This window comes from Brienomyrus brachyistius, chromosome 7, assembly GCF_023856365.1.
Source record: "Brienomyrus brachyistius isolate T26 chromosome 7, BBRACH_0.4, whole genome shotgun sequence".
Taxonomy (NCBI): Eukaryota; Metazoa; Chordata; class Actinopteri; order Osteoglossiformes; family Mormyridae; genus Brienomyrus; species Brienomyrus brachyistius.
In genome coordinates, this window is record NC_064539.1 from 31704721 (window position 1) to 31989272 (window position 284552).

The following is a 284552-nucleotide window of genomic DNA, read 5'->3' on the forward strand; positions in this document are numbered from 1 at the left end:
TACAAGCTGCAAAAATGCAACTTAGACAAGATGCAAAGATGCAATGAAGGTATGCAAGGAACCCGAGTTACAAGGCAAATCCAACAGACGTAACTACAGTAGTTTGCTTGAATGTTTCTCAATGTTACCCAAGTCACACATGCGTTGGGATTTCCGCTCTGAGGTTGTGCGGAATTTTGTGATTTTGTTAACGAATAAACATACACACACCCATTTAATTTAAATATATATTTTATTTATATATTTATTTACATATTATTGTTGGTCACGGGAGTTCAATACAGTCTTCGTCAAATCACTCGAGCTGTCCGTCGTTCACGGCCCACTGTATCGGTAGCACATTCAAAACAACAAAATAAAGAAAGTCGAAATAAAAAACACTATAAACATTAAAAGTGATCAGATTATTCAACATTTAAAAATTAAAACTGGCATTACTTCTCGTACTGTAACTACCGTTTTTTAAAATAATAATAATAATAATGTTTCTTGGCGAATGTGCGTTTGCCAGGCGGCAGGTACCTTTACCAACTCCGCCATGTTAGTACTGTGGCCGCCGGAGAGTCAATGCGTAGAGATGTTTGTCGTCAAACTTTGGTTTCTGTCCAGTTGTGCGCGGATTAAACTTTGATAAATCCGGAGCTGCATCACAGAGACGACAAAAACAAGTAGTATTACTTTAAATTTCGGTGTTTAAGATGTACCGGCGTGGCGGAGGGAAGAAGGAGCAGAGCAGGCCGGCCCAGGAGGAGGACGGCGCCGGCGGCCGGTACGCCGAGCTGCTGGTCTTCGGCTATGCCTCCAAGTTGTTCCGGGACGACGAGAGGGCCATCTACCACGAACAGGGCAAACATCTAATCCCGTGGATGGGGGACAAGAACATCATGATTGATAGGTCGGTCTAACAAGCCCAGACGGGCGAGCCACTGCCTAACTAGCTTTCGTGTCTTCCAGAGACAGGGGGACCCGCGAATGTTTCTGTGCTGGAAGAAACGGTGTCAGATGCGAACAGCGACGTGACGGAGGAGAAATACGAAATGTTTTTCTTATTAATGTAATTTTCTGAACTCATTGTATTGACATGTCATTTTAAGGGGGGAGAAATGTCGTGTATCATGAGCCTTACGAGCTACCGTAATCACAGTCAGCAGTGCATTATGGGAAATTCAGTATGACGGAATGGTATGAGCGCGTGTAAGATGGCAGCAAACGCCGCCGTCAAGTTATGTATATGGTTCTAATAAAGTGCGGTAGACGAACCCCAGACTCAGTTTTCATCATTATTAGTGCAATAGATGTATCATAAAAGCCAAACTAAAGGTTGCCGCTTAGTTAACCGTGTACGGCTTTGGCCCCTGAAACCGAAGATGCGCTGCCATCAGTTTGAAGCATAGAGCCGGATGGTTTCCGGCACGTCCAGATGCACCGGCCGCCAGCCCGCTTCTGGGCCCTGGTCCCTTTATTAGACCCTGAGCCGTTAGAAAAGGTTCCAACCAAGCCCAGATAATGGGGCCCGTGCATCTTGACCTGATACGAATTTGCTCTGGCAGTTGGGGAAGTACTTGCTTTGCCCCACACCCCTGCAAACAGTCAGGCCGATGTATGATTGGGGGGAGACGTTAACCTCCTCCCCTTTACTCCCCTGGAGAAGCAGGGCCTCACTGGCCTGCGACACACTGTTACTCTGGCTGAGATATAAACTAGAGCAAATTCAATCACGGCTGTGATAAAACTGTACATTAAGGTGGTTCATGTGTAGTTCAGTGCCCACTGGAATTTAACCAGCGTAGTAGGGGGTCTCTTCCCTTCACCTGTCCCTAGTGCTTAAGAAAAATGAAAATGTAGGGAATCCAGTGTCCTACATTAGTAAAGAATGTATATAAAAAGTCATCGTGACTTTATGGGACAGAGCTTTTTCAGGGCCCTGTGTGAGCCACCTTAATCTGCATGGTCCTGTTTCCCTGTTTCCAATGTGTATGTGTGTGTCTCTCTATCACATAATCCAGACCTTATTTCCTCAGCAAGTAAGGCTAGGGGCCCATGCGGCCCTGCTGGCCGGCCCCGGTCAAGAAGAACTCTGGATCTGAGAGGGCGGGATAGCGGATCGTCCGTTTGGTTCTTGCGGATAGGTATTTATGTGCTCGGGCTCTGTGTGGATGTACTGTTCATTCATGGCAGGATGTAAACAGGGCACAGTTGGGATGCTTGGTTGAACCAAGTAAGGTAAGAGGCGAGTTGAATATACATATTTTTCGATGCAGGGCTGTTGATTTTAAGGAAATGATTCCTGCTAATTAAGCCTTAGAAAGTCTTACATTCCTGACTTTAAAGTTCATGAGTTCTCCTAGTTACTTATCTGCCTTATTTCCCTTTAGCTACAGTTTTTAAGTCTTGGTTTGAAACCAGCTTACAATTGCAGTAGTGCATTTGCTAGGGTCCCATGTGTCCTTAGGGGTGTGTTCTGTGGAGCGCGTAGCTCCCTGCCTCTGCTCCCTAACGCCGGCTCTCTGTCCCGTAGGTACGACGGGCGCGGTCACTTGCATGACCTGTCGGAGTACGACGCCGGCTCGTGGAACCACGCATACCGGCTGTCGGAGGAGGAGGCGCGCATCGAGGCCCTGTGTGACGAGGAGCGTTACCTGGCCCTGCACACCGATCTGCTGGAGGAGGAGGCGCGCCAAGGTAGGTGTCCCTTAAGTATCCCCCCCCCCCTACTGGCCTGCCTGGCCCATCATACGGCTCCCGTAGTAGCTTTGAACCAATAAGTGTCGCTGTTGTAGACTACAGGAAGTGCCCCTAGCTTCTCGTCCTCAATCGCAGTGTGGGGTTGTGGGTCGTGCTGTAGTCATGACTAGAGTAACATGACCACCAGCATGATTCCAGGCAGACAAGGGGGATGCAAGGATGATAACCCAACAGCAGTCTGGACAGAGGACTGATTGAGGCCGGTCGCCATGGTGACAATGATGCGGGTACATCTCTTTCAGAGGAGGAGTACAAGCGGCTAAGCGAGGCCCTGGCCGACGAGGGCAGCTACAACGCCGTGTCCTTCTGCTACAGTGCCGACTACTACGACCCCTCTCAGCCCACGGAGGAGGAAGAGGCTGCCAGGGAGTCAGGTGAGTGGGCCACTAGGGGTTGTCTGCCCTGCTTTGCCCGGGCTGGCCCAGGGTCCATGATGCTGGAGGACAGACGCGGCTCACAGATCTGTCTATATGTGTCACAGGCTAGCAGACCTAAGGGGGGCAGTTACATTACTGCCTCTGTGGGTAACAGTTTCAGACTCTTCTACCCCCTTTCCTATATTACAGTGGAGCCTGAGCCCCAGGACAGTGAAGAGCCCTTTGTGGCCCCCCCAGGCCTGGTGATACCTCCTGATGTTGAGCTGGTCAGTCTACGTCCGCAGTGTGGGAACAGGGTCACTCTAGGGGGGTGGGGTGTCTGTCTTTCTGTACACCGTGTCTTCCCCGGCTTGCCTGGTGTGTGACGGCATATCAGCCTGTAAACATAGCCTCATATTGGGATGGTCAGTCTACGTCTGCAGTGTGGGAACAGGGTCACTCTGAGGGGGTGGGGTGTCTGTCTTTCTGTACACCGTGTCTTCCCCGGCTTCCCTGGTGTGTGACGGCATATCAGCCTGTAAACATAGCCTCATGTTGGGATGGTCGCAGTTAAGTTGGGGCTGTTGCTGATGCTGGTTCTGAGAACCATCTGTGCTGAGTTGGGACTCTGAGCTGCAGTCTGCTTGAGGATTGTACAACCTAGGGGGTGAGATTTTTGGCAAGAATGTAGGTCATGTGACCTAGGTTTGGGCTATATGGCCAAAATGTATCACGATAGTTTTGGTTGGAATCTCAATCACATAAATCACAGTTGTTTTTGTTGTTGTTTACAAACTGGCCAAATTGGAATGTATGTTCCGATGATGACCATTCATCTTCTTAACCTGCAGTTCTACCCTTACAAGAAACACTGCTTGTAGTGTTATCATGACAAACATGATAAGCAGTGTCACTGGTAATGTTTCTCCATGGTACCCGGCCACATCAGAATTGCAAAAACCATAAATCATCTAATCCAACGCTTCGGTGACTTGCCCAGGACTCCCGATTCCCAGCCCCATCCCCCATGTACGCATAACGGAATTCAGCTGTTTAATGGCACTGACGGGTTATTTAGTAGACGCTCTTATAAAGCTTACGTAGGTGTTTTCCAAGGAAAGAAACCGATGAGGTAGCTAAACGGAGCCCTGCAATGCTTAGCTCTTTTGACGAACTCTGTTAGTAGATAAATACTGTTTGGCTTTATAGTTAATTTTCAGTTCCTAATTATAGCAAACACTTGAAATATCATTGTACAATACATACGTATATATACAATACGTTCACAAAAAAATAAAATAAAACTGATAGCAAAGGCAGGCCAGGCTACTCTGAGAGCATAAATGACATGTATCTATGTCCACCCTCATATTATTGGATGTGTCTGTCAAACCTAAATGTTGTCTTTTAAAATGTATTTGCATTGCAGTCGTGCTGTGGTGATATTTAAGTTCTGCTTTGCAATGCTGACAGGCAACTGCTCTTTCATTCACTTTTAATGTGAAGATTCTTTTGCTCCCATTTCCTTTGGACCCTCATTCGCTTTGCTCTGTTTTCCTTCCACCGTATTGCCAAGTAATCGAAAGGAGAATCTTAATTGATGCTTTTTAATAATCAAACAATTGTGTTTAATCGAATAATCGTGGCGACTCTCGTCCGACAATATGTAAAGTTTATTTGCGTGTTTATCAGGTTTTGCTAACTAGTTAGAAAAGAACAATTAAGTTTATAGTTCACAATGTAGTCACTAATTTGACATCCACTAAGACTGATATTTGACAAAGAAGTGATATAACACGCTTGGAGGCTGCACCCGAAAGTCAAAGCAGACAGCGGTGAGATGTTATGCAGGCTGAACCTGCTTGTTTTTCATCTGCCTGTTTTTATTGTGGTACTGTTGCGCAATGCCTCTGCATGTTTGGGGGCTGCGATTGGCGCTCGGTGGTTTGTGCTGTCGTTAAGTAGTGCTGTGTTATGATGGCTCTTAAACGTGTATCATGAATACACTGCAGACAGCCTCCTGCAGTGCGGGGGGCGCCCTTATAATCCTGTGTGCCCCCCCCCCCCCCCCCCCCCACAGCCTGCCACCACCAAGATGCACGCCATCATTGAGAGGACTGCCAGCTTTGTTTGCAAGCAGGGCGCACAATTTGAGATCATGCTGAAGGCTAAGCAGTCGCTCAACTCGCAGTTTGACTTCCTGCGCTTCGATCACTACCTGAACCCATACTACAGGCACATCCTGCGCAGCATGAAGGAGGGTGGCTATGCAGTGGCCACTGGGACCGAGCCCAAGCAGACCAACGGTGAGCACCTCCTCTTTCCACGTCTGTCTCTTTAGCCCACCTGGGCTGTGCACCAAAGAACTGCATTTCCCATGATGCCCCACTCTTTTAGCTTTTCCAGCTCTCCACAAATGCATTATCAGTTTTACTGAAGGCTGAAAACAGGCTGTCGCCCCTGCAGGATGGCCAGACTGAATGTTCCAGATGGGACACAGATGCTGCTTTTTAGCCCTCACTCTTAATCGTCCCTGATGGTTGTTTTTATTGGTATGAATTAATTTTGCTTCATCCTGTTGTAGATGCTGAGTCCGACACGTCGGGGTCGGATGATGACGGAGATGGGAGCTACCTGCATCCCAGCCTCTTTGCTTCTAAGAAGAGCTCACGTTTGGAGGAGCTCATGAAGGTGGGCAGCTCACACAGAAGTGTACCTGTCTCTGCATGTGCGTCTGTGTCTGTGACCATCTGGGTTTCACAGTCCTGCAGTCTTCTCGCCTGGTTTTCCCCAGATTTGTTGTCACACCACCTGTGCCCCTACAGGTCTTCCACTCCTCACCTTGGTTTTTAAGTTGGGTCAGACTCTCTGGGGCATCTAGGAGTTAAGGCCCTTGCTGGTTGACATCAGTCTGCTGATCCTGGGATTGGAAACACTGACCATGTGATCACAGGCTCACCTTCTTAACCTGCTGAGCCACACTCTGCTCTCTGGGGGGTTTCCAAACATGGGAAATCTTGATAAATTCTCTGGGTGTCAGAGTAATCTAGCAGGGGGGGCTTTATGGCTTCTCGAATGATAGGTCAGGTCTAAGAGGGAGCCCCTGACACCTGTACTGACCCACACCTGGACCTCACAGCCTCTGCAGGTCATGGATCCAGACCATCCTCTGGCAGCGCTGGTCCGGAAAGCCCAGCAGGACCAGAACGGGGCCGGAGAAGGGTCCAGGCTTGGCACCGAGAGGGTGGAACCAACTGCTGTGCCCACGGAGTACACCACAGATCGTGAGTGCTGGCTGCCTGCCCTAAGCCTTGTGTGTTAAAGGCTTGTCGCTCCTTACAGCTCCTGTAAAAGACACACAAAGTTGCGGAATAAACGCTTTGTGTTTCTTATCCGATGTACTATCTTTTAAATACTGATACGTTAGGTTGGGGTTTGCTGAGTGGGCTTTACTGCTGAACAGCTGTAAACTAGTATAGCAGGAAACTGGCATGTGGGTGGAGGTGCAGATGTGAAGGGGGTATTGTGGGTGAAGGGGGAATCCAGGACATAGCAGGCAGCAGTGGTGGTAGCCAGAGTCGCAGCAATGGTGGGTGGTAGGGACAGTAGTGTGAGTGAGGCATACTACCGGGTATGGCTGGCAGTAGTGTGAGTAGAGGATGAGCCCGGGCACTGCGGTCAGTAGTGTGGGTGGAGGAGGAGCCCGAGCACTGCGGTCAGTAGTGTGGGTGGAGGAGGAGCCCGAGCACTGCGGTCAGTAGTGTGGGTGGAGGAGGAGCCCGAGCACTGCGGTCAGTAGTGTGGGTGGAGGAGGAGCCCGGGCATGGGGATCGGTAGTGTGGGTGGAGGAGGAGCCCGGGCATGGGGATCGGTAGTGTGGGTGGAGGAGGAGCCCGGGCATGGGGATCGGTAGTGTGGGTGGAGGAGGAGCCCGGGCATGGGGATCGGTAGTGTGGGTGGAGGAGGAGCCCGGGCATGGGGATCGGTAGTGTGGGTGGAGGAGGAGCCCGGGCATGGGGATCGGTAGTGTGGGTGGAGGAGGAGCCCGGGCATGGGGATCGGTAGTGTGGGTGGAGGAGGAGCCCGGGCATGGGGATCGGTAGTGTGGGTGGAGGAGGAGCCCGGGCATGGGGATCGGTAGTGTGGGTGGAGGAGGAGCCCGGGCATGGGGATCGGTAGTGTGGGTGGAGGAGGAGCCCGGGCATGGGGATCGGTAGTGTGGGTGGAGGAGGAGCCCGGGCACAGCGGTCGATAGTTTGAGTGGAGGATGAGCCCGGGCACAGCGGTCAGTAGTGTGGGTGGAGGAGGAGCCCGGGCACAGCGGTCAGTAGTGTGGGTGGAGGAGGAGCCCGGGCACAGGGGTCAGTAGTGTGGGTGGAGGAGGAGCCCGGGCACAGGGGTCGGTAGTGTGGGTGGAGGATGAGCCCGGGCACTGCGGTCGGTAGTGTGGGTGGAGGAGGAGCCCGGGCATGGGGGTCGGTAGTGTGAGTGGTGGAGGAGAAGTTCAGGCATGGGGGTCGGTAGTTTGAGTGGAGGAGGAGCCCGGGCATGGGGGTCGGTAGTTTGAGTGGAGGATGAGCCCGGGCACTGCGGTCAGTAGTGTGGGTGGAGGAGGAGCCCGGGCACGGGGGTCGGTAGTGTGGGTGGAGGATGAGCCCGGGCACTGCGGTCGGTAGTGTGGGTGGAGGATGAGCCCGGGCACTGCGGTCGGTAGTGTGGGTGGACGATGACCCCGGGCACTGCGGTCGGTAGTGTGGGTGGAGGATGAGCCCGGGCACTGCGGTCGGTAGTGTGGGTGGAGGAGGAGCCCGAGCACTACGGTCAGTAGTGTGGGTGGAGGAGGAGCCCGGGCACTGCGGTCGGTAGTGTGGGTGGAGGATGAGCCCGGGCACTGCGGTCGGTAGTGTGGGTGGAGGATGAGCCCGGGCACTGCGGTCGGTAGTGTGGGTGGAGGAGGAGCCCGAGCATGGGGGTCGGTAGTGTGGGTGGAGTTGATCTGTGTGACTTTGATATTGTTTCCTCCCCAGCCAACATTGCAATGTATTATGGGTACTGTCTGCTGCCCGATGGCTCGTACTGCTTGGCTCCACCCCCGCCTGGGATAGAAGCCACCTCCTACTACAGCTCGCCCCCTGTTGGAAGGCTCCCACCAGTTACCTCCTCCGCCTCCACCACCACAATGCCTCCACCCCCTGGCACCACACCTCCGCCGACCGCTGACCCCGTGGCCACACCAGCCCCCGCCTCACGCCTGACATCGCTTCCTGCTGCAGTAGTTGCTCCGGCAGCCAGGTGTGTTGAGAGTTGCCTCTGTTCCCGTGCCATGTGATTGGTAGGACTTTGTAGGATGTTCTGCTTCAGGGCATCTGATGAGGAGCGATAGGAGCCGTGGGACTTGCCTTGGAGCAAGGAAGAAGATTTTTATAATGAAACAAGGATGTTAATCAGGCTGGCAGGAAATTCGTTATCATCGTTATTCAGTAGGGTAATTAGTGCTTCAGTATCACCAGAAAAGGCAGAAATGATCTGCATGCAGTTAGAGCAGCTGTAGAAGGTTTATAGTAACTGAGAGCTATGGTGACGTCCCCCGTCTCTCTGGGTGTGTGTGTGTGACAGCACTCGAGCCCCTACCCCCGTGCCTGCCATCATCCCACCCCCCCCAGATGTCCAGCCCGTCATCGACAAACTGGCAGAGTACGTAGCGAGGAATGGCGTGAAGTTTGAGGCCAGTGTCCGGGCCAAGAACGATCCCCGGTGAGTGACTCATTCTGTAAACAAGCTCATCAGTGTCTTCCTGCACTGGGGTCCTGTGCTGCCTGCTTGGTCCAGCTCTATAATAACGTGGTATTTCTGACATCTGACCTCAAATGTGCCTCATCCTTCCAGCACTGGTCTCCTGTTCGCAAACATCGCTCCTAAGCTCTGTCTGGTGTCTCGCCCAGGTTTGATTTCCTGCAGTCCTGGCACCAGTACAACACCTACTACGAGTTTAAGAAGCATTACTACATGCAGAAGGAGGGCGTCTGTCTGCTAGAGGTAGGCACCGATAGGGGAGTGCCGCGCTGATCCCATCAGCTTTGAGGGTGGAGCTGTATCACACTGACCCCCCCCTATTCTGAAGATGAGGCTAGACCACAGTGATCCCCCCCCATGTCGGCGGGTCCGCATCCCACTGATCCCACCCTATGGCAGTGGTGCTGTATAGCAGAGTGCAGTTTATTGGGTCTTACAGTGCTGGCTTGAGCAGAGCTGCGTGTTCTAGCTCTGCTTCCACGTTGGACTTGCTTCGGCTTGCAGCTGGCACCGTGCGCTGCCCCAGTTCTCGCCGTGCTGCCCACAGACCCGTTCCTCTCTATAGCTCCCACTTTGCCTGCTATAACTACTTGTTTTGTTGCACAGGGACTATAAATGTCCGGTTGCCAGGGTGACGCCAGCCTGTGGACAGCCCCTCGCTGAGGCTGTTTTTATGGTTTCGCTCAACAGAAGCAGTTCTAGGGCTTCCAGCTGGACGTCCTGCCCGTTCATTACTAGCGAATGTGTGTGGCGTCCCTGCTGGGTCACCGCAGCCCTCAATGTGGGGAGGGGGTTTCCCTCGTTTCTGGAACGTTCCGGCCTTAAGAGCTGTCTATGGCAGAATGTTTAATGGGTCCAAAGGATCCCTGCTGCCTGCGATTAGGGAGAAGCTGGTCTCTCTATTCTTTCCTCCTTCCCTCAGGGATCTGGAAGTGCGCTGGGCAGCACAAGCAGGGTCCCCACCTCAGATGGTCTGGTGCCGGAAGGTGGAGCCAGTGGCTCCTCCAAGGAGGGCAAACTAAGCAAAGGTAGGAGGTGGGGTCCGGCCTGGATGTTTGGGAGGGAGGTGTTTTCGAGTGTTCAGTACACTGTCAGACTGATTGTAGAGCTGACCTACAGAGATCATTCACAGTCACTGGCTCACACCACCTGCCCCCCACCCCCTCCCTGTTCTCCCAGCATCCTTTGCTCCAATATGTTTCGCCATTAAAGCCAAGGAGAATGACCTGCTGCCCCTTGAGAAGAACAGGGTGAGGCTGGACGATGACTCCGATGAGGAGCAGGGCCGGGAGGCGGCCCCAGAGCCTCTGCCTGTGGGAGGGCCCAGCCCACTCCCCAGGGAGCCTCCCCCAGCCCCCTCCCTGGAGGAGAAGAAGCCCACACTTTCACTTGAGGAGTTGGAGGCCAAGCAAGGTAAGGTCTCCTGGCCTCTTGCCTCACACCGATTGAGGTCCGATCACAGCGAGACCCTAATGCAGATTTACAGACTCTGTCTTAAGGATTTAGTGGGGGGTGGGCAACCTGCGGTTGCTGGCTAACTGACCTAGGTTCTGTGGGTATCTGTCCCTCTTATGTGCGTAGGGGTCCCTGTGCCATCAGCACTCTGAATCAGGGAATGTGCTGCCCCCCTGTGGTTAGGGGAGAAAGTGTCTGCACTCCCTCAGACCTCATGGCAGAGCATTTTCCCTTGCTGGGTGGTGCTGTCTACCATACCTCTCTGATGTCTGCTCCCCTCCCCCCCCCACCACCAGCCAAGCAGAAACTGGAGGCCCGTCTGGCAGCGGCAGCGAGGGAGAAGCTAGCCCAGGCCTCCAAGGAATCCAAGGAGAAGCAGCTGCAGGCCGAGCGCAAGAGGAAGGCTGCCCTCTTTCTGCAGACACTGAGGGTGCCACAGGCTACCGACGACCCCCCTGCTCAGCCCGAGGTCCGTACCCCGACCGGCGTCACTCAGCCTTCCTGTGTGGTCGGGGTCAGAGGTTACGACCTCTGGGGTGAGCGGCAGCATGTGACAGGCACCTGTGCCGATGTTGGGGGCACAGTCCTGATCTGATATTGTGACTGGAGATGCAAGCATCAGTGTGATGTGTCCATCTGGGTCGATATTGCAGGACGCTATTTAGATTTTAGTCAATATTCAGAATTAGCAGAATGGTGTATTGGTTATTGGTATCAGCCAAAATTTCCACATTATTTGACCGTTCCTTGTTCTCTTGCTGGTGTTTGTAACACTTGACTCTGACCCCTGCAAGTGCCTGGGACACCTGGAGGAGTGATCAGTGTTCCTGTTTCCTGCCATCAGCAGGAAGTGATGTCATATTGTTCCGAAACAGGGCCGCAGGACCTTGGCCACTCACGCTGCATTTCTTTTGGCCCGAACCTCTCACTTCCGAGGCTGTTTCTGTGCTGTGACGAGGCCATTTTGTTTGGTGGGGGTGGGGGTGGGGGTGGGGGTGGGGGAGTCTGAATGGCCCCTTCGGTGCCTCCGTCCTACTTCCTGCCCAGGGAAGATGCCTATTTGTCTAAAAATACCCCTGGAGCTGCCTCACTTTCTAGAGACATTTCAGACCCAGAAATGTCAGCGAAGGCCCAGCGGCTGATTGGCTAGGAGCCGTCGTTGCTTGACTACCTTTTTTTGGGCTGAAATTTACGTTTGTGCCAGTCGGGTAACTGCAATGACTTCTGTGACTTCTTAGGTGTCCTTGCCAGGTTTAAAATGTTCAGTTTCAGTGTTGCTCCTCCTCAGCACCCACACAGCCTGGGATACTGTACTGTACTACCTACCTGCTCCATTGAGGATTGAGTCTCCTATGTCACTGTGAGTGTGGAGGGTGTTAGGAAACCCAACGTGGGTGTGTGAGACCTCTTTCTGGAAAGTTCTTCACTTTAGCATTATGGTTAAGCCCACTGAATCATCCCTTTACTTTGCAGGGCTCAAGAAGGTACACAACTGAAATGCAGACCAGGCACTGCTCTCCTGTTCAGGGCGTGATGATGCCTGTGGAATGTGGCCAGCTCCGATGCTGGCCCCCAGGCCGCAGTGCAGGCCATGCTTCATATGTTTGGCCGGTCCCTGAGGAGAGTAAATTAGAAGCAGATTAGCCATCAGTGCAGTGCACTTCTTTACGATGGTTGAGGGAAATCCCAGATGTTGGCTGAAACACGGAGATCACATTGCATACCGCATGACACTCAGTGAAGTATCAGCTCCCCTTAATACCCCAGAGGGTCTGTGAGAGGCTCCCCTTAATGCCCCAGCGTCACTGCAGAGGGTCTGTCATATCGCTTAATGCCCCGGCGTCACCGCGGCGGGTCTGTGGCTCCCCTTAATGCCCCAGCGTCACTGCAGAGGGTCTGTCATATCGCTTAATGCCCCAGCGTCACTGCAGAGGGTCTGTCATATTGCTTAATGCCCCCGCGTCACCGCGGAGGGTCTGTGGCTCCCCTTAATGCCCCGGCGTCACTGCGAAGGGTCTGTGGCTCCCCTTAATGCTCCGGCGTCACCGTGGTGGGTCTGTGGCTCCCCTTAATGCCCCAGTGTCACTGCAGAGGGTCTGTCATATCGCTTAATGCCCCGGCATAACCGCGGCGGGTCTGTGGCTCCCCTTAATACCCCGGCATCACCGCGAAGGGTCTGTGGCTCTCCTTAATGCCCCGGCGTCACCGTGGAGGGTCTGTGGCTCCCCTTAATGCCCCGGCGTCACCGTGGAGGGTCTGTGGCTCCCCTTAATGCCCCAGCGTCACTGCAGAGGGTCTGTCATATCGCTTAATGCCCCAGCGTCACTGCAGAGGGTCTGTCATATTGCTTAATGCCCCGGCGTCACCGCGGAGGGTCTGTGGCTCCCCTTAATGCCCCAGTGTCACTGCAGAGGGTCTGTCATATCGCTTAATGCCCCGGCATAACCGCGGCGGGTCTGTGGCTCCCCTCAATGCCCCGGCGTCACCGCGAAGGGTCTGTGGCTCCCCTCAATGCCCCGGCGTCACCGCGGAGGGTCTGTGGCTCCCCTTAATGCCCCGGCGTCACCGCGGCGGGTCTGTGGCTCCCCTTAATGCCCCGCTGTCACCGCGGAGGGTCTGTGGCTCCCCTTAATGCCCCGGCGTCACCGCGGCGGGTCTGTGGCTCCCCTTAATGCCCCGGCATCACCGCGGCGGGTCTGTGGCTCCCTTTAATGCCCCGGCGTCACAGCGGAGGGTCTGTGGCTCCCCTCAATGCCCTGCAATTATTGCAGAGGGTCTGTAGGCCTTTGATTTGCTGCTTTGTACAGGTCCTGTGATTCTGAGCCCTTTGCTTGTGCATTAGTCCTCGTTGTGACATTTACACACATGTGGTTCATATGCTGACAGGCTGGCTCGAGGTCACAGTTCCATGCAGAGTGCTTCTCGGGGTAGTCATCTTATCTGGTACATTCTACCTCTTGTGAATTCCTTCAGGTCCTTTTGCAAGCGAAGCTCATTATGGCTCTGCCTGGCACTAGTCAGCAAACTGCCCGATTCACTATTCACTGTTACCACGGTGCTTGTAGCATCATTGGAGGGCCAGCGTTTTACCAGTGGGGCCTGCCGTAGTGTGTAGCCCCATCTCAGTAGCAGAGGATGCTAGGAACTCACATTGAGTCAAGGATGTGGTGAATCTAGGGCTCCACAATGAAGCACCCAGCAACCACACAGCACAGGGAGGGCCAGTGACTCTGCAGGAGGAAGCGGGTCGTGTATAAATACCCAACGAGGACAGCGTGTTCTGCTTTCTGGCAGCCCCATTCGTCAGCACCGTGTCCCTTTAGAACAGCGGCTAGAGCAAGAGGAACGTGCGACTCGCCCACGGTGGCGACCCGCCGGGCGGCGCTTGTCCTGCCGTGGCGACCCGCCGGGCCGCGCTTGTCCTGCCGTGGCGACCCGCCGGGCCGCGCTTGTCCTGCCGTGGCGACCCGCCGGGCGGCGCTTGGAACTTAAGCTGTGTTTGGTTCCATTAATCACACTCCTCTCCGCCCTTTTTATCTCCTCCTCGACAGCCTGAGGTGCTCTCCTGCCTGCCCCCGCCCAGCCCGCCGCCCATGTCTCGATTCCTCCCCTACCCTATCGACCCCAGGCCTGTGGAGATACCCTCTCTGCCCCCACCGCCGCCGCCTCCTTACCCCTCCGCATCACCTTCACCCTTGTCCACGTCCTCGTCTCACCGTGACCATGACCGGGAGAGGCGGAAGAAGAAGCACAAGAGGAGATCACGCTCCCGGTCGCGCTCACGCTCGCCCCCTAGGGCCAAGAACAAGCATAGTCTGCCCAGTGCATACCGCTCTGTCAGGAAGTCCAGGTAGGTCCTGTGTTTCAGTACATATATATATGTATGGGTGGGGAAGAGGGGTTAGCAGAGGATGCAAGAGCATGCTGGCCAAGCAAAAAGTCGTTTGTTCCAGTGATAAGAAAAAATCCCTTGGTTCAGAGTCTGGTGTTCTAACTGTCACTCCCCCTGCTGTTACGCTAGTTGCATTACAGTTCTCGGGTCCAGAGTCTGCGTAAGGCCAGCCATACTGCTTTTCAGTACAGATGTGTCAGATGGTGACCGCAGCTGAAATAGATTCAGGAATAGATTACAGGCATGTTAACAGACGGCTGGAACCTTCTGGATTAGTGCTGTTACCTGGCTCTCCCAGCGCTGCCCCTTAGTGGTTTGTGCTCAGGCCTCCGACTCGCACGGCGTCGGGCTGTAAGGGAGGCAGCCTGTTTCTCTGGAAATTACAGGCATTCCACAGAAATGACATGTGGCCTGGTTTCCCTTCCGGAGCTCCGGAGGCCTGATTGTGAACGACCCCAACATCGCCCTTCCGGAAGGGTCCGGGTGGATTTCACAGCCTCACCTCTTTGGGGTCGGCCAGCTAATGGTCTCCTGCTCGGCGTGTTCACTGTCTCAGCAGATCACGGTCGCGGACACCCAGCCGGAGGGACAGGAGGCGTGAGGAATGGGAGCGGGAGAAGGAGCCGTATGTTCCCAGCGCCTATCGCCATGGCAACAGCCCTGGTGTCAGCAAGAAGCACTCCAGGTCAAGGTAGGGGGCTCCACTGGGTTTCGATAGGTGATCTGCCCCAGTGGCTGCGCGTCTAAGCTGGGCTGCCCTGCTTTAGAATGCTGTAGAACTGCCCCCGGCTTCCGGTCGCATATTTTCTGCCTTTCAGCCCCTCCCCCACTTTTTATGCAGGTCACCGCATGAGAAGAGAAAGAGAAAGAGTGCCAAGTCACACGTGAAACTCCGGGCCTCCTCCTGCTCGCCTGCCTCCTCCCCGGGCCGAAGCAGGAAGCGACCCTCTGCTCGCTCCTCCAGCCCCACCTCTGTACAGGGGAGCCCCGCCTCTAGCCTGCAAAGGTCTGCCTCCTGATTGGCTCTCTCATCCATGCCCCGCTCTTCTTTCCATGGGTGCCATGGGTCACATGGACTTGTTTCTCTACAGGGGAACATCGCAGGACCGGCAGAAGCAGGTGGCATCTGCAATCGTCTCCTCTGTACAGACGAAAATCACTCAGGTGAGGATGAGGGCCTGTGCTTTGCCGGCAGATTGTCTGTCTTCCCCGGCATCTGTGGGAAACGGCTTCAGGGCCCAAAGTCTCCGGTGCCTTCAGTGGCACACGGATGCCCAGGAGCGGGTCCATTTGCAGTCAGGGTCCCGATGAATAGCAGAGTGAGCTTCCCCCACTCACACATCCGTCCGTCCGCTCAGCTGACCTCGCTGTGTCTCCCCGCTGCAGGATCTCATGGCCAAGGTCCGTGCCATGCTGGCCTCTCCCAAGGATATGCAGACCAGCATGTCCTGAAGATGGTGCCGTGCCTCACAACACCCAGCAGTGGAGCCCCCTGACCAGTCGGCGTCATTAATATTTGACTTTTAACGTTTTCATTTCTATTTTCTTTGGGGACTGGGCTTATTTTGGGAGTCTGGGTGGTTTGGGTGTGCTCTGCTGTTGTAAGGAAAGGTGGTGGAATTGGGCATGTAGTCTCCCCCACTCAGCGGTGTGGTGCTGTTGCTCAGCAGGCGCTCGCATCAGCCTGTGTGACAGTGTCTGGAAGCCAGTCGATGTTATGGCGGCCCTTCCCTGGGCTCTGCTTTCCGGGTTGTACGCTTCAGAGACACGCTCCCTTATCTGGCGGACTCCTATCCTTCCGTGAAGGGCTTCCCTGGGGCCGGCTTCTGGCTGGCTTCTGGCTGGCTTCTGGCCGGCTTCGGGCCGGCTTCGGGCTGGCTTCGGGCCGGCTTCTGGCTGGCTTCTGGCTGGCTTCTGGCTGGCTTCTGGCCGGCTTCGGGCCGGCTTCTGGCCGGCTTCGGGCCGGCTTCTAGCACCGCCTTAAACCTGTGTGGGTCTTTTTTTTTGTACATGCTGCTTTATGGACAGATGAACTGCAAATAAAATATGAGTTACTGCCTCCCAGTCTGCTTTGAGTGTTTGTGTTGAACACGTCATCCAGAAGGACAGTGGTGACCATAAAGGAGCTGGTTAGGGTCATTCTGAGATCACGTCTGATGCTGACGTGAGTAAATGCCTTCTGTTATAAGGAACTGCTCTTTGATCAGCCTGACCTGTGACCAAGCTAATGTACATTCCCATAGTAGGAGCAGCATGATCGGACCATGTCTTAAGGTTTGTAAACTGTCATGAACCGAAACCTCGTCTCTGGGGCAGGAGTTCAGCAGCTGATTTTAATTTTAATTTGACGTTATTTCTCCAGAAGCCCCCAGTGGTTGTGTGATGTACCCCCCCAACTCATGGGAGTTCTTGGTAGACGACTTGGGTGTCTACAAATGGAAGCATGATCCTGAAGATGTCTGGTTAATGTGCCCCCACCCCCCCGATCCAGCGTAATTATAGGGCATAGTATTCTCATGCGAAATGGCCCAGTTCTGAAATGGATACTCAGATGGAAATATTATTTTCGTTTCCAAGTGGCTTTGCGTTGGGTGTGGGGATTTAGTGAATGAGGAATGTTTTGCTCCAGCATTTCGGGCTCCCACTGGAAATGAAGCAGAATCTGTTTCCTGGGCCTTTCTCATGACGTTCTCAGGTGCTAGAACCCATGCAGAACTGCCATCTTTTTGGGGTTCCCTGACTGCTTAGGAGAACCCGGGCTCTGAGGACCGTAGCCTCTTGAAATTGAAGGGTGAAAAAAAAAATCATGTTGATTTAAAATTGATTTTGATTTGACGGGAAGAGGAGGTTGGCAAGGTCACATCTGCAAACATGTAATGTTATCGTAAAGCTCTAAGTGCCCTCTTTAGGAAGCAATTTGCAGAGCGGCATGTGCAGTATGAGAGATGAGCAAAACCATAATGTCCTCTACAAGGGATAAAGATGAATTGCTGGACCTCAAGCGGATATGGAATTTCATGCCAGACAGCCAGCCAGCTATATAACTGTACCGGGCCTGTTCTGTTGGACTTGTAGTAGGTCTGTGACGTCCATAGGAGCTCTCCAAAAAGTCATTGGTTCGTTACTGTGGTGGGCTCATTCTGGCAGCTTTGTCCTAAACTGTAGTGTCTGGAGGGGTGAATAACCTCCTTGAAGTGCTGGTCTCTACTATCCTCCTCCCTGCCTGAATAGTAATGGAGAAGATTAGATGCCCACCTTCCTACAGACTATTCCCAGAATTGGCTTATTCTTCTCATGTGCTGCCTGTTAGTTTGTGGTCATTATTGACGGTAATGACATCTTACATATAGTGTTATTTTCATTTCACACATTATCATAAGCCACCTGGTTCTCTAAGGCGAAGTGCCAAACCCTTACCTGAAAGGCTACATCCTGGACATCTCCCAGCTCCCTCATTACCCCGATGACTCACTAGCTAAAGTTTATAAAGCTCATGAGGGAAGGAAAGTGTGTGAGGCAGCGTGGACAAAAAGTGGTATTGGGACACACTTGCATCTTTGATGACTTACCACACTCCACCTGTATTTATGAAGACTTCCACACGTCTCCAGCAAAGGGATGATCTGAGTGAAAATCTGCCAGCTGTGACCCTTTCAACACAGCACTTCAACATCTGGAATTCGGAAAAAAATTCCAGGGCAAAGGAGAGGTAGTGAGGGAAGGTGGCACAAATAAGGTTTTGGGATGTAGCCAAAGACTGCAGCTGAAGACCAGAGATCCATGACGGCTCAGGTAATGAGTCTCGTTGTTAAAACCTCCTATGCCAGAACGTTGAAGTCAATCTTAGGTTCTCAATTTCATGCAGGAGTTGTTAGATGATGACGTCCCCTGAAGGCCAGTCAGCCAGTGAGCTTTATGGATGTGTGTGAGTGTGTGAACTCGCCTGTCAATAACCGAGTGTTAATGTTTTCACGGATTACAGGCTGCTGGTCCTGATTAAACTGGAATGATACGTTTGGGTGGTGTTTCGTGATATCCATCACACAGGACTTCCTCTCCATTCCTCCTCCATTGTGTGGCCGAACTCTGGAAGTCATGTAGAAAGGTGTCCCTACGAGGATCCAACCTGCCTCTGCTTCTTCCAGTGGGGGGGTCTGACTTTGGCTTGGACGGGGTACTTCCCTGGTTCTAGGGAAGTTCTGTGAAGCGAATAGCACTGGGGCCCCTCCAGCATAGTGACCGGCTTGGGGGGGTGCATCTGCCATGTGCTCCTCCCTTCCTCATGATCGTGGTCTGTGTTAAGATGTCTTAAGCAGGATCTCACAGCATCTTCTTCCTCTAGGACCATGCCCATCTATATTCACTGCGGCTCTTCTGCACTGAATGGCCATGTGACCTGCATCTCTGACGCCTGCACCACCTCTGGGATCCGCGATGCAGATGTGTTGCGGTAAATGTGCCCTAATTTCAGATTTTTGGGCCAAGCTGAACGAAAACTGCCTCCTGCATGGGAGATGAACACCTTTCTGCTGAGAGTGAAGGAGACTCCCAGCCTGATAACAGGACTGGAGTTTCAGTGACTGGGGTGGGGTTCATTCTGCATAATAATATGAGTGGCCCAGTAATGAACTCCAGGTTCGTGCTCCTGTGTGTTTCGCTGTGTGCAGCCAATCTTTGCCCGCAGTGTTTGAGCCTCCTGGGTGAAACGCCAAGGCTCAGCATTAAGACCAAGGCTTAGCTAAGTGTAACGTTTCCTGAGAAGGTTCTGGAAGGTGCAAGGCTCAGACGCCGGCCCAGCTTTCTGATCATGGAATCGTCACCCTGTCTGCTTAGACTTGGACTGAAAAGCAGCTTCTAATTTAGGGTCTGGATTTATAAGGGTGTTAATTGCAGTGGGGTAGATTTGATCCAGCTTTGTAGTGGGGGGGTGGTCTGTTCAGTCAGAACCCAGGTCCCGAGGCTTGTGGGGAAGGGATCTCATTCAGTCAGAACCCAGGTCCTGGGGCCCGGGGAGGGGGGGGCGGGCATTGAGTCATGAGTGAATTGAGTAAAAGAAACGTTTTGTATTGTATTGCACTTCAGCTGGTTCTATTGTGTATTTATTTTATAAGGCTGCATAAAATGCAGGTTTCAGAAATAAAGGCTTCCCTCGTCTACCAACATTGAGGGGATCTGAACAGCTACACATTGTTATCTGTAAGAATTATCACGACTTCCAGGTGCTTTTGCCGGGATTAAACGTGATCCAATCATCGTTAGCATTTCTCAAAGCTACATACAGCCACAAGGCGACAGGGATTATATTGTTTGGATTCCCGCTAAGATGGAAATCGGATCCTGGGGGAAATGAAAACGCTGCATCTGAATCAATCTGTTCCTTCTTTGTAGTTCTGAACCCAGGACTATTTTAAACAATTTCCACCATATGAAAATGCTATATATACTCATTTGTAGCTGGGCACTAATTTATGATGGAAAAGGAAAGCATGATTGTAGGCGCATATGGCCATGTGTTTTCGGGCCTTAAATTGTTAACTTCAAAATGCTCCAGTTGGCATTGCTTCACTGAGGGGGGAGGACACCCGGAGCCTGGCTCTCATCAGCCGGACCCTGACTCAGGCTGCCTTTTTGTGGTTCTCTTTGGGCTGGGAGAGGTGGCATTAGTGGAGTTGGCCTCAGGTTTGTTCTTCACTTGTGTGGAAGTGCCTTTGTGTCCCATCTTTCCCAAAGACAAGCTCTTTATCACACAGAACATTTACTGTGTTTGTGACAGTTTTGCCCACCTGTACATTGGGATTTTTTATTCGCATGATTCGTGTACAGCTCTTTATGCGTGACGGAAAAGCAGACCATGAGCGATGAACTTGCTGCAAATGATTCATGCATCCATCGGTCACTACGCCACCTGTTGGTATCTATAGGTGTTCAAGCATCAAAGGAATATATGTCAAAATCATACATTAAGTTTACAGAGGCCTTGGTGATGCCTTTGGACAAACTTTTATCTATAATCAGTAAATACAGAAGCGGAGTATGAACTGAAATGAGCAGATGATTGTTGAGAGCTAGCTGGGTGTCTATACAGGCTGAACACCAGGCAACTGCTCACAGTTAACATTTGGGGATATGGAGACTCCATTCCTGTACCTATTTTTCCTTCCCTTCTCTTTTCTGTTTGTTTATATAGGACGTGACCCTTGACCATACTGAACACCGGGCATTTCTTCCACCTCAGCAGTTTTGAGTTTTGGGGTTGGCTGATTTCTGTAGAAGCACTACAAATGTTGGCTGTGCTTAGTCTTGGGCCGCTTTTGCTCTGTGTCCCATGTTAAATTTAAGCGAAACCCCTTTGCGTCAGAATTGTAGGTCACATGACGATACAGGGCTGCTCCACCCATGTCCGAATGTTGACCGGTCTCCGTAAATGGTCTTTATTAGAGATGCACTTCAGCTGAACCCGGGTGACCCCACCCAGATACTGTTGTGTAAGCTCATGGGAATCGGCTAATTCAGCTAACTAGGTTAATTAAAACGGAGTGCGGGTTTGAATCAGTTGGAGTGCTGCGATCACCACATATGGCTTTGATTTTGTGCATTCCTCAGTGGGGGGCAGAGTGTCCCTCAGGAGCAGGGGGTTGCATAAGTGACGTGCTGCTGCAAGTTGCCATGTAAACGTCCTTCAGTCTACACACCCGAATGCCCCCCAGTAGCCCCCCTTCTCAAGTCATGTGACATGGTAACATCCTTGCAGAGAGTGTGTATGGTGTGTGTGTGTTTCCCTTATTCCTTTATACTGTGTCTGCAGTGCCCCCCCCCCCCCCCCCCCCAAAAAAAAAATCTTGCTTAATGACTTAAAATGATGTATCCACAGAAACATGAGTAAGGACATTGTCACCTTAAGGACACAGCTAGTGTCCTCTCTGTCCCCGTCCATGGGGAGAGTGCAGTTGTTTTGTCTCTGAACAGGATCACATCTCTGCTGATTCTCTCAGTCACATTCACCTACTGGTTCATTGGCTCTTTTGTGTCATTATTCAATTGAATTCAGTTTATTTTGTATAGCGCCTTTCACAACACAGTTCACACACGCCACTTGATAAGAATGTATGGCATTCTTATAAATAATTACATCATTTAATTATATGCATGAAACAGGGAAAAGGGAAGATGGAAAGAAAGAATGAAAGAAAAGAAACCCAGAGGACAACAGAGGAGAGGAACCAAAAACACCCAAGTAGGGAGAAAAAATCCCCTGGGATGCAGCAGGCTGCCCAGCCCCCCTGGCCGCCTAATATTATAGAATGCATTTATTAGACTACAGCCTATCTGCCTATGGAAGGTCAAGGTTTCCAGACGTGGAGTCGACCAATCCGTGCACTGTGAGTCTTTGTCACACCCCAGACATGCCTCTCACAGGGCACAGACTGTCAAATCAAAATCAATCACAGACATGAGACATGCTGGAACTCATGGGCTGTCTGGGTTACTGAAACATTGTTCGTGCCTTTGCTAAGCCACAGCGGAGGAAGACAGATGTGCCCGTTACTTCCTGCCTTCCTGGGCAGGTTCCCTTTTTTTACTGAATCTGCTTTAATTGGCTGACCTGCGGAGAGTTACACCAGTGACTCTGCTGGGAGGTAAGCAGGCCACGCTAGGTGCCGGCCCACAGTGCTTACTGGGGGGACTGGGCCCCCCAGGACTTTCTGATGTGCGAAGGTAATCAGGGAAGAGCTTTGGCAGCACTGAGCAACAGCCCAGTGGGACATGCAAATCCCAGTTGATGGCTAGTGTGCCTAGATGCACAGCTGTACACTGGACTATTAGTAAAATTCATTTTGACATAGAGCACCGGGGGGGGGGAGGAGGAGGGGGGGGGGGTCCAATCAGTCTGTCAGGGGTTTATTGCCCCACAAAGTTCTATAAGGAAGTAGAAGACAACAAAGGAGACCCATCTGTTGGTGGGACTCGGCTGCCTTCAGTGAGTTATGATGGAGAGCCGTGCTGTCAGGATAAGGCATTAATTGTTGTCGTTTACGCCACAGGTTCCTTGCTTTGTCATGGTGGCCACCCCATGGTGGCCAAGATGCCTCTGCTACCCTGCTCTCAGAGATGTCTGCATGTTTGGAGGAACTTTCTGGTCTTTATCCAAAGTCTGAGTGGCCTGGACTACGTGCACGTGCATGTTGGCCTAACCACTGCTGATCGCTGTTTGCACACTTATTTGAAATGTGAACATAAGATCTCAGACCTGGGTCAGATTTGCCACAGAACTTACCAGAGTTTCCAGAAATGCTAAATGCCCTGATTTTGACACACTGGTCTGTCAGCTGAGTGAATTCAGGACAGAAGCCAAAAAGAAAACCACAGAAGCACTACAGCCATTTCCTCTTAAACCAGTGCTCAGGGACCCACAGATGGTTCATGTTTTTGCTCTCTCCTAATTCCCTGAAATTTTATGTTCACGGGGCTTCCTCCCGTGTGCTCTGCTTGCCTTGTGTGATGCATCCTGCCCTGTGTTCTGCTTCCCACCCTGTGTTCTGCATCCTGCCCTGTGTTCTACTTCCCACCCTGTGTTCTGCTTCCTGTGCTGTGTTCTGCTTCCCACCCTGTGTGATGCATTCTGCCCTGTGTTCTGCATCCTGCCCTGTGTTCTGCATCCTGTGCTGTGTTCTGCATCCTGCTCTGTGTTCTGTTTCCCACCCTGTGTGATGCATCCTGCCCTGTGTTCTACTTCCCACCCTGTGTGATGCATCCTGCCCTGTGTTCTGCTTCCCACCCTGTGTGATGCATCCTGCCGTGTGTGATGCATCCTGCTCTGTGTTCTGCTTCCCACCCTGTGTGATGCATCCTGCCCTGTGTTCTGCTTCCCACCCTGTGTGATGCATCCTGCCCTGTGTTCTGCTTCCCACCCTGTGTGATGCATCCTGCCATGTGTTCTACTTCCCACCCTGTGTGATGCATCCTGCCCTGTGTGATGCATCCTGCCCTGTGTTCTACTTCCCACCCTGTGTTCTGCATCCTGCTCTGTGTTCTACTTCCCACACTGTGTTCTGCATCCTGTGCTGTGTTCTGCTTCCCACCCTGTGTGATGCATTCTGCCCTGTGTTCTACTTCCCACCCTGTGTTCTGCTTCCTGTGCTGTGTCCTGCTTCCCACCCTGTGTGATGCATTCTGCCCTGTGTTCTGCATCCTGCCCTGTGTTCTGCATCCTGTGCTGTTTTCTGCATTCTGCTCTGTGTTCTGCTTCCCACCCTGTGTGATTCATCCTGCCCTGTGTTCTGCTTCCCACCCTGTGTGATGCATCCTGCCCTGTGTTCTGTATCCTGCCCTGTGTTCTGCTTCCCACCCTGTGTGAGGCATCCTGCCCTGTGTTCCGCATTCTGCCCTGTGTTCTACTTCCCACCCTGTGTTCTGCATCCTGTGCTATGTTCTGCATCCTGCTCTGTGTTCTACTTCCCACCCTGTGTTCTGATTCCTGTGCTGTGTTCTGCTTCCCACCCTGTGTTCTGCTTCCTGTGCTGTGTTCTGCTTCCCACCCTGTGTGATGCATTCTGCCCTGTGTTCTGCTTACCATCCTGTGTGATGCATTCTGCCCTGTGTTCTGCATCCTGCCCTGTGTGATGCATCCTGCCCTGTGTTCTACTTCCCACCCTGTGTGATGCATCCTGCCCTGTGTTCTACTTCCCACCCTGTGTGATGCATCCTGCCCTGTGTTCTACTTCCCACCCTGTGTGATGCATCCTGCCCTGTGTGATGCATCCTGCCCTGTGTTCTACTTCCCACCCTGTGTTCTGCATCCTGTGCTGTGTTCTGCATCCTGCTCTGTGTTCTACTTCCCACCCTGTGTTCTGCTTCCTGTGCTGTGTTCTGCATCCTGTGCTGTGTTCTGCTTCCCACCCTGTGTGATGCATTCTGCCCTGTGTTCTGCATTCTGCCCTGTGTTCTACTTCCCACCCTGTGTTCTGCATCCTGTGCTGTGTTCTGCTTCCCACCCTGTGTGATGCATTCTGCCCTGTGTTCTACCTCCCACCCTGTGTTCTGCTTCCTCTGCTGTGTTCTGCTTCCCACCCTGTGTGATGCATTCTGCCCTGTGTTCTGCTTTCCACTCTGTGTGATGCATCCTGCCCTGTGTGATACATCCTGCCCTGTGTTCTGCTTCCTGTGCTGTGTTCTGCTTCCCACCCTGTGTTCTGCTTCCTGTGCTGTGTTCTGCTTCCCACCCTGTGTGATGCATTCTGCCCTGTGTTCTACTTCCCACCCTGTGTTCTGCATCCTGTGCTGTGTTCTGCTTCCCACCCTGTGTGATGCATTCTGCCCTGTGTTCTACTTCCCACCCTGTGTTCTGCTTCCTGTGCTGTGTTCTGCTTCCCACCCTGTGTGATACATCCTGCCCTGTGTTCTGCTTCCTGTGCTGTGTTCTGCTTCCCACCCTGTGTTCTGCTTCCTGCTCTGTGTTCTGCTTCCCACCCTGTGTTCTGCTTCCTGTGCTGTGTTCTGCTTCCCACCCTGTGTGATGCATTCTGCCCTGTGTTCTACTTCCCACCCTGTGTTCTGCTTCCTGTGCTGTGTTCTGCTTCCCACCCTGTGTTCTGCATCCTGCCCTGTGCGATGCATCCTGCCCTGTGTTCTGCTTTCCACCCTGTGTGATGCATCCTGCCCTGTGTGATACATCCTGCCCTGTGTTCTGCTTCCTGTGCTGTGTTCTGCTTCCCACCCTGTGTGATGCTTTCTGCCCTTTGTTCTGCTTCCCACCCTGTGTTCTGCATCCTGCCCTGTGCGATGCATCCTGCCCTGTGTTCTGCTTTCCACCCTGTGTGATGCATCCTGCCCTGTGTGATACATCCTGCCCTGTGTTCTGCTTCCTGTGCTGTGTTCTGCTTCCTGCTCTGTGTTCTGCTTCCCACCCTGTGTTCTGCTTCCCGTGCTGTGTTCTGCTTCCCACCCTGTGTTCTGCTTCCTGTGCTGTGTTCTGCTTCCCACCCTGTGTTCTGCTTCCTGCCCTGTGTGATGCATCCTCCCCTGTGTGATGCATCCTGCCCTGTGTTCTGCTTCCCGCCCTGTGTTCTGCATCCTGCCCCGTGTGATGCATCCTGCCCTGTGTTCTGCATCCTGCCCTGTGTGATGCATCCTGCCCTGTGTTCTGCTTCCCACCCTGTGTGATGCATCCTGCCCTGTGTTCTGCTTCCCACCCTGTGTTCTGCTTCCCACCCTGTGTGATGCATCCTGCCCTGTGTGATGCATCCTGCCCTGTTTTCTGCTTCCTGCCCTGTGTTCTGCTTCCCACCCTGTGTGATGCATCCCACCCTGTGTTCTGCTTCCTGCCCAGTGTTCTGCTTCCCACTCTGTGTGATGTATCCCACCCTGTGTTCTGCATCCTGCCCTGTGTGATACATCCTGCCCTGTGTTCTGCATCCTGCCCTGTGTTCTGCATCCTGCCCTGTGTTCTGCTTCCTGCTCTGTGTTCTGCTTCCCACCCTGTGTTCTGCTTCCTGTGCTGTGTTCTGCTTCCCACCCTGTGTGATGCATTCTGCCCTGTGTTCTACTTCCCACCCTGTGTTCTGCTTCCTGTGCTGTGTTCTGCTTCCCACCCTGTGTGATGCTTTCTGCCCTTTGTTCTGCTTCCCACCCTGTGTTTTGCATCCTGCCCTGTGCGATGCATCCTGCCCTGTGTTCTGCTTTCCACCCTGTGTGATGCATCCTGCCCTGTGTGATACATCCTGCCCTGTGTTCTGCTTCCTGTGCGGTGTTCTGCTTCCCACCCTGTGTGATGCTTCCTGCCCTTTGTTCTGCTTCCCACCCTGTGTTCTGCATCCTGCCCTGTGCGATGCATCCTGCCCTGTGTTCTGCTTTCCACCCTGTGTGATGCATCCTGCACTGTGTGATACATCCTGCCCTGTGTTCTGCTTCCTGTGCTGTGTTCTGCTTCCTGCTCTGTGTTCTGCTTCCCACCCTGTGTTCTGCTTCCCGTGCTGTGTTCTGCTTCCCACCCTGTGTTCTGCTTCCTGTGCTGTGTTCTGCTTCCCACCCTGTGTTCTGCTTCCTGCCCTGTGTGATGCATCCTCCCCTGTGTGATGCATCCTGCCCTGTGTTCTGCTTCCCCCTCTGTGTTCTGCTTCCCACCCTGTGTGATGCATCCTGCCCTGTGTTCTGCATCCTGCCCCGTGTGATGCATCCTGCCCTGTGTGATGCATCCTGCCCTGTGTTCTGCTTCCCACCCTGTGTGATGCATCCTGCCCTGTGTTCTGCTTCCCACCCTGTGTGATGCATCCTGCCCTGTGTGATGCATCCTGCCCTGTTTTCTGCTTCCTGCCCTGTGTTCTGCTTCCCACCCTGTGTGATGCATCCCGCCCTGTGTTCTGCTTCCTGCCCAGTGTTCTGCTTCCCACTCTGTGTGATGTATCCCACCCTGTGTTCTGCTTCCCACTCTGTGTGATGCATCCTGCCCTGTGTTCTGCATCCTGCCCTGTGTTCTGCATCCTGCCCTGTGTTCTGCTTCCTGCCCTGTATTCTGCTTCCTGTGCTGTGTTCTGTATCCTTTCCTCCTTTCTGCTTCCTTGCAGCTTCTCATGTAACACTCCCCAGTCACAAACCTGCCCTTGGTACCTCTCTCTCTGTCATCTGCCCTGACCTCTAAACTGAAGACGCAGAGTAGTTTCACTGCAGCATTGTGAAGGTCATTTTAATGGGTCCTTTTTCCTGTTTGTTCTGTATGGGCCAAATTCATTCTGGCCTGGTTTTTCACATGTAGAGGTTTCATGCTAGAGCAGTTGGGTGTCCAGTCGTACCAGCCTCCAAAGCGACCCGCCCATGGACCCACGCCCCGCCTCTTACCTCATCAAAAAATTTAAACGTTATCAGTCAATTCAGCTAACCTAGTTTACTAATGATAATTTATGTCCCTCATGAATTACAGGGGCATATTACAGGGGTGCGGAAAATTAAAAGCTCATTTAAAATTCATGAGTACCAGAGGTGGAAAGTTCAGGTCCAGAAAGGAAAAATCCAGACCAAGATTTTGTTTCAACCAACCAGCTGAGTATAAAAAGTCACAAAGTTCTGGTTGGATGAAAGTGGTTACAGTGAACTGATTGGATGAAAGAAAATCTTGGTCTGGAATCAGTCGATGATTTTAGACCATACATGCATATAATCCTGAGCCCTTTTGTCATGTATTTAAATAGACTGTCCAGATCCGAGTGTTTTCACAGGGACACCTTCAGGATGGTCAGTGAACTGCACCTCTGCGGAAAACTGTCATATATATATACCTGTACATACATACATATGTAAAGCCTCTCAGATTGATATTCTCTGTATCCTGAGCTTTATTAAATCAGAGTTTGTTAAGGGTGCTTGATGGGCACAGTGACTCATCCTTAGTCTGGGGGGGGGGGGGGGGGGGGGGGATGCTGTGCCATCCCATACCATCTTGGACAATTCTGTGCCATTTGGAGGTGGAAGCATGATGGCATAATTAGGCCTGATTTCTCTGCACCCTGGCCTGGGCTCTCTGGGAGAAGCTGTTAAACAGCAATTAGCCTGCTAACCAAAAAGTTGTTAAGCTCACAAGGCTCTTGGAGCTTAGAAATATTTTTAGCTCTTTACTGGGCCACAGAGAAGTGGGCGTGGCCTCATTTTTCGCTGTGTCAGGTACTGTGCACCAGACCAATCAGCAGTCGCCAGTAGGCCGTTACTGGGGGGCAGGAACTTTGTGGTCACATAACATTGTTCATTGTAAGTGTTAAGGAAAATAAACAGAAATCCACTAAAATGTCTGAACACACCTGAGACGCAAGTGTCTGAAAGTGATCTAGACACTTTAATAACATGTTTATTACAGAAAATGTAAGCACAGACACCCCTCACCCCTCTGCAGGTCATGGTACAAATGTTATTAACATCGGTTTGCCCCAGGTCAATGGCCATTACCCAGAATGCTCTAGGGTGGATCCACAAGTAAGGACTGTTAGTATTTCCTGGAGGTGGAGCTGTAGATGAAGGTGTAGACACCCTTGAAACATAGACTGACTTCATCCCAGTCCTTGTCCACATTTTCATTTCCTGTTTGGAACAGAGAGAATTGAAAGTAGTGTGACTAAATCGTATTTACTGCTTCATTCACAAGGTTTCTGTCGTTAAATGCTGACATTAAGGCAGTGAATGTGACACGTGATGTCATGGCAGCTCCAGCAGACTGAAACTGGTGCAGGATTTGCGGTCCACACTCACTCGCACTCTCAGTCACTCACATGCACAGTCACCATTACATGACCGCCTGTTACAGTTTGATTCACAGGACAGCAAATTAGCAATTAGTAATTTGTAATTAGTAATTTGTAATTCCTCATTTCTCCCTGAGTTGCCTTCAAAGCATTACCCGTCACTGAGCAGTTCAGTGAGAGCCATGCATCAGACTGTGCAGTCGCATCCTACCTGACATATAATCTGATCTCTGATAAACTGTCCAGTTCAGCTCTGCCATACGCCTGGTCATGGGCATGACGCGACCAGTGATTTGACACAAATCTTCATGACACTGCAATTTGTAAAACTGACACTAATGTGACAGGGAGGCGTTTAGGATGGTCTGTTTCCCTTAAATCCAAAACCATCATTTCACACCTGCAGTGTTTCGTACATTAATGTGATTAAACACAAACACCCCCTCACTATTTCAGAGTATCCTTACATATCTCTGAAGGAGAGAGGGTCTCCATATGTCTAAAACACAATTCCCATCAATACCACACTGTCCACACGATCCGAAAGCGAGGGGCTTAATTCAGTCTGGTCTCATCCATACTGGAGCGACCTGTTTAGAAGTTTAAGAGGCTTAAGCATAATTATGCAAAAAACACGGCATTTCAATCTTGATTTGTTACTTTATTATTCCACACACAACGTTATTAGTTTTTTTTTTTTACAGTCTGAGTATGACAGACTAAGGACATGTTCATTTCTCAGTATAACAAACACAAGCCTAGTAAATTAGTGTAAGAGACAAGAGGGAAAGGTGCCTCTTGAAAAATCCTTATATTCCTACTATACTGGTATCTGTGTTTTATCTGTACACTATGCTGCTCTGTGCTCCTAATAAACTGTGTTTCTCAGTCTGCCTTTCAAACGGCTGTAAAGAAGTAAAATTAAAGCCTGTGAAATATCTCATAAGCGGTGATTCCCATTGAAGGAGATTGCCCCTGGCAACGCCTGTGTATTTAATATTTAATTGAGTATCAGTGTGCCTTCTCACAAGCCTGTTTGAGCCCTTTGAGTTAAAAGCAAAAAGCACGACTGGGCCGTTGTTCTGAAACATTCTCTCTTTGAAAAGCCAGCATTTGAATTTTATGACTGATCGGTTCAGAGTTTGTGTGTCACACTCCTGTCGTCCTCCAGGATGCTTCTGTGAGTGAACATCACTGCAGCCTTATTTGTGTGTCTGTCTTCTGATTAAATGCACAAGGTTAATATTTTATTTCATTCAGCAGCACTTAACAGCCAGAATCGCTTAATGTCAGTGAGGCAGTTATTGTGTCAGGAAAGAGGCTTCAAAGCCTCCGGTTCCTGTCTCTGTCTTTGAGAAGGTTTGTGTTACTGACTCCGACATCCTACTTTATACACAGTCAAAGCTTTGCATAGTTAAAGGGCATTTCACATATGTAAAGCAAGCAATAATATAAGGAAGAATTGAAAAGAATAGTCAGTAAAGTGTGTGTGTGTGTGTGTGTGGGGGGGGGGGGGGTTATATTTATACTACATTGTGGGAACCAAATGTCCCCCACAATGTGAGAAAAACCTATTATTTTGAAGTTGTGGGGACTATTTTTCAGGTCCCCATAAAGATCTGTGTCTGCAATCAAAAGACATTGATTTGGTTACTTATTTCGTTAAGGTTAGGGCTGGGTAGGGGTTCAGGTTGTCATGTTGGGATTAGAGTTTCCCCATAGAAATTAATGGAGATAATTACAAACCTGTGTGTGTGTGTGTGTGTGTGTGTGTGTGTGTGTGTTGGGGGCGTTTAATTAGGGGACTTCAGTCTGAGGGTCCCTGCATCAGTTTCAGAGGATCCACAAATTGATGAAATCTGATCATCCAAAAGCAAAAAATACTACAGTGGGACACACAGGAGCTCCGACAAAATGGCACCTTGAGCCCTGCTGCCAATTTATGCATAATAACTTTACATATTTAAAAGACCTCTGTACAGTGGACCCCTGAATGTGCCAGGGTATTCACCCCCCTGACCCCCCCCCCCCCCCCCAAAAAAAAAAAAATATATATATATAGAGGGACACCCACCCTTCTGACACTCCCCAAAATATAATGGGGCACCAAACCCCCCCCCCCCCCCCAAGAAAAAAAATATATAGAGGGACACCCACCCTTCTGACCCCCAAAAATATTATAATGGGACACCCACTGCTACAACCCCCCAAAAACATTATAGTGGGACACCCACCCCTCCAACCCCCCCAAAAACATTATAATGGGACACCCACCGACAACACCCCAAAAATATTGGTAACACTGTACTTAAGGTAATGTTTTTAGTAACTTACATTAATAATAATTATTAATACATTCATAAAGCATTACTAACATGTCTATAAATAATTATCAAAAGGCATAACACATTATACCCATGTGTATTATGAATGCATTATGAAGCTCTCATCTATAATGCACTATAGACACCTTTATAATGTATCATACTGGTCGGTATAAGCTTTGTGGATGCTTTGTGCTGCATTATAGTGAGACACCCACGCCTCCAAATCCCCAAAACCATCTCCTTTCAGTTAAAGTGGTTCTTTAACCAACCATAATCTCGGATTTTACGGCGACCCGGTCAGTTATTTGGCACCCCCTTTATGTCTGCACAGTATTTATGCATGAACGATTTAACGCCTTTTTACATCTGCGTTTTGTTAATAACTAGGCTACATGGAGTTTAAATCCCGGGGAAAGTAGGCCTACGTGTTTTCCAGACACTGGACGTTTTTGACATGTTAATTGTTAATCACTGCAGCTCTGTTATTTATTTTAATATACCTACACGAAGTCAAAACAATCATATCAAAATGCCCTTTTCCTTAGCAAATAAGTCCAAGTTTCCAAATAAAAAGCGTAAAAACAGAGCTTTGTGGATGGGGATAGGTTTAGGTCCCATTTACTGCTCGCGCAGGCTGTAACTTCTTATACTTACCTGGATTTGCGCTCAATGTTACCGTTGCTATGGCAGAACAGCAGCAAAAAGGCGTTTTATCGCGCTGCTCCCCGTTTACGATCTTATATGACCTTATATGAGCTACATACACAACACAACCAAGCCTTCGGTGGCGCACCATCTGCACCAGTAGGGGGCTGGCAAAATCGTATAAATAAATATGCAGTAGCAGCTGAAGGTGGTGCCAGTCATTTCATACGGGGCTGGGCTCAGTATTCAGTTTAACGGGACACTTTGAGCGGACCGGGCGATGCTTCTTTCTCTCCCTGCGCTGTCGGCGGGTCGAAACTCGGCGTCTATGAGCGGCAGGAGCGCCGCTGACGGATGCACCTGTACCGGTGCATCTTATTCCACACGGGCGTCTTTCTTCCGTAAAGGGCTTTGTGAAATCTTCTTCGTTTATTAAACTACTGCAAACTACTACTTCTACTACTATTGCAAAGGATTTTACATTATGCATATTCATCATTTAAAAGCAGCGTGGATCTGAGACTGAAGCGTTTATTTCTCCTCCATCGACATAGAATTAGGCTGCGTAGCCAGATATCTCGTAGCATGTACTCAAGGTCTCCCCTAAATGTTCTCGGGTAGTCATTTAGAAGTTAGGCTGTAATAACGGTGTACTTCTGATCGCGCCGGATGAAGGCTCCTGGGAAGCGACTGCTTTTGGAGAAGCCGAAGGGATGGTTTCACTAAATGATCGGAGGCTGGGGAGTTTCAGTCTAGCCATGATCCTGTTTCCAGTCCTTTGGCTTTTAACGGAGACCCGGGCAGCGCCGTCTCTCACGACCACCCAGATGGACACGGGGGTGGTGAGTACCTCCAAGCCGATGTCCTGCGCTCCCTAACCCAGCTTTTCCGTCTCCACCGGTAACTGTTGCCACAAGTTATCACTGCACACAGATCAGATTTGTACTTGCATGAAATTAGTGCATCCACAATCAAGTTACATTCAGTTAACATGCCTTCATACCGGTCTTTATATGTAAGACTAACTAGGCTACTTGCTTTTAGAGCCATTTAGGCAATTAGTATTAGTATTACAACTGTGAATTATCGCACGTAGCAAACGGTGACTTTTCTATATTGTGATTTGGGCAGTTTCATCAGTGTCATTATGACACTTTATTTGGCCACTTGTGCAGTAGCCTGCTTGTACATATGAGAAGCAAAGCCAATGTTTTTCTTTTTGTTTGCTTTTTGGTGCTTCCCACCTTTCTCTCTCGTGTGCCGCAGACACAGGATATATTTGTGATATTTATAGCCTACTCATGTTGCTAAGTGTCATTCGATGAAGTTGTGGGTGGGCGGATTTGTAACCGTGCAATTTGTCTTAAATTCACACTGACATGGAGATTTAGTCTGTTTGCCTTTTTATATAAAATATCCGATAATTTTACTGTTGGTTCATAAGAATTTGCGTAAGTCTGGATTCTTTTTAGAAAGAAATGAGTTACTACAGTATATATAGTACTCTGAGCACCCGTGAAAAGTGGAGCTCTATGGAGTGGTGCAGTTTGAGCTCGGCGTTGGCCGTACTCGCTTTGGCTTGATGCAGCCTGAGGCTGGAGGCGCTCCAGACCGCGCGCGTTCCATCTGACTCTCTGAGGTCTCTGAAAATGAACGAGGTGAAAAAAAAATCACATCAGTATGAATGGCTGGAATCGCTTATGCGCTGTGTTCGGGTTTGGGTGCGCATCTCCTGTTGGAAGGTTCTTTCTTTTCATAAAGCTGGTTTTGGTGATCTCACATGAGCTGAGCAGGACAGGAGGTGCTCAAGTGTCTATCGTTGGCTGGTTTGGGTGAATGAATTCAGGGAGTTTACTACTTACTATAGATCTACTACCTGGATGCTCTGTCCATAGTTTCATAGCGATATATGATTCTTGAAGTTTGTGAAGTTCAGAGTTACGCACAACTAAAGACCTTATGATACTTCAAATTTAATTTCAAATTTAAGAAGGCATCAGAAACATCTGCAGCACCGTCTCTTTGTTTGACTGAGTTTGCCTTTGGTAACATATGTGCCCTCTTGCATTTGGTCATTTTGATAGAAAAATAAATAAAACGTCGGCCTGCCGAAGATTGTTACAGCGCTGCCTGTCAGTAATGTCCTCTGGAACGAGACCATTGCGCAGCTACGCTCCTCATTTTAAAATATAACTAGGCTAGATATTTGCAGTTTATTGTCCCAGTTTTACGAGTCTTGTGAGCGGCCGGAAAAGCTGACCCGTTTTTTTTTTTTTTTTTTTTTTTTTTGCTGAGAGACTGCAACTCATACTATATTTCGTGAAAGAAACCGCTATTTTAGGTGAGAGTGTCTTTGTTCAGACAGAGACAGCGCTTCCTAATTTTCGTCATGCTGTGGTACAAATGCACGCATTATAAACGCGATTCATGATTTTTCGAGTGACCAGATCGTATTAAATGTTTCTGGTTGCTTCACAATATTACAGACTTCGCTGTACTTTCTTAAAGGACAGATGAGCAAGAATAAATCGTATTATAAAAAATACACTGGGTTAAAACACAATCGCATTTATGTATTAAAAATTAAGTGTTATAGGCTAAACGAGTGACACCTATTTTTTTGTCCTTTTCGGAACTTGCCGTGGTCTTGATGACAATTAGAGTGTCGCTCGCTTGTTTCTCTCCTAAGGCTTGAATGTAATTTCCTACTGATTTCATTAGCGGGAGCTCCATCTGGCTATAGCTTCATTGTGCACCCCCCTTCCCCTCGTCGTGTCTCTTTCATTTACGAATAATCACACATCTCTCTAGCCTTTCCGTTTCGACTGATAGCTTAAAGCATGGTTTTCGCTGACTTTTCATTTATTGTACGTAGGCTCCTCAAAATTCATTCACAAAAAGACGGAGACATTTAGTCTGTTCAGCATCGTTGTCACTGGAAAAAACAGATATTGAGCCAACAGAAGGCGGTTTTTAATTAGAGGGATCGTGAAAGAAGAGATCAAACTGAGAAGGAAGACGGGAAAGCCAAGAAAGACGGCGCTACTGCCTCAGAAGTGGCTGACATGAACGGCAATACTCTTTTCTGACACAAATAGATAGACCTGTCAAATTTGAGTTATGTGGTGAAGAGAGCGTTGCGTGCGAGAGTGGAAAATTTGCGTTGTGTAATTTAATGGTGTATGCCAGCAAACAATGAAGGCCTGGAGCTTTTTATTTGGTGATCCAGTCTCTTATAGCGCAGTTAAATGGTGTCCTAGATTCAGGAGGAAGCGAGTAGATGAATGTCATCTCAGATGGCACTGCCCACTTCCATGGAGTTCAGAATTAGGACACTGAAATAAAATTGGGAGTGGAAAGAAAACGACAGTAACATAACAGATTATGGTAGAGACGTCTCTATTACTCTGTAAGGCAGGGATGTGATAGAGTGCAGTACTGAGCCATCTCTGTGAGGAAGAGATGTGATTGAGTATGATTCTGAGTCATCTCTAATACTCTGTCAGGAAGGGATGAGGTGGAGTACAGTACTGAGCCATCTCTGATACTCTGTCAGGAAGGGATGAGGTGGAGTACAGTACTGAGCCATCTCTGATACTCTGTCAGTAAGGGATGAGGTGGAGTACAGTACTGAGCCATCTCTTACTCTGTCAGGAAGGGATGAGGTGGAGTACAGTACTGAGCTATCTCTAATACTCTGTCAGGAAGGGATGAGGTGGAGTACAGTACTGAGCCATCTCTGATACTCTGTCAGTAAGGGATGAGGTGGAGTTTAGTACTGAGCCATCTCTGATACTCTGTCAGTAAGGGATGAGGTGGAGTACAGAACTGAGCCATCTCTGTTACTCTGTCAGTAAGGGATGAGGTGGAGTACAGTACTGAGCCATCTCTGATACTCTGTCAGTAAGGGATGAGGTGAAGTGCAGTACTGAGCCATCTCTGATACTCTGTCAGGAAGGGATGAGGTGGAGTACAGTACTGAGCCATCTCTGCTACTCTGTTAGACAAACACATTATGTTGGCATATTAGCGACTGGCAGATTATTACCAGGATCAAAGTTTATATCTCTACTCTTCTATTGGCCTGCAAGACATGTAATCCAAGATACTTTATTAAAATGTTTGTAATTGGATAAAATATGAAATAATTACTGTAATAATTTTGTATACTCCTAAGAAATGAAATTATATTTCTATATATTGCATTGACTTTTTGAATGATAGGCAGACCAGATAACCTTATTATGTAATCTATAAACCGGCTAATTTAAAGACACACAGAAGCACAACTCACTGAAATTTTATGCAAGACCATTTGCGTGAAAATGACTCTAACACACCTGCGGAGTGGAGTGGTTGTTGGTAGCGTACTCTGGGGTTTAATGACCTGGTTAGATTGGTCAGTACTTGTGACAGGTTGACCTGCCGAGGGTGGATTACATGGTTACAGAAATGCATCGAAGTAGAAGCTGATATTTGATTGGAAGGCGATTATGTCACACACAGCAGACGGACCTCTTTCCGTGGCAGTCTGAGGGTGTTCCTCTGTACAGAAAACCTCAAATCAATGCCATGTGGTCGTTCCCGTATTATTTTAGCAAAATAATTCCTCCACAACCCAGATCAAGGGTGCCCCCCATGCCCCTCCCAGGATAAACAGCCACTTGTAATTACGGTTGGCTCGGCTTTACGGTGAAGGCATATTTTATTCTGAAATAACTCAGGGTGGGAGCCAGACGGGCAAGAGCTGGCTTATGCACCAAAATGCCCCCCCTCCCAGAATCAGTGCAGGCACTCTCAACAGGGGGGGGGGTGAAGTCGCATGCTAACGCTTGTCGCTCATTTGCATCTCTTGCATCCAAGCTGCAGATGGAGATGAGGGCCCTCAGATGGATGCCATGGCAGCCTACTGGCAGTAAGCCTGGCCCTTTGATGTGGAATGAAGGCCTGAGTCGGGGATTATACTCCCCACCATTGTCGCACGACGCTGAAGTCACACACCAATGATAGATAGGTGCTTCCATGTAAAGGCTGTTGAAGAGTGAAGAGTGCTTGAGATTAAGCTCTTTCCTTTCCTAATACTCGGCCAGTCATGCAAAGAAACACACACACACACAGATTAAGTATCTGTGAGGATTTTCCATTCTCCATTCATTTCTATGGGCATAACCACAATCCCAGCCATAATAACCGTAACCCCCACCCAGCCCTAACCTTAACCCCACCCAGCCCTAAGCTTAACTGTAAGTAACCAAACAAAACACAAGACTTTTGGCATTTTTAGCTTTTTGACCGTAGTCACAGATTTTTACAAAATCTGACAGAATGTATACATGCCCCCCTGCCCACACACACATACACACACATTGTCTATGGGTCTATGCTAACCCATTAGCAGTAGCAGTCATTCATATCACAGTGTGTTTATTGTCCACAAAAGTAACCTTTCCGTGCAGTCAGTGTTGTCATTCATCAGGTTTGCTGCTTACTTGTGTGGTCGTTCTGCTGTTATGTTCAGCAGGGCCACTGTTGAGTTCCTTGGTTAATTCAGGTACACAAGCCCCTATACTCTCAATCACTTTATCCTCAGCTCCATAAAGAATTTGCTGAATACAAAGGAGCTGATTGAATCATGTTCTGCTGTTTCCAGTTAGACAGACTCTCAAGAGCACTTTGATGTGACTGAGAGATTTTAAAGAAATAATCACTTCACAACTATCGGCTATGTGTGTGAGAGGGTGCTGAGAGGAGATGGAATCTGCTTGTGTTCAGGAGGATCATACAGCTCAACAACTTTCTGACTGGCCTCCTGACTTCCCCTGACTCCAGATCTGATCCTGTGAGAAATCTGACTACTACTTCAAATGACCACAAGAAGGCACCAAAAGCTCTGAGTAGCTCAAGGAAGCCCCATGAACCATTTGCTGTATTTTTTCATTCCACTAGATGGTGTTCTTGGCCTGCTTTGGGACATGCTTTGAGCCCTTTTTTGAGCAGATAGCACTTGACATTCAGCTATCACTAGCTCTGTGCATTTAGTTTAGTATTGTCTACACCTGTGCTGATTGGCCATAGTCTGTTCCTGTATTTGCCCTGTTAAATTCTGTCATGTATTACTTGTAAAACTCTTCAGGCACAACCTGAAGATGCCCTGATTCTGTTAAGCTTGCCTGTTTTTTGCTGAGACTGTCCGTGGGTCCAGACTGCTCTAGTCACTCCCAGCATCCAGCAGTGAGAAGCTGGAACTCTCACCGCAGCTACTGGGGCTTGAGGGGTGTCGTCACTGGACTGGCAGAATGGTCGACACAATTAATCCTTTCATGTGGCTGGTTAGGTCACTGGAGTGTCAAGCTACCCTCCTCCCTGCCCTGGAGCGTGGAAAAGGAAGTGCCCCTGGGATCTGCTTGAGGACTCTTCACCTCTGTAACCCCAGCATGACAGACCCTTTGTCTCATATGCACATCCCCCATTTCCACTCCAGTTCTTTCCATTTTCCTTGACCACATCAATGTGTGCTGGGCCCAGCTCCATTCAGCTGTACATCACAAATCATTTAACAGTCCGTCATAGGACTGTCTGCTTTTGAGATCACAGATATTATTGTCAGTAAAATGTGGCGCTTCAGGTCAAGGTTGAAGGTGGAATGAGGTGAGTTGGTCACTGATGTGCTCCATCAAAGGCAGTAGGATTGAGGGTCGGCCTCTCAATCAGACTCTGCCGAATGTCTCTCAGCATTTTCCCCATTTTCACTAGTGGTTCGAGAATCCTAGAGAAACTGATGCAGATTTTTCCTGGTTTTCTACATTCATTTTTATACCACTTGTCCTATGCAAGATAACAAGGGTCTGAAAACCTATCCCAGAAGCTACAGGCACAAGGCTGGGAATAACCCAGGATGGGGTGCCGACCCATCACAGGGCACAAGGCAGGGAATAACCCAGGATGGGGCACCAACCCATCACAGGGCACAAGGCAGGGAATAACCCAGGATGGGGCACCAACCCATCACAGGGCACAAGGCAGGGAATAACCCAGGATGGGGCACCAACCCATCACAGGGCACAAGGCAGGGAATAACCCAGGATGGGGCACCAACCCATCACAGGGCACAGACGTGCTCCATTTACATACCACTCACACATACGGGCAGTTTGGCAACTTGAATTCACCTTAGCATGTTTTTGGACTGTTGAGAGGAACCAGGAAAGCTGGAGGAACCCCCACGATGACACACTGAGAACATCCAAACTCTGCACATGTAGAACCGAGACAAAGACTTGAATCTTGTCCCCAGAGGTGCCGCCCCTTTTCATGGTTTTGTACTGTTATTTGATGTCTGAATAATCAGGTCTATATGACATTTTCTCTGCACAGGATTGGCTGAGCAAGTTTGGGTATCTCCCACCCCCAGATCCAGTAACAGGTCAGCTGCAGACCAAAGAAGCTCTGACCAAGGCCATCAAAGCCATGCAAAAGTTTGGAGGCCTGGAGGAGACGGGGGTGCTGGGTATGTTTGTGTGTGTGTGAGTAATGCATATGTGTGTGTGAGTAATGCATATGTGTGTGTGAGTAATGCATATGTATGTGCGTGAATAATGCATATGTGTGTGTGAGTAATGCATATGTGTGTGCGCGAATAATGCATATGTGTGTGCACATTACACTACAAGAGCAATTTGGAGTTACATGTGAATTCTGTTTGTGTGTGTGTGTGCGTGTGTGTGTGTCCTTCAGATCAAGCCACTCTGGTTCTGATGAAGACTCCCCGCTGCTCACTGCCTGACCTGCTGGTACCGGAGGAGCCCTCAAACCGAGGTCGCCGGGCTCTGCCTCCCCAGAGCAAGTGGAACAAGAGGCATCTGTCCTGGAGGTAAACCCAGTATCCCACAAGCACATGGTCGGGGTGCACAAATGCACGGTCGGGGTCCGCAAATGCACGGTTGGGGTCCGCAAATGCACGGTCGGGGTCTGCAAATGCACGGTCGGGGTCCGCAAATGCAGGGTCGGGGTCTGCAAATGCACAGTCTGTGTCTGCAAATACATGGTCAGGGTCTGCAAATGCACGGTCGGGGTCCGCAAATGCACGGTCGGGGTCTGCAAATACACGGTCGGGGTCCGCAAATGCACGGTCGGGGTCCGCAAATGCACGGTCAGGGTCTGCAAATACACGGTCGGGGTCCACAAATGCACGGTTGGGGTCCTCAAATGCACGGTCGGGGTCTTTGCATCCGTGGGGAGGACTGCATCAGCTTTCTCCTCCCAGGCCTGTTGCTTATAACCATCCGCAGAGTTGTTTTTTTTAGCTTTTTATTTTGTTACCTTCTGGCCAATGTTTTAACTTCCCTGTCATACTTACACTCCTAAGAAATGTTATTCAAATATATGTAATTATAACAGTAATGTTTTAGTGAGGGATTTTGGGGCCGAATGTGATTGGCTTCTGCCCATAGCAGTCAGTTGTGATGCTGAACCTATAATGCTCATTACGGTGTACCCCCCCCGCAGAGTCCGAACATTCCCCAAGGAGTCGCACCTGCTGGGCCGGGACACCATCCGTGCCCTCATGTACTACGCGCTGAAGGCTTGGAGCGACATCGCACCACTGGACTTCCATGAGGTGGCAAGCAGCCGCGCCGATATCCAGATCGATTTCACCAAGGCTGACCACAGTGACGGCTACCCTTTCGACGGACCTGGTGGCACCGTAGCACATGCCTTCTTCCCTGGGGAGCGCTTCTCTGCGGGTGACACCCACTTTGATGATGATGAGTCCTGGACCTTTCGGTCCCCAGGTGGGCTGCTCCTGCACTGCCTCAGCCATTTTGCTGGGTGTCTGGGATATTAGATATTGCAGAGATTCATAGCAGTTACTCATTGAAGGCTTTTGTTTCACTGAAGTTAATAAGCTAAACAGCTGGGAATTTTCAGTGGCTCCCACCCATAGTCCACCTACAGACACCAGTCCATCATCTAGACACACGCTTATAGGATCCAGCAAATCAGCCATACAGGGATGTGCCCACAGATATCTGCCAATCATTCACAGACATGCACCCAACACCTGACCATCCACAGATACAGTACTGCCAGTCTTTGAGTGGAGTGGTTTGAGGCTCAGCAGATTAGGATATTGTGACTATGACCCACAGGTTGTTTGTTCAAATCCCTGGGTTGACAGAGTGATTTCAGCATTAGGCTCCTGAGTAAGACCCCTAACCCCAGTTGTTCCAGGAACTGACTGACCCTGTCATGACTCTTTGGTTGAAGACTAAGCACTTGTAAAGCACTTTGAGACAAGGTGATGTTGTGAAAATGCACTATACACATAAAATTTAATTGAAATTAATTAATAAAAAGTAGGTATTCTGAGTGTCATCGTTTCTAGAATGTGTTTTTGATTCTGCTGTGTCCAACGATCAGGAGCTAAGGTTCACATCTCTCTGGAATCCACCCCCACCCTACCGAATACATATGCGCTCCAGCAGTGCCCCCTGTGGGCTGCCTTGGGACAGCAAGATGCATCATCTGCCTGACAGGCTGCGGACAGAGTTCATTAATTACCTTCCTTTAGCTGCTGCAGAAACAGAGGCTGGCTGGTGTCAGATTGGTTGTGTGTTCATGAGATGATAACCCTGGTTCCATCTGTCCCTTTCTCCTGTAGACTCGCACGGCATGGACCTGTTTGCGGTTGCCGTCCATGAGTTTGGTCATGCCATCGGGCTGGCACACACATCCGCCATGGAGTCCATTATGCGACCGTACTACCAGGGCCCTGTGGGCGACCCACTCAAATACGACCTTCCGTATGAAGACAAGGTCCGCGTCTGGCAGCTCTATGGTGAGCTTTGCTGTGCCTGAGCCATCATCCTCGCCTGAGTCTTGTTTTCTCTAAGCACTGATTTGCCTTTAGTTACTACAACTAGTACACTTAGTACATCCTGGACAGGGATGCAGCCTATTCATCTGCAGTCTATTCAAATAGCCGCAAGTCAGGAATATTCCCTGGATGGGATATCAATACATTGCCAGGAACATTCTTGCTCTCTCTATTATACACACAAACACATTTTTATTCATATCTTTGTGGAGACTCTTCATTCATTTCCTTGGGAAAATCCCTAATCCCAACAATGACAATCTTAACCCCTAACCCTGGTACGGACCCTGGCATTTTTACTTTTTTGATTGCAGTCACAGATTTTTATAAAATTGAGTTTCCCCTCGTGGGAACCAAAAAAAGCTGCATTTTTTTCACTCACCACTGCTTGCTATGCAATAATATGTGTAGCTGCTGTGCAAACACACGCTCTTTAGAGCACAGAAAAAGGGCGAGGAGAGCTTTTCAAATATAATGTTTAAATAGATTGTTACTATGACAACCAGAATGTCATAATTCTGAAGGGGTAAAATGTGCTGTAAGCACACGCTCTACTTCCGAACAAACTAGACATTGAATGAGACACATCTAAACATGAAGAGGTCCTTCTTAAAGTGTTTCCGGCCCCAGCGGTGGCAGAGGAGGTGGGGAAGCACCTGAAAAGCAGGAGAGTGGAAAACAAAAGGAAAAAATTCTGGGCAAAGAAGTTTATCTTTGAGGGGGAAAGAGAAAGTGGAAAAAATGTGAAATTCCAAAAAGTGAAGTGAGGGAGAGAGAAGGGAAGCTACTGTCTTTATAGGAAGGGGAGGGAATGGTGAGACCATAGGTGGGGGATGAGCTGATAGAATAAGTGCAGTGGTGTGGGTGAAAAAGGACGGAAAAGAGGCTAAAGTAGGCCTGGGCAAAAATATTGTACCACATATTTATTTTGTAAGTTACTGAGCAGTACAACCAAACCAATTCAACTTTTTAGAAATGGCTGTTGTTTGTGCCGAGTCAGATTTGGCAAATCCAAACACACTCCATATTACCAACGTCAGACTCTTTTAGGGACACGCGGCGCCTTGTTTTACTCGGGTGAGAGTCTCCCACAGCCCCTCACCTGGTTCTCTGATAAAATCCATTCGTTTTCTTTCATGAAATTGGAAAAAAATTAGACACATAATGTCTAATACTCGCAAAATGTATAAAACATGGGGATCGCTGTCTATGTAGAGAAACCCCATCCACGCGAGACTGAAATTAGGATACATGCAGTACGCAGAGGAGGAAAATAAAACCAATCATCAATATTCTCCTTCGAAAGCCGACCTCATTTTTTTCCTTCCTTTTCTTGTTCTGATTTTCTTTTTTTGTTTGTGTATTACGTGCGTCGTTTGTCTCATGTAGCATAAAATATTGTTTTCATATCCATATAATCTGCCCTGTATTGTCACGGTATGGTATGGTATGGTATGGTATGGTAATGTATGGCACGGCACAGCACGGCACGGTATGGTATGGTAATGTACGGTACGGCACGGCACGGTACGGTACGGTACGGTACGGTACGGTATGGTATGGTATGGTAATGTACGGTACGGTATGGTATGGTATGGTAATGTACGGTACGGCACGGCACGGTACGGTATGGTATGGTAATGTACAGCACGGCACGGTACGGTATGGTACGGTACGGTACGGTACGGTATGGTATGGTATGGTATGGTAATGTACGGTACGGCACGGTACGGTACGGCATGGTACGGTACGGTATGGTATGGTAATGTACGGCACAGCACGGTATGATACGGTATGGTATGTTATGGTAATGTACAGTACGGCATGGCACGGTACGGTATGGTAATGTACGGTACGGCACGGTACGGTACGGCATGGTACGGTACAGTACGGTACGGTATGGTATGGTATGGTATGGTATGGTATGGTATGGTAATGTACGGTACGGCACGGTATGGTATGGTATGGTAATGTACGGTACAGCACGGCACGGTACGGTACGGTATGGTAATGTACGGTACGGCACGGCACAGCACAGTACGGTACGGTACGGTACGGTAATGTACGGTACGGCACGGCACAGCACGGTACAGTACGGTACGGTACGGTACGGTACGGTATGGTATGGTAATGTGCGGTACGGCACGGCACGGCACGGTACGGTACGGTACGGTATGGTATGGTATGGTAATGTACGGTACGGCACGGCACGGCACGGTACAGCATGGTACGGTACGGTACGGTATGGTATGGTAATGTACGGTACGGCACAGCACGGTACGGTATGGTGTGGTATGGTAATGTACGGTACGGCATGGCACGGCACAGCACGGTACGGTACGGTACGGTATGGCACAGGCAGGTAAAAGGTGGCGATGCACTTGCAGGCATTCAAAGGGAGACAGATAGGAAAACACAGGAGAACAGAAACCCATTAATTACAAATAAACAGATCAGAGACCAGCTTCAAATCTGTGACCAAGAGAGTTATACTGTTTGCTACATGCTCAGCCCAATGAGCTACGTGGCAGTTTGGGGAACAATGGAAACACACAAGGGTTGAAGGACAAAGGGGGGAAAGGCAAAATGACCAGCAATGTCCAATGGCCAAATGGGGAAGGGGCCAGGAGGCACAGACCCTGACAAGTGTATACTGTCATGTTCTCATTCATTTCTATTTATCTGTTAAATCAACCGAATGGGGAAAAAGCATCATTTCATCCTACATTCAGTTCACTAGTTGATTGCGGGAGGGGCAGTTTAGTTGTCATTTCTAATGTTGTAGAACTTTCACCTTTATAAAAGGGGGCTTCATTGCATCAATGCTGAAGGGAAGAGGAGCATTTTCTGCAGCCCAGGTTTTACTTCTGATTTTCCCTGTATTGCTGGTATAAACTTCACTGTTTTCATGAGTCTTCTCTGTGTGTAATGCGCCATCCTCTGTCCTCCAGGGGTCCGGGACTCCGTGTCGCACACCATCCAACCTGATGACTCCTATTCTGCAGAATCACCGATTCTGCTGGACCTCCCTGAAAACAGGTCCATCGTTCTGTGAGTCGAGCACCTCATCCTAGGTCCATCCTAGGTGAATCGGCCCCCATCGTGTGACCGTGGCTTCCCCGACATGTGTCCCTGTCCGTCGCTCACCATGCACGTTCACTACACTTCTGCTTTCCCATGCTTTTCACCGCCCTCCACCGACTCTCTGCTGTCCCCCCGCCCAGCCCTTCTGGAGATACCCCGGACAGATGTAGCACCGCTTTTGATGCTGTGGCTCACATTCGGGGAGAGGCCTTTTTCTTCAAAGGTACAGACTCGGCCTGTTTGGCCATTTTTATTTTAATAAAAGCTGACTCGTTTAAGAACAATACAGCTGACCTGTATCACACAGCTGTTGGACATGGAGGCCTGGCTCACAAACTCCGTTATAGTTCATCCCAAAGGTGTTTGATAGGGTTGAGGTCAGGGCTCTGTGTGGGCCAGTCCAGTTCTTCCACACCAAATTCAACCAACATTGTCGTTATGGATCCTGCTTTGTGCACTGGGGCAGAGGAGGGTCTTCCTTCCCCAAACTGTTCCCACAAAGTCGGAAGCATGGAAGCACAGAACCTCTCATGAATGTGAAGGGGTTACTGTGTATTGGTACATATATATTGATACAAAGTACAGAAACTCATTCTTTTACTACAATCACAGATGCTCTACATAAACATTATTTATGTCGCACTATGTACACAACTTGTATATATGTACTTCTCTGAGAAATTTATTTATTACACATATACTGTATAGTTGTTTCTAGCATTTTAGTACTTTTTTGTGCTTTCGGATTATATGCCAAACTCCATTTCGTCGTCTAAGTACTTTGTGTGATGACAATGAACGGACATGCAGTATAACGCAGGAGAATCTGTCCAGAACAACCACAGGCTCTCAATTCCCCAGGAAAGTACTTCTGGCGACTGACCAGGGAGAAGCACCTGGTGTCACTCCGGCCGGCTGAGATCAGCCGCTTTTGGAGGGGCCTGCCATCTAACCTGGATGGCGTGGATGCCATATATGAGAGGCCGGGAGACCACAAGATTGTCTTCTTCAAAGGTGCCAGATCATCTTTGTTCCACTGCTGACCCCTAGTGGTGGTGATGCAGTTCTCTTTTCTGCAGAACCTGCAAGGCTGAAATGAAATCCCAGCCGTACCTTACAATTAAGTTGCTGGGGTTTGTTATTGAGGTGGATTAAGCTGTTAGGGCTTGTAAGCGGTGAGATTTAACCGGACAACAGGGGGTTTGGTGAGGTTTGGCTTTATTACAACAAAATGACACTGAGATCGATACAGTATAATAGCAGACTCGCTTATGTACAATATGATAATTTATACCAGAAGTGTGTCGGCTGGGGTGATGCATGAGTAAATGGTGTCCTGTAGTTGTTCTGGGCATACAGCAACTCTACATATAACAGACTTTGGATATAACGGACTTCTACCAGATCTCTTAATGTCCGTTATAACGGGATCTTACTGTAAAGGCATTTAATTAAGTGAGATTCTCATTCTGAAAGAGAGCTGAAAGTTGATTAGGCCAAGCTGGACATGAGTGTATTGGGAGGCTTGTAAAGAGTCAGGATAAGCGGGGCATCATTTCAGCATGGCGCCCCCTGTCTTTCTCATGATGTAACACACATTAACGCTGAGCTGATGATGTGGGAAACGCCGCTGGGATACTGTACCATATGACTCACTGCTCTGCTTTTACCTGCAGGCTCTGTGTTTGTTCACTGATCTTCTGTCTGCAGGAGTCAAGTACTGGGTTTTCAAAGACAACCACGTAGAAGAGGGCTACCCCCGGCCGATCAGCGACTTCGGCCTGCCCATGGAGGGCGTGGACGCTGCCTTCGTGTGGCTCCACAACGACAAGACGTACTTCTTCAAGGACAACCAGTACTGGCGCTTTGACGACCACCTGCGGCAGATGGACCAGGGGTACCCCAAGGACATGGCTCTGTGGAAGGGCGTACCCCCTAAACTGGACGACGCCATGCGCTGGTCAGACGGTACAAGCCCATCCTCCGTGCTGTTCAGCACATCCACACAAATACCAGATTCATACGCCCACTGAAACATAGTGGAATGCAGAAGGAGATTTGCACAACAAAAGCTTGATTTGATTGTAATCAGATGCATTGCTAATTGAAATGCAAGACGGACATTTTCGGTGAGAGAGCATGAGGACAGGCTTTGCCTACCTGGCCAAGCAGCATGAGGACCCTGACTGTTAGCCTGAAGGAGATGCAGAGACAGGCACCTCTCACCGCCCCTTCTTGTTGTCCTACAGGCTCCTCCTACTTCTTCAAGGGTACAGAGTACTGGCAGCTTCAGGACAGCGCCATGGAGGTGGAGCCGGGGTTCCCACGCTCTGTGGGGAGGGACTGGCTACTCTGTACAGACATGCAGTCAGACTCACCGGCCACGGAGCCTAACGTAACAGAGAGGACACACCCGCGGGCCCGGAACCATGCCGACCACGCCGAGAGCAGCTACGAAGTGTGCTCCTGCACATCTGACTCGGCCATGGCACTATCCTCCTGCCCCTTTGGCCCACCCCTCTCTCTCCTGGTGCCCCTCTGCGCCACGTTCCTCACTCTCCTGCTGTGAAGTGGGGGCACTTGCTGACAGATAGTACTGTGGGGGCTGGTTTTTCCTCTTTCTCCCTCCAACAGTCGTCCCACCCCCAAAACAACTCTTAACAGCGGCCTTTCGGCTGCCCTGTGGGATCCCTTTAAAGCCGGTGGTTTTACATCAGGTTTGCTGTTCTAATTACTGCTGTAAACAGCGTTGTAGCTTATTTCTTGGCCTTCAGCGCATGTGGAAGTCCTGAGGACGGCACCATTGCTCCCGACTCCTTGTTTTCGTCTGACTGCGGTGCCCTGCTGTGGACGGCTGGGCTCCGGTCTGATCGCAGTAATAATCCCGTGTGGGTCAGGCAGCCCTTTACTGCATCATGTTTCCTTGCTCTGCCCTTATCCTGCTGCTTCCCCTCTGAAGGTGTCATCATTTCATCACCTTCCAGGTGTGGTCCTCCGTGTCCATTCCAGTTCCTTCCCAGCCAAGACGCTTCCTGTCCATACTAAGGTTTTAAATATGTTTTGTTGCTGATAAACACCCAAATATCTGTGGCCAAATTGTTAATGGTTTCCACTGGTTTTCTCATATCACCAGAGAATTTCTGTATTCAGTTTTCACATCTGTCCAGCACACCTAATTATACACGTTTGCCACTCGGACACTGCCATTCTTTCACTGATTTGTTATGATATCCAGATATATTTAAGAATCCATAAATATATACACAGAGCGGATGCAAAAAAATTCAGTGAAAGCCACCTTTTCTAAGTCCTGAAATATTTTTGTAAAAAATAAATTTAAGACATCTCACAGGCTATATAATGGGTTTTTTCTGAAAAAAAGGAGATGGGGACAAAAAGAAGAAGAAATGTAAACTGGACGCACTGTGGGAGCGTAAAATGGCAACGTACCCCAAGGTGACACTTATACGGGCTAAAGCTGAGCAGCTCTTCTGTTCCTACATGTTCAGCTACATTATTGGTTTTACTGGTGGCGGTGAAGGGGATATTAAATCATCACCATTTAATGGAATGATGAGGTGAAATAAATGGGGAAAAAATTGAAGTGGTAATAGAGTGACAGTGAAACACAGAATGAGGTGTGAGGTAAGGACTGCATACCTACCACAGGATATACGACGCAAGAGGGGGAGCCCAGCGATTAAGGCTGTTGTCATGACAACATCCAGCAGTTCTGCTTCTTCTCACCTTCTTGTCATCCTGGAAAAAATTAACCCCATTTAGTTTGTTTTCTTGGGGTCCAGGCCTCTTTTTCAGGCATGAGAACTACAAATTCCATGATCGATCTGAACAATCAAATGTGTGTATGTGTGTGTGTGTGTTTTACCTTTGTATGTCAATTTTGTATGTAAATGTATGTATGTAAGGTTTTCAGTCCCAGATCATTTGATTACACCTGAATGTCAGTAATACCTCACTAAGAGTGCAGTAAAATGCCCGGACAGTATGAAAAATTCGTTGTGTGGCTCGGTCTGCTCCTCCTCATACAGCTGCTTACCATAACTACTAGAACAACAACTTTTCTTCCTCTACCCATTCCTAGTTGACCACTGCTTTGTGACAATCAGTGCTACCACTGGTCAGTTATCGCAGTCGACATACATGATTTCTACAGAACAGCCATCTGTCACAAACCCATTTATCATGTCACCTCATTTTGTGCACGACAAAGTGCACTCAGAAAAGTGAAGCGGGAATTGGCCTCAAGTCTTGAAAATGGTAAATGAATACAGATCCAGTAAGAAAACAAAAGACAAAGTTCTGTTTCCAAGCGATGAGCCAATTCATGTATAGAACTATGAGGCTTGTAGCCATCCATCCATCCATCCATCCATCCATCCATTTTCTTTAACCACTAGTCCAATTCAGGGTCATGGTTTGAGGGGTGTGTCCTGGAGCCTATGCTGGAATTTACATGGGCAAGGCAGGGAACACCCCAGGAGGGGGCACTAACCCATTGCAGGGCACACTCACACAACATTCACTCTTACATACACTACTATGAGCAATACATAACACTAGGCAGGCATAAATAATACCGTAATCAGGGTTCCTGTTATTATGTTTTCCTGAACAAAAGCAGGTGGGAAAATCACAATCCTGAAATAATGTGTTTTTAGAGACTAGCAGGGAACACTTGTTAGATCAGTAATTAGTAATTATGTTTCATCCATTAAAGTCATGAGTGCTGGGAAAACAGGCAAAAACAGAGGGAAAAAGCATGGTATTGCCATACATGTTCCATTCATTACGTACAGTACAGCTGGGGTACGCCCTGGACCATGCCCTGCTGCTATTCCACTGTTACAACAGAATAATCACACAAAACCTGAGTAATTGCACAATTTTAATTCTTTTAATTTTGTGAAAATCGTACATGAAATATACATTCTACAGTTTAAACATTTTGTCCATACTGTGACGCAGGGCGGAGCGCAGAAAGACATGGAGACTTGTTTGCCAGGGAAATCACGGTCTTTATTAACAACCCTTAAAAGAGCTACAGCAGGCACCCAAACTAATACACCGACGGGAAACACAAGGTCGTCAGACGCCGACCTGCAAGATGCACACAACGTGGGAGGTTTACACAAACTAAATACACGCGAGGATCGGACCGGGAACACACATGACATGGCAAACACATGCGCGACAATAGGGAAATGCAACCATAAACATTAACAACAACAATACAACAAGGGCTATTTATAACTGCACGCGGGGCATACTAGGACATGCGCCCCGCCGATGCTGCAATACATTATTTTGTATTTATAAAATGTCTTTATCATAAGCTGCACAGCATGTGCTGCCGCAATCACACTTGCGTAATTGGCAAACACACTTCCCCTGTGGAGAAACTATGAATACGAAGCCTTTAATCTGCATAGAAAAAGCAGTGTTTGTATACTAAATCTTAATGAACGAGTAGCAATAATGAAATATGTACAGTGAAATATCTAATCATAATAATAAAATAATAATAATAATGAATCAAACACAGCATACAACTCAGATTCCGAATTTAATTAATAAAAAAAAACATTATAACTATTACCATTTTCTTAGCAAAATGAAAAGTTGAAAACATTCTTGGAGCCTTGGATTTTGCATACACGGTGCCCTCTACCGGATTCTGTCGAAACAGCACCCCCTATTAGCCAACTTCACCCTCATGCGCTCTGCGTTAATTAAGTCAGTACCCTGAGTGAAGTATATTGTGTCCTCAGGACATCCGTCGAATTTGTATAAAACTACATGATTATTAGTCATTAAGTGATTACCGCAACATCACTAATATGTTTTAATGTATTGATTAAAATAACTTCCGCATGTTTGCACATGTAAATTTATTTCATTTGTAACTCAGAGGTTGTTAGCGGCCTCCAGGGTCATCAAGTCTCGCGGGCGGGCTCATTTGCTGTCCTCCAATCAGGACGCGGCGCTTGAGGTGAGCGAATTGGCGGGAAGCGACTTTATTATTCCCTCAGGCGGCAGCGGGCAGTGGTTTTTATGCGACGTTACAGTCCTCGGTTTAATCACGGCTGATGCAGTGAAATACTGTGCGAGGGGAGGAATTTTCCTGTTACAGGCATTAAGATAGTAAGACGTTTTGGGGGTTTAATCGCTGAGACTGCCAATTTACCTAGAGAGTATTCAATTCTGCGGGCTGTCCTTTAGTTATGGAAGACTTTATAGTATATGTAACATATTTCATTACATATTACATGTAGGAACGGGGGCTTGGTAGCGAGTACAGGAAGGAAAGGGCTTTGGACATGAGTTCCTCTGACGAGGTAAGGCAGCTAGAAAACAGGTACATGCGACCATGTTAACAGGTTTAAAAAAGCCACATTACCTACGTGAGACACACATGTCAAACCCGGAACTAGACGCATGGCGTGTGAGTCGCGGCCGCGGAAAAAATTGGTTTTTATTTCGGCGCCCATGTTAACAGGTTAGAGCGGTCGCGCGGCTCATGCCTCGCAGTGGCGCGTGCGGTAATCGGCAAAAATAATAGTTAAGACCTGCTGATAGTCATACTGACATACCAACAAAATTACATAACTGCTACATTTCACTGTAGTTTCATTGTCTAGGCTACATATAGACGTGAAAAAAATAATTAACCATTTTCCCCTGTCTGGCTGCTTTTTTTACCTGAATGTTTTGCTTTTAGGTGTGAATTCTGGGATTCTGTGCAACGTCATGACCTAAACTCTTGTATTGTTTGCAAACAGGGATATTATAGGTCTCAAACAAAATCTTTGCTCATATAGTTTTAACATTTGGGTATGAAAATTCTGCATGCATTAAAGGAGAATGTTGTTTTTTTTCTTGGTTTTATGTTTTAGATAAAAAAGTAAGGACAACATGAAAAAAGAACAAAATATTGTCCCCCTTTAAGAATTTTCCCCTTTGATGAATAAAGTTTATCCTACCTTAATAAGCTTTCCAACCAAAAACTCAAAAATTTCAGCACTCACTAGCGACTTCTTTGACCCGACACTCAAAATCTTCTAACCAACCAACAAAAAGCACATGGCTTCACTCCTTTGTATTGGTAGTTCAAAAATCAAAACAAATCAGTCAGGTGTAGGAAGTGAGGCCTTGTTTGCCATGGATCCCAAGATTTTCTGGGAATAATACAAACTGTGAAATCAGCCTTCAGTGGAAACACCCTTTCGTACTTAATACATGCATTTGAACCTTGGTTTTGAATGTAACATCGCTAGTTATTACTAACTTGGCCAGCGAATGCTGTGGCTTTTCAGTGTCAGTGTACCTGCCCTGTCAAGCATGAAGTGGCATTATGGAGGCTTCTGTCCCCACACAGGAGGATTACACAGAAATCCAGGCCCATTTCTCCAAGCTTGAATGGGTGCGGCTTCAGAGATGGGAAAAGTTGCGCTACAGGAACATGAAGAGGAACCACCAGGCCATGTTGGCCATCGGTAGATTTTGTGCATCGGTGTTGGGGTCACACAAATAACAAGAGCGTGACAATCCTCAACTGTCCCCGTTTTCTGTAGGGCTAAACTCCACTACACCAGCATTCATGAGAAGAGGCCGATCCAGGAGGATTACAGCAGAGGGGCCAGGCGATGATAAACGCAGTGATTCGGAGGAGGAGTGGACTCCCCACCTTCTGAGAAGGGTTCCGAGCAACACAGAAAGACGAGGTGAAACAGCCAATGACAGGTCATACTTTCTCACAAAGTGCCAGGCACTCATCAACATCATTAGAGCATAGGGGTGCCTCGATCAGTAAATACAGTACAGCCCAAAAGTTTGGACACACCTTCTCATTCAATGTGGTGTCTTTATTTTCATGACCATTTACATTGGTAGATTCTCACTGAAGACATCAAAACTATGAATGAACACATGTGGAGTTATGTACTTAACAAAAAAATGTGACAGAACTGAAAACATTTTGTATTCTAGTTTCTGATTACTGCTTTGCACACTCTTGGCATTCTCTCGATGAGCTTCAAGAGGTAGTCACCTGAAATGGTTTTCCAACAGTCTTGAAGGAGTTCCCAGAGGTGTTTAGCAAGTGTGCAAAGCAGTAATCAGAGCAAAGGGTGGCTATTTTGAAGAAACTAGAATATAAAATATGTTTTCAGTTATGTCACCTTTTTTTGTTAAGTACATAACTCCACATGTGTTCATTCATAGTTTTGATGCCTTCAGTGAGAATCTACCAATGGTCATGAAAATAAAAACAACACATTGAATGAGAAGGTGTGTCCAAACTTTTGGCCTGTACTGTATGAGCGTTGTGAAAATGCCCTAAGGTGGTGCAGTCTGCCAGAAAGGCTCCTTTGTGTCTTCAGCATCCAGGAGTTTCCATTTGGATGGTCCAGTCAGAGCAGAACCCCTGCTGTGGGATCAGAGTCACATGTCACAGGGTGGGGAAGGAGGGTCTGTTTGCTCAATGCAGGCTGTTTCTGGCTGTGCACTGTAACACTGCTTAACAGGCATACGGTATCATTTTGATTTTGTTGTAAGCTTACATTTTCCAGCAATAAAACTGACCATAGCATCAACTGAAAATTAGTTATACACCGATAAGGACATTGCTGGTTGATACCATTAACCTATTTAGAAAACTTAGATATACCAATTGTTTTGGCAGGGTTCTACTTAAATAAGTTGAAAGGGACGCCCCACCCAAATAAATAAAATAAATAAATGACATTCCAAAATTTGGAAAAAATCTGAGTATTTTATAACAGTATTCAACTTAAATATTTCTAACATTAATTGCATTCAGTTACTGGTACACTTTCTAAATAACTATTTATGTTCTTTAAATTAATGGATAAAGTATGGATCATTATTTTAATGGGAATTATCAGTGGTAAATGCAGGCTCATTTTTAACGATCAATGGCCTACTGTTGCTATATTGGCCTATACCGATAGCTGGCCAATTCAATCAGAGCATCTCTACCAAAAACCTTCTCAGCAGGGTGTCAGAGAGGTTAAAATAAAGGGTCAGTAATACCTGATATGTATGGGTGAAAGGACCACAAATAACCCCCACAAGTTAAAATGGAGTGCCAGTGGGACTCTTTGCCAATGTCACTTGTACACTCTAAAGTGGTTGGTTATTTTTTAAGTGTTAATCTGAAAAGCAACGTGTATGCCACGCCAAAAGAAGTTCATAAAACGCTCAGTACACCTTGATAATGTATTCATCAAGCATTCAGAAATCATTCATAAACGTCATGCATGTATACCTTTACATCCTAACATCCCTTAACAGCTGTAATATACATTAATAACAAAATTATATAATAACAAACATAATTGTATAATCATGTAATGCTTGTTATTAATGTATATTAAAGCTGTTAAGAGTTATTAGGATGTTAAAGTGTACTTGCATGCTGCTTTTGAATGCATTATGAAAGTGCACTGAATGTTCTATAAATGCATAATGAATGCATTATGAAGGTGCACTTAATATAAATCATTACCAAATAAAGGCCTGCATGTGCAGCTCTTTAGCGTGGTTTGCCCTTTTAATAATCTTTGCTCTGGCGGTGGTGAATTGAGCTCACTGCGGTGCCGGTGGACATGCTGAAGCATGTTCGTTGCGCTATTTGTGTATATTATCAGTCTTTTACAATGTTTGCACACAGTTTTTGTCTTTTAGGTGCTTTTCTTGCCGTTTTCATTTGTGATTACTGCCACACTGGCGATTTAAAATCGGGGAGGGGTGTGTCCTCATTTTCAAATTTGCTCGCCGTCTCACGTTCGGTCAAAACCAAAAACGTACGACGTCGATGTGAATACGCAGTGACATCTGACATCGAACTGATGTTGTGAAAAATGAAATGTAATATTACATCAGTTTTTCTGTTAAGTAAAATACTGTGAAGTTTTCTTAAAGTGGCAATTCATTTTCCACATCAGCTGGTTTAAATCGTCAATTCATTGTTACATGCCTAGTACTTCTATGTCCCTTTTCAAACCAACAGTGTTGTGTTACTCTGTGCACTTCAGGTATGTCAGAGAGCTTGCATTGTGAGCAGCAGACTGTGAACGTGACCGGCTATAGACGTGGTCGTAACCTGCGCAACACACCGAAGATACTCTACACTGAGGGAGAGGAGCTTAGAGATGATGATTACCTCTGTGAGTGGTTTATGGCTGAAGGAAATACCCCTTCACAAAGGTTGGTTTATACTTACTGCAGGCACGTCGGACTATCCTGTCTTTCCAGATGGTGCCAACAAGCCCCGCAACCATGTATTTTAACGCCAGGCCTGGGGTAGCACTGTAAAACAAACCTGTGGGTTCATGAAGTGTGATATGGAAGTTACATTGAAAATGACAGACTAATGGGTACTCATAGCATGCAAGGACATAAACAGGCAAATGACATCACAGTTTTGAACATGTTTTTTAGCTTACAGCTATCTGTGAGTTATTATAACCCCGTAGTGAGGAATCATATAAATACTGGTATTTCCAGACTTCCTCTGCTGACCAAAATTTTGTTTCAATCCATGAACTGAGTACTTTGTGAATGTGACTCTTCATACAGCTGGTTGGTTGAAGCAAAATCTTGGTCTGGATTTGTACTTTGTAGACATGAAATGGGTTTTGTTACTGTGTATAATCCTTGTTCCTGTTTTTTTCTTCATCAGATTGTGAGGATTGCCAGTCCTTCTTCACTGAGCAGTGTGAGGTCCATGGACCTCCTGTCTTCATCTCTGACTCTCCTGCAGTCATGGGGATCCCTGGCAGGGCCCTCCTTACCCTACCCCCTGGTTTAGAGGTTCAGACATCCAGCATCCCTGGAGCAGGCCAAGGGGTGTTCAGCCAGGGCCAGACTGTGCCCAGAGGAGTGCATTATGGTCCCTATGAAGGAGAAGTCATGGACAAAGAGCAGGCCATTGACAGCGGCTACTCCTGGGTGGTGAGACTTAGCATGCATCAGTGAGGAAGGTGTATATATAACCTAATGAGAAATTCATGTTGTCTTATTACTTTACAGCCTTGGGAACACAGGTCGCATTAGCCTTTTGTACATCTGAAGGAATATAGTCAGGCATCTGACTGATCAATTGAAAGTTCTTTACTGGCATAACTCGAGTGGGGTGATGTCTATAACTCACAGGCCTGTGGTTTCAGGTTTACAAGGGCAAACAGTGTGAGACATACATTGACGCCAGGAGAGAAACACACTCCAACTGGATGAGGTGAGATGACAGCATTACTGAGCGTGTGTCCGTGTTGCAGTAATACATACATACATATGGTATGTATTCTGGTCATGTCTGCCTCTCTATCTGATGCACACACTCATTCTGGCTGTGTGTCAGGTATGTGAACTGTGCCCGTGATGAGGAGGAGCAGAACCTGGTGGCCTTCCAGCACAAAGGGAACATCTTATATCGCTGCTGCAAGCTCATTGCCCCCGGGCAGGAGCTCCTGGTGTGGTATGGGGAAGATTATGCCAAGGACCTGGGCATGACCTTTGACTGCTTGTGGAGTAACAAGTGCTCTTCAGAAGGTATCTGTGTTTCGCATGCTTTTTTCTTATTTCTGTTAACCCTGTCCCATCTCAGTACTGACTGACTTGTCTCTATCTTGTCCCCAGCAAGGAGAGCGGTGGAATCCTCTCAAGGATTCCCATGTGCTCAGTGTCCCTTCTCCTTCACAGCGGAGGTTTACCTGCAGAGACACATCAAACGGTCTCACCCTGAGGAGTATGTCAGACAGCTGACGGCTGGATCTCTCAACACAAGCCAGCATTTCACAACTTCTATTGGCCCCAGTGCTGCTCAACCCAGTACCAACACACTTGGTACCCTGGAAGAAGCAGGTTCAGATGCTTCAACAGCACAACAGGAATCCCAGGCAGAAAAGATTCTAAATATAAAGAGCATTTGTAAAATACACCAGCGTATTCACACAGGGCAGAGGCCCTACCAATGCTCACAGTGTGGGAAGAGCTTCAGTCGGTTAGGACACCTAAAGACACACCAGCAGATTCACACAGGGGAGAGGCCCTACCAGTGCTCCCAGTGTGGGAAGAGCTTCAGTCGGTTAGGATCCCTAAAGATACACCAGCGTATTCACACAGGGGAGAGGCCCTACCAGTGCACTCAGTGTGGGAAGAGCTTCAGTCGGTTAGGATCCCTAAAGATACACCAGCGTATTCACACAGGGGAGAGGCCCTACCAGTGCACTCAGTGTGGGAAGAGCTTCAGTCAGTTAGGAAACCTAAAGACACACCAGCAGATTCACACAGGGGAGAGGCCCTACCAGTGCTCCCAGTGTGGGAAGAGCTTCAGTGAAGCAGGCGAACTAAAGACACACCAGCGTATTCACACAGGGGAGAGGGCCTACCAGTGCTCCCAGTGTGGGAAGAGCTTCAGTCAAGCAGGTGACCTAAAGAGACACCAGCGTATTCACACAGGGGAGAGGCCCTACCAGTGCACTCAGTGTGGGAAGAGCTTCAGTCGGTTAGGAAACCTAAAGAGACACCAGCAGATTCACACAGGGGAGAGGCCCTACCAGTGCTCCCAGTGTGGGAAGAGCTTCAGTCAAGCAGGTGACCTAAAGAGACACCAGCGTATTCACACAGGGGAGAGGCCCTACCAGTGCTCCCAGTGTGGGAAGAGCTTCAGTGAAGCAGGCGAACTAAAGACACACCAGCGTATTCACACAGGGGAGAGGGCCTACCAGTGCTCCCAGTGTGGGAAGAGCTTCAGTCGGTTAGGACACCTAAAGAGACACCAGCGTATTCACACAGGGGAGAGGCCCTACCAGTGCTCCGAGTGTGGGAAGAGCTTCAGTCGGTTAGGACACCTAAAGAGACACCAGCGTATTCACACAGGGGAGAGGGCCTACCAGTGCTCCCAGTGTGGGAAGAGCTTCAGTCGGTTAGGACACCTAAAGAGACACCAGAGGACTCATTGAGTTCATAATTCATCATAACAGTCAGTCAAATAAGTAGGTGTTCTTAAATAATTTATTGTATTTTTGTCTTTAAGTTGGGGGGGGGGGGGTGGTTTCAGTCATGTTCATGTTTTTGTTTAATTAAAGATTCAGAGATAATGTGTAATAATTTACAATATTTTAGGACATCTTCAGCTACACTAAATTAGAAAGCTGAACAATTACACTTGAAATGAAATTTGACTAAATGGATTTAAGCATTTTTTTATTCAAGGTTTATTTTTTTACCCCGACATTAAAAGGTTTGCTCATTCATGATTTGAAGACAGTATTGCTTAAAATATTTTTGATTTACCATATATATTTAACGCGTAAATGTTTTGATGCAGATACGAAACAAATAGATGTTTTGCGGAAATCACCACTCGGGTGCTTGCTTAACAGTAGCATGGATTACCCACTAATGTGATTGATCTTTCATATTCACCTATAATCATTTTTCTCTCGCTAAATGTGGAAATTTTATCTGCTGTTACTGTTATTGATAAAATTCAGTTGCGTGCTATGTTTCCGTGAGGATTGCGTAATGTTGCCACTAGTCTTTCTCCTCGCTCAGTATAAAGGCATAGAAGCAATCGGGCCATTCGCCTCCCAGAAGCAGGTGTCGTTTGCGGCTACATCCATAGTCATTAACTGGCTAGTGCAGAGCGTCGATAAAACATGGCGCACAATGGCAGTTATCTCTGGTCAAAGGACTCAAAAAACAATTGGTATTATTATTTACATGCATAAATGTGCCGATGACATCTAAGACGCTTCAATATTTACGGGCGCGTAGTTTGACCTCACCCTTGTGTAAACCGGAATAGAAATACGGTTCCTGCTGTGGCCTGTATTACGAAGCGGGGTTACTGGCTTATCGGGGTAACTTGTCGGATTTAAGGTAGTCTGGGCAAAATGTAAGTGAGCTAATATGAAGTCCATTTAAACGGTGGTACCTTAAATCAGACAAGTTGCCCCGCCAAGCCAGTAATCCCGCTTCGTAGTACAAGACACCGGTTCTGCAGGAAGGTTTGTGTTTTGTCCCTAGACAGCGAAGTACCATAAACAATTATATATATTTTTATTTTGGGTGCACAATGTAATATCTTGAGCGAACAATAAATTTAAACTTGTGCGCACACAATAATTCACTTGGTCACCCAAGATAATTATGTTATTCGCACAATATAGTATGATGAGCGCAGAAGATATTGTATTTTACGTACTAGATCATTAGGGCATTGAGCACAGTGGCGAGTACAGCTCATGAAAAGTCTACTTCAGTCTTGAAAAGCCTTACAAAAATATTCTTGTTACACCGCGATAGTTAGCATCATATTCGATATTGTTTAATGTGTTTCATCAAAAGAAGACCGGGTGGATTTTAATCACAGGTTCTTAATGCCCAGAACACAGCGATGGACACCGATCATTTTTGCGATGCGATCCATTTCACAAGTTGTGTTTTGTCTTGTTAATAGAGTATTTCAGCTGTACATATATTTTTGGTTTAGCAGATTTCTTTATGTGCGAATTCTAATTAATATTTGAATGGTCGCAAGAGCGCTTCACATTCACTTACAGTCAGGTGCTCCGAGTGTCCATTCTTAGCACAAAGGATGTATTACAGTTACAATAAGTCTGCAACAACATGAGACGGAGACACGGTAAAAAGTGTGCTGTGATTAGTTGACTGCGGGGGACAATGCATCCTGTTCAACGTAGCAGGGGGTCTGGAGCCTATCCCGGAGGCTATGGGCGCAAGGCAGAGGACAACCAATGCCGGTGTGCCAACCCTTCACAGGGCACACTCACATGGGCTAATAACTCTAAAATTAGATACGGCATTTCAAGTATATTATAGTGTAATCTTTTCACTAAGGGAGAGTGCACAACATTAAGTGGTCGTTTATTGCACATAATATAAGTAAATAATAAAGGAGCATGGTTGGTGACCATTGTTTAAAGTATTGCTGATTCCTGGCATACTTTATAAAGTTACAGGATATTGCATTAGAGGAAGTGGTGTTACGCAATAACAGGTCACTTAGTGACTTGGATTTTTGTGATACTGGGGGATATTTAATGTTCCCTTTTTTGCACAATGATTTTCAAAATTTAAATGTTTAATTTTGGTATAAACGTAATTGCTTAAGTGTAACTTTATTAAATGTCCTTGGAATCAGTCACACTTTAAAGCAGTGACCACCAACGCTGCTCCTGAAGATCTACCTTTATTAGTTATTAGTTTAATGTTACCTATAACCTGTACAATTCAAAGGAAAGACAAACATCTGTTAGGGGGAAAAATGTAAAAAATAAGAAACATACAACAAGCTTGCATAAGTGTGCAGACTCTAATACTCTGTATAAAGTACCTTTGTGTGCACAAGACAATTTCTTTGCAAGGTAAAAAAAATAAAAAATACCAGCTTTAAGAACTTCTAATTAGAGAGTTGCACTTCCATCCATCAATCCATCCATCCGTTTTTCAAACCGCTTATCCTACTGGGTCGCGGGAGGTCCAGAGCCTATCCCGGAAGCAACAGGCACGAGGCAGGGAACAACCCAGGATGGGGGGCCAGCCCATCACAGGGCACACTCACACACCATTCACTCACGCATGCACACCTACGGGCAATTTAGTAACTCCAATTAGCCTCAGCATGTTTTTGGACTGTGGGGGGAAACCAGAGTACCCAGAGAAAACCCCACGACGACATGGGGAGAACATGCAAACTCCACACACATGTGGCCCAGGCGGAGATTCGAACCTGGGTCTCAGCGGTGTGAGGCAACAGTGCTAACCCTTGGTGTTTCTCAAGAATCTGAGAGTGATGCTACCTCTCCTCCAGACCTAGAGAAACAAGCTCAAATGGGCTTCCACTGCATACGGGCAGATACTCTGGGTGGGACGTGGGCCTTTTGGGAGGACTGGTATCTCCTGGATGGGACATCTGGAGTTGCTCACAAGGCATGGGGTTCTGTTCTCAGGTTTTGGCCGGTCCTGGTCAACCTGGCATCACTGATCCTCAACCAGGACAAGGGCATATGAAGGACCAGATGGATTTCAGCTTTTCTCCTCCTGTGTGCCTTGCAGTGCTTCTTGGTCATTTCACCCTAAAAACCAAACAGTAATGCTTTAAAAACTTGCAAAAGAGGAAATACTTTGAGTGAGGAGACGGTTGGGTGTCTGACCTGTTTGTAGCAGTGAGCACCGAGCTGTAAATCACTGACTCCTGCTGCGTCTGCTCCGTCTCCACAGGCCTGAACAACAAACGTATGATCAGCATAGGAAACCCCCGGGAGGTGGAAAAGCGTGGGAAAAGGCCTGAGTGTTGGGTCTGGGGGCTCTTTCCTGGACCCAAGTCCACAAAGTGGGCAGCCTGCAGCATAACATCGATGCATATATGGCTCAAGCGCTACGTCAGAGAACAGAGACATGGAGAGGAGCATTTTAAGAGCTGCTTAGCCAGAGGCTCCGTGTTGAAAATACACTGCAGCACCGTGCCAGCCAGCTCTGCCGAGATCACGCAGTGAGTGCTGCAGTGAAAAAGGCATGCTCACAGCACAGACAATCATACCGCTTCACTGGTGGCTTGGTGTCAAAATGAAGGGCAGCATAGCTGACTCCTTCCTCCCGGGGAGAAGTGTCCAGTCCCAGCGCCATGCTTGGGGGATGTGTGCTTTCTGTGCCAGGAACATGAACGTGCTCATCTGCAATCTTCAGAGAATAAAACAGACGGAGGTTCCAGTGAAGCCGTCTCAATAAACGTAAACTTTAGAACTGAGAGGCGTTATTTAAACCTGTGTCTTCACTGTCCTCGATGTCTCTTTCCTTAGCCGGCTGCCCTTCATCCTGTGAGACAGGCAAGTTAAACCAATTTGTTAACAGAATGCAGCCATTTTCTCTTTGCTTCAGTTTTGTGTCTTAAACAGAGGAAACGGTATCTGATGGTAAAACCTACCTCTTCACAACAATGGCCACCAGAAAAACAACAACCAGAACAAACAATACCACCCCCACTATAACCAGTGTTGTGGTCATGTGAGAGTCATCTGTAGAGACAAGAATCAAATTGTGCTTTTAAAAAAATTAGTATCAGCAATTCATCAAATCCTGTTTAATTCAATGTAATTACACACACCAATGGGGTTTCTGTTCTAGTTTAATGTGGGACAGTTTTTATACCTCAGAATTTGAGTAGATAAATTACGAGTCATAAATATTCTTTAATCAAAATTTTTGTTTTTAATAACTCCATTGAGAGGGTAGCAAATTGTCCCAGTGTGTGACATCGTCACCTTGATCCTCCAGGGTTGTGGGTTGGATTCCTGTCTTAGATTGTCCATTGAGTTTGTATCTTCTCAGTCAGGCACATTGGTCTTGCTTAATTGGCAATAGTGTGGGAGTGAGTTCCCAATATATTAACAATTACCTTATATTTTACAGAGACTGTCCCTTTGCAGTATAATATTGGATAATCTGAGTACAGATCAGACCGACCACCTTGACTTTTGAGCTCTCTGACAAGTAGGTATTGTACCCTGTATGAGAACTTTGGTCGTGGAAAAGGCAGTGTGGCATCTCAGCATCAAGCATCTCATCTTGCATCACTTATAAATATGCAAAATGATATAAATGGTGCGAAGGTGTCATTAAAATATCTAAAGATGGTCGACACCTAGTCGACCCACTACCAGTGCTTGAAATATTGGTAAGGGGTGGCTCCACAACTATCGACCAATTCGCTTAACGACCTACTCGTAGGAATGGAACTTGGCCATTATGTGAGGAGTGTCTGTGTTTTGGTATTTGAGTTTTGCAGATGTGCAGGACATTCTGGGGAAAAGGAATAAATGTTTGTCTAGCCAGTTGTGTACAACCATCTTTTCTGCCATTATAACCTTTTAAAAGTACAAGGATATTTCCAGAGTGAATTTAAGAGACCTAAAGTGGCCCTGAAGTGCAGAACATAACACACTGATAAAAAATTTAAATATTAAGAAAACGTTTTTTACGTTTTGTATCAAACACACAAAATTAACAGCTACCTGGACTAAATACAACACATTAAAATCTTCTAAAACATCAGCTGTAGATGTTAGACTGCAAATGTTGTAGGTAAAGAATCAAGTGACATACTCACATTGAGCATTTAGTATGAAAGCGTCAGACACAGTCTCTGTATGTCCTTTCAAAGCACAGGAGTATTTTCCAAAGTGATGATAGGAGACAGGATCAAACTGAAGTGTGGACTGTGTGTCTGACAGCAGCTGTTTGTCCTTAAACCAAGTGAATTCTGATTGGCTGTGAGAGCAGTTCCCTGTGTCACATGTCAGATTCACAGAGTCTCCTTCTCTTAATGTACCATTTACTCCAGATGATGTCATCACCACCCTCAATTCTAAAATATGTCAGTATGTATTAGACCATCAATTACAGTAATACCTGTATGTGACACTCATATCTTATCATGGTTGATTATTTCTGACTTCAGTAATTACAGTACATAGTGTCAGTATTCAGCTAAATGGTGTTTTAAACATTTTATCTGAATGTCAGAAATGTTCAGCAAGTCTTTATAACACTAAAAGTAGCTGAACTGAAATGGTGGGCATATCTAGTCTTATGATCAACAATTAACATTTTTCTAAATTTGCAGATATTCTAACAGGTAGTTCATAAATAATTAGAAAATGAGAATTTATTTGGCTGCGCATGCAAAACATTCAGTAGTTACTTACTGTATGAACTAATAGCTAAACAGAAATGATTCAGAAATAAAGTCTCACCATGAACATATAGCTTCACTCCCGATTGACCAGTCCATTGTCCACGAGGTGCATTACTTCTGAACCTGAATCTGTACTCTCCAGCATCGGTTTTCCTAGTGTTAGATATCTTTAAAGTGCAGTTTTTCTTTTTGCCGCCCAAACATTCTGCCCTGTGACTGATGGCCTCCATTTTCTCACTCTGTCCTGGTCTGGGTTCAGTTAGGTTATAATTTTCACTGTGACAGACATATGATGTGTCAATACAATCAATATCTTTCTGACACCACATTGTCTCCTTAATTGTGTATCCATCTGGGTAATCATATTTACAGTAAATGAACACAGTGGAACCTCTCACTGTGCAGACTGAAGTATCTTGATACTGTACATTCCAGATATGACCCAAGACTCCTAAAAAACAGAAATATCCCTATATGGTAACAGATTTAGAGAAGTTCACAGTCTTAAACTGAACTGGACATACTCACAGGAAATTATACACTGAAACAAATGCACTGTTCCAAACTTCAGTATTATTGAAATCACATGATTCTCTAGGTTTTTAATAAATAAATGAATAATTCATTTAAATCTGAATCCTGATTTTTCCCATTACTCAGATACCTTCTCTCATCTAATCCCCGTTTTTACTTTGGTTATTTAGATGAAGGTACAGGAACAAAGTGGCTGATAAATACCTTTGATCTTTCAATGTGCAGCACTGTGGTCTGTCAACATGTTTGACTTTGAAATTGTGCTACATTATATAACTTAACTGATTGATACAGTGAACAGTGTCAGTAACCATCTATTGTGTAACCATCCCAGCCGATACTCCTGCTAATTGCTAACCAGTAACCCAGAGAATGTGAGTGATGTTCTCACCAGGTAGCATGACTAGTATCAATCCCCATAAGGAAAGTGCGTCTCCAGCTCCCATCTCCGCTGTTGTCTCTGCTTTGAGTAGCCTGCCAAAGGTATCGGAAGTTACTTACTACCCTGTCAGGATTTGCAGAAGTTAAATTAGGAAAAACACACTTTTCGCAATCCATCCATTATTTTGCCCAACTACCACAACGTGATACCCGCAGGAAGGGACATCCATCGACTTTTATAGATTGTTTATTATTTGTGGGCTTTATTGGAGCTCTAAAATGTATTTTTCCGGCCCATGTCACAAAAACCTGTGCCTTCGACTGCTGCTCAGCCCACTGTTCACCGGACCCACTGGGGCTTTGGCTAGTCGAGGCCCATGGGTGAATGTCTGACCACCATGTGCTCACCTATGAGGTCCGTCCCCAGGTCTGGGTCCAAGGCAGTGCCCTGGTCGGCCTCAGGCCCAGGACATACAGATCCAGGGTGTGGAAAGTATTGATTTTCATATTGCTGCCAATGATAACAGATTAGAATGGCCATACAGGCAGCATGAGACGAGCAGCTCACGCCTCCCTGCAGTGTTGGCCTATTTTTCACTTCTGCAATAATCAGTTTTCAGCAAAAATAGAGTTAAAAGATCTGTTAATACTCATACTGACATCATACCAGCAAAATTACATAACTGATACCCTTCACTTCAATGTCTGGGCTACGTATCATAGACATGGAAACAATAAAAAATGTATTATTTTAACCATTTTTCAAATTATGTTATTAAAGGAGGAAGTGGAGGCTATGTTTGCTTTATAGTCAGAGTGTAAACCTAATGTGAGCTGCAATAATATCCTGTGGATAAGCTGACAGAACATCAAGCAGCACAGTAGTTCTTAGGTGCTCTTGCTCTGAATGAGAGCAAACAAAAATCACAAAAAATTCAAGGATTGATGTATATTATTTATAATAATAATTTTATTATTATTACAATTATTGCTACTACTACAATTGACCACATAGTTCTAAACCTAAGATTAAATTTATAATGAACTGAAATCAAACATTCTGTTATTGATGGTCATTATCAAAGGTAAACTATGTAAAAAGCTAGGCCTTGCAGTAGCAGCGCCGCAGCAGTAACGCAGGCCGCATGGACAACCGCGCAGATACACGCCAGGCAGCCAGTGTGTTTCAGGCCTTAGCCTGTCCCCTCATTTGCCTTGGGAGACCCTACCAGGGGCAACTTCCCCTGACAACATAGAGGCACACAAAGCCCTCGACCATAGTGAGGATCTACCCCAGGATTGGGTCTTTGCTTTTTGCAGATGATGTGGTCCTGCTGGCTGTATCGAGCTACAGTATGAGCATCCGCCTGCGCTGGGGTGGTTTGCAGTAAAGTGTGAGGCAACTTGGATGAGGATCAGCACCTGGAAGTCTAATGTCATGGTTCTCAACCTGGGTCGGTGGCGAGTTATTGCCTGGAGGAGTCCAATATCTTAGGATCTTGTTCACGATTCAGGCAAGAATTAACCGGGAAATCAACAGGCGGATTGGTGCGGCGTCAGCATTTACGTGGGCGTTGTCCTGGCCTGTTGTGATGAAGAGACCGTTGACTTGCAATGCAAATTACAGGTTGATTGGTGTTAACATCCTCACCTATGGTCATGAGCTGTGGGTAGTGACCTAAAGAATGAGATTGTGGATACAAGCGGCGAAAATGAATTTCATTTTCAGGGGACTGGAGTTGGGCACCCCTGGTATAAACAGTCTTTGTCAGTCTAATGCATATTTGAATGTTGTGAAGCTTCTAGGTTTCAGAATTTCCTAGGTCGTGACAACAGTGTATCTCCTCTACCCCGTTTATCTGCACACCCAGTGCTTCACACTGACTATGAGGGTTCGAGCCCTTATTCAAGCCACCAATGGTGACATCACTCTGTCACGTATGGGACTCAAACTGGCAACTTTCCAATCATAACCACTAAACCCAAAAAACAAAAAAAAGAAAAGATCTTACACACCGTCTTGAATCCAGGTCCTACAGCATATCAGTGATCTGTAACCAAAGGTGCTTTCGAGCTCTTTGGCGTGTGTGAGCCTGTCATCAGCAAATGTCCCTGAGATTCTGTCACCTTCTGGACAGACTGTCTCTCAAACACACAGCACTTACGCTAAACTACAAAAAATGCGGCATGCAGGATTTATGAAAAGAGATCAAGAAATGGGAACTGAGAAGACAGACGCTATCTTGCTGCAATTCTGATGACACATTTTCACAGACGGATCTGATGAAATGTGAGGAACACAGGATAAGAGGAAGGGCCACCAAACGGGGGCAGCCTAAAGCTACGAGCAGCTTCAGAGTCTCCAGCAAGACATGAAACAGGAGGAACTGACTGGCAGCACGACTCAACATTCAGCTGAACTTACATTTAATTTACTTAGCAAAGTAATGTACATGTTTAAGAAAGCAGATCAGCCGGTCCCTGGAAAACCTGGGGTTGGTCAGGGGCCCTGATGATGAGATCACTCTGCTGACGCTGAGATTTGAACTGGCAAACTTCAGATTGCAGACATTGTCTTAACCAGCAGAGCCACACAGCGCCCCCTACATGCAGGATCTTACAGCGCAACAGGCCAAATACAACTGAACCCAGTACAAGCTGAAGGGCAGCAGGCACAAGATCAGACAGACAAACACTTGATTTTGGTACAATGTTGTTTATTTTTTTTTGTCAAACCATAAACCTGAAATGGGCAGGGAAGGGCGGATTTAATAAAATACTGAGATCAGGAAACACTGCGTCATGGTTTAGTCATCGGCAATGGCAGAAGTGAGAGAGATCCTTTCCAGGACAAACAGCATGAAAAAGCCACTGCTATGGTCACGTGACTTAGCACAGGCAAGACGTTCCCCCTAGAGGACAGAGGAAGCTCTGCCCCATCTCAGACTGTGTAAATGAAGCACCAGTAAAGACAGAAAATTCCCCCAGAGATATTAGCCCATCTAGTTCAGAACCACGACAGCTTTCACATTACAAACGTGAGTGACATGTTGGGAATCGACACGCTTGCTCATAATGAAACTGTGCCTAATCAAAAATGATGAAATAAAGACTCACTTGAAAATAAACAATAAAACAAACACAAAACTAGAGTTTCACAAGTTAAAAAAAACACAAAAGCTGAGACACTCTGGGTATCACAACTGTGGAATCATGGAGAAAGTCTGTATTTTCACATTTCTATAAATCTTAGAGTGCTTTGAGCAATGAAAATCTGACAGTGTTTATGCCAATGGTCAAATATCAAATCTCATCCAGTTGGCCCACTAGTGTTTTCTCCGATTACCTGTTGAAGTTCCCAAAGAGCAAGGCCTGTTGGTGTGTGATTCACACATGCTCAGTGGTGATCAAGGCCTGTTGGTGTGTGATTCACACATGCTCAGTGGTGATCAAGGCCTGTTGGTGTGTGATTCACACATGCTCAGTGGTGATCAAGGCCTGTTGGTGTGTGATTCACACATGCTCAGTGGTGTTAATTCCCTACTTAAGAAACCAAGAGCGTCACTTGACAAAAGTGGGTGGTCTGTCCAAGTGTGAAAGCTGACGCTGCCAATGAACCAATGAGAGACTCTTTCTGAAGACAGGCTACTGTATTTCTGACATCTATGGTTTCGGCTGAACGGCCCAGCTGCACACTCCTGCATTGACTTCATCAGACCGCTGCTAGGACCCAGTGCATTGTGATTTGCACAACGACATTCATATGATCGTCAATAAATTCCTTGGTTTTAACAAAACCCATTTGGTCATGACACACTGGTGGTGGAGTGCAGGCGACAGCCCGGGTCACCCTGGTACATTGGGTTCTAAGGGCTGCAGTTCCTTGGTTCTCTTGACCGCGGTATCTGGCTTTACTGCTTGGTATAAAGGGCAGAGCCCCAGCAGCCAATGAGCTTCAAAGGTGGGTGGAGCTGGGCAGGAGCAAATGAGGCTGGTATATATAGAAAAAAATTTATAGAGCACATGGTGACTGTCACATCGTCAAACACACAACGGGTTCTGCTGAGAGTCTCAGGGTCACAGAGAGAGTGACCTTGTCGAGTCACAGGGAAGTGACCCCCCCCACCACTACCAGTCGAAGGTCACTTGCATCGTAGACACGTTTGGTCAAACTGGTACCACCTTGCCCTGGTCTTACTAATACACCAAAAAAGGTTCAAAAACAATCACATAAAATTCTGCTCTTTACTTGAACTGGTCAAAGAAATAAAAGGAGCTTGACCCTTAAGCAGATATCTACAGTAATAAACGCTGGGCTCTTCACATGGCGAGAGTGGCTTTAGTGAACAAGCTGGCTGCATAGCCCCCGCGCCGACACAGCTGCTGGGAGCTAACGTGAGGCCCACTCGATGCTAACGTGAGGCCAACTCGATGCTAACGTGAGGCCAACTCGATGCTAACGTGAGGCCAACTCGATGCTAACGTGAGGCCAACTCGATGCTAACGTGAGGCCAACTCGATGCTAACGTGAGGCCAACTCGATGCTAACGTGAGGCCAACTCGATGCTAACGTGAGGCCAACTCGATGCTAACGTGAGGCCAACTCGATGCTAACGTGAGGCCAACTCGATGCTAACGTGAGGCCAATGTGGTGCAAAACAAAAGGACAGTGCAAGGCTGCCAATATGCGATTGTGAGGCCAGAGTGAAGCCGCCAAAATGGTCATGCAAGTCCAGCGTGAGGCTAGCAGCACAATGTTAACATGACGCCAACACAAGGCTAAAGCGGCACTAATACGAGGCTAACACGTCGTTAATATGAGGCTATTGCAATGCTAGTGGGAGGGCAGTGCAAAGCTAGCAGTACAATGCTAATGTGACGCCAATGTGATTCCACCTCGATGCTAAACACAAGACCAATGTGAGGCTAACACAATGTTAAGGTGAGGCCAGGATGAGGCCAACATGATGCTAAACACAAGGTCAGTGTGAAGGTAACACAATGTTAAGGTGAGTCCAACGAGATGCTGAGTCCAGAGCAAAGCTTACTGGACACCAATGTGAGTCTAGCACGACGCCAATGTGCTGCCTGCAGCCGAGGGGAACAAACCCCAAAGAAATGTAGCTGTTGAAAGACCATCAAACACCACAGCATGTAACAGAGGCAAAGAATTGGCAGTCGCGTCAGTCTGATTCCTGGGGGGCAGGTAAAAAGTCAGCAGCATGGCCACCAGGGAGGGGCAGGGCAGGACTGCCTCCTAAACGTCCACATTCCCTGATGTTCAGAGTTTATTCATCAGCTATGGGGTCCAGCGGAGGGGGCTAATCAAACGTCTCCCACCGCCGCCGCATATCCTCTACCCTCCGCTTGGGGGGGGCTGCAGGCTTCGTCATGGCCAGAAGGTCCCCAAAGGGGTCCAGGGGGTCTTCCTCAGACTGGGGGGGCAAAGCCAGGGGGGTGGGAATGGGGCCTGGAGGGCAGTCCAGCAGGCTTGGGGGATAGGATGGCTTAGTAGGGATAGCGTGCAGGAAGGCTGGTGCGATGGCAGGGGGGGGGGGACGTGAAGGGGGGCGGTACTGCAGGGACGGCGAAGGGGGGCGGCTGGAAAAAGGGTGCAGGGGCAGCAACATAAGGGGCGCAGAAAGGGTTTCCCATGGGAGAGGGGGCGTAGGATTGGGGGGCTGGGCCGACAGGCGTGTAGAGGGGTGTCTGCGTAAAGGGGTTAGGCGGCTGCGTGGGGGGGGTAGGGGGCGGGCCAAAAAGAGACCCGGATACTTTGGAGTCTTCGCTCCCCACGGAAGGTGCCTGTGGGGCGGTGCTGTTGAGAGGGTCCAAGAGACTCAGCAGGTCCAAACTGTCACTGCCCACCTTCTCAGGCTTCAGAAGGTCAGCACTAGGGAGCTGGGGGGACGACGACATGTTGAGAGCCTGCCGGAACTCCTGGCCCCCTGCCGTCATGCTGGAGTCCATGTTCGCATGTCTAGGGGCACGGGGCAAGGGGGGGGGCAGCATCTTACCAGGTTCAGGGGTTTTACGTCCTTGCGGGCGAGGAATGGTGATGCTGGCTTGGGCCGAAGGCATGGCAGCTGTGTCGGACTTTTCCTGGACGGCGGGATGGGGCTCTGATGGCTCCGGTGGGGGCACGGAAAGCGGCCTCTCCCAGCACTGGGGGGCCCGACTCGGCAGTGCCATGTCGTCCTGACCCTGGCTCCACAACTTGCTGTAGGGGTGAGTGTGTTTGAGGCTGGGGAGAGTCCGGGTGTATTCTGCTGTAGCCAGATCCATACGCTGCAGGGACAGACACAGACACAAGACAGACAGACAGACACAAACTCAAACAGACACAGACAAACACAGACAGGGGACAGAAATACACAGAGGCGTTCAGACACACAGACAGAAACACACGGACAGACAGAAACACACGGACAGACAGAAACACACAGACAGACAGAAACACACGGACAGACAGAAACACACAGACAGACAGACAGACATATTCAAAAACACAGACACAGATACACACAGAAATACAGACAGACAGGTATAAAGTGGTAAGAAACACTGCAATGGCACTGACTGAATTCCACATTTAAGGTTGGATGCTTTCCTCCAACCTAGCAGAGGCTGAAAAACCCAAGGGTCCAACAGCAGGGCCCTGGGATGGTGCTGACCTGATATCCAAACTTGGTAATCTGTTCCTCGGGGGTCTTGGCTATCCGAAGGTCCTCCAGGCTTCTAGCCGGCCCCGGTAGCTCCTCCTCCGTGTTCCCTTCTGGGCTGGCAAAAATATCGCCCAGCAGGTCTGCCTCCATCAGCTTCTCCACCACTGGGCTGGGTGGAGCTGTGTGGCCATGGGGATGCTCCGCCCCTGGCCCCTCCTCCCCCTCTGGGATGTCCGAGTCCTTTAGAGACCTGTAGGGCTGAGGCCTGGTGTGTGGAACAGGAGACACACCGAGCATGTAAAAAAATAAAATAAAAAACAGGCGGAAACACACCTGACACCATTCAACAGCTGACTGCTAACACACCAGCTAGCACGTCACAACATAATGTATCTGCATCATGGAATCACGCCAAGCACATATGAGAGCACGCAAAACACCAGGACACGTCTTCAGAGGGACGGATGGGCTTTCGGATATCTAATTAGTACTAATAATAATTATTACAGTAATAACAGATTAAATATACATAGTTCTAGAAAGGGAAGATCATGCCAAAAGCATTGGAGTTTTGGACCATACAGATCACGCCTTCCCCACCAATCACACACTGATATAGGCACTTTGCTGATTTACTGCCGCTGGCAGAGCACATGTGAACAGGTCACTTTAACACTAGCGGCCAGCCAGTCTGGGGGTCAAAGTGCAAGGAGCCTACAGCGATGAACCAATCAGGGAAGTGGGAACAAGGGGTCAAAGGGTGAGGGGCCTGCAGCAATGAACCAATCAGAGAAGCAGGGACAAGGGGTCAAAGGGTGAGGGGCCTGCAGCAATGAACCAATCAGAGAAGCAGGGACAAGTGGTCAAAGGGTGAGGGGCCTGCAGCGATGAACCAATCAGTGAAGCAGGGACAAGGGGGCAATAGGAGTGGGGTGAGTAGTAGATCCGGGACAGGACAGGACAGAGAGACAGACATACAGAAAAAGAGAGAGAGAGAGACCATTCAAAGGGGGCGGAGAAGAGGAGGCTCTCCGGGAAGCCACAGACTGATCCGTCTTCAGGCTGCTGCTCGTCGCCAGAGGAGTCCTCAGACAGGAAGACAGTGTAGTGACGTGTTGGCCGAACCGAGCTGGGGAGAAGGGACAGGCAGACAGGGGGTGTCATGCGAGACAGGACCCGAGAGATGCCCAGAGAGACCCAGAGGCAAAGGCACATAGCCACAGCTTAGGATAAAATGTTCTGATAGAGATCCTGGATGGGAACAGGGAGCAAATGACTGACGAACCCAGGCTGCCGAGGTAAAGATCAGGAGGGCTGTTGAGGGAGTCACCAAACAGGGACAGAATGAGAGACATACAGGAAGGGGGACAGAGAGAAGGATAGAGAGTGAGACTGGACCACCCCTGCATGATCCCACGAGCCACCAGAATGGCCTCGAGTTCAAAGGCAGCTGTCATCCCAGGGACCAATGAGGACAAGCCGAGCTAATCCACGGCGAGCATCGGCATGCTGGGGGGTACTGGTCCACGCGACGGCTTAAGGCCGTTCCGTAAGTCATGTGCTTGCTAATTTTGGGGGAGGAGCTGATCAGCATTTACTTTTAACTGTGCAATGCAATGCTGGTCTTACAGTACTCCATGTACACCACAAGAGGCAGAATAGAGTTACAGTCAGGCGCTGCAGCAGGCCTGTGATGGATCGTACAAACAGGAGTTCAGTACCATACTGCTGACAGTGACCAGGCTGTGGGAGGAGAGAGGAGGAAGGGAGCAGAGGTGGGCAGGCACTCACTGCTCAGGACTGGAGGGGCGGCAGCTATCCAGCACCATGTTGCTCCTGGGCCTCTTTGCCATTTGGGGTCTGGGGGGGCGAGCCTGTGAGGGGGAGGCACATGAAGCAGATGAGTCAGAAAGACGTCCTTACACACACACACAAGCGCGCGCACACACACACACACACACACACACACACACAAGCGAGCGCGCACACACACACACACACACACACACACACACACACACACACACACACACACACACACACAAGCGAGCGCACACACACACACACACACACACACACACACACACACACACACACGCGAGCGCACACACACACACACACACACACGCGAGCGCACACACACACACACACACACACACACACACACAAGCGAGCGCACACACACACACACACACACACACACACACACACAAGCGAGCGCGCACACACACACACACACACACACACACACAAGCGAGCGCACACACACACACACACACACACACACAAGCGAGCGCGCACACACACACACACACACACACACACAAGCGAGCGCACACACACACACACGAGAACTACATACTCAAGACAGTCGGAAACCCAGAGAAGCAGAAGGAGTAGAGACCCTCCACCCATGTGGGGGGGGGCAGCTGAGCAAGCAAGCATGTGCAGGGACACCCGGAGCAGCCTGGAGGGAATATGGCCTGAGTAACACCAAGCCAAGGGGCATCACAGATCAAATGGAAGTCAGCCTGAGGAATTGTCGGCCTCTATTTGTTCACGTCTAACTTGCAGTGGGGGTGGGGGGCAGGGGGGCAAGGCTAATTAGGGGAGTTGAGTGGCTTTGAACCAGAGAACAAATGCTGATCAAATGGAGAAGAGCATCACATTCGGGGCTGAGGGACTGGAAGGAGCTGCCTCATTGAACCAGAGCTATAAGCGGCGTCTAAATCTGTGTGTGTGTGGGGGGGGGGGGAAGGGGGGGCAGGACACCTTATTCTTTGATGGATCAATGCCTGAAAGATCAAGGATGAAAGACTTAGAGCAATCACTCAAACTTATGCACAGCCTCATACTCACACGCACTCACAATGCACACTCCAACTCACAAACACTTGCACACTGACACTCATACACTCTCATGAACAACCACACTGACACACTAATACAGATACACTCACACACACACTCATGCTATGTGCACTCACACACACACAAATACACTCATGCTCAATCACATTCAAACACACTCATACTCATACAAACACTAATACACACACTTAGACACTCACACTCATGCTTATTCATACCCACACTCACTCACACGAGTTGAGGGTTCCTTTACAAACCCAGCCAATACATAAGCAATATGTTTCCCTCACAGGCCCAAAACCAGCACCTTCACAAGTCAGGGAGCGCAAGAGACACATGAAGTACACAGAATATTGTCATGTCAAGCATGAGCAAATCAACACATTCACGCATAAAACCAGGCAGAGAGCCCTGGGCAGTCTGGGCTTAACGGACCAGAACCTGGGGTCTGTATCACAAAGCTGGTTCAGCAAAGTCAGGCTTCAAAGAGATGTTTCTGTCTGTCTTGACTAAACCAAACAAATGCAATTCGAGATAAATGGTATTAGGACACTGACTCTCAGCAATCTATGTCAAACTAGCTTTTCTAACTGAAACCAAGATTACTCCCTGAGCACATAAAAGCATGTTGCGTGTGCAAAGACCAGCCAATCACGTAATCACGTAAGCATGGACTGCAACAGGGCAAGCTGGCAGCAGACAGCTGATGGATCAAATGCATATGTATACAGGAGTTTGTGTTAAAAGAACAGCAATGTTTGTCTTAATTTCCACATATGCTTTGTGGTCTTTGTAATTATTCTTAGTCATTTTATTCATATTCATAATCACATTTTTATTATTCAATGTTAAACTTGTCACCCTTCAAAACCCATTCAATATTATCATCCATCACACACACACACACACACACACACACACACACATATAACAAAGATGCTGACATTGTCATTATTCAAAGGGAAAAAGGTAGAATAAGTAGACTAATAACTATAAAACTAAATGAGACAGACATATCCAGCAAAGTGGTTTTAGTAATGGCCTCTGTGGGACAATGCACACTACATGATATCCAGATTATGTGTTCCTATATTTATAACTACATTCACCATTCAAGTGGCTGTAAGGGAGCAACCCACTTGAACGTGAGTGCACATGAAAATATTAGGATATTACTTTATGGGCAAATATTAATCAACATGGAAAACCAAGTGGTGTGCAAGAGTTGCTATAAACACAAAATGCTGAATTGATATCTCGTTACAGCAGAGGCTGCCTCTCTTCATAGATATTAACAAGATGTAGCACATATAGCAAAAAACAATTGGTGTGCATCTCTGCCTGTGGACATCAAAAGTGTGTGATCAAAAACTGCCAGGCTGGTTTGTTGAAATATATTACAGCCATAAGACTAAATATTAAATATACAGCTAACTTTACCTCAATTACAGCATTGTCATGGACAAGCCATTTCCAGAATTTGGGAAAGCCCATTAGTTATGTCAGGGACTATACAGACTTTTTCCTCTTTGATTCGTCCAAGCACTGTTTGTGATCTGTGATTCAGAAACATAACCTGCTCTGAAGTCTGGCGTGCAGCATGAAGTACCGTAGTGATGTGTCTCGCTATGAAGAGAACCGGCTTTGTGATATTAAAGAGCCAGAGTTACTGCTACTCAGTCTCAAAGTTATCCGATTAAGCAAGGAATCTGACTTTGTGATACAGGCCCCTGGAAAGAATAAATGTTAAAGCTGGGTTTAGTGGACCAGAACCATGTGAGTACGCAGGGAAAGTTGGGTTTAGTGGACCAGAACCAGGCAGGTACCCAGGGAAGATTGGGTTTACTGGACCAGAACCATGCAATAACCCAGGAAAGGTTGGGTTTACTGGACCAGAACCAGGCAGGAACCCAGGAAAGGTTGGGTTTAGTGGACCAGAACCATACGAGAACCCAGGAAAGGTTGGGCTTAGTGGACCAGAACCAGACGACAACCCAGGAAAGTTCGGTTTAGTAGACCAGAACCATGCAGGAACCCAGGGAAGGCTGGGTTTAGTGGACGAGAACCAGGTGAGAACCCAGGGAAAGTTGGGTTTAGTGGACGAGAACCAGGCGACAACCCAGGAAGGCTGGGTTTAGTGGACCAGAACCATGCAAGAACCCAGGGAAGGCTGGGTTTAGTGGACCAGAACCAGGTGAGAACCCAGGGAAAGTTGGGTTTAAATTATGGCGCAACACCACAATCTAGATCACAACACAACCTTCAAGAGCCCATATCCACACACAGTGTGCAGAAAACAGATGGTTAGATGGCCTCAGTCATTAGGAGAGGAGGTGTTAAGGTGAGCTGTGACTGGTGGCAGGCACAGCACGTAACAGGCTCCTATACGCCCCTGTGGGAGTTAGTGGTGGGGCTAGGATGGGTACTCACGGGACGGGGGTCTCGCTGGAGCCTGGGAGGAGGGGGCCGTGGGGGTGGCACTCGTGCAGGCTGCACCAGAGACACACCCAGCAGTCAGACGGTCAGGGAGGGGATGGTCCGAAATGGTCACACACACACAGCTCTTAGACACACAATCCACTTCACAAGGTGACCCATCACATCTGAAGCACAGAACCACTGCCTGTTCATGGCCTTCAAGAAGCCATGCTGTGAAAGCTGCCATGAAACCAGAAGCGGCTTCCCCATGAGCTGCAGAATCACGTTCATCATCATGAGAGTGTCCTACCGAATGAACAGAGTAGGGTACCGGACTGTATTACAACTCAGATTTCAGTGCCCCTAAAATGCCTGAGTTGATTGAAATATTTGCCCTAGGATCAGAACACGAAAATGTGAAGCCTCTTATTTTCAACAACATACACAGAACTACAGCAACTGCCGTGCAAATATGCAATAACCAGCCTCTAACGTCTAACCACCTGGCCATTTAAGCTGAACCCTAAACACCAACCAAAACCACATGCATAGCCCAAAGTCTATGACAGAGCCTAACCACGACCAATGAACTGATCTGCATTGAAATGGCAATGGCCAGAGGGAAGCCCAGCAAAGACTGACGCATTTTAGGAAAAAATGCAAAGTCAACATGGATGGATGGACAGTCTGGGCCTTTCAGCTATACCACACGAACCCCTCGGCTTTTGTGTCATGAGCGGATCAACAAGTGGTCGTCAGGCCAACCAATCGCCCCTTATGTTTCTATGGATACCGGAGCAGGCTAATGTTGCTAAGCGCCACCTTCCCATGAACATTTAGTCCCCTTCAGGAAAACATTTTCATCGTTTTCTCGCTGAAGACCTCAGCTAATGAGGAGGGCATGGGGAGAGGCTGGCGGTACCAACTTAATAAACTCCTTCTTCATCACTTTCAGCATGTCGGCGAAGAGGGGAGGGTTAGGGTTAGACCATCTCAAAGAGAAGTCCATTCCCTACACCCAGGCTTATCTTAAGGCTGGTAGCATATCACAAGTGTGGACCCACCCCCACGCCCCACCCCCACATCTGCGGACCTGCGTTCTTACCGCTTCCCCGCATCTTCAGACCCACTGCCCCCAGGTCAGCAAACCCACATTCTCATCCCACCCCTTTGGAAACACATTCTTGCTCCCCCCACATCTTCCGATCAACACTCTCATACCTTCCCCATACTTTCAACCTGCCCCCGCATCGGCAGACCCACCCTTTCACGCCACCCCTCAGACCCTGCGTCTAAAAATCCACCCCCTTGATCCAGCCCCCATGTCTGCAGACCCATGCTCTCGCCTACCCACCCCCCCGATCTTTGAACCCTACTTGCGGCCCGTCCCTACGCACTCGCCACACACCCACATCTCACTCAAACTCAAAAGTCTCCCAAGCATTGCCCTGTACAGGTCCCTGCCCACCTGCCCAAAGTGCACAGTGATTGGCCGGCGCTCATCCCAGGTTCGGGACTCCTTCCGGTCAGTAGAGGGCGATACAGCTGCACGTGGCTGCAGGTCCTCAGCAGCATTGCCGTACCCATTCTCCGTCAGATCCTGGAAAGTAGGAAGGCGAGTGTCACGTGACCAGGGCCAGACTGTCGGGGTTTGACTGGCACATCAGCTGGCCAATAAGAACAGCTGATATCAGGGTTGCAGAATTTTCCCCACTAATAAGACACCAGTGATGTTTAAGCATAGTTTATGGGAAAGGAGCTTCCTGTAATTTAACTTAGTAAAGTTGACCAGGGGTGTTTGTGTAAGGTAGTAAAAGTTACACCTAAATTACTAGTTTTATACATCTGATTTGACTTTGAAGTCGACATCATACCAGCCAGTAAAGCACTATTTAACGAACCCTATTGGTGTCCGGTTAATTTTTGACCATGTAAAATGATATATTATAAAGTCGATTATTACAGGTAATATTATTTTTAGCTACTTGCTTTAATGCATATTGGCACAGTAAGGGTCAAACAGTATTTCATGCGTATGAGCTCTGATGGCCGTATGGGTGTAGGTGGGAAACCACCCTTCAGCAACGCCGGCTCCCCCTGTAGGCTACAGCACGCCTCTGCAATTCTCTCGCGGCTGAGTGCTACATGCCTTCTGCTTCAGCCGGCTCTTCACCTCCTTGATTCCCATCTTTGCGTGATCTTTCGCCTGTGGGTGAAAAGCACGACCCTGTCAACACTGGCTCACACCAGCATGGTGGGCCGAATGTTCACAGGTTCACAGGGAAGTGAATAAGCTGAACATGTCAGAGGCTCCAGGGAAGGAGAGAAAGTCACCGTGGAAAAGGTCATACTTACAAACTTGTAGACGGTCTTCATGGCTGGGTTGGCCTTGGTTTTCACTGTGTTGAAAATGGCACCACTGCCTTTCTGAGGGACACAGACACAGCTTATCAGAACAAAGGAGACATGGCGGTGGCGGGGGGCACAGCCTTCAGACAGGCTGGGCTGTGGGGATGTTATGGAGAGGTGGGCTCACACTGCAGTCAGGGGGGAGCCGCGAACCCGGGGCAAGCCCATGAGGTCATGGACAGAACATGCAAACAGCACGCACACGCACGACCAGGGGCCTGATCTGAGCACACATGCCCCGAGTACAGTGGGGCACGCACACACACGACCAGGGGCCTGATCTGAGCAGACATGCCCCGAGTATAGTGGGGCACGCACGCGCACGACCAGGGGCCTGATCTGAGCAGACATGCCCCAAGTACAGTGGGGCACGCACGCGCACGACCAGGGGCCTGATCTGAGCAGACATGCCCCGAGTACAGTGGGGCACGCACACGCACGACCAGGGGCCTGATCTGAGCACACATGTCCTGAGTACAGTGGGGCACGCACACGCACGACCAGGGGCCTGATCTGAGCACACATGCCCCGAGTACAGTGGGGCACGCACACACACGACCAGGGGCCTGATCTGAGTACACATGCCCCGAGTACAGTGGGGCACGCACGCGCACGACCAGGGGCCTGATCTGAGCAGACATGCCCCGAGTACAGTGGGGCACGCACACGCACGACCAGGGGCCTGATCTGAGCACACATGTCCTGAGTACAGTGGGGCACGCACACGCACGACCAGGGGCCTGATCTGAGCACACATGCCCCGAGTACAGTGGGGCACGCACACACACGACCAGGGGCCTGATCTGAGCACACATGTCCTGAGTACAGTGGGGCACGCACACGCACGACCAGGGGCCTGATCTGAGCACACATGCCCCGAGTACAATGGGGCACGCACACGCACGACCAGGGGCCTGATCTGAGCACACATGTCCTGAGTACAGGGGGGCACGCACACACACGACCAGGGGCCTGATCTGAGCACACATACCCCAAGTACAGTGGGGCACGCACACGCACGACCAGGGGCCTGATCTGAGCACACATGCCCCGAGTACAGTGGGGCACGCACACGCACGACCAGGGGCCTGATCTGAGCACACATACCCCAAGTACAGTGGGGCACGCACACGCACGACCAGGGGCCTGATCTGAGCACACATGTCCTGAGTACAGTGGGGCACGCACACACACGACCAGGGGCCTGATCTGAGCACACATGTCCTGAGTACAGTGGGGCACGCACACACACGACCAGGGGCCTGATCTGAGCACACATGCCCCAAGTACAGTGGGGCACGCACACGCACGACCAGGGGCCTGAGCTGAGCACACATGTCCTGAGTACAGTGGGGCACGCACACACACGACCAGGGGCCTGATCTGAGTACACATGCCCCGAGTACAGTGGGGCACGCACGCGCACGACCAGGGGCCTGATCTGAGCAGACATGCCCCGAGTACAGTGGGGCACGCACACGCACGACCAGGGGCCTGATCTGAGCACACATGTCCTGAGTACAGTGGGGCACGCACACGCACGACCAGGGGCCTGATCTGAGCACACATGCCCCGAGTACAGTGGGGCACGCACACACACGACCAGGGGCCTGATCTGAGCACACATGTCCTGAGTACAGTGGGGCACGCACACGCACGACCAGGGGCCTGATCTGAGCACACATGCCCCGAGTACAATGGGGCACGCACACGCACGACCAGGGGCCTGATCTGAGCACACATGTCCTGAGTACAGGGGGGCACGCACACGCACGACCAGGGGCCTGATCTGAGCACACATACCCCAAGTACAGTGGGGCACGCACACGCACGACCAGGGGCCTGATCTGAGCACACATGCCCCGAGTACAGTGGGGCACGCACACGCACGACCAGGGGCCTGATCTGAGCACACATACCCCAAGTACAGTGGGGCACGCACACGCACGACCAGGGGCCTGATCTGAGCACACATGTCCTGAGTACAGTGGGGCACGCACACACACGACCAGGGGCCTGATCTGAGCACACATGCCCCAAGTACAGTGGGGCACGCACACGCACGACCAGGGGCCTGAGCTGAGCACACATGTCCTGAGTACAGTGGGGCACGCACACACACGACCAGGGGCCTGATCTGAGCACACATGCCCCAAGTACAGTGGGGCACGCACACGCACGACCAGGGGCCTGATCTGAGCACACATGTCCTGAGTACAGGGGGGCACGCACACGCACGACCAGGGGCCTGATCTGAGCACACATGTCCTAAGTACAGTGGGGCACGCACACGCACAACCAGGGGCCTGATCTGAGCACACATGTCCTGAGTACAGTGGGGCACGCACACGCACGACCAGGGGCCTGATCTGAGCACACATGCCCCAAGTACAGTGGGGCACGCACACGCACAACCAGGGGCCTAATCTGAGCACACATGTCCCGAGTACAGTGGGGCACGCACACGCACGACCAGGGGCCTGATCTGAGCACACATGTCCCGAGTACAGTGGGGCACGCACACACACGACCAGGGGCCTGATCTGAGCACACATGCCCCAAGTACAGTGGGGCACGCACACGCACGACCAGGGGCCTGATCTGAGCACACATGTCCTGAGTACAGTGGGGCACGCACACGCACGACCAGGGGCCTGATCTGAGCACACATGCCCCAAGTACAGTGGGGCACGCACACGCACAACCAGGGGCCTAATCTGAGCACACATGTCCCGAGTACAGTGGGGCACGCACACACACGACCAGGGGCCTGATCTGAGCACACATGCCCCAAGTACAGTGGGGCACGCACACGCACGACCAGGGGCCTGATCTGAGCACACATGCCCCGAGTACAGTGGGGCACGCACACGCACGACCAGGGGCCTGATCTGAGCACACATGTCCCGAGTACAGTGGGGCACGCACACGCACGACCAGGGGCCTGATCTGAGCACACATGTCCCGAGTACAGTGGGGCACGCACACGCACGACCAGGGGCCTGATCTGAGCACACATGTCCCGAGTACAGGGGGACATGCAGCATCACACTGACCTTTACTGTCGAGAGCCACTGATGGTAACTCTTATCACTACCTGGGGAAGACAAAAAGGGAGCTATCAGAGCACGTCTCGGGGAGGGAGGGGGAGGGCGAGCGGGGGCAACATTATGCCATATAAGGACTCACCAGCATACTCTCCCATGTTGATCTCTTCCTCAAAGACATCACTGAAGCCCTCCCCAGAGTTCAGCAGCTCCAGCCGGCCATCTATGAACTTCAGGGAAGAAAGAAGCTGCGAGGAGGACCCCCAGGCCACCCTGCCCCACGCCCGCCCAGACCCTGCCCCACTTCACCCCACCGCGCCCCACTTTGCCCTGCTCCACCCCGCACGCAGCCCTGTACCTGTTTGAACAGTTGCAGCTGGATGGCGTTCTGCAGGAACTGCCTCATGGAACTGGAGCGGTGCGTGACGAAGGCTTCCTCACTGAAGGTGATTGGCTCCTCCTGGGGACGACACCCTCACTCGTCAGCCACGAGCTCCACACCCACACTGACACGGTCCAAAAGCAAACACCTTTGGAAACATTTATACACAAATTCCAGGGATCTCCAGTCATGGGGTCCCAGGTGGGAGTGACCAAAGTGACATTCCTGCCAACTGGGCCCACATGCTTTCCATCATTAAGTGACACACAGCCCCAGGTGTCCTGGGGAGCTACTAGGATGAGACAGAGCTGGGCCTGGAGGTGTTGGGGCCCTGCTGTTGGGCCCTAGTGGGAGGTACAATATCCATCAGCAGGAAGAACTTGGAAGAGTAAGAAAGCTGTTTGGAATGTGGCCACAAAGACCACCAGCCCACTGTGGCCAGACATCTATGCGACCAGCCCAATCTGACCCTTAACATGTCCAAACGAAGTTCCAGAACCTCATTCCAGCGAACATTACATTCCTCCTTCCACCCCATCCATCCATCCATCCATCCTTCTATCCATCCATCTCCTCAGATGAGAATTCAGGGAATCTCTGAATAACAAAATCTAAGAGACACTTATTTGCATCATATAAAAAAAAGCATGCAAAATAAATGTAAAAAATATATCATAACAATAATAATGAAGCAAGTCCTGTCTAAATCCCATGTTCTCGACTAACAAGCGATAAACAGCCTTACTGTCAAGAGGAGCAAGGGGGCGCTACTGAGCAAGCCGTCCCTAGAAGCAGGAAGGCATCCCAGCACCATATCATGAGAAACTTGTGCAAGGTGACTAAGCGTTTGGTTCATTAATTAAATGGCGCCGCCACCAAATGCTAACAAAGAGTATAGTGTGATCACAGGCCAGGAGGCGCACACACAACCCAGGTGCTGCAACCTGTAGCCCCTTAGCAAAAACAAGGCTTGCTCGTTAATGAGGTTAATTAGGCCTTATGGAAGCTGATGTGGCATCACCTGAGGCTTCTCTGGGCTAATGACGAGGCGGGGGACCCCCAAGCCCACCCTCCCGACAAAACACAAAAAACGCCTTACGATTCTGCCACGGTTAAGGAGGAAAAAGAAAATAGGTTGTTAAGCCAGATGCTATAAAAAGGTACTTTCTTATATGCATGCTTTTAGGCTAATATGTACTTTCACTCTGTGGACGAATCACTTTCATTGCCTACCCTCGAGGGGGCAGTGTTGTGTCAGAAATGGGGTGTGCTGTTCCAGGTTGAGCATGGGATGTGTACTTTTCATCAGCTGGGCTGATGTTACTGAGAGCTGTAGGGCCCACAGACATTCTCATTACAAACCCCAGGGGTTCAGGCTGGGGCATCACAATGCTCCAGTCACACACTACAAATTATTCAGATACACTAATTAGCCAAACTTTCATGTCTCTGCACGGCGGGAGGGCACCGGAGTACGTGGAGGAACCCATGTGACGCAGGGAGAACATGCCAACTGCACACACGCATTATGAATCACACGTCCATCCCTGGGGTTGTGAGGACACAGGGCTGCCCACTGCCACACGTTTATATACACAAAGCATTTCTCACACAAGCACGTTTTATATATGACAGAGAAACCTGAGGTTTCTCCCATGATTCCCGGCGCCTCACACCCTCACCGGCTCGATGTGCAGAGCATTCCGGTAGCTTCCGAACAACGCAGCCTGCGCTTTAAGGAATGCACGGGCCACGCCATCCCCTGTGGTGGTGGACACCTTCTTCAGCCGGCTCTTCAGGGAGGAGACCTTGGGGGGGGCGGGGGGGGACAGATCACATGTTAAGGGCAGACCGTGACTGTTGTTCATACCCTGAGCACAGACTCAGAGTGTTCTCCGCACACCACGCGCAGACTCGGAGACGTTCTCCTACACTAAGCACACAATAAGACCGTACTCCCTAGACTGAACTTAAACTACACACATCCTACACACATAAAATGACAAACATCACATTACTGAATGAGTTAACGTGTGTTATGGCCCATTTTTGTTTCAACTGTGACCCTCCCTGTGTCTTTAATCTGCTAATTAAGCAGACTGACAGCCCCCCCAACTCCAATGAAAGTGGAGGAGAGGAGTGCTTACATACAATGTGGGTTTTGGTGGCCTGGTCTCAGTCTGGTCTCCCACAGCTGGACCAGCAAAGTCTGTATGGCCTCTGGTACCTTTATAACGTGAAGGTGAGCATGAGGGACCTGCAGGTTGTTCTGACATCACACTCTCCACTACTCGTATTTTGAGACTCTCTAATCTGAAAACAGCTAAAGTGGAGAATTGAGTTAACCTGGGGGAGGCTGAGCCCCACCAGTCCCTGGGTCTCCAACTTGGAGAAATCCAATGGCAGAAGACGAGGCAGAGGAACCTTCACAGAAGGCTTTAGAAGAGATCAGACTGTCCAGCAATATGGGATCAGGCAGGCAGAAGCTGCCTCAGAAGGTGTGAGTGTGAAGATGAAGGTAGCGGGTGTGGTGGATGGAGGGATGGATGATGGGGTGCGAAATGAGGGCATGATGCTGCCGTGTGATGAACATGGCGGCCGACTTCGGCCTGGACTCAGTACTGCCTCAAACAGCTGCATGACTGGACCATCGTCACCCCAAGTCTGTGCTTTTTGTGACGACTGTTACCTCTGACCCAGTCTCAGTCTCATCTCCAAGTGGCCTGTTATCATCCTTACTCCAAGTTTTTGGTTTACAGATACCTTCCCATTGGCTGCCGATAGTTGTGTGGCTGGTTTCTGCTCATATATACACTACTAATTACAGAGTCATACTTGTTATTGTATTCTAAGGGGTCAGTGATTATGTCATTTAATTAATCTAATTACATCGGCCACTTTTAATAGGTAATGTGATTTGTGACAAACTTGCCTGAAGTACGATACTTATAATACAAGCATAAGTAATGGATAAACAAAAAAGATAGAAAACCAGACAGACAAGACAAAGAGTCAAAGACAGAGAGACTGACAGGACAGGAGAGGAGAGGAGAGGACAAACAGGAGAGGAGAGGACAGGAAGGAACAGATGCAGAAGAAAAATGGTACAAGAAGGGTTACAAAGGATAAGACAAGAAAGACGAGACAGGACTGATAAGACAGAATCAGAATCAGAAGCCTTTTTATTAGCCAAGTATGTTACCATACAAGGAATTTGCCTAATTCAGACAGGAGAGGACAGACAGAACATGAGGGGTTAGACTGGACAAGACAGATGTGACAGAACAGATGGGACACAACAGACGAGAGAACAGATGGACTGGACAGGAGGAGTTAGACAAGAGAAGATTGACGAGCTGGTGGTGGACAGAGAGGGAAGGACAAACAGGACAGGGGAGGATAGACTGGACAAGACAAGAGGGGACAGATGGGATATAATGGATGAGACAGAACATATGGGACAGGACAGGACAGACAGGCGAGGAGAGGACGAGAGAGAACTGATGGGACAGGAGAGACAAGCGAGGAGAGGACGAGAGAGAACTGATGGGACAGGAGAGACAGGCGAGGAGAGGACGAGAGAGAACTGATGGGACAGGAGAGACAGGCGAGGAGAGGACGAGAGAGAACTGATGGGACAGGAGAGACAGGCGAGGAGAGGACGAGAGAGAACTGATGGGACAGGAGAGACAGGCGAGGAGAGGACGAGAGAGAACTGATGGGACAGGAGAGACAGGCGAGGAGAGGACTAGAGAGAACTGATGGGACAGGAGAGACAGGCGAGGAGAGGACGAGAGAACTGATGGGACAGGAGAGACAGGCGAGGAGAGGACGAGAGAGAACTGATGGGACAGGACAGACAGGCGAGGAGAGGACTAGAGAGAACTGATGGGACAGGACAGACAGGCGAGGAGAGGACTAGAGAGAACTGATGGGACAGAACAGACAGGCGAGGAGAGGACGAGAGAGAACTGATGGGACAGGAGAGACAGGCGAGGAGAGGACGAGAGAGAACTGATGGGACAGGAGAGACAGGCGAGGAGAGGACGAGAGAGAACTGATGGGACAGGAGAGACAGGCGAGGAGAGGACTAGAGAGAACTGATGGGACAGGAGAGACAGGCGAGGAGAGGACGAGAGAGAACTGATGGGACAGGAGAGACAGGCGAGGAGAGGACGAGAGAGAACTGATGGGACAGGAGAGACAGGCGGGGAGAGGACGAGAGAGAACTGATGGGACAGGACAGACAGGCGAGGAGAGGACTAGAGAGAACTGATGGGACAGGACAGACAGGCGAGGAGAGGACTAGAGAGAACTGATGGGACAGGACAGACAGGCGAGGAGAGGACGAGAGAGAACTGATGGGACAGGACAGACAGGCGAGGGGAGGACGAGAGAGAACTGATGGGACAGGACAGACAGGCGAGGAGAGGACTAGAGAGAACTGATGGGACAGGACAGACAGGCGAGGAGAGGACGAGAGAGAACTGATGGGACAGGACAGACAGGCGAGGGGAGGACGAGAGAGAACTGATGGGACAGGACAGACAGGCGAGGAGAGGACGAGAGAGAACTGATGGGACAGGACAGACAGGCGAGGAGAGGACGAGAGAGAACTGATGGGACAGGACAGACAGGCGAGGAGAGGACGAGAGAGAACAGATGGGACAGGACAGACAGGCGAGGAGAGGACGAGAGAGAACTGATGGGACAGGACAGACAGGCGGGGACTGACAGGACTGGAAAGACGGGACCAGAGAGGACAGACAGTGCCTTGTAGAGCACTCCACTTACCACATCACTGGGAAGACTTTGGAGGTCATCAAAGGGTGTCTCCAAGGTGTTGGTGTCAACATTTAGGATGACCACATCCTCCAGGGCTACACCCTTCAGCTTCTGAAAGGAGACAGAGCAGAAAGAGGTCAAGCAAACAGGCACTATGCTGCGTCGTAACCCTGACAGCAATCCCAGCGTCAGAATGTTCCAGAACAGTCCATCAAGGAGACATGGGCCTCTCACCTCCATCAGACTGGAATGCACTCCGATAAGGTAGGGCATGGGGGCACTGAAAGAGAACAGAGAGACTTGAACATATGCAAAGTGTAATATGCAGACATGTAGGTACATAAACAGATACACACATATAAAAGCATTAAGGAGACAGATGGACATGAAGGGCACCATGGAGACAGACCAACACAAATGAATGCAAAGGGGTGTCATAAAGACTTACAGACACAAATAAACAAAAATGCAAGCAGTGGAGACAAACTAATACAAATGAACGTGAAGGGGTACAAAGGTGACAATACAGTCAAACAAACAAACATAAGAGCACCATGGAGACAAACAAACAAACACAAACAAATATGAAGAAGTGCAGTGAAGACTGACAGACACAAATAAATGCCGCCAGTGGAGACCGACAAATACAAACGAACATGATGGGGTGCCAGGGTGACAAGACAGAAACAAACACAAACGAATATGAAGGAGTGCCATGAAGACTGACAGACACAAACAAATGCAGGCGGTGGAGACCGACAAACACAAACGAACATGATGGGGTGCCAGGGTGACAAGACAGAAACAAACACAAACGAATATGAAGGAGTGCCATGAAGACTGACAGACACAAACAAATGCAGGCGGTGGAGACCGACAAACACAAACGAACATGATGGGGTGCCATGGTGACAGACTGACACAAACAAATGTGCAGGGGTGCTATTGAGACAGGGACACAAACTAATTGAAAAGAGCACTCTGGGAACAGACAAATACAAGTGAAGATAAAAGGGGCACCATGGAGGAAGACTGGTTCAGACAAATATGAAGCAGCATCATGGAGATGGAGAGACACAAAAGAACATAAATGAACGTGGTGGAGAGAGACAGACACACAAACATGATGGGTCGCCATGGAAACAGATGGACACAAATGAGCATAAAGGACGATATCAATGAACAATATAATAGAGCATTGAGCATGGAGACTGACAGACAAACAAGCATGTGGCTTGAAAGGGTGTCGTGGAGACAAACGTTCATGGGTAGACCTGCTCCGTCCAAATCGGCACGGCTGTGGCACACAGATGGTGGACAGTGAGGGCTCCTAAAGCCTGGGCTTCAACACATGAACAAAATAATTGCCTCATTTTGTGCCCCCCTCACCCAGCCAAATATAACAGCACTAATTAAGTAACACTACTAATTAAGACCGGGCCCATCAGGTTGCCAGGAGATTAAAGAGGCACGCTTTCAGGCACAGCCACCTGAGGCATGCCATCCCATTCACAGAAAGGCAGGCTAATGACTGTCCGCATAAGCGGGGAGAATCACACTAATTAAGCCTCGCACCGCGTGCCATTAACCTATCGCTTTCTTCTGCAGAACTCTTAATTAGCCTATCTGTGGAAATTACCAGTTCCACTACAGGGATTTTTAAAGACAGATCGTATGGCGTTGGTACGGAACAAACGTCCACAGGACGATGAAGACGAACTAAGGGGCAATCATGACATAAATTAATGCAGCCTGGAAAGCATGCCATGCTTTGGCAGCGCCAGCCGATTTATTATCCCTGTTTTTGAGGATTTGGACGTCACAGGCAGGTTAGATGGGGAACCATCTCACCCCCACAACCCACTGAAGGTTCACTGAGTCCCATCCCTAAAACCCCGGTGGTCTAGCAGGTCCACACCATCCGCTAATTATGTGTGCAAAGCGCATTAGAGAGCGGCTGGACACCTGCTGAGGGGGAACCGGGGGGGGGGGGGGGAAATCACACTGGACCCTGAGCTACATTCCCCAGGGTGGAGGGAGGACTGTCCAACCCATTCACGCATTATGCCAAAGCTCAGCGAGCAGAAACACACAAACTGATTTTGGAACACTCTGGATGAAAACTGACACAGATATCAAACAGCTGCAAGTCTAGGTACTGAAAGTCTCCCATGCTGGAAACACTTTCAGAATTTTCCGGGACCGCATGTGACTCTGGATGGCTCTGAGTGGGGCACTATAGGTAGATGAGCCGGTCCTCATCTGCGGAGCCAGCTCAACAAAGACAGGCCTGGCGGCCAATGGGATGACTGATACCAGCGAGCAGTAGAAAGACACAACAGCTGGCCCGCCCATGCACCACAGGCAGGCAGGCAGGCAGACAGAGACAGACAGAGACAGACAGACAGACAGAGACAGACAGACAGACAGACAGAGATAGACAGACAGACAGACAGAGAGACAGGCAGACAGAGATAGACAGGCAGACAGGCAGACAGGCAGACAGGCAGGCAGGCAGGCAGGCAGGCAGGCAGGCAGGCAGGCAGGCTTCCATACTCACCAGCAGTAGTCTATAAGGTGCTGAGGGAGGACAGGAATGTAAACATGCTGCCAGTACATGGGGTAGAGCATGGCCGCCGAGCCGTGCACACAGGCCGTTAGCTGTGGAAGAAGCACAGGGCACAGAGGAGACTGAGTGCTGGAACCTCAGAAGCCTGCAGCTCCAAAGACAATCCATATTATTAATTACAATTAATTAAGGTTCATAAAAAAGGGAACATGGTATTAGCTCAGCAGGTTACGGTGCTGTGCTTGGGATTGGACGATCCCACTGACAACTGAGGGATGTTACTGGTGGGCCTAAGCAGGGCCCTTAACCTGCAGCTGCTCCAGAGACTGTGTGACTCTGCTGTGCCTGGGATTGGACGATCCCACTGACAGCTGAGGGATGTTACTGGTGGGCCTGAGCAGAGCCCTTAACCTGCAGCTGCTCCAGAGACTGTGTGACTCTGCTGTGCCTGGGATTGGACGATCCCACTGACAACTGAGGGATGTTACTGGTGGGCCTAAGCAGGGCCCTTAACCTGCAGCTGCTCCAGAGACTGTGTGACTCTGCTGTGCCTGGGATTGGACGATCCCACTGACAACTGAGGGATGTTACTGGTGGGCCTGAGCAGAGCCCTTAACCTGCAGCTGCTCCAGAGACTGTGTGACTCTGCTTTCACAAGAATATGAGATTCAGGATATACGTATTTGATAAATATAAAGGAAATATTTATTCTCTGAATTGGGGGAGCAGTCTGACAGGGCTGATTCACAAGTAATACCATCGGTCCCGGGGAGGTATACAGGAACTGGCTGAAGGGAACGCAACAGCAGCAGAGCCAATCAGTGCTCCACACAGGGTGCTGTTTGGAAGGCCTGGCTAATGGCTTTCACAGCCACAAACAAGTGGCGTGTGGTGCAACATGCCTTCCAGCGGCATGATACAGGTGTGTCAGCCAAGGATGCAGAGGGAGGAGGGAAACATCTTTTGCCAGAAACATCTTTTGCCAGAACAAATTACCGTCTGGCTGTGAGAAGTTGAAAGTGATTACAACCTTATACTGTGAACATGACTGTTCACTGGCTCCCTCTGCTGGACCAGAGGAGGACTGACCTCCACAAGCTTAAGGAACTGAACAGTGAGCCGAGCCTGGTTCTCAGTGAAATGGGCCATTTTAAGCTAAAGGAACTTATCACGAGATTAACATGGTACTCACAGTGCTGAGTTTACTGGAGGAGATGATGATCCTACGCTCGTACAGCATGCTAGCATATAGGTGTAGCATGTTATTCACATCAACCGCCACGAAGTACTCTGTCAGGTTCCTCTGGAAATAGATATGGACGGGGGGGGGGGGGGGGGGGGAGGTCAACTGCAAGGGCAGTCCACACTGCATGAATAAACTAACATTCACTGGATTTCTCCAATTATTCTGTAATTCTAATACTTAAGTGGTGATGCAACCACTTGAGACATTCCTGATGTATTTTTGGATTTCTACGTGTTTGTGTGTGTAAATACAAGAACACTGTGTGTGTGAGTATATCAATGTGTTTACATCAGCTTAGACAGCTCATGTCACCATGGAGGGCAGGAAAGCACATGATGAATGAGGTCAAGGGTGCTGCACTAGTGTCGTTCCAGACAGAAGCCATCATCATCTCCGTGATCACAATGTCACAATATAAAGGGACCATATGCTGACCTACCAGATCGTTTTGTGGGTCTGCATGACGTAGTCTTAGACGCTACTCCTCACACCATTGAGAACTTCCCTAAGGACTTCTCCGAGAAGCTTCCTCAATCTCTCTGGCAACCTCCCTAAGGACTTCTCCGAGAAGCTCTCACAATCTCTCTGGCAACCTCCCTAAGGACTTCTCCGAGAAGCTCCCTCAATCTCTCTGGCAACCTCCCTAAGGACTTCTCCGAGAAGCTCTCACAATCTCTCTGGCAACCTCCCTAAGGACTTCACTGAGAAGCCCCCTCAATCTCTCTGGCAACCTCCCTAAGGACTTCTCCGAGAAGCTCTCACAATCTCTGTGGCAACCTCCCTAAGGACTTCTCCGAGAAGCTCCCTCAATCTCTCTAGCAACCTCCCTAAGGACTTCACTGAGAAGCCCCCTCAATCTCTCTGGCAACCTCCCTAAGGACTTCTCCGAGAAGCTCCCTCAATCTCTCTGGCAACCTCCCTAAGGACTTCTCCGAGAAGCTCCCTCAATCTCTCTGGCAACCTCCCTAAGGACTTCTCCGAGAAGCTCTCACAATATCTCTGGCCACCTCCCTAAGGACTTCTCCGAGAAGCTTCCTCAATCTCTCTGGCAACCTCCCTAAGGACTTCTCCGAGAAGCTCTCACAATCTCTCTGGCAACCTCCCTAAGGACTTCTCCGAGAAGCTCCCTCAATCTCTCTGGCAACCTCCCTAAGGACTTCTCCGAGAAGCTCCCTCAATCTCTCTGGCAACCTCCCTAAGGACTTCTCCGAGAAGCTCCCTCAATCTCTCTGGCAACCTCCCTAAGGACTTCACTGAGAAGCTCCCTCAATCTCTCTGGCAACCTCCCTAAGGACTTCACTGAGAAGCTCCCTCAATCTCTCTGGCAACCCCCCTAAGGACTTCACTGAGAAGCTCCCGCAATCTCTCTGGCAACCTCCCTAAGGACTTCACTGAGAAGCTCCCTCAATCTCTCTGGCAACCTCCCTAAGGACTTCACTGAGAAGCTCTCACAATCTCTGTGGCAACCTCCCTAAGGACTTCTCCGAGAAGCTCCCTCAATCTCTCTGGCAACCTCCCTAAGGACTTCACTGAGAAGCCCCCTCAATCTCTCTGGCAACCTCCCTAAGGACTTCTCCGAGAAGCTCCCTCAATCTCTCTGGCAACCTCCCTAAGGACTTCTCCGAGAAGCTCCCTCAATCTCTCTGGCAACCTCCCTAAGGACTTCACTGAGAAGCTCCCTCAATCTCTCTGGCAACCTCCCTAAGGACTTCACTGAGAAGCTCCCTCAATCTCTCTGGCAACCCCCCTAAGGACTTCACTGAGAAGCTCCCGCAATCTCTCTGGCAACCTCCCTAAGGACTTCACTGAGAAGCCCCCTCAATCTCTCTGGCAACCTCCCTAAGGACTTCTTTGAGAAGTTCCCTGGGAATCTTCCTAGAAGTTTCTCTGAGAACCTCTCTAAAGTCTCCTGAAAGAACCACAAGACAAAAAACCTGTGTGGGAGAGACCTATGTGTCCGTAGAGTGAGAGCTGGTCTGGAGAAGATGTGTACACTGGTGTACGGTCCTAGAATAGGAATTTGTAATTCTGATAAAGGTGAAAACAGAAACCAGCCCCGGAGAGTATGGTCCCTGGTCGGTCCTTCTCTGTATCCGATGGAAGACGAGGAAGGCTGCAGAGGCTTATAACCAAGCCAGAACATGCAACATATGCAGTGGGTGATGAATGGACCACTCACATTCTCCGGGATGCTGGGCAGCTCTCTGAGGTCAGGCACAGTAAAGTAGGTATGCTGCATGAGGGGGGCACAGGATCAGTCAAGATTATGACAAATGAACAAGTAACTGCTTTTGTTAAAGTTTACTGTTGATCTTGGCTACCAGGTTACCTATAACTTTAGTGATGGGCAGCATTTCAGACAGTGGTCACCTAGGGGGCATGATGGTTAAGTGACAGTTGCCCGTAGGCATTGGCACAACGTAACATAGCAGACAACTAATCCTCAAGGATCCCCCTACTCATGTGATGAGCTGGTACAGAACGTCTGTGGATGAAAACCCACCACACTGAGATGAAGGGGCACTCCAGGCTCAGGGATAGGGAGGGAATGCAGCGTTTCCAACAGCTCCCTCCACTGGCTCTCCTGAAATCCAACATGCAAGCAGACACATATTCAGAGAATGGCAGGCATTCTGTCAAGGCCTGTTCATGGCTGGTCACATCTGGTTTGTGCTGGTTTGAAAGAGACTAATAACTCCACCCACTAATGGGAGAATCAGGAAAATCCTAAGAGCATCCAAACCCAACCAAGCTTTACTGCGAGGCACTGACAGTATCAGGAAAGCCTTTTCCTGCTCAAGCAGGCTCCCTGACTCCCTAACAATTAAAAAATGCAGAAGGTGTCCTAGTTCAGGGCCTTGAGGAACCCCTACAGCTTTGAAACTAAACAGTCATATTTTACACTGATAATTCAGCAGAAAAAAAGTGCAAATTTAGTAAGAAATTTCAGTTTATAAAATCTGTGTTAAGACAAAATTTTAGGGGAGGTTGGCGTGCATACAGACCTGGCCCTTAACAGTGTAGTCTGCAAGAATATTCAGGATCTTGTAGAAGACTTCAAACCACGGCAGATAACTGATAAAGAGAAGTGGAGCAGAATCATCAGCAGATGTCAGAGAATGTTCTTTGACCACCGAAGAACAGAAACAGAACAACGGCAACAAGATCAGTCACATGACAGAGTCAGCTATTGAGCACCAACAGCCAATAGAGCTTCACATAGCGGAACAACTATCACCAAACTCAGGGCAGAACAGGAACAGGAGGAAGCTGCTGTCACCTGCAAACCAGCTCAGACAGTTAAAAAGACCAAACGGGCAGTGAGGGAGCCACATAGCAGGGAATGGGGGGGGGGGGGGGGGTCGATTAGCCACACGCTCATAATCAGCATCTCATTTAAACCCTTGGGCACTCCAGTGCAGCAAGACACATCCCTGATTGCAGCCTCATCAGTATAACCATCGCAGAGAGTTACAGACTGGAGGTGATGACATAACCCAGCTCATGTCCCCCATCCCATTAGCTAATGCAGAGGGCTTTACACCCAGAAATACCAGTGGCCCTCTACCTGGGAATTACCCCACCCACTAGAGGGGTAGTTAGAGGCTGCGGGGCCGAGAGTGAGCCAAACCCAGGCTGGGTGGACCTACAGTCATAGTGAGAGGGCTTTAACCTGACCCCCTCCCTGACAGCTGAAGCTCCCTCAGCGAACCCAATCCAAGCGAATCACAAACTACACTGCAGACCTGCCCAGCATTCACCTGCCCAAGGACATGTAAAACAAACACAGCCATTTGTGTAACCTGCCCACTCCTGGGCAGCAGTGAGCACACTGTGTTGGGGTGTTTGCACAGCCATTTGTGTAACCTGCCCACTCCTGGGCAGCAGTGAGCACACTGTGTTGGGGTGTTTGCACAGCCATTTGTGTAACCTGCCCACTCCTGGGCAGCAGTGAGCACACTGTGTTGGGGTGTTTGCACAGCCATTTGTGTAACCTGCCCACTCCTGGGCAGCAGTGAGCACACTGTGTTGGGGTGTTTGCACAGCCATTTGTGTAACCTGCCCACTCCTGGGCAGCAGTGAGCAAACTGTGTTGGGGTGTTTGCACAGCCATTTGTGTAACCTGCCCACTCCTGGGCAGCAGTGAGCACACTGTGTTGGGGTGTTTGCACAGCCATTTGTGTAACCTGCCCACTCCTGGGCAGCAGTCAGCACACTGTGTTGGGGTGTTTGCACAGCCATTTGTCCCGTCTGCTCTAGGACATAATAGCCAAACCCACGAATCCAGGCACACAGAACCTTGCAACTGGGAAACTGTGGCAACTTCCTGTGGTTTACATAGATTCCTGTCATTGTGGGGACATTCATTTCTATTAGCATAACTCAGGGGGGCTGGGATTCAAACCTCCACATCTAGCATTATGGTCAACACTGCCTCCGTCAGCTTGAATGTGAAATGAGGCTAGGGGGGTGCCACAGTTTTAGCTCCTAGCCCATTTGTGCTCCTTGATCTCAGTCTGTTCCACACCCAGAGCTCAATGTCATGGTGTAGCACCTCTAGGGGGCCCCTCTGTACCGTAAAGGGACACTGAAGATGACCACGTGAGACTTCCCCTACCCTCTCCAATTAAGAAAAGTCTGGACACATAGGCGAAGGAGGTTCAACAGTCAGGCCTTTCTGACAGGAAGTGACCTCACATAAAAGGATCTTGGCCCCGAAAACACCACAAAGGGGGGAACCAGTTACGACGCAGGGCTGTAGCCCAGTTCAGAGTCAGCACATGTGGGCCCCCCAGGGAGCTCGATTCCAGCAGTCTGGGGGCTCCACTGGGAGCCATGAAGATCAAAGCTCACTGTCAACCTTCCCAACATGGCTGCCCTGAAGCGTCACGTGAGCCACATGTTCCTCAGCCAAAAACATCCTGCTGATTCAGGGTAATTATTTTAACTGCCGCCATTTAGGTGGGACTCCCACTGCGGGCACACTTTCATTCCAGCTTCCGAGGTATTTCATCTGCTAACCGCTGAGCCCCCTGCTGGCTGATTATTTGCCCGATGTTCAAGCCATAAAAGCAGCAGCTCCCCATATTCAGGTTTCGGGGTTTTCTTAACATGTTTTTCATTGTGAACATTCATTCACTCCTGAGCCTTTTGTCCTCGTCCTTTTCTATTGGAGCTTCTTTTCATGCTTTTTGGCAACGCAGGGGTGCAGTGGGGGGTGGCTTATATGACAGTGCTGGGCTAAGGGCTGATTCATACTTCACGTGAAAGCGTGTGTGCATCAGTGAACTTTAACATCAGAGCTGGGGTGGCACTGTAGGGCAAAGCTGCTCTTAACAGTCATGTTTAAGAAGTGCGGCGTGAACGTTATCACAATAAAAAAGGATCCTACTCAAACTAACCGTGTGTTATGTACTTACAGTACTCAAGGATTATCAGGATTATCTTTAACAAACATTTCCTTAGCATGAAATAAAATATGAATACAAAATAAAAACAACTAAATGAGAACTATAAACATTGCTTCTGAAATCAACTGAAATAAAATAAAGATAAATGTCAAATACTTCCTGTTACCACTTTTAAATACTATTTAAATAAATGATTTATTAATCTTTGGGCCTCTCTTGAAATGCACTTCAGCCACAGAAATAGCTAACAGGACTACAAAGGCATTACATTCTGCAGAAGCCAACAAAGTTCTGCAAATTTCTCTCTACCCCAAGAAACAAGTAAATAGTTTCATGCACGCTTTCCCATGAAGTATGAATCAGCCCTTAGTAGGCGATGACATATAAGAACCCCCCCCCAGGGTGTCACAGCACCCAGTTCTGTAGCCCTTCAGGCACGTACCCCTGCATTACCAAAGAGCACGATAATGAGGGTCCCAAAGAAAACGGCGGCGACCAAACATTCAGAAGTAATATTTAAAATTAAAGCTAATTAAACCACACCAAAAAGTCAGACAAAACACCAATTCTCATGGATCCAGGAGGAACAAACGCAGGGGAGGCAGTCAGGGGGTGAGCTGGGGGGGGGTGAGCTGGGGGCTGCGGACCCATAGAAAGGGGGCAGCACACAGGCGGAGGATGAGAGTCTGGATTAAACAAGCTGACTCTCTCACCCAGGAGAGCTTCCAGGACATACAGACTGCTCTCGGTGGGAAGGCAGGAGTCAGACAGAATGAGGAGCAGACTGGGACTGTCCAGCTTATCTCCTGGTTCAAACAAGGTTGTCACACACACACATACACACACGCTTATATTAATATATTAATACCTTTGTGAGGACCGTCCATTCATCACTAATCCCAACTATGACAACCTGAACCCCCACCCAGCCCTAACCCTAACCCTAACCATAAGTAATACAGGACAGAATACAGGACTTTTGGCTATGTTATTTTTCTGATTTCATTTCACAGTTTTTTTACCATAAGGTAAAAATGTCAGGTTTTTATTACATTGTGGGGACATCCAAACCCCAGGGGGTAGGCAGTCTGTGGGTACCCCCCCTCCCAATCCCATGATCCTCTGCTGTGCCAGCTGGCAGCCCGAAGCCCGGGAGCTGTCAGGGCTGATTGAGCTGAGGGCCCTTTGCTGGAGAGGCTGCTTTTAGGGGTGGGGGGGTTACCAGCCGGGAAAGAGCTCCACATTCCAAAGATCAGAGCTGGCGACTTTCAGAGTTTGTCAGGAGCTGTGAATGAAGTAAACAAAGGCTGTCCTATAGGCAAGCTCTGGCTGCCTCTCATGCCGAGCGGTCAGAGGTCACCCTAACTACATTCATTCCCAGCTCCCCCACCTCCCCCCCTCCCCCACACCCCGGATCCAGGCTGCACGAGGCCCAAAAATTCCCTCTAATCCCTTAAGATATTTCTGATCCCTGCATGCTTCTGCTCAATTAAATCACCGCTTGTACCCCTTTGGGAACAGAGAGAGAAACAGAGAGAGAAAGGAAGGGGGGATAAAACAAAGGCCGAGTCTGAATGGGGGTGGTACAGAGGTAGGAGAGGCCCAGCCAATCCTGTCAGGGTACGAGGGCGGGGACAAACCCAGTGGGTGGGGCCTCGCTCACCTGAGGATGCAGAAGCAGTTGTGGGCCCCAGCAGACAGGCGGCAGAAGCCAAATCTCTGCTTGCTCTCGATGTCCGTCAGCACAAAGGTGAAGTTCTGGCCCACCTGGGTCACGGTCGGGCTGCGGGGGCAGAGACGGGGGGGCATGGTTACTCCTTAAATAGGACAGCGAGGGAGCTCATGCGCATGTATGGACCTCAGTCCCTGCTATAGGTATGAAGCTGTGCATTCAACATACAGCCTGGCATGCATAGGCAATCCTAAGGGGAGTAGGATCCAGGAACCACATGGGGCGCACAGAGACGGGGACACATGGGGGGCGCACACAGAGACGGGGGGACACATGGGGGGCGCACACAGAGACGGGGGGACACATGGGGGGCACACAGAGACGGGGACACATGGGGGGCGCACACAGAGACGGGGGGACACATGGGGGGCACACAGAGACGGGGGGACACATGGGGGGCGCACAGAGACGGGGGGACACATGGGGGGCGCACACAGAGACGGGGGGACACATGGGGGGCACACAGAGACGGGGGGGACACATGGGGGGCACACAGAGACGGGGGGACACATGGGGGGCACACAGAGACGGGGGGACACATGGGGGGCGCACACAGAGACGGGGACACATGGGGGGCGCACACAGAGACGGGGGGACACATGGGGGGCACACAGAGACGGGGACACATGGGGGGCACACAGAGACGGGGGGGACACATGGGGGGCACACAGAGACGGGGGGACACATGGGGCGCGCACACAGAGACGGGGGGACACATGGGGGGCACACAGAGACGGGGGGACACATGGGGGGCGCACACAGAGACGGGGGGACACATGGGGGGCGCACAGAGACGGGGGGACACATGGGGGGCGCACAGAGACGGGGACACATGGGGGGCGCACAGAGACGGGGACACATGGGGGGCGCACACAGAGACGGGGGGACACATGGGGGGCACACAGAGACGGGGACACATGGGGCGCACACAGAGACGGGGACACATGGGGGGCGCACACAGAGACGGGGGGACACATGGGGGGCGCACACAGAGACGGGGGGACACATGGGGCGCACACAGAGACGGGGGACACATGGGGCGCACACAGAGACGGGGGACACATGGGGCGCACACAGAGACGGGGACACATGGGGGGCGCACACAGAGACGGGGACACATGGGGGGCACACACAGAGACGGGGGGACACATGGGGGGCGCACACAGAGACGGGGACACATGGGGGGCACACAGAGACGGGGACACATGGGGGGCACACACAGAGACGGGGACACATGGGGGGCACACACAGAGACGGGGACACATGGGGGGCACACAGAGACGGGGACACATGGGGGGCACACAGAGACGGGGGGACACATGGGGGGCACACAGAGACGGGGGGACACATGGGGGGCACACAGAGACGGGGGGACACATGGGGGGCACACAGAGACGGGGGGACACATGGGGGGCACACAGAGACGGGGGGACACATGGGGGGCACACACAGAGACGGGGGGACACATGGGGGGCACACAGAGACGGGGGGACACATGGGGGGCACACAGAGACGGGGGGACACATGGGGGGCACACAGAGACGGGGGGACACATGGGGGGCACACAGAGACGGGGGGACACATGGGGGGCACACACAGAGACGGGGACACATGGGGCGCACACAGAGACGGGGGGACACATGGGGGGCGCACACAGAGACGGGGGGACACATGGGGGGCACACACAGAGACGGGGACACATGGGGCGCACACAGAGACGGGGACACATGGGGGGCACACAGAGACGGGGGACACATGGGGGGCACACAGAGACGGGGGGACACATGGGGGGCGCACACAGAGACGGGGGGACACATGGGGGGCACACACAGAGACGGGGACACATGGGGCGCACACAGAGACGGGGGGACACATGGGGGGCGCACACAGAGACGGGGACACATGGGGGGCACACAGAGACGGGGGGACACATGGGGGGCACACAGAGACGGGGGGACACATGGGGGGCACACACAGAGACGGGGACACATGGGGCGCACACAGAGACGGGGGGACACATGGGGGGCGCACACAGAGACGGGGACACATGGGGGGCACACAGAGACGGGGACACATGGGGGGCACACAGAGACGGGGACACATGGGGGGCACACAGAGACGGGGGGACACATGGGGGGCACACAGAGACGGGGGGACACATGGGGGGCACACAGAGACGGGGACACATGGGGGGCACACAGAGACGGGGGGACACATGGGGGGCGCACACAGAGACGGGGGGACACATGGGGGGCACACAGAGACAGGGGGACACATGGGGGGCACACAGAGACGGGGACACATGGGGGGCACACAGAGACGGGGACACATGGGGGGCACACAGAGACGGGGACACATGGGGGGCACACAGAGACGGGGACACACATGGGGGGCACACAGAGACGGGGACACATGGGGGGCACACAGAGACGGGGGGACACATGGGGGGCACACAGAGACGGGGGGACACATGGGGGGCGCACACAGAGACGGGGGGACACATGGGGGGCGCACACAGAGACGGGGACACATGGGGGGCACACAGAGACGGGGACACATGGGGGGCGCACACAGAGACGGGGACACATGGGGGGCGCACACAGAGACGGGGGGACACATGGGGGGCGCACAGAGACGGGGACACATGGGGGGCGCACACAGAGACAGGGGGACACATGGGGGGCACACAGAGACGGGGACACATGGGGGGCACACAGAGACGGGGGGACACATGGGGGCACACAGAGACGGGGGGACACATGGGGGGCACACAGAGACGGGGGGACACATGGGGGGCACACAGAGACGGGGGGACACATGGGGGACGCACACAGAGACGGGGACACATGGGGGGCGCACACAGAGATGGGGACACACATGGGGGGCACACACAGAGATGGGGACACACATGGGGGGCGCACACAGAGACGGGGGGGGAAACATGGGGGGCACACACAGAGACGGGGGGACACATGGGGGGCGCACAGAGACGGGGACACATGGGGGGCACACAGAGACGGGGGGGGAAACATGGGGGGCGCACACAGAGACGGGGGGACACATGGGGGGTGCACACAGAGACGGGGGGACACATGGGGGGCGCACAGAGACGGGGACACATGGGGGGCACACAGAGACGGGGGGACACATGGGGGGCACACACAGAGACGGGGGGGGAAACATGGGGGGCGCACACAGAGACGGGGGGACACATGGGGGGCGCACACAGAGACGGGGGGACACATGGGGGGCACACACAGAGACGGGGACACATGGGGGGCACACAGAGACGGGGGGACACATGGGGGGCACACAGAGACGGGGGGACACATGGGGGGCGCACACAGAGACGGGGGGACACATGGGGGGCGCACACAGAGACGGGGGGACACATGGGGGGCGCACACAGAGACGGGGGGACACATGGGGGGCGCACACAGAGACGGGGGGACACATGGGGGGCACACACAGAGACGGGGGGACACATGGGGGGCACACAGAGACGGGGGGACACATGGGGGGCACACAGAGACGGGGGGACACATGGGGGGCGCACACAGAGACGGGGGGACACATGGGGGGCGCACACAGAGACGGGGACACATGGGGGGCACACAGAGACGGGGGACACATGGGGGGCACACAGAGACGGGGGGACACATGGGGGGCGCACACAGAGACGGGGGGACACATGGGGGGCGCACACAGAGACGGGGGGACACATGGGGGGCACACACAGAGACGGGGGGACACATGGGGCGCACACAGAGACGGGGACACATGGGGGGCACACAGAGACGGGGGGACACATGGGGGGCACACACAGAGACGGGGGGACACATGGGGGGCACACAGAGACGGGGGGACACATGGGGGGCACACAGAGACGGGGGGACACATGGGGGGCACACAGAGACGGGGGGACACATGGGGGGCACACAGAGACGGGGGGACACATGGGGGGCACACAGAGACGGGGGGACACATGGGGGGCACACAGAGACGGGGGGACACATGGGGCGCACACAGAGACGGGGGGACACATGGGGGGCGCACACAGAGACGGGGGGACACATGGGGGGCACACACAGAGACGGGGGGACACATGGGGGGCACACAGAGACGGGGGGACACATGGGGGGCACACAGAGACGGGGGGACACATGGGGGGCGCACACAGAGACGGGGGGGACACATGGGGGGCACACAGAGACGGGGGGACACATGGGGGGCACACAGAGACGGGGGGACACATGGGGGGCGCACACAGAGACGGGGACACATGGGGGGCGCACACAGAGACGGGGGGACACATGGGGGGCACACAGAGACGAGGACACATGGGGGGCGCACACAGAGACGGGGGGGACACATGGGGGGCACACAGAGACGGGGGGACACATGGGGGGCACACAGAGACGGGGGGACACATGGGGGGCGCACACAGAGACGAGGACACATGGGGGGCGCACACAGAGACGGGGGGACACATGGGGGGCACACAGAGACGGGGGGACACATGGGGGGCACACAGAGACGGGGGGGACACATGGGGGGCGCACACAGAGACGGGGGGACACATGGGGGGCGCACACAGAGACGGGGGGACACATGGGGGGCACACAGAGACGGGGGGACACATGGGGGGCGCACACAGAGACGAGGACACATGGGGGGCGCACACAGAGACGGGGGGACACATGGGGGGCACACAGAGACGGGGGGACACATGGGGGGCGCACACAGAGACGGGGGGACACATGGGGGGCGCACACAGAGACGGGGGGACACATGGGGGGCACACAGAGACGGGGGGACACATGGGGGGCGCACACAGAGACGGGGGGACACATGGGGGGCACACAGAGACGGGGACACATGGGGGGCACACAGAGACGGGGGGACACATGGGGGGCGCACACAGAGACGGGGAGACTCAGAGACGGGGGGACTGCCCAGTCCCTGTGGGACATCCTCATCCTCACTGCTGGAGAAACTTGATAAGCTAACATTGGTCCCAAAATGCTAGTGGTGGATTTCCAGTGTAACAGAGAGGCCCTGATATCAGTTACCATCCAGGGGGAGGAAATGGAGGTGGTGTCTGGATGGTGGTGTCTGGGTGGACAACACAGTGGCACTGTCCAAGAATGACCAGAGCAGATCACTTTCTGAGGAGGCTCAGGTCTTCTGATGTGTGCAGCAAACTCCTGACTGTGTTTTATCAGGCTGTAGTTCTTTTCTGTGTCAAACACCTGAACACACTCATCAGGACGGCCAGTCCCATCACAGGACTGACACCGTCCAACTGGAGCCAGCAGTGGAGAAGAGGATGTTGGCAAAATTGGACAATATTATGAAGAATTATGCCCATCTGCTTCAGGGGGCCCTATTCTCCAGCAGCTCATTTCACCACGCTCTGCTAAAAAGCACTGCTGGGGATCATTCCAATCTACAGCATCACATCTGACTAGACCTGTACACTTCTTCAGATGAGGCCCCCAGACATACAGCTGATGTCGTGAATCACCCTTAAAAGGTGCCACCCAGTCCCTGAAGGGAAGACATGGTACCTGTCCATGTTGAAGGGGAAGCAGAACTTGGGGAGGGTCTGAAGAGTTTCCTGTGGAAAAAGGAGAAAAGGGACAACCATAAATCCAACTGTTAACCAGGCCAGGGAAGGCAGGGTAGAGAGAGGGGGCAAGATACCCTAACCTACATATGCTAGAGGGCAACGGGAAACACAGATATCACAGGAGGAGAACCAAGACTACAGGAAGAAGACAGAACACGCCGAGACTACAGGAGGTCAACAGGACATGCTGTGACTCCAGGAAGATGACAAGACACACAAAGAATGGAGAAGGATGACAGGACAGGCCAAAACTACACAACAGACCATGACTACAGAAGGATGACAGGACAGGCTAAAACTACACAACAGACCATGACTATAGAAGGATGACAGGACAGGCCAAAACTACACAACAGACCAGGACTACAGAAGGATGACAGGACAGGCCAAAACTACACAACAGACCATGACTACAGCAGGATGACAGGACAGGCCAAAACTACACAACAGACCAGGACTACAGAAGGATCACAGGACAGGCCAAAACTACACAACAGACCACGACTACAGGAGGATGACAGGACAGGCCAAAACTACACAACAGACCATGACTACAGGAGGATGACAGGACAGAGCAGTGTAGACCAGCATGAGAAGCAGCGTTTTACAGGACAGCACCCTCGGGAAAGACACTGCCCCAGCCTGTACTGTTCCACACAGTAGCATCATAATGAGCTCCTCAATCTCTCCGGGTCTCTGAGAAACGCTTTAGCTACAGTTAGACAGTTTGACCCACAGCCCTCCAGTTCCCTCGACTCTTTGGTCTTTCAGCGTTTAAAAATGGAGGCGATGCTGCTAAATAGGGGATGTGTAAATAATTCAGCCCTGGCAAAAAAGAATGGCACCATGCTTTATTCATTAATGTCACCCAGGATGTGGCACAATGTCAGAGCCTCTCATTACACTCCTGTTAAGTTGGAGAAGCAGAAACGAGGCCACCAGTGAGGTGTACCCAGAATGCACTGGGCTGGGGGCAGGTGCAGTAAAGCAGGAGGGCACTATCTGAAGGACCTGTCTTTCATAGGACACTCCCCAATATGGAAATCCAATGTGATGCTGTTCCCTCACCCTTAGCCTGTCCTCACTCGTGTTCCTCTCTATAGCATCGGCGACACAAAATATCACCCCTGAGAGGGAAACCGTCCAAGTCACTTCAAATGACAGCATCTCTGATACTGGTGACTGATTACCCAGCGATCTCGGTACTCACACAGTCCTGTTACTCAGACAAGCATGCACAAACACATGCATACATGCACACATGCTAACGCACACACACACAGACATGCGTAAAAATACATAAACATAGATACACACACAGAAACACATACACAATGCCCTAGATCACCCACACTCCATGAAATGGCAGATTTGAAACACAAAAACCCACTGAGAATGAACCAGAAGATGACTGTTGACATGGAGTCTGCTATGAGCCACGACACAGGAAGGTGCTGATTCCAACATTTATTTTCCTGTAATTCCAGCGAGGCTGACTTAACACAGGAAGAAAGCTCCAGAAAAATACAATAGGGATATTCGAAACTGGAAGAATATCATATGCAGACCCCCAATGCCCCCCCCCCCCCATCCATTCACCCAGACCATTCGTGAAAACTTTGCCACAATGACACTGCAGACCATGCAGCCATGTTTCATGGGATGGTTTAACTAAAACCAATTTTCCAAATGTCATAATCCCCTCATCATTTCGGACATGCCCCCATACACTGAGGAGTACAGAAAGTGCTGCCTGCTGTTACACCTCACGGCCAGCTGGTGGCAGCGCCTCAAGGGGAGACCATCTTAGAATATGGTACGGGGGAAATTCACAAAGTAGCCTTTAAACACAGACATCTTCATGATACTCCTCCACAGTTGGGTCCTCTCCTCTCTTTGCCAAGCAGGGTCACGTGATCAAACTACACAAGTTCATCTGGCTGAGATGAACCTCTACCTCCTCTTTCAATTTTACAGGTGGCCAGTTTAAACATTTTCTCATCAGATGCCAATTCGCACTTGCGTGTCAATGAGCCCCAATCGACAGGAAAATGACAGGAAGCCGCAATATCACATCACATACTCTTGATGACTGCATGGGGAACCACAGCTGATCGGCACTGGGCATCCCTGGCCATGTCTATTTATTACTTAGTTACTATTCAATCATTCTTATATTGCATATTATGTCTTGTCACTGATTATGCTGCAGTGTCTTACTGCCACCCATGCAACTGTCCCCTCCCCCATAACTGTGGCACAACAGTTTCACTGACAATAAAACAATCAACCAGCATGAACACACACACCCCCCTCTGCCGAAAGGTTTGTACTGTATTTTATTAAAGCTGGATCATTAACTGCTGAGGCTCTGCCCAATCCATGAGCTGCTAGACTGACCTCGGAGACTATCGTGGATTATGGGGAGGTGGAGAAACTAATGGACAGCTATCCGGCTCCCCCCCACTCCACCTGGGGGCTATTATTTCCAAAGCTACACTGTCAGACCCACAACCACCTCAGCAGCCTCTTCTCTCAGGCCCTCATCATTCTGAACAAGGACCATTCTGATTTATTACCATAATTTAACTGATGCACATGCACTTCATTACGAGCATTGAAATGATCACAATTACAGTCTATACCATGCCGTGTAAGAGTAAATACATTTCCCACTTTCCACTATTACAGTAAGTGTACACATGCATATTAACTCATTACCTTGCACATCCATTTCTCTGCAGTCTGTCTGCTTATAGTCTTTTTATTAGAGTGCGGGAATCGATTAAAAAAACGAATTAATCGCACGATGCTCTGTGATTAATCGCTATTATTCACACTTAATATTAAAACTTAATGATAAATATTTATACATTGAATCTGCAAATTAATGTAGAATTAACACAAATGGAGTACATGGGTCATGGTCGCAAACTTATTACAATAACATACAAGTTCTCTAATTTTGAAAATTACTTTGAATACTCAAATTATACAACTGCATTGTCTGTCTGTTGACTGTTAATTTTGCCTCTGGGGTAGGTAATCAGTTCTGAAATGTTACCATTTATTTCTGTAATAGAAATATTTCATCAGGAGAAGAATTACTGAGATGAGAATAAAATATGCATCATATGTATTTATACAAATTAATTGTTTGTTGTGGGTTACACATACAAAGTTAAACGTGTTACTGATTCTTAGCTATCATTTTCATAAAAATGGTCAGCAAAAAAATCAGCAAATCAGAGCAACAAATGACAATTTTAATATAGATAAAAGTTTCAAGTAATGTCAATTGCTCTACACCAAAAACAAACACTTTGTTTAATGGTTTAACTTAAACTTGTGATGTACAGATTTTTCATCAACAAAATACTACTTGCAAGCATGTACAAGTTGAATTTCAGTTTTTTTCAAAAAGGCTCTAACAGAGAGGGCATTATAAGTAGGGATGTTAAACATCTTAGCGCTTATTGGCACATATGACATGTACAACAGGCAGATCCTGACCATGTGGTCGATTACAGACCATGTGGTCGATTCCTGACCATGTGGTCGATTCAGCAAATGGCTATAGAGCACAAGGCTCTAAAAAGGTAAGTCTGACAACCACTGGAAATACATTTTATAGCATGAAGATCAAGATTTTAAAGTATAAGACTTCAATAAAATAAAGTAAATATTGCAAATTGCAACATTTTTATCCTATGCATGCCTCCATCTGGTAATTATTTTAAATGAAATAAACAAGACAACAATAGCTTGCCCATAAGAAGTTAACTGAATGTTCTGATTTTAGCTCTGAACTCTGGGATTCTGTGCAGCGTCACGACCTAAACTCTCACGATGCTTACAAGCAAGTGATATAGGTCTCCATTAAAATCTGCGCTCACACTATTCCTCCCCATGTGCGTTAACGTGATCAAAGAAATGATAATGTTACGGCTTTTAAATGAACACAAAGCATTATTGTGATAAATTTGTCAACCCTAGTTTTTATACATCTTTTGTATCATTTATCTTTTCCATACATCACCAACACCAGCAGAAATTCCTTGTACTATACCTGATACTTGGCAAATAAAGATTCTGATTCTAATTAAGGCCAATTACTTGGTCAGAACAAAGCCGAACCACATAAAAGCATCAAACATATTTAAGGCAGTTTGTGTATGATGGTGGGGGGAGGGGTCCACTGATCACCCAGAGCAGCCACATCCCATCAGGGAAGGTCACATGCTACGATGCAACAGCAACTACTTACTACTGGGGGTGCCATGACAACCTATGCACACGGGGAAATGTGCAGACAGAAAGAGACAGACCAGACCACATAGAACCAAACATGGAAAAAATGGCAGACAAGCAAAAAGCACAGTGAAAGTTGGGACAGGGACAAGGAGGACAGGATGAAATTGGCTGGTAGAGAAATAATCATCTAAATAACCAGTGAGAGAGGGAGAGATGGAGAGACGGATGGAGTAAGGAAGAAGAAGGAGGGAATGAGTGAGAGGGAGGCAGAGGGAGAGACAGAGAGGGAATGAGGGAGAGAAAGAGGAAGAGCCAGAGAAACAAAGAGGAAAAGAAGCAATGGAGATAGAGGGAAAGAAGGAGAGAGAGAGGGAGAGGACAAGAGAGAGAGGGAGAGGAGAAGAGGGAGGGCCAGGGTTAATTACAAGCTGCAGACCTGATCGACGGAGTCCTCAGGGAAGCGCCTTCGCACCTCGGGACCTGTAAATAATTGACGGATAATATTAATTGGAGGCAGATTAGCGAGCCAGTGCTGACATATTAATATTTGATCAGAAGATAGCATGCGGGGGTCTGTCAGGGGTTCCCAGGGGCCAGCTGAGACAGAGGAGAGCCCCCCTGCCCCCAGACACCAGAGAAGGAGAGAGACACAGACGTTACCCACCTCACACTGTGAGGGATAGCTGCGTGGACCCGGCTGGCACTGCCTGGCATTAAGAGTAGGGCAGGCCGACTCTGTGACCTGCACTGCACCCATTTTACTCTGTGTGTGTGTTCTTGTGGATCTTGCACACATTGTGATGCTGCGGGTTTGACAATGAGTGTGCGTGTGTCTCAACTAGATTCCTGGACGGACAGTAGGGAGTATGAAAAGCAGGAATGAGAAAAGGACCAAGCAAACCCAGAGATTTGTGCATTGAAGAAAAGAAAAAAACAAAAAGACCAAAAATACAACAAACAACTAACTTGAACCCGACCCGAGCCCGAAGTTGAACATAAAAAGCAATGTTGGGGCCAATCGGGGCAGGGAGAAGTCACAGACATCTGGTTTCGACAGACAGGTCAGGCAGGACATGGTCAACCCCATGAAGGACCCACTCTACCATGGACGGCTGGTGGGGGGCGTGCTTTTCAGCTTACTGGCCAATTACTTCACCGGAAGCCGTCCCAGCGGCAGCTCGGGGCTGAGCGTGGAGTCACTAAAGCCCCTTTAACCAAGCTTTCAAAAGGACTTGTTCTCTCTTCAGAAGAAAAAGCCGTGAATTAGAAAGAAAAGGAGAGGCGGGTGAACAGAGAGCAGCTCTATGAAAGCAGGAGAAACATGGTGTTTGACTGATTCCAGGGTCGGGCGAGATCAAGCTCTCTGTGTGCCTCCCAAAGCGAGTGGAAACGGCCCTCCTTTGTGCTTTAGAAAGCAGGATGATGCAGACTGCTTGATGGCTCTATACTTGGAGAGCTGAGATCAGCATGTGTGCAGTGAACACACTATGCTCTCCCCACCTCCACGCCCGCTTATCCCGCCCCCAAACCCACTCGCCCCACCTCCACGCCCGCTTATCCCGCCCCCAAACCCACTCGCCCCACCTCCACGCCCGCTTATTCCGCCCCCAAACCCACTCGCCCCACCTCCACGCCCGCTTATCCTGCCCCCAAACCCACTCGCCCCACCTCCATGCCCACTTATCCCGCCCCCAGACCCACTCGCCCCACCTCCACGCCCGCTTATCCCGCCCCCAGACCCACTCGCCCCACCTCCACGCCCGCTTATCCCGCCCCCAGACCCACTCGCCCCACCTCCACGCCCGCTTATCCCGCCCCCAGACCCACTCGCCCCACCTCCACGCCCGCTTATCCCGCCCCAAGACCCACTCGCCCCACCTCCACGCCCGCTTATCCCGCCCCCAGACCCACTCGCCCCACCTCCACGCCCGCTTATCCCGCCCCCAAACCCACTCGCCCCACCTCCATGCCCACTTATCCCGCCCCCAAACCCACTCGCCCCACCTCCATGCCCACTTATCCCGCCCCCAGACCCACTCACCCCACCTCCACGCCCGCTTATCCCACCCCCAATCCCACTCGATCCACCTCCAATCCCGCTTATCCCACCCCCAATCCCACTCGACCCACCTCCAAGCCCGCTTATCCCACCCCCACACCCACTTTCCCCACTTCTACTCGCACCGCCCCCAAACTCCTACACAGCCAACTGCTGACAGGCTCTGAGATCAGTGGAAAGGGTGCAGACTAGCAGGAAGCGTGTAAACGGCACACAGAGATTATGGTATGATGGAAAATGTCAGCTTGTAAAAAGCTATTACCCCTGCTCACCAAGGGCTGCAGTGTCGTGGACCTGGGGGAGTCGCTCTGCTGTCCCACAGGAAGAGAGGTGGTGACCCTCCCAGGAACAGATGGAGGGGGGGCAGGCAGGTGAGAAAGTGTGTCTGAAAGCTCCCTGGAGTCAAGCTGAAATTCTGGCTGCTATACCCCCCTCCCTCCCCATTAATGACTCCCCTGCCCGACAGTGACCTGAGACAGACATGAGCTTAGACAGTGCCCCATCCCCCACCTCATTAAAAACAGGGGGTGCTATTAAATGTATAAGCTATCAGACCTATGGGATCAGACAGAGAATCAGAGACACTAGGCAGTGACCTCGCAATGGGGGGGGGTGGGGGGGGGGGTGGGTGTGTCCCCCCTAGTGTCTACAGTCGGAAATACTTTACCACACAATTCAGGACAAAACATGAACCAAACCATACAGCAAGAACGAAACCATAAGCGGTCTCCTGGTTTCCCATACCGACTGCAAGCGGTCCACATCCCATAATACCATCTACATAAAGCTGCAAGAAGCAGCCCAGATCCTTCTGATCTCCTCTCCACTAATTGTGCAGAGAGTAAAGCCGCAAAAGGGCAGCCGGGCCTCTGACAGGGAGTGAGGAAACATGCCCTAAGCAGGCAGTTTTCTGAGCAACCCCCCCCCCCCCCCGCCCCTCCCTTCCCAGGGGTAATTAGGAAAAGAAAACTGAAGGCTGGGAGGTTTTTGGGCAAGATGATTAGATGGTGGCAGGCAGGGGTGGGGGATGGGGAACCAAACAACACTTGACAAGAAACACGCAGGAAGAGGGATAGGGTGCGGAGAGATGGACACTCGACAGGAGCGGCGACCCACACTCAAAGGCCCAAGGAGGGAGACAGAGATAGAAAAAGACCGAGAGAGGGGGGGTTGAAGAGACAGAGAGAGACAGACAGACAGACAGACAGACAGAGAAAGAAACAAGGACACAGGCAGAAAGACAGGGAGGGACAGAGACAAGGAGAGGGACACAGAGGGAGGCAGACAGAGAGACAGGGAGGGACACAGAGGGATGCAGACAGAGAGACAGAGAGGGACAGAGAGAGAGACAGAGAAAGAAACAAGGACACAGGCAGAGAGACAGGGAGGGACAGAGACAAGGAGAGGGACACAGAGGGACGCAGACAGAGAGACAGGGAGGGACACAGAGGGACGCAGACAGAGAGACAGGGAGGGACAGAGAGGGACGCAGACAGAGAGACAGGGAGGGACACAGAGGGATGCAGACAGAGAGACAGAGAGGGACAGAGAGAGAGACAGAGAAAGAAACAAGGACACAGGCAGAGAGACAGGGAGGGACAGAGACAAGGAGAGGGACACAGAGGGACGCAGACAGAGAGACAGGGAGGGACAGAGACAAGGAGAGGGACAAAGAGGGAGGCAGACAGAGACAGGTAGGGACAGAGACAAGGAGAGGGACAAAGAGGGAGGCAGACAGAGAGACAGGGAGGGACAGAGACAGAGACAATTAGTGGGACACAGAGGGATGCAGACAGAGAGACAGGGAGGGACAGAGAAAATTAGTGGAACACAGAGGGACGCAGACAGAGACAGGGAGGGACAGAGACAAGGAGAGGGACAAAGAGGGACGCAGACAGAGACAGGGAGGGACAGAGACAAGGAGAGGGACACAGAGGGACGCAGACAGAGAGACAGGGAGGGACAGAGACAGAGACAATTAGTGGGACACAGAGGGATGCAGACAGAGAGACAGGGAGGGACAGAGAAAATTAGTGGAACACAGAGGGACGCAGACAGAGACAGGGAGGGACAGAGACAAGGAGAGGGACAAAGAGGGACGCAGACAGAGACAGGGAGGGACAGAGACAAGGAGAGGGACAAAGAGGGACGCAGACAGAGACAGGGAGGGACAGAGACAAGGAGAGGGACAAAGAGGGAGGCAGACAGAGAGACAGGGAGGGACAGAGACAAGGAGAGGGACACAGAGGGAGGCAGACAGAGAGACAGGGAGGGACAGAGACAGAGACAATTAGTGGGACACAGAGGGATGCAGGCAGAGAGACAGGGAGGGACAGAGACAGACAAGAAGGACACAGAGGGATGCAGGCAGAGAGACAGGGAGGGACAGAGAGACAAGAAGAAGGACACAGAGGGATGCAGGCAGAGAGACAGGGAGGGACAGAGACAGAGACAAGGAGAGGGACACAGAGGGACGCAGACAGAGAGACAGGGAGGGACAGAGACAAGGAGAGGGATGCAGACAGAGAGACAGGGAGAAATAAGTCTCATTATCAGATGCACTGGACTGTGCGTGTAGCGATGCTAGGCTGCTCTATCACTGTGATGACTCCTCTGCTCTTCATCTCTCCATTTTCACTTCCACCTTGCAGCTCACAATTCAGTTTATATGCAGGTTTGCCAAATGATGCTTTTCTTGCAACTTGTGCAAGTGTGAGTACAGGTACACTGGAATGGGTTCATTTTCATGTTCCCCGTCTTGCTCTCTTACACATATGTAAAGGTGAGAGTAAAGCTTGGGGTCTGAGTACAGCTTCAGCCATTTATCTAGCTCCTCTAAAGGACACACACGAATGGCTATCAGGGATGGAAGTCGGGACTCACACTGCTTAAATCCTGCAGCTTGGGGCTACCTGGAGAAGGCCCACAGTGATCTGAGCGGAGAAGTAGGGGCCCCAGTAGGGTGGAACTACACGCAATGAAAAAGTCCCTTTTGGTGTAAAACCCCGCTACATGCAGCCCCCCCACCCACAACAAAGGCCCAATTACCACAGCCTTTCAGCTGAGGGAGCCACAAACAAAAGAAGCCTGGATTAATCTGGGACCAAGGGAACAAAGCTGAAGTACAAAACAGCACAGAAACAGATGGCTGAACTGGGAAAGAATGAGTGCAGTCCAGCAGGGGGCGCTAGAAGGGCAAGCTATTGAACCTGTAAGGGGATGCTTAAACTGAACTACTTTGGGTGGGTAAGGGTTAGGTCCCCATACAGCAGATAATGGTGACATGATGGCATTCATGATGCCATCTGACAAAGACCCTCAAAAAGAGCCTCAAAGCCACCCTGGCAGACAACGCACCCCCAAAGGAAAACTTTGGCCAGAGAGAGGGACTCAAGCAAAGGAACACGCGACTGCTCTTACGAATCCTGCTAATCTGCACTTTGTTGTCCTTTATTGACACCAGGCCACTATGTAGCTCACAGAACTGGAAACTCTGCCATCAGCCATTCTTGCCGATGGTTCCCCTTCCGTCATCCCCAGTGACCGGAATAGGCTGCTTCTGCACTCCAGGGGTAACTAACAGGCCTGGGAACTAACTGGAATTCATTCTCCAATGCAACTGCATCACACACCACATTCATCTCTCTGGTCACCTTTTCATTAAGTTCACCTTGTTGCTCCTCACACCTCCCCCTGCTCCCCTCCTGAAGCCTCCTTCTGCCACAAGCTTCACTCCCTCTCCCCACTGGCATCTCTGCTTCTGCGCCTCCTTCTCCTGAGCAGCTCTGTTCACTTGACTCTAATGGAGCCTCTCTCTCCTCATGCCTCGACACACTATGCCGCTCCCTCTCCTCCAAACCAGCCCGCTCTGCTCCCTCTCTCCCCTGGAGGTGAAAAGCATGACACCCTTTAGATCTGGCCGAGTTTTTATCATCTTTCACTGCTGCAAATACCAGCTACTCACATGAGAAGATCGCCACCACACTCTCCATTGCCCTCCATCCACCCCTTTGACTTTCTGCCATAAGAAAGTGACAGCTATCTGTGCCCAGTTCACTGCACGCTCCACTCACATCAGCATCCTCTGCACATAGATATAGATCACAATTGTTTTTGGAATGTACATAGTAATGTTACTTAACCACTTAAATCAGCAAATCTCTCCTTATAAGAAACACTGTTATTATTATTATTATTATTGTACTACTAATAATAATAATAATAATAAGCCAAATTATTAAGGTATGTGAAATACTGGGCATATAAAATAAACTGCCTCATTATAGCATTTTTAAGTTGTAAGTGTACAAATGAACTTTTATCACTTTGGTAAATAACTGAACACTTCTGAACAGTTTACGAATACAGCGAGAGGGTCAGAGGGATGAGCATCTTTGGCTGTAATTGGAAGGTCGCTGAAGCTCAAGCCCACGGCCCTGTCAGCAAGTCCGCTGCCAAGCTTGCTCTCACCTACACGTGCGTCAGAACAAGATGGGGTAGGCGAGAAGAGAATATTCTGCACGGGGAACAATACAGTGCTCTTATTTCACTATCAATCAAATAACAGATAAAAAAAAGTAAAATAATAAAATGTAAGATTTAAAATTTTTGCACCACTAAAAAGCTTTTGATAGTAAAAAAAAAAAAAAAAGATCAATTAAGTTTTTAGTTTAAGACAAAGCTACTAATTTGAGATCCACTAAGACAGGTAATTGACAAAGTGATGACAGACAGAGCCGAGATGTTATGCTGGATGAAATTACTTTGTTTCTGATCAGTTTGTTCTTCTTGCAGCCTCTGATCATGCAGGTATTGCCTGATAGGCGCTGGTTTGTTCCATCATTATAATAACAAAGTTAGGTAGTGCTCTTGTAAATGGACGTTCACTGGGAGCCGCAATTACGTCTAGTTGATTCCTCTATGTTTGCAATGTGATATTTACAAAAAGAGTAAATGTAAATGTGCCGTTTCATGATCCTTATGATATTTGTAAAAAAGGACGTCATGGATACAGTTATAACCAGTTAAAATATCACCATATAGCCCAGCGATCCCATCCATCCTAACATCACAGTACAGCTTGGATCATCAGCTTCCTCTCTATCAATACTGCATCTTAGCAGTCTTTTCCATTTGCTCTGTATAACATCATTAAGATCAGACCTTGATTTGTCAGAATGGCTCAGTTATTTGTCATCTCATGACTACATTATCTCGACTCCTTACTGATAAGATTACCAACATGTTGTCAACCACTGCAGATGATTCAAAATGTGGCAGCACGCCTTGTCCTGAATCAGCCAGAATGCTCTCATGTTACACCCCTTCCTTTCCCTCTTTGTTAGCTGCCTACGGCAGCTTGCAGAAAGTTCAAGTCCTTGGTGCTGGCGTTCAGAGCCATTAATAGAATAGTACCCATCACTATCAAGTCTCTTATCAAGACCTACATCCTATGTCAACTTCTACTGGCTGTTGGCCACTTGGAGATCCCTCTACCGCATGAGAAGCCACTGGATATTTCTCCATCACAGTTCCCATCCACATCTGATCATCAGAATACCTCTCATTCTCTATTCATGTTCCAGAAACATCTCAACTAGCTCATCCAACCACTGACCAGTTCTGTCTTCTTCTGTGATTCCGAATATATTCACCATACATAGTTTGAAAGCTTTTACTTTTGCTCTTCTCATTCACTGAATAGCTCTCCTATTATGTTCTTTCCATGTCTATAGCGTACTGTGTGGTCCGCGCACCAGCTTACATTTGTTGCCGGTCATTCATTCGAAGCTCAGCCTGGCCACACTTATGTCCAGCTGTACGCTTATTATGTACTGTAATGTTATCCAGCTCTATCACAAAACATCAGCTAAATAAATAAACGTGACGTACTGTAAAGGCAGATACACACAGACTCTCACACACACACAACAATCGGAGGCAGGAAGGCAGGTAGAAGCTGACGGGAGTGGAGAGGCACTCAAGAGTGAAATTCCCACCAACCGGCCGATGGGACTGCAAATGGGGGGTATGACCTGTAGGTTGGCAGCCACACCATCCTGGGTCAAAAAGACCCCTTTCCCACGTTAATAGCAGCACCGCACTAAAGGGAGCCGTGGATTGACAGCCCACTGGAGTGTCTGATGTATCCTGGTCTTGCATGCCGCTCAGTTTCTCTTGAGGGCCCGGCTCAACCCCCCAGGGCCCCAATGCAGGCCCCACCATCACGAAAGGCCCGGTTTCCTGCATAAGCAGCACATTCCTGCCTGCTGCCCAGGCATGCGATGCTGCCCGAACACGTGTTGCAACATGCTAAGAGTAAGAGAGCAGTTGCATAAGAGCCCAGCTGGAGTGTGTTTCCTGATCAGCACAGAGAAACCATTTACTGGGAGCAAACATGTAAAATGTATCAAAAAAAAAAAAAAAAACCTGCATAACGGATCCTCAGCCGGCACTGTGGAGGCTCAGCAGTTGCTAGGTGACCCAAAGCCTGTGTGCTTGGGAGAAACTCCGGAAACACACCATCAGAGCAGCAAATGAGGCAGCCCACTGTGGGTGCAGTTGGGTTACCCTAATACCGAACCACACAACCATGCACAGCCCATTGTGGGTGCAGTTGGGTTACCCTAATACCGAACCACACAACCATGCACAGCCCACTGTGGGTGCAGTTGGGTTACCCTAATACTGAACCACACAACCATGCACAGCCCACGGCATCCGATGACAGTCACACTGCTACCGCTGCCGAGGTGCAGAAAAGCAGGAGCCACAAGGCTGGACCCCAACCTGCAAGCTACACGCGTCGGCATTTAAACTGAGCAGTAATGGTCATTCCACACCGAGAAGTCTCATCAGCTCATGAGTAAGTGAATGAACCCATTGACCGATCCCTAACACCCCCCCCCCCCCACAAGATGGGGTCTTTGGGCTGATGGCTGACCACCCAAAGAATACCACCAGTTATTCATAAATGAAGCCAGCGAGCTCACACAACATGAATGAGAAGGTGCTATGCTTGGGTTTCTCCTAGCAGCGGGATGGTGCACATCTTTACACTCTGCTGGCTTTTGGGTCTTGGATTGACAGTAAGTATTTTCACTCAAGGTCACAGGAGGGAAATTTGGTACTTTGGTGCCCCAAAGGCAGCCCCCCACCCAAAGCATAACCAAACAATTTAAATCAGACAGGAAAGACTGTCATGGCTCCATCAGGGATATCAGTAAAATCTTTCATCTCTGTGGAAGCACAGGGGATGGGGGGGGGGACAAAACCAAAAGCCCCCATTTCTGGTCATGGTGCCACATAAAGGTGCTTCACTGCGCTGTACGAAGGATCCACCTGGCAGAAAATAGATACTGTGTCATCACAGGATATGGAAAGACACAGTGCTCTGGCCATCCAGGCCCAGGGGGACGTGCGACTCATGTGAAGACCAGGGCATTCAGCACCAGAACACAAGCTGCACATGAATGTCAATTAAACAGTACATTTTGTGACAAGTGTCAAACGGAAATGACTAGTCCAGCAGATTCAAATCAGATCGAAAGAATAACTGAGAGGATTCAAACCTAATGCCCAGATATAAAAAACAGAATTTAAAGGATGAATATAAAATGGATAATCGACAGCAATGCCAATGACTCACTCGCCACAGCGAGGCACTGGCCATGTTCTGGAGGAGTTACTTACTTGAGCCAGTGGTTCCAGGGTGCACCACCTCCACGTAGACCTCGAAGGTGGACTGGGGGCTCTCCCTGAAACAAGCATGAAGGTCAGGGTCAGCGACCAAACAGCTGATCCCCAAGGCCATCAGGGATGTGGAATTTGCTGGTGACTGCATGCTCATCTTAGAGGAACGCATCGCATCCAGGGAAACGTTCACTGAGGGTGTCGAACCTACATCCCCCACAAGGGCTTGGAGTCACAATCCATTTTATTCGAGTTCCTTCTCTCATATTCGTTTTCGGACCATATTCAGCCAGATTTCACCAGGACTAGACCTGGTTTAACACCATTTATTGACCACTCCTTAACCATAATTTCTTGCACGCTATGCTCCTAAATTATTTTTTTCCTTTAAGAGTAAATCCCCAGCTGTGTGATGCAGATGTTTTGCCCACAAGAAGACACATCATCATAGTACCATTCCTTACCTGCAAGGTGACATTACAGGCCAAGTCTGTGGCCCTACCTGGAGGCTTCACCGTTTTGGCTGCAGCTCTGCTCTGGAGAACATGTTTAACCTTGGTCCTGTTCACATGCAGCATGACACAAGAGGGTCCATTCAAACGTAACACCACTATTTTAAATCCTCCAAGAATAGGACACTAGTTATTTTATTCAATGTTCACCCTGTCGATGCTCCAAATGCAGGAGAATCATTTCAAAATGTGTCCATTTGGACCAGTGGATTTTAACAGCTCTGATAAAATGCTCCCATTGGTGGAAGATTAGCCTGCTGTTGGCAGCATCTCAGCACAGTCAGTAAGTAAAGGTCCCTGATTCAGCTTTGCTGTCAGTTCCTGCTCTGGTTGACTCCAGTCATACTTCAGCTATGACAAAAGGAAATATTTGAGGATTCTGACCTTATTTGAAAACTGAACATCAGCTATTGGGCTTAACCCTGTGAGGTTTCCAAGCAGAAAAACATCACATTCGACAAATATAGATCTGATCCATAAAATAAGTAGAACAGTCAGCACCCCTGGGTTATGACACGCAAGAAACGGCAGGAGGAAGCTGCTTCGTAACGTAGCTCATCAAGCATAGAGCAAAAGCAACACAGATCGCGATAATGGAGCAACAAATATTCACAGGTGAACCCATTCCCTTGCAAGCAGGCAACTTTTATTTTATCTTTAACTTCCGTAAGTGAAACAAGCAATTCCCCTGAGTAAAGATGCAAAGTGAGCTTCTGTAAGTACCTAATCACAGAGCTTGCGGCTATGGTTTCCTGGCTGTAACACAACCTTACAGTATCTTACATTAAAAAAGCAGAAGGGCTTTGAGTACCGGCCCTATATAAAGACAGGCAGCGGTGTCCTGATTACAATTAGAGGGCAGTGATCTGATGACAAGCTGTAAGAGGATCCCCTGAAGGTGGACTGCCAGCTTTACAGGCAGTTAAAGAACAAAAATACAGTCAATGATAAAGGGCACAGGAGAGACCAGGAGAGACCAGGAGAGACCAGGAGAGACCAGGAGAGACCAGGAGAGACCAGGAGAGACCAGGAGAGACCAGGAGAGACCAGGAGAGACGGCATTCATTAAACACCCCTGTCTTTATCATCATTTACTTTGGGGGTTCAAAGCCATTACAACCACAGCAAGTATCCCCAGCAATGTTTAATGATTCAGTATTCAAGGTTCTTTATTGTCATTTCACCATATAAGGATACACGTGCACAAACATTTGTAAATCGTGCCCCACATGGCCATCATGAAATGTCGTTTTGCCAGGGTCACCGTTCAATTTTGGATGAAGAAAAGATCAACAGAAATACAAAACTAGAAACCGTATCCGCGAATCAGTAGCACCTCTGTCAATCAATCATGACCAACATAGACACAAATATTTAGAATAAACAATACATGTTTGCATGCGCTCACAGCTCGCTCATACAGATTAAATACACATACATATATACACGCATATAAACTGCACAAGACCAGAACATCAGCTGCTCTTAGCAACATCAGCAGCAATGGCGAACAAATACGTACGATGGTGGGCAAGGTCAGTAAGCCCAAGCATTAGAGCGTAAATAAGGTCAGTAAGTCCCGGCATTGCAGCATGTACAAGGTCAGTAAGTGCCGGCATTACAACATGAATAAAGTGCCGCTACATTTAAGTCGGTCGCAACAAGTCCAGGCCCCGCGCTCTTCTCTTCCCTGTCATTCTTGTAAACAGCTCTTCTGAAGGACGACACCAAGGCAGAGGACAGGAGACACTTACCTGAGCCGAGACCCCATTTTCAGCTTTCACGGAAGCCGGGACTCGCGCTGCGGACGAGGGTGTGGATCGGTTATTCTAACCGTATTTGTATAACACCAAGTCAGACGGTCCGGACTAACGCCATGGTCTCCATGCGCAGACCGCGGTGCCCTCACCACTCCGTTGGATTCTGGGTATTGTAGTTTTATCCTAGACCTCATACGCTTTCGCGTGATCAGAGTCGTGAACAAAAAACTACACAGGCCACAATCCCATTTGCTCGAGGCCGTGGGAATCGCGTGATGTGAGTCGCTTTTCTGTGGATTGGATTAGACGACAATTAATAAGCCTGAAAGTTACGTAAGAAAAACAATTTGATTTCGTTAATTAACGGATGTCATGTTGGGTCAGTCATTACAGGAATTAAACTGTCAACATTGGAATTAAACTTATTATTAAAATGATCATTTATAACCTGTTTCATAGTTTTTTGGGGGAAAAGTAGCCAATAAAGAAATGTATGCGCGTCCGTCTGTCATTAGACAAATTCAAAACAGTTAATTAAAATGTCAGATTATTTCGGATTTTTTCTATGTTCTGTGTTCTAGTACCGGTCCTAGTCGATGTGGCGCTCTAAGCGAACATTACCGCTTGCGCCCCCTATCTGAGGTTGGCAAGTCGGCGCCCACTCAGAAGTTGGCGCCCTAGTGGGCCTTTTGTAGGATTGACAGGCCCTGTGTGTTAATACATCTACTTACTTACGGGCGGTTTAACGTTTGGTTTAAAAAACGAAGAACACGTGCAACTTCATCACTCGGTTTTATGACTTGAGACTGTTTTTGCCAGCAAGTAACCAGGATAGAATAATTTCAGTTCCCCAAATGTTCGGATATACGTATCTGTCTATCCATCTGACAACCGCTTTATCCATTACAGGGTACCGGGACAATGCAAAATATTTTAGCTGCAAAATAAATAATTAATTATTTGATAGGCCTATGTGGATGAGCTGTATCCTATGTGGGTGTCATTATATGTTATTGTCAAAATTCGTCAGAATCCTTATTTACATTTACATTTACAGTATTTGGCAGACGCCCTTAGCCAGAGCGACTTACATAAGTGCTTTAAGACGCTGCGATGAATTTTTCCGATACTAGCTCAATAAGGACCCAGGCTATGAATACCATCTATCTGAACACTCTGTTGAGAAAGTGCAACAATTATTATTTTTTTCTTTTTTTGTACACACACACACACACACACACACGGAAAAGAGCTGAGTAAGAATACAGAGTACTACTTCAGGTATTTCTGAAAAAGGAAAGTTTTGAGTTGTCGCTTGAAGATAAATGCCTTACCTATTAAGACAGAAATATCTTTTGTATAAGTTAAAAATAAAATAAACAATTAAATCCTAAATAGAATAATTCTTAAGTAACGTCTATAACTTTCCAGCCATTATTCTCATCGGTCTAGTAAATATCACAGAAAGAGATATTGTGCAAGATCTTTTTGGTAAATTACAGTGTTTGCCATCACTTTACTGTGGTGTTAAGTATATAGGCCTAAGGATTGAATGATTGGGGCAGCATGATGGTGCAGTGATTAACACTATTGCCTCACACCTCTGGAACCTGGGTTTAAGTTTTTGCCAGGGTTCCATGTGTGTGGAGCTTGCATGTTCTCCCCGTGTCGTAGTTGGTTTCCTCTGGGTAGTCTGGTTTCCCTCCATCCACAGTACAAAAACATGCTAAGGTTAATTGGAGCTGCCAGACTGCCTGTAGGTGTGTGTGCCTGTGCTTGCCCCCTGCAATAGGCTGGTGCCCCATCTTGGATTGTTCCCTGCTTTGTGCCTATATGCTCCGGACCCCCCATGACCTTGAACAGGATAAGTGGTTTCAAATGATTGATGGATGGATTGAATGATTCTGTTACTTAGACCTACGCTCAGTACTCAGAGGAAGTCTTGGCACATTTGCATCATTCTGTAAAATCATTGCAAAATTATTGGTTTCATAACAAAAGTCCACTGACAAGCAATTTTTAACACGTTTGCACATATCTTCCCTGCAGACATTTTCCTTTAAGTGTAATAATTTTTTGACTGACTCATTCAGTTCTATTCTTGCCATTTTGCTATGAATTGAAATTGTAACCATTGGCTCCCAAAGGGATAGTAACACAAATGTTTGGTGTTTTATGTTACTGCAAAGGTGTTACTAATTAAAAAGAAATCAGTGAGACTGCTTGTCCATGAACTTTTTAACTCAGAATTGGGCTTGGTTCCCAGATTATGGTGACTTTTATCATCTTAAGAAGACTTGAAAGGTCGATCTTACTAAAGTTGCTTACCAGTGGATCGTCACCTCCTTTCCCCGCCCGTGTGGTGCCTCCCCCTCATGCCAGAGTCCTTGACAGTTTCTTAGTTAAGTTTAGTTGTGAAACGATACCCTTAATGTTTAGTCTTATTTTAAATGAGAAAACAACCTCATTTTAAAATGCTAAAGAAAATAACATCTTTCTTGCATGACATCTAGGACATGCATGACATCATTTCAGCGGTGTGCTGAATGGTTTTGTAATGATCTTGTTATAAAATGCAGTGGCATCTGCAGGAAGGAAAAAAGGTGGACGATGCACTTGTAGCTCAAAGACAAAAGGGGTTTATTAACAAAACTGAACACTAAGGGAGAAACCACAAAATAAAAGGGACCACGAGGGTTCAGAACTAAACATGAGGAAAAAAAAACAATAAAAATAGCATAAAACGGGAACTGGGCAACACCAGGAACAGAACTAGGAGAAATAGCAGAGTAACATACAGCAAGCAACACACAGTGACTCACTGAGGAGTATAACAAAGGCAAGCCCTTTAATACACTGATAACCGGACAAATGAGGACAGGCAGGTGCAGAACATAAGACAATCAACTAATCACAGAAGGTGAGCAACAGCGAGCAACAGAAGGAACAATTAGACACTGGCACTGGGAAATGGGAAACAGGTGGAATAACTGATAATAACAAAACAGAACCAGGGAACTCCAACAATGCACAAACTGGGAAAACCACACTAGGACAATTATGTAGGAACAAAAATACAAAGAGGGCGAACTTGTGACAGAGAAACAAGTAAAAAATAATAAACATTGCGGAACTGAAAACCAATAAATACAAAATAACAGATGAGGTTGGCCTGCATCCAGCCTTAAACTCATGACCAGCAGTTAACAGTCTCAGGAATACACACTCAACCCACCAAACTATGGAGCAGGCCAAGGAACAAAGAAAACACACTAGGGTTAGGGTTGGGAGACAGAGAGGAGGGAAAGAGGATGGGTAGCAACATCTGCTGGCCAAATTGAGACATAACACATGGGACAAGCACCAATCCTGATAGTACCCTCCACCAAACGTGCAAACACCAGGCGTGTGGCCACAAAGAGAGGTAGGAAAAACCAAAACACAGAATGAAACAGGGAAACCCTTAACAAAAACCAAGAAATCAGATGGACAGTACCTGGAACTCCAACAGGAGGGGAACAAAGACAGGGCGAACAAGACCGGAGCACCAGATGAGGGAGCTCAGCAGGGGGTAGAACTTAGGGGCCAGGAACAAATGGATTTGGGAACTGGACATGGCAACCAAGGGACAGGACCAGGAATATGAGGCAGGGACCAAGACAAGGTGGGGGAACCGAAAGGGAATGTCAGAAATGGAGCTGGGTGGGGCAGCAGAACTGGAAAGAGAGGAGGAAGGGACTAAAGAGGGTTAGAAACAGACGTGGGTTGACGAGAAGCTGGGGGTTTGACTGGGGACAAGACACGAGGATGGGGGTAGTGGACTGCCATAGGCCTAGATGAAACATTAGCTGGGCTCAATGGCAGCCTGACTGGTGATGGAGGTGGGTCCGGGGTCCACAGGATGGGAGTTGGAGGTCAACGAGGAGACTACAGGACAAGAGCTGAGGCAAACACAAGGGCAAGAGGATGCCAAGGAACCAAGTTCTGGGTGGCTGGCACTAGTTCTTTGTGACCGTCTTCCCCTCGAGGAGATGGAGACCTGGCCTGGCCCTCTAAGGGGCTCCCGCTTGCCTTCAACAGCACTGATACTCAGAAACAGGTCGGTCCAAGCAAATTACACATTTTTAGATTGAATTAGATAGGGCAGAACTTTATTGATCCGAGGGGGAAATTCTTCATTTATCTATAGTCAATGTGCCCTGTAGTGATTTCCAGATACAATAAAGTTTTAAAATACTGAATGAAAAGAATACAATAATGATTGTATTCTCAGTGGTTAAAAAAAAAAACTTCAATCAACTTTTGTTCTGGAAGTGTGCAATTAGAGAGTGGTGCAGCTCCTGAATAGAGCGATAGGAAACGTATCAAACCTGTTTATCATAACACACAGACTTGTATTTTTTCACATACATCCGCTAGAGATAAGTTTAGAGAATATGTAGAATATAGAGTGCTGATAAAATAAATGACTAAACCGTATATAAATAGGCCTGTATGTCAATATCATCCATCCATCCATTTTCCAAACTGCTTATCCTACTGGGTCGTGGGGGGTCCGGAGCCTATCCTGGAATCAATGGGCACGAGGCAGGGAACAACCCAGGATGGGGGGCCAGCCCATCGCAGGGCACACTCACACACCATTCACTCATGCATACACACCTACGGGCAATTTCAGCAATTCCAATTAGCCTCAGCATGTTTTTGGACAGTGGGGGGAAACCGGAGTACCTGGAGGAAACCCCACGACGACATGGGGAGAACATGCAAACTCCACACAGTCCAGAGAACACGCGGAGACTCGAACCCGGGTCCTAGAGGTGTGAGGCAACAGTGCTAACCACTGCACCACCATGCCACCCCATGTCAATATCAATATTAATAATGATATAAAATGATATTTCTCGATTTTCTGTTTGCTGTTCAATCATTGGGATTTACAGTAAATGGAGTTTTGCAGGCTGTCCTGGATAGGGGTGTTTCTGTAGTAATTTTTCAGGAAGCATTTTTAAGGAAAATTAATTTCCGAAGTTGATGGGTTAACAAAACAAACACAGGAAAGGTACTATTTGTCCACATGGGATATTTAGTTTACAGAAAAAAACTGCGTCTGACTGAAAGGCTTTAAAACCCTTAGTAAATACCTGTGAGGTGAATATCATTGATCCCTATAATATTATATTTCATACACGCCTCCAGACATACTGATAACGCGATGTTTAATGCATTAAGCTCCGGTTATTCCAGACAAGAGATGTAGATAATAGTAATGAATATGCATTTATTCAATTAAGGGTACTACACTAAGCTTAATTTGCATATGGGTTTAGCATCTTATTGAACGCGCTGTAAAATTGCCCTTTCTGCTCAAAGCGGTGCGTAAATTGAATATTTTATAGCTTGTTACTTACAAAAGGGCAACTACCTTCTTGTGATATAAGATAATATGGTTAGAAACTCCGAATTTTAAACGTTATGCATTAAATAAAACAAAGTGGAACTGACGGTACGCTCTGCTTCCGTAAAGTTTGATAGTTTCTCACATTATCATTGTAATTAAGTTCAAGGTATAATTAATGCCGTTTTCCTTCATATTCGACCAAAGTCCTTCCCATAAAGGTTCCTTAAACTGCTTAACGAGATTCAGTACAGTTTAATTGGCTACATATTGTCAAGCGCTGCTGTCCGTCTTCTCCTCCATATGTGGACTCACCCCGGGACCCCGGATCTCTAATAAAAAAGACGCACAGACCTTTTACTCCGGCTAATCCGAGGCTTGGCAGCGTTGCTTTTGTAGTTCCGACTCCATAGTGATATATGGTCACAATGACTGACCTTACATAATCAAGTCCTCCAAAAGCCGTTCCTAAGACTGCAGACACACAAGTCATAGACACGCAAAAAATCACTAATAAATCTTATACATTTTGCATTACTGGGTGTGAGCATCATCGCGGAAAAATAAACGTTTGACTACAGAATTAAAATTAAATGTTAATTTATCTAGTCCATCGAAAGATATAACTTCAGACAAAACGACCCAAGGATCACCTTATTTTATGCTCACGCTGATTTAGATTAATCATGATGAATGAAAGTTTCACCGACCTTTTTGAAAACTTAGCTGCTTTAACTATTTGTAGCCTACCTATGCATGTCCACGCAGATGTGACCAAGAGCCGTTTCTCGTATGCCGTTCAGTAGATCCGGGATTAAAGTGTTAGATTCCTTATAGCCATATTTTTAAACATGCATGAGCTATTAAGTTCAAAAAGAGTAGGTAGACCTAGTAAAAACTAGGAAAACTTTAGGAATTTTTGGATTACGCGGTACGTATAACCTACCTGTATACAGCATTATTGTTAAACGAATCTGTCGTATAGTTACAAATGACTTGCAATTTAGCAAGACAAGTCAAACCAGTAGATCGAGGCAAGCTTTCCATGGGATAAATCCATTGAAATATCTCCCAAAATCCATAAGGAAACATTGATCACCTCTAAACAAACACTATTATTTATGCCCCGAGTATTTTCACAATCATACCATCAATAATTAGAATCTGACATGCATGTCCGCACGACTGACACTAATCTGAAACACAGTCCATCAATAACGATTGAATGCCGAAACATTTCGGCGACGTATCATTATACTTGGACATTTACGCAATCGGATTTTGCTGGAATTCGTTACAATTCTACTAAAAATGATAATCTATATTAAAATGATTATGTTTTATCTATCAGCGTTTGATGTTTTGAAATGTTTAATCATGAAGTCGGCCACCATCTATGAAGATAGTAATCATTCGAAGTAGGTGGACGACTAAAGCGAAGCATTTGAACAATTCTGTCCACTGAGGGCATTTCGTGAACTTGGAGCATCTTGAATGGTCTTGATCTGGAATTATTTCAATATACCGGTGTATTCCATACACACACATATGGGCTCGCTATACGCGTTCGATCTGAAATGGGTCATTAAACAATAAAATTCCTGCATGTAAACTTCAGACAAAACAGATATGAACAAAGGCAGAAAAATATGCTGAATTTTGTATAGCTATGTCCAGAACAAATTACCAACAATGAGAAAAACGGATTCATTAATTATTATTTGCCACCCGCATCAAATAAACTAAAGACAACTTATTGAAACATGCGTTTATTACAGTTATAATTACATTTTTCATATTTACAGAGTGCATAGAAAATGCACAAAAAATGCAAAAATGCGGAAAATACATAGGCACGTGCGACATTGCTGTGTTTTGTCCGCTTCTCCTGTTATAGCTTTACAAACAAGATGCAGGTGGAAATGTATTTATAGGGTTGGGTTAGTTAATCGTTATATGTAATGTATTTATAGGGTTGGGTTAGTTAATCGGTATATATAATGTATTTATAGGGTTGGGTTAGTTAATCATTATATATAATGTATTTATAGGGTTGGGTTAGTTAATCGGTATATATAATGTATTTATAGAGTTGGGTTAGTTAATCATTATATATAATGTATTTATAGGGTTGGGTTAGTTAATCGGTATATATAATGTATTTATAGGGTTGGGTTAGTTAATCGGTATATATAATGTATTTATAGGGTTGGGTTAGTTAATCATTATATATAATGTATTTATAGGGTTGGGTTAGTTAATCGGTATATATAATGTATTTATAGAGTTGGGTTAGTTAATCATTATATATAATGTGTTTATAGGGTTGGCCTATTTATACAGGTTACTTCACATGTATCAGTAAATCATCACAATACGTATAGAAATATTCACCCCACGTTATCTAAGCGCAATCGTTATATATAATGAGCAAACTCATGAATATGGTCATGTTAGAACATGGTCATATTAAAGGTATCTTCAGGTCTCATGTCATATTATTAAATATGTGAGTGCAAGCTGCAATAGATCAACTGAAATGCCAAAGTGGATGAAACTTACTAAAACTGCAGGCGAATCGCAGAAATTCCCACAGGCGTTATTAGTCATAATAAGAGGAATAACAATGATCCTAATAATAAAACATAACTGAGAAAAGGTAACAGGCCCGTTACGTTTGTCGGGCCACAAGTCCATCCGGATACTAAGACATATTTTTTTACTGTTAAATAACTTTAAATCATCCGAAAATATCATATATATATATATATATATATATATATATATATATATATATATATATATATATATATATATATATATATATATATATATATATAATCCATTATTAAATGTATTAAATTAAGAGCTAGGCTATATATTAGGAGTAAATGAGGAGTCATTATCGTGTTTCCTGTTCGTAATGAAATGAGGCAATTACCGCCACTTAAATATAAATACACAGTAATTGTTTATGTCATCATAGTGGTAATAAGCGCTATTTCCGATTCAATTAGGTAAACAATTTAACAGTGACCTCGTAATTTATGTCATTTAGAAATTTCGCCCCACCCCCAGTACTTTGCGAATGGAAGCGTCGCTGAATCCATTTTAAATCCAGAGGACAATATCGCATCTTCTTGAAAACCGATTTCTCGGGTAGACCATGTTCTCAGAACATAAGACCATCTTCTTTCAGCATTTCAACGTAAGCCTATATCTTAGCTCGGGACAGGCACCATCCACCATATGAAGACGCAAAGTCCAAAGTGAAGTATTAACTGATACTCGTTCTGCTTAATTGGACCAGTTTCATAAGAGAGACCTCTGCAAATACACAAATAAACAAATATAAATAAATTAAAAAGTAATAGATTCTGCGGCCCCACCAGTACGCCATATATGACATATGATGATGCGCAAGAAAAAAAAACTCAGACTAGAGGAACAGGATGAACGCTCCCATCCCGAAAAAAAATGCTGCCCGAAAGAAACTCCGAGCAGGGCTATGAAAACGAACCAGGCAGAGCAGAGGGCTATAATGAGAGTGCACGACGCAGGGCAGCCAATGGCCGGGTGGAGCGGGCGTGACGCGCGCTCCCGGTAGAAAAGGCGCGGGTGCAAGAGAGGCGTGGAGCCGCGAGGAAGCAGCGGGACAAGGAGGCCGCACCGGGAGCCTCCAAGGGGATTTACACGCAAAACTCCTCCTCCCCAATTATACAGAAAGAAGGGAGGGGGGCTTAAAAAATAAGAAAACAGCTACGTTTCAGCCATTCCGAGCACGGCGACCTTCCCTTACACGCTGGCGTTTATTTATGTGTATATTCAGGATGCTAATTTATGATTTGTTTGATTTTTCTTATTAGAAGTAAAATATGAAAAAGCTGGACTCGCGACACAGCCGACAGATTGGAGCTGCAATCTGTGTCGTGTTCTTCTTAATACAGTGACAAATTGTCAGAAAAAAACTGACAGAAACAAAGACACGCTCCTGCCAAGTGCATCATTCATTGTTGTTTTTCTACTGTTACTTTGGGAATATTTTGGCACAGTTTGTCATTGTTTGTTGCCTTGATGAATTTCTGCTTTTTGGGGGCTGACGTAAGTGCAACCTCAAGGTTTTCATTGAGCGGTCTCTTTGCTGGAAATTATTATGCAATAATAAAAATATAAAAAAACTAATAAAGGAATCGCGTTCCTGACAGTTCACAGACACCGGTGGTTTGTCTGAGGGATGGTGCCAAGATTTTGACGCTGCCGTGTAATTTAACGATTTTTCCAGAGGAACAACTCTTCTGGGTTTTTGTTTTCATCTTTATATGTCCGTTAACCAGAAGGGGGAACTTCAGATGTATTCGAGATTGCAAAGGGAATCTTTGGAATTAATTTTTAAAATACACAATTGAGTTCGCACAACGTGTAATGTTTTTTATCACTTACTTATTGATGATTTATATTTGACCTGGATTCCTGGAGTGAGGCTGCATCTCGGCAGCAGAAGCGTGGCCCTGGCTTGCGTTTCATGGAAGTTTTTGGGCTGCAGGGTTCAGGAGAACCAGCGTAACATCCATCCATCAGCCGCCGAGATGCTTTTCCACGGCCTTCCCGGAGGTGAAGTGCATGGTGTCTGTGAGATGGAGCGGAGAGGAAAGAATGAATCTAGCGCGGTCAGCTCGGCCATAGACATGGGAGAAACCGACAGGGTAGGCGAGCCGGGAAGAGCTCCACCCGGTAACACTCGGGTTTAAGGTCTTGTGAAAAAGCTTGATTTAAAGTATTCAGGGCTCTGCACATTAAAGTATTCCATACAAGGAAATATGTGAACATATTTGTGAATTTGTGTGATGAATATTGTCAATATTTAACTGTAATGCCTATAATAAGCCATTCGATGTTATAGATTCACTATGGCCATAACAGTTAGGCCTATATAAATCCTGTATGTAGATCCACTAATAGTTAAATCACTGTAAATATTGAAATAGAGAGACAGTTGTAGAATTTACGTTTTTGTTATAGTAATTATCTTACTATAATTTGACGTGAACCATATGCCCGATGAGTACTATACGGCAACTGATCCACATGCGAAGGCCGGGATATTTGAAAGAATCCACGTAGTTATACAGCATCATACTACATACACTGATATATGAACACCTGCCCGTTTTCTCATTAATGATACTGGTTAAAGATTCGGTTTAGATTTCGTTTTCTTCCAAAATCACAGGCCTATTCGAATGAGTGAAATGCATTATGAAGAAAAGATCATAAATTCTCACATAATTACGCAGATAAGCGATTGGTTCTGATTTCATGATATTTATGAAGATCCGTTAAGGCTTTTGTCTATTTACACATTCAAATGGAATGTATTCCCTCTTTATACCGTTCAATATGAAGGAACGGTAGTATCTGTTCGGGTTGTTTATGCTATTAACTTAAGTATTGTATAGGTTCGCCCATATTATCATTTGAATCGAAATTCTATCATTAGCACAACTAATGTGGTAATAAAATGCGTTTTGTTCTGTTTACAGGACTATATAGGCAACATGCAGTCCAACTTTATTAGTTTCTATAAAAAACGTTAAATTAAAAATTCGCCCTAATCCAGTAAATGTGATATTTTATACCAAATACGCATATATATTCACGCAGAATTACAGAAACAAGAACCGTCACACCAGTTAACTCGCACTGAAATCGCATTGCATCCGATATACAGAGGCTGTTTGGCTTTTTTTTTTTTGTAAATATTTAAGTGTAAAAAGTTAATGATTAGGCTTCTTAGTCACTTACTGCTAAATTTGTCATATATATTATTGTGTTCTTTAAGAATGGTTCTTGTAAATGCAAATCAATTTATATTAATTATTCCGTTGATAAAACAGATTATCTTGACCTTAAATTGACACCAATCAGAGCATTTAAACCTGTTGGTTATTTAAGGTTTTAGAAGTAGAACCCAAATGGCTTCGATTAACGGGCAATGACTATTAATTATTTCATTGTATGAGGGTCCCGGTTTGTAATTAATAACACAATCGTCGTTGCATGGATGGCGATTATGTTTTTAAAATCGTTTCGCAGAATATGAGCCCGGTGGACGGCGAGCGAGCAGCTCTCTGCGCCGGCTGCCGGGGGACAATCTCCGAGCGCTATTATCTGCTTGCCGTGGACCGACAGTGGCATATGAGCTGCCTGACGTGCTGCGAGTGTAAGCTGAAGCTGGAATCCGAGCTCACCTGCTTCAGCAAGGACGGCAGTATCTACTGCAAAGAGGACTATTACAGGTATCTAAACGGCAACGGGCAAGATTGTCATTAAAGCAGTCGTTAGATCTTTTTTCTGAGCATTAATTCATACGTATAACAGTAGGACTATATATACATACGTATTCAATAATTTGCCCTGGGATCATTAAAGTTTATGTTATCTTAATAAACTTTATAAAGGTTAGGACTGTTGTAGGGTTCTTTTTGCGTTCAGTTCGCCGACAGGCACTCTCTCGCTCTTCAGGAGATTCTCGGTGCAGCGCTGTGCGAGATGCCATCTTGGGATTTCCGCCTCGGAGATGGTGATGAAAGCTAGAGACCTGGTTTATCACCTGAACTGTTTCACCTGCACAACCTGCAGTACAATGCTGACGACCGGCGACCACTTCGGCATGAAAGACGGCTTGGTGTACTGCCGCCTCCACTTTGAGGCGCTCGTACGCGGGGAATACCAGGAACCTTTTGATCAAGTGGACGTGATCTCCGGTAAAACCGGCCCAATGCCCTCGGGGGTCCCGTATTATAACGGGACCGTACAGAAAGGACGCCCGCGGAAAAGGAGAATCCCCCCAACAAGTGGTGACCTGGCCAAGTACAGCGCAGGTAAACAAGCCTTGCAGTCCGCGTACGATGATATGCATGTAGTCAGAGTACCTGTCATTACTAAGGACCATGGAAATGGACGATTCCAACACTGCATAGCAAAATGGTGTAGTCTGCGATTAATATGTAGGCTGCAAAAATAAGTACATGGTCGCTTAATTTTTCTGGCTGAAGTGTGAGTGTGATTATAAAGCAATTTCTGAAACTTAAAAATCTTGGATAACGTGCAGTTGCCACCTGAACGAATAATATCTGCTTTAATTTAACTTACGAATTGTTTTGCATTACTAGAATGTATATAGAAGTATTTTACCTTATAAATAGAACTTATTTATTTCACATGATATCCACACTAATTTTACCATAACAAAATTGCGTTAACAAGTCATCTATCGGGTTTTCTTATAGTTTAAAAAATTATTAGCATGGTGTATTAACGTTTAAATTATCAAATGATAAAACAAAACATCTTAATTAAATTAGTGTGAGTTGTGAAAACGGAGTATAACATATTTTGTAGTAGCCCTAATGTACGATTTTTTTTTAATGAAAAGAAAATACCCTTTGCGACGGAGGCAGTAAGGTGGAGCAGTGATTAGCACTGTTGCCTCACACTTTTGGGATCAGGGTTGAAAACTCCATCTGTGTGGAATGTCACCGTTCTCGTGGGGTTTCCTGCGGGTTCTCCGGTTCCACCACCCCCCCCCCCCCCACCCCCATAGTCCAAAAACATGCGGAGGTTAATTGGTGCTACCAAGTGAGGGAATGGTATGTGAGTGTGCCCTGCGTTGGTTCGGTGCCCCATGGACTCCGGGATATGCTCTAGACCTCAGTAACTCCAAATAGAATAAGTGGTTTAGGAGTAACATTTTCGGCTTGACGTTGTTTGAAGGTATGTTCATAATAAACAATATTCAGAACAAGGGCGAAGGAACCAGGCGAGACAGGGATAACATGTAGGAACAGGGGGGGCTTGTATCCAATATTTCATTCGTCCTTACAAGAAAAAACATAACTAATTTACATTCTAATTCAGTTTCGTCCCCCTTCCAATATCAAATTCTATTTTACCTCATTGATTGCCATCTTGCGTTAAATTCAGATTATTGTGCAATGTTTACATAGCATTCTACTGCGTCGTCGCACTGAAACCGTTACGTTTTAATCGTAATTTGTCCGTAAGAAAGGGACCTTGAGTCCTTTGCTTGAGTCTTTGACGGCCGCGAGCCTCCGGCTGTCCCTCGGTTATTCGTGCTCCGCTCAGCTGAGGGTTAAACTGAAACGTTACACATGCCGATACAGGCCAGTAAGTGGGACGTCGCTTCGGCATAGCTCTGAACCTCAAAGGACTAAAATGGCGAAAGACCTTGAAAGGTGGGCTCGAAGGACCTGGCAGGTTTATGATTTAAGCGAACCTCCAGCCCCTGTTTGTTGAATGACGGTTGGGAGAGTTTCCGGGTCAGTAAATCAAAGCCTGTTTAACACAGGCGAACCTGTAGTGTATTCTAGGTAAAACCCTTTTATATACATAAAGAAAAAACCTTGACAATATGTACTGATAGATTTTGTTGTCCTTTAATAAATCCACACTGACACAGTCCATAAAACACCCAGAACACACATTTTTGGTTAAATAATTAATCTTAGTCTTGACTAATCAGTTAAGGGTCTTTTCATGTTACTTACAAAACTTAATGAGTCACATAAGTACATATCAAGCCCAGGGAAAATATGACATAGGCCCCATTATCTTATTAAAAGAAAATGCCTTGAACACCGGAGTATTTTCTCTCAAAACAGAGCACAATATTTGTCACAATAACACTTCCAAACATTTTCCGTTATTTCATGTATTTTAACTTGATGTTATAGGAACGCTGACTAATGTCGTTATTAAAAATAACATCTAGACCCTGTAATAAGGGGCTTCATTCTGTTTTGTCTTATTCTTCCTGAAAAATTATTATTCTAAACCCATTAGCGATTTCTTCCCCAGCTTCAAATTGTTGTTGCTGTACTGTGGTAATATTAACAACTTAATAGCCTAATTATTTTAATAAAATATCACCAAAAATAAACGCATAGTCAGCCTAGAAGAAAATGCAAAGCCCTTGGGTAGGCAGAAATTCGCATTATAACGTTCAATTCATTTGCCTGCAGCTAACCTATGGTTTGCCTGACATAACGGCAGCCTAATAAAACACCATCCACATTCAGCCTAATTAACCGCAGCACATAAACCACGGGGTTATTATATTTTACCTCGAAATGGGTAACATGGCACAATGTATAAATGGGCTTCTCCGAGTTTATAGGGAATCATTCACAAACAAGTTCGAATGATTAGAATCTGTTCCAAAAACATCCGAAGGGATGAAGATTGTTTTCAACATAAAAATAAATCAACTCATGCCCATTCCCGGTGATATTTATTTGATATAAACGCAAACTAGGCTATTGTTGGTCGACCAAATTGTCCCTTGGAGCAGGGTGGCATCGCTTCGTTGGTATACAGTGTCTCATATCGGCGCTGGTTGGATTATAATTTACTGTGTGTGGCGGGTTTGACTGCTATCCTTTGTAAAGGCGTAAATGTAAGTGCTCTACAAAATTCTTAAAACGGGTCAAGCTGTTTAGCCCATTAAATAACACAATTTAAAATGACATTAAATTATATATGCCAACGCGTCTGAACTGGGACCATTCCCTGTTTTTGCAGTGGATTGGGGCTTTGGAGCTCTGCTGCCGCCTAGAGACCACAACACAAACCCGGGACGCGGCATATGGTTCCTGACTGCGGGTGTGAACTGTAATTACGTTGTACAAATATAGCTAGTATGTATTTACGGCAATTACTTGGCATATATAGTTTATAAAGTGAAATAATGAAAGAATCCGAAAATATGGCATCATTAAGAATAACATGAATTAACTAAGCGGCGTATTGGGGGTCTTACATCAAGCCAGACTCCCTCATTCCCTCTTTTCGATGTAACTGGGGCTTCATATAAATATATATATACTCATTTCACCAATTTATTGACCTGAATTTAAAAATAATTTGTGTTTTTGAGAATTTAAACTTTCAACAAATCATATAAGTTATGTGTGTGTTAAAACTGATTTCATATGCATTAAATTGTGCATTTAATACATGTTTTTTTAAAATGTGTAACAAATGACACTTCTAACATGTCTTGTTGGAGGACCACAGGTCTGAGTTTGTGTGGCATTAGAGCAACAGCGATTTGAGGACAGACAGTATGGAGATTTTCTAACCAATACTGTGGGAGTACTGTGTGTGTTTGGGGGTGGGGGGGATTTCAGATTCTTTGGGTCCCTACTAATGTTGAAACCAAATCTACAATCTTGCATTTCAGACTTGATGTCTATAGTGGTGTCACAACACTAGATTTTATTTATATATAAACTAGTTACTGGCAACTCATCAAACTAAACTCCCCCCTTTTTAAAGTGATAAACCACATAATCCAACAACATAAATAAAGCTATAACTAGTTTCCATAAATAAAGCTATAACCAGATCAAAATCATATCTTTGCTTTCACAGTTCAGGTTATTAAATGGGCCACACAGAGTGAAGAGGGAAGGGACAGTCTTCACTGGAGGCTCTGCCTGATTAGGGAGAACGAAGGGCAGTGACATTTTACATGAGCCATGTCACACCTCCATGTCCGGGTCCTGTACAGGACACAAGGGCCGCGGGCTGGGGGATGATAGCACTCCTTACCTCTCTGCTGATGGGACATGCTACTCATCTGTTACATCAGTAATGCAGCCCCTACCCAACCTGGGGGTCTCTTCCAGCGTCTAACCGGCCTCCTCCTTCCCCCCAAATCCCCAGCACTGAGCTGCAATGAGAATGAGTGCGATCCCCTTGACAGCGACGGCCACTACGGAACGTGCCAGAAGTCCAAGCGAATGCGGACGTCTTTTAAGCATCACCAACTGCGTACCATGAAGTCCTATTTCTCCATGAACCATAATCCCGACGCCAAGGACCTGAAGCAGCTGGCACAGAAGACAGGCCTGAGCAAGCGTGTGCTGCAGGTGAGGGCAGCGCGTCTGCTATCAAACACACTCAGCTCCAGGTCTCACCGAGGGTTTGGCAGGAATGGGAAACATTAGGAAACTCGGTGCTCCTGTAAGTTAAATTTAACTTAAGAACACGAATAGCATCACAGATGTAATGTTCTGGTTTTTCCTACCACATTCCACAACGGTGTGTTATTATGACAGAGAAGATGCCCATAGACCAGTGTTGTCCGATCTGATCCCCAGGGACCCACAGTCGGTCCGTGTTTTTGCTCCCTCTGAGCTCCCTGTCAGACTCACAAGCTCACAATTGGGAGAGAGCAAAACCGTGGACTGTCTATGAGTCCCCGAGGACCGGACTGGGAGACAATGCCATAGACAAACTCTCTGGATGTACTGCAGGCATCTCTGACAGAAGTGAAAGTTAAAGGCATGAATTGTGGCTGCCGTGGCAGGTCTGGTTCCAGAATGCCCGCGCTAAATTCCGGAGGAACCTTCTCCGGCAGGAGAACGGCATAACGGAGGTGGCTTCAGAGGGGTCCATGCTGCCAGGCGGGTCGCCCGCGGGGGTCGCCTCTGAGATCTCCAACTCTTCCATGAGCCCCGTGAGCACAGCCTCCACCTTGACAGACCTGACTGCCAGCACCCCCATGCTGAGCGACGGCTTGGACCTCCACCCAGCCAGGAGTCCCACCCGGACCGGCCTCACAAGCCTATTCTGACGTCACGTTGAGCCTCCTGGTGCATCCATATTTACAGAAAAATGCCTTAAACAGGTCCCTGGAAGCTGGATAGGGGGATTCTGAAACTTAGAAAAGGGCAGTATTTTGTTCTTTTTGAGAAAAGAGTAGACTTTATTGTTTTTGTTTTAATTTTCAGCATGTTTACAGTGGAAAGACAGAACCGTGTGATATCGAAGCAGCTTTTTGTTCGGACCACAGTCTTGGCATAGGGTGGTTCAAGCTCAGCGTGTCATGTATTCAACGAAACCGTCCTTATTGCCAGAAACTCCTCTGGAGTGTCATGTGACTGTTATGTGCCTTTATACGCGCCTGCCATGGAGTCCTTCCATGCTCTGTCCCTTTAGAGACAGTGACACTCTTGAATGTTCACACTCAGATTTGCGCTGATGTCTGCACCTAAACTGTTGGGGGGGGGGTCTCAGGTCTGTCTGACCATTCCCTGTGTTTATTTCACATGGCTGCTGTAGTGTGCTGTGGACTGTGGATGCTGTCCTGTCCTTCCTTGTGTCCCCAAAACCAATTCAAAACTGAAATGGCTCTCGTTGGCATCCGAGTCTCCCTCGGCAGTCAGGATGGTCTTCAGAGGGTCAGTAACAGCATCCCCCGCTGATCCAGCCACAGCTCAACACCCCCACCATGTCTAAAGCTGCTGCTGCAGAATCAAAATTCACATTCCTTTTCTTGGCCAAGCACAGTTTCATGTACAACGAGTTTGTCTTGGCAGTATTGATACATTCAGAGAGAGCATAAAATAATGTGTACAAGTTCCCAGATAAATGTGGAAGTTCAAATACGGCCTAGATCCAAGTTCTGAAATAAATAATGCTGTGCATTCAGTACAGCTGTGCATGTTTATGTGCAAAAGAGTGAACCACTTCGCCTTACACCCTCACGCCAAACTGGGGTCAGCATGCATTTCCACAAGCACGCGGGTTTCCTGAGGGACACTGAGCCAGACCCAGGATGCTCCAAGCCAGCTGCTAGCTCACACCCCTGCGCTCCTGCGGACCAGCACTATCAGCAGGGGGCAGTGTTGGGTCCCAGTCAGCAGGTCCGCTCTCAAACTGGGTGAGCATGTCGATGTCCTCAAAAAATGAAGCCGCCAGGATGGAGCTGCAGGATTCTGTGGAATCAGGAAAGATCATTCGGCTGATTCCTCCTTCATGTCGTTGTTCAGGGAAAAGCTACGTAAAGGACTAAATAATAATAATGAGGTTTTTAATCATGAGGAGCATTGGTAAAGCGCTTTGAGACAATGTTGTGAACAATACTGTTGTAAAAATGCGCTATACAAATAAAATTGAATTGAACTGAACTGAATCGAACGATCGTATGAATGTTGGGACTCTGGCTCCGCATGGTCCTTCTTTACGTTTAGAATCAGAATTATTTGTCCTTACACAAGCGTACGTACAAGGGACGTGTTTTGCTCACTTCTGATAGCAGCATCAGTGAACAACAATATAGACACATCAAAGTAACAGAAGCAATAAATAACTCAAGGCTGGGATTGAAGTAATAAATAAGGTGACAGTGTACAGATATAATGGTGACTGTGCAAAGTGTTAAGAGTAAAGTAACAGGCCTCACAGAGTGGGATGATCCAGGCCTTCACAGAAGGTCATCGTGCTTCTTGTGAGAATCCCCTGTACGCTCTGCCTCCTTCTCAAAGCAGGATGATCCAGGTCTTCATCAAAGGTCATCCTGCTTCTAGAGAATCCCCTGTATGCTCAGCACCCTTCACAGAGTGGGATGATCCAGGCCTTCACAGAAGGTCATCGTGCTTCTTGTGAGAATCCCCTGTACGCTCAGCACCCTTCACAAAGCAGGATGATCCAGGCCTTCACAGAAGGTCATCCTGCTTCTAGAGAATCCCCTGTACGCTCAGCACCCTTCACAGAGTGGGATGATCCAGGCCTTCACAGAAGGTCATCGTGCTTCTTGTGAGAATCCCCTGTACGCTCTGCCTCCTTCACAAAGCAGGATGATCCAGGTCTTCATCAAAGGTCATCCTGCTTCTAGAGAATCCCCTGTACGCTCAGCACCCTTCACAGAGTGGGATGATCCAGGCCTTCACAGAAGGTCATCCTGCTTCTTGTGAGAATCCCCTGTACGCTCTGCCTCCTTCTCAGTGCTCCTGCATTAGCTTTGTCTGACAGGAGAGGAGAAGGACCTCGTTTTGCTTTCCATACATGAAACATATCGATGAGGTGAGATGTACAACACCTGTCACGGGCTTGTTCCAGGGAGGTGTCCAGGGTCGGTTCACACATTGCCTGTCCAACTGTGTGTCTGGTCCACTGACCCCTCCCCTGTTAGCTCAGAACAGCCAAAGAGCAGAGCTGGCAAATCAAACCAGAAGCTTATGAGGTCCATTCCCAGGAAGGAAGCTTCTGTTAGACTCTTTAAGGATACACCGACGTCTTGCGTCTCCTGCTTAGAGTATGTCACTTTGGATCCTGAGTTAGTAACCAAATAATTAATGCAAAGAAATCCAGACTGAGCTACATATCCGGTCCGTGGTTCAGCTTGCCAGCTGAAATCTTGTGGTTTTCAGAATAATTTCATAATTGGGTCCCTGAGCAAAGCCTTTAACCTAAAATTGCTCAAGGGGCTGGTTGTCCCTGTCATCTCTCAAAAATATACTTTGGATTGAACAGCATCCGCTAAATAACCAAAATGTAACGTAAAATTTCACTCCTGACCATGTACTGGAGAAGTTGATGGACAGATGACTTTCTTATTATTCTAACCCTACATATTATTGTATTAATTCTCCACTAAATCAAGAATTAACAAGATGCCTCCTGACCCCCAGAACAAAATAAAGACTGAGGCCTATCTGGCTGGGCTTGATTACAGAATAACTTTCACGGGGTGTTCTTTCCCCCCCCCCACCCAATTTTATTAAAGGGCTCTAACATGCATGCTTTTGAAACAGAGAAACAGGAAATGCCCCCAGTCTGTCTCATTGTGGTCTAACCACGGGCATTATGAGTGACTGTCAGGGACAGATTACGGACCAGGCCAGCGGGGCTGCTGCCCAGGGGCCCCTTGCCCATAACAATTTGTAACGCTTATCAACAATGTATTTTCGTTTGTCTATTTTAGAGGGCCTACATTCTTTGATCCTCTGCCTACAAGGGCCCCTGACCCTATAGGGAGGGCGTTTGGCTGCCAAGGGCCCTTGAATTATGGTGGTTGTGGTGGTGGTGCTGGTGGTGGTGGTGGTGGGGGGGGGGCCCTCGCGAACGTTTTGCCCAGGGGCCCACACAACCCATAATCCATCCCTGGTGACTGTCACTGCCCCAGACGTGCCGATCATAGCCTCAGGGGACCCCGAGGTTTTTGCACGCTGATTTGATGGGTTTGTCATAAATCTGACTGGTTAAAACTGAAATAAACTCCAGTTACCGTGGGACACGGGCCAGCAGGAAATAGGAACAAACTGCAGACACATCCGGAAAGTGATGTTCCTGTAGTCGGATTTACTTTGCCACCTCACTGCAGGTTTGAGGTCTCCACAGCATTGGAATTCTCTTTAAGCATCTCAGCACCAGTGGAAAAATTGGTGCTAGAAAGAATTTCACATGAATGTTCTAGAAGAAGCGTTTGTATCTCCATGGAGACCCAGCTGGTTCACACGCGGGGGGTGGTGGTGGTGGGGGGGTTCGTCTATTTCCGATCCATAGCCATCAAGTTCTGAAGGTTACAGCAGGATGGAATCAGTGAGGGCAGCTTCCAGGAAAGGGTGTCGGCCCTGCCTTTCTAAATCTGGCCCATTTCTCTCTGTTCTGATTGGGGAGTCACCATGGAATGGTGTTTCCTCTCTGGACAGAACGTGTGGCTGCAGTGCCATGTGGCTGCAGTGCCATGTGGCTGCAGTGCCATGTGCCAGGTACTGGGGAAACATGTAAGAAATGTGACTCAGCTCTGACGAGCACCGGATTCATGACGTCTGGGGTCTTTCCTGTAGTGACATCATTCTAAAACCTTAATGAAGGGGGAATAGCGAGGTTTAATGTGCTGAGATATCAAATATGTGGTTATATCTCATATTCATGGTGAGATTTCAGATATGTGTGAGATGTTAGGGGAGATTTCTGGGTGGTGTGTGGTTCACCAGGTGTCCAATGACGGTGCCAGGTTGATTAACCTTTTCTGTATGACCCCCCATTCTGCTGCCTTTGTTTAATACTGGAAATTACATGGCTGTGTGCTTAAAGTACCCTATGAGCAAGGTCCTGACTGGGGGGGGAGCTGGGGTGGGCAGTGCCCCCACAGGGAAAAGCCCTGCCCACTCTGAGAAATGCTCTGTTTGTCCAGTGAAAACTGGAGAAAAAAATAATACATTTAGCTTGCCGCTATTTATGAGCGCTCTCTCTCTCTCTCCCTCTCTCTCTCTCTCCCTCCCTCTCTCTCTCTCTCTCCCTCTCTCTCCCTCCCTCCCTCTCTCTCTCTCTCTCTCCCTCTCTCTTAGCGTGTGTGCTGAGTCCATAACCCCCCCCCCCGTTCAGTGTGGACACCCAGACGCCACCATGCATCATATAGCTGACTAAAGCAGCTCTGGCTCCCAAACAGGCGCCGATCATTTACTTCAAAAAGCCGGTTCGTTCGCGACGCCACCAACAGACACATCACTACTCCGGTGTTGTCTTGTTGTCTCAGGGAACCCCCGAAGACTCAAGTTAGAATAATAATAGACATCTATTTGCAAAGTTTACACATGGCTTTTATTTTTCTCACACCTTACTCTTCAGGGGCTCCATATATTCTCTTTCAGGTTACAGAACGATTCTCAAACCTGCTTTCCAATTGGCCCATTTGACTAGGAGTGTGTTAGTTAATGCCTCCTCCACTAAACTAGGAAAGCACACACAGTTCACTTTGCGCCCATGCATTAAAGTTTGAACCTGTTGGCAGCCTCCTTTAATCAAATTTTAACTTTAATTCTTCCTCCTTTCTCAACTCATTCTCTAATTCTTATACAATTTCAAATAGTCCTGTATTTTAGCTGAGTTTGCATGTTTCATCTGAACATTTATTTGATTTGTTAAAAATCATGCTAATGGTCAGCTAAGTTGGCCAGTTACAGCAGGCTGCTTGTGCTTGAACATGAAGTGCCCTTTCGAGTCAGAAAACATGATGAAGTGCCCTTTGGAGCGCCCTTGGGAGTGCTCTTCCAAGTGAGAAAACATGATGAAGTGCTCTTTGAAGTTCCCTTTGAAGAGCACTTTGAGGGGCACTTCATCATGTTTTCTCACTTGAAAGTGCCATTTGGGTGAGAAAACATGATGAAGTGCATTTGGAGTGCCCTTCGGAGTGCCCTTTGGAGTGTCTGTGTAAGGGAGAGAGAAATATCTCTGTTGGGTGCCCTGAAATGACATGTGATAGCCCACTATGAGATGCAGTTTCCTGTACATGCAATAAAGGCACCCTCTAGGTATTCCTATGCATAAGAAAATTGGATATCTATGTTACCTCTGTAGTAAAAAAAAAATCTTAAATGGGGATGAAGATGCATAGGGTACCATTCTACTGGGGGGTGGGGGTGCACACATAATGCAATAGGTGCCCTTCAATTCCATCACTGGTGTAAACCATCCATTTCCCAACCAAATCAGTTTTGCCATCTATCTGTTCTTGATGTTGTTTGTGGAGTAAAATGAGCTGAAAAACCAATAGCACAGCTGGTGGTCCCCATGAGCCAGGACTGGGTCCCCATGAGCCAGGACTGGGTCCCCATGTGGCCCCAAAAGCTGCCAGGCACAGAGAGAGAGGCCCCCTCACAGCCTAGTCTGCTGCCATGCGGACCCGAATGTGTGGTCCATGTGGTGCCGCTTGCACTCTCAGTGCACAAGGAGAGCCTTAATGGGCAGAGCTAACGAACGCAGGATTCCGGGGCTCAGAAAATAAAAGCCTTCTGCTTGGCCCAGCGCCAGCCTAAACGCACACCCCCCCCCCCCGCCATCTGCACCTCACATCCACCTCTCACCCACATTTGCAATATTCCACCATGCAGCGCTCATGGACGACATCCCAGCTAGGAAAGGTCTACTTCCGTCCCTGCCACCCTGGGAGAGATACCCTTCCTCCCTTTTACGACAGTGAAAAGGGTTTTATGAGGCTAGCGTGAGCTGTAATCGCCAGACCTGTTACCCAGACACAACACTCCCCCAACCACATCCTAACCCCCCCTCGACCCACCCCGCCACCTTCCATCCATGCATGTGTTCTCACCCAGCCTTTCCTCTCAGTTTTATGGGCCCTGGGAGCCCCCTGCAGGGTTGCTTTTATCCCACAATTCCTTGCTTCCACATTCCCTCATTCTCTGATGGTGTCAGATCAAAGTCAGTGAATGATGAGGTTGTCAGAAGGGGTGTTTGTGGGGGTAATCATCAATCCTCAAAGCAGTACACCCCCCCCACAAACACAGCATTTACATTTTCAGAAGTGTTTCAGTGACAGGATGATGATTAATCCCCATCTTATAGTATTTCAGTTAAAACGAAACAAGATCAAATTCATACCACAATTTCATTCTGATCACAAAACAAAACCAGATGAAACCCAAACACGGCCCCAGCTGCACTGTTCACTGCCGATATGATCGGTGCCAATATTTCTATATGATCAGCATGTACCAGACTGTCCTGCAACGCAACTAATATCTCTGAGCTGTCGATTGAAATATTCGCCCTCTGGTGCTTAGGTGGCAGGTGCATCGCCGCCCCTCACGTAGCTAGTCAACGTCAGCAGACCCCTGCTGTTAGCTAGTAGCTACCTCAATTAAACACTGTTATGCCTAAATCTAAATAGCCTACGATGTGGCTGCATTTCTCTCAGAATTAAACGACACTAGGTCGTTATGTAAATTTAACTGTTTTATATTTATTTATATTTATATATTGAAGGTGTTAAGTAATTTAGTGCTGAATTGCATTTTTCATTATAGTTAACGATACCCAACCCTACTGTTGTACAGTGGTTGTTCCAGCAGGGGGAGCGCTTAAGACAGTCTGGCTGCTGCATCAAACACATGCACCTCATGGACACAGAGCCAGACGGGACTTCTGGGTGGAACTAAACTCAAGGTCCACAGTAGAATAGTAGTGGTTAAAGGCATGGATTTGAGGAGGAAGTGTGCTGATAGTACTCTCTAGGAGATATAATGACAGGAACAGGAAAGTATGTGGAGAGTCCATAGTGGGGCCCTACCTCATGATGTCACTGTTCTGCATGTCCCACTACCCATCCAACCATCTTCTTTAAGCACATATCCTATTGAGGGTCACTGGGGCTCCAGAGCCTATAGGCACAAGGCAGGGAACAACCCAGGATGAGATGCCAACCTATCATAGGGCACAAGACAGGGAACAACCCAGGATGAGATGCCAACCTATCATGGGGCACAAGGCAGGGAACAACCCAGGATGAGATGCCAACCTATCATGGGGCACGAGGCAGGGAACAACCCAGGATGAGATGCCAACCTATCATGGGGCACAAGGCAGGGAACAACCCAGGATCAGATGCCACCCTATCATGGGGCACGAGGCAGGGAACAACCCAGGATGAGATGCCACCCTATCATGGGGCACGAGGCAGGGAACAACCCAGGATCAGATGCCACCCTATCATGGGGTACGAGGCAGGGAACAACCCAGGATGAGATGCCACCCTATCATGGGGCACGAGGCAGGGAACAACCCAGGATGAGATGCCACCCTATCATGGGGCACGAGGCAGGGAACAACCCAGGATGAGATGCCACCCTATCATGGGGCACGAGGCAGGGAACAACCCAGGATGAGATGCCAACCTATCATGGGGCACGAGGCAGGGAACAACCCAGGATGAGATGCCACCCTATCATGGGGCACGAGGCAGGGAACAACCCAGGATGAGATGCCACCCTATCATGGGGCACGAGGCAGGGAACAACCCAGGATGAGATGCCAACCTATCATGGGGCACGAGGCAGGGAACAACCCAGGATGAGATGCCACCCTATCATGGGGCACGAGGCAGGGAACAACCCAGGATGAGATGCCACCCTATCATGGGGCACGAGGCAGGGAACAACCCAGGATGAGATGCCAACCTATCATGGGGCACGAGGCAGGGAACAACCCAGGATGAGATGCCACCCTATCATGGGGCACGAGGCAGGGAACAACCCAGGATGAGATGCCACCCTATCATGGGGCACGAGGCAGGGAACAACCCAGGATGAGATGCCACCCTATCATGGGGCACGAGGCAGGGAACAACCCAGGATGAGATGCCACCCTATCATGGGGCACGAGGCAGGGAACAACCCAGGATGAGATGCCAACCTATCATGGGGCACGAGGCAGGGAACAACCCAGGATGAGATGCCAACCTATCATGGGGCACGAGGCAGGGAACAACCCAGGATGAGATGCCAACCTATCATGGGGCACGAGGCAGGGAACAACCCAGGATGAGATGCCACCCTATCATGGGGCACGAGGCAGGGAACAACCCAGGATGAGATGCCACCCTATCATGGGGCACGAGGCAGGGAACAACCCAGGATGAGATGCCACCCTATCATGGGGCACGAGGCAGGGAACAACCCAGGATGAGATGCCACCCTATCATGGGGCACAAGGCAGGGAACAACCCAGGATGAGATGCCACCCTATCATGGGGCACAAGGAAGGGAACAACCCAGGATGAGATGCCAACCTATCATGGGGCACAAGGCAGGGAACAACCCAGGATGAGATGCCAACCTATCATGGGGCACAAGGCAGGGAACAACCCAGGATGAGATGCCACCCTATCATGGGGCACAAGGCAGGGAACAACCCAGGATGAGATGCCACCCTATCATGGGGCACAAGGCAGGGAACAACCCAGGATGAGATGCCACCCTATCATAGGGCACAAGGCAGGGAACAACCCAGGATGAGATGCCACCCTATCATAGGGCACAAGGCAGGGAACAACCCAGGATGAGATGCCACCCTATCATGGGGCACAAGGCAGGGAACAACCCAGGATGAGATGCCAACCTATCATGGGGCACAAGGCAGGGAACAACTCAGGATGAGATGCCACCCTATCATAGGGCACAAGGCAGGGAACAACCCAGGATGAGATGCCACCCTATCATGGGGCACAAGGCAGGGAACAACCCAGGATGAGATGCCACCCTATCATGGGGCACAAGGCAGGGAACAACCCAGGATGAGATGCCAACCTATCATGGGGCACAAGGCAGGGAACAACCCAGGATGAGATGCCAACCTATCATGGGGCACAAGGCAGGGAACAACCCAGGATGAGATGCCACCCTATCATGGGGCACAAGGCAGGGAACAACCCAGGATGAGACGCCAACCTATCATGGGGCACAAGGCAGGGAACAACCCAGGATGAGACGCCACCCTATCATGGGGCACAAGGCAGGGAACAACCCAGGATGAGACGCCACCCTATCATAGGGCACAAGGCAGGGAACAACCCAGGATGAGACGCCACCCTATCATAGGGCACACTCACACACCAGTCGGTAACTTCAATTAGCCTCAGCATGTTTTTGGACTGTGGGGGGGAAACCAGACTACCTGGAGGAAACTGCACAATGACATGGGGAGAACATGCAAATGCCACACACATGAAATCCCGAAGGCGACTTGAACCCGGATCCCAGAGGTGTGAGGCAGCAGTGCTAAGCACTGCACCACCATGCCGCCCCCCATATACAGACAGATGAGTCAGTTCTACTCATTGACACTCACTGGTGGTTCTCGCTCATATGGCATCCTGGAAGACTCCCCCCTCCATCAGTGGGCTAGTATAATACTAGCCTATTTAATGACCTGCATAAGAGATGACACAGCTGCATACCTTTATACCATACGTTTTTCTGAACTGGGTACCTGATGGTTTTCTTACCCATTTGTGTTAATTTGGCGCTCGAGCATCAATACATTACCCACCCCCAACACTGGCAATCAGGAGTCAGAACTAAACAAATTCACCGTGTTGGTTTGCAGACTGGCTTTCTGTTATTCTTAGTTATTTCACACAAGGCAAAAAAATATGCAACAATATATTTGTGGAAGTATATAATCCCAGATTATGAATGAATCGTGGTTTATTTCCTATCATTTCGTAGTGTGAACGTTTTTTGCTTCCTGAACACTAGTGATTGTTCTTATAGATTTTTGGCTGCTGATCACGAAAATCACATCTGAATTTGTCCATCACGTACCGTTTCATCGAAATCTTCAGTTTTGTCATGTATTTTTCTCATATTTGTGCCCAAAAATTTTCATCTCTGTAAGAGACCTAACAACAATGTTTTGCACAGTCTGAGACTGGAATCAGGCCAGGCTGGAAACCTGTTCTGTGGCAGTTTGCAGCCTGGGCATGCCCGGGTAGGCCGGAGCCAGCCTGACTCTGCCTCTGCAGGCTATAAAAGTGGCTTACAGACATAGATGCTGCTCATTGGGTTAATATAGAACTGATAGTCTGTATGTCCCGTCAATGTCTTAACAGCCGCAATACATTCTGCAATATTTGTTGCGAATATACGCTTGCGCCTCACAGATGCTCTATGACTGCTCTTGTGAAGAAAGCATATCATCTGTACAGCAGTAAAATCAGTGATCAAGACAAGTAATGGGCGCCTCACATTTGTTGTGCGACGTGCTGTCTGTCTGAGACCCTGCCTCAGAGGCACTCGAGAGACAAGGCCGTTTGCGGTCCGGATGATATGGCGAGAACAGCAGGACCATGTGACGGACTGTTACTTTTCTTTGAATAATGTGTCTGGTTTCTCTTTCAAAAACAAGTAGTCAGTTGAATACCCTAATCTGCCTTCAGCAATGAGACCCGCGCCACATGACCACAGTCCTCCAATCCCGAAACCATCAGAGGAATGTACCTTAGATGAGCCAGATGAAGAAACTGCAATGCAGGGAACTGGCAGGAACATTGATCCGGATTTTGAACCGTGCTCATCCAGTGATCCACAGCTCATAACAGTCAGAATTAAACATTCCGGTCAGAGATTTGGGTCTGTCAAAAGCAAAAGCCAAGAGACTGTTTGAGACTGTGGAGTTTGATGTCACCAGATACGAATATTTCTGCTGACTGCTGTGTACACTGCAACGTGATGCACCTGACATTGAATACAAATGAAAATCAAAAGCAAAACACTTCTAATTATGTTGATTTTAATAGCGTATGAGAAACATAAATGCGGTTAAATACGTTATTGCTAGTAAAGAGTTAACTGTCTATTTCTCAGAGTTCCAACGTGATGCAGCAAAACTAAAATTATATTTGTGCAAACCCACCAGGTACCTGCCTCAGTCAGCACAAACCTTCCAGCAAGCAAAACTTTTCAAAAAAATTGTTGTGCAGTGCATTGTGCAAAGTTAGAGGTGCCCTATCTGATAGATTCCCCCACTTCCCCTACATTGGGCTTCCAGTGGGGCGACTTGAGGTCGACCCACTGCCACCCCCCTCCCCGTCTTTGACTTTTGAGTAGTAACCTGCCTAAATCACGAACTAGAATCAGGGTACCCACTCCAACAAAGTTAACTGACACAATATCTGAGTCAAGGCGTCCAGTTCGACAACCCTAATTTACACGATGATGTAATACCATTGAATCATGGTTAATGGACACAATGTCATGATATCTTTGAATGAAGGTTAATTGACATGATGACATGATGTCATTGAATCAGGTTGCCCAGCCTGACAAGATTTATTGACACAATGACACGATATAATTGAATCAAGGTTAATGAACACGGTGTGATATCAACACTTCAGCAAATGTGCAAAAAAAAAGGATCGTACAGATGTCACCAATGTTGTTGTTGTTGTGTGAGCGCCCCGTGCCACCCCCAGAAAGATGCCACCCAGAGCAGCTTCCAGTGTTGCCCACACTAAACCACTATGAAACAATCTCTAAATGTATAAAGCGTCACGATGAAGGTTTACAGATATCAGCCAGCAGGGGGCTCAGGGATTAAGGATGTGCTGTTGTATCTGAACTAGTTCAATATGACATCCAGCTATGTTAACAGGCCTAAACATCAGAGCTGATAATCTTCAGTGAGTGAGCATAACACCAATGTGTTAAAGGGGACATTTCACGGCTTATTGTCATGGTTACTCTGACAGATCGAGTCACAAGAGAATTGGATAGTACAGGGCTGCCCATTCCTGCTCCTGGGGAGCCGCCACCCTGCAGACCTTAGGTACAGCCCTCATTTAACACACCTGACACAGATAACCAGGCACTTCAGTATCACCTCAGTATTAGAGTCGGCTGTGTTAAAGTTAAACTGGTTCTCATACTGAGATATAACTGAAGGGTCTGATTATTTGTATCAGGAGCAGCGGGGCAGCGTGTGGCTCTGTGGGCTAAGCCTGTGTGCCTGTAATCAGAAGGTCGCAGGTTCAAACCCAGCCTCAGCCTGAGGCTCCTTGAGCAAGGCCCTTAACCCATCAATCAAAAGTGTCAATTATTAGGTGTGTTTACTCTTAGTGGATTTCTGGTTGTAGGAGGGGCCTGACTGATGATATGAAACTGCATCACTGAGCTGTGGGTTACAGCACCCTCAACCCTTAGAAGCAGAGGGCCCCCTGGGGCAGCAGCGCCATGGCAACCATCGCAGAGGGGTGTTAGTTCCCCAGAACACTGTCAGGACTGACGGGGGCTGTGGGAAGAGGTTTGCTCTGAGGGGATAAAAATGATACCATGTGTGACACTGTTGACACCTTCAGTCACATTGACACTCAGATCTGCAGCACCATTCTCAATCCCATGATCCTCAGTCACGGAACACAGGGCATGCTGGTATATGGAGGGTTCCGAGACTTTTGGCCCCAGGCCTGACAGGGGGTGACCACACACCCCTAGGCATGTTTTGTGCGAGAGTGGCCATTCCGTCACGGTGATCAAGCACGTCACTGTCAGTGTACACACACATACACACACATTTCACGTGTCTATACGAGAGCAGAGTGTAGCCGGCCTCCAGCCAATCACAGGCTTGGCCCAGCCCAGACAGATAATTATGAGAGCAGGGTGTAGAGAGGCTCCAGCCAATCACAGGCTTGGCCCAGCCCAGACAGATAATTATGAGAGCAGGGTGTAGAGAGGCTCCAGCCAATCACAGGCTTGGCCCAGCCAAAACAGATTTTGAGCTCTTTCATTGAAACACCCCAACGCCCCCAGAGCCACTCTGGCCTGCTGGCATTTTCCTGAACTCACCTTAGCAAGTTCATCTCCCAGCCCATTTCTCCTTGACATCTTCATCCAGAAAGTCTGTTGGAGTGATTTGTGACCAAGGGGGACAGCATTAGTCCTGCTGGGGGGGTTGGGGGGTTGGCTGGAGAGACAGGAGTTATGGTCCTCAAAGGAACATGTACTGTAAAAAACAAAAAGTTAAGGCAACTTAAAATCTCAAGGCCACTTATTGCACTAGAGTTTTGTGGGCAACTCAAAGTTCTACGTTTTTAAGAAAACCACCTTTTCTTATGATAATTATTTTTTGTTCAGATAATTTATCTTTCATATCTATAAAAACTTCAGATTTTACATACTAAGATTTCCTAACAACAGAAGTTGTTCCAACCTATTGTCTTTTCTTAAGATTTATCTTTTATATGTGTAAAGACTATAAAATTTGAGTTTAGCGTGCTAAGGCTTTGCCCATTGCAGTGCCCAGTGTTATAAAACTGTAAACAGTGTTTTTCTGTTAGCACCTTATCCAGCTTATGTTCCATACACCTGAGCATGTGGCTCGGTGGGATAAGGTCAAGCCTGTGACCCCCCCCCCCCCAGGTCCCCATAGGTACCACAACAGGTCGCTACCCTTCACAGTCAAGCTTGTCGCCGCTCCCCACAAGGACCCTCAAAATGTGTCTGTTGTTATTAATTACTATCATGTTTAAAATAAACTTGCTAACTGAATTGTTTTGTTATCCTCATATATAATAATTGGCACATATTTTGCGGTTTTGAATTCGTAGCACGTTTACCTCACATTTTTAAGTTCTTACGCATATGAATGACAAATCTGAACCAAAGAGAGTAAGTTAGCACAACTTTTGACAATTGTAATTCTTAGTATGTAAAACTAAAAATCAGAAGTTTTTATACATATAAAACATAGAAACTTATTCCCCCTGAGGTGAATAAGAAATAATAAGTTGTCACACCAATAGGTGGTTTTCTTCAGAACTTATAAGTCAGAGTCCTCAAACATCTAGTGGAGTACGATAATTTTAGGTTGTCTTACCTTCTTTTGTATAGTGAGACCTGGCTGGATTTCAGCAGTCAGCTGTCAATCACCAGCCTCTGAAGGATGGGAAAAGCTGCCCGTTGCTCACGCACACAGTTCTCAATCCACAAGGGTATGTGGGAAGCACCAAGGGTCAGGAGTCGACTGCTGGGGTCGGGTTTAACTCCGAACCTCGGATGATGTGAGGTGACAGAGCATCGCGGGTGTCTCACCCAGGGACGGATTATGGGTTGTGTGGCCCCTGGGCAAAACGTTCGCGAGGCCCCCCCCCACCACCACCAGCACCACAACCACCACAATTCAAGGGCCCTTGGCAGCCAAACGCCCTCCCTATAGGGTCAGGGGCCCTTGTAGGGAGAGGATCAAAGAATGTAGGCCCTCTAAAATAGACAAACAAAAATACATTGTTGATAAGCGTTGCAAATTGTTTTGGGCTAGGGGCCCCACGGGCCCCCTGCACCCCAAGGGCCCCTGGGCAGCGGCCCCGCTGGCCCGGTCCGTAATCCGTCCCTGGTCTCACCTGCATCCTATTCTTTACACACTAGTTAATCAAAGATAAATTAGACAATGTGCCATGCAGCAGATTAAACATGTCATTAAAAAACTTTTAATTGTCTAAAGTTCAATAGGCCTATCTGTATATACCTATATAGGCCTATGGCTATAATTTAAAATAATTATAAAATGTGCATCTGGTTTAAACTGGTTGCAAGTATGTATCATTTGCTGATTCTTTAATCTATTGCGTGCTGTTTTGACATGTTCGAGGCGTTCATGTGCCTGTTCGCCCCCCCCCCCCCCCCCCCCCCCCCCCCCCCCGAGGTTATCGGTTTGCGCCTTAGCTGAACTACTGCGCGTGAAAAATCCTGTGGGAAAGTTAAGTACAGACGCTCCTTTACTTACGAACGAGTTACGTTCTGAACAGCCATTCGTAATTTTCGCAAGTCGTTATTCAACATCATTTTAACGGTATACGCGAGTACACAGAACTAGGATGCTGGGAGTACGCACGCTGCGCAGCGACCAGAAGTCGCACTGGACAGAATTGGCGCGCAGAAGAAAAAAAAATGATGTTGCGGACAGGAAACGGGAGTCCAGTGAACATAATTTGGACTTACAGTCCTCTTCGTTTGTATGTCTCAGAGTTCGTAAGTTGAAAGTTCGTAAGCAGATGAGCGTCTGTAGCAACTCTGGGGAAAACAAAGCCCTAATGTTTGCAAAAGCATCCAGGGTATTTTGCATATCAGAAGGAAAGTGGCCAAGTATGACTTTTTTCGGTTCCAAGGAAACCGTTGGTACTTAATACCCACCTCCCCTTTCAACAACGTGTTGCTGCTTGCGGAACCGAGGAGCGGACGAAGCTTTAGACGTTGCTGCGCTGGGGGTGCCAAATGCACAGGGCTGGGGGCTGTGTACTGCTGTTTCCAAAATAATGATGTCGACAGATGTATGATTGTTTAACTTAAGTGGTAGAGAAATGCACACTAATGAGAAATGGGGTTATGAAAATTTTTATTTACTAAATTCCGACTACTGCACCAAATAGTCGGTTGCAACTTTACTCACCAATTACTACGCAAATAGAAGGATTTTTCTTCCCGATTTGTTCGGTACTACGTAAAAAGGACATAATGTCCTGATTGCAAGTATGACGATGTAAAAGGGATTTTGTAATACTGGAGTTATTCCTGGAAGGAGAGGTGTGTTTTTATTTCCGCCTGTATGTGCGTAATGACAGAGTGAAATGCGGATGCAGTCTTCAGCAGGTCTTCCTTCATGTCTGCAGGAGGATCGTCATCAGCCACAACAGGCTAGAGAGTGCCGCTTTCGTGAGGGTCTCCGGTTAACCGCACGATTGTGATCAGGGCGCACTGGAGAACATGCACCTACACGCCTTCCCTGATCTCCGTGAAGCCTACCATTTCTCCTTTGCGCTCCTTCCGCCAGGGAACCATGTAGGCGCTTCACTAATACTTTGACAGAAATGTTTCACAACAATTTCACGGCTGCGCTACGAGGGTGAGGTGAACCTGGATGAATAAGATTTACGTGGGTGGGGATGGGAAAGCAAGTCACTTAAAAATTCACAAAAAAAAAGATTCACAAAATTTCTCACAAGCGGTATCACGTTGGCTATCTTCAGAGATGAGAAACCATCAAGGTACACAGTAAAGAACGGAAAACATTGTGGGGTGTCAATATGCAAGGAAATTAGAGGTGTAAAGTAACTAAGTACAAATACTTCGTTACTGTAGGCTACTTAGGCAGTTTTTACGGATTTGTACTTTATCTGAGTATTACTTGAGTTGCTTTAACTTTTATTTTCACTTGATGCATTTTTGAGGCAAATAACGACTTTTTACTCCGATAGATTGTGCACGACTATCGTTAGTCACCCAAGTAAAAAAAATATATATATACTGTTGCTTACAACGTACCTGAGAATGGCTGCATGATTCTGGGCAAAATATGAATCACGATTTAATTATCACTTAGAATAGAGATCACTGTTTTCAATAGATATGCACAATATATCAGTTAACATACCGAAAACGTGCAATTTTTGATTTTTTATCAGTGTTCAAAGTTAGCAGCATTACAGCTAGCCTCCTACAGAAAAAAGACACGGTTACATTGGACGATCAGCCGTTTTCCTTAGTAGAGACCGAATCGGCTCATTCACCAGTTATAAGTTTGCTGCAAGTGCCAGTTTATACAATTTTTATAATACAATAATTACATCTTGCCTGTAGATCTAAATAAAAATTCACTACGCAATGAGAGGGAGCGCAGCCGTCCCCCGGGTGACCAATTGTGCCTCCATTCGAGTGTTTTAATAAGAGGGTCAGTATCGCAGGATCCCTAACATTCTCTCAGTTATTCATAAAGTATTTTAGTAATTATCGTGAACCTGTATGAAATGCAACATTCAATAAATATATTTACTACACTTTCAGTATCTCGAGAGTCTAGATTATCTTCTAAATTTATACAATTCTCTCTTGCTACTGATTCATTTATGTGGTTAAATTTTGGAGAAAATACAGATGGGACGTGCCAGTATAGCAATAACAATGTTTACGTGTGTGACAGCAAAGGGAGGCGCGCGTTCCTATTGATGGGCTTCCGTGTAAAAAGAAGTTGCACAACGCGGCTTCATGCAGTTTCCATTTTTACCCTTTCCTTAATCCGTTCGGCTGTACCGCCCGTCGCTGTTACAGGTAAGATTTCCCAGTTTCTCTCTGATCGCTTTGTCTCTTACCCAGTTTGGTTCCGGCTTCGAAACTACATTTTCGGGCAGCCATGCGCTATATATACATATGTATAAAGAAACTGTTTTATATGAATGCTGTCTACTCTATACTAATCCGAAAGCTGTCGCTGGTAGAGAAGGTCAACTCCGGTCTTAAATAGGTAGTCGGTGTTTAGAGAAAACGCTTACTGATTTTAGCTTACTGGTCAGCAGCAGTAGGACGGTTCCACTGTTAGCATACAGAAATGTTACATTTATTAATATTGTTGTTACTGTATATAAAAAGAGAGCTTTAAATTTAATTTACACAATGTACAGTTTTTCTGTTTTAGCCAACATGTAGACCTATATAATCTTTTAAAAAGATAGTGGATAAAAACGTTTTAACACGCCCTTAAAAGCCTTAATTATACCATAGTTATAACACTACACTCTGCATTACTCCACTGTGCCTAAAGAAGCAGTTAAGAGTTTAATTCACCCCTTGTACTGGCAGTTTTTCTCATATTAAAACTGTAAACCAGGCTCAGGTGTATATGCTCAGGCTCAGGCTGTAAATTGTGCTCAGGTTTACATACTCAAGCCCAGACTGTAAGCTGTGTTCCAGTGTACAGGCTCAGGCTGTAAGCAGTGTTCAGGTCTACATGTTCCTGTTCAGGCTGTAAACTGTGGTCAGGTCTACAGGCTCAGGCTGTAAACTGTGCTCAGGTCTACATATTCCTGCTCAGGCTGTAAACTGCTCAGGTCTTCATGATCAGGCAGTAAACTGTGCTCAGGTCTATATGCTCAGGCTGTAAACTGTGCTCAAGTCTACAGGCTCAGGCTATAAACTGTGCTCAGGTCTACATGCTCAGGCTGTAAACAGTGCTCAGGTCTACAGGCTCAAGCTATAAACTGTGCTGAGGTCTTCATGCCTAGGCTGTAAACCGTGCTCAGGTGTATATGTTCCAGTTCAGGCTGTAAACTGTGCTCAGGTCTACATGCTCCGGCTCATGCTGTAAACTGTGCTCAGGTCTACATGTTCCTGCTCAGGCTGTAAACTGTGCTCAGGTCTACATGCTCCGGCTCATGCTGTAAACCATGCTCAGGTCTACATGCTCATAACTAGGCTCTAAACTGGGCTTAGTAAGGTAGCTATAGCATCAGACAGAATGTGTTTTTCTGTTGGGTGATGTCACAGCTTCCACACTTCGTATGAAGAAATGACATCAGCGCCCGCATGCTGTCTGGCACACTCGCGTTCTGTCTGATTGTCACTGATCAGGTATTTTTGTTGAAATTTACGTGGGAGTGGGGGTTGTTGGCCTGCGTGGTTGGGACATCCAGAGATGGGTGCCCTCTAACATTACTGATGTGATACCTGGGTTGGTTGCCTGCACTCATTCTCACTACCATACACGCACAAAGACGCTGCTGCCTCTCATTCTAACATCAGAACACCACTGTTTATGTGGAGCACCTGTTCATTTACCCACATTCCATTTTTCATCAAGGATTAACTGCGGAAACTCAGGCTTTACACAAAGGTACAACATCCAGACCCTCCTGTTCAAACCTGCAACTGTTGACTTGACCACCATAACTGTGCCTTTGGTTTACCTGTAGCGGGGCATTGGTGTAGGAAGACATGTTACCCTAGGAAGACATGGAAGGGGCCCCTGTGGTCCAGATGTAGAAGGGGATCTAGGTCCTCGTTGTTGATGTTGAGCAGGATAACACATGATGTTGAATATGGTAGCGGATGATGTTGAGTAGCTGGCAGGTGATGTTGAGTAGCTGGCAGGTGATGTTGAGTAGCTGGCAGGTAATGTTGAGTAGCTAGCAGGTGATGTTGAGTAGCTGGCAGGTGATGTTGAGTAGCTGGCAGGTGATGTTGAGTAGCTAGCAGGTGATGTTGAGTAGCTGGCAGGTAATGGGTGGGCATCATCCGTCTGACGTAAGCATCATGCCTCTGTCTGTAAATGAGCAGTTTGCTCAGAATGTGACACTATCAAAATAAGAATTTATCAAACACTGCTAAGTCTTTTTGTCAGAAAGGTCAGGAGCCTGTGCTTGGGATCAAAGGTCACTGCTCATGTCTTCCCAAGAAAAGACGCTCCTGTTAACCACTACTTGGCTCCCATTTGGTCAGACCGCAAAGTAGGAGTGGCATCAGCAGACAGTTCAACAGGTTTATTGTGTCGTAACAGAATCTGCATGAAACTGGTGTGACAAGAAAGCTGCTTCCGCCACATTCCAGAGGTGGATCCGATGATGGAACATCCAGGCCAGAAGCCCCCCCCCCCCCAACATGTTCTCTATTCACGCAGGTTGGCCACTCCCTGTGTTTGTGGGCATAGAGGTGGAGTGGCCAGGACAGGAATCAACTCGTGTGTGTCTGTGCATGTCATTCTCCCAGGGTATGTAATCACAGGAAGCTGATGCAGTGACCAGTAGGTTTGGCAGAGAGCAGGCCCAGCTGGGTGTGATCACAGGAAGCTGATGCAGTGACCAGTAGGTTTGGCAGAGAGCAGGCCCAGTTTGGTGTGATCACAGGAAGCTGATGCAGTGACCAGCAGGTTTGGCAGAGAGCAGGCCCAGCTGGGTGTGATCACAGAAAGCTGATGCAGTGACCAGTAGGTTTGGCAGAGAGCAGGCCCAGCTGGGTGTGATCACAGAAAGCTGATGCAGTGACCAGTAGGTTTGGCAGAGAGCAGGCCCAGCTGGGTGTGATCACAGGAAGCTGATGCAGTGACCAGCAGGTTTGGCAGAGAGCAGGCCCAGCTGGGTGTGATCACAGAAATCTGATGCAGTGACCAGTAGGTTTGGCAGAGAGCAGGCCCAGCTGGGTGTGATCACAGGAAGCTGATGCAGTGACCAGCAGGTTTGGCAGAGAGCAGGCCCAGCTGGGTGTGATCACAGAAAGCTGATGCAGTGACCAGTAGGTTTGGCAGAGAGCAGGCCCAGCTGGGTGTGATCAAAGGTTTTGCCATGCTTTGTAAATTTTATTTGAAACACAGAAACCTTTCCCCTAGATTCCCTTTTTCACATTTTTATCTGCTTGCTGAGATGCTTCCTGGTTCCTGTGGCTTCCTCAGACAACATCATGTTTTTGTTGATAACAAGCTGATCCATTCCCAGACAGAGCTGCTCAGCTGGTCTGATAGCTTCCGTAGCTCACCTGCCCTGGGCTGGGGGCCACTTTGGGACTTTCTGACTCTGCCCCCAGTGGATTTACTGCAGGTTCTGTGTGGAGGTGGGTTCTGGTGCGTTGTGTGTACGTGCAAACAGGCTGAAACCGGTCTGATGTGAGGCAGAAGGCGTCTCACTGGTATGGTATCGCTTTCCTGGGAACAGAAGGTTCTGTTAACACGGGCCACCCCTGCCAAACACGAGCTATCCCCTCCGGCCCACATTCCTGCCTGTCACTTGTGAAATGCTCATCGTCACCTTCATTGTTCAACTGGGGCCCTCAGGACCAGCTCCATGATCCTGCTGGTTTGAGGTGGAATTGCCCCCCCCCCCCAGAAAGCTGTGGGGTGTTGAATGAGTCGCTGAGATCAGCATTGGCAGGCTGTGTGCCTGTGACTAGGCTCTGCTGGGGGTAATCAGGCAGTAGAACAGGCGCTCCCTACCCTGCTCCATTTACAGATGCCGATTTCCCACTTGCTCACCACCGACTTTCCCCGTGTGTAGTCAGCGGATCACCCAGTTCATTCCCAGTGACACACTGCTTTTCCATGGACAGCTTGGTTGCTATGGAAGTAGTAGTAGTAGTAGTAGTTTCCAAAAAGTTACAGCAGCACACACAAAGAGCAACAATCACTGTGCATATGCAAAAATCACACTCGCAGCAGCGGCACAGCTCAGTGTGAGTCTCTTGCTGAATGTGCTTCTCTGTTTGACCAGGGTATGATGCAGGGGGAGTGAGGTAGGGGCTGAGAGGCAGGGGCTGAGAGGCAGGGGGAGTGAGGCAGGGGCTGTGATGCAGGGGGAGTGAGGCAGGGGCTGAGAGGCAGGGGGAGTGAGGCAGGGGCTGTGATGCAGGGGCTGTGAGGCAGGGGGAGTGAGGCAGGGGCTGAGAGGCAGAGGGAGTGAGGCAGGGGCTGAGAGGCAGGGGCTGTGATGCAGGGGGAGTGAGGCAGGGGCTGAGAGGCAGGGGGAGTGAGGCAGGGGCTGTGATGCAGGGGCTGTGAGGCAGGGGGAGTGAGGCAGGGGCTGAGAGGCAGAGGGAGTGAGGCAGGGGCTGAGAGGCAGGGGCTGTGATGCAGGGGGAGTGAGGCAGGGGCTGAGAGGCAGGGGCTGAGAGGCAGGGGGAGTGAGGTAGGGGCTGAGAGGCAGGGGCTGTGATGCAAGGGGAGTGAGGCAGGGGCTGAGAGGCAGGGGCTGTGATGCAGGGGGTGTGAGGCACGGGCTGAGAGGCAGGGGCTGTGATGCAGGGGGAGTGAGGCAGGGGCTATGATGCAGGGGCTGAGAGGCATTGTCCAGTATGGAGCAAATCTTCTTGAGTGTCTTGAGATAGCATTACTGTTATCATTGTAATTATTACTCTTAAGTTACTAAAGTTTTAGAATAGACTGTGTACTGCGAGGTACCAGTTGGAAGTAACATGTTATACTAGGGCAGTGATTCTGGTCCTTGGGGACCCACAGACGGTCCTTAGGGTCCCACAGACGGTCCTTGGGGGCCCACAGACGGTTTTCGCTGTGTCCAAGCTCCCTGCCACACTCATCTGTCTGCTGGTCCACGAGGACTGGATGGGGAAACAATGATCTGGGGTACAGTGGTAATGTGACAGTGGTGGAGTATAAATCCAGAATGATTCAGGGGCCCTGAAACGTGCCAGCAGGGACCCAGGGTGGCCTTTTGTCAGGGAGTCCAGGATTCATAGCGTCACCCCTAGTGGGTGGGGTCAGACACCCTGTTAAACAGGAAGGCACATAAGCCCCGCCTCCATTATCCTGAATACATATAAAAGGCATATCACCATACACTTTATTTGACTTGGATGTGTGTTTTATCAGGTAAGGTCTTTGGTCACCTGATCCTTGCATGAACACATGATTTATATTTGGTCACATGATCAACATTTTGTCACCTGAACTGTTTTTCTCTGCCTGTGCTCAGGAGAGCGAAAAGCAAAGAGTCCCCACAAAGATATAATTACAAACCTGTGATGTCAAAATGGAAGGACAGAAAAAGTATGGGCAGCAGCAAACCGCAGAGCAGAACAAGTCGTGTAAGATGCAGAGGCACGAGGATCAGGTAAGAACCGCTATGGCACCAGAACCAATGAGAGCCAGCCCTGTTGACCCAATGAGAGCCAGCCCTGTTGACCCAATGAGAGCCAGCCCTGTTGACCCAATGAGACCCAGCCCTGGATTAGTGAGTCAGGGTTACACCTCAGTTTTCTCAGCAGAGTGTATGATTATACTGTGTGCACTTATGTATGTGTGTGGGAGACATTGCTGAATCACAGTTAAACGTAAAGTAAGCTGTCAATATGTAAACCTTCGCTTAAACCCATTAGCAATGCCCAGTGTGACCGTCAGCAGTGCAGCAGATGTGTGATATGTGGGAGGGGGGTCTGCTGGCGGTCTGATCTTACATGACGTGCAGCAGGCCGAGGGTTAGTGACAGCTGGTCACACCTGACCCAAACCATGTCCCCACATCACGTTTCCTCTGTGTTAACAGTGCAGTTTCTGACTTTATGTCACCAACAGGAGGCAGAACGATGTGCGGTAACAGGCTCTGGGCTTTGCTGTTCGTATCTGAGCAGAGTTCGCTGTTAAACGTGATGCGTTGAGTGTGCTGTGTTGAGACCTTTTTGGGATGTTCTGTGTCCCACGCAGAGGAAGAATCCCACATATCAGTACCACTGCACACTGGCAAACTTCCGCATTGAGAAAAAGATTGGCAGGGGTCACTTCAGTGAAGTCTACAAAGCAACTTACCTTCAGAATGGACAGCAGGTGGCACTGAAGAAAGTACAGGTAAGTGTAAGGCGGGAGGCGGGGGGGGGGGGCAAATGGGTGGGGCATGAGGGCAGGACAAACTGCGTTTTCATCTGTTGCTCTTCATCAAACGTACAGAACCAGTAAAGCGTAATGGAAAGGTGACTCATTGGCAGAGTAAGGTGGGGTGTTTATTTTTGTGCGTGTCTGTAGGAGCGTTAAGCCTAAAATGACACAATAATTGTGTAATATGAGTTACATCTTAATTTCTTGATTGCTCCTCCATCTCTTTTTGCAGATTTTTGAAATGATGGATGCCAAGGCAAGACAGGACTGTATTAACGAAATTGACCTGTTAAAGGTAGGGAAGAGTGGATCACATGGGACCAGGGGGTGCAGAGTAGGGTCCTTCCCCTGGCTGGGTGACAGGGTTCCTGAAGGTTCTGTTTTTGTTTGTCAGGCTTGGTTTGATGAGCCTTTGTAACACATGACCTTCCCGTCTGTCAGCTGCAGCTGCCGCGCTGTTAGTGGATGGCATTTACAGCAATGGATTCATAAACATGCCTGCAGACACAAATACAGGAACTCATGAATGCACACACACACACACACACACGTCGGGTAAACATGTCTTTATGGGGACCACTCATTCATTTCTATGGGAAAAATGCTAACACAAACTATGACAACCTTAACCCCCACCCAACCCTAACCATAACCATAAGTAACCATGCAAAATACATGTTATTTTTCATTTTTAGTTTTTTCATTGCAGTCACAGATTTTTACTAAATTGAGTTTTCCCTTATGGGGACCAGGGACTGCCCACACCAGACCAATAACCCACTGCACACCTTATCCCTACAGCCAGGGTGGAGGCTTTAAATGCAGTCAGCACCTCTACACACGGGCATCCCTCAGCACTGGTTGGCTTCCCTCAGCTCAGGCCAGATCACTCAACACAGGCCGGTTCACTCAACTCAGGGCGGTTCACTCAACTCAGGCCGGATTACTCAGCACAGACCGCATCCCACAGCACAGACCACACCCCTCAACACAGGCCACACCCTTCAGCACAGGGCACATCCTACAGCACAGACCACACCCCTCAACACAGGCCACATCCTTCAGCACAGGGCACATCCTACAGCACAGACCACACCCCTCAACACAGGCCGCACCCTTCAGCACAGGGCACATCCTACAGCACAGACCACACCCCTCAAAACAGGCCACATCCTTCAGCACAGGGCACATCCTACAGCACAGACCACACCCCTCAACACAGGCCGCACCCTTCAGCACAGGCCGCATTCCATCACACAGGCCGCATTCCTCAACACAGGCTGCATTCCTCCGCACAGCCTGGCATGCCTCAACACATGACCTGGCTTCTTCAGACAGGCCAAATGCAAAAGAACTAACAAACTTTTGCTCAGTCATTTCTGTGTCTGTGTTATACAACAGTGGGACCATGTCCACGGCCCCACCCACATGGAGGTGTGGCTCTTATCTAGGCAAGATGATTGGCTAGACACGCATGCCTGTGTCTCCACTTGTCTAGGCCCAAGAATTGCGACTGTTTAATATGCAGACGGGGCAGAGCCTTCCATAAATCACCTTAACATGGTAGCACAGGTGTAAGGATTACTGCTGTGTGTGTGTGATGCAGCAACTGAACCATCCTAACGTGATCAAGTACCTGGATTCCTTCATCGAGGAGAACCAGCTAAACATCGTGCTGGAGCTGGCTGACGCAGGAGATCTGTCACAGATGATTAAGGTGCGGCAATGAGCAATGCCTGTATTTTGGTGGGTGGGGCCATCACAAGATGGGTGGGCTGTGGGTGTGGTCAGTGTGAGATTCGGGTGTGGGTGCAGTTTCCTGGGCAGGATCTCCTAATGGCAGAACATCCAGGGTTCAAGGTTGACTCTGAGATAAAGGGATCTCTTTATGTTACTGGTGGGGAGTGGGTGGAAACAGGAGTCCATTATGCTTATCTTTTACCCCCCACCCCCATCCCACAGTTCTTTAAGAAGAACCGACGTCTCATCCCTGAGAAAACAATCTGGAAGTACTTTGGACAGCTCTGCAGCGCCGTGGAGCACATGCACTCACGCAGGGTCATGCATAGAGGTTCATTTCATTTTCTCTCCACCCACAGTGAGATACATACAGCCCCTCCCCAGTATGGTCACTGATGCCCCGTACTGGAGCTGGAGCCGGGCTTTTTCCCAATCTGAAACTGGTTCTATGCACAGCATCATGGAAAAGCTGGTCTCAGAATTTGGAACTGTAACATCACCTGACTTTGCTCAGCATTTCGCAAGCTTGAGATGTGATTCGAATCGAACCTCCAACCTTGGTGGTATCAGACAACAATACTGCCCATTGAAACTCCAGGCAACCCCTGGGCAATGAAATGTTTGATAAAATACAATCATGTGTACTAACCTTTTACTTGTGTTATTTAAGGAACGTTAAGGAGGTGGGATTAGGCAGGGACATAGATACAGTGGGACATCCCTGCAGAGTGGGACAGCCTGAAGGCAGAGTAATGGGACACCCTTCCCTCCCCACAGACATCAAGCCTGCTAACGTGTTCATCACAGCCACGGGGGTGCTCAAACTGGGGGACCTGGGCCTGGGCCGCTTCTTCAGCTCCAAGACCACTGCAGCGCACTCCTTAGGTAGGTGAGCCTGGGCCGTTACCATGGCGGTGCACTCCTTAGGTAGGTGAGCCTGGGCCGTTACCATGGCGGCGCACTCCTTAGGTAGGTGAGCCTGGGCCGTTACCATGGCAGTGCACTCCTTAGGTAGGTGAGCCTGTGCCGTTACCATGGCGGCGCACTCCTTAGGTATGTGAGCCTGGGCTGTTACCATGGCAGCGCACTCCTTAGGTAGGTGAGCCTGTGCCGTTACCATGGCGGCGCACTCCTTAGGTATGTGAGCCTGGGCCGTTACCATGGCAGCGCACTCCTTAGGTAGGTGAGCCTGTGCCGTTACCATGGCGGCGCACTCCTTAGGTATGTGAGCCTGGGCTGTTACCATGGCAGCGCACTCCTTAGGTAGGTGAGCCTGGGCCGTTACCATGGCAGTGCACTCCTTAGGTATGTGAGCCTGGGCTGTTACCATGGCAGCGCACTCCTTAGGTAGGTGAGCCTGGGCCGTTACCATGGCAGTGCAATCGTTAGGTATGTGAGCCTGGGCTGGTACCACGACGACACACTCGTTCCATAGGTGATCCCAAGCTGTTACCATGGCAGTGCACTCCTTAGGTATGTGAGCCTGGGCTGTTACCATGACGACACACTCGTTCCATAGGTGATCCCAAGCTGTTACCATGGCGGTGTGCTCCTTACGTAGGTAAACCTAGGATTTTAATCTAACGTTCGGGAAACAGCTAGCTGTGTCTGGGCTAAGAGAGCCGACCATCCATATGAATGACATCCCAGATGTATTAGTGGGTTGGACTTGAGGTGGGGGGGCATGTGGGGCTGTAGAACCCCCCACACACTCACTACTTTGGGTTCTCCTTCTGACAGTCTCAAGTTCTGCGAAATACTCCTGAGCTCTGTTCACTGGATTCGGCAGTGCCGCAGTACGTTATCCAAACACGCTTTCTGTGGGATTATGTTGTCTTTGCTCCCAGTATAAATCTTGGTGCCTTCTTGCATTTCCATTATGTTTCTCTGGAGCTCCCCTATCTCCGACATGCCCTCACAGAAACAGTCATTCCACGACAGGTTGTCAGCCATGTTGGCCAATTCGCTGTATTTGATGAGTTTCTTTTAAAATGGAAGCCAAATCCTGCCAGTCCCGCATCTTGTTGTAAGGTTTCTGGTTTTTGGAAGAATTTTTTTGTTTCGTTTTGTCCATTATACTGAGGTTCCTCCAGTTTCCCATCTCCATGCTCCATGACTTGATCCCCTTGGGGATTAACTGAGCCCACAGACAAGAGCCCAACACGCTAAGCACAAAAATGTAGCAGGATTCCCGGTCTGGAGCACTGGCCCTGAAGCGTCTGGTTTCCAGGTTTCCTGTTTAACTGGCTGCACCTCTACCTGCAGTGGGAACGCCGTACTACATGTCCCCGGAAAGAATCCACGAGGCTGGCTACAACTTCAAGTCTGACATCTGGTCCCTGGGATGTCTGCTGTATGAGGTAATCTATTTACGTTCACCATACACGCACACACACACACACCCTGACCTTGGGCGATCTGTCACGCTCTCATAACGTGCTTCAAACACATCGGTTGGCTTTGTTTCTGTTCTCACGCGTATTATAAATCTCACAATATGTTGCATTACTATTTTACAAGTGTTTCTGCATGTGCATGTTTCACCATAACTCAGTTATTTCTCTTATCCTCCACCCAATTATCTTCCAAAGGCTTATCCTGGTCAGGTGAAGGGTGTCTATGACTAATATTACTCATGTACACTAATGTTAATATCGTATTTATATAGGCAGAAGTGACTTACAGATACTTTGTTTTATTGGGATGAGCAGATAATTAAAGCTCTCTGCATGTCTCAAGCTCAGCACCACCTTCCCTGCCACCCTTACTTGGTTCCATTGACATCACCCCTTACGGACCACAGGCATCTTTGATGACCTGAGCTCATTTGACACTGTTTCAGCGCGATACACGTCTACCCGTTCCCTCTGCCTACAGCTTACTGGGTCTCTCTCTGCCCCCCCCCCCCCCCCCCCCCCAAAAAAAAAAAAAAGATGGCCGCCCTCCAGAACCCGTTCTATGGAGACAAGATGAACCTATACTCTCTGTGCTGTAAGATTGAGAAATGTGACTACCCACCTCTCCCGGCCGAAGGCTACTCCGACCAGGTAGAGCCACCATCCCTCGCCGCCCCGCTGTGTCCTGAAAAGGCAGGGTTTTCACGGGGTGACAGGCTGCATTAGGACAGGCCCAGACGTCATAGCAGTGGCTTACAGTCAAAAGAGAGTAAAACCCCAGGCTCAGAGGTGCCTCTCACTCCCTGTTCCTGCATGCTCATTAGCTCCCTGTGCTAAAACAGCCTTCGCTGTAACCTATAGGTTAACTTCTGCATGCATAACTTACATTTAAGTTACTTAATAAACATTACGTGTGGCTCCACCTACTGGCCATAAATATATGTGCAGTTAATAGCAACATGTACATGTAATTTTGCTTTTTAAGACCCCCAGATGCTTTAACTTTTGCTGATATTTTACAATAATAAGAGATAAAAGTTACAGATATTGCAGTTTCCATGAGATAATTGAAGTGTGTGTTACCCGTGCAACCTCCTCCCCCCCCCCCCCCCCAGCTGCGGGACCTGGTGAGCATGTGCATCACCCCCATGCCGGAGACACGCCCCGATGTCATCTTCATACTGCAGGTCGCCAAACAGATGCAGCTGAGGACAGCCACCTCATGAGCGCCTCCCACAGGACACCCTGGGGTCTGCAGGGGATGGAGGGTTTTTTTCAAAATAATTTACAATGTATTCTATAGCTGTTAATTATATCTTAGTTTTTATTTCTTACAAAAAAAGTACGTCCAATGCTGTGATATTTGGGAGGAGCGGGAGGACTGTCCTCTTTGGCTGGCTGAAGATGGAAGGTTATGATCATGTGATATTAACGTGACACCATGCAGGACTCTTCCTTCCCCCCCTGGGTTCCACTGGGACTGTGCTAAGAGAATGAGCCTTGAGCCTGGGTTCGAATGCAGGCAGGATCAGCTTGGGGTGGAAGTGTTTTTGTGCCCAGGCATCGGGGACAGTGTTTGAGGCCAGATCAGCACCATGTCAAACCTTCGCCAAGCAGCTACAGGCACATGCTCTTACTAATCATCATGCACCCCATGTTCTATACCTGAGACATGCCAGCCTGATGGAGGTGCTGTTCCCATCCACCCATTTATATTTGCAGACGGGGTCAGATGGTGTGACTGACTCCCCACTTTACAGTCGTTCGTTTATGACTGTGCTAGTCTCCGTTCAGCCAGCATGCCATTCCGTGTTATGGCTGCCGTCTCTCTCCCTCCATCCACCCTTAAAATGCAGACAGCACTGCTGAGCCAAAGACTTTTTATACTGTGAAATGAAGGGCTTTGAAAGGAGGCTTGATGTAGATGCAGACCTCACATCGTGTCCAGAGTGAGGTGAGGAGCATGACGCAGGGGACTCTGTGCCATCTCTGCTGACCTTAGCATAACCCTCAGTGATCTCTGCTCCTTCATCATACTTTCCCTATCTGTGATCCTCTACCCTCTGCTGGACATTAGGCATTGCCAAATGCCATGTTTAATGAACTTGCTTACATTTCTAAAGATGGTAAATGACAATATTTCAAGCCTGATTCATCAAGGACAAAAGTCAGTATTGACAGTCCACTCAGATATACTAATATTCACAAAACACTAACACTAAACACTTTCTGAATTTGTTTCTTAACTCGTTCCTTTGACCATTATTATCTATAAACCCAGAAACTTTTTGTAGTGACTTTTCACTGTGTGGTACTCATGTTGCCTGTAAACTGAATAAAATTTGTGACTGGAATCTCCACTCTCATTGGTTCATGCTCCCTTGCCTTCCATGCAATAATTTACACATTACACACTCAAACATGGGTCTGACACTCAGCCATGCCACAGAGTGGCCTGTCCACATACCACAGTCAGGGGAAGTCTGTTCAAGCACGATCGGCGAAGGGTGCGTCCTCAGTGTGTTTCAAGAGCACTCCAACAACACAGCTCAGACCATAACATACATTTTATTGTAAACCAGGGAGACAAGCAGGCCGCCTGCGCAGTGGAGGGTAGGGAGATGGGGCGTGGGGGGGGCAGGGGTGCTCTCAGGACGTATCCATGGTCTGTACTGTCTCCTCCAACACCTCCAGGTCCAGGGGCACCACGGTCTTGGTGAGAACACCGGTCGTGCCGCGTTTGTAGCGGTAACTTCCGGCCCTGATGAAAGACACGCCAAAATGGGAGTGAACAGTTGTGCGAGTGGCAATAGCGGTCATTGCATAGTAGGGCATGGTAAACTCAGTATGTGAGGGCAGCTTAAAATTGGAAAGTTTTAGTCAGCGGCGGCGACAGGGCCCCCGCGGCGGCCCCGCCCCCGCGGCGGCGGCGGCGGCGGCGGCAGGGCCCCCGCGGCGGCGGCAGGGCCCCCGCGGCGGCGGCAGGGCCCCCGCGGCGGCGGCAGGGCCCCCGCGGCGGCGGCGGCGGCAGGGCCCCCGCGGCGGCGGCGGCGGCAGGGCCCCCGCGGCGGCGGCGGCGGCAGGGCCCCCGCGGCGGCGGCGGCGGCGGCAGGGCCCCCGCGGCGGCGGCGGCGGCGGCAGGGCCCCCGCGGCGGCGGCGGCGACAGGGCAGGGGGCAAACAGGAGCCAGAGCCGGGCAGCGCCCCTCACCTGACTCCCTTCTTGTTGGCCTCGTCGTGAGGCCGCAGGTAGTCCACCTTGGGCTTGGTGATGACACACAGGTCGATGTTGCTCCCTGAGCCCAGGTCATTAAAGATGCCAGCCGCAATGGCGTCCCGAACCAGCTGCTTTGCGGCCTCTTCCTAGGGGGGGGGGGGGGGACACAAAATCACATCACAACCGTGGTGAGTAAATAAAGGAATGAATACGAAACATTAAATGTAAGGGCAACAGCTCCTCCTACTGGTGGCTAATGGAAACAGATTTCAACACCAAGCATAAGACTGCCAAAGATAGGGAAGTGGTTGGCTGGAGATGTAACAAGATGGACTGGGACCCCAGAAGTCAGCCCCTCTGCACGAGGGGTAAGAAAATGCTAATTAAAGTGAGAGTATTACATAAGGCTTCGTTATAGGCCCTAAAAGCCTCAGAGTGGTAAGGATGACTTCAAAGGAGAAAGGTAGGTTTTTAGACGACACCCACCTCCATATCCGGCTTGTAGCGATCTTCGAACACCGCCATGGCAGCCAGGGACCCGGAGCCTGAGGAAGACAGTCATTCAAAACACATACCTGTGTAATAGTAATACAGAGGGGGAGAGAGTCTAATAGCGCCCCCAGGTGCCAATACTGGGGTTGCCCCACTGCACACATCCTTCAAGGGCCCAGCTACCACTTCTAGTCTCTCAGATCCAGTAAAATAAGGTAGCTGATACCCACCACGGTAAACTGGGGTCCCCACATTCTGTATCACAGAGCAGAAGGGAATCCTAAACCAATGAGATCAGCCCCCCAGTGCCTTAGCAGCTATGCAGCATCTTCAGGCTAATGGGGATGTTCTCCCAGTCCACAGTAACCAGCTCCATTTACTAACTGGCGATCAGTGTGACTCCGCCAGCTACCACTGAATGAAAAAGGTGCTTCCCAGTAGCCATAAGACTGCAGTCCTGCTCATCCCTCCCTCCATCCCTCCATCCCTGTTCTGGGTTTCTATTTGCTATGATAGCAGGATTACCCTCAGTACAGTACATCTATCAGGGCGTGCAGGGCAGCCTGAACCTTACCCATGGTTACATAGGGCAGCTTGTCTGTGGACCCGTGAGGGTAGATGCTGTATAGATGAGGTCCCATACAGTCCACCCCCCCCAAGACCAGGGCAGCGCCGATATACCCCTGGTACCTGTGTGGAACAGCAGAGATGGGGGAGACATTTAGGTGACAACTCGAAATAATCAGCGCAAACAGAATAGTATCCAGCTTCAGTTCGAAGCACAATACCTAACCTGCCAGTAGCCTCCTGAGTAAGAACACACCAATTGATTGGCTAGCGACTGCAAATGGCCAGTTTTTACCCTGTTCAGCAATCAGTCATCTAAATATGGCCAAGTTAACGAGCTGATCAACATTTTACCCACTAGCATTGCTTTTCTAATGGTGGACTACATCGTGATATTTTACCGTATCCAGTTGTATCCACAGCATACAGTTCAGAGGTATCTTAAGAATCATGATAACCGCAGTATATTTACTTTTATTTAGCAGATGCTTCTGTCCAAAGCGATGTTCTAATGCAAATAGCACAATACAAACATACATGCTATGCAGTCCTGGTCTTGACTAGGCATAAGTGCAGCTAGGCTGAGCTTCAAAGAATGCCAAGCTTCTTTATAACGACAGGGCACACCAGAAAGGGCATATCACCTGACAGTACCAGAACAGACAGACCAAAGCGAAACAGCCCTGCCTGCATCTCTCGCTTGTGCGTCAATTACCCGTTTCAGTGGATTTCAGCTTAAGTGACTGGATCGTGAACTAAAAACTTAATAGATCTTTGTTTTTTAATCAAGTCACCTAACTGGTTAAAAAAAACTTCATATATCATTGGACTGATGAAAATATTGTTCGTCACACAGTAAATGCCACACGCTGTCATATACAAGGAGGAAGAGGCCCCAAAAAGGTTCTGCTTTAATTGTGTGGAAACGGTTTGTATTTGTGAAATCCAACGTGGACCAATTTATTGTAAATTGCAAACTTTGCACGTGGAAACACAACCAATCTTTTTAACCACCTGCTGCATTAGCGCCCCAAACACAGGGAATGTCTGGCATTGCGTATATAAGAGAACACATCATCCTTAGCTACCGTGTCAACACATTCAGAAGTAAATAAACCGAAGCAAGGAAGAATGCAATCAGTGCATCCCTACTCGTTACACCTCATATTGAAGAACAGAGATGTTTAACCTAAAATATGCGATCATAAATGCACAGATAACATTGCTTCCACCACCAGGAGAGACCAGTTAAAGCTGTCTGACCACCTGTGACCCTATCCCAGGGACCCCTGAACACCCACAGGCCAGCCTGGAGACAGACACACACCTGAAGAGCATCTGCTTGAGCATGCGGTTGGCTGTGGCCACTCGGGGCAGCCGTCCGGTGGACAGGGAGTGTAGCTCCAAGTTAGACGAGATGATCTGGGTGGTCATCTCCGTGTCGGCTGCCGTACCAGCACCACAACAGCTGCGCGGGAGAGATAGATTGGTCAGACATGGCTGCCACAGCCCATCCCTGAACAGGACAGAGACGGGACTAAGGGATTCAAGCTGTCAGTTCGGTGGGTTTGATTCCCGGTTATATGGAATAGCCAGATGACTCTGGGTGTTTCTTCACTTCATGCTCCGGTCACGTCCCTCTTAATGCCCCTTACAGCTTTAGACAGCACCCTCATACTCACTAGATGTTCGGGGAGATGTAGTGTATCTTGGAACAGTTTTTATCAGCCACAACCATCCCCTCCGTGGCACGGGTGTCGGCCCCGAGAACGACTCCATCCTAGAAAAGGCAAACAAGAACCAGACATGTCATGGACCGGACCCAAACGGAATGTCCCATTACAGTGAGTGCTAGACTCTCCAGCATTGAACTGCACCCCTTATCTGATCCTACAAGCTTGCTTTGTATGTTTGTCTGCGTGTCTCAAAGAGAGCAAGATGGAATGAGTGAAAAGGCTATTTCCCCAAGGGGATGGATGAAGTTACAGTAATTACAAAATAGAGCAGTGGCAAAGAGATCATGGACCATTACACAGATATTTAAGGAGGAAGAACCTCAGTTTCGTCTGGGTGCAATGGCAGTATATCCCCCGAGCCCACTTACCTTAAAAACCAGCCCGCAGATGGTGGTGCCTGTTTTTCGGGCTGCTGGGACACTGAATCCCAACTTTATTATTTCCTCTTCTAAAAGAGCATTTCTGAAACAGGAACGAATCCTTTAAAATATGCATACATGGACATTTCACTAAACAACTGGCACAGGGTGGATAAAATAAAGAACGGCATGAAATACAATATTAATATGAATTCCTCCTCTATCCACCAACCCCCGAGATGAAAATGATCTACCAGCCATTGAACGTGATTCAAAACCCCATCAAAGCCTGGATCCCGGCTATAAACGCCGATGGAGAGCCATCCCGAGTGTCGGGGGAAGCCGGGAGGGCTACATGCTCCGTCGAGTATGTATACGCCAATCCTCAGATGGAGATTAACACGCAAAAGTAATGATCACCGTGCCCTAAACTGACTGGCGATTCCCGGTCCCTGCATTAAAGATAAAGCTTTCCGCGCTCCGCCGGCCGGCCGGCTGAATGACTGAGGCGCAGATTCCCTGAGTCATCCTACAATGGAACAGGCCCCCCGAGTACCGGCCTCAAAAACTGCCGGGAGAGAGCCAGCAGAAAGCCGGGAGCAGCCAGCCAGTAGCCCCGAACGCTTCCCGGACACGCTGAAAGAGAAAATTTTTTTTCTTTCACTTTTAACGCTCACCGCTTGCAGTAGTCGAAACTGAAACCGCCGCTTGGGATCTGGCATACAGACAGCGTCGCCATTTTTCCGTCCGCTGCGGTGCTGTTTCCCGGAAGTTCGGCCGTGCTGGTGTGACGCTGCTTGTCGTCCGGGCTGCACGGAACCAGCGTGAGACCTGGGATTTTAGGGCTGCATGATGGTGATCCCGGCCTCGTCACCCAACAAATACCATCTTCTGGTTCTCATGCTTGTCTTAAACTTAAAGTATCTTAAAAGTATTGTATAGGCAATTAGAGTAAAGCTTTCGTGCTACTGTATACACGTAAATGGATAGCATGAGATCATAAATTGTTCTTAACTTCACTATAAAAATAGAATGAATATTTTGATAAGGCGCAACATTATAATTCCGTGGTCAATTGTACATTACTTTGGATGATGACAATGAATTAACAATACTTTCCTGTATGGAGTTAAGATAAGGTTGAACTCTCTTGAACTCTATGGGCAATGGTTTAAACCGTGGAGAACGTGGTTATTGATTACAGTACCTCTCACGTACAATGTGCCGGACTATTTTCCAAATGGAAGAAGGGAAAATACAAAGTTAACATCAGTAAATACTGAAACTGTGAGAATAATACATAATGAATGGGTTCTGAAGATGGATGGGTTTAGGGGACACCGCACGACAAGGGGGCTGTATGACGCTTTACAGATGGAAATTGTCACAGAGTACTGCACCTCTTCAATTAAAAAGACAATTACTAAATTAAAAATAACCCAAATGTGTGATGACTGTTTTTTCTACATGTGATTTATTATTGCACATTTTATTTATATTAGGTATTCTGTGTTTGGGCTTTATTCTGTATTGTGTGCTAGCTGTTAGGGCCGGATTAAGCAGGGTGGAGGCCCCTAGGTTTGAGACATTTTTGAGGCCCTACCTACACTAAATATTTTGGAATATACAAAATGCTAAGTACTATTCAAATCGTCCTCAGGGTTTCGGAGTCAATCACAGTCAAGTAAATGACTGCTACAGAGTTACATCTTTATAACGAACGGCCAAAACAAAAATATAGGTCGATCTTTTATCTGAAGTTATGCGAGACAAAGTATGCTGAATCAAAACTTCTATCTTTAATTAGTCATTGCTGCATGGACCACAAGTGACTATTATAACTAATAAATCATTACATAGTCTAAAACAAATTGTGTATGTTTTTCAATAAGCATGTATTTTGAGAGTGAAACGATGATGAGAAACAAAGACAGCATAATGACAGGTTAGAAAAAAAGCCCACAAAATCAGAAATACCAAACACTGCTCAGGCAATACTGCATATTAACCTTTGTATACACAAGACTTTCTGGAAACACTACTGCATACCGTTCGTGAGCCTGCATGTATGCGTGTGTAGGTCTATATAAAAATCAGTATCAGTAACTCTGCAAACTTTTGTTGAACACTACGAACCGTTCCTAAACAATTAAAACAAAAAAAAATTAGCAAGCATTGGTCCTCCAGTTTCTCTCTTCACGATTTTAAGGAAAAATCGTTTGAAAATATTAACATCATAAAAGTATAAAACGTTAAATAGGCTACATTTTTAACAATTTTCCGATCGATATGACCAGTTACAAATAATATTTTTGTATAATGTTTCTGTCACGATCGGGGTGCAGCGAGCGCGGCGATCGTGCGTGTAAGGAGCAATGAGCAGGCAGACAGGCGAATACGGGGCAAAACGGGAGTTTACTGGGGAAACAGGGACCAGGAAACAGCTCACGCTTACCAACATTAGGAAACACCAATGACGGACAACGCTAACAGGTAAGACCAGGACTTAAAACCAGACAAGACTAATCAAAGTAATCAGATACAGCGGGGTACAATCAGGGAAATACACGTGGGAAGGCAGGGGGCGTGGCACACACGAGGAGCGGACGAGCCGGGCATGACAGAGCCCCCCCCCAAAGGCGCGCTTCACCGGGCGCGCCCAGGAGGAGGCGACGAACGGGACGAGGGGACCAAGACCTGAAAAAACAAAACCCAAAACCAAGAACAAGAGACCGGGAATTAAACAGAGAGACAGAACAGGCACAAAGACAGGACCAGGGACAAAACCTGACAGAGGACGGGGAACACGGACCGACAGAGAAAGAGAGGGGACACAGAAGGAACCGGCGGGACACAAGGGCCAGGAGTGAACAGAGGGCACAGAGGAGGACGGGTAGCAAAGACAGGAGGAATACGAGGAGCAGAGACGGGCGGAACGAAGGGACGAGCAGAAAACGAAGGGACAGAGACAGGCGGGACAAAGGCAGGGGCATAGGGAGACAAGGAGGGGGAACAAAGGGGAGCCCGAGGGAGACCCAGCGGGCGACGGGCGGCAGCCGGAGGGGCCGCAGGCGGCCGGGAGGCCGGAGCCGGAGGGGACCTCGGAGGGGCCGAGGAGGCAGGGCGAGAGACCCGCGGAGGGGCCAGGGAGGGAGCAGGAGGGAGCACCGGGGAAGGGGACGAGGGAGCTGGAGGGGCCCACGGCGAAGGCCCGGAGGAGGGGGGAGCTGCAGCAGGCGGCGACGTCCGGGGGAGGGCCGGAGGTAGAGGCCCCGCAGGCAACCGAGGAGCCGCCGTCGGGGAGCCCGCAGGCGACCGACCAGGCTCTGGAGAGGGGAGCGAGGCGGGGCGACGAAGCCTCGGAGGGGGACCCGCAGGCGACAGCCGACCCGGAGGGCCAGGACCCGTAGGCGCCAGCCGAGCCAGAGCGCAGGCGAGGGAGGGCGAGCCAGGGGGCAGGGCGGGCGGGACCCCAGCCCTGCGTCTGTGTCCCCTTCCCCTGCGGGACACAGACAGGCCGACCCTAGGTCGGGGTCGATGTCGCCGGGGCGAGGGACAAGGGGTTACAAGTTCTGTCCCCGAGGGGTCCCATTCCAGCTCCTCCACCTCCGAAGAGGGAGGAGCCAAGATGGAGTTGTCCGGGACCACCTCGGGGACTAGGACAGGGACTGGAGCTGCTGCAGGCGGAGGGGGCGCCTCTGGAGCTGCTGCAGGCGGAGGGGGCGCCTCTGGAGCTGCTGCAGGCGGAGGGGGCGCCTCTGGAGCTGCTGCAGGCGGAGGGGGCGCCTCTGGAGCTGCTGCAGGCGGAGGGGGCGCCGGGACAGGAACACGGTCAGGCGGCCGGGGCATCAGCCCGGAAACTGCAGGACGCTGCAGAGGGGGTGCCGGCCCAGGCGCTGCAAGCCGCCATCGTGGGGGCACTCGCCCTGGAACTGCAGGTGACTGCAGTGGGGGCGCCTTGGAAGCGGCTGTAGCAGGCGGGGACAGAAGCGTCTCAGAAGCGGCTGCGGCGAGATCAGGAACTGGGGCGAGATCAGGAACTGGGGCGAGATCAGGAACTGGGGCGAGATCAGGAACTGGGGCGAGATCAGGAACTGGGGCTGCAGGCAATTGCTGTGGGGGCGCTCGCCCGGGAACTGCAGGGGACTGCAGCGGGGGCACCTCAGGAGCGGCTGCAGCAGGGCGGTCAGGGACAGGAGTGCAGTCAGGGACAGGAGCTGCAGCAGGCGGCTGCAGTGGGGGCGCCTGCCCGGGAGCTGCAGCAGGCGGCTGCAGTGGGGCGCGGTCAGGAACTGGAGCGCGGTCAGGAACTGGAGCGCGGTCAGGAACTGGAGCTGCAGGTTGCTGCAGTGGGGGCGCCTGCCCGGGAGCTGCAGCAGGTTGCTGCAGAGGGGGCGCCTGCCCGGGAGCTGCAGCAGGTTGCTGCAGAGGGGGGCGCCTGCCCGGGAGCTGCAGCAGGTTGCTGCAGAGGGGGCGCCTGCCCGGGAGCTGCAGCAGGCTGCTGCAGAGGGGGCGCCTGCCCGGGAGCTGCAGCAGGCTGCTGCAGAGTGGGCGCCTGCCCGGGAGCTGCAGCAGGCGGCTGCAGAGGGGGCGCCTCTGCAGGAACTGGAGCGCGGTCAGGAACTGGAACGCAGTCAGGGACAGGAGCTGCAGGTGGCTGCAGTGGGGGCGCCGGCCCGGGAGCTGCAGGTGGCTGCAGTGGGGGCGCCGGGACAGGAGCGCGGTCAGGCTGCGGGGGCGCCGGGACAGGAGCGCGGTCAGGCTGCGGGGGCGCCGGGACAGGAGCGCGGTCAGGCTGCGGGGGCGCCGGGACAGGAGCGCGGTCAGGAACTGGAGCGCGGTCAGGAACTGGAGCGCGGTCAGGAACTGGAGCGCGGTCAGGAACAGGAGCTGGCTGCAGTGGGGGCGCCTGCCCGGGAGCTGCAGCAGGTTGCTGCAGAGGGGGCGCCTGCCCGGGAGCTGCAGGTGGCTGCAGTGGGGGCGCCTCTGCAGGAACTGGAGCGCGGTCAGGAACTGGAACGCAGTCAGGGACAGGAGCTGCAGGTGGCTGCAGTGGGGGCGCCGGCCCGGGAGCTGCAGGTGGCTGCAGTGGGGGCGCCGGCCCGGGAGCTGCAAGAGGAATAGCAGCAGGTAGTGGGGGCTGCGCTGGTTGCGCAGGCGGCTGCTGCGCAGGCGGCGGCTGCCGCTCTGGAGCGGGATCCGCGGGCGGCGGCGGCCGCGCGAGCTGCACCGATGCGGGCGTCACTCGCAGAGGAAGCTGCGCTGTTCTCACGGGCAGTTGTGGAGACTGCCCCGGCAGCGCAGAGTGCAGGGGGGCGGGTGCCGCGAGCCGTGCAGGCGGCGGCGGTCGCCCGGAAGCGGGGTCCGCCGGCTTAGGCGGTGGTCCTGGCGCGGAGTCCGCCGGTAACGGCGTTTGCTCCAAAGCAGGATCCGCGGGCAGAGGGGGCTGCTCCGGTTCAGGTTCCGGGGCCAGAGGCGGATGCTCCGGTGCGGGATCCTCCGGCTTCCGGAGCTGGAGAAGCCTCTGTAAACCCTCCGCGAGGGCTTCGAGGGCCGCCGGTTCAGAGGCGGGGTTAAAAGCCTCGAAGTCTCTCTGAAGCTGACGCAGAAGTTGTTCCACCTCTGAGTCCCTAGGAGTTGCGAAACTGTCCAACACCCTCCAATATAAGCCCTGGAGGGCGAAGAACTTGTGTGCCAGCCACTCTCTGTCGTAAGGGGAGGGGAGCGTCTTAGGGGCGTTGGCCTCCACTGGCGGGACTGGTAAGTCCAGCGAGGGAGAGACGATCCCTGCCCCCTGTGAAAAGCGGAGCATACGCGGGATTGGGTCTCTAATCGCTCGCCGTCCTCCCCAATTCTGCAGCCTCTCGGGTCGGAAAGTATACCGCTCGAGAGGTGGCGGCTGGCAGGGGGACAAGGGCTCGAGGTCCGGGAACGGAACTTGCCTCTGCGTCTCGTCCTCGTTATCCCAGAGTCGGGCCAGGACACGGGCTCCAAAATGAAGCGGTTCCGACACTGGGCTAGGGACGAGCTCCTCCCTCTCGCTCTCGAAAGGGAGACTGGAGCCAGAGAGCGAGCAGGACCCCAGACAGATGGATTCCTCGGGGGTCTTCTGCTTCCCCTGCTTCCTCTTCTTTTTGAGGTCCGTCATTCTGTCACGATCGGGGTGCAGCGAGCGCGGCGATCGTGCGTGTAAGGAGCAATGAGCAGGCAGACAGGCGAATACGGGGCAAAACGGGAGTTTACTGGGGAAACAGGGACCAGGAAACAGCTCACGCTTACCAACATTAGGAAACACCAATGACGGACAACGCTAACAGGTAAGACCAGGACTTAAAACCAGACAAGACTAATCAAAGTAATCAGATACAGCGGGGTACAATCAGGGAAATACACGTGGGAAGGCAGGGGGCGTGGCACACACGAGGAGCGGACGAGCCGGGCATGACAGTTTCATAATTACCATATTTCCAGGCTTACTTTTAGTTAATTTAGTACCATTAACAGCATCGAGTACGGAAACTAAATCTCGTTGTACGTGTGCAGTGACAGTTGTATTTGTGTAATAACAATAAAGGTTCTATTCTATTCTATTCTATTCTATTCTATTCTATTCTATTGTAATGGCTGCCCGGCGAAATATGCGTTTGGACGTATAGCATCCACTTCTCAAAATATGTTGACATCGATGTTTGTACGTCCGTAAACGCCCAGTGATTAAAATCCATTAGTGTTCTTTATCCGCAAAACACGCTAACTTGGGCAAACAAAAACTACCACTTAACAATGTCCCATTCACTCCTTGCAGTTTATGGACAAATTGTGGCAGTGGTAAAAAAAAAAAAAAAAAAAAAAAAAACGAGTTAAATATGAGCTTAATTCTAATGTTTTAACTTTGTTTCAATGATAGTCTAAGTAATTCTGGCGAGTGGAGATGAAATAATGGGAAAGAGGACGTTGTTCGAGCCTTTACAAACATAGCGCTTAAAAGAGCTGTTGATAAATGTATGATTGCATATAACTGTACCAACACATGACCAAAAGGTGGCAGTGTTTGTAGGGCGTATGCTTTTGGCAGCACCCCCTATATAAGGGAATGTCTTTCTTGTTCTGTATGTTAACACTCACGAAGTGTGGAGTGTTGTACCTTAAGCGATGTGTCTGTTCGTGTGATTAATAAACTAGGCCGATAAAGGCTACAGAGTAAAGTGGCTGTACTCATCATTAGAATTATTATTCCGCTGCAAGAAGGCGAGGTTATGCGCTGTCGACGTAATTCTGCTAACAGGTTATGGGCCCAGGAAAAGGCAGACATGTGCGATAGCAAGACGGTTAGTTACTAGCGCGTCAAGAAGTAGCTACAGTAGTTGACTGAAAGTGATAGCTAGTTTAGCGGCGAGAGAACCGGAGAGCTAAAGGTAAGCCGAAACGGGAGTTAAGCTGAGCTACAGACACAGAAAGCCATGACGAACAGAAGCAAGACCAAATGGCCCACGTTCGACGGGAGAGCAGAGGAGTATGAGCTCTGGGAAGAAAGAATGTTGTGCTGCATGCACAGTGTTGGCCTGAAACAGACAATCCTGAACGAGCCTGCTGCACCTCTAACGGTGGAAGAACAGACCCAAGAGGACAAGCTTAATGCGGATGCATATTGCGCGCTCGCGCCATTACTCGACAATACGAGCTTGGGACTGATATTCAGAGACACTAAAGACAAAGGCAGAGAGAGTCTCCGAGTGTTACGAGAACACTACATCGGTAAAGGTAGGCCACGAATTGTCTCCCTGTATATAACACTTACTTCGCTGAAGAAAACGAACACAGAGACCGTAACCGAATACATTATCAGAGCAGAGCAAATCATTACGGCGCTCAGAGGTGCGGGTGAAGCACCAAGTGAGGGACTGATGATGGCGATGGTTATGAGGGGACTACCAGAAAAGTACAAGCCGTTCACGCTGATGGTTACACATGGTTCAGCGGATATGAAGTTGGGAGAGTTTAAAGCCAAGTTGCGAAACTTTGAAGCATCGGAAGATTCAGACCCAACCGCCGAGGAAGCGGGAGAGCGAGTCCTGAAGGCCCAGGCGGCGCCAAAGAAGAAGGACGCACACGTGACAGATCTAGTGTGTTGGCGATGCGGAGAAAAAGGCCACCGGAAAAATAACTGCACAAAGAAAGTTTGGTGTAGTTTCTGCAAAACCACGGGTCACACAGATAAAGCGTGTAGAAAGAAGGAACGTGCACAGGGCTCTCGGTGCGCGTGTGCCCAAGATGGCGACCGTGGTGGCGACAGCAGTAAGGCCAGTCGCGGGCGAGATGGCGGGCGGGAAGCCGCGGGAAGAGAAGACTTCACTTTCGGGGCGCAGGCAGAAGAGGCCAACCAGTCAGGGCAACAGCTACCGATCCAGAGAAAAGGGCTGCTCGTCGACACGGGCGCGTCATCCCACATAATCAACGTCAGGAGCCGGTTCAAGAACTTTGATAGCACCTTTAGGCCCGAGAGGCACAGCATGGAGCTGGCAGACGGGAAGCGCACCTACGGGTTGGCACAGGGCAGGGGAGACGCACAGGTGTGCCTCATCGACAGCGAGGGACGCCGATGTACAGTGACGTTAAAAAGCGCCCTCTACATCCCTTCCTTCCCACAAGAACTTTTCTCAGTTAAGAGTGCCACCGCTAATGGTGCCAAGGTGTTCTTTGACGAAGGTAAAAATGTTCTTGTGGCGCCTGGTGGCGCAAGGTTTAACATTCATGTGTGTAAGAGAATGTACTACTTGCAAACTGAGGGTGATGAAAATGATGTGTGTTATGTCAGCCATGATATCCAGACATGGCACGAGATCATGGGTCATTGTAACTACGAGGACATATTGAAATTGCAGGAAGTAACAATAGGCATGCACATTAAAGGTGCAAAGCGTAGACCTGATAAAGAATGTAGTGTATGTATAGAGGGTAAGTTTACTCAAACAAGAAACAGAGAGCCAACCGACAAAGTAAAGGCACCACTTGAGCTGGTGAACACGGATCTAGCTGGTCCAGTAAGCAACGGATCAATAGAAGGTTTCAAGTATATGCAATCTTTCACAGATGTATGCACAGGGGCGGTGTTCGTTTACTTTCTCAAAGCAAAGAGTGATTCAGTTCAGGCCACTGAGAAGTTCCTGGCCGATGTAGCGCCTTACGGCAGCATAAAATGCATTCGATCAGATAACGGGACTGAGTTCATCAATAGAGAGTTTCAGACACTACTGAGAAAGAATAAAATCAAACACGAGACGTCTTGTCCCTACTCGCCTCACCAGAACGGGATAGCAGAGAGGGAGGGACGCACTCTTTTTGAAATGGCAAGGTGTAAGCTCATTGACAGTGGTCTGCCCAAAAGCCTTTGGCATTATGCCATTCAGGAAGCTGCCTACACCAGGAATCGGTGCTTTAACAAGTACACGGGTACTACACCTTACACAGCACTGACGGGAAAAAAGTGTGATCTAGCCAAAATGTACAAGTTTGGGTCTGTGTGCTATGCCTATCAACCAGACGGGGGTAAATTAGATTCTAGGTGCGAGAAGGGACTGTTCATAGGACATGACAAAGGTAGCCCCGCCTTCCTAGTCTACTACCCCGGTAAACATAAAGTACAAAAGCACAGATTAGTAAAATTTATCACAAAGACAACCTGCGAAAACGAGACTCAGACTAAGGAACTAGAACTGGACCCCATAGTGAATAGTAAAGATAGACAGACACCACAGTCTAGTACCCTCAACACTGATATACAGACTGATAATCCACAGTCAGTAGAGGGTGATGGCGAGAAACTCCCTAGGGTGACGTCACAGGCCTCAAGCAGAGGGAAATATCCCATCAGAGAGCGTAAACCTCCAGGGTATCTGAAGGATTATAGTCAGGAGGATAGTGACGAGGACGACAGCACACTCACTAGCATGGACTATTGCTACCGAGCTGTTTGTGGTATTCCACTAACTTTTAAAGAGGCTATGGCATCAACTGAGTCAGAGGAATGGAAGAGAGCAATGGATGAGGAGTTTCAGTCTTTAGAGGACAACCAGACCTTTACCTTGACTACGTTACCAGAGGGCAGAGAGACAGTGGGGGGTAAATGGGTATATTCCATTAAGGAGGACAGTGACGGACATCACCGATACAAGGCTAGATTCGTAGCAAAAGGATATAGTCAGAAGGCAGGGATAGATTATGGTGAGACATTTTCACCTACAGCCAATCTGACCAGTATGCGCGTAGTGATGCAGAAGGCAGCTCAAGAAAACTTGATACTACATCAAATGGATGTAAAAACAGCCTATCTGCATGCACCCATCGATCGTGACATCTATATGGAACAGCCGGAGGGTTACGAGAAGGGAGGAAAGGGGCTTGTGTGCAAGTTAAAAAGGTCCATTTACGGCTTGAAACAGTCGGGACGTAATTGGAATGAGATTCTTCACACATGTCTAGTTAAGGATGGTTTTACACAGAACCCAGCAGACTACTGTGTGTATACAAAAGAATCCAAACAAACAGGTAAAGTAATAGTTGTTATTTGGGTGGATGATCTTATCATTGCAGCCAACAACACCAAGAGTCTGGGACAGGTGAAGACCGTGCTTTCCACTAGGTTTAAGATGAAGGATCTAGGCGGGTTAAAGCATTTCCTAGGCATAGACTTTGACCAGTCTGATGGTTGCATAAAAATGTCACAAGAGAAGTATGTCGGGAAGATCTTGAATCGTTTTGACATGCAGGAGTGTAGAACTAGGGAAACACCATGTGACCAAAAGAGAGACTATTCCGTGGATGCACCTAAGATGACTGATGTGAGGAAATATAGAGAGGCTGTGGGCGGCCTCATATACTTGGCTACCTGTACACGACCTGACCTATGTTTCGTGGTAAGCAAGTTATCACAGCATTTTGCAAACCCCACAGACGAGCACTGGACTACAGTGAAACATGTTTTACGTTATCTCAAGGGGACTGCAGACAGACAGCTCTGTTTCAGAAAGAGCGGCGAAAGTTTAGGCCTCATAGCTTATAGTGACGCAGACTGGGGGGCAGACACCAGTGACAGGCGTAGCGTGAGTGGTTATTGTGTGAGTATGGCTAAAGACAGTTCATTGATCTCTTGGAAGACCAAAAAGCAACCCACAGTAGCCCTGTCAACGTGTGAAGCCGAATACATGGCTCTAGCTCTAGCAATACAGGAGTGTATTTATTTGGAGCAACTGCTGAAAGGTATAGATACCCATGTATACATGAAAACAGTTGTTTATGAGGACAACCAGGGGACTATTGCACTTGTTAGGAACCCTGTGTCCAGGCAAAGATGTAAACATGTGGACATTAAATATCACTTTATTAGGTCCACCATAAGGAACGAGGAGATGACACTTACTTACTGTCCCACAGATGACATGGTTGCCGATGCTATGACCAAGCCTATCTCCAAACTTAAGCAAATGAAATTTGCGAGGGTCATGTTCGGTGTGTAAATGCTTGGCATTTGATTATCATTTTTGTTTGCTTATTTGACTAGGTTAAAGTTATACAGTATACAAGTCAATCATAAGTGGGAGTGTTGATAAATGTATGATTGCATATAACTGTACCAACACATGACCAAAAGGTGGCAGTGTTTGTAGGGCGTATGCTTTTGGCAGCACCCCCTATATAAGGGAATGTCTTTCTTGTTCTGTATGTTAACACTCACGAAGTGTGGAGTGTTGTACCTTAAGCGATGTGTCTGTTCGTGTGATTAATAAACTAGGCCGATAAAGGCTACAGAGTAAAGTGGCTGTACTCATCATTAGAATTATTATTCCGCTGCAAGAAGGCGAGGTTATGCGCTGTCGACGTAATTCTGCTAACAAGAGCATGTAAAATAGAAACACCCTACAGTGTCTGGGTAGCTAGCCAACCGATATGCTTTTGGCAAATAAATGACGATAAGACAATAATCGAATAGATGATATCTACTTATACATTGAACCAGGGGCGCAATAATGCGGGGGAAAGTTAACAAATAAACTAGTGTGACAGAAGCGCATGTAAACAAATGAAGAAAAAATGTCGACAACACATTCACTTGCACTCTGGAATTTTTATCAGGTAAGGCGCTTACAGAGCGGCAAAGAATATAAAATATTTGCATACAAAAAAATGGCCATTAAGATTATTTTTGGACTCTCTACAGCTCGGGTCCTCGGGCTTAACCCTAACCCTAACCCTCAGCCCTTACTAACGACCCGCATGCCTGTATAGTCAACAAAAATTTCCACTGTCCTTGGTCGCATTTCTGTTCCATTGTACAATATCGTCTTCATATAAAGGTACGTTTTATGGAAGCCTTCGAGTATCACCTTCGTGACGGTTTGTCGTTTTTTTTCTTTCCGTTTTCAAGTTCAGTTTTTTTTCGTAGTGATTCTCTTTGTTGAAAATGCCCAACAGTGTTGCTGTTGGATCGCTGTAGAGAGGATAAACCCATTCATCGATGACAACCCCCGACCCTCGCGCGCCTCTCTGCAGCCACTCGACTCTTCAGATATCTGTTCAGTAAATACACACAAAAGCTACAGCGGCAGTCAATAAAATCGAAAGAAAATTGTACATTAAATACAAAATACTGAACATAAAAAACTTTATTAGCCCCCGAACACTTGCCTACAGCATATTGCACTTAAGATAACTCTTGTCCTTGATGGCCTTTTTTCTACCATTAAATCTGTTAAAAGAGAGAGCATTGTATGAAGAAGAATATTGCAAAATGCAGACATTGCATCTATGAAAACTATGTGTGTTTAATGAGTCTTTCCTGTTATCAGGTAACATTTTGACTTCAAAATCTTTAGGAAAAACAACATGTTTTCACGTTTTTAGCATTCTGTCAGAATGTCACACGCTTAACTATTACGTTACATATTGGTCACGTCTAAGGCTTTAAAATATAATAATTATGGGCACATTATTCAGATTCTGGCCGTGACAGTATTCCTGTTAAGGACACACACATATAATTGTCACAAAATGTAAAACGATAATGAGTTTTTCTTGGATAGCAGGCTATGTGTCCCTTATGACATAATAGTATTTATATTTAACAACAGTTATTGATGAATACAATATGCCTAGGCTATTTTTTGCACCTGTTTTTAAGGACAGGGCGAAAATTTTTACAAAAGCGCATAAAAGTTATGAGTTCTTCGCCTCCCAAAATAACACCAAAAAATGTGCCAAACATTTTATGTTGCTGAAAAATTATTTAATTAAATGTAAATTATTTATATGTAAAATTACTTGTTTAACAGGATGGAGTGACAAGGTGGAACACCAATATTAACAGGTTGTAAAAGTGGATGACTTCTCCCTCACTGTCCTGCGTTTTTCCATCTGTAATGGGCGGAACTGCTTCTGTATAATGATGTTTTAAAACAATCGTTTTTTCCCAGATTTCCTTGTAACGTGCAAATCGAGGGAGGAGCTTTGTGTTTGTGCGCGCGCGCGCGCACGTGTGTGTGTGTGTGTGGTTTTTTATCATACTCAGTCATGGTGGCAAGCGGTACATCCTCTGCTTAGGTGGCTAGAGAGAGAATGACAAATCAGAGAGCACAGAAAGAAGAAAATGTGTTTTGTTTATATTTGATAAAAAATAAAGATTATTAGATAATTAATCATATGATTATAATGCACTTTTTAAAAGAAATACAAAATTTTGGCACAAAAGTCATACGTTAATCAGTTAGAATATCTGGCAGATGTAGTGACAGATATATGAACCTTGCCTGTACGTGGCTTGTAAAGCGATAAAAACAACCTATACTAAAGTTCGATTGTTCATAAAATAAACTTTTGAGTCTAACAGACATGCATGCATCATGACGGTAACAGAGACTTGAACACCAAACAAGGATTAACAACTGATAACAAACAAACGCGTCGCTGTTTCTCAGCTGCACTAAATGTTGGCATTTCTTAGCATATTTCATGTTTATCTTCACCAGAAATCCCACCCTGTTACATTGACATTCCATTTTTTACGGGGTGGATCCTAACAGGGTGGAAATTTTTTAGGTAAGTTAGCCGTAGCTCTGGTAGTGATCACCATTTAGCTAGCTAACCTTCTACAGGTAAACAGAACTTTTATGTGAGATATGTTTTAATTTTTTTTCAGTGGACAAACTTTCTCCATAAAATATTGTAGCTTGGAGGGACCGGCGACCAGCTTTGTAAATAGTTCCCAGTAATTGCACGTCGTTGTATATGTGCTATGTGTTGTCATGTAGGTCAATAGTGGTTAATGTTTATTGTTGTACGTAGTGTGTGTGTATGTGTGAGAAAGAGAGAGAGAGTATGTGTGCGTGCGCCCACCGTGTGTATGAGGAGTAAACGGGGCGATGAGCACGGTGAGCACCGCGAGCGTGTGCATGGCAGTGGTACGTGCGTAATAGTGGGTCGCTGAGCTATGCACTTGGTAATCAGGGTTCAATCACTATAGATGGCGTTTATTACACACGTACCACTACCACACACACGTTTACTCCTCATACACACGGTGGGCGCACACACATTATTTTATATAAAATATAGAGGCGTTTCTTTCTGTCGCTAGAGGGCGGTAAGACCAAGGTGAGCGATATCCGTTAACTTCACAGGTCAGGACCGCGGATTAATTTAGTCTTTTTGCAACTGTCTAAAACGTTAAGGCACAGAAAATATCTATAACGTGGAATCAACACACAATTAAATCAATTAAAGAATCAACACAACAATGCTGTTCCTTAATTAGTCCACAGGAGCCTGTCTGTGTCCCGATGCCCGTAGAATTTCTCTCGCCTGTATGTGTGTGTCATCAATTCTGTGGTGTGTGTGTCTGCTTCCTATTTTATGACCAGTGACAAAGATTCCCTGTCCTCAGGTCCTTATGTCGCTGCTGTGCTGGGTTGTCATGGATACTGTGTCCAAGCCCATGCAGTTTCATCAGAATCTAATATCCGCATGTATACAGCAATCACGCAGTCACATAAATACAGACACACAAACACACACAGTCACATAAATACAGACACACAAACTCACACAGTCACATAAATACAGACACACAAACGCACACAGTCACATAAATACAGACACACAAACACACACAGTCACATAAATACAGACACACAAACACACACAGTCACATAAATACAGACACACAAACTCACACAGTCACATAAATACAGACACACAAACACACACAGTCACATAAATACAGACACACAAACTCACACAGTCACATAAATACAGACACACAAACACACACAGTCACATAAATACAGACACACAAACTCACACAGTCACATAAATACAGACACACAAACGCACACAGTCACATAAATACAGACACACAAACGCACACAGTCACATAAATACAGACACACACACGCACACAGTCACATAAATACAGACACACAAACACACACAGTCACATAAATACAGACACACAAACGCACACAGTCACATAAATACAAACACACACAGTCACATAAATACAGACACACAAACACACACAGTCACATAAATACTGTGCAGGTCTTCGCTCAAATGCACTCTCACATAAATACAGCAATCACACATTGTTGCTTAAATACAGACACACACTCGTGCCTCAGCTTGACAACCCGGAATTCTCTGCGGAATCCACTTGGAACCAAGTACACTAGAGTGTCAGCGACCCCCAACTGTGGAGGCAGAACCATGTGTTAGTACAGGTCTGCTGCAGCTACTCTGGGCTCCGTCTGTGGTCTGGCTGTTACTGACACATCAGGTCAAGGTAGGTAGGCTTCATTGTCGACCGTCCATATACAGGCACGGAGCAGCAGGAAATACCATCCCCCAGCATCATGCAGGTGCGACATACAAACAGCAGGTGGGGGTGGGGGTCACTGAAGCAGGAAACATAGCACCTGAACATCTGTGGATCTCAGTTGCAGTGACGTCGTCGGGGTCGCAGTGCCCCTTACGGTCAAGCTGTGATCACTGCAGATTTACGGTGAGCTGGGGTGCTGAAGCCTCATAGCTCTGCCCTGATTGACGCACAGTCAGGGCTGCTCTCTTCCTGAAGGTTTCAGGCAACTAACAACTGATGGATTACCTGCCTATAACATCTCCCCTGCCAGCTTTGCTGCTCTACCACTGTTCGTCCTGCCATCAGAAGCTGCATCAGCACCTGCCTGCCTTCACCTGCCTGCCTTCTGCTTTGAGACTCAAATCTTAAAATTTATACTGTGTGAATTGTTCATTTGACTTCCTCTGCCAGCCCCAGAGGGACAGACTCCCCCTTTGAGTCTGGTTTCTGTTTCTGCTGTCTCCTCTGGGTTGCTCACTCACACGCAGTGTGCAGACAAGCTGTGCAACACAGGGAGCACAGACTCTGAAGGCAGTGTGAGAGTAGGATTCAAACCCGCATCCCAGGAGCTGCTGCCCCATAAAGTGAAATACCACCCCTCAAGGAGGTGGTAAATTGGCACCATCATCAGCAGGCTCTGCAGAGCTCCTTGTTGGCTGTGATTTCTGAAAACATCTTCATGGTACATAACTGTGTTTGAGCGCTGCTCTCCTGGGTAGTCGAGGTAACGCGGGTCACTCCAGGCCTCTTCTGGATGGCTTCACCTTTCCAAGGGTTATGAGATTGCTGGGCATGATCCCTGACATGGAGCCAACATCAACACGCTGCACGGTTGCCATGGGGACCCGGTTGCCGTGAGGACCTGCGTCCTGGAGCCAGCTGGAGGACAGAGCCTCCTCGCCCAGCCCAGCTCCGGAGGTGTAAAATGACCTGCCTTATTCCGCTCCGGGGTTTTACACTTAAGCTGGGGATATAACCGAGATGCCGTTCAGGCTATCCTGTTCCCCCTTTACCCAGATCGGGTGGGGGCACACCACCCCTCTTTTTGTGCTGGACTGTATGCAGGAGCTTACTGGATGAACTGGGAGTAAGACTGGAGCAGAAGGACTCGAGGTGCATTTTTCTGAACGTGGTCACTGCCTCTGACTGCAGAGACCCTCTGATGAGATGGTGGAGAGTCAGTAACAGCTACATGTGTGGCGCTTAAGGCTGTCTCAGACAGCCAGAGAGTCAGTAACAGCTACATGTGTGGCGCTTAAGGCTGTCTCAGACAGCCAGAGAGTCAGTAACAGCTACAAGTGTGGTGCTTAAGGCTGTCTCAGACAGCCATAGAGTCAGTAACAGCTACATGTGTGGCGCTTAAGGCTGTCTCAGACAGCCAGAGAGTCAGTAACAGCTACATGTGTGGCGCTTAAGGCTGTCTCAGACAGCCAGAGAGTCAGTAACAGCTACATGTGTGGCGCTTAAGGCTGTCTCAGACAGCCATAGAGTCAGTAACAGCTACATGTGTGGCGCTTAAGGCTGTCTCAGACAGCCAGAGAGTCAGTAACAGCTACAAGTGTGGTGCTTAAGGCTGTCTCAGACAGCCATAGAGTCAGTAACAGCTACATGTGTGGCGCTTAAGGCTGTCTCAGACAGCCAGAGAGTCAGTAACAGCTACATGTGTGGCGCTTAAGGCTGTCTCAGACAGCCAGAGAGTCAGTAACAGCTACATGTGTGGCGCTTAAGGCTGTCTCAGACAGCCAGAGAGTCAGTAACAGCTACACGTGTGGCGCTTAAGGCTGTCTCAGACAGCCATCTTGTCACCTCTGGCTGCCCGATACGTAGGTTTACAAATGTCATTCACATTTCATTAGCAGATGCTTTTATACAAGACAACGAAGAGCAGGATCAGACAGTCCCTCAAAGAATTGGGGTTAAGGGTCTTGCTGAAGGACCTAATGGCGAAATCACTCTGCTGATGCTGCTATTTAAACTGGCAACCTGCTGATCATAGGCACAGCACCCTAACCTACTGAGCCACACAAGTTTTGAGGACCAGTAGGGTGACTGTCTAATCACACACAGGGACCCCCACCCACAGCAGGTCGGCATCTGGCTATGAAGGGGTAGCTGACTGTTAGGACACAGGACAGGTTCGGTACTCAGTGGCCAGTCACAGCCTCTGAATGTGTCACCTACAGTGATGGGCTACTCGTGATTCATCTGCTAATATTTCACCCTTTGATACTTAGTTATCAACTTTGATACTTAGTTAGATATATTCTAGGATAAAGGAGTCATATTGTTTTATATGTATTATTGTTGTCCACCCATCCATCCATCCATCCATCCATCCATCCATCCATCTATCCTCTAACTGCTTATCTTTAGGACTGGGGCTCTGCTGTCCAGGCTGACGAGCTGCTCTGGCATCTTTAAGGCTGCAGGTTTGCTTATCCAGACCCGAGAAGCCGGTCAATGACTTCAGAAAGGTGCTTAGAGCTGCAGCCTGTGGCCATTAACAGCCACTCCAGCACCTGCTCCCTCACACAAACCGCGGTGTCCGCCTTGCGCTCCCTCACACACGCCGTGGTGTCCGCCTTCCGCTCCCTCTCGCACGCCGTGGTGTCCGCCTTCCGCTCCCTCTCGCACGCCGTGGTGTCCGCCTTCCGCTCCCTCTCGCACGCCGTGGTGTCCGCCTTCCGCTCCCTCTCGCACGCCGTGGTGTCCGCCTTGCGTTCCCTCTCACACGCCGTGGTGTGCAGGGCAAGCTGTATATTTTGTAAATGTTACACATCACATCTTTCAACTACGTGTAACATGTGACTATTTTGATTGAATCATGATCGAGTGATTGCACCTGCGGTAAAAGCCAGGCCAGTTTCTCAAGATAGATAATAACCTTGAGATTATAGAGCCCCCAGGTAAATTCAAGTCAGTGGAGTAGAAACATTTTGGTTATCGAGTAGAGTACAGAACTTTATGTAGTTATTTTATGTGAAGTAAAATTAAACATGTTCTCTAGTGTTCTTCTGTTGGTGGTACAAATTGTTGGTCAAAATTTTTTTCCCCATTCTTTGTTATTCACCCCCCCCCCCAAAAAAAAAAAAAAATTAAAATTTGGAGAATCGTTACACCTCTAATGTGTGGTGGTCCTGTATGAGTAAAATACCAGGTCCAATTTTTAATCCCAGTAAAATCTTGAATACAGAGCATAGACACACAGACACGCTGAGCTGGTGCTTTCAGTGTAACACTGCTCACCTTTCTATCTTGATGAGGGAAATTTGACCCAAAAATGAAGCATTGAATAATGGCTTTTAATAATTCCAAACAATTACAGGCATGGAAGAAAGAAGTTTACATGATTTGGCTGAACAGAAAATCTGTAAATAAAGAGGGACAGGTGCATCCTGTGACCAAGAGTACATGCTGTCAGGTGACTGTCTAGAGGGAACTTAGAAAACTGATTTGAAAAGGAAGAATGTGGAAGGTATGAAGCGGTCATGCGCACCCTCCCTTCTGGAAAAATCCACAGGAAGGATAATTTTTCACAGTATAGTACAGATATGTCTTTCTGAAAAAGCTGCCCCACAGAGGACCTACGAGGTAACCGGGATGGGGGTAGCATTTAAGGCAGGCGCTGCTCGGGTGGGACCTTACTGCACCCTAACAGACACCTTACTGGTGAGATTTCAACTGTCATCTCACTGCACTGAAAATGTGAAACATGAAAATAAAGATTCATATCTGTGATATGTCATCCTGAAATGCTGGGCGTCCTGGTCGCTATTAAACGTTCATAGGTCCAGTTGCGGTCCAGACGAGAGTCAGACACGGTTCAACTGCTGTTCAGATGGACTCTCTGCGTCACTCAGGATGTCAGGTTCATGATTACACAGCTGCAGAGGATCCCCCCCCCAGCAAATTACACATATAGGACCAAACAGTGCCTCCCAGCTTCTGTGGCTCTTTGAAGAGAATTGGTGTTTCTATGTGTGTTACCAGACTCGCCAGAAGGCGTCTAAAAAAAGTAAAACATGCTCTTTAAAAAAACAGCTATTTCATATCATGTTTAGGGGCAAGTTGGTTGTTTACACCCCTGTCTTTTCTATAAAGCTTGTGATGAAGGAACTGGTCAGCTTCAGTTAATCTGTCAGAGACGCCCTATCTTTGGTTTTCTCTCTGATGCTGCTAGCATGGCTGCATATGATGTTACAGTTAGTGAGTACAATCAGAAGATCGCAGCTAACTAGCTGGGTAATGGAACATGCTGCTTCATCGTCCCATAAATAAGGAAAGTTCTTATTGAATGTTTGGCATAGTGACTGTTTGTGGCCACCACTGTTTGAAGGATCGGCAGCAACACGAGTGGGTCCGTGTTTGTTTTGATAAAGTAGCACTGAGGCTCCCCTGTGCAGTGGTCAGAGGGGCGGAGCATATTTCTGGGCGAGGCTGGTGGGCGGGTCCAAGGCAGCGCTCACACACAGGTCCGCTTGGCGTGCAGCATCTCTAGTAGCAGGTTGTTGCAGGGCACCTCGCCCCCCAGGTGTTTGTAGCACAGGTAGTCCTCAGCCTGCACACTGAGGGCACGCAGCTCGGGCAGACGCAGAAGCAGCTGCCCGTACTTGTCCAGGAACTGCGGGTAGCTGCGTGCTGTGTACTCCTGCAGGGCAGCGCTCACCTGCTCTTGGACATTCTCCACCAACTGCTGGTTCTCCAGCAGCTTCACGTCTGGAAACAGAGCCACATAGAAGACGGTCATAAATCCATAAACTGTAGTTAAACATGCAGACTTGGTAGGGCATTAAATTAACAACACAAATGTCATGGGTTCTAATCCCATAGAGCACACACAAATTGTAATATTGCTACTGTAAGTGGTTTAAAGCGCCCTCCTGTTCCCACTCATACCATTGCATGATTCATGGAAAAGTTCAGTCAGCAGAAAGCTCCTACACCCAAGCTAACGCTCTGAAAATCGGTCCCCATTATGAATGCTCCTCATTAGCAAAGGGCCTTTCTGTCCACTGCTCATCATTAATCGCAGGTCACATGTGTATATTTACGCCCACAGAGCAGACACAATATGCAACAAAGACCATCAAAGCACACAAAGAGCACTGATGCACACAAAGACCTACAACACAAAGACCGTCAACACTCACACTTCAGCAGTTGGTAAGTAGACAAAGACTGTCAGGAGCACGTCAGGAGCGCACCGTGCATCTACGCTACCCGTGTGACAAACGTAAATGTTTCCAGAATGTAGGAGAACAAAGTGTGTATGCAGCACTCGGCCATAAAGACGGCTCTTCACTGGCCACTTAAAGGCGTAACAGAAATGTCCAAATCTCACTTCTGTGCCACAGTTGCTTTTGCGAAAGCCTAAATAGGGCTTTTAATGCTAAAATGGTCTCCATGCCTGCAGGACGGAGGCAGGCAGCCTTTTGGCCTGGGCTCCGAGGGGCGATTGTCTAGGGCTGGGACTCAGATGTGACGTGGGGCAGATGGGACCTTTCAGGCACTTAGAATGAGAAAAAGAGCTGAATGGGGTGGGGTGCTGGGGGGTGTAGTCAGACATCTCTGGCAGATCCAAAGAGGGTTAATACACACAGACATTGGGAAAAGCTGAGAATATTCCTGTGTTTATAATCAGAGATATTTAGGCATTGGGGTAATGGGGGGGGGGGGGTTCATGGGTCTTGATATTTTGCCCCTCCAACCCCCCCACAGCCCTGTTTTGTAGGGGAGCAACAGTAATCTCCACAGAGGGTTTCTGATGGAATGTATGTCAGGTAAACCTGCGAGGGACACACTCTATCCAAATCTGTATGCTGCATGCACACACGCACAGTTCACATACTCATATCTTTGTGGGGACTTTCCAATCATTTCTATGAGCATAACCTTAATCCCAACAACAACAACAACCTTAACCCCTACCGAACCCTAACCTTAACCATAAGTTACCAAGGAAAACAAAATACTTTTGGCATTTTTAGTTTTTTGATTGCATTCACAGATTCTTATAAAATTGCGGCTATTCCCACAAGGTAAAAAATTATAGGTTTTTATCACATTGTGGGGAAATCTGGTCCAATATAATATAATAATTACAAAAATGCCCAGAGACACAAGCATATTCTGGGGGGGGGGGCGATGGAAGAAGGCAGGCACTTCTGAAGGGGGAATATAAACATGCCTGTGAGTTTCATGGGTCCTGTAGTATCTGTGATCTTACACAAACACGTCTGTGAGTGTCCCTGGGTCCTTGAGTATCTGTGAGCACACACAAACATGCCTGTGAGTGTCCCTGTGTCCTTCAGTGTCTGTGAGCACACACAAACATGCCTTTGAGTGTCCCTGTGTCCTTCAGTGTCTGTGAGCACACACAAACATGCCTGTGAGTGTCCCTGGGTCCTTGAGTATCTGTGAGCACACACAAACATGCCTTTGAGTGTCCCTGGGTCCTTCAGTGTCTGTGAGCACACACAAACATGCCTGTGAGTGTCCCTGTGTCCTTCAGTGTCTGTGAGCACACACAAACATGCCTTTGAGTGTCCCTGGGTCCTTCAGTGTCTGTGAGCACACGCAAACATGCCTGTGAGTGTCCCTGGGTCCTTCAGTGTCTGTGAGCACACACAAACATGCCTGTGAGTGTCCCTGGGTCTTTCAGTGTCTGTGAGCACACACAAACATGCCTGTGAGTGTCCCTGGGTCCTTCAGTGTCTGTGAGCACACACAAACATGCTTGTGAGTGTCCCTGGGTCCTTCAGTGTCTGTGAGCACAGACAAACATGCTTGTGAGTGTCCCTGGGTCCTTCAGTGTCTGTGAGCACAGAAAAACATGCTTGTGAGTGTCCCTGGGTCCTTCAGTGTCTGTGAGCACACACAAACATGCCTGTGAGTGTCCCTGGGTCCTTCAGTGTCTGTGAGCACACATAAACATTCTTGTGAGTGTCCCTGGGTCCTTCAGTGTCTGTGAGCACACATAAACATGCATGTGAGAACACAGCTTTGGGTCTTTCTGTAAGCTTCTGCATTTCCTGCATCAGAACAACCCTGTTTCTCAGACACTTACAGCCCTGTTCCTCAGATTCATATAGCCCTCTTCCTCTGACCCACACAGCCCTGTTTCTCAGACCCACACAGTCCTGTTCCTCAGATACATAAATCCCTTTTCCTCAAACACAGACAGCCCTTTTCCTCAGACCTAGACAGCCCTGTTCCTCACAATCATACAGCCTTGTTCCTTAGACCCACACAGCCCTGTTTCTCAGACCCATACAGTCTTGTTCCTAAGACCTAGACAGTCCCATTCCCGAGACTCACACAGTCCTGTAGTCTAACATTATCACTGTCAAACTGAAAAAGTTGCTACAACATTTGTTTGAACAAGCGACGATTCACTGATTGAGATCCACTAGGGCACACTGACCAGGGTTGAACAGTATGAGGAACTTGAGGCAGGCGATCTCCCTCCGATCCACTAGCAAAGCTTGCAGCTTGGCCACCAGCTCCTGGCTCCTCTGGACTAGGTTGTCCAGGGTAACACCTGCCTGGGCAGCGATGGGGGCGATGTCCACCTGGGCAGGAACAGAGAAGCAGGTTGATTTGGGTTGTATGGGGACCCTGAGTGTGTGCAAGCTGGTATCACCATTGCCTGATGTTCACCTCCTGACCAGTGACCAGCAGGAGGCTGTTGGCATTGGCGTGACGCATTTGTCGTGAGACGTGGTCCAGCAGCAGCAGCTCGCTCCAACAGCTGTGCAGCAGCTTCATCTGGTCGCCCACCTGCCAGAACGGGAGCCACACAGAGCGGGTCAGGAGTCCGCGGGCTGGCACTCCTCTTTATTCAGAATGAAAGTCAGTAACTGCCTTACACACACTGCGCGTCCATATAGCACTGGTGCAGTGTATGTACGATCAAAATTCAACATTGTATTTATCATGTGCTCAATTATATAGGTATGACATGCAGTGAAATGAAAATCTGACATACTCCTGTGACTGTAGAGAGACTAAAATGACGAGGGTGTAAGTCAATAAAGGTTAAATTAATTTAAATACATTGACGGGGGTATAGTAGACTAAAACAGAATAACAAAATATAAAGAAATATAAAGAAATAAAAATCTTTGTTTAAAGATAATTTTACTGTGGATTAAGTACCATGCAGTTACCCAGCATTTTATTTATGTATTCAGACACAGTATTCAGAAGATCACGCTGTGCACACTCACAGTCAGCTCTCACTGCCTTATACAGCCCAAACTAGATCTGCTCAGTTTTAGCAAAAATCATAATCACGATTATTTTTTACCAATACTGAGATCATGATTATTTACCACAATTATTTACCACAATTACTCTTTACTGCAGAAACATTGTATTTATTGAATCATAATAATATACTGAACAAAAATATAAACGCAACACTCTTGTTTCTGCTCCCATTTTTCATGAGATGGACTTAAAGACCTACAATTCATTCCAGATACACAATATTACCATTTCTCTCAAACATTTCTCACAAATCAGTCTAAATGTGTGATAGTGAGCACTTCTGCTTTGCTGAGATAATCCATCCCACCTCACAGGTGTGCCACATCAAGATGCTGATCTGACATCATGGGTAGTGCACAGGTGTACCTTATACTGCCCACAATAAAAGGCCACCCTGGAATGTGCAGTTTTTTGCTTTATTGGGGGTCTGGGGACTCAGAACCGGTCAGTATCTGGTGTGACCACCATTTGCCTCATGCAATGCAACACATCTTCTTCGCATAGAGTTTATCAGATTGTCAATTGTGGCCTGTGGAATGTTGGTCCACTCCTCTTCAATGGCTGTGCGAAGTTGTTGGATATTAGTGGGAACTGGTACACGCTGTCGTATACGCCGGTCAAGCACATCCCAAACATGCTCAACGGGTGACATGTCCGGTGAGTATGCTGGCCATGCAAGAACTGGGACATTTTCAGCTTCCAAGAACTGTGTACAGATCCTTGCAACATGGGGCCGTGCATTATCTGTCTGAGTGGCTGGTCTCAGACGATCTTGGAGGTGAACCTGCTGGATGTGGAGGTCCTGGGCTGGTGTGGTTACACGTGGTCTGCAGTTGTGAGGCCGGTTGGATGTACTGCCATATTCTCTGAAACGCCTTTGGAGACGGCTTATGGTTGAGAAATGAACATTCAATGCACGAGCAACAGATCTGGTTGACATTCCTGCTGTCAGCATGCCAATTGCACGCTCCCTCAATGCTTGTGGCATCTGTGGCATTTTGCTGTGAGACAAAACTGCACATTCCAGGGTGGCCTTTTATTGTGGGCAGTATAAGGTACACCTGTGCACTACCCATGATGTCAGATCAGCATCTTGATGTGGCACACCTGTGAGGTGGGATGGATTATCTCACCAAAGCAGAAGTGCTCACTATCACACATTTAGACTGATTTGTGAGAAATGTTTGAGAGAAATGGTAATATTGTGTATCTGGAATGAATTGTAGATCTTTAAGTCCATCTCATGAAAAATGGGAGCAAAAACAAAAGTGTTGCGTTTATATTTTTGTTCAGTGTAGAACTTAAACACTCACATTGAAATTGAATTGAAACCAAAATAAAATTTTAATAACACACACTGAACTTGTACAAATATATTTGTTATATGAATAGACAAATTATACTGAGACTTAACTGTTTTCTGAGGTTCAAAAACACTAAACTTGTCTTTTATTTTTACCCCAACTGGTCAGTCAACTGATATAAAAAGTGCAACTTAATGATTTTTAGCAAGAAAAACTTGTCTGTTTCCATGATATGTTTCAATGATGCACGATGGCAGGAGACGATATTTCCAGCTGTGCTGAAGACCTTCTCTCTTGCTAAATAATATGTGATGGCATCTGTTATATCTCTGTGTTTTTGAGAACATGACGGATACGCAGTTTAATTTTACATGGTGTCCTCAATGGAAAACTGCATTGCAGTACAAGTTGCCTCACATTTCTGAGTTTTTTTGTTCAAGTATTGTTTGATCATAGAGCACTTTATGATTAAGCTTTAAGTGGTTAAATAAATGTAACCACATTTACAATCGTAATCGTGATTTAAAATCGATTCATTGCACAGCTCTAGTCCAAACCCTACTCCTCTGTTACTCCTCTGTTACTCCGTGTTCAGTGACAGGTAGCCTACCCTGTGAATCTGAACATGTCCCTCCTCATATCTAAGGCAGAGCTGCTACCATTCTCAAATAATGTAACCCAATTCAAATCTTCAAACTTTCTTACTCCACAGATATTTCGCAGTTTTCCAGGGTATTTAAGGTATGGTGAAAAAGCCTTCCTAAGACTTCACATTGTGCGGCTCTTGATCGGCTAAGCACTCACCCTGAAGAATGCGTACATTCGTCAAGCACATTACGGAACAACTAAACGACTCGAACTGATAAAGGAACACATTTAAAGTCTTTATGTACAAACAGACCTGACCTCTGCAGAAATGTTGCCTAGCAACCGAAGCATCTTTTCTGAAGTCCCACTGACCTGCAAATTTTATTGTGAATAGTCAGTATCTATGAAATGTAACAGGTTAAGGTCCTAGCAGCAGTGAACAGAAAAGGGAACCTCAGAAATAAGCAGATACATGACACCTAACCTCTGTGCGTTTATGTACATGATACACTTCATATTAATAATAATAATAATAATAATATTAGGTCACTTCAGCAGACATATTAACCTACAACATTATGAGATTCTCGCACAGCAAACTGAGATCTCATCATTAACTCATTACAGCCGTAAAAGTATTTCCTTAAATGCATTAACCATGGCAGGCTGGTGCTTTGGTGTGATGAACAGACGTGATGGCTCCTTAATCTACTGCGTAGACTAGAACGCGGATCCCAGGACCAATTTATCTCCATACCACAGCCCCTGCTGCCTCGACAGCAAATCCTCTATAATTCTACCTGGATGTTTTACAGAAAGAACTTGTTTTTCAAATCATGTTTTATCATGTAAGAATCCTCCATCCTGTGTGCCAGCTCGTACAAAGCCTTTCATGTACACCTGAGTGTGTTCTCCAGGCTCCCATGATGGCGTTCAGTCATTCTCCATATGTCTGGTCTGCCATGAGTTAATAAGCCGGAAGTGTGTTTTCTCAGCTAGGATTACCATCCTATTCTGCAATGGCGCTGGGGATCAACACAGCTGTGCGGTGTGAAGACAAGGGGTGAGGAGGGCTTTTGTCAAAAATGTGTCATTGCCAGTGGGGCTAGAAAGTACCAACCTATCTGCTAACCCTAACCCTAACCCTAACCCTAACCCTTACTGCTGTACCCTGCACTCTGACACCACAGCCTGTCATCAGTGTGTACTGCTCAGCGAGTGTGACTTTGTGTGCATGCGATCATGTGATCCCACCTTGAGCTCCTTGAAGAAGACACAGCTCCTTGCCCACTCCACAATGGAGAAGAGCGTCTGGTCGGCCATGCGGCACACCAGGCTGAAGGTGGCGGGCTTCTCCTGCCTGCCGCGACCCCCCTGCTCCATCTGCAGCGACACCACGATTTTGTTCTGCATCTGCAGTTCGTCCGGCTCATAACGCAGCAGCTCCAGGACCAGCGGGGGCACCCGGGGGGGGTGGGGGGACCCCGAGGGGCAGACATCCGGGTACAGGTAGCCCATCTGGGAGTCGGACACACCACCATACTGGTCTGGGTACTCGGACTTGATGGTCCGACTGGGGAAGAGGGTGTGCTGGTATTGGCCAGTGACAGGTCCGGCTCGGGAGTCCTGATTGGCCACACCTGGCGCAGGTGGCCTATAGCAGCCGGCATGCAGGAGCCCTTCAGGTGGCGTCTGAGAGTCCCGCAGACTAGCTGTGAAGCTGCAGTCGGCCTGCAGGGGGGGGGGCAGTGGCAGTGCTGGCTCCAGCTTGATCCCGCTGGCTTGGAGGAGAGCCTTCTTCTGCTGTTTTAGGGCACGGTCACGCTTGTACATTGGGCCAAACTTGTTCCTGCCGCCTCGCATGCGGTCGGCGCGCACCGCTGGCAGCAGAGGAGGATAAAGGCTTTAGGAGGCAAGCAGGATCGGCAAGCTTAAAAGATTCAAAATTATTTTTGGCAAGGCCCTTTTAATTAACAGGATTTTACGATTAACAATCAGAACAAAAGCTGGATATTTTGTACAACTTTAAAACTTTAAGTGAAAAAAATCTCAGTCACTGTACTGATGCTATGTATCAATTAAATTAAATTAAATTAAATGAAACATAATAGGGACCACCTCCCCTAATGAAAAATATTCCAACGGGATGTCTTGGAAACAAAGAAATATATTAGGCCTAATGAATCTGAACGAATCTCTTTAATGAACAAAGTCAAATGAAAAGAATATTGTAATTACAATCTTTAAATGGGGTTATTTGCTCTAGTTATCAAATCCTGACTGTCAAAAGATTTGATACTCTGCAGGGAAATAATGCTGTATTACGGGATGTAGGTGAGTAGGGGATATTTACTGCACCCCCTTCGTAACTCTGTCATTGAATAATAACAAAGTACTTAACTACACATAAGAGGGAAATTAAAAAAATAGGTGTGAACCTGTAGTACCAATAACTGTATAAATGGGTAACATGGGAAGTGTCAGATGCTCTGATATTCTCAGCAAAAACGATACTGCCAGCGCACACAAGCCGTGAGCCAGGAGACGTGAGCAAAGGCATATTTCAATAATCGATACCTGATGAATTCTTCAAAACGGCTTCTATGCTATATATTCCGTGCAAAATGCGCAAAATAAAGGTCAACGAACAAAATGATTACGTAGGTCTATATATAAACCATACTGACATCTAAATACGGACAGAGAGGGCGCCCCAATGGCTGTTTTCAGTGTTTATTACCCCCCCCCCCCTCAAATTAAGTACTCAAGTACACTAAGTAGGTTAAATAATGTGGGCCACTTCCATCAACCCCCCCCCCCTTAGGTTAGCCCCCCTTCATAAATCTCCACTGACTCTCCAGTTAAAAAATAACCAAATAGACCAACTTAGTCATGATATAAGCCTACCTCTATGGCTTTACCTCACTATCACGCGACATACTTGTATTTATAATACAATAAAATGCAGAACCACCTACATATTATCAAATATAAGTGTATAACTATTACAGAAACGTTTTAGTTTTCGGTAGACAGTCTCTAAAACTTTTCTTTGAACGTAAGCTATTTATGTATGATTTTTCAACCCTAAAAACACGGAAAGGGCGGCATCTTACCTTCGAGCCTCATGCCGACGCCGAGGCATTTCTGAAAGCGACAGAACGGGCATCTCTTTCGTTGGCTCTTGTCTATTTTACAGTCCTGGTTTTCAGCGCAAGTGTATCTTTTATTATTTTGAACAGTCCTCTTAAAAAAGCCCTGAATAAGAGGGAATCAGTAAGAAAATAGCCTAAAGATGATGATAATAATAATAATAATAATAATAATAATAATAATAATAATAATAATAATAATAATAATATAGGTGAGGCATAAGTGAGGAATGTGAGCCGTGACCATCGTGCAGTACCTTACAGCTCTCACACGTGAGCAGTCCGTAGTGATAACCGGATACTTTGTCCCCACAGACGGGACATAACTCTTCCAGATCGGCGCCGTAAGCAAACTCCATCAGCCTAAGTGTGGCACCTGGGACACACACTCTCACACTGAGCATTATTCGCTGTGTTTTTTAACAATAATTTTATTTTTTTGCATAATTATCAAATTATTCATTAAAACATGAATCATTATTAATCCAGTTAATTATAAAACACATATTTAAAAAGTGTAAACCACAGTAAAATATCTTGAGAAAATATTACAGAGCGATAAAAACGAAATGAACACATTCAAAGTAAAGGTCTACAGTCAGGCAGTGGATTCTGTAAAAAAATAATCATTAGAGATATTAAACAAAGCAACTGACATAATAGAAATTCTTAAAATCGAATAGACATAGAATAATCGCTAAGCCGATACAGAAACGATATATCATTATACAAAGAGAACATACAGGCCTATAATAAAAAACGCATACAGAAACAAGGTTTTCTGCAAACTACATCAATTATGAATTAATTATTTATATCCATATATCCATATATTTTATCTTAATTGTCATGCATGAGAACTAAGGTATGTGATATCTGTATATATTTAACATTTCGGGAATCTTGTGTTTATTTGCAAAAGTCCCAAAGCCGTTGCCCTCATGTTCAGCGAAGTCGTTACCTGTGTCTGTCGCCAGGCTTGCAACTCGGGTACCGCGCGGATAGATCTCCTCTCTTCCGTCGTGCATTGAAGTAGGCAGCGAGGACGGACGCATCTCACGGTTTCGGTTACTGTCACACCCGCACGGCGCGCGCTTCACCCCGCAAAGCGCACGTGTGCACGCTCCTGTCTGCACGGTGGAGGGGTGCCATACGGTGGATGCCCATCTGCGTCCAGGTATTCATCATGTGTCATATAAAAACCGTGAAAGGGGGCCGGACAAGAGTGACAGGGGACCACCCCTAATTAAACGTAATTCCCGCAAATAATAATAATAATAATAATAATAATAATAATAATAATGTTACTAGGCTAAAAGATTTTTATTTTCATAATGGCCCACCGTGCCAGGTACCTGTTGAAAACGCGCAAAACAAAAGTAACTTCTATTATCCATCCAGCTCAAAAAACGATTTTAATGGTTAAATTACATCAGCAAGTTGATATTCAATACATCTTGTCATGAATGAACGTCGCCTTTATTTTATATGAAGGTGATCTGTAAATGTGTCGCACAGAATCTACAATTATACGGCTACAGTTTTTGTGCTTTGTTTTTTTTTTTTTTTTTTTTTTTTGGTGTTAATAACAAAAAAAGTTCACTTGAAAAATTGGTCCACTGGATATAGGTCATATTTACGTGCCACATAATTGAAAAATGTAATTCTCTAAGACGTATTGGGTTTTTTTAAAAAAAAATCGCCACGAATATAAGCAGTAAAAACTCATATAATGTTATCAAATAATTCAATTACTTTTAAAAGAAATCAACATTAAAACATTATGAAATCAATGGTTTTTAAATGTCATAAATTTTATTCACTTGATTGGCTGTTCACACTTATTGCAATAATTGTTTTAATATTTTAAACGCCTATCGATCCATGATTTGTTTGAATTATATTCAATATATTAATTTAAATGGGATTTTTGCTGTTATACTGCGCACGAAACCCAGCGGGACTGTGCACTACTCAGGATTCCGGTTAAATACGAGCTCGCCAGGTTTTCATGAAAAAGGTGCCAAGACTTGGGCAATGTAGTACAATATATTATTATAGGTGAACGAGAGATGACGCATTCATTCGCATTTGTGTATTTTTTTCTGCGCAAATGGTGCTCTATTTTGTAGCCATTTTACTCGCTTTCTCGTGAATCTGCGGTGAAAGGCACGCACTGACCTAGGCTACAGTTATTACATGAAAAATCAAAGAATTATTTCTGTCTCCTATTGCTGTTTGTTTGTTTTCTTGTTTTCCTGAAAGGCATTCCCTTTGCAAATACACATAGCTGTGGATTCAAATATTTTTCATTCCATGCAACCCAAGACACATTTTCAAGGACCGGAACTGTTATCCGTTATTGAACACTAGACATCTACAACAACGCAAGTCAAAGCATGAATTATACAGACATCAGCGTCGTTACCCCACAAACACTTCACCAATTGATTTAACGAACACATTATTCAGACTGGCAACCTTTAATGGAGGCTATTAAATAAATAAAATTTATCAAAAGACGAGGAAATGCTTTCATGCAGGCAGAAAATAAAATAAAAAGACAAAACATACACAAAGACAACATTTAAAATTGGATTATCAAAATGCATATTAATATTTCCCTAATTTCCATCGAACCTATTTATTCTACCGTAATTTAATAGCAACCATTTTCAAACGCAATGGGGATGTTAAGTGGATTATATTTTTAAAGGAGGCGTTTTAAATCTAAACATTTAAATCAAAGTGTGGTGAAAATTACATATATCATTTTATAAACGGCGCAAACAGCTTTAGTAACTCAAAGCAGATAGGCTTTCTAAAATGAATGCGATTAACAGTCCCTTCAGCAATGGGCAAATAGAACAAAGCAATTAGGTAACTTGGTAAATCGAGTACAAATGATCACTGCTCTTTTCGACAGCTCTGCTAGACGTAACTGTAAGGGCCTTGTTGCTTGTTGCTATTGAACTCTTATGCAGAATAATGCTGCACATTTAGTGAAGCAGATTACGCTTTAGTGATCTTCGCAAGCCTACGGAAGGCAGGATCACTAGATCACAAAGCCGAGCGCGCATCCCCAGCGACCCCAGCTGGATAGGCGTTTGCTGAAGATCACTGCGATATCACTTAATGCCGCAGGTATTTCGTTTTCCCACTCGGAAGAACTGATATATTTCTGATAGAGCAATTCAAGCAAAAAAGCTCACTCGAGGCCACAACGTTAGAGGCACTCCTGGTAGAACCTGCAGCCTTCAGAATAAAAGTCTCTCACCGCTTTTCCTCTCGCCGGTATGCTCAGGTGTGGCCTTAAGCCTGTGGCCACGCCCTCTGCATTGGTGCAGGTCCATGGCTAGTGTGCTCGGCTAGGATGGACCACCCTGTAAGCTGTCAGATGGCATCTTTCCATGTTTCTCAGTCTCTCTGACAGGTTGATTTCAACTCCAGTCAGCCTGTGCAGGAGCATTTGACTCATGGTTTCTAATTTTACAATTAAAAATCGGTGAAGTATGAAGATCAAAATGAAATTCATAAAGGTCCCTCAGGTTCACCCTAGGATTCTCACTGCTCTGCTGCCATAAGACGTTTTTAAACCAGTTTTAATTTTGTTAGGAGTCAGTGTGCCGCCTCCACCCGGTATTTTGACTTGATTCTCCTACTCATCGTCCTCAGTATTAGAGCTGTTGAGCTGTTGGTCCGTTAACGTTCAGTAATTACCTTTTGTTTGCTTTTCGTGTAAAGTACTCTCTAGCCTGCTGTCAGGTGCGCAGTGCTAATTAAGGCCTGATTGGCTGATGGACACGGGGGCCACGGGTCACACAAAGCCACAGACGCGACCCCATATGGAGCTGTTCCCACCCACCTTTGTGCGGGGTCCTTTCACCCACGCCCCCCCTGGCTCACCCCCCCACCCCCAAAATGCATGGGTGGAGGGATGTGAAAGGAAGTGTCTCACATGGAAATGGACAGTGTCTTCACTCCGCCACTCCCCTTAAGCCGCTTCTTTGTGAAGTACGTCGCTGTCAGCTCGCTCATTACGTCTGTAGCGATTCTGGAAGCTTCTGGCAGTAATCGCCATGCTGAAGACGGGAGCGGTAAGACAGGAGCCGTCACATACGCTGAATATGCCAAAATCGCCTCATTAGCACTTTTATTTACCATCCCATAATAATATTGTTGTTAACAGCAACACAAACCCCCATAATCAAGGAAGGTCATAAGCAAGGGTAGGGAAGGTGACCCATGGAGAGTCCGTGTGGGTTTTGGGGATGGCCTCTCAGTCAGCCAATTACGTGGGTCCCCAGGACTGGAATTTGGAACCTCTGTTTTATTATTGGCTGTCTGAGAGGTCATGCCAAATACCCCCATACACAACGGCTCTCCATGGGTCAGTTTCCAGGTGTGACCCCCAACATCCGGATCAGCACCTGCATGGGACCTTTAAGATGAGTGACTGGTCATCCTGATAATGCCCATCAGAGATGACTGAATGTGGACGGCAAGGAACCACTGCTTGGAGAGCATATGTAAGAGGACATGAAAGCAGGGGCCTACAAGATGGAAGGACCGCGCTAAGGTCACTGCGATATGCGCATTTCTGACATTTTGCGGCGCTGGAATTACGATAAGATGCTTTGCTCATCATTACCCTGCGGCATTAAACCATCGCTTTGGGATTCTGCACAAGGGCACCCCCCAAGGTCAACTGAAAGTTTATGATTTTCCCTTAACTGTCAGGGTGTCACTTTTGGTACCTCACGTATTAAGAAGAAAACAATTCAAACAAAACTGCAAGTGCTGGTCCCATAGAGAAGTGACAGTGACTGGGTGACACGACCCCTATGAGTGTGTCAGAGTGCTGTAGGCACTACGCAGAGCCCAAAATGTGTAAAAATGCACATATTAACTCAGCCAGCTTACCTTTCCATTTCTGTGCCTGAAACAAACATCTTTATGTAACAACTTAGAATTGAAGCTTCTGGATTCATGATGTAAAAGCTAGACTGAAAAAAATATCCAGATCCTAAAACATTCTAGACTGTTCTATGTGTGAAGCTGTTGAAGAAGGGGTTTCATAATACAGGCCACAGATGCGATTTTCTCTTTCTTGATATTTTATCTTTCAACATCCTGCCGAAAAGACATGGATTTGCTGAAGGGTTGCAGTTACCAGTATTATGGGTTAGCAGAATTAGTGGGGTTAGCAGCATTATGGGTTAGCAGCATTATGGGTTAGCAGCATTAGTGGAGTTAGCAGCATTAGTGAGGTTAGTAGCATTATGGGTTAGCAGCATTATGGGTTAGCAGCATTAGTGGGGTTAGCAGCATTATGGGTTAGCAGAATTAGTGGGGTTAGTAGCATTAGTGGGGTTAGTAGCATTAGTGGGGTTAGCAGCATTATGGGTTAGCAGCATTACTGGGGTTAGCAGCATTAGTGGAGTTAGCAGCATTAGTGGGGTTAGCAGCATTATGGGTTAGAAGCATTAGTGGGGTTAGCAGCATTAGTGGGGTTAGTAGCATTATGGGTTAGTAGCATTAGTAGGGTTAGCAGCATTATGGGTTAGCAGCATTAGTGGGGTTAGCAGCATTAGTGAGGTTAGTAGCATTAGTGGGGTTAGCAGCATTATGGGTTAGCAGCATTAGTGGGGTTAGTAGCATTATGGGTTAGCAGCATTAGTGGGGTTAGCAGCTTTATGGGTTAGAAGCATTATGGGTTAGCAGCATTAGTGGAGTTAGCAGCATTAGTGAGGTTAGTAGCATTATGGGTTAGCAGCATTATGGGTTAGCAGCATTAGTGGGGTTAGCAGCATTATGGGTTAGCAGAATTAGTGGGGTTAGTAGCATTAGTGGGGTTAGTAGCATTAGTGGGATTAGCAGCATTATGGATTAGCAGCATTAGTGGGGTTAGTAGCATTATGGGTTAGCAGCATTAGTGGGGTTAGCAGCATTAGTGGAGTTAGCAGCATTAGTGGGGTTAGCAGCATTATGGGTTAGCAGCATTAGTGGGGTTAGCAGCATTATGGGTTAGCAGCATTAGTGGGGTTAGTAGCATTAGTGGGGTTAGCAGCATTATGGGTTAGCAGCATTAGTGGGGTTAGTAGCATTATGGGTTAGCAGCATTAGTGGGGTTAGTAGCATTATGGGTTAGCAGCATTAGTGGGGTTAGCAGCATTATGGGTTAGCAGCATTAAAGGGGTTAGCAGCATTAGTGGGGTTAGCAGCATTATGGGTTAGCAGCATTAGTGGGGTTAGCAGCATTATGGGTTAGCAGCATTAGTGGGGTCCTCTAGTCGAGGCCTGGCTGTCATTTTTTGCTCTCTCCCTGACCCCTGCCTTCCATTGGGGGGGGGGTTTCCTTCAGGCCTCAGTTTCCCACCCCCCCAGCCTCCAAGGACCTTGATTGGGTGCCAGGAAGGAGTCAGAGTGCGGGCAGGAAGGCATTGGAGCACACAGAAATACTCGCTATCTTTCGGCCACTTGACGAGGGAGAGGAAGAGGAAGCACGGCCTTTGTGAGCAGGGAGGCGAGCAAACAGTCCTTCCTCCTCCTCAGCCTCAAACCTCTAAGCCGACTAACATCTCTGGGGGCTCTAGGCTGACTTGGGTAGGTGCCCCTCTTCAGTGACAATTTTGGCCATTTTTTTGGAGCCAAAAGAGAGACGAGGGAATTTAAAATGACGAAACACTAATAATATAGCAATCAAAGTGCGGAACTCAGGGTGGGTCGGTAAAATTCAGGGTGGGGGCAGGTGTGCTGTAGGTAAAATTCACCAACGGGGGGGCGGGGGGTATTGGCCAGATTTAAGACGTTTTCCTCTGCTTTGCCCCCTTTCCTATGGCCTTAGGCTGCACCCTAGGATAGCCTACACCTTACTCTGCCCTTGAGGCTAAGGTTAGCGTTAATCTTTCGATTTACGTTCATTTAATAGTATTCCCTCAGCAGCTGTTGTTCATTTGTCTACGAGTCTATCAAAGACACGGAAGATAAAGTTAGTTTTGTATCTCTGCGACATTTTCTTCTTTGGTTTGGCTACTTTGTGGAGGAAGCACAGGCACAACCCCCTTTTTTAACAACATCACTCACAGCCCCCCCCCCCTTATTTTAAGACTTAGATATGGGGGGTGCCATATAGCTACAGTTACTGGCATTGTGTCACTAAATAGATTGTTTACACTGACAGGGGGAGAACCCCCCCCACTCTCAAGGTTGTTGGGGTGGGGGGGTGAATAACCTCAGCGCACCACATAGGATGGTCCTCAGGAATAGCCTTCCTTTGCGTAAATTACACTTCATTCCCAGAAACTGCCCTGAAATATGAGCATATGTGTGTCAGCATGTGCAGGCAGGCCGTGGGGGGCGGGGGGGAGGGGCCATTGCAGGGTCACGGCCAGAAAAAATGGCCACTGGGGGGTCACTTGGCAAACTGAAGCCAGCCCAGGAGGACCTGACGCCCGGACACCAGATCTAAATTCAGATTCATCTGATAAAGAGGAGAAAGACCAAGAACACAGTAGGGCTATTTTTACCACCGGTCCTGGGTGCTCGCCGTTAGCATTCAGATACTAATACTAAGTAAGCAGTAGCAGTGCCAATACAGCAGGGGGAGCTACTCCAATGGAATATTTATTATCTTACCTGAATATACAGGAACAGCTTTATGAAGTAATCGAACAGGAGCCCCATATACCCTGAGGAGCTCGTTGCCACTTGCTCTTCCAAGTGCCGACCCGCACGGTGCAGCTTACAGCGTAGTGCACCGCCATGTTCTGGGTACGCTCACACATGGTTCTCCCCCCTGCTCCAGGTGATCCACCTGAACAGGATACATGCTGTGTGAACCACGGAATCCAAGAAGTGACAGAAAATCAACAGGCAGCATGAAAATGCTTTGATTAACAGTATGTCAGACAAGCGAGGTGGGGGTATTGGGAGAAGGAGGGGTCACCTGTACACTAATGCCTTTAGATGGTGTCATTGTTACCAAGCTGCTGTCAGTGGTGTCACAGTTACATGGTGTTACTGTACGCGGTTGGACTCTTGCACTTTCCCAGAATGCCTGTCTCCTGGCACCAACCAAGCAGACCAGGCAGTACTGTACCCATTAGGACGACCAGATGGACCCAGGCGACAGCTCATTGTCACTATGGGCCTCCCTGGCAGGATCTGACCGTGGAACCTCCATGAACTGGTCAGTCGTAATGCGCTGGATCTCCTCGTCCACAAGGGTGGACTGGGACGTGGTGTGACGTTTCTCTGGGTGACTGTCAGTGCTGGGAGAGGACAGTCATACCCCTCTCCCCCCCAGAAAGGGGGAGCGGTTGGAGAGTGTCAAATGGCTACTGGTTTAGGGAGTGCAGGCTGTTGGGGGGGTGGGTGCATCTGAGGCTGAGAGGGCTTTTTAGAAGCTATTAGGCAGATGCCGCTCCAACCTTTCAGAAACAAGAAGCAGGAGGACTCTGAAAGAGGAAGCAGACCAGGGGGGTCTGAAGGGGGGGGGTCTGAGGGGGGTTGATCACACCGTCACTGCCCTCGAAGGACAGGGGACCATCAGGGACGAGCCTAAGCTGCCTGTTCTGTTGCTACCTCCTGTCTGTCTTAATAGACGTACTTTATTCATTCCTGTGGGGAAACTGGGCACCCCACTTTGCCCTCCATCAGAGACAGAGCCACACATGTATATACAGGTATTTGAGGTCAGAGCTCCAGGTCAGTCAGCATGCAGCATCCCTGGAGTAATTGGGGTTAAGGGCGCAACAATGAGATCACTCTGCTGACCATGGGATTTGAACTGATGACCTTCTGATGATGTGAGCCCCAACCCCTAATTATTCGGTGAGCAGGATACCTGTCTTTATGAGATGGTACAACCATGACTGTAGTAATGGTGATATATAGCACCTCACTATTGTCACTATATCCACAAAATTGATTTTTTAAACTGGGTTTATTGTGCTATCTAGAGGTTGTGTGGGTTTAAAGCCATACACAATGGCTATAGTAATGGTGCCCCCAAGTGGTCCAATAGGGATATTGGTAATGCACATTGGACGTGTGGGTTTTTAAAATGTGAACTCATTGAGAGCTGAGCAAGCAGGGCAGGGTTTTAGAGATAAATATACTAATATACAGTCAAATGCTTAATGAAAAACAAGCCTGTGATTTTAGAGCTCTAATGCAGTGCTGATCAATGGCCATCTTCAGGATGCTACTAATCTGGGAGAGTTTCCCACATTGAACAGTAGGTGGAGCTATAGTACAGAAAATGTCTGTTCTGTTCATTCAGCTTGATACAAGCGGGATAGTGCCTTTCGTGTCGGGGGAACCCAGTTCTGTGGAACATTCACTGGTGTAAACTGGATTTTTAGAGCCCTAGATGACCCCAGAGCACACTGCTGGCCAGGCCTGAGCCCCAGAACACGCCACTGACCAAGCCTGAGCCCCAGAACACGCCACTGACCAAGCCTGAGCCCCAGAACACGCCACTGACCAAGCCTGAGCCCCAGAACACGCCACTGACCAAGCCTGAGCCCCAGAACACGCCACTGACCAAGCCTGAGCCTAATCCTCAGAAGACGCGTTGGCCAGGAATGAGGCTGTGGGCAGGTGGGACTAACATGGACACCCTGTCATTTGGCAGGTTCTGATTCGTCCTTGTCCTTCCCAGACACTCTGCACATTAAAGCTGAACATTGAGAGCACTGTCCCCCTCATACGCTGTGCACCTGCCTATCTTGCAAATCTGGATTAAAACGGTCTTTTCCTTAGGCCGCTAGTTCCACTTTAATATGCTATCTGGGACATGTTTGTTTCCAATTCTAAATCTTTTTCGCTCTCGCAAACATCCCAGAGATTGGAGAGACAGGATAATTGCAAAAAAGCGGATGATCGCGACACGGATGGAAAAACACCAGGAAGTCTACTTGTTTGGTGTTTTAAAAACACACAGCAGAGGTCCTGGCAAACAGCCGCTGCAGGTCCTCAGTCAAAGCAAGCAGCTCCCCCCACTCTCCCTATTTTAGCATTTTCAACATCAAGATAATTACCCCAAGGCTACAATTCTATCAGTGTATAGAGCTAAAAATCCTCTCTTTCAAGTAATCTCATGTTCGTTGAAGTTTCGTTCATTGAAGTGTATAAAGTAATGTTATTTGTTATATACATCAACTCAGGTGAAACAAAAAAAATACGTTTTCATGGCTGCCAAATCAAGCTTCTGGCATGATACTCACGCTTTCAGACTCACGCAGGAAATCTTACGGCAAATCTATAATATTCCATTATAAACCTAAAACTAGCTATGCCAGACGTGTATTTACACGGTTAAATACAAAAGCAGGCTATTTACAAGGTAAGAACTGTTTCATTTGTGTGCAGACATCTTGAATTGAAAATCTCACTCCAGCCAGCCGACCGAAGTTGGCAACCCCTCGTTTTATTTGGAATAAAAAGTAAAATGCGCTGTTTTTGCCTGAAACGGCTCGTCATTCCATTTGCGTTGTTACTCTGACAAATATAAAGCTAATATGAGGAAAAACATGTAACGTTCTATAATATGTTTTGAAATATGACCGCCCATATCTTATTCTAATAGCGATTGGAGTGATAAGTTCATATGTATTTATATTAAAACGAGACTTTAATTTTATTACTGAAACGGGGGCGGCATGGTGGTGCTCATTAGCACTGTTGCCTCACACCTCTGGGACCCGGGTTCGAGTCTCCTCCTGGGTCACATGTGTGCAGAGTTTGCATGTTCTCCCCATGTCGTCATGGTGTTTCCTCCGGGTACTCCGGTTTCCCCCCACTGTCCAAAAACATGCTGAGGCTAATTGGACTTGCTAAATTGCCCCTAGGAGTGCATGTGAGAGTGAATGGTGTGTGAGTGTGCCCTGCGATGGGCTGGCCCCCCATCCTGGGTTGTTCCCTGCCTCGTGCCCATTGCTTCCGGGATAGGCTCCGGACCCCCCGCGACCCAGTAGGATAAGCGGTTTGGAAAATGGATGGATGGATTATCGAAACCAGTACTTAAATCCACGAACACTAAAATATATGACATAATAATACATTGTATTAAGGTCTTATGGTTTAAGTTAAGCACTTTATTTAAACATGCACAATTTTCACATTTTTATTTCATCTTATTTTGAAATGCAGCCCTACTTTTAAAATATCCATATAGGCATATAGCCATGCATATAGGCATTCATACATATATGTTCAGGTCTATGTCACGTGACAAATTTTGTCAAGAAGTTTTTGAATCGTACTAAATTAATTTGATTTGACAGTCAGATATTTATTACATGCAATGTTGATAAAACTAAAAAGCTACTTAAATATATATATCACACTAAATAGTTAGACATTATGATCTTTCGAAACTTCAAAATGTTTTCTCTAACTGGACCTCCTTAAATTTCAGCTGAATACCCTTGTATGCAAACTACATTAGATCTGATTGTATCTCTGGCAAACATTTTCATCTCGTTTTTATTCTTTGACGAAAGTGTCAATACACTACGTCATAGTCTTAGGTCTTGCAAGATTATTTTTAGTTAGTTATCTTATTTTAGTCTGAAAATAAAGGTCTTTGATGATAACGATGACAAAAAATTTTCATTAAAATTAACACTGCACAGCAGAAAGGTGACCGGTGAAAAGGAACTTGACGTCGTAGCAGATGGGAATCATCGCTCTGCTTGTACAGAACTTTTCACCCAAAGCCCTTATCTGAGGACACCTGGGTTTGGTGTCTCACCCAAAGGGACAACAGTCTTCGCTGAGGGCCCCATTTAAAAGTTACGCTTGTTGATACCCTGGAACGCTGCCCCGAGGATCCCTGATATCTGGAGAAACTTTCTCCACTGCTTCAGGGCCGTTTTCCTGCGGCCAGATGTGGGACCTGTGCTCTTTCGCTCTGCCCTGTATAAAGCTGCCAGGCTCTGCTGCAGAGATCAAGGCCGTTTAGGGCCGAACAGCAATGGACAAGACGGCTGTGAGCTGAACCTCAAAACACTGAAGGAACCGGCTGTTGTTTGGGGAGCTGGGGGTAGAAGGCAGTATGAGGGACAGGGAGACACCATGGAGCTCTAGGCCTTCAGGTTCAGGAGTCTCTGAGCTCAACCCAACACAGCAAAAAATGTTTAAGCAAACTGTCCATGTGACTGGCAGCCAAGCATGCTGTCCCCAAGGCCGAACATGTGATATGCAACGCAGCCCAGTCACAGAACAAGGCACACCGAGGCAACACGCAGAGCTCACGTGATTGGGTGTCAAACTGACATCCATGGCTTCCAGACTCGCCGTAAAAGCTATTCGCTGATAAGAAGACCATATGAGTTTCTGTATCTTTCCAGCTCAGGCTCAGAAAGCTGATGGCATACCTGGAGGAGAACGCTGCGGGTATCTGAAGGTAGCTTTCAGCCAGGCCTTGGATGCCTGTCATGGAAGATGTTGATGTTTCTGCAGATTGTTTAGACCATCCGGTGCTGGATTTCATCCCAGCCTAACAGCTGCTAAACCAGGCAGAATTTCCCTAATACTGAATGCTTTCTATGAAACAGATTAGAGTGCAGAGTCACAACTCCTCAATGCCTAGATCAGGCACCATCAATAGTAAGTGGTCCGCTAATGACACTGGGACAAGGTCAGTGTTCTGTTGTAATCCGGAATCTTTTCCTCACATCTCTATGGAGACTGTATCAATGCTATACATGTTGACCCACTGAAGTCAGACTGCGATATATAGTGTCATATAGTGTCGTCATCTATCAGCTTAATTAACTATTTGTTCTGGGCTGCGAAGGTCCTGGATCTTATCTCAGACAGCATAGGACACAATGCTTACGGGATTCCAGTCCATCCCAGTATGTATACAAACACACTATGGAAAATGTATAGATGCCAAAACCGCACCTGAACTTGAATAAGGTGGGAGGGTTTACACATCCTGGGGGGGGGGCATGTATGCTAATAATTCTAGGGCTGTAATCTCTCCTGCCATGTGAGGGGGCTCAGTGAGAAAAGAGCCCCCCTGGTGATCTGCGACTCTCCCAGCTGACTGAGCTGAGTGCCAGTGATGGATGCATTAAAAGCCTGATCGCAGCTTATGGCTGCCTGTCAGCTTTAGCATGAGATTTTATCTCACGATTACTGGCTCGCCGTTGCCATGGTAGCGCTCATACCGATCAAGTGCCCTTAAAAATCATCAACCGTGATCCATCCTACACAGTTCAATCAGCAAGACATCAGTAGTCCTGGGGTCTGTATGAAAGGCTACCTCAGCACCAGGGGTGATGTTCTCTTCTTCTGAAGTCCCACAGTGGCATGTGAGTCGGTGAAGACATCAAGGTCAGATGAGATCCTGAAGATGTGTAGCGTGACTCTGTGGGCTGCTCTGGAGATACTGATGTTCTGCATGACAGACCGGCATCTCCATGCCGCACTGGTGACATGCGGGATCAAAGCCACTCAGCTCGTCTGCTTCTGCTCAGGGCTCCGCAGTGGCTTGCGGTACTGATGTCTTGGTGCAGGGTATTGATTTGCATGTGAATGCTGTTCCTCTACACACAGTATATCTGAGTACCCCTAATTTCGCGGGATATGCACCGCCAGCCTTTTCTGCTGCCTTAATCATTTTTTATCAGGTCAGTTTATTTTTATGGCTGTAGTAATTCCAAGCTCTGTGAGCCAATGTGGATGGTGCTGGTTCCTCCATCCTGTCTACCAGACCGACATGCTGCAGGAAGTCAGGCAAACTGTGGGGACAGTGTTTGGGTCAGGGTTAGGGTGCTGTGTCTATGATCAGAGAGCCACTGAAAGCCCAGAGTCCCCAGAGTAATGTCTCCATCGGACCCTTAAGCAAGACCCTTAGCCCAGCTTTCTCAATTGTACATCACTTTGGATAAAAGTGCCTGTTAAGTAAGTGAAGATGGAATGCATAGGTTTCTGCTGTGCTCTACTGGTTTGCTATCCCATAATCAGCCACTAGAGGTGCTACTGCTTCAGCTGTCAGGGTGCTAATGATGATGCTAAATCTGAAGCTGTGGCTTGGGGTGGTTTGGCGATTGGCGTTCGCGCGGAGCAGCGACAACCTTCTTCGTCTTCCCATGAGTGCCGAAGTCCAAGATGCTAACCCTTCCTCTTACGGGCCTGTGACAGTATGTTTGCATACCCTGCGTTTACCTTGCACACTGCTTATGTATTTATTGTCATAATTGTACTTATTGTCTTATTGTGTTCATTGTCTTTTTTAGCACATGTTTTGAGTTTAATTTGTGTTTACTGAGTGCTGGAAAAACATAAGGATTTCATTGCACAGTGTAACTGACTGTTTACTGTGTACATAACAAATCTCAAATCTTGAATCTGGTAGGTAGGGCTTCTTGCTGAAATGGGGGCAGGATTCTGCTGTATTTCATGCTCAGTTTACCAGGTTACAGTGGGGGGGGGAGGGTGGGAGACACTGTAAATTGCTAGCTGTCTCAGTCTGTCATCTGCCTTCTGTAATGTGTCAATTGGACAAAAAATGTGGTTGGGTTGGGAAGCTGAGGACGCGGAATCATCTGGAATCTCTGGGAGGGCAGCCAGGCTGACTCTGTATCGCCACAGGATCTGATGGAACTCCACGGGAGCCCTGAAATCAGGACAGGACGGCTGGAGGGGGATCACAGCCACTGGGACGGATCTTTCTGGCGTTCTTATTGGACCGTAGCATGAAGAATTAAAAAACAAGCTTGACCATATGGGCCAGTTGCAGCCTCCAGCTGCAGCCTCCAGCTGCAGCCTCCTGTCCCCCCCGGTACATAAAGCCTCCCTGACACACTATCTCATGCCTCTCCCAAGCCGGCTGGCCCACACTCCCATTTCCTCGTGTTGCCTGAGTAAAAGGTTCTCTGCTGCCCCCTACTACTGCACAAACGAATCGCTGACTTTCTCCCTGGTGAGGCTCTGCGTTTTGCTGGAAAAATCCTACATGGCAGTAGATGCTCTTTCACGCTATCTGACACGAAAGGGTGTCCCATTTTTCTGCCACCTCACTATGAGGAACATTCTGGAACGCTGAGGGGCCAGTTTGCTAGAAACCTGAGATCCACATCCTTCAATTTGTTCTTCTGAATGTTTTGTGACCAGAACAAAAAAAACACTTTTGCTAACCATTTAGCCATATCATCCTAACTGAAACCAGGCATCTTTAGTATAAATAGAAGGAACATAAATAAACTTTACCCCAAAATATGATTTATTTCTAACAGGACTGTTTCCAGAAGGCTCGCTTTCTAAATGTGTGCACTGTCAAGATGGTCCCTCTCGGGGGCGAGAATTGACGTGGTTCGTGAGAATGGACGTGGTTCAGCTCTGGTTGTGGGCGGCTGACCACAGCCATGCCTTCATGGACCCTCAGACTCATCGTGAACTTGCACACTTTGCCATGTTGGCCTCTGACCCCCCCGTAGCTAGTAAAGCGGTCTCACTGGTTCCCCTGGGGTCAAGTCCAGGGCTCATTCCACCGGGGCTGTTTTAAAGGGTGTGGATGGAAGGGGGCTCCATGGAAACACAGGTTGCCTCTGTCCTCACGGCTCCTGGTTTTGAAAAGGAGACCCAAGACTTGGGACTGCGACATTGGCCAGGGCACCCACTCAGCAAACCGTGGGGACATTACCTCAGGAAGCACAAAAAAGAAACTTTTTTTGCCTTTTCTACAAGCACACTGGAATGTGGTGGTTTTCATATATCCCATCATCCTGCTGGCAGACCTCCAGGCCACTGGGGGCACTAAAAACTCACCACACATTTGTTTTAACTCATCACAGATTGTCTTTGTGACCTTTTTTTGACTGCTGGCTACTTTTCTCCTTCTGCTTACAGCCTTTATTTGAGTGTTGTTTGGCTCAGCAAGTTATCGGAAGGTCATAGGTTCAAATCTCAGGGCTGGCTGATTGAGTGTGCCTTTGACTAGCTCTTAACCCCCAATTGGGTTCTGTCTGATCCTGCTTTCTTAAACACATGTCACTTTATGTATGCTGTAAGCATCTGCTCAATAAATACAATGTACTGTGTTGGCTGTGACCAAGTCTGTGCGGATCCAGGAATATTATCAAGGTGGAGCACAAAAAGTGGAGAGGAGATGGAGGAGCAGCTGGGGGTGAGCACTTCTCCCATCATCCACAGAGTTGGCACGTTTATTCCGATGGTATCCGCCTCCTTCCACTTTGAATCGTAGAGTCTGACAATGAATGTGGACGAACGGGATCCCGGCAAAAGGGAGGGATGTGCACCTCTTCCTTTGTTTGGTTGGGGGAGGTGGGTGTGTGCGACCGTCTTAAAAACGAGGGGAAGATTCCACCTCAGGAAGCAGGCGTGTACCGCAGAAGCTGAGCGACTTGGTTGGACGCAGCAGTCCTGGTGACTGCAGCAGGACAATATAACCAGGGTCGCCAGCCCGCGAAAACCTTTCCAGATGGATCTGAGAGTCACACACTTAATCCTCTGCAGAACACCCAGCAAATCCATGCTGTTTTCGTTTTTTTTCCTGTTCTCCTGACAGAAAAATAAACGTAAATTACAAAATGTTGAGCTTACAGTTAAAAATCACATGATCACAAATTTCTGAAGATACTTCCCAGGAAAACGAGCTGATATATTTATGAGTCTCCCATCTGTGATAAACAACTGACATTCGTTTTGGTTTTATTTTCATTTTGCCATTTTGAGCAGGAATCCCAGTTTAACCCTGTAGCCTCCGTCAGAACCTCAGTTTGGAGAGATTTGCAGAGTAACAGCACCTGCCCCCAGGCATGTGTGTCCTGCTCAGAGGGAGCCTTCTCTCTGCTCGGCTGTGAGAACCGACACACACTTACCGGGTGAACTTGGGGTACAGCCAATAACAGAGTGGGTCTGCGGCAAGAAAGCAGCAATTAGGGAAATAATAGGGTAACCGAGAGTCAAGACCACGGGGCCGCAGTTTGTGGAGACAGCCAGCAGGTGGTGTGGCGGTTCAGTCATTCAGCACAGTACTGGAGTTCAACTCCTTGGCACTGATTGATTCGTGGCCAGCTGTTCAGATGCAAGTGTCGCTGAGGCATCAAGATATGAACTCGACTAACATAGGGTACAGTGCGCACAAAGTCTGGGTCAATGGCAGTGCCACATGAGCTTTCTGAGAGGTGCATTGTGGGAAATGAGTCACATCTGCTGTCCAGAGCAGCTTGGGAAAAGAAACTTTTTAAGTAAAAAAAAAAAACTAAAAACAAAACAAAAGCTGAACAGAAAGGACTTCTTTGGGAATGCTGGGATAAAGTGTTTTGAGACTGCAAATATGGTTTAGTTACATGGAAATGAGAGGCTGCCCTTCTCAGGAGTTTCATATTTATGCAACGTTGCACTCAATTGCTCGGGGTCTTTCATTTTTTGGAAATTTGAGTGGCAGCCTGTGGGTGACAAAGCCATCATCTAACACAAGAATGACATTTTCCATTCAGGAGTGGGTTCAAGTCACCATGGAAACAAGGGTGCAGCCACGTGCTCTTATGAATAATATGACTTTGAGGGATTCCACAGGTACTGGTATAAGCTGTTTGGTAAAGAGGCCAGGGAAAAATTACTGCTGAGAACACTGCACTCCTGAGCACACACACAGACACACACACACACACACACAGACAGACATACACACACACACACAGACAGACATACACACACAGACACACACACAGACACACACACACAGACACACACACAGTTTTAGTATCTATATCTCTGTGAGGACCATCCATTCATTTCATTAACTGAACACTAAGTGGCTGTAAGACAAGTTCCAGTGCATTTCAGCTCCCTTTCTAAGGTAATTATTTAGGTATATTTAGCCTGCGTAAGGATCTTAGCCCAGGCTGAGGACACAAACACACGGCCCCCTCTAACTGAAACTGAATCTGAGGTTCACCAGCATCCCCAGCAGGGGGAGAAAATGAGATGAGCAAGTTTCTGCTTCACCAGGAGGACACGGGATTCTGAAACAACCCTGTTAGAAACAGCAGTTCTGCTCTAATCCCAGGATCATCTAATCTGATCCGTGAGGAAGCATAGAGACAGCAATCAATTAGTGATGTTGGCGGGCAGGCCACGTTGCATAAACCACTGAGGAACAGCACAGGGCTGCCTTCCATGTCACTGCGCCCCCAGCTGGAACCTGGAAGAAGCACACAGGGCTCAGAGCTTCAGCACTGAAGCCTGCTCCGCATAAACAGGAGAGAAAACAGCAGCATCACTGAAGAGGAGTAAGACACAGAAACTCACAGCAGTACCTGCATGATCCACAGACTTATCAAGACAGGATGTAGTGTTTGTGCGTGCCTGTGCAGTGTTTCTGCGTGCCTGTGCAGTGTTTGTGCGTGCGTGTGCAGTGTTTGTACGTGCCTGTGCAGTGTTTCTGCGTGCCTGTGCAGTGTTTGTGCGTGCCTGTGCCCGCTGGGTATTTCTCTCCCTTGTCTGCAGATATGGTGTAACACACAGACACACACGTGCAGTCGGTTGCTCCCATGCAAGGTTGCTCTCCGCCAGCCTCTGCCACAACGTTCCTCAGTGGGGAGGGACTGTCCAGATTTAGTTCTTTGCTGCTTATTTGCGGCTGCTGTTGTGAGTTTGTACCCCCCCAGGCCAGTGCTGCCAAACTCCTAATGACAGGTTAACAGAGAGAAGAGGGCGGGGCTCTCCCTCCCTCACTCCCCCCCACTCTCCACTGAGCTGGAGTGACTCAAATCCCACTCTGACCATGTGGTAGGAGAGCATGGGCCCCTCTTGCCTCCCCCAGGACCCTCCCTCCCATGTTTTGGCTCAATGAAGCCCCCACTGGAGCCAGTTAACCACTGTATGCTCAATCACCCATCTGGGCCCAAACACAGCCATCTGTAATAATTCCACACTCACCCTCATTGTGCAGCCAGATATCAAGAGAAGTGTCCAGCACAGCAGTGCGGGGTATGACCATAATAGTATTTTAGCTCGGTTCATCATTTTCTAAATTCCACGTGCTTCCCTAAAGTTGGTCAGCTTCCCTAAATTCCAGAGGCTTCCCTAAAGTCCATCAGCTACCATAAAATCTTTCTCCTTCCGTAAGATTCAGCAACACTCGTGAAGCAGATATGAAAGTGGTGGAGAGAGGGGTTTCAATTGAAGGATTCAGCTCAGTGGCAGAGCAGAGCAGGGTAGAGCAGGGTAGTGCAAGGCAGGGCAGACCAGGATAGAGCAGGGCAGTGCAAGGTAGAGCAGAGCAGGATGGAGCAGGGCAGTGCAAGGCAGAGCAGAGCAGGATAGAGTAGGGCAGTGCAAGGCAGTGCAGAGCAGGATAGAGCAGGGCAGTGCAAGGCAGAGCAGAGCAGTATAGTGCAGGGCAGTGCAAGGCAGAGCAGAGCAGGATAGAGCAGGGCAGTGCAAGGCAGAGCAGAGCAGTATAGAGTAGGGCAGTGCAAGGCAGAGCAGAGCAGTATAGAGCAGGGCAGTGCAAGGCAGAGCAGGGCAGGATAGAGCAGGGCAGTGCAAGGCAGAGCAGAGCAGGATAGAGCAGGGCAGTGCAAGGTAGAGCAGAGCAGGATAGAGCAGGGCAGTGCAAGGCAGAGCAGAGCAGGATAGAATAGGGCAGTGCAAGGCAGAGCAGAGCAGGATAGAGCAGGGCAGTGCAAGGCAGAGCAGAGCAGGATAGAGCAGGGCAGTGCAAGGTAGAGCAGAGCAGGATAGAGCAGGGCAGTGCAAGGCAGAGCAGAGCAGGATAGAGTAGGGCAGTGCAAGGCAGTGCAGAGCAGGATAGAGCAGGGCAGTGCAAGGCAGAGCAGAGCAGTATAGTGCAGGGCAGTGCAAGGCAGAGCAGAGCAGGATAGAGCAGGGCAGTGCAAGGCAGAGCAGAGCAGTATAGAGCAGGGCAGTGCAAGGCAGTGCAGAGCAGGATAGAGCAGGGCAGTGCAAGGCAGAGCAGAGCAGGATAGAGCAGGGCAGTGCAAGGTAGAGCAGAGCAGGATGGAGCAGGGCAGTGCAAGGCAGAGCAGAGCAGGATAGAGTAGGGCAGTGCAAGGCAGAGCAGAGCAGGATAGAGCAGGGCAGTGCAAGGCAGAGCAGAGCAGGATAGAGCAGGGCAGTGCAAGGTAGAGCAGAGCAGGATAGAGCAGGGCAGTGCAAGGCAGAGCAGAGCAGGATAGAGCAGGGCAGTGCAAGGCAGAGCAGAGCAGTATAGTGCAGGGCAGTGCAAGGCAGAGCAGAGCAGGATAGAGCAGGGCAGTGCAAGGCAGAGCAGAGCAGTATAGAGCAGGGCAGTGCAAGGCAGAGCAGAGCAGTATAGAGCAGGGCAGTGCAAGGCAGAGCAGAGCAGGATAGAGCAGGGCAGTGCAAGGCAGAGCAGAGCAGGATAGAGCAGGGCAGTGCAAGGTAGAGCAGAGCAGGATAGAGCAGGGCAGTGCAAGGCAGAGCAGAGCAGGATAGAGTAGGGCAGTGCAAGGCAGAGCAGAGCAGGATAGAGCAGGGCAGTGCAAGGCAGAGCAGAGCAGGATAGAGCAGGGCAGTGCAAGGTAGAGCAGAGCAGGATAGAGCAGGGCAGTGCAAGGCAGAGCAGAGCAGGATAGAGTAGGGCAGTGCAAGGCAGTGCAGAGCAGGATAGAGCAGGGCAGTGCAAGGCAGAGCAGAGCAGTATAGTGCAGGGCAGTGCAAGGCAGAGCAGAGCAGGATAGAGCAGGGCAGTGCAAGGCAGAGCAGAGCAGTATAGAGCAGGGCAGTGCAAGGCAGAGCAGAGCAGGATAGAGCAGGGTAGTGCAAGGTAGAGCAGGGCAGGGGGCCTGACTGCCCGACGGCCTTGCTTACAGACTGCCAACAAGCCGCCCCTCACACCTCAGACATAGTGTTCATTTGCAGTTTCAATGTGCCCAGAGGTGGTTGAATCCTCTTTCTGTTACTGTCTAGATAGAATGCAGTTATCAGTAAATACACTGCCCGGCCAAAAAAAAGCAGTCATTCAAATTTAAATCAACAAGATCCAAGCAAGAGCCAAAGATTGGATCATTATTACAGCTGAGCAACATTATGCAGCAATAAAGTGAAGTCAGCTGAGCGCCTGAATCTCCTGAAAGGCCAGGTTATCCCATCCATGGATTTTTTCTTTTCTAATGACGTGGGCATATTCCAGGATGATAATGCTTCATCGGGCTCAAATTGTCAAGGAGTGGTTCAGGGAGCATGAGGAATCATTTTCACATATGAAATGGCCACCTCAGAGTCTTGACCTTAACCTCACAAAAAGTCTTAGGTGTGTTTTGAAGAAGACTTTACAGAGTGGTTCAACTCACCTATCATCAATACGATGATAAATGGATGCATATCTTGATAAAAAAAAATGTTTAGATGTTGAAAACACGTGGAAACAATGGCATGAATTATTTGGGCCAGGCAAGGTATGTAAGAGGTTCTTTGGCGCCGTCTGTTTGGGGGTTGAGGGGTGATTAATTCTGTGGGAGGTGGATGTTTTGGAGAACAGAAGTGCGTGACTTGGGGAGCTTCCTACAAACCACAGCTTTATATTTTGTTTTTATCCTTTAGGGGGGGGGGGTTTGGGGGGTTGCCGTGACATTCAGGGGAACAAACAAAAAAAAACATCCGAAAAGGGAGGAGTGTGTAATCACTGCTGTACTCTGTCAGGGTGGGGTAGCTGGTAACAGCTCGAATGCACAGACTGTCTGCATAGTCAACAGGTGGAACCAATCAGTGAAGACAAGCTTTTTACTGCAGGTGTGCCAGCAGTAAAACCTAAAGTGCAGTGGATGACCCCCCCCCCCACACACACACACAGACACACTCACACTGTAAGCTTTCTGACTGCAGGTCTGCCAGCGGCAAAGCCTAAAGTCCAGTGGCTGACACCCCCCCCCCCCCCACCACTGTAAGCTTTTTGATTGCAGGTCTGCCAGCAGTAAAGCCTAAAGTGCAATGGCTGACCCCCCCCCACCCCCCCACACACACACACACACTGCAAGCATTTTCACTGCAGGTCTGCCAGCAGTAAAACCTAAAGTCCAGTGGCTGACACCCCCCCCCACCACCACCACTGTAAGCTTTTTGACTGCAGGTCTGCCAGCAGTAAAGCCCATTTCTGTCCCCCCTCCCCTGTCTCTCACTTGGTCCCTCACTCCCCCATCTCTTTCGTCACTCTTCCCCACTACCACTCCCTATCTCTCAACCCCCTCCCCTTCCATCACTCAGTCTCTCACTCCATCTCATTTCCCCACTGCCTATGTCTCTCTCGCCTCCCCATCTCTCACTCAGTTTCACTCCCTCTCTCCTCTGCTCCCTTTCCCCATCTCATGCTCTCCACCCTCCCCCATCTTTATACTTTGTTCCCCCATCCGTCTCTCTCCCTCCGTCCCTCTCCCTACTTCTCCATCTATTTCTCCCTCCCTCCTCTTTCCCCTCCCCCACATCCCTCACTCCCCTCCTTTACACCCAGCCCCCCTTTGCTCTAGAACTGTCAGATCGCATTATTGCCTCCTGCTCTCAGTGCCTGCAGAAATGCCATGCAGGAACCTTACTGCACCGCCACATTCTCCTGCTCCACTTCTCTCATGCTTATCTGCTGATGAACCACATAGGGTGGCATGCACATACACACACACACACACACACACACACACACACACACGCATGCACGCATGCGCACACACACACACTCACACGCATACACACGCACACACACACACACGCACGCACACACGCACACACACAGACACACGCACGCACGCACACACACACTCTCACGCATGCACACACACACACGCACACACATGCACGCACATACGCACACACAGACACACACACGCATGCACACACACTCACAAGCATGCACACACACACACACGCACACACACACACACACACACGCCCGCACACACACACACACACACACACATTTGTATTCATCTTTGTGGGGACTCCATTAATTTCTTTAGCAAAAAACCTAATCCCAACAATGATGACCATAACCCTACCCAGCCCTAACCTTAACCAAAATTCAAGACTTTTGACATTTTTAGTTTTTTGACTTCAGTCATATATTTTTTATAAATTTGAGTTTCCCCTTGTGGGGACAGAAAAAATGGTCCCACAAAGTCAAAATTTTTATCACATTGTAGGGACAACACACACACACACAAACACACACACACACACACGTGCATTGGGCGTGTCCAGCAAGGGTTTAAATCCCCACAACAACACAGCAATTTTTAACTGTGCATCCATTCTCTGCATTGCAGCACCTCAGCATTGGGTCCATTTCAGTATTTCAGCATCAGGATTCATTTCAGTATCGCAGTATCAGATTACTTCAATGGTTCGGTGTCAGGTTTTCATTTCAGTATTTCAGTGCAAGGGTTCATGTAAACATCTCAGCATCAGGGTTCATTTCAGTATTTCAGCATGAGAGTTAAGTTCTGTATCTCAGCATATATTCAGTGTTTCAGTGTCAGAGTTTATATCAATATTTCTATTCCATGTCAGGATGGGTGAGGTTAGTGAGGGAAAAACAAAGGCCATTATATCCACAGGAGCGCCCCCCCCCAGGCCTCTGAGCTCCCAGCCCCCAAGACTCCTGCTAACGATGGGCAATAAAAAAAAGCTTTGATGAGTTCCAGACAGGCCTGGACAGACCAATCAGATCATTAGCACTGTCATTTGGCTTCCTGCGTGAGTGACTAGGAGGCACTCTCCTATCATACTAATGCTGAAGCCAAACATCACGCAAAGAGCCACAGCTAATCAGCAAATCGATAAAGGTCTGGACCTTATAGCCCATCCCACTTTTGCTGATGTTACGGTTCCAAATCCTGAGAACAGCTTTTCTGTGGTGCCATTCTGGGGCCGTTTTTTCTGCAGTGGAAACACACAGAACCAGTTCTGGATTGGGAAAAAGCCTGGCAACACGTTGGTGGAAATGAGGTATCAGAAATACACAGAGCACCTTCAGGGCCTAGGAGAGCTCTTTCAACCCCAGTGCGGGTGCTCCAGTCTGGGGTCATCCTGGGGGATCAGACAATGTACACCTTTATCTTTTGTGATAATAAGCTCACCCTCTCCTCGCTCCTTAGCCTCTGAGACGATAATAACACCGTCAGAGGCCTGCTGTGATTGTCAGCCCAAACCTGTCACACGTCCCTGTCATTAAAGGCAGCAGGGCCCTCTAATCAGGTACTACAGCCTCCCTACCCCCCACCCTCTGGCAGACCAAAACAAACAAGGGGGTGAGCGAGGAATCACACCATCATTCATGAGCAATCAGTCTAGAGTCGGGCCTCTGTGGGGGCCTGAAGTGCGAGCAGAGGCCAATTCTAGGATTTTTTTAAGGAAAGGAGCAGAAGAGGCACCCTAATTCATACAGGCAGCTGACCTGATCATTCACCAATGAAATGTTTTGAATTGATGAGTGAGAGTGGAGGGGACACTCTGCGGGCCAATCAGCTTTCAGCTGTGGCCAGTGCTCCTGTGGCTCCGCCTCGGTATACACCCCTGTTGCAAGCAGTTCACTGTTACTAATGTTCTTCTGCACATGGGTCACAGCCAGCACCGGCAGCTGGAGTGATTCCCATCAGTCTGAAAAGCACTGTTTTGGACTGGCAGAGATACAGAAACACTGGAAAAAGCGGTAAAAAAACTAAGTTTATAAGAGAAGTGAGGGGCCACTATACATAAGCCGCTAGCAATAAGTCATTAGCCCACGTGTCCCGTGTGTGCCATACCCTGCAGCCTATGCGTGTGTGCGTGCGTGTGCACCATCACGCTAACCATGGACCCAGCAGGAACCCCCCTGTAATTACCATAACCTTTAATGAGGAAGAAGGGAGGAGATGTGCCCAGTGAGCAGAAAACACGCCCAGAAGGACGTGTGCGGAAACAGCGACCACACATGCGCTCTGTAAATACAGAAACCAAGAGCTGGAACCTACATTACTGAAATAGAAAGGCGTGAGAGGCAGGGAGAAAGGGATGAAGGGAGAGAATGAGGGAAGGATGAGAGAGAGAGGGAAAGAGGGCCAGAGAAGGAGGCTGGGAACCTCACAACTCCTATAGGCTGGGTGTAGGATCTCCTCAGGCAGGCAGAGGTCCTCCATACCCTCCTCACAACTCCTATAGGCTGGCTGTGGGATCTCCTCATGTAGGGTGAGGGCCTCCATACCCTCCTCACAGCTCCCCGTAGGTTGGCTGTGGGATCTCCTCATGTAGGCTGAGGGCCTCCATACCCTCCACACAGCTCCCCATAGGTTGGCTGTGGGATCTCCTCATGTAGGCTGAGGGCCTCCATACCCTCCTCACAGCTCCCCGTAGGTTGGCTGTGGGATCTCCTCATGTAGGGTGAGGGCCTCCATACCCTCCTCACAGCTCCCCGTAGGTTGGCTGTGGGATCTCCTCATGTAGGCTGAGGGCCTCCATACCCTCCTCATAGCTCCCCATAGGTTGGCTGTGGGATCTCCTCATGTAGGCTGAGGGCCTCCATACCCTCCTCACAGCTCCCCATAGGTTGGTTGTAGGATCTCCTCATGTAGGCTGAGGGCCTCCATACCCTCCTCACAGCTCCCCGTAGGCTGGCTGTGGGATCTCCTCATGTAGGCTGAGGGCCTCCATACCCTCCTCACAGCTCCCCGTAGGTTGGCTGTGGGATCTCCTCATGTAGGCTGAGGGCCTCCATACCCTCCTCACAGCTCCCCATAGGTTGGCTGTGGGATCTCCTCATGTAGGCTGAGGGCCTCCATACCCTCCTCACAGCTCCCCATAGGTTGGTTGTAGGATCTCCTCATGTAGGCTGAGGGCCTCCATACCCTCCTCACAGCTCCCCGTAGGCTGGCTGTGGGATCTCCTCATGTAGGCTGAGGGCCTCCATACCCTCCTCACAGCTCCCCATAGGCTGGCTGTGGGATCTCCTCATGTAGGCTGAGGGCCTCCATACCCTCCTCACAGCTCCCCATAGGTTGGTTGTAGGATCTCCTCATGTAGGCTGAGGGCCTCCATACCCTCCTCACAGCTCCCCGTAGGCTGGCTGTGGGATCTCCTCATGTAGGCTGAGGGCCTCCATACCCTCCTCACAGCTCCCCGTAGGCTGGCTGTGGGATCTCCTCATGTAGGCTGAGGGCCTCCATACCCTCCTCACAGCTCCCCGTAGGCTGGCTGTGGGATCTCCTCATGTAGGCTGAGGGCCTCCATATCCTCCTCACAGCTCCCCATAGGCTGGCTGTGGGATCTCCTCATGTAGGCTGAGGGCCTCCATACCCTCCTCACAGCTCCCCGTAGGCTGGCTGTGGGATCTCCTCATGTAGGCTGAGGGCCTCCATATCCTCCTCACAGCTCCCCGTAGGCTGGCTGTGGGATCTCCTCATGTAGGCCGAGGGCCTCCATAATTGCGGCTTTCCAGGCCAGCAAACATCCCATCACAATCTTTCAGACAAGAGACAGAGCACATAAGGTGAAGCACCAACCAAAGAAGGTTAAGGATCAGGTTAACGAGGCTAACGACCATAATGGACCCTGTGGCATCATGGGATACGATCAGCATCGTGTGTTGGGGTGATAGAGAGAGGATGCCAGACTGACAGCCTAGGCAAGTGATAAGGATATATTTTGTTGGGGGGGGCAATGACCTGCTTGATTTAATTCCCATTAATCAAGTCCCAGCCCCCCCCCCCCCCCCCCCATCAGGCCTCTTGACGTTTTAAAGTGAATCTGCCCCTGGTGAGGGCGGGGGCTGAGTCCTGATAGGCTGGCATGCTGTCCCACTGGGGGTCGTGGGCAGACTGAAGGCCTGAACTAGGACACAGCTGTGCAGGTCTGTGGGCTAGAGCATACACTCAATATGTCAGGGGGAATTAAGCGAGTCGGCCAGGGCATTCTGGGCCTCTGCTCAGGCCCTGGGGCAGCCGATGCTCCGTTTAATCATGTGCTGGACCACACGGTGTCCTGCTGAGCCATCTTTCAGTTCCAGTCCATTTGGGAAGGGGATTAAGCCGGAGTGACCCAGAGGAGGGGGTCCCACTGTCATCGCAGATGATGCCCATCTTTGTCCAAGCTGGGGAAAAAAACGGTTACCTGGAAACCCAGTGTCTCTTAATTAATTCAATCATCCATTAAATGCAGTTCTGTTACATTTAATTTATTGAGCAGATGCTTACATGTTTTTTGATAATGCAGGGTGAGAGAGTCCCTGGAACAAATAGGGATTCAGGACCATACTCAGGGACTCATGGTGACATTAGACCTTAGACCCTGGGATTCTATCCGGTGGCCTTCCGATCACAGCGCCCTGATGCACTGAGCTACACAATACCTCTCTAAATCATAAATTATTTGTACATTCATTAAAACTTTTAATGTACACTGAACAAAAATACAAACGCAACACTTTTGTTTTTGCTCCCATTTTTCATGAGATGGACTTAAAGATCTACAATTCATTCCAGATACACAATATTACCATTTCTCTCAAACATTTCTCACAAATCAGTCTAAATGTGTGATAGTGAGCACTTCTGCTTTGCTGAGATAATCCATCCCACCTCACAGGTGTGCCACATCAAGATGCTGATCTGACATCATGGGTAGTGCACAGGTGTACCTTATACTGCCCACAATAAAAGGCCACCCTGGAATGTGCAGTTTTGTCTCACAGCAAAATGCCACAGATGCCACAAGCATTGAGGGAGCGTGCAATTGGCATGCTGACAGCAGGAATGTCAACCAGATCTGTTGCTCGTGCATTGAATGTTCATTTCTCAACCATAAGCCGTCTCCAAAGGCGTTTCAGAGAATATGGCAGTACATCCAACCGGCCTCACAACCGCAGACCACGTGTAACCACACCAGCCCAGGACCTCCACATCCAGCAGGTTCACCTCCAAGATCGTCTGAGACCAGCCACTCAGACAGATAATGCACGGCCCCATGTTGCAAGGATCTGTACACAGTTCTTGGAAGCTGAAAATGTCCCAGTTCTTGCATGGCCAGCATACTCACCGGACATGTCACCCGTTGAGCATGTTTGGGATGTGCTTGACCGGCGTATACGACAGCGTGTACCAGTTCCCACTAATATCCAACAACTTCGCACAGCCATTGAAGAGGAGTGGACCAACATTCCACAGGCCACAATTGACAATCTGATAAACTCTATGCGAAGAAGATGTGTTGCATTGCATGAGGCAAATGGTGGTCACACCAGATACTGACCGGTTCTGAGTCCCCAGACCCCCAATAAAGCAAAAAACTGCACATTCCAGGGTGGCCTTTTATTGTGGGCAGTATAAGGTACACCTGTGCACTACCCATGATGTCAGATCAGCATCTTGATGTGGCACACCTGTGAGGTGGGATGGATTATCTCAGCAAAGCAGAAGTGCTCACTATCACACATTTAGACTGATTTGTGAGAAATGTTTGAGAGAAATGGTAATATTGTGTATCTGGAATGAATTGTAGGTCTTTAAGTCCATCTCATGAAAAATGGGAGCAGAAACAAGAGTGTTGCGTTTATATTTTTGTTCAGTATAATTACAAGATTTCTTATATTGCAGGTGTTCACATATAAAGGTGGTTTTATGATTTTCCTTTTCAGAAACACAGCAGGTGAGTTTAATGAGCTCATACAGATGGCTGGATGTAACAGGCCTCCTAAGGCATCTTCACATCTGCATGGCATTATCTGAATCAGGGCGAAAGAGCCATCCTGTCCTGTATCACCTTGTCAGTGCGGTACAGAGCAGAAAGTCAGAAGTGAGTGACAAAAAGGGTGGAACATGCTGACTGTAAAACAAAACTGAGTGATTAATTGTCATTGTTGACACACCACAGCACACAGTGCACAACAAAGAAATGTGTTCTCTGCATTTAACCCTTATCTGATAATGTGACATACAGGGGGCAGCTAATTCAGCGCCTGGGGAGCAGTGCTTGGGGGCGGCACCTTGCTCAGGGCACCTCAGTGGTGCCTTGCTGGTCAGGGATTTGAACTGGCAATCCTTTAATTACAAGTGCACTTCCCTAACCATTAAGCCACCACTGCCCAGAAACATCAGAGGAGGAGGGGGAACAACCAGGATGAATCTCTCAAGTGTCCCTGCCCTTCATGATCGCAGCAGCTTGGAAACATGGCTGAAATATAATGAAACAAGAGTCCGAATGGGAGGCCAGGCTTTATGACAGCAAACAGGTGCAAGGCCGAAGCATCTGAGCGGAACAAGACTGTCAGGGGTTAAACTCAAGTCAAGTAGAGCTTAATTGTCATCTCAACCATGTACATTAAAGCATAGTGAGACGAAATTTAAGGAAAACATAATAAAATATCACATTCCTTGTAATTAGAAACATGGGACCTAGAAGGAGAAAACAAAAGGAATATTACTCTGGTTTGAGCACAGAATTGTAACACAGGATCAAAATGGGAGGCGGGACATCCTGTTTCCCACAATTCCATACTTATAACACTCTATCATGTGCCAGGATGACCTGACTGGGGAAAACAAGTGTTGTAAAGGTGGAGTCAGACATGAGGAGCCTTGGAGAACATGCATAGTCATATCCAATCTCCAGCTGACCATGGATCTGTACATTACACAGTGACAGTGACCACTAGGTTACGATGTGTGGCTGCACGTGACAGTGCATGACAGGTTGTGACTGCCCATGCCATTTCTGTGGCATAATATCACCAAGCAGCTTGTTCTGTGATGTGGAGGTCACACTGGCAGCTGGCCATCTGACTGGCATCGATTAGACCCAATTGGCCACTTCAGAGACATTCAGGCTACACTGTGTATTATGAAGAATCTAGCTGTACTGCATAAGAATGTGTCTTCATTCACTGGAATTCAGCTGAACTGCACTGGAATATAGCTGAACTGCATAGGAATACAGCTGCATGGCATTGGAATGCACTAGACTATATTATAATCCAGCTGCACTGCATAGGAATCTAGCTGCAATTAATCCAGCTGCACTGCACTGGAATGTGTCTTCATTACATTGAAATCTAGGTGAATTACATAGGAATCCAGCTGCACTACATTGGATTGTATCTGGATTATGTAGCAACTCAACTGCAGTACACTGTAAAGGAATTCTGTTGCACAGCATTGGACTGTAGCTGTACATTGCAAAAATCCAGCTGCACGACCTTGAGTACTAAGCGCTGGAATCTAGTGTCACAGTGTCAGAATCTGAGCTTTGCAGTGTTCAGTGTCTCTATCATTAATAGCAGCAAGGCTGGATTTCCTAGCCTACAGAAATTCCAACAGGCAAAACTAAATAAACCCCCGCCCCCCACAAAGCTCAAATAGCTAGTCACATGTGACATGTCAGCTTTGTGCAAAAAGGTCACAGGTGATTTTATCTGAAGAGACACATTTAAACACCCAGGAGCATGCAAAATACCTGCAATGTGACTGTCAGTCACTTAATAAAAGAATAAAAAGCATCTGGCTAGAAAGATAAGAAAGACAGTTACTGTATTTTACAGCCGAATGCGGGACGGACGGTGGGGGATAAAGCAGGAGCACGTCCACACGGAAGCGTCCACTGGGGCTGAGCCCAGTCACACCTTAAATGGAGTTTAGTGCTCTGGATAAGGAGGGAGGGGAAGTGACATGCACTTCAAAGGCTGATGGTACAGCGACGCGCCCCTCCACGGCGCCGTGACGAGGACAGGGCTGCCCCGTGGGACAGAGGACACTGAGGTGTCCTGATGAGAGGGCGATGGCACGTGTCTGTGCCCAGGGCCTTCGGATGCTCATTGATTCACAGCATGGGGCCTTATAGAGCTGAAGGGCCCAGAGGGACCTCACTGCGGGGCCCCAAACTGAGGCACTCGACCTGGACAGTGATGATAAAAACGAGTGAAGTGTAAACTGCTGAGTTATGTGCATGAAAGCATCAGCCATGAAAGCCACCCCCCCACCCCACCCCCCGTTATGTAAAAGTCCTACTTTCCCAGCTTTATATAAAAATGACCTAGTGCATAGCAGCAGTCAGGACAAGGCCTAGGGGATTGAGAAATGACTGACCCATGAACCACGGGGGAGCTGGGAGCTGGCATGCGCTCTCTCTCTCTCTCTCTCGCTCTCTCTCTCTCGCTCTCTCTCTCTCGCTCTCTCTCACACACACGCACACACATGCACACACACACACACACACACACATACAAAAACACATTCATTACTATGGGAAAACCCTAATCCCAACAATAACAGCCTTAACCTCGATCACTCTACACAGATTTTTATAAAATTGAGTTTTCTCATGTGGGGACTGAAAAAATGTCCCCAGGAGGTAAAATATATCTGGTTTTTATTGCATTATGGGGACATTAGTCTCTGTCAGGGGAGTTTCAAGCCATTGAAAAGATAAGGAGCAGAGTCAAGTTTACCTGGTGTTTGAATTAATTTTTTTTGTTAAAGTAAGACTGGCAAAGGGCTAAAATACTAACCCCAAGTGATCAGACTTAACAACGGCCATGGTCTCTGTTTTCACCTTTGGCCCATGCTACCCCAGCGTTGAGCCCCCCCATAATGGCTATGAGCTACTGAATACTACATTTTCGTGTTGCAGTGTGGATAACTGAAAACAGAGAGTTTGGAAAACGCAGACCCTAGAAGCACCCTGATTCGTCCTTGCTCATCATCGTGGCCCTTCGCTGATTTCTAACCACAAATTTCATCCTCCCATTAACTGACTGGTCACCCTACAAAGAAGTAGCAGTACTACAACATGCTGGATATGGTGGGTAACTTCGTCAATGCACACATGCCCAGTGTAGCCTAACATCCTTTATGTTTTCGCTTGTTTCAGTGTATATGTAAATACTTTCGTAAATGATGTAAAAATGCCTGTGTGGATGGAGATTGTTCTTGTTTGAAATCTGTTTTGTAAACTAAAACCCAGAAGTGTAGCCTGAGAGCTGTGTCCTCACAGAGAGCCATATTCTCACAGAGAGCCAGGTACCTCAGAGAGAATCATGTTCTCACATAGAGCTTTCTCACAGAGATCCGTGCCCTTAAAGAGAGCCATGTCCTCACAGTCAGTTATGTCCTTACAGAGTGCTGTGTCCTGACTGAGAGCCAAACCCTCACAGAGAGCCGGTTGCCTCACAGAGAGCGACTATCATCAGCCCGGGAAACAGGGAGATGTATCTACCTTGTGTTTGGCTGCTGAAAACAGCCCTGAAGATGCAGACTGACCTAAGAACAGCTCTGGAGATGCAAACTGACCCAGAGCCTCCTCTGTTCACAATAGCTCGTTTGATAAAGAAGAAACTTCTGCCACCAGGGGCCTGTGTGTTTCGCATGCATATCTAACTGCTACCTGACATACCAGCCAGAGTCTCCTTCAGCCAGTTTAAGAACCAGGCCTCACCAAGACAGTACAGTCATGTCCCAGAATCCCTTGCTGTACAAATAACCCACATTTAAATGTTCATGTGCCAGCATCTATCTGCATACTTCGAATCCTTCCGTCCCAGAATCCCTCAGTGTACAAAAAGCCTAACTTCCGAATCTCCTTGTCCAGCTCGGGGGTCCGGGGAGCGCCTGCCTCTGGGGCTCGCTTTGAAAAGGCAGTGCCCCCCCACAGGATTTACAGCTTTATCAAACAGCTACCTGATCCAAGATGGAATTATTTTGGCTGAGCAAATGTCAGCCACTGTCCAGAGCTAGACATGACACCCCCTCCCCCCTCCCAACACAAGGGTTAGCTTTTCCACCTGACTGTGTGCGGTCTCAGTGCCGGTCCAGGAAAGGGGGCTGCATGTCAGAGTGGGGGAGGGAAGGGGGTGGCTGTGCTTACAGGGGAAACATCAACTAAGAGAGTTTTTTAAAGGGAGCTCTAGTTCAACAGGTTCAGTGTGAGGTCATGTGAGGATCTCCTTCCTCCCTCCCTCTCTCTCTCTGCAACCCACAGCCCCCCCCCCCCCACCCCCCCCCCCGCCCACCCCTCTGTCAACAGCACTTCTACCTCGCATTTTCTCTCCTTTCAGTCCCGCTTAGCTTTTTTCACTTAGTCCCTCAGGTCTTTCCCAGGCTTTAGATCTCACCGATGCACGTAAAAGGACAAACAAGCTGGTTCATTTTCCAGTCAGATTCCAGTAGACAGAGAAGTGTCTGGGTGAGCTTTCTGAGGGACAGTCTGTGCTGTAAAAGCAGGAGGGACAGAGTGTGCTGCAGAATCAGGAGGGACAGACTGTGCTGTAGAAGCAGGAAGAACAGTCTGTGCTGCAGAATTATTAGAGACAGTCTGTGCTGTAAAAGCAGGAGGGACAGTCTATGCTGCAGAATCAAGAGGGACAGTCTATGCTGCAGAATCAGAAGGGACAGTCTGTGCTGTAAAAGCAGGAGGGAGAGTCTGTGCTGCAGAATCAGGAGGGACAGTCTGTGCTGGACTGTGGCATTTTCTGCTCAAACTGCCAGACACCCTCAGCTTTCTACACTTACAGAATAATGCTGTGGACCAACTCCACCCAAATGCTGAAACAGAAGCAGCTTCTCACTGGATGCTCCATTCTTGTATCTCTTGGTGAAAATGCAGCTTCAGTCTTGCTCTCAGGAGGCGTGACTGATCAGGTGACTCGTCCTGGAGGGCCCCACCCGCACGGAGCCCTGAAAGCCTGAAGCCCCGGTTAACACTCTTCAAACTCAGTGAGTCACCGCTCTCTGTGGCCTCATATAGAAATACTAGTTCAAAGGGGGTCTGTCTGGTAAGGATATATTTTTTGTCTTGAACAAAAATGGATGGACTGCAAAACTGCCCCCTCCCCCTTCACTGCTTTGCTGTGGGGGCTGTTGTGGCTGCATGTCTGGGGAGTCTGTGAACTGTTTTATTTTCATTAAGGGAGGGGATGATAAAAAAAGATAATGAAGCCGGGTTCCCTTTCTATCCGCGTTCTGAGAGACCTCTGGGACACACTGACTGAGTGACCACGCCTTCACACGTGTGCTACACACCCATCTATCTGTGTCTGCACTTCCTGTGAAAGGGTGCATTTGGCTTTAAATACCAGCGCTGGGTCAAAGGAAGACAGACAGTTACCCTGGGGGGGCTGTTCCCCCCAAGTCACCCTGAACTGAAATGATGATGGGAGGGGGGGTCACCAGGCAAAAAGACCACTGCATTGTCACTCCCCTACTGGCTGGCAGGTCATTATGCACACTGCTGCTGCGTGTCTCCCCCCAGAACTCTTCGGAAGACAAAGAAAAGACTCAGGCTGTACAGTGAGAAAAGTCCAAAAGCAGAAAGCAGTCAGGACCACCTTTCCAAACAATTGAGTGTCTTCACTGGATCCTAAATGGGCCAATGGGACACACACAGGACACACATGCAGGACACGTGATCAGGTCACACACACACACACAGGACACGCACACAGGACACACACACATGACACACACACATGACACACACACAGGACACACACACAGGACACACATGCAGGACACGTGATCAGGTCACACACACACACACACACACACACACACACAGGACACACACACAGGACACACATGCAGGACACGTGATCAGGTCACACACACACACACACACACACACACAGGACACACACACAGGACACGTGCTCAGGTCACACACACACATGACACACACACATGACACACACATATGACACACACACACACACAGGACACACACACAGGACACGTGCTCAGGTCACACACACACAGGACACGTGCTCAGGTCACACACACACAGGACACACATGCTGGACACACACACAGGACACACACACAGGACACACACACAGGACATACATGCTGGACACGTGCTCAGGTCACACACACACAGGACACACATGCTGGACACACATGCTGGACACGTGCTCAGGTCACACACACACAGGACACACATGCTGGACACACACACAGGACACACACACAGGACACACATGCTGGACACATGCTCAGGTCACACACACACAGGACACACATGCTGGACACGTGCTCAGGTCACACACACACAGGACACACACACAGGACACACATGCTGGACACACATGCAGGACACGTGCTCAGCTCACACACACACACAGGACACACACACACATAACAGATGTAGGACACAGGCAGCACGCATGGGCAGGACGCACACACACACTCCGAGGCTATAGGGGAGAAAATCTCTGACTTTACAGGCTGTTTTTCTCACGGCTGCTGACAGCGCGGCACCCGGGGAGTGACCCTGCCCAGCACTCAGCCTGCAAGCACGGAAGGATTCATGTTTCAATGACTCCGACCCTAGCCAATCAGGAAGCAGCATCCCCGGGGTGCTGGGGGGCTCAGCAAATGGAGAATTTCCCTCCGCTCCACATGACTGGATCTGCTCCTGTCCGTCAACTGGGTCATATATAGTTCATTTCAAATGGGACAGATGAAGCTTCAGGGGAACGTGGACGGTGCAGCGCCTGAACAGACCCGGTTTTCTTTCTGCTTGTTTGTTTCCGTCTCTCTTCCTTTCCGAGCTTCTGACATCTATGAATGGCAAATGAGTTTTTTTTTAACCAGAGTGAGACAGGGAAACGCTCAAAGCAGAAAGAACCAGGGAGGGAGAGAAAGAGAGAGAGAGAAAGAGAGAGAGAGAGAGAGAGAGAGAGAGAGGGGGAGGGTTCTGTGTTCCTCCCTGCCGCACCAACTTTGCTCCATGCGTGTGAGGCAGCACTTAGGGGCAGCGTCGGCTCCGGCTTCCAGAGCTGCTGGCTGGGGGGAAGCGCTCCCTCTACTTCTGGTTCCTGGCTGCTGCTGCCCTGTGTTAATCTCCCTGACAGATTCCCCGACTGGAGAGAAGAGTGGGGAGCTGCACGGGAGTCACTCCTCACGCCACTGGGTGAGTACCCTCCGTTCTTCATATTCTTTTGGGGGGGGTGGTCATCGTGACAAGACAGGCAGCTGTAATGAACCCGATCCCACGGTGGCCGGCCCGGCAGCTGCACAGGTGTTTCTGAGCCACAGGGGGGAGAGGTGGGGGGGGGGGCTCCGTGTCAGTATTAGCCTCTGGCGTTATCGAGGAGGGGGGTGGAGGCGGAGAGGAAAGGGGCCAGACAAGCGAGCGGACGAAGCAGGATGGCAGCCGGGGTCAGTCCTGAGGCCAGACAGCACAAATGGGGTGGGAGGGGGGTGGCTGCTTATGTTCGTGACTGGCTTTTGAAAACATTACACCCCCCACCTACCCACATGTCAGCTCTGGAGTCCCACAAAAAAACATAACGGAACAAAGTACATTTCTAGACTGGAAAAAACTGAAAGAGCGAGAGGATTGAGAGGGTGGAAAGAAAAAGAGAGTAAAAAGACAAGATTAAAGTGAAGAGGGTGAGAGAGGGAGCAAGGGAGAAAAGAGAGAGAGGGAAATGCGAGGGAAGAGGAGAGAGAGGAAAGGAGTGAACGAAGAGAGAGTCGGGGAAGAGAGGGAGGGAAAGAGGATGAGAAAGAAAGACAGTAAGAAAGTGATAAAAGAGGAAAAAAGGAGCAAGAAAAGAGGGGAAAAGGGAGGAAGAGCAAGTGAGAAACGAGAGGGGAAAATAGAGATGGAGACTGAAATAAGTGAGAGGAAGAGAGAGGGACAAACCGACTGTGTTAAGATGGAAGGAGTCCATGCGCTCCTTTTCAGGGGTGGGAGTGTGGTGAGTGACAGGAAGTGCTGCAAGCCTCTGTTCCCCCCCTGCTATGGCTGCTTTTGTCTGTTTGTTCCTTATAAATGATGCCAGAAACGGAGATGAGTGACAACAAAACACACAGGGAGCACATGGAAAGCGCATGGAAATTACAGAAAGCATGCAGGAGGCACAGACACTGTATGTGGGGTGAAGTACAGCGAAAGAGAAGCAAACAGTTTGTGAGGCGTGTTTCTGCACTGAAGTCCACTTGTTTGAAGCTGAGGATGAGTCCAGAGTATTCGGGGATGCTGTGGGGTTTTCGTGCATAAAGTCTTGTGGAAGGTACACGGGGAGGAGCCCATTCTGTCAAGTTTGAGTGGGGGGGGGGGGTGTTGCCACAAATTATACTGTGTTCAACCTCCCAGTGCCTCCCCAGCTACATTCCCAGGACCAGACAGCGGGGTCTGGCTCAAACCCGCCGGCGAGGGCTGTCTGACAGAAGCGGGGGGAGGGGGTGAAGTGAGGCCCCATCTTTCTGGCATGCCCCCTCCCCCAAGATTTCTGTCCTCTCTCGACACGTCCCCTAAGCCTCAGGCTACCCCCAGACCCAGGCTCCTGTCCTTTCACCCACTGTCTGGGTTTCAGACGACCCCTTGACCCTCCCCCACCCGCTAAGACCTCTCATCTGTGAGCACACAGACCTGCTCAGTCTGTCATTTCCTTTTCCTGGCTGATGAGCACCAAACATAGTCCCAAATGCGACTCTCGCTGCCAATGCTGTTATCATCCTCCTCCGTTCTTCAGACCAGCATTCCATTCATCTGCCCTCATCTTTCATCCATTCATCTCTTTTTTAAAAGAGGAGTGTAAATCTGAGGGGCCCCTGTTGTATGGCCCCGCCTTCAGCTCTCGGCACTGTTTGTCTTGAAAAACACCGGCTATCTAATCTCCCACGTCCGTCCTATACACAGGCCCGTGGTCCAGGCCGCTTCTTTCATTGCTGGGTGGGGGGAGGGTTATGAAAATGAAAGCATTTGGCTCCCTGGGATGGCTTTGAATGATGTGCACAACGGGGGCTCATCCAGAGACTCCACTCAGGAAAATGATAGAGCAGATAGCAGCGTTTGTACAGCCCCTGTAGATAGATGGGGATTCACCCCGACCTGCACAAGGGCAAACAACAGCGGCACTCATAGTAGTTATATTGTCATAAATGCATTCATACTTATTGTCCTCCTTTGTGTTTTGTATTTAAGTTACAGGTACTAGTGGCCGAAAAGACATGCAGTGCAATGTACAGTGTAACTGACTGTTTACTGCATGTGTGAAAAAAAGCAGTTGAATCCTGAGTCCATTGACGTGGTGATGAGCACTCTCAGCTCTCAGCGGACGTTTCTGTTCCTCCATGTTCTCTGTGTTCTCCTCCATCATGGGCTGGGTGCCAAGAGTTTCACTCTGGACACAATGACAGGTGTGAACTTGGCACCATGAGTCTGTATTTTTTGGCGGGGGGTGGGGGGTGGTGTTTCTGAGAGTGGCCTTATTTCGCGGCTCTCGAGTCATCGCTCTGTGCAGGAATCAGGCGCCGAGTCAGAGTGAGGGGCCGAGTTAGAGGCTGATTTACTGCCAAAGGGTGAGGCAGGCAAGCGGAAGGGCAGAAGGCCCTGGGGAAGGAATGTGGGCCGTGCTGTCGTTCCTGGTCGCGACGGGCTTGGGGACGTGGTGCCAAGCCTGGAGGTGAGGGCGGGCGGCTCGGTCTGCCAGCCGCCATCTCTATCTGCTACGTGGGTGTTCCTGTTGTTGAGCGGGACAGGGAGTGTCCGTATCTGTGCAGCTTGTTGCCGTTTCAAAACTCAGGTTCGTTCCCCCGCCAAACCCTTGGATATGATTCAGACTAACAGTGCACAGACGGGTGAGGGTGTGTTTGGGTTCTCGGAGCAGGGACATGAGATACAGCCGCCACACGCCTGGCAAAGAACAATTACCTCCCCCCCCCATCCCTCTATGCTCCATGGCAGACAGGCCAGGTGGGGGCGCTACTGATCTGAAATCAAGCAGTTCGATGTAGTCAGACATTGACGCTGAAACAAAGTAGCTTTTTCTAAGGTTTATACTCAGTTCAGAATCCCCCTCCAACAAAATGAAATAAATAAGTAAAGCATTTCACTTCCATTTGCCTGGGAGGCCGGATGAAATATTCATGGCCCCCTGACTGACTGTCACAGTTTCTGTCACCACAAAACCAGCTTGACCGTGAAAATGAGAGTAAGACACAAACAAAGAGGGAAGCCCAGTCAGACCCGGGGAGGGAATGAAAGCCCCCCCCCCCAACCTCCGCCGGCGAAAAGCCAGAGCACTCAAACCCACCCCCTTTTAAAAACCACCACTACGTTTCATCCACAGATTTGTCAATGAGTGAATTTACAAAAATTTCACAGCGTTCCTGCACCAGCAGGAAGAACCACATTCTAAGCTGCAAGAAGAAAGTAAAGCACTAAAATTTAACCAGTAAATCCTTTACATTTGTATAAACCTCATATTATTTCTTTTTAGAGCATCTGTAAATACTTTATCAGAGGTGAAAAGTGTCTCACCGAGATGATCTTCCCTCTCGGAAAACACAGGGATCTGTTATATGGTACGTCTGGCCGCCCTGACATCGGAAGCCAAAGGCATGACCTGCTTCCCTGACCCACATTGTCCCCACCGTCCTGGTCACGTGACCTGCTCCCCAACCAATAACCCTAAATCCACATGGATTCCAGTAAGGATGAACATCTAGAGCGGAAAATTTTGAATGTGTACAACATGACACAGCTGATACATACTAATGTGAAATATAATATACAAGCATAAAATCTGATAAAAGGAGATGAGACTGATTCTTTACTCTCAGAATTTTGACTTAACACCCACTCATAATTAAATGACTAGGTAACAAAGTGATGCTTTCTTTTGGAAGAAATCTGTATTAATACCTATTTAATTGCACAGAAGATCCAAGTGACTCCCTCATCTGTTCAATGGTTCTCACACCAAGGAAGGAGCAGGAATAAAAAGTCGATGTTTCTCTGGGAATGATCTTGGAAGCAGAAATGCAACACCCATGGAGGCATAGCCGTCTGTCTCCCGATAGGCAGAACTTACCACCATGGGACTGGGAATCAGGGGAGTGAAAATGGCAGGTCAGGGGTCGAGTCGCTCGCCAAGGTGTTTCAATCAGATGCGGATTCTGTGCCACTCTGTGTTCTGAAGCAGCTGACATCGAGTACCTCAGCAAGCTTCTCCAAGTCTCTCAGTGACATGTTGAGATCCTTAACCGTGAGGCCACTGGGTGGCCAATAAAGAGCAAACATGGGAACGCCCCGATGTGGGAACACAAAGAATCGACATGACCACCCGACCACTGCAAGGCACCATAGGAAGATAAGCGAGAGATGTGCTTGGGGGACGTCAAGGGGACAGCTGGCTGTCAAAGACATGAAAATGTCTGTTTACAGCTGCAGAAGAAGCCCCCCCCCTTCTCGTGTCGGAACACGTTCCATGCAGCGACCCAGGAGAAGCGTCTGCTCCCGATTCAGAAGGAGACACAGGCCCCCCGCGCCCCCCCATCGCCACCCAATCCCCGCCTGCATGGCTGCAGTTCACTGGCAGATTCTGACTTAGTGGCCCTGTTGACAGATAAGGGCAGAGTGAAGTTGGGGGGTGGGGGTGTATGATCCCAGAAGATTACCAGATCATAAATCAGGACTTTGTGCTGAAGTCTTCAGCTCTGGCTGCCCGGACCCTCTAACTCAGCCACCATGAATGAGAGAGAAAAAAGCTTTCCGGGCATTCCTCACGTGAAAGGAACTCAACAACCCCCCCCCCAATAAAAGAAAATGGGGATGGAGAGAACTGGGAAAAGTCAAGAAGACGCTTAAAGAGTAATGATGCAGGAATAAAATGAGAAGGGGAGGTATCACTCACACACACCGCCTGGTCAGCGTGAAACAGAGCCAGCAGACTGTATGTGTTTCTGCTTTTAAGCACTAGCATGAATGTAAGCGATGGGGCGCTCCGCGGCTTTGGATGCCACCTGTGACCAGAGAGTTACCGGTTTGAATCCCAGGGTCGGCAGAGTGAGGTCACCGTTTGACTCTTGCCCAAGACCCTTAACCCCCAAATGCTCCGGAGATTACCTGACCCTAACCCTAACCTGACCCTGCTTTTTCAAATGAACGTCACTTTAAATAAAATCATCTGCTAAATAAATTAAAATATTATTTAATTAATGTAACTATAGACCTTAAGAATGACTTTTACTTCAAAAAGTGGTCTGAAGACAGCTATGTGTGGTTCCGTGGGCCATGTGTGGTTCCACGAGCCGTGTCCGGTTCCGTGAGCTACGTGGAGTTCTGAGGGCCGGGTCTGGTTCCATGAGCTGTGTCTGGTTCCGTGAGCTACGTGGAGTTCTGAGGGCCGGGTCTGGTTCCATGAGCTGGGTCTGGTTCCGTGAGCTACGTGGAGTTCTGAGGGCCGGGTCTGGTTCCACGAGCTGTGTCCGGTTCCGTGAGCTACGTGGGGTTCTGAGGGCCGGGTCTGGTTCCACGAGCTGTGTCCGGTTCCGTGAGTTACGTGGGGTTCTGAAGGCCGGGTGTGTTTCTGTGAGCTTCTCTACATGGGTACTCAGTTCAGGTAAGGCTGCTTCCCTCGAGCAGCTGTGGTGTCGATAATGATTTCGCTCTCATTGGGATGGTGGCTGGGTTGGGCCATGAACCCCCTGTCAGTGTGCGGCGTGTAATCTTAGAGCGAAGCCGCCAGGAGGGGTCCTGTCACTGCGGAGATGGGGACATGTGAGAGACAGGTCCGGAGAGCTCCTCTCCTCGTGACTTTTACAGGGAGTGACGTGGCAGGCTCATCCTCCAGGGCCCTCAGCATCCGGGGCGGGGGGGGGGGGAGGTGCACAGGGGCCCAGGACTTTCTGGGTCAGTGACTGTCTTGTCTCTCAGATTACCAGACGTGCAGCTGAGCGTGGACTCACTGCTACCCCCCTCTCCTCCTGTGACAGCCCCCCTCCCAATCCTGTGTTATTCAGGCTGGGTGGCAGCTACCTCATCATCATCATCATTATTACTGAGATTACGAGAAGGACGGTGTACCGATACGCGCAGCTCTCCCTGTCAGCTGCAGGTGGCGCTCTGATCAAATCATAAACATCTCTGGTGTGACTCCAGCGGGGGTAATTGAGTGCTGTCTGATAGCTTGTCATTTGTGTCAAATCCTATTATCACTGAGCCATCTGCAATGGATAAATTCCAATAATCCGCAAGAAGTGCTCTTGATGTACAAATATGTTACACTAATGAGATGGACCCCCCACCCCCATGAGACATTAGGGGAGACAGGAGGTCACGGCATGTGGAGGGACCTGAACCAGTTTCCAGAGCCGAGGAAACAAGAGGGGTGTGACAGAGCCAGGTTCCCTTAAGCAACCCCCCCCCAGGTGACTTGGGAACACATGCAGAGCCACATCATGAGCCTCCTGTGGGGGCTCAGCTGATGGCCACCAGACCCCCTTCCTTCCTTCCTCCTCATCCTCCTTTCATAGGCTAATAGGAAGGAACCTTTACATAACTTCAAACCTGTTTACAATGTACGGTGTGTTTGTTGCTAGGATAAACTTAATTTGGAAGACAGCCCCCCCTCCAATGTTAGATAGATCATCTTGTCTTAGATATGATGGAGGCAGGATCGGTTTAGCGGTGCCCCCTCGGTAATAGAACGAAAGCAGCAAATTTCTCCATGATGAAAAGACGTTTGACGTTACTCCTGTTGAGAGCTTGTACAGGTTGAACTGCTAGACTGATCTTTCGGACTTAATGAGAGAGAGATATTAGAAGGTTTTTTACTTCAAGAAAATCTATCTCAGGTTGTGCTGCTTCTGAGAAGTTGCTGTTTGTCACTGCAGTGGTGCTGTGGCTTGGGGTTTGGCACGGACGTCAGGACACACGGAAAAGTTTCAAAGAGCCCGTTCTGCTCCCTCCTCTGTCTACAGTTTGTTTTGTTTTTCTTTCTCCGAGTTGAACACAAAAGGCAGCTTGTGTTACAGACCAGCAAACGGATCCGGTCCGTTTTGTTTTTCTAATGCTCCTTTTCTGACAGCCTGTGGAAACCCATCCCTCTGATATTTATAGGACAGCAGCCACAGAAAGTCAGAGGAGAACAAGGGATCAGCTGTCCTCTGCTGCTCACAGCCATCAGGAATCTGCTGACGAGGCAAAAGCTTTGTGTCATTTTTTTTAGCCCTGTTCTGTGATGTTTGAAATGTCCGGCAGCTCAGCGTTCAGAGAGACATTTGCGAAGGCCTGAACCGCACGTGTGCTCATGGCACAGTCCCAACGGATCCACGGTATTTAAACAGTCAGGATTAGCCATCTGCAGGGGCAGACAGTGCTAGTGGCGAGTGTGCCGAATTTTTATCTATAGCTCTGACCGTGCCGGGAGCCACCCGCTGCCCGTCAGGCTCCGCCACACGTGGAGGGGGTAGATCCAGGGCAGTCCTGACAGATTTACGCAAGCAGCAGGATGCCAAACTGGGGAGGGACAGAAAGCAAAGTGGGGCAGAGTGCAGAGAAAGCGAAAGAATGAGAATCTTGTTAGCAGGAGGCAGTGAGCCAAACTGGAGGCCACGCTGCCAAGGAAGGCCAGCTCCTGCCAGATGCGCCAGCTGCATCTCCATCTCTCTCTGACTCGGCGGATGAGGAGGCTCCCTGCAGACAGGTGATAAGATGTGGTGGGAGGGGGGTGGAGGGGGTAATCCTTCTGACCTGGTGATATGCAAGACTGGAGTTTCTCCTACAGTCAGTTGCGAGGAGCTGGAAATCGTTTTTAGGAATATAGTTGAAAGCAGTAAGCTTCAGATTGCCTTGTGAGCTGTACTCCACATCATCTCAGCAGGAGACAGTCCCATCCTTTCCCAACCAAGACCCCCCTCTGCGTTTTAATGAGGAACCATAATCCATCCATAGCTCAGTGTCTCAAACAGTTTTGCCAGTGCATACAGAATAGCTATACATGCACTCTCCCCAGTTCCCCCTAGCATGCCGGAATGCACCAACAGTCGTGTTCTGACGGTGTACGCCACCCCCTGTTGCATGCGTTTTACTGTTTTTATCTGTCATTTCTGAGCTTGTCTCTGTCATACTTCCGTCCGGCTACTCAGAGAAGGTCTGCTCTTCACCAGCCCTGGAGGTGCCGTTTTGGGGAGCCTGTGAACAGTGAAGCCAAGAGTCTGATGAGCGATGCTATATTTCGTCTGCATCTTGATCCTGTTCAAAGCACACCAGAGTGGCACCAAGGCATTGGAGATGACAGCAGCGCACAGCAAGGTGCGGGAATGCCGAGTTAGATGGCAGCAGCACACAGCAAGGTGCGGGAATGCCGAGTTAGATGGCAGCAGCGCACAGCAAGGTGCGGGAATGCCGAGTTAGATGGCAGCAGCACACAGCAAGGTGCGGGAATGCCGAGTTAGATGGCAGCAGCACACAGCAAGGTGCGGGAATGCCGAGTTAGATGGCAGCAGCACACAGCAAGGTGCGGGAATGCCGAGTTAGATGGCAGCAGCGCACAGCAAGGTGCGGGAATGCCGAGTTAGATGACAGCAGCGCACAGCAAGGTGCGGGAATGCCGAGTTAGATGGCAGCAGCGCACAGCAAGGTGCGGGAATGCCGAGTTAGATGACAGCAGCGCACAGCAAGGTGCGGGAATGCCGAGTTAGATGACAGCAGCGCACAGCAAGGTGCGGGAATGCCGAGTTAGATGGCAGCAGCCAAATGGGGTCACCATTGCATGATTGCATGATGCCGCAACCTCAAAAGCAGAGATGGCAGAGAGAAGAGGATTTCACTCTGCGGGAAACGCTTTGGAGGAGCACTGTTTACAATGACCATTACAGAAGCTGAGCAGAACCTTGTGAAGTCCTTCCTGCTAAAATTATACATAGCCCCCCCACTACCGATGAACGATTGTGTGGAAGGGGGGCAAGGAAACCAATGTGACACAAACTGTCAGTATCTAAGAAGCACAATGTATGCAGGTGAGAGGTCGAGATTTATATTCTGTCTCTCTCTAACAGGTCCCACGGGAAAAGAATGACCGTTAGGAAAACAGTCCATGTTAATGAGTCCATCGAGTCCCAGACTCTACTGGATTCCCTGTAAAACTAAAGTATCAGCAGGTATCCAGGTAGATCTGGGTCCTCATCCTGTTAGCAGGTGAGTTTCTGGAATTTGTCCCGTTCAGACCCGCTAACTACAAATGATGGACAGCCTTTCGGCTCTAGAAGCACCTGCGAGGAACATTCAACGCTGTCGGTGAGTTTGAGCTTCTGATGAAAAACCATCGACCGTTGATTGTGCCCTGAGGGCTGCTGTTTTAATCCTAGCAGAACTTGCAAAACCGACCACAAAACTCCCCGCTGCATGGAGACCAGCTTCGATAGCTAAACCTTAATGGCCGCGATAAACATTCATTGCTGTCGGTGGGTTGTTACTGGAGGCTAACTCACTGACCGGTGAATGCACACTGCGGTGCTAACTCCATCAGAGCCCTTCCAGAAACTTCTATTTCGGTCAATAGTTGCAGGCGGGTTTGGGTTAGAGGATAAACCGGCACCCATGGCCCGGTTCCCTTGTGTCCCAGTTTTCTTACCCTATCAGATCTAGGTGGTGGGGGGTGGTTCTTTGTCTTAGTTTTAAAACCGAACATCCTTTCACACCTTGGACTGTATCATGAATATGAACATGTAAGATATAGAACCAACAGCTGAAGAAAACAGAAAGCATGAGCTCATTATAAAATAAGTTAAAATACATCATGTGACCAGCAGTAGTTCAAAATGCCATTGGGAGGGTTGGAGATTCCGACAGAAGGAGAGACATTTTGGAGGAGTTAACATCAGCTGGGTGGTTTACATTAATGCATTAATAATAAGAAAGTGAACTGGCTTATGCTAAAGTGAGGGGGGTTTCATACACAGAGGTGGTTTTATCCAAACTCAAAGCAGTTTGTCTTGTGTTTAGGGGGAGGGTCATCACTATGCGAACTCTTAGCCCACCACCATGGAGGCACCCCCCAGCAGAGATTTAGCTACTTGGTCGATGACGGTCGCTCGGCCCTCCGCTCTCAGTCATGATTCATCCGAGGGCCCTTCCACAGCCAAGCACGCTTCAGAGAGCCTGAGAAGGGAAGGAGGGATGCCAACACATTTCATAAGAACAACTGTCAATATCCCCACTGTGGGCCAGACTCCTGCTATGATTAACAAACATGGTTGCTTTTAGATGGCCTCTCTGCTTCTGCTGGGGGGGTCATTCCTGTGACCGCTCACTAAAAATAATGGGCCACGGGGGGGGGGGGGGGGGGGTGCCAGACCCCAATACTGGACCTGTCAGGACAATCATTGATGTGTGACCAAGCAATGCATTTTAACACTCATGGTCACACTGGGTCCAAACCTGCTTCCTTCAGATACCCCCCCACCACCAAATTTTATCTTTATTAATGGAAGACGTTGCGTCACCTGGAATCCATCCTGCTGTAACTGGTCCATTAAAATCGCAGCCATACTGGCAGTTTTTAACACGCTGGAATTTTTCCAGGCAACACACTGATTTTTCTTTTTTTTTTACTTTAACTGGGTTAAATTTTTTCTATGAAAATTGCCTCCTGAGCCAATTAAAAGCACTTTTAACAAGCCCCGTGGTCTTTAATCTGCTCTGTAAAACACACTCTGGGTTCCTTCGCTTCACAGGATCTTTGATCATTTTTGGGAAGGGACCTTTGAACACTCCAACTGTAGTCGGACAGTCGAGAGAACAGGATGCATGCAGTTCCCTCCTGACCAGCCTTTAACCCGACACCATGTCCAAGTCAGTTACCTAAATCACTGCATTTTTAATGATACAGTGAAATTAACAGGATAAGAGACACAGGTTCTATGTTCACAGGGAACACACTGCCATCCCCCTGTGTCCCGTCCCAGGATGGGTGGAGCCTAGTTCATACTTCACTTTCCCATGTGCACTTTTGTGAGCTTTCGGGCTATGGACGGCTGTCTGCGTGACAGCTTGTGTTCATACTACATTTATCTGAGAATGGCCATGGTTGGTGCATGCATACAGCGGTGATACTCCACCAGACCAGCAGAGGGCAGATGTATTACAGCAGTGATGCTTCACCAGACCAGGAGGAGGCACAGCTATTGCAACAAGCACAAATACAAGCCGTGTAGTGAAACAGGTAAACTTTCATCAACAGTTTTAAAGTTATTAGTCGTGGTCTTACGTAAATAATAATACCACGTTACTTAAAATCTGGGTTACATGCACAGCACCTGCAGTCATCCACAGCCAACCCCCGATGGTGAACTTTACGTCACTTACTCTTGTCTGCAACCAAAAGTGTAAGCGGTAAAGTATGAATTGGCATTAATGTAAGCTTTGAAATCTTAAGTTTCTTTTTTAGGAGTGGTGCCTAATACAGTGTCTGTACACATCAGTGCGTCCAAGCGTGGCCGTGTAACCAAGGGAGATGAATGGAAAGACCCAGGCAGGGTCCTGGGAGGTCCGCAAGGCCCAGGCCAGCACCTGGGCGGCCCGCAAGGCTCAGGCCAGGTCCTGGGAGGCCCCAAGGCCCAGGCCAGGTCCTGGGAGGTCTGCAAGGCCCAGGCCGGCTCCTGGGAGGCCCGCAAGGCCCAGGCCAGGTCCTGGGAGGTCTGCAAGGCCCAGGCCGGCTCCTGGGAGGCCCCAAGGCCCAGGCCAGGTCCTGGGAGGTCTGCATGGCCCAGGCCGGCTCCTGGGAGGCCCGCAAGGCCCAGGCCAGGTCCTGGGAGATCTGCAAGGCCCAGGTCGGCTCCTGGGAGGACCGCAAGGCTCAGGCCAGGTCCTGGGAGGCCCCAAGGCCCAGGCACGGTCCTGGGAGGTCTGCAAGGCCCAGGCCGGCTCCTGGGAGATCTGCAAGGCCCAGGCCGGCTCCTGGGAGGCCCGCAAGGCTCAGGCCGGGTCCTGGGAGGCCCCAAGGCCCAGGCCAGGTCCTGGGAGATCTGCAAGGCTCAGGCACGGTCCTGGGAGGCCCGCAAGGCCCAGGCCAGGTCCTGGGAGGTCTGCAAGGCCCAGGCCAGGTCCTGGGAGGTCTGCAAGGCCCAGGCCGGCTCCTGGGAGGCCCGCAAGACCCAGGCCGGGTCCTGGGAGGCCCCAAGGTCCAGGCACAGTCCTGGGAGGCCCGCAAGACTCAGGCACGGTCCTGGGAGGCCTGCAAGACCCAGGCCGGATCCTAGGAGGTCCGCAAGGCTCAGGCCGGCAGTATCAAAGCATACATGAAATTCAGATTGCAGCCAACAGCAGCTGTTGCTAATAGGAGCTGACAGAAATAACAAGCCAATGGGAACTGATCCCTGAAGGCAAACGGATGCCATCATTGGCTGTCAATAGCTTTCAAAGTCCTGCCTTTTACCAGAAAGTTGAAAGACACAGTTACAAACAGAGAAATACTCTCTGTTAGGTCATTTTAAGAGTTTCTATCTTCTTTTGGCACCACTGCTTTTTCCAACAGACATCAGACATAATCCATGGTAAGTTATTCTAAAACAATGTATTAAACACAAAATTATATATATATATATATATAATGTGTATTTATTTTATAAATGGAGGGGGGTGTTTTGTGTCAAAAGAAAGCAAATGACCCACAACCACTGGATGATGGTATAATTTATTATGGTACAGAACAAGAAAGGCACATAGCCTTTCCGGAACATTCCAGCCGCAGGGTTAGCGCGTGCAGAGAGGACATGCCGAGTCTAGTCCAGGACCATGTGTCATGACTCACGCTTTCACAGCCGCATTTCCCCCAGGGTGAGTCACAAACCAACAGGGGGCACAGACAGACTGTCTCTGACAGACACAAACACACACACAGACACACCACTCTCATGTCCATAACAACAAACAATCAACGCTAGAAAAATCCACTATGATATAATGGCAGGTGAACTGTGTCGTGATAGTAAGAATCTGAGATGGCTGTACCAAATACAGGGATTGATCATCTTCAAAGGCACTAGAATCATCGCACGGTGAAGCTCCAGGACGCCCCCCAGCGACCAATGCCCAAAGAGTGATCAATCTGGAACTCTTCATGAGCAAGCTGTGATGTGGACACAGCCCCCCATATCAGGGGTAGGCCACTGCAGCGACCCCATTACGCATATCGGCACCGAAGATCTACCCCTGGTCACTAGATCCAGCTCAGGATCAGCAAGTGCAATGAACCATCCCAAAAAGTGCCAGGAACAAGGATCCCCCCAGCCCATAGTCCTATTGGTCACAGCAGGTGGCAGGGATAGGTTGCCGGGTCCATGTATCCATGGAAACAGGGATAATGAAGCTGGAATAAGACAGATGATTGAGATTAGGAGCAGGGTATAACATTGTGCCTGTGTGTGTGTGTGTGTGTGTGTGTGTGTGTGCATACTGGGGTGAATCACATAGTTACTGTACATTCCTTAATTGCACACTCATGCTTCCTTCGTGTATGTGTGTGTGTGCAGGGCACCGACCCAATCACCAAATCCAATACAGTCCAAGTACTGCTGACTCGGACACCAGCCCAGCAGAATGAAAACACTTCCACTACAAATGATTAAGCAGCCTTGGCAGCATCACAGCCTTCATCTGTGCTGAAATTCAGGGTCATTCACAGTAGCAAGCATTCCTTGAAAGTATGAGTGAGGGGGGGCCCGTACCGGACCCCCAAATCCTGCCCCGATGTGCCCTTATACAACGGCATCCTCCTCACCAGGCTCATCCTCACTGATGTCTCTGCTGCTCTCACTGGAGACGTTGTGACTGCATCCCTTGTTGTTGCTGTTTCCCCTGTGATCAAATCACCTGAAAAGCTAACATTCTGCCCACTATGGAGATGATGATGGACAGTCCCTATGTTCTGGATACAAACCAGAAAACTTGACCCAGGGACGTTATAATGAGAGAACAGTTATTGTTTCAGATATGGTTTCATCTGCTGTTTTTTGGCCACCTTGTAAAAATTGCGTGAACTTACCTTTAGTCTATTTGTCAGGTTTCTGGTTCCTGTTTCCTGTTTTTAATCTGATGTCTCCTAGTCCCTGATACACCAGAGCTGTGTCTCCTGTCCAGTTCTCATGTCCCGCTTCCTTTTTGGATTCCTTTCACCAGAATTCTAGCTGGTTCCTATCCCTACATTTGAATTCTGGTTCTGCCCCCTGTGTCATTCAAACATCCACACCTGAACCCTTCCTTCTGTATCTCGCTCCACAGTCATTTGATCTGTTAGCAGCCTGAAATCCTGCTGGTTGCCTGTTTCCCACAGACTCAAGAATCATCCGGCAGAAGATCTGACGGTCAGGTTGGATGCTCATTTTATCTCTCTTCTATGTCGTAGTTAATAATACGAGTCGAGTTTAACAGATGTTCCTGGTGTTGTCATTATAAATGCTTGTTACAGTCATTCTTGTTTATGTTGGGTGATGCGACTCTGAACTAGGCAGTGCACCATTAAATCCAGTGCTACAAAAAACCAGCTTATTATGAGCAGGACCTCCAGGACTCAGTAAAGACACACAGACTCCACAAAGAACTAAACACAGCACTTGAGTGGAGCCAAACCGAGGTCTCTGGTTGGCGCTTCCCCAAGCAGAGGAAGCCGATTTAGTCACAGGGCCCATCTGGGGACTCCAGACTGCCTGGCCTGGCCCATGCCGGCCAGCACCAGGTGCCAAATCCGTCAGTTTCATTTTATTAATTCTGTCAATGCTGATCCTGACTGATGCATCACATTCATTTGCTGAGCAGATGTTTCATTTCAGTTCGGCGCCCCCTCCTGGCGATACAGTGGATATGCCATGATCAGCTCAGGTGAAGTGAAAAATATGTGAAACACATCAACAGAAGAACTGACTGTAGGTAACACAGCCAACACTTGGATAACCTCCCCTTGGTCTGGTTCCTTCACCACTAACGTTGCTGCTGTAATAAGGACATAGGGACAGCTGCTGCGTCATGCCCAGCGTGTGTTTGAAGGTTGTTCAGTAACCTCTTGGTTGAGGCATCAGACCACAAAGACGGATTTGGGCCCAATGATCCAGTGAAACAGACAGTTCCTCCCACAACTTCCTGGCACAACCTGCAGGAGTTAATGATAATGTAAGCAATCATGAAATTTAACTCCTAAGTCAAAAACTGTATTCCTGCTCACTCGAAGGGGTGGGGACAGACATTTCAGAAACTTCTCAAACAGCCGCTGCTATTGGGAATTATTTGCCTTTTAATCCAGCTCCTTGGGCAATCAATGAGGGTGCTAATTCTGCCACCCCATAATAGGATGGACAACGTTTACAAGCTGAAGTCGAGCTGAGAAGAAGTTCTAGACTCAACCATTCATGTCACTCTTACTTGCTAACATTTGGTCCATTCTCATGAAAAGATTCCATCCATGAGGGAGGAGTACAGCGGGAGGAGGGGTGTGAGATTGGAAGAGACCTGGGGACATCAGGACTGCTGCCATGTATAGTCTGATTTCACAAAACCCACATCTCTCATCCACCTGGTGCCCAGAGGAATTGTGGGGGATGGGCGGAGCTGTGGGTAACGTCAGACTAAATTCTCTTTACAGGCCCAGTTTATGGCCTATTTTGTTGCCATCACAAATAATTTATTTCCCCAGACAACAATGCAGGTCTTTCGCATACTATTACAGCCCCCAGTCAAAAAAAAAACCTGGAAGCTTTCCATGACTGTACGCAGGTCCAGCAAAAGCAGGGGGCGCTGGGAACAGAAAGGTCTGCATGGTCCGTGTGCATGCGGGGGGGGGGGGGGGGGGGCGGGGCAGTCAGGAGTCAGCAGAGGCTGAGAAGCCTCGGTGACCCGCTCCTGACCCCTGAGCTTTAACCCCTTACTGCCTGGCAGAAATGAGCTTAGCCTGAACCTGACCCTTGACATTTGACTCCTCGCCCAGTGTCTTCCCATACATACAGGAAAGAACAGCTGGGCCCAGCCTGCACAGGTCAAAGGTGGGTCACCGGCATCATGCAATAAAAAAATAAAAGTGTCTGTGATTGATTTTATACTGCAGGAAATAAACACATCTGCATGGTTTATAGAACAAAACTGTCCGTTCAGTATGTTTACGAGATCAGCTGCTGTTAAAACATTCCAGTACAAGAAGAGTAAGAATCAAAAGAGAAGCAGAGTACATTTACATTTATTTCTTTTTACATTTTGCTAAAAACAGCTGTATATTTTCCCTGACACAATTCAGGTCAGTTTCGGTACAACATCTGTCCTCATACTGCTGAGTCATGGTTAGGATCTCTGGTCAGAAATCCAACCTTTTAAATGGGTCTGGTCAGGCTGAGATTTCTGGTTCAACAGGCCCCATGTCAGAACTGGAGTACAAAGGACTCCATGTCGAAAAGCCTCCGTTTCCTTCCCCAAACGGGGGGGGGGGGGGGGGGGGGGGGCAGGTTTTATACAGAGACACATCACACCCCAGGAAACAAGCTCAGCACCTGACCCTAGCAACAATCTGTGTCCAAACTTACAGTAGCAATTAGCAACGCTAATCCATCCAACATGTCAGTGGCTCACAACTTGTGGCATTGCTTCCACCTTGTGGATACAAATGGCACTGCACTGGGCCACACTACAGCCTTGGCAGCTTTCTGTTGATGTCCCTACCAATCCATCAGCACCACCCACCCCATCCTGAAATGAGGATGGGGCACCGAGACACCCTCCCACACGTCCCTCACAAGCTCCAGCATCGAGACTAAGATGTCCAAATCATCACAGAGTTTATGTGCTTTCACGAAGACAGCCATGGTACATCCATCCATTCATTACCACAGAAGAAAAGCCACACACCAGCACAGAGAAGGTCACCACACCTGGCATACCAACCACCAGAGAGCACCATTCAAAAGGGACTGTACCCTCAACAGGATTAACTCAGTCTGTACCGACTGGTGTTTTTTTCCCAGGAAGACCATTTAACACGCAGATGTCAGGAGTCACATGCCCACAAGCAATTAACACTAATCAGTGTTACCACCTACACATTCCCCACACATTGAAGCCTAACTTGCATGCCGCTCCTGAGTGAAAAATTGCAGTTCCCATGACAATTTCTGAGCACTTTCTCATTATCCTCCATGACCTCCCAGCTCTCCATTCCTCGACAGAGTAGACAAGTATGAAGAACTGGTGAAGTATGTGCTTGCTAACTTCAGAAATTTGGGAGTTAATATGAGCATAAAGATGCTCCATAGCCATTTAAACAGATTTGCAGATAACCTTGGACTTCAGCGAGGAACAAGGCGAGAGGTTCCACCAGGATATGAAGGTGATGGAGGAGAGATATCAAGGCTGATGGGACACATGATGGCAGACTGCTGCTGGACTGATTCCTGAGTCCTGATGACACATAAAAGGAAATCGCATAAACAGCGTTTTTGGAAGCATTGACATTAATAACAATTAATAACTAATTAATATTGTATTAATTAATCAAATACATAACTTTTTCCTATCATTGTTAGATATTTTTTTTAAATTGTATGATTTTAGACTGTTTACTTACTAGTTGTAACTAAAATAAAAATATTTTTGCCATTCTGAATGCTTTTATTTTAAGTAATTAAATATTAAATATCTCATAAACTAGAGCCAATTTGGGAAAACTGAAGTCATATTCTCAACCAGCACCATAAAGTTAATCTAAAACCGCTCAGACATCGTTGGCACCAAAATCACTGTATACCAGCGTAATTCTTTAAGAATTTTAAGGACAAGCTGTGCGACAGGGGCCTCGGGGTGTGAACCAGGCATTAAATGTTAATGCATATGGTCTATTATGAACATGTTGATATGCAAAATTCATGTTGATAATTCAAAATTTCGAAATTAATCTCATGATCGGCCTACACGTACAAATAAAACCGTAAAGCACTTGCATGGGAAGAATTTGCAAATAACATCGGTTACATTGGTATTATGAATGCATGGATGATGAAAATAAATGATAAGATGGGTGACAACTGGACTGGACGAATTAGTTCATTAACGACTATCTGCACATCGAAAAATGTTTCTGCAGAGTTTCTGCAGAGTTTGGTTGCGTTTTTTTACCTTAAGAACTAAAAGTCGAATCAAACTTAAAGATGGGCAAAGTTCGGAAACACAAATAATTAAGTATAAGACAAAAAAAATTATGAAATCTTACCGTTGATCGACTTGAAACCTCCGGTCCTTGTCTCAATTGCCATCCTCTGCTCCATGAATTCCTGATTCTCACCCCCGATGCAGTCGCTCACCGCCATCTGGCAGATGGGCAATAGCCTTCTCCGGGGAGAACAGCTCCAGCATATGATGCATCTTCCCCGCCTGCAGCACTATGGGCTCCGTAGGTTTCGGGGGCTGTCCGAACAGTGGTTTGCCATGACGGTAATCAGCACTTACAAACCACCATAAGAGGTGGCCTTATGTTCTATATATGAGGCCTACCATCATTTTATATACATTTCCTTATATAATAATCATTTCAAAAGAACAGTCGTTGCAGAACTATAGCTGAAGATCATTATATTGGGAAGTTTTGTGGAATTAATTGTAGAGTTCTTTTTAAATTATTATTATTAAAATCTTTTACCTCTGTTTAATATACTGTAACGCTGTGCATATCCATCCGTAAGCAGTGACTCCTGGATCGGTGCCAGGCATGTAAATAAATATGTAATTAGCGTATATTGTATTGTTATTGTGTTGTAACGTAATGTTTTATGTAATGATAAATGTTATATGTTGTAAGTAACGTGTGTGCGCCCACCGTGTGCTGTTAGGGGAGTCGGAACAGTCAGCTTGGTGGGCAGAGCGTGTCAGGGGTTTGGGTTAGTTAATGATTGATGGTTGTGTTCGGTCCTTTTAAGAATAACGAATAAAAGATTCATTAAAATTTCAATAAAACCGACTTGTTTCGTTACTGTCGTCGCAATACCGGTGTCTGTTGAGCGCTATAATACTATTTTCGCTCTATGTCAGGAACGTACTGTAACACTTAAAACTATATGAGTTAAATCTGACTTACTGTACTTACACTATACCGAAAAAGAGCACATACACCGGTACTTAAAGAAAAAGTACATCAAATGCAGTCTGGATACCTCTACACGGTAGGTGTAATTAACTTTCACAATCATCCAATTACGAGACTCTCCATGCTTACCTTAAGCAAACCCCAACCCGTTTATAACTTGGCTTTCGCAAACGGAAGAAAATCCCTTTCGTCGATTTTACTGAACTGTGCTGTCATCTCGTGGTGGTATGAAGAATCGCATTTACACATATGCGTTCTATTAGAATACGTATAGATGACGAACATTCAGGTCTGGCTCTAGCAAGGATAATCTGCTCCCTGTGGCCGCCGAATTACCTGCCTTGCGGAAGAAGTGAAATTATCGTCAGTCTGCTTGGTGGTGCTGCAGTTTTTACAGAAGGCCTAATTTTTTACAGTGTAAGTAAAACTGTAGGCCTAACTACGACCTACGACTAGGCATAAGAGCTGCTTGGCTGAGCTTCCAGTGAATGCCCAGGTATAGCTGTAACCAGCACTGAAGCAAATAGCAGCTTTACGTGCTTTAATGTTCTAACTACACAATCTCTCTAAAATGTCCTTTATACATTACGCTGGAGTCAAAAACTAGAAAGTATAATAAAAGTCATTTAGTGTGAAGAAAGCAATAATTTGGAAAATGAAATGATGCCAAGTAAACATTACTCGTTCGATTTGTTTTTAAGACGGAGCGCATCTGAGCGACGAAAAGCTGGACTGCTGTCGCAATGTATTTTCTACTAGGAAGAAAAAAAAATGCATGGGTCACGTGGCGTGGAGTGATATGACGGGGAACATGACTGCTCTATTAATGTCTGGTCATTGAGTTGTGGTTCATTATTTATCAAACAGCAGGTTGATGTTTGAAAATTTCATAGCAAATATTAACTGACCAAGCTAAGGCCACTCAAAAAAATGGTTCTCGTCCTTTTTTTTTGGAGGGTGTGGGTAGGGGGGGAGGGATTTTTTTTTTTTTTTTTTTTTACAAATTTTGATTGACTGTTTGGACTTTCAAATATGTAAGAAAACAAGTACTTAAGAACATGTACCACATCACTTCCCCAGATTTAAATCTTTGCACCAGCCCATCTCAGGTAGAGACAAATTTAGGTTCATGAAACCATTCCAAGACTATGATTACACAATGTGGATCAATCGTCGATGTGGAATGCGCATTCTTGGGCATTTTCCATACGATTTTTACGAAATAAAAAATAATTCGGGTCGGAGGCATTTCGGCGAGTCGGGAGGGGACGAGAACCAATTTTTTTTTAAGTGGCCTAATAAACAAGTAAACGCTAAATGTATATTTAAATTAATCAGTTAAAAGTCAGTGCTTCGTCGCAAATACCATTTTACACATGAAATATATGTTATTTGTTTTAGTAAAATGCTCATTTAGAACATGCTAGTGTCCAATGAGATACTAGGAAAACCTGAGGTCCAGTGCCTGGACCCGGCATGATTAAGAGTCTGGGATAAATGTAACATTCAACTACACGATGAAAAAGCTGCGAATATTCCTGTGCATGAACTATGAGGTGACGCTACGAGCAAGATTCGAACCTGCGTGGGGAAGCCTCATAAGATTTCCAATCCAACGCCTTGACCACTCGGTCATCGCAACGCAATACAGCAGCTACCGACAATCAATCAATAATAAGATAACTGAATAACGTGAGCTATCATGTGAGTATAGGAGACTAAAATAAAAATTTAGACTTTTAAGGTGTGTACGTCTAAAAGGATACGCACACAAAGAACGTTTCATGTCTTATTCCACTTTCAAAAAGCTACCTAGTGAAAGCCAATTAGGCACTGAGTCGGCCTTATGAGACGCGGCCGAGGCAGCCTGCACTCGGTCTTCACACCCAACTGCGGGCCTACGTCAGTGGTGACTTTTTTAGGTAGATCATGATTAAAAATATGGATTTGACATAATTATAGAAAATTCCAAATTATTTTGATTAATAGGAGGCAAAACCTGAGGTATTATCGCCAAGTATATGACTCTATCTGTAACAGACTAACAAGATAATCCATGTCAGGAAAAACACTTTGAGCTAGGACAGAATTAGTAAATTGCCGTTTCTTTTAAAAGGAATAGGATTTCACTTAAATGCTGTACTTGCTTTGAGCTGACTGGTCTTTCAGTCAAGGAAACAAACCAAAGTACAACAAACGGAACTATTTCGCCAAGTAGTTCATAGAATCCGAAGTAGCTCAAAGTGTCGTTCCTGGCAATTGATTATCTGGTAACCATGTTCTGTAAAGAGGGAAAATCTCAGCATTAGCCTTGACAACGGAATAGCAGTTAAGCAACAGATATCACCAAATGGTGGCGGTATAACGTTTATTATTCATTATGAAATGGCGATATTTTACACATCACATATATAAGTGTGCGTATACGCAATAGAAATAACAATAGGCCTAACGTTTGGGTGTGAAATCTCTGCAGGCTTTATAACCATTAAATCGTAAGATGGACTTCATTAATGCATCTTTGCTTTCTGTAGTTCAACTTGCTTAACAATTTAATTCAATTCTGAAAACTAATACAATTAAAAGTTTCTGTTAAAGCACCATCCGCTTTACTCTGCGGTGAAATCAGGCAGGAATATGTGCTTACGGCCGAGACAGTGGATCCTTGACGGTTCCGTTTTTCTTCCCATATCTCGGATGTCTATAACGTTCCTAAGAGCATCGCCCCGCCCCATGCCCCAGAGGGGGAAGCACGTTGCGGCGTTGATAAGCAGGGTTGCATGCGAACGCGATCTGCAAACACCTCCAGAAAGCCGGGGGTCTCATGTAATGAAGCCTTAATCTAGAATATTTATTAATTGCACTTGCCGGTTTCAGGATTAAGCTCTTTCTGCCTGTTGCTGTTGGGACCGATTTGTCAGCGAGATGTGGAGACGTGCGCTCAGCCGCCTTCTCATGTTCAGCGCCGCGTGCATGCATGTCACTTCGCAGAGTAAGGTAAGGGATGCAGTGTGTGTATCTGCATCGCACGGACACCTGTAGCGCGTGTAAGTGTGAAATCAGCTTGGTAAAACACAGCGTGCATGTTAAAATCGGACCCAAGTCCGCCTTCATTAGGAGGCTCACATTGTTATTTAAACACGTAATCTATTTAAACGCCGAATGCTCATAAAACAACTTTAGTTTACTTGTAATATAACTAGAGTCGTAATATGTGCGGTCAAAACAAGTTTCTGCGCCTTACGCAAAACTTAACTGAGGCTACTGCGCCTTATATTAATAAGAAGCTTATTGTAATATATTGTAACCGGGTAACGACGCTTCCTGTCTTGGATATTCAAGACTGCGGATGGGAAACTGCGCGCGGCTATGTGGAGCTGTGTGTTCCTGAAGCTTTCCACTACAGCCCCATTGCATTGTCTCCACCCTTTATATCTGGGGTGTGTGACATACTTTTTTTTAATATCTACAAAAGCAGGACTCGCATGATAAGGCTGCAGGTGGTCTGTGAGCTGGGCTCTAGCTCTTATAATACGGGGCCGCGCTGCAGCGCCCAAAAGCAGAAATAGCAGCAGTACTGCTTCTATTGAGACACAGTGAGGCACATTTTAATGTGATAATAATTTTTCTTATTAATGTGGTCATTTTAGCTGTACTCGTCACGCCTACTAGGAATGGACTAGGACTATGATGTTTTAGTTTTTTTTTTTTTTGCTCTCTGCAGTGCTACGAGTTTGAAGTCAGCGAAGTCACCATTTCTTGACTATTTTCTTTTACTTGTAAATTCACAGCAACTTGCAGCTGTCAAAACAGCCTGCTTATAAGTCGTCTTAGCGTTAAACGCGTTTCTACGGTTGTGATATTACATATTCATTACTGTAAATAATATAGTCGAGCGGCTGAGGAAATCCATAAATTTAGATAAACAACCGTTTTGGAAGCGGTGAGATGCCTTTACCCAGAAAAGTTATGCGACGTCTTATTTTTGAGTAAGATAAATGTACCTACATCGCTTCGAAAATAATGGTTATGCTTGGGAAGTGGAGAGGTATGGAAGAGGAAGATGGGGAAATGACGGGAGTAGAGGAGAGAAAAAGGAAGAGAGAATGAAGAGTAGAGGAGAAGTCGAGTGGAAATAGCGGAGGAAGCAGGTGTGACAGGGGGCCTGCTGAGGAAAAGGTCGGCATGAAGCCTAATTACAAAATGTAAAAAATAATCGTGAACTACCTCAGCTGGCCAGTAGGAGGCGTTGTCTGTAGAGCGGGTGCTCCTCGGGAACATCAGATAAATGGAGACATTGGGAAACAACCTAGAGTATGGTATGGCGTGTGGACCATATGCCATGCAGCACCTGATGGAGAGACCTCATTTCTGGGCAGGAGTGGACAGCATATTCACCGAATCAATTAATTCAGGCTTTTATTAATAAAACATTTTGTTGGTTTGCTTTAAATTATTTGCAGGTAATTTTATCGTAATGGTGCTCCAAGGTTACCTGGCATGGCCCCCCCAGGTGAACACCCCCCATTCTGAAGTTTATAGCGTGGATGCATCGACCTCTGTCTGCACAGCAGTCTCCCGCGCTCTCCAGATGTGTGCTAAAGTGATGCTGAAACAGCGTTCCCCCCCCCCCCCCCGATCCTTTTTTGGTGTGTAGGTGTTTGTCTCTGGACTGCTGTATTTCTGCAACCGGCTCTTCAGTAAAATATTTATGAACCTTTTTGGGGAAAAAATGCTGCAGATTATACAGCTCAATTGGCTAGTAAATAAAAAACTGAAAAAGTGGGGCACTTCTGTCCCCCGGCTTGTGCCGAGGAGCTGCTCCCTGGCTGTGCCCACCTGTCGCCTGTCCATCATCATGTGAAGGGGGGGGCACTTTTTAAGCCTGACATTTGCAGGTCAGCATCAGGGCATCTTCCACAGCTGTGTGACATTCACTCTCCCCTAGCAGATTTACTGCTGTCTGCATGCAGCTGCTGACCTTTTTTTTAAAATCTCAGTTGCTGTTATTTTTTAATTTCTTTTTCCGCCTCACAGTACAGCAGCAGCTGAAGGTAAGAAGGTAAGTCTGAGACTGCAAACGTTGGCACCGGAAACGCACTAGTACCAGGCTACGGTATGAGTAAGATAATATGAATTAACGGCTCATCAGAGACTAATCGGCGCCCCTGGCAAAACTCTTTTCATCACCGGAGTAGGCAGTGACACAGATGGAGGCTTCTTAGTCATGTATGAGCATTAGGACCTTTAACAATCGGCTTGCGGGTTGCCTGCAGGAATGCCAATAGGGTAGTCTTCTGTGCAGAGGTGACCACGGGGTACACACTCTGTGGTTCAGTGGGTTATAACAATGTCCCTGTGATCAGAAGGTCATTGGTTCTATTCCTAGTGATGTCACCATTGGGCTTCTGAGCGAGGCCCATGACTCCAGATACTGCAGGGCCTGTCTCACCCTGCTTTCTCAGAAACATGCATTACTTTGGATTAAAGCATTTGCTGAATGTTTAACCTCCCAGTTCCCTGCCTCTCTTGTTTTAAAAGGGTCTCACTGAGTCCATGGAGAGTCGCATATGTTCTGCATGTCTGCATCCCAATGCTAATGATGGCCTTAATTTAGAACAGTGTTTTCCAGCGTGGTCCCCGGGGACCTACAGAAGGTCCATGTTTTTGCTTCCTGCCAGACAGTCTATGTCCTAGTAGGGAGCTGAGAAGGACTGAAAACGTGGACTGTCTGTGGGTCCCTGAGGGCCGGATTGGGAAACACTGATTTAGAACGCCGGCTGTTAATTTGGTCTTAAATACTTTAAGCCTCCCTGAAGATTTCGATGGTGGTCCGACTTTTCTCCTTATACACAAACCAGCCTTGCTTGTCAGTCCCCTTCAGTTCAGAGCCCACATTTTTTGACTTCTGTGTTCCTCTGAAACCAGAATCAGTTTATCCATGAAAATTCCAGATCATTCCATTTTCCCCATTCTGTTGCCTGTCATTCCCCACATCTGATCCAGTGTGTGGAGCTTCCTTTGACTGGCAGTATCTCCCGCCTGTATCTTTATGGTGTTAGGGCCTCCGGCTCTTCTCAGAAACCAAAGGTCCCCATGCACCCCCATTACATCCTCACCACAACACCCATGATTCCAACAAGAAATCACCCCTTTAGAGATGAGCTCTCACAAGCAAGCCTAGGTCCTCATTAACTCTTTAACTCTTCTCGACAATCACCGATGGCTTTGTATCTGAAGAGGCTATGAAATATCCCCTACCAAGTCGCGTTGAGTAAGCTTCAGTTTCATGCCATCCAGTCATGGTTACACAGCAGTATGAAATAATATCCCCCCCCCCCCAGGACCACAGTGCGACATACAGACAGCAGTGATGGGGGGAAGGTTTGTAGAAGACAGTGTGAAACGGGCACTGGACATAGGTTGATATACCTGGTAACTAATAGCATAAAATCATGCACTGAGAATATTCCATACGCAAGAATTTTTCACTGGGAGCAATGTTACATTTCTTATCTAATTCAAGCAAATCTAAATATGCCTCCGGTCAATTTAGGATACATCATACAGCTTTGGAGTTAGGCGAAGTATGACAGACATTAGTCTTGCTTCTAAAGAGCCTCTGTATCGCCATCGTCCTCAGGGAGGGGGGCGTGGGAGGTGCGAAACGAGCATGCAGAATCCTGAGAGGCACGGACAAGGTCAGCCCTGATTACTTTACACTTAGAGTTGATTTAAGGACGTGCGACCACAATTGGAACTCTGTCAGGGATGTGTTTGGGTAAGACGAAACAAGTCAACGTGTTTTTGTACACAGAGTGTTTACAGTTAACGAACAGATAAGTGAAAATAAACACTCCATAAATTTTTGGCATGGCTTAGAAGTTCAGTGTCTGAGGGAGCAAGGTGGTCTTAAGTGGCTCGGAAGTATCGGGGTAGAGGCTCTCTGTCGTGTGCTGGCCGGATCACCATAGAGATGCTGGGGGAGGGCATGGGTGATGGGAACATTCCCACCCCCCAAAGTGTCGGGTAAATTGATGCCTGGCATCTCTGCTTGGCAGGAGATTCATATGGCAGCAGGAAATAAACACCACAGTGTCATGATGAAGGACACTGCGCTCCAACGATGGGGGTTTCAAGTGTTTCAATTTTAATGTTTTAAAATTGTTCCGATTTTGCAGAGGCAATAGCCCACAGTGCCCGGTCGTTCATGCTGCTTCATTGTCCATTGGTTATGATGGTTCATGGGACCCCAGGGTGACCAGTAGCTGTTTCAGTGTGAGATTGCAGCTCTCCTGCCTTTTGGAACAGGGTGGAAATGTCGCTGTTTACCGCCATTACCCAGATTATAGTGCAGATTATAGTGCCCGGTCTTGAAATTTTACACCAATGACTAGTGATGTGATAAACAAGGTCCCAAGACAAAGTCATCAGCAGATTTAACCCAATAAGAATGAAAGAATTCTACCTCTGAGTGACCAATAGGGGGCTCTACAGAAATGGAGGGAAGCTGGGAGAACAGCAAGCTAGGCCTCCAAGGGGCAGGCTGATCTCGGCTCTTTGGCGTGGTGTGATGTCATCGTGCCGGTGCTCCATCATGACACCATTGTTTTGTCAAACCTGATAATGTGTCTCTGCCTTCCTTCTGAGCCTTGGGTGAATGGACGCCTGCACATCACTACGGCTGCTGGTCCATCATCCGATGAATCAGAACGGCCTGGTGGGAGGTGTGGCTTCACGAGATGCGGGCCGCATTTCAGACGCAGGAGCAGAGTCAAACTAATTACCTGCTTTGTTCAGCTTGGTCTGTCAGCAGACCCCTAACCGACCATTTGGCTTCCTAATTTTACACCGGCCGCGTTTCTTGGCAGTACTGGGATTAGCTGGGCTGGCTGTGATCCTCTGTCCCGGCCGTCCTGTGGGGCCTTTATATAGCACAGTCCAATTTAGCTCCAAATCAAAATCCAAAAGTAGCTGCCTTCCAGCACTCATGATATTTGTTTCCCTCTCATGTATTAATAGTAAAAAATATACAAATAGAAGTTATATTTAGTATGATAATCTTAGTGGATGCTACTTTATCACATCTGCTAAAACGCTCATAATTGTAGCATAGTGAATATATAGTGGGCGGGATTAACCTGGGCTGTCAGTTACCAGTGGGCGGGATTAACCTGGGCTGTCAGTTACCAGTGGGTGGGATTAACCTGGGCTGTCAGTTACCAGTGGGCTGGATTAACCTGGGCTGTCAGTTACCAGTGGGCGGGATTAACCTGGGCTGTCAGTTACCAGTGGGCGGGATTAACCTGGACTGTCAATCACCAATGGTGGGATTGCTATGGGCGGTCAACCACAAATGTGCGGGATTATCCTGAGCTGTCAATCACCAGTGGGCCTAGCTGTTTGCTTATTGGTTATTTGATTCCAAGTGTGCTAAACTTTACAGTGATTGGCTATGCATGATAATCCCATCTAGTGTGGATTTCTCATACTGTACATTGGCTGTTTGCTGTGGAGACACATTGTGAATTGGGGTTGATAGTAGATGTAGATGAGAGTGAAAATGTGGAGAAAAGCTGCCACCGTCTTGGGAAGGTGACCAGTGTTGTACTGGGTCAGAACCCAGAGTGGTTAATCTGGTATACCAAGGAGTTTTGGGTGTGGAGTGATTTATAGTCATTTATAACATGAATTTTGAATCCAAGGTAGGTGGGGTTAACATGTACTGCATTGGTTATCAGGAAAATCACCTGGAAATGTGACTGGCAGCTGGCGCCTGTATTTAGAGCTCATTTGGGGGGTTAGGGGAGAGTTAAGGGAGGAGGCTGCTTTACCTGCACAGCCACGTCCAGGACCCGGGGAGTGTCTGCTTTTACCACTTCCGGACCCGTCCAGCAATCACTGACACGGAGGAGACAGTTATGATCCCTCCCGGCTCCCTGAAAAGGGCAAGACGGAGAGGTGCCATGCACAGTTATCAATGCTGTGGCAAAGATTCAGGCTGGATGTGGCAAGGGATCAAACACCTGTTTCTACACGTCAGGAATGTCACCGAGTGCAGCGGGACACGAACATGCCGGTTCCCACCACTTCTGCAGTGGCCTTCAGGAATACAGCTCATTTATTAAACATGATCCCACGAAATACCAAGACCGATGTGTAAAAACAAGTACATGTCATCTAATATTGGTGTGTTATGAATGATTTCCAAATGTCTGTGGGCAAACAATCTAGAGATCTAGAGACTTTGCCAATGGTTTTAAAATATATATATATATTCATTGAGTAATTCCACTAAAGCACCCTACTTACCAGTTTCTACAGCAGGATCCAGGCTGGGATTGTAGCTGCCAAGTCCTGATCCTTAATCTGTATTCTAGCTGCTGTCACCACGAAATACGAGTTTAGAGGTAAATTCTTTGTCGTCGAACAGCATACTACCTGTTGCAGCCTTCGGGTGAAGACACAGACAAGATAACTACTGCAATAAAAAGGCATAAACTTATGTTTTCTAGAAATGTATTTGTTCCTTGGAATGGGCCATAAAGACCTGCGATTCCCACAGGAGAAGCAAACTTGAGCCTGAATATGGAGCTGTACCTGTCAGATGAGAGTCATCACAGACCCACAGGACTTGGGGGGAGTGAGGGGGGGTTGATGGTGGATTTGTGTGGCTAATGTTATTCTGCGCTTTTGGGTTCCACGGATGTTATGTTGTAGGCATCAAATAGTCAATGAGGATGTGGAGATGTAGCCAGAGAAATTGAGAATGTGCCTGGTGTGAGAAGCTTCTGGAAAACGGTTCTCAATCTTAGGGTGCAGCCTCTTTGTCTTTGTCCAGGGCTGCTTCACTCACCCGGCACCCTTAAACATGGCACGTAAGGAATTAGAATAGGCATGGTTTCATGGAACCAGAGAGAATCTCCTTGTGTACCTCCAGGGCTACCGGTCACACAGGAATGCACCGGCATCTTTGCCGCTGCCCATGCACGCTGTCCGTGTTGCCATGGCACTGGCAGCATCAAGCTCTGGCAGTTGGGCACAGGGATCGGGGACAAAGGCAGTGGCCTTGATGGGGTCTACCCCTAACATTTTCACGAGTAAATGTCACATTTACATTCATCAGAAGCGTTTACCCATAGCCACTTGCAGTTTTGACTCAGGCAGAATTCAGATCAGGTCATTTACTCCAGGGTCCTGTGGTGGGGGGGCAGATATGTCTCACCATTAAACCTCCTGTCCCTTTTACCCTGAGATTGGTTTTCACTCCATCCTACTTCCAGGGACAGTGATGGACAGTTAAAGTCTGTGAATAGCCCCCACCCAGTGATGGCCACCCCGACTCCCCACCACATCGTAACTGCATTCCTGCACTAATGAGCTCGCTAGCCCCATTCACTTTAACAAGACACTTGGCTTTGTGAGCACTGCTGGCCTTGCACTCACAGCGGATGGCACAGGCCAGCAGCACCACGCTGACTGCTGGCCGGCTCCTTGACCTCAGCACTTTCTTCCTTCATCTGTCTGTCTCTGCTGCGACTCTCTGAGTTTGACCTCATGGCCTCAAGGTGACCAGGGCAACAGGCAATTCACTAAAAAAACAATATGCATCAGTGCGATAAAACCAATGTTTATTTGGGGGTTGATTTTGTTTTTCAGTGGACTGGCAGACAGTCCTCCAGCACAATGAAGCACTATTTTACGGCTTAATTCATTAATGCATTTGAACAATTACTGAAAAAATGTGGGTTAAGTCCTTTATTCAGTGACGAACTCTCTCCTGCAAATAATCAGAACTGTTCTGGTTCATCAGTGATGATGACAATGACAAGGTTTGTGAAGAACAGCATGATTTAAAGATCAGTTGTTTATTTTTTGTTGTCGGGTCTGTAGTTCTTCCCGTGTTCTTCTGTCTTTGGTACTTGCTGTGATTTTTGGTCTAGCTTCCTTTCTGTGGCTATGGGTCTTTGGTCCCTCCCGTAGTTTTTTGGTCTTTGTTTCTCCCTGTAACTTTGCATCTTCAGTCCATCCTGTGGTCCATGTCCGAGGTGCCGATGTTGTCCAGCCTCTGTGTGGGTGGAAGCAGAGAAGGAGCAAGCTGGTGCTTTTTATCGCATTTCAGCTTCTGCACAAACAGGCCTGGAATGTCGGTATCTCACAGACTGCCTTTGTGACAGCGTGGGTCCCAGCTATCCGAGGCTCCCGAGAGAATGTGACCCCTCGTCACACACGTTGTGTGCCGTGATGATTATTTCAAGTTCCCTCCATCTATCCTCTCCACAGATCTGATAGTTGTTCTCTCTCGGTTCTGAGTATAGTCCAACATGTTGATTACACATAAACAATCGAAAAATAAAGAAGATAAGTGGAGCTGAGCTAGACCACAAAGAGGTGCACAAAAGTGATCTTAAACCAAGAGGATTGGGAGGATTTATTTAGCCAACCCGCCCTTACTCTCTTATTGGCTCAGCCAGGCTAAAGTATAGCCAGTCACAGACCTGAGGGGAAAGGAACCTGAGCCAGATTTGCTGATTGCATCTTAACATCAGGAGTGGTCTGCCTTGCTTGTGGTAACAGACATTAAATAAAAAAGCATTAGCTGACTTTCTGAGTTTCCCATATATGAAATAGTGCAGGAGTTTATGACATCTCACAGTATGCCCCCTAGTGGTGGGGTGAAAAGGGCAGTTCATAATCAACTAAATGAAAAGGCATGGGTGACCTGTCTGTGTGGATCTCCTATTTGATTATATGAACAGAAAGCAGAGCTCTGACCTTGTCTCACAATTTGTCCTGTGAAGCCCTCGTTTCCTTCTCACCCTCTTTTCCTGTTATCTTTTAATCCTTTTTTCTATCTCTCTTCAACATCCCTGTCATGCCCCTATCACCGGACAGATCTTCGGGGAGACGGAGCCTGTGCGCATGACCTCGGAGGGCTCTGACTGCCGCTGTAAGTGTGTCATGCGTCCCCTAACGCGAGACGCCTGCAGCCGGCTACGCAGCGGCGGTGCCCGGCCAGAGGACTTCTACTCCGTGGAGACGGTCAGCTCGGGGTCAGACTGCCGGTGTTCCTGCACCGCACCCCCATCCACACTGAACCCCTGCGAGAACGAGTGGAAGACGGAGAAGCTGAAGAAGCAGGCGCCCGAGCTGCTGAAGGTGTGGAGGCCGTGGCAGAGGGGCAGTGCAGGGCCAATATCGCAATAAACAGGGTCCCTTACTGAAGGTGTGGAGGCCGCAGCAGAGGGGCAGTGCAGGGCCAATATCGCAATAAACATGGTCCCTTACTGAAGGTGTGGAGGCCGCGGCAGAGGGACAGTGCAGGGCCAATATCGCAATAAACAGGGTCCCTTACTGAAGGTGTGGAGGCCGCAGCAGAGGGACAGTGCAGGGCCAATATCGCAATAAACATGGTCCCTTACTGAAGGTGTGGAGGCCGCGGCAGAGGGACAGTGCAGGGCCCATATCGCAATAAACAGGGTCCCTTACTGAAGGTGTGGAGGCCGTGGCAGAGGGGCAGTGCAGGGCCAATATCGCAATAAACAGGGTCCCTTACTGAAGGTGTGGAGGCCGCAGCAGAGGGGCAGTGCAGGGCCCATATCGCAATAAACATGGTCCCTTACTGAAGGTGTGGAGGCCGCGGCAGAGGGACAGTGCAGGGCCCATATCGCAATAAACAGGGTCCCTTACTGAAGGTGTGGAGGCCGCGGCAGAGGGACAGTGCAGGGCCAATATCGCAATAAACATGGTCCCTTACTGAAGGTGTGGAGGCCGCGGCAGAGGGACAGTGCAGGGCCAATATCGCAATAAACATGGTCCCTTACTGAAGGTGTGGAGGCCGCGGCAGAGGGGCAGTGCAGGGCCCATATCGCAATAAACAGGGTCCCTTACTGAAGGTGTGGAGGCCGTGGCAGAGGGGCAGTGCAGGGCCCATATCGCAATAAACATGGTCCCTTACTGAAGGTGTGGAGGCCGCGGCAGAGGGGCAGTGCAGGGCCCATATCGCAATAAACATGGTCCCTTACTGAAGGTGTGGAGGCCGCGGCAGAGGGACAGTGCAGGGCCCATATCGCAATAAACAGGGTCTCTTACTGAAGGTGTGGAGGCCGTGGCAGAGGGGCAGTGCAGGGCCCGTATCGCAATAAACAGGGTCCCTTACTGAAGGTGTGGAGGCCGTGGCAGAGGGACAGTGCAGGGCCCATATCGCAATAAACATGGTCCCTTACTGAAGGTGTGGAGGCCGCGGCAGAGGGACAGTGCAGGGCCCATATCGCAATAAACAGGGTCCCTTACTGAAGGTGTGGAGGCCGCGGCAGAGGGACAGTGCAGGGCCCATATCGCAATAAACAGGGTCCCTTACTGAAGGTGTGGAGGCCGTGGCAGAGGGGCAGTGCAGGGCCCATATCGCAATAAACATAAATTTTGCACATACAGCACATATTGCACTTCGCTGTAATTATTACACAGAGAGAATTATCGCAGATCCAGAGAGGAGGTATGGGCGGGAGAGAGAAAGAGAGAGAGAGAGATGGCCAGTGCATGTTGTGGTTCAGTGTCGTTATGGCTCGGGGAAAGATGCTCTTGCTGAATTAGTTCGTGCTTGATTTTATGGACCTGTAGCGCATACCAGAGGGCAACAGGGTAAAACCAGGATGTGAGAGGTCATTCAAATTGTTTTTGGCCCTGCCAATGCAGCAAGAGGTGTACAAGTCTTGTAGGGAGGGCAGAGAGCAGCTGACATCTCTTGAGCTGCGGTGATGATATACTGAAACCCCCTCCTGTATGCCTCACTGCAGTGATTCTTGCACCATTTTGTACAAATAATGCAGTAATGGATTGCTGCACATTCTTTTCAAGTGCCTTGGGGCAACTGTGTTGTGATAGATACCATATAGAACTGAACTGAATTGAACTGAACTGAAATGAGTTGAACTGAACTGAAATGAGTTGAACTGAACTGAAATGAGTTGAACTGAACTGACCTGAACAGAATTGAACTGAAAATCTACCTACAAATCCAGCAGCACACTTTACCTAAATCTGCAGGACAAACAACAGGCCAGTTAGTACCTGTACGTCTTCGTACCTGATCACACTGAAAGCAGAACATCGAATTACTGGAGCCCTCAGAATAGCTGGACATGTGAAGCAGTAATGGTAGTGGTAGTGATACTAGTTTGAACAGTCGTCCTCACTGGTGCTTCTCCACACGATGCCTCTCCAGCAGCTGATGAACATTTCTTTGGTGCCCATGAGCATCCATGTGCCTTACAAAGCCACGCAAAGCCCAAAAAAGCCACCTTTCTCCCCACAGCTGCAGTCCATGGTGGACCTCCTGGAGGGGACGCTCTACAGCTTGGACCTCATGACGGTTCACTCGTACATCAGCAAGGTCGTCTCCCAGATGAACAACCTGGAGGAGGTGAGTGGGAAGCATGTCCTGGACTTATAGTGAGCATTTAGTAAGTGACAAAGTAAAACAGAAAGTGAAAGAAAAATAAAACAAGTCAGTAGGTAGAGCGGAGAACAAATTAGGACCTGATTCAGCTTAAACTGTGCCTCTTCCAGAACGGTGACAGTGCCCTGTAGTCAGTTGATGTCTTTGTCCGGCTGTCTCTACTTTAACCATTTAGGATGAGTTTGGGTTTAAACAAATGCCTTGTCATTGCAGGCTGAGAGTGTTTTTGATAATCCTCAAAGTAAATTGTCTGTGTCTTCTCTTTCCAGCCAGACACCTTCGCTCTGACCTTTGCGCTTTCTGTGTCCCTCAGACCATCAGGATTAACCTGACCCGAGAGAATGACTTTGTCAGGGAGAGCATGGTCGCCCTCACTGACCAGATGAGGCGCTATGAGAACTACTCGGACATCATGATCGGCATCAAAAAGGAGATCAGCAACTTGGGCAACCAATTGCTGCAAAAGGATGCAGCATCTCTGGACAGTAAACTCCAGGTACGTTTACTGAAGCTCACTCGAGTTTTACCTGGTGATGCGTATCTGAGATCCTGAAGTCAGTTGGAGCTTCTCCTTATACTTGATTGATTAACTGAACATCTCTGTGAGAGCAAGATGCCCTCTGGTGAGCAGGGCCCTCCCCATGCCCCATCTAAGTGCGCTTTTCCACCAGACCAGGTACCGAACTTTTGGTACTTCAAGACAGCACTAAAAATACGGTACTTCAAAGTCTTGGTTTTCCACTGGTGTAAAAATTGGTACCAGCACTGAATAACATCAATGCAAGGCAGGGTTTTTTGGACTGAATTCAAAAAATGGCTTTACTGTACTGTTGGGCTGCATAACGTGCGATATTAATGTCAACATCGTATGTTATGCACATGTACTTTTTACATCACTACTCAGCTAGAAAATAGGCTATTTCTTACCATCAATACTGTATGGACATCATAGCACTAAATTCGCGAAATCATTTTTACTCTGTCATAGTCCAATACCATCTCATTGCTCTCCTTTATGATGCCGATCATGATGTCCGAGTAGTTCTCATAGCGCCTCATCTGGTCAGTGAGGGTGACCACACTCTCCCTGACAAAGTTATTCTCTCGGGTCAGGTTAATCCTGATGGTCTGAGGGACACACAAAGCGCAAAGGTCAGGGCAAAGGTGTCTGTCAAAAAAACCTTAGCAAGTTTTGCAATTTAAATGATTATTAATTTTCAAGATATTCTAGTATGTATTTAAAAATCAGTATAAAGTATACTGCTGCTGCTTTTGCGTGAACAATGCATACGTTCTCCGAGACAATCATAAGCATTTTAATCACTCTTAGACAGGTTTGTGAGAAACATTTTTTGCTTTATAAATATCCCAATATTTTTTTAAAACAAAATCACATTGTGATATTTGAAAATTGTTCTTGTACTGTACTACTCTAGTATATTATACAAAATACATAATTTTTGTCATGCTATTCTGATTGTGTTTGATCTGTTCCTGTCTTCTTGGTGAAAGGAAACCTCTGGCGAAAAAGCCAAGGACGCTTCTAAGTACCCTGGCAAAAAGGCACACGGATCGAAAGCAGCTCCCAAGGAGAAGCCCACGAAAGCCAGGAAGAGCACAAAGGCGGCGGATCCCAGCGTGAAGAGCAAGGGCACCAGCCATCAGCCAGGAGTGATCAGGGGCGTCACCTACTACAAGGCCGAGGACGCAGAGAGTCGTCTCAGCAACCAAGGTGCCACGAAGGGGACGGGGGTGGGAGAGTGCATTTGTCCTCAAAATAGTCACATTTCTGCTGGCCTTTCGCCCCCCAGATAGATGATTGACCCTGTGCTCAGACCCCAAGCTTCACTCTCACCTGTTTGTGTGTGTGTGTTTGTGTGTGTATCTCAAAAGGAGCCCAAGATGGCATACGTGAAAGTAAAGAATTCTTGAACGTACCTGACCCCGAAATCCCTGATCCATTCCTGCCCAGGAGCTGAAGCTTTAGTGCCGTTGTTTCATTTTTACATCTTTAATCTCCTGTTTTAAATTAGCTTCAGATTTAAAAATGTTTCAGAAACCTGTAGGACCGTGACCATTTCAGCTTACTTCCTTTGTTCCCTTCGCTTGTGTGTGGGATGCAGCAGTGGTGTGCAGAGGGACAGAATAATAGTGCGAGTCAGAGAGAGTGGACACCAGTGAAACCAATGTATGTCCTCCAATCCAGTGACCATTCACCCGTAAATAAGCACTTCAAGCAGACGTTGTGTGTCACCAGTATCGGGTAAAGGCTCCGGCCGACCTCACGTCTTAGCCTTCCTGAGATTGAGTATGTTGAGCTCTTGTTTTTGAGTGGTGATTTGGAACCACCCCCCCATCTCACTCTCATGGGGGGGGTGTAGTATTTAGGGTCACATAAAGCCCCATGCTGAGATGGAGGGTGTGCACTAACAGGAGGGGGTGAAGAGCCTTTGTTGAGAAGGACTTCAGAGGCGAGAATGGGGGAGCCCTGACTGACAGGTTAATGGGATGCCGGGGGAAGCAGAACGTGGGCTTTCTGACCACTGAGTTGACATTAGAGCGGAGGGGGTGAAGATAGGGCCGCAGACATGAAAGTGGTGATCCCAAACTCCACAGCCAAGAAACAGTCGATTGGATCTCATACAGAATGCAGGAGTTGCTCTCATACAAGTTCACACCTGCTTGTTTTTTGATAAACACGGAATACGGGCGGATTGCTATACTGGTGATCAGCAGTTATCATCTGCCAATGAAGAATTCCGCTCACCATGTTCTGTTTATGCTAAGCCCCAGGTGTGGACCTTCCCAGCCAACATCATTCAAAACTAGGTGCACCTCCAAGAAATGTCTCTGAGGCATGTAAACATATTAGTGCTTTCAATCTTCCCAGGAAGGTAAAGATTTCTTAATTCTCTGTGAAATGTTTTCCTGATTTTTATATGAGCAGCTCGGCATATCACAGGAATAAATTGTTGAATGATGAAACAGCTGTTTTTAATGTAAGATAATTAGCAAGACATTAGGATGATTATGTTTGAGGAACTCATTCAGTTCATCTTCCCATCTGTGAAAAATTAGTCTCTGCAGTGTGTAGCTTGCTGTCTTTGACATACCAGGGCATTACAGCTAAAGTGGCTACTTCCACCATGTGGGCTGTATGTTCTTGTCATGGCAAACTGCACAGCCTGACTGGCCGCTTCAGTGACATCACATTCTTACACTCTCTTATTAACATATGCTGTTGTTTTAAGAAAGGCGTCTTGCACATCTACATGTATGCATATAACAATGATGCCGGATTTGTTACAATCCACCACCCTGGGACATAACAGCAGTTCCTGGAAATTCCTGCACCATATTTCGCCCTGTTTACATATCACTTTGAACAGATATGCACTTTGACCTGCTGCATGGTAACCTTAACAACTGTACACACATGCATCTATACGGCACCCATTTGCACGCTCAGTGCTGACGTCTCTCATGTTTTGTTCCAGCTGGATTGACTCTGGGGCACCAGGACAGTGATTTGGAAACAGCACTTTCCTGCAAGCCTGCCCTGGGGCTCATGCCTAACTCTTCCCCATATCTCCTCCCCTCACACAGTAAACGCCAGCAGAAGTCAGGATGCTGCCGTTATCAAGGAGGAGGTGCCAGCGAAAAGACCCGGCAATGGCATTCCAGAAACCGGAGTGGACACACCTGGCAACGGTATCCTGGAAACCAGAGTGGTCCCAACAGTCATGTCCACAACCACAATCCCTGCCACCATGGTGTCAGCAGTGTCCACCACCAGTACCAGTACAGCCGGGACGGAGAAGCAAGGCTCAGCCTTAGTGTTGGTGGTGGAAAACTCTGGAAACAGCAGCCAGTCTGTCACAAACCAAGCAGGTACTCACATCAGCTTCCCAACCCTAAAAAAGCTCTTTAAATGATTTGGTTCATGTGATACGGACGTGCGTACACCACCTCTCCCTGAATGTTTCTTTTCTGGAAACCGGCTTTTGTACTCTTCCCTGCTGTCAGAGAAAGGCCCGGAATGTGAGGGGACCATCGCTGCCATAGAGACGCCAGTGGAACACCACAGCTACGGACGAAATGAGGGCGCTTGGATGAGGGACCCGCTTGCTAAAGACTCCAAGATCTATGTAACAAACTATTACTATGGCAACAACCTGGTGGAGTTCCGAAACCTTGACAGTTTCAAGCAAGGTGACCCAGTTTTTACTTACTTGTTACATATCCATTTACTTGTATCTGATTTCCTGTTTGCTTGCATTTGTTTTGCCTCGTTTATTGGCAGACTGACTCTAATATGTTACCTTAAATCCATCAATACAAATCACATTTTGTTCATGAGAAATACTTAAGAAATTCTGTGTTTTTGACGGCACATTTTTATGAAACATCAGTAGAAAGTTCATTAAAGTTTCATAAAGCTGGACACACTTCTGGCAAAAGCCTAGACATGACAGTAACAGCCCATAAAGACTCCGCCCTACTTGATATCAGTTTAATCACCAAGTCAGTTGATGTTCTTTGATCATGGACTGTTTTAGATGATGTTTGTTTACATTTTGTTAATTTTCCTCTGAAGCAAAGCCATGAATTAATAGGCATTTGAAGTGAAAGATTACTGGGCTTAATTTCACTGCGTCTTGTTTGTTTGTATGAAGCCAAGAATAATGGCTCACGGCCGCCTTGGGATGGGAGGGGATGTTTCAGCACTTGGCTCGTCCAGATTCTTAATGGGGAGTCACATTTTGTCGTTTCAAAATTTCTATCATTTCATATTCCTCTGAGTAACATCCATCCATTTTCCAAACTGCGTATCCTTCTGGGTCGCGGGGGGTCCGGAGCCTACCCCGGAAGCTATGAGCACGAGGCAGGGAACAACCCAGGACGGGGGGCCAGCCCATGACAGGGCACACTCACACACCAGTCACTCACACATGCACACCTACAGGCAATTTATTAATTCCAATCAGCCTCAGCCTGTCTTGGGACTGGAAAAACCCCACAACGGCATGGGGAGAACATGCAAACTCTGCACGCATGTAACTGAGGCGGAGACTCGAACCCGGGTCTCAGAGTTGTGAGGCAACCACCATGCCGCCCCCTCTGAGTGACATATTAAATTAAAATGAAATTAAAACCTTTGTACATTTTCCCTCCCGCCGGCCTGCCCCTTCCCAGGACGATGGACTAACTTATATAAGCTGCCGTACAACTGGATCGGGACGGGCCACGTGGTCTACAATGGAGCCTTCTACTACAACAGGGCCTTCACCAAGAACATCATTAAGTATGAGCTGCGGATGCGCTTTGTGGCTGCCTGGACACTGCTGCATGACGCCGCCTACGAGGACACCACGGCTTGGAAGTGGCGTGGCCATTCTGACATCGACTTCGCCGTGGATGAGAGCGGCCTGTGGGTTATCTACCCGGCCTCCGTTGACGACTACAGCCAGCAGGAGGTTGTAGTGATTAGCAGGATGGACCCTGGCGACCTCTCTATGCACCGGGAGACCACTTGGCGCACAGGACTAAAGCACAGGTCCTATGGTAATTGCTTCATTGCCTGCGGTGTGCTGTATGCCGTCGACACCTACAACCAGCACGATGCTGAGGTCACCTACGCCTACGACACGCACACCAGTACGGAGGCTTCTCCACGCCTGCCGTTCATCAACAAGTACTCCTTTGCCACACAGATTGATTACAACCCCAAGGAGAGGGTACTGTATGCCTGGGACAATGGACACCAGCTCACCTACAACATTACCTTTGTGGAGCAATAGCTCCAACCTGGGATGGTCCCACCTGGGCCGACCCTTCTGCCATCAGAACCACCCCATTGCTAAGCACTTTCTTTCCACTGTTTTCCTGAAACTTGTGTTGCTGTATATCTGTAACTTCTTGCCTGGTAAATATCAGATGGAACTGCAAAGCTGGAGTCTGTTTTTTTTTATCAAGGCAGTAATGAATTTGTAAGACTTTGAGGTTAGATCAAAGTCTTACAAAGTTCAGTCTGTGTAATGATCTCAACCAAAGGACCTGACATTACAATAAGTGTATCCCAGAAGCAATATGGTTTTTATCAATGGATTTTTAGCATAACAATTTGAAATAAACAAACCAGTTGTCTTTTTCATAGCCTTTTATATTACAGATCTGAGAAGCTAAAGTTAAACGTAGAAATTGTGAGACTGTAAACGGTGCTCAAAGTGAAAATTACAAAAATATTTATACTTAGGGATTTTCAGCCTCATGATTTTGTAAAATACTGCTTTGTAAATATGTTCACATTTTATAAAAAATTGCAATTGTTCAATGTGTATTCCGGTGTTTTTTGTAGACCTTTGATTTTAGATTATCAGAATATTTCTTACCCCTTAATGTAAGTAACAGAAAGGTTCCCTTCCTATGACTAAAGGCATGACAGATCCTCCCCGCATGGGCCAATGGTATAACTATCATACTTCGTTTCATGTCTCGTGTGCTTTTACGGTGTTTGTTGTCGTCATTCATGTACTTTTAAAAAAAAAAAATTCTTCATTTTATACAACTGACACAATAAAGCTTGAAAAAGTATGTTTGTGTTGGGGACCCATTTGTTAAAAGATACAAGAACAAAAGCAATGAAAAATTAACCTTATCAATGCAATAGAGTATCGGTGAATGGATTTAAAATCCGTCATTCAGATTCTGGACTGGACTTCCTACAGACCCCAACAATGACAGCAGAAACCAGCAGAGAGGTGAAGAGGGCAGCAGGTTGTTGGCATGATGGAGGGAGTTTAATGTACTGTCACATGTACACTATGGCCATTATGTGGACGCCAGCTGGTATAGCATTTCATTCTGAAACAAAATGAAGTCTCACTCCACCCTGTTGCTGTAGTAGCCTTTGATCTTCTGGGAAGCCTCCCATTAGATGCTGGAACATTGCTGGTGGGATTTGCTGCCATTCAGGATGGGTGTTGATGCTGGATGATCAGCTCCCTTTGTGCCTGAACACTTCACAGCTGAACTCGTTCCCAGATGTTTCCACTTCACCATCACCTTAGGTGTAGCTGTCCAGGGCAGCTATAGCAGGGCAGAAATATGCCGAACTGACTTATTGGACAGATGGTGTCCTATGATGGTGCCAAGAGGAAAATCACTAGTATCTTCTGTACAACCACCTATTCTGCTGCTGTTTGTTACAGGAGATTGTATGGCTGTGTGTTTAGTTATATACCTGTGTAAGTGATGGGCTTGGCTTGCTTAGATAATTAATAAGGGTTCACATACTTTTGGCTATATAACGTACCTCTACCATCTGATGGGCTGAGGCTCCTGTGCAGCAGACAGCAGCGTTTTCTCCAGGAGTCCAATAGAGTCCAGATGTCACATCTACTCAAGGAACTCTAAGGTCCACTAATACAGTTCAGCAGGTTCATATTGTGATGTGTTAAAGGACCCCAACAGTTATAAAATAGTGAGCATTGAAACATTCCCATAATGTCAGCACAATGCTGCCCTGACACTTCAGTAAGTATGTGCTTCCAGAAGATCTAGCAGTTCCTCAGATACCCATTTGCCGTCCTGAGAACATAGAGCCAAGTTCGGTCTGAGATAAGGGGCTGCGGCCGCGTGTTTGGCCAGTAAATAGTAAATGGACTGCATTTATATAGCGCTTTTCTACTCCTACAAGTACTCAAAGCGCTTTACATTTTATGCCTCGCATTCACCCATTCACACATCACATTCATACACCAGTGGCGGAGGCTGCCATGCAAGGCGCCAACCTGCTCACCGGGAGCAATTTGGGGTTCAGTGCCTTGCTCAAGGACACTTTGATGGGGTCAGGAGGAACCAGGGTTTGAACCTGCAACCCTCCAGTTGCCGAACGAAAGCACTACCTCCTGTGCCACCATCTTCCTCCAGTAGAGCTGGGAGTAGCAGTGGTGTGGTGATACATGTGTAAATGGTTGAAATACCCAGAATAAGCGAAGGTCCAGCCTTATAGGGATGCCCCCCCCCACCGAGACGCTGATCCCCAATCCTGCATCACGTTGTAGCTCTTTGGTTTATTGTGTTTCCCTCCTTCCTGTCTCATGTTACATAATCCTTATAAACCATCAGCATGGCAAATGTTTCCAAATTCTGCTCTCAAGCCAGAAACTTTCAAATCAACTCAGGTATGCAGAGTACCCCCTTGCTAACCCAAGCTGGACTTCAGATGGGCTCAGAAGCACAGGTCCAAGAGTCTGAGATGTTCTCCTCATATTAGTCGTGCTGGCTTCTCCCGAGACAGGCAGTAATTAGTAATTGATTGCAGTGTGTGGCAAAAGGTCTTTCTTAATCTCACAAGGCTATATTAGCAGTGGTCCTGGACTAAATATGTATTTTACTACTCTTGAGCAGCTGCACTTTACCTAAACTGCCCCAGTAAACACCTATCTTGGTAAAAAAGGCAGTGGAGAGTAAATCCATCTGAGAGGCAAATTAGAAGAAGTTGCTACGTTACAGCTACCCTATGCTGAGCTGATGGATGGGCTGTACTATTGTAATATATGTTGTATTTGTGCCTAGCTTAGTGGCTTAGGGATCAGAGCCTAGAAGGTCATGGTTTTGAATCCCAGGGCAAGGTCCCCAACAGCTTAAAGGGCGCTAGAGGCAGGCTGCCCCTGCTCTCTGACCCCAAGCTTTCCTCATCAGAATGTCACTTCGGACAGAAACGTCTGTTGAATAAATGTAATGCTTGCAGGCCACAAATCTTTTCAGCTGTTTTTTTGATACATGAGGTTTTTGCTGCGAGTCCTCAAGGATTTAAGTTTCAAGGGGACGGATGTGGCCTCTTCACTCTGATATTTGGTCTGCATGCCTGGTGTTGTTCTAATCTTAAGTGCCAGGAAGCCCGCGGGAACAAACTCTACAATGCTGAAAAGTTCTTGCAACTCTGTGCTTCTAAAAAAATCTACTGTCAAATCAAGACTTGTCCACCTCACCAGAGACCCATATGATCACGCCTTATGCAGAAATGAAAAAGACATCTGTCCACATCAAGCCATCCAAGGGGATGCATTTTCAGTTTCATATATCTAAACAGTCATTTTCACCATGAAGAATGACCAAAGGGTTATAATGAATTTCAGATGGACTGAGTCCTGGTTTGGTAACCAGAAAAACATAACCTATGAGTACAACGGCAGACCCCCCTCTCACCAAACAGATCCTGGACTTTACTTGCGACAGGGGGGGGGCCCCCACTGGAAGACCGAAAATCTCTAATTACAAATGAGGAGCACAAAAAAAAAACAAAGCCAACCGAAGTTGTTAGAAAGCTTAAAGTGAATTATGTGGCAGCTTCTCATCTTTGGTGGGCAGGTCGGGTCCTTCTCTAGATGCCCTCAATTTTTCCTGCTACCATAAGAGGAAACACACATCCTGAAAGTCAGGATTCAAAGTCTGGTACAGTGTTTCCTAATCCAGCCCTTGGAGACCGTCAGATAGTTCATATTTTTGCTCCCTCCCAGCTCCCCTCCCTGTAGCAAAAACATGAACTTTCTGGGGATCCCCAAGAATCAGGCTGGGATACAATGAGATTATCCATCCCAACTTTCAATATGGCAGGAGAGGATCAATGCATAGGCTATAGCCTTGGGCCCTGGCAAACATCAGAGTGCCTTTCCAACTCAGGAAGAATGAAACGGTTAGTTTTAAATGGTTAGACACTGTGTGTCCATGTTGAAGTCAGGCTTATTCCACCCCTGTAATAAGCAATGTAATAAGTAAAAAAAGGAGAATTTACACAATATATGACGTACAACAACACCACAGAATAAGTATTAATAAGTAGTGATCATGCAAGAAGAACAATTTACGGAGTACTAACATCTCTCATGTGGTGAGTGAGGTTCTGGATTGAGGTAGGAGAATATTGTACATTTGACAGTAATAATTATGTATGAAATAATACAAGAAATGTAGGATGCTGGCAAAGTGTTAATCAGTCACTGTATTCTTTCGTGAGACCTTGAGAAGTAAGCATGTTTCGGCAGGAACCAGGCTGATGTGATAGAATGTATGCCAGACATTCCCTCATTCACCACGACGGGGGGTCGGCGAGGACGGCCATCACAATGCCAGCATCTGTTCTGGGGTTGCGATCGCATTTCTGACACCATGTGAAATTGTCAGGGATGAGGAACGGGGGAAAAAGTCTTGGGTGGGGGGGGTCTGTTCTGCGATGCTGGGTTGTTCTTGACAAGCTCGGCCAGAGACGATGAGGTCAGCAACACCCCCCAGTTCCACTGGGAATACTATGAAAATTTCATGCACGTCGGTACTTTCCTGCCGTGGGATCAGAATGACCGGCTTGGAAGCCCACTCCAACTGATTGCCCTATCCATGGTGCCGTGGAAATCGATAATGGTGCAGGACACTCACAGTCAAAGCGCATTCATTGATGGATATAGCCAAGATGGACGGCCTGTTTGTGGGTGTGGACTCATTAAAAAGAAAGGTCAGGCTCACTCTAGTTTCCCTTGTTTAATTCAGTTTGACTTCCTGGGGTCTTCCTTTGTAAAACAGCATCTTAATTATCTGCAGTGACGGACTGATTTTACACACAATTAGCCATTAGCTGATTAACTCCCTTAGTTAAATTAGCCCTACATGGGCAGCATCTCAGCCTTGTGTTGTCAGGCTGGGGGACATTCAGATTCAAGGGCTGCCAACTGAATAATAAGGGAGCAGTAAAGCAGAATTATTGTGCTTTGGTCCGAAATGAGCCATGTTTCATTACTGATTAGCTGTGTGAGAGAGGAGAAGAAGGAAGAGAGAGAAACAGAGAACACAAAGCAAGAGGACCTGCCTGGTGGGAGTGTGGCACTGTGCAGTTAGGGACTAAAGTGCACTGCTAATATATGGACTAAGAAAGGTTCTGATGAAACACATTCTGATGAGTGCAGTACTGATTTGGAGATTAAGTACAGTGCTAATGTACAGTGCTATGAACTAAGTGAGGTAATGATAAAGCAACTAAGTGCAGTTCTGACATAGAGATTAAGGGCATCTTTCCACCACACGAGGCACCGTTTCTGAAGTAACAAAAGTGCAGTGTTTCAAGGTGCTGGTTTTCCACTGGTGCAAAAACTGGTACCAGCACCGAATGACAACACAACACAAGGCGGGGAACTTTGTACTGAATTTGAAAAATGGTTGTAGTGCAGTATATTATGAAGGTGGACAATGTGTGATATTAAAGCTGATACTGCATGTTACGCACATGCAATTCTTACATTTCAAGGACCGTGACAATGAGCTAGATAGAAATCAGGCTTTTTAATACCTTCATACTGGACATTATAGCACAAGGACTTCGATTTCACAAAAACATTTTTACTCTGTTATAGGAAAAATGTAGCAAGCTTTGCAATTTTAATAACCATTCCTTTTCAAGATTACCTAGTGCATGTTTTTTAAAAATCAGTTTAAAGTTGACCTCCGTCGCTTAGCCTGAGAGTTGCATGTTTTCTCTGAGAAAATCGTACTCATTTTCATACTTGCTGCTCAAATCACTCCTAGATGGGTTTATGAGAAATTCATGTTGAATTCATTTTTTGATTAAAAAAACCCCAATATTTATTAGAAGACAATTACATTGCAATATATGAAAATATTCCAGTACTGTGCTATCCCAGTATATTAATATACAAAATGCTTTCTTATTTCTTGTCATACCATCCTGATCTTGTCGTATCTCTTCTTCCGACCAGATCGCACTTAAAGATTGGTTCTCTAAATTTGTCCAGCCATCCACTATTATTGATTTGTCTTTTTTATTTCTTTTATCGTTGTTTTCTGGGTTCATAACTTTTTTCAAGACAGTGGTTGTATTTCGTTTGAGAGGCAGGATATTTGCATAACCAATCGACAAAGAAAGTGTTTGCAAATCGGACCCCAAAGTACCCCAGTTGATTTGACACTGTAGGTAGCGTAACTTTTGCTACTGCTACTCCACCCTTAGTCAATGGAAAAAGGAATGTACTGAAAGTCCTGCACTAAAAGAATGATACCTGGGGCAGTGGAAAAGTGCCCAAAGTGACATATTACATCTACTTATTTGGCAGACACTTTGTCCAAAGCAAAATGCAAGCAGTGACATGACTCTGCCGATCACTGGATTTGAACCAAAAACCTTCAGATCCTAACCAACAGAGCCAGATATCACCCCCGGTACTGAAAAAGCAACTAAGTGTAGTACTGATATAGAAACTAAGTTTAGTATTGGCATATGGGTTAAGAACAGTACCCCTTCCCAGATAGCCAGGATTTTAACTGTATAAAGAACAGAGGACTGTCCAACTCAAAATGCTGGACCTGTGAACCACCATTCAGCCAATGATGTCCCTCTGCCATGGACCAGCCGTCTCCACACTTTGGTCAGAGGGCAGCCATTTGCGTGAGGACACAAAGAGCTCTTTGGGGATCACAAACAAAAGGCTGCAGTGTCCAAGGCAAAGCCTCCATCACTGCCATGCCGAGTATGCCCCCCACTCCTTGATGCTCCCAGCCAGAATTCTGGACCGTTCAAGTCGTGGGGCCACAACCCACATACACCATCAAAGGGTTACCCACGGACCGCTGGCCACATCGCCGGCTGACTCCATCCCATTGCTCTTGCCTTTCCACCACTTCTGCTGATGCTGATAATGGAGAAAAGGTGTTACGGTGAAGTCTGGGGGGTTTACGGTAAAGTCTGTGAAATGGAGCAAGAGTGGTTCCACACTGGATGTACCCGTGCTCACCAGTCAAGCTGGGGCGGGTTGAGATCAGGAGTCTGCTTTGAACAGCGATTGACCTCAGCTTGGAACACAGAAAACACAGGTTCACCCACATGAAAGTGATTTTTTCAGTGGGTTGCTGAAGGCGCTTTGGCCGTTATGGGTATATTCAGCACTCACTAAGTGGAGTGGTATTCCAGTATTTTGGCTGCCAGCTAGAGGGGCACCCACTGGTTCCCAGGGACACAGACACAAACATCGCAAACAACACCCCCCCCCCCCCCACACCCCAGCAGGAGCCCGGGATTGCAGAGCTGAGCTGCCCATAACCATCTTGGTCCCATGCCCACGGGGATGCCCTGGGGAGGCAGAGGGCACCACTGCACGCCGTGTGACCTTTTCTGTCGTCCCACGCTGGCATGACCCTGACATCCTATCATACTGCATAATAGTGCAAAGGCACGACGCTCTGATCTAGAGTCATGTACCTGCTAATTCTATACTATTAAACAGTTGGTGACTTTACAGGAACAATTAATATACGCTTAGCTATTCAGGGGTCCAAAGAAGGTCACTGCCTTGGCTTTGAACCAGGTTTTGGCGATTCTTTAACCACTCTGCCCCTTGCTGTTTTTCTTTAAATTTAATCCTCAAATTCAAGGCAGAGTCTTGGCACCCTGGTGCAGAGGTGGGACAGGTATCAGCATTGCCTGCATAAACAGGCCACCTACCTAGTGAAGATCATAGTCTAAGACTGAAGCAGAGCAGCAGGGATCCTTTTCTGGATGGTGATGCCTTTAGCAGACTCACGGACTTGCTCTGCTCTGCCTTATTCCTGCCTGCAGGCATATCAGTGCATTAGGTTGATAAACCACCATTACAGATGTGACCCAATTCAGTGTTAAATTTCAGAACTAGTTCAGCAACAGAGGTCATGCAATACAGGACTGAACTAAGTTGTCTGGTGTTAAGGTTGCATTCACTTTCCCATCAGTTTGCATTGCGACTGTGTTCAGTCTTGTTCTCTACACTGAGAAACTGTCTCTAATCTAAACATTCTCAAGCGGCACTTTGGAAAGACCTACATGGCAGATTAAAATTGATTGGCTTCTACTTAATTTATCTGTCATCAATAGATTACTTCCTCCCAGGGACCTTTGTGAATCACATGGTAAGTCAGTGGAGTGACACGGGAGGATCTTAAAGCTAACTCCGGTCCCCCGAGGCATCTCTCAGTCCCAATAGCTGAACCATAAATATTAAATTCCACCTGGTCTCTGTTTTCCAGAAAGAGAAGACGTCTCTTGCCATGGGTTTCTCCCAGGCGATTGCCATTTACCGCAAACTGCAAATAAACATTCATCGATGTCACTCATCATCCGGAGAGGTGGAGGTTGGGGTTAGGGGTCAGCAGTTTGTACTCACTTCGGCGTCCCAACGCATCCACTGACCCTCACCAGCCCTTGGGCAGGGCCCCTGTAGCCAGCTCACCTGCATAACGTGCGCTGGTCAGGCCACTGGAGCACACTGGAGTGCACTGGAGTACACTGGACGGCTCCGACACCCCTCAGAGGTGCTGGGTATATGTTCACACACCCAGCTGCTGCTTCAAAAGTCCAAAAAATGTACAAGATTTACTTTCCTTCCAGATGTTGGCAGATGTGTGCTCCATTATACTTGTAAAACAGGAGACTTATTTGGTATGAATAATTCTAGGATTTTTATTCTGATACATTAACAGATACTGGATCCCTATGATAACAGTCTGAAGCTGGGAGATCAGAGACACGGTGGACTTACTCCTAGTGTCTGGTCGTGGTATATTTTCTAGCATAAGGAAAAGTGCTTCATTATCCAAACAACTTTGCCAAAAGAAAAAAATAACACATTTTTTCATCTAGTTCTTCAAAGCTGAGCTCATGAGTGCTCAGGGGTCCATATTTGCCTGAATAATCTAGCCTGCATGCTAGGAGAACACAGTCAGGAAGGTGCAAATCATAGAAGAGGCTGGAGAAGCAGAAGATTGATCAACAGGAGACTCTGCTCCCCACTTTGCAGCTAACTGAACATGATAAATAACATCAAACCAATGCTGTGAGGGCACCATCCGGGTCTCCCGTTTATCTGCAGCAGGGAGCCACCAAGTTACTTCTTCCATAACCATCAAACCAATGCTGCCCCTGGTCCGGCCATCCACACCTCTTTAGGTGTATTTTTCACTGAAGGCTTTATTGCACTTGCCCGGGAACCTAACTAGTCTGACATCTTTCTGCTAGTACTGGAAACAGAAGAAGGTTCTTTTCTTTATCTCAGAATCCTTCAGGTTTGGTTCTTCTTAAGTATTACATGAGTTGTCCAATCGGCTAACGGACCTACTCAGGAAGAGACGTGGAGCAGAGCATAGCAGCATCTGATAATGGGTGCTGATGGAACAATCCTGCTGGCCCAATCAGAACCTCTCTGGTTCCCTTTTGACATACCTGGAAAGAGTTGGTTTCTGCTTGGTTAAAGAGCACACTTACTGGCTAAATCACTCGAGGGCCACAGGGATTATAGGGGCTTATACGGGGTCACAGAGGTCAAAGGGTAACCACTGCCCTTAACCCCACAACTGAAG

General features: G+C 48.1%; 10 protein-coding genes and 1 long non-coding RNA gene across 21 annotated transcripts; 7 read left to right on the forward strand and 4 right to left on the reverse strand.

Annotated features, from left to right (window-relative positions):
• Positions 1 to 509: 509 nt before the first annotated feature.
• On the forward strand, positions 510 to 16300 carry LOC125746302 (splicing factor SWAP). Of its 2 annotated transcripts, none has more exons than XM_049020136.1 (18): positions 510 to 895; positions 2519 to 2682; positions 2988 to 3119; positions 3312 to 3388; positions 5182 to 5407; positions 5686 to 5792; positions 6241 to 6385; positions 8129 to 8393; positions 8718 to 8855; positions 9044 to 9137; positions 9817 to 9922; positions 10074 to 10307; positions 10646 to 10818; positions 13901 to 14199; positions 14798 to 14932; positions 15083 to 15247; positions 15333 to 15405; positions 15628 to 16300. In XM_049020136.1, exons 1-18 carry the CDS (start codon positions 699 to 701, stop codon positions 15691 to 15693), a joined length of 2796 nt encoding a protein of 931 aa, XP_048876093.1. In that variant the 5' UTR covers positions 510 to 698; the 3' UTR covers positions 15694 to 16300. The 2 variants fall into 2 exon arrangements, with proteins under 2 accessions (XP_048876093.1, XP_048876094.1); XM_049020137.1 differs by having other exon boundaries at positions 511 to 895; positions 14801 to 14932.
• A 15364-nt stretch (positions 16301 to 31664) lies between these two features.
• LOC125746317 (matrix metalloproteinase-17-like) lies at positions 31665 to 48409 on the forward strand. Of its 2 annotated transcripts, none has more exons than XM_049020187.1 (10): positions 31665 to 32277; positions 38810 to 38942; positions 39170 to 39305; positions 39941 to 40227; positions 41097 to 41273; positions 44264 to 44363; positions 44537 to 44619; positions 45258 to 45410; positions 46107 to 46364; positions 46646 to 48409. In XM_049020187.1, the coding sequence occupies exons 1-10, from the start codon at positions 32149 to 32151 to the stop codon at positions 46963 to 46965; spliced, it is 1776 nt and encodes a 591-aa protein (XP_048876144.1). In that variant the 5' UTR covers positions 31665 to 32148; the 3' UTR covers positions 46966 to 48409. The 2 variants fall into 2 exon arrangements, with proteins under 2 accessions (XP_048876144.1, XP_048876145.1); XM_049020188.1 differs by having other exon boundaries at positions 32207 to 32335.
• A 1589-nt stretch (positions 48410 to 49998) lies between these two features.
• Positions 49999 to 61001, forward strand: LOC125746311 (histone-lysine N-methyltransferase PRDM9-like). 3 transcript variants are annotated; one of them, XM_049020175.1, is made up of 10 exons: positions 50382 to 50752; positions 51793 to 51910; positions 51989 to 52138; positions 54473 to 54604; positions 55120 to 55391; positions 55607 to 55674; positions 55798 to 55988; positions 56076 to 57032; positions 57117 to 57433; positions 60687 to 61000. In XM_049020175.1, the coding sequence occupies exons 1-9, from the start codon at positions 50735 to 50737 to the stop codon at positions 57398 to 57400; spliced, it is 2190 nt and encodes a 729-aa protein (XP_048876132.1). In that variant the 5' UTR covers positions 50382 to 50734; the 3' UTR covers positions 57401 to 57433; positions 60687 to 61000. The 3 variants fall into 3 exon arrangements, with proteins under 3 accessions (XP_048876131.1, XP_048876132.1, XP_048876133.1); XM_049020176.1 differs by having other exon boundaries at positions 56076 to 56988; positions 57241 to 57433; XM_049020174.1 differs by having other exon boundaries at positions 49999 to 50752; positions 56076 to 57433; positions 60687 to 61001.
• On the reverse strand, positions 57628 to 64178 carry LOC125746328 (uncharacterized). Of its 5 annotated transcripts, XM_049020207.1 has the most exons (9): positions 64085 to 64172; positions 63530 to 63610; positions 63218 to 63435; positions 62572 to 62829; positions 61390 to 61480; positions 61229 to 61280; positions 61006 to 61145; positions 60620 to 60688; positions 57628 to 60541 (listed from the first exon to the last, which is right to left on the reverse strand). In XM_049020207.1, the coding sequence occupies exons 1-9, from the start codon at positions 64111 to 64113 to the stop codon at positions 60532 to 60534; spliced, it is 948 nt and encodes a 315-aa protein (XP_048876164.1). In that variant the 5' UTR covers positions 64114 to 64172; the 3' UTR covers positions 57628 to 60531. The 5 variants fall into 5 exon arrangements, with proteins under 5 accessions (XP_048876164.1, XP_048876167.1, XP_048876163.1 ...); XM_049020210.1 differs by having other exon boundaries at positions 62572 to 62732; positions 63218 to 63610; positions 64085 to 64178; XM_049020206.1 differs by having other exon boundaries at positions 63218 to 63610.
• A 2596-nt stretch (positions 64179 to 66774) lies between these two features.
• dennd1a (DENN/MADD domain containing 1A) lies at positions 66775 to 119659 on the reverse strand. Its single transcript, XM_049019749.1, has 24 exons — positions 119513 to 119659; positions 117247 to 117311; positions 107932 to 107975; positions 103180 to 103229; positions 97541 to 97660; positions 93472 to 93541; positions 92970 to 93050; positions 92646 to 92699; positions 90413 to 90523; positions 89212 to 89312; positions 86886 to 86931; positions 86661 to 86762; positions 83549 to 83674; positions 81843 to 81944; positions 81627 to 81714; positions 81494 to 81534; positions 78384 to 78455; positions 78178 to 78234; positions 77497 to 77628; positions 76041 to 76100; positions 72531 to 72613; positions 71740 to 71868; positions 70749 to 71004; positions 66775 to 70362 (listed from the first exon to the last, which is right to left on the reverse strand). Exons 1-24 carry the CDS (start codon positions 119527 to 119529, stop codon positions 69583 to 69585), a joined length of 2787 nt encoding a protein of 928 aa, XP_048875706.1. The 5' UTR covers positions 119530 to 119659; the 3' UTR covers positions 66775 to 69582.
• An 8945-nt stretch (positions 119660 to 128604) lies between these two features.
• Positions 128605 to 137911, forward strand: lhx2a (LIM homeobox 2a). Its single transcript, XM_049021518.1, has 6 exons — positions 128605 to 129017; positions 129460 to 129619; positions 131010 to 131212; positions 131439 to 131797; positions 135663 to 135868; positions 136309 to 137911. The coding sequence occupies exons 2-6, from the start codon at positions 129503 to 129505 to the stop codon at positions 136573 to 136575; spliced, it is 1152 nt and encodes a 383-aa protein (XP_048877475.1). The 5' UTR covers positions 128605 to 129017; positions 129460 to 129502; the 3' UTR covers positions 136576 to 137911.
• Positions 137912 to 153097: 15186 nt separating this feature from the next.
• Positions 153098 to 166646, forward strand: LOC125745927 (serine/threonine-protein kinase Nek6-like). Of its 2 annotated transcripts, XM_049019227.1 has the most exons (10): positions 153098 to 154123; positions 159262 to 159399; positions 159989 to 160129; positions 160389 to 160451; positions 161763 to 161873; positions 162119 to 162227; positions 162674 to 162781; positions 164162 to 164256; positions 164830 to 164943; positions 165408 to 166646. In XM_049019227.1, the coding sequence occupies exons 2-10, from the start codon at positions 159319 to 159321 to the stop codon at positions 165516 to 165518; spliced, it is 933 nt and encodes a 310-aa protein (XP_048875184.1). In that variant the 5' UTR covers positions 153098 to 154123; positions 159262 to 159318; the 3' UTR covers positions 165519 to 166646. The 2 variants fall into 2 exon arrangements, with proteins under 2 accessions (XP_048875184.1, XP_048875183.1); XM_049019226.1 differs by lacking the exon at positions 153098 to 154123 and having other exon boundaries at positions 158532 to 159399.
• On the forward strand, positions 162854 to 164155 carry LOC125745929 (uncharacterized). Of its 2 annotated transcripts, none has more exons than XR_007398811.1 (3): positions 162854 to 162907; positions 162950 to 163075; positions 163244 to 164155. It is a non-coding gene; the product is annotated as an uncharacterized LOC125745929 (long non-coding RNA). The 2 variants fall into 2 exon arrangements; XR_007398812.1 differs by lacking the exon at positions 162950 to 163075 and adding an exon at positions 163118 to 163201.
• Positions 166647 to 166841: 195 nt separating the features above from the next.
• On the reverse strand, positions 166842 to 171497 carry psmb7 (proteasome 20S subunit beta 7). The gene is made up of 8 exons (XM_049019228.1): positions 171340 to 171497; positions 170672 to 170765; positions 170250 to 170347; positions 169895 to 170035; positions 168575 to 168690; positions 167995 to 168053; positions 167503 to 167654; positions 166842 to 167053 (listed from the first exon to the last, which is right to left on the reverse strand). Exons 1-8 carry the CDS (start codon positions 171399 to 171401, stop codon positions 166942 to 166944), a joined length of 834 nt encoding a protein of 277 aa, XP_048875185.1. The 5' UTR covers positions 171402 to 171497; the 3' UTR covers positions 166842 to 166941.
• Positions 171498 to 189860: 18363 nt separating this feature from the next.
• On the reverse strand, positions 189861 to 201057 carry nr5a1b (nuclear receptor subfamily 5, group A, member 1b). Its single transcript, XM_049021394.1, has 7 exons — positions 200843 to 201057; positions 200139 to 200257; positions 199846 to 199987; positions 197984 to 198609; positions 194226 to 194345; positions 193990 to 194137; positions 189861 to 191282 (listed from the first exon to the last, which is right to left on the reverse strand). Exons 1-7 carry the CDS (start codon positions 200934 to 200936, stop codon positions 191029 to 191031), a joined length of 1503 nt encoding a protein of 500 aa, XP_048877351.1. The 5' UTR covers positions 200937 to 201057; the 3' UTR covers positions 189861 to 191028.
• Positions 201058 to 257451: 56394 nt separating this feature from the next.
• LOC125746580 (olfactomedin-like protein 2A) lies at positions 257452 to 275753 on the forward strand. Its single transcript, XM_049020711.1, has 8 exons — positions 257452 to 257698; positions 266597 to 266860; positions 269016 to 269123; positions 269473 to 269655; positions 270672 to 270891; positions 272766 to 273050; positions 273186 to 273371; positions 274356 to 275753. Exons 1-8 carry the CDS (start codon positions 257627 to 257629, stop codon positions 274958 to 274960), a joined length of 1923 nt encoding a protein of 640 aa, XP_048876668.1. The 5' UTR covers positions 257452 to 257626; the 3' UTR covers positions 274961 to 275753.
• The last annotated feature ends 8799 nt before the right edge of the window (positions 275754 to 284552 follow it).

Bases quoted from the DNA above. Each gene is read 5' to 3' on its own strand.
- dennd1a (XM_049019749.1), bottom strand. The intron at 107,976-117,246 runs GTAAGTAACTCC...AATTATTTACAG, and splicing joins CCCTGGAACCACTGGCTCAA to GTCCCGAGGTGCGAAGGCGC. The intron at 93,051-93,471 runs GTCTGTATGCAC...GTTGGATTTCAG, and splicing joins ACTACACTGTTAAGGGCCAG to GAGAGCCAGTGGAGGGAGCT.
- LOC125745927 (XM_049019227.1), top strand. From the start codon at position 159,319: ATGGAAGGACAGAAAAAGTATGGGCAGCAGCAAACCGCAGAGCAGAAC. The intron at 159,400-159,988 runs GTAAGAACCGCT...TGTCCCACGCAG, and splicing joins TGCAGAGGCACGAGGATCAG to AGGAAGAATCCCACATATCA. The intron at 162,228-162,673 runs GTTCATTTCATT...CCCTCCCCACAG, and splicing joins ACGCAGGGTCATGCATAGAG to ACATCAAGCCTGCTAACGTG.
- LOC125746311 (XM_049020174.1), top strand. The intron at 55,675-55,797 runs GTGAGATGACAG...GCTGTGTGTCAG, and splicing joins ACACACTCCAACTGGATGAG to GTATGTGAACTGTGCCCGTG. The intron at 55,989-56,075 runs GTATCTGTGTTT...TCTTGTCCCCAG, and splicing joins TAACAAGTGCTCTTCAGAAG to CAAGGAGAGCGGTGGAATCC.
- LOC125746302 (XM_049020136.1), top strand. From the start codon at position 699: ATGTACCGGCGTGGCGGAGGGAAGAAGGAGCAGAGCAGGCCGGCCCAG. The intron at 10,308-10,645 runs GTAAGGTCTCCT...CCCCACCACCAG, and splicing joins GGAGTTGGAGGCCAAGCAAG to CCAAGCAGAAACTGGAGGCC. The intron at 15,406-15,627 runs GTGAGGATGAGG...TCCCCGCTGCAG, and splicing joins TACAGACGAAAATCACTCAG to GATCTCATGGCCAAGGTCCG.
- lhx2a (XM_049021518.1), top strand. From the start codon at position 129,503: ATGCTTTTCCACGGCCTTCCCGGAGGTGAAGTGCATGGTGTCTGTGAG. The intron at 129,620-131,009 runs GTAGGCGAGCCG...ATCGTTTCGCAG, and splicing joins ACATGGGAGAAACCGACAGG to AATATGAGCCCGGTGGACGG. The intron at 131,213-131,438 runs GTATCTAAACGG...CTCGCTCTTCAG, and splicing joins TGCAAAGAGGACTATTACAG to GAGATTCTCGGTGCAGCGCT.
- LOC125746580 (XM_049020711.1), top strand. From the start codon at position 257,627: ATGTGGAGACGTGCGCTCAGCCGCCTTCTCATGTTCAGCGCCGCGTGC. The intron at 266,861-269,015 runs GTGTGGAGGCCG...TTCTCCCCACAG, and splicing joins AGGCGCCCGAGCTGCTGAAG to CTGCAGTCCATGGTGGACCT. The intron at 269,656-270,671 runs GTACGTTTACTG...TCTTGGTGAAAG, and splicing joins CTCTGGACAGTAAACTCCAG to GAAACCTCTGGCGAAAAAGC.
- nr5a1b (XM_049021394.1), bottom strand. From the start codon at position 200,936: ATGCGTCCGTCCTCGCTGCCTACTTCAATGCACGACGGAAGAGAGGAG. The intron at 194,138-194,225 runs GTGAACATCAGG...GTTCCTGCCCAG, and splicing joins TGCTGGTCACTGGTCAGGAG to GTGGACATCGCCCCCATCGC. The intron at 191,283-193,989 runs GTCAGTGTGCCC...CTCTGTTTCCAG, and splicing joins CCTCATACTGTTCAACCCTG to ACGTGAAGCTGCTGGAGAAC.
- LOC125746328 (XM_049020206.1), bottom strand. From the start codon at position 64,139: ATGGGAGCTGGAGACGCACTTTCCTTATGGGGATTGATACTAGTCATG. The intron at 63,611-64,084 runs GTGAGAACATCA...TCTGTTTTTTAG, and splicing joins GATACTAGTCATGCTACCTG to GAGTCTTGGGTCATATCTGG. The intron at 61,281-61,389 runs GTAGGTTTTACC...CCTGTCTCACAG, and splicing joins GTGGCCATTGTTGTGAAGAG to GATGAAGGGCAGCCGGCTAA.
- psmb7 (XM_049019228.1), bottom strand. From the start codon at position 171,401: ATGGCGACGCTGTCTGTATGCCAGATCCCAAGCGGCGGTTTCAGTTTC. The intron at 170,036-170,249 runs GTGAGTATGAGG...TCTCCCGCGCAG, and splicing joins TACATCTCCCCGAACATCTA to CTGTTGTGGTGCTGGTACGG. The intron at 168,691-169,894 runs GTGTGTGTCTGT...TGTTCCACACAG, and splicing joins CTCAAGCAGATGCTCTTCAG to GTACCAGGGGTATATCGGCG.
- LOC125746317 (XM_049020187.1), top strand. From the start codon at position 32,149: ATGGTTTCACTAAATGATCGGAGGCTGGGGAGTTTCAGTCTAGCCATG. The intron at 39,306-39,940 runs GTAAACCCAGTA...CCCCCCCCGCAG, and splicing joins AAGAGGCATCTGTCCTGGAG to AGTCCGAACATTCCCCAAGG. The intron at 40,228-41,096 runs GTGGGCTGCTCC...TTTCTCCTGTAG, and splicing joins CTGGACCTTTCGGTCCCCAG to ACTCGCACGGCATGGACCTG.